The sequence below is a fragment of the Mugil cephalus genome, chromosome 10, assembly GCF_022458985.1.
Source record: "Mugil cephalus isolate CIBA_MC_2020 chromosome 10, CIBA_Mcephalus_1.1, whole genome shotgun sequence".
NCBI classification, from domain to species: Eukaryota; Metazoa; Chordata; class Actinopteri; order Mugiliformes; family Mugilidae; genus Mugil; species Mugil cephalus.
This window is the reverse complement of record NC_061779.1, coordinates 19,330,316-19,618,673: the sequence shown is the minus strand read 5'-3', so window position 1 is coordinate 19,618,673 and position 288,358 is coordinate 19,330,316. Positions and strand designations below refer to the sequence as shown.

Genomic DNA, 288,358 nt, shown 5'->3' with positions numbered 1-288,358 from the left:
AATTGTTTGCCGTATGCTCCCTATTTGGTTGTTGTTTCCGGGGCTCACTGAAATCCAGTGGTGCGGTTGAAAACGTTGCTGGCTCTCAGGATGTAAACATGACTGTACGCAGACTATTTGCATAATTGCATCCTGTAACACTGGCTTCACGGGGAGCTTTTGTTTTACGTTGTCACATTTTATGTTTAGCTGAGAATTAGAAATGTTTCAACACAGAGCAGTGTGTTTATGCTTGCGTCACTGTACGCTCTGCCACCATCATGTTATGTTTAGCTTCCTGTAGATAAACAATTTAGATAATATAATTCTATATAAAATAAGATAAATAAGTAATCTGTAGATAATTTTTATTTACATAATGAAGCTGAGCTTAAACTTACCAGTATCCATCAATAATTTTGTCAAACTGTTACATAATGTAAGACCAGTGAATAAATCAATGAATATAGAATACAAAATATAATATCATAAGGGTTTTCTCCACATTTGTCCACATAGTTAAACACTAAAGGTTATGTTATATGATGTTATATGAGACTGATGCAGTTACATTCTTACAGCTAAATATTGCATTGTTTCGGTGCATTTGTGTGGCCGTCACGATGGCCACGATGATACATTTAACCACAATTTGAGACAAAGTTCTTATCCCCTCGACACTATGCAAACAGTTTTCCAAACAAACAGAAGAACTGAAAGTGGAGCATCACCAGCGAGTACCTACCTACCACTGTTCAACCATTTAGCGATATAATGTATACGCTGATGTGCTGCACTGCTGCTGAAAAGATGTCCTGGAGGCATACCGTGACCTATTCACTTGACACTTTCTGTTCCAAAAGGCATCTGTAAAGCCCGGTTATATGATTATAAGCTTATAAATAGTAGTTGTGTCGGTCCTCGGGTTACGTGTGGTCACACTGCAAATGAACTGCTCTAGGGAGCATTTGCAAACAGGGCTGAGACCACCACTCTGGCTGGTCTCGGGTCAGTTTATTTGATCCAGTTTATTTGCTCACAGTTTTGGAACAACAAATGAGGTGTGCAAAAGATTAAAGGCTCCATCCTGGTATTGTGTAACGCAGAATTTTGCAGACATATCTATTTGTAGTTGTCATTTCCCACGGTAGTGTCAAAAATATGTCCGGGATGCTTTTCTTGTTTGGCTTGGATGTGCCTAACCGCTCGAGTATAACTGGAACACTCAAAGAAGCTCATGTAAATGGACTGATGTGAAGGGTGACATTAATATCTCCAGCTCCAGATGGATGTTAGTGTAATGTCATTGGCGCAGAAGATCCGGCCTAAGCAAACGGGCCGTTGGAGAATTGAGGCCTAATGGAGTTTTAATAGATAAATGTTGGCAGGATGTATCTGAGGCTCTTCAATAACAGCAGGATGTGGAAATCCAGACAATGGCTTTTAAATGGTGATGGATGGCACCAGTCGTTTTTTTATAAGCGGAGATGGGAAGAGTGTTGGTTACTGGCACTTAGGATGGAGGAGGACGTAGATGGAGTGAGTAGGGAAAAAATGGCAGGGTGAAGAAGCAGCGTGATTGACAGAGGAGGATGAGAGTTGGGTAGAAGTACAAGTCAGAGCTTATTAGGGAAGCTCAAAGGGACTTTGACAATGTGGTAACAAACTTCTCTGTTGCCTTTTTTTGGAGGTGGGCAACAGCAGCAGGTGTCTGATTTGAAGCGAGGTGTTGAGCTCTGACATGGTCCGATGCTGTCTGTTTTCCAGCGTCAGCTCATTCCTTTAATGATGTTTCAATGCCAGCCAGTGCTGGGCACGACTCTGCCAGCTCGCGAAGGTCACTGCCTTATGGCCGGACGCTCCATCTCCCGGTGTATTGATTTATTATAAAAAGCACACATGGTTCATTCTGAGCCATATAAAACCCGGACACTGACAAAAGGCTTTACGGGTTTATCACTCAAGTCACAAACTGTGCAGGATAATCGATAACATAGATTTACGGCATATTTTCTTTTAAACTTTAATCCGTTTGTCCAAAGAATGAAGGAGTTAATTATATTTCACTTTGTTAGTTATTAAAACCCCTCTTCAGCTTAAAAAAAAAGCCTCTTCTAATCATACATCATAGCCATTACAAATAGGAATGCAGACCAGTCAAAATTTCTTTGCACGTTAAAGTCAGTTTTGTCGAACAAGCATACTCCCCATTTAAGTTTGATGTGCTTATTTATTTTCCAAAAACTTACACATGAAAGATGCGCTAACTTCTTTTCCCCTTAGATTTAAATGGTTGGCAAAGTACAGTAGTTTATGTAATTAAAAGTTAAACTGAGAAAGCCCATTGTATCCAGGATGCTGCTATATATTATATGATATATTGGTAACAATAGCAGCCATCTGCTCTTATATTGACTTGGTAAATTTACACTGAAAAACACCAGTTTCCCACATTCTTTCATTCGTGCTTGCCAAGCAGACTTAGTACTGAGTATCATGTCGCTGTATGTATATGTTTTTGCCTCTCTCCTGTCTTTTTATCGTGGGTGTATGCCAATGCTGTGTTCAATCTGTTGCTTATCTGAATGTTGCATAAATACATAATATTGTTATTATAGCACGCTTGCTGAGGTTCCTTATTTTAATGAGCTATTTGATACAAACGTTAGGATGTTAAATGAGTGATAAGATATGAATGGAAGCTTAACAGAAGAATACAACTACAGGAATTGACGCGATGCAGTGCAATCGGTTGCTGTACCTCACAGAAGCTTCAAGAGGGCAGACAAACCTGACAACAGACACGTTTTATTTTGGCCTGCCACCATGATTGTTAATCACTGATGACAAACATGACCTGCTGCGCTGCATATTATTATTTGATCTGCAAACATGATGGTCAAAACGGCAAAAATTGCTGCTGTCTGAATGTTTTGCACAACACCCTCTCTTTCCCTGGAGAGAGTTAGTCATAGCAAAGTAAACCCATGTGTTTTGCGAGTCGAGGTGTTGGTAGTGTAGTGACCCCGCCAAAGGTGTGCCCAAATAATTTTTCATATTCATGCGTAGTAATCTTTCCCTGGCATGTTGGTGAAATGTTTGCACTGTGGAGCCCGGCTGTCATGAAGCAGACGAGACATTTTCAGATTTAGATATTTGTGTAAGTTTGCTTTTAGCAGACAGCAATACTTTAAACTTACTTTGATCATTTCAGGAAAATTTGATCTTACATTTTCCTTACCATTCTTTTAAAACTGGAGTTAACACTGTAGCCCAAGAACAAAAGAGCTGCTTGTTGTCTTTCTAACATAAACCATTAACTGGTTAACTGGTTAACTGGTAAACAAGCCAGCCTTTTCAAGTGGGACATGTAGTTGTAGTATAATGTATGCCATACTGCATATATAGGTATGGAGAAGGATATTCGTTTTAAGTTTTATTTAAAATAATTATATAGCAGGAGGATGGTTTGTTTCAACCAGCTGCTGACTGTCATTAGCTACAGGCCTATATAGCTACAATAGTAAATGCTGAGTACAGTTATTTACATTGGCTAAATGGAAATGAATGAATAGTTAAATGTTTAAGAAGATCCTAAAATATATTTAAAAAACTGTGGAGCTAGTGACAAAAAGAAGAAAGTACATTTTTAATCAGTTTGTTTTATGGAGACTTTCAGTGCTAATCTACACCTCTCTGTTAACCTTTTATTAAATACGGTCTGATTCAGGCTTCCATAGAAACCTGGCTTCAAAGGACTAAAAAAAATATATTTTTTTTTTTTTTTCCAAAGAGAACTTGACACATAGGGATTTAAACACACTGGAAAAGATAAAACTTTATTTCTCCCTGTCGTGACAATACAAAGTCAACAAGTGCAATAACAATCCAACTGAAAACGGTACTGAACATCCTATCTAGTAGTAAATACGTAGACAGAACGTGGTGCACATCATCATCATCATCATCATCATCATCGTCATCATCATCATTATCACCACCACCACACCCAAAACGTGAGGTATCAACCACTACAAAGCATCTGTGTACAGGTGGGTATTCAACTGTAAGGCAACTGTTACCATGACAACCTGGAGAGACTGGAACAGATGTGTGCTTCCTCCTTCCCATTCTCTCTTTTATTTATTTATTTTATTTTATTTTTATTTTTATTTTTTTAGTAAATATGGGAAGAAGGTTGAGCCGATACGATTTACGGTACCACATCACATCAGGCCAGAGTCAAGACTGTTTTCAACAAAACAGAAAACATCACAAAACCGAGTTGTAACATTTTTATAAATAAACACGGGGAAGATTTCCTCATGTGTCTCTTGAGGGAATCGCATGTTTGACCCTGCTACTGTATGTCAGAGGCTAAATGAAGATTTTTAACTTGCTGCCCGTGACTACTGTATTACATTATTAGCGATAAAAACAGACCTTTTTTTCTTTATTACAAGTCAAGACACACAGCACTGAGCCTTGAACAGCGACATGTTCTCTAACATATCAGATTTTTCCCACTTATGCAGCATTGGGGACTAATTAAATTTCCTTTGTCCGGTTGCTAAGAATCTCTCCTCCCTGTTTGCTGCTGCTGTTCGTACTCTGGGAATAGGAAGTCAGCTGGAGAGAGGACAAGAGAGTGTAATTTAGAACCACTGCTGATCTTCGGTCCAATTATTTTAGTTGGACACATCCTGTATCTCCGGCCCTGAAAGCGACGGCATAAATCTGCTGGGGGTGCACACGCAATTAAACTTTAGCTATTGGAATGGGAATTAACTAGCTCTAACAACTCAGCAAATTTAAATATTATTGCTGATAACCAAAGATGACACCGGCAGACCCCACTTACAGCACTTGACCACAATTCTGTTCGGTTCCACTTAAAGCTTCGTGAAACAAAGAGGTGGAATGCGAAGGCAAGGCTCAATAATCCCTATGATTATAGTCAACGTCGAGCTATTAGCGCTGTTTCCTGTTAACTTTCAGAAGACACGCAACATGTGCATGCAAATTCTGCGCAAGCTTGGCAGCTGCCAGATTACCAGCTCCAGATGCAAGATTGGGCCAGACCCCCCCCCTCTCCCCACTGTACCCACCTTCTGGCTACCTGGTCCTCACACACCGGCACTTTGGATGCTTTTCCCCCAAAAGAAAGGGCAGCATTTTATGGATACCAGGGAGAGTATGTCTGGGCAGCTAAATGAGAGCTGGCCACGAGGGGAATCATTTTTTATCCTTGGCTGTAGAGCTGGAACAAAGTTAAGCTTCCAGCCGACTAACAATCATGCTGAAGCTATTCTATAAATCAGTCTGTTTTTGAATGGTTTTAAGCCCTAATGACCAACAAGTTCAGCTTCTGAGTTTTAAGATATGCTGCTTTTCTTTGTCTACAGATGAGACAATGAGACATCTCTGAATACTGGCTGGATTAATGAAAGACGCTATATAGCACTTATATGAACAATGATGGACCTAGCTATTGATTGATTGATTGATAACAAAATTAGCAGGTTAATCAATTGTGTCCCTAGATGATTCTATTTTATTCTATTCTACAGTTTCATTTATTTGACAGTCCAAAGTGCCACATATTGGATCCAAAATCCTTTGGTTGAACTGTTGGTTGAATAAAGTAATTTGAACTCTTGCTCTTCACCTGTTGGCAGTCGAAGTCATCAATAGTGATCAACAGTTTTCATGTAACTTCCTACCTCTCAGAAAGCTGACACATAAATCTTTGGAGATCCTTTTAGCGTGAGTTCAATAAACCAGAAATGCTATAGGTCCATTTCATTGACTTAACCTTCTTCTCAAACGCAGACCAGAGCCGAAACGTCTGCGATGCGCCTCAGTAATTACCCCGTGCTCATCTGGCTGGCCCGCTGCAATTTCACATACAGTGTCATCCCTCTGATTAAGCTTCTGTACATTATTGCTGACAGCGAGGGGGGGTTTAATGATTTTTTGTTTGTTTTTTACATTTTCTATTATGGCTAATTGGTTACAATTATTTATTACCAATATGGGATATAGATTGCTCCTTATAAAGGAACAATTGGTGTTCATTTGCATTGTATTGCTAACAGAGCTGTTGGTCAGGCGGCCCCAGTCATGATGAAGGTCGAACATGTCATTGGCTGAGGTTATGGAGGATTTGTGACTCACTGTCTAAGGGGCTTAAACAGGTTGGTGGGTGTGTCACCAAGTCTTAAGGTTAAGTGTAACTTGGCATAAAGCTCTGCTCAGTCGTGAAGGCATCCCTGATCTCCATTAATGTTTGGGATGAGGAAAGAGAAACCGTATAAACGCTTAGACCTACAGCAGTTAAGCTGTGCGGGTTGAGTCCTCATCAGACAGAAAATATAGAAAGGAGACCTAAAACATTTCATCGGGACATTGTCTTTCAACATGGCTCCGGAGATGTTTTGTCCGGTCTCGGGAGGTAACAAAAACATTCTACTCTAAGTGAGATGCTCAGCATCAACCTAAGCCGTTACATGTTCAGAATGTTAGCCACTCATATGTTTCTCTGACTAGTTCACATAAATAAATCACCAAATAGATAACCCACGACTGTGTCTAACTGCTACCGAACACAAAGGGACACAGCAGTGTAATAAACATTTTATACCAAGAAAGGTGACTTTCTTTTTCTTTTTTTCTTCTTCTTTTTTTTTTTTTAAACAGGCAAGCGTCCGCACTTGCGAGTACAGTTCATCCAGTTCAGCTCAGATTTGGTATACTCCAGGCCTGTCAGCCATTTTAGGGGATCACTAAACCCTGTGAGCGTTTGAATGTGACGGGTCTCTGCTGTGGCAGCAGCGGTACATTCCTGTGTGTGTGTGTCCTTGCGGGCTTTGTCGAGCAGTTTCTACCATGTAGGCCAGCTTCTGTCAGTCCACGGGTGTTTTGTGCTCATTAGAAAGGGCCAGTAGTCACTTGTAACTACTACAGTATGGCTAGCCCACCGGTTGTGTTGTACATGTGGTCCAGAGAGGGGGGGTGTGGGATGTCTCCTCTGTACCACGTAAGGAGACAAGGTGTTGCTACTCTTCGTTTTTTTCTCCACTCGCAGCATCATTCTGCAAAGAAAAGTAAAGAGTTTGGGCGTTAAAGTGAATTCTTGATGATGGAACAAACATATGAGTCTTATCATGATTTGCTTTATTTTTTTCATCAGAAGTGGGTAACTTGTCATGGAGTTGATTGATGTTATCAGAAAACGTCAGTGTGGACTTTATGTTGGGTGTACACTTGAAGGATGGCCTGTGGTGTCTGTTCCGGTTTGGTTTTTGTTGTGTTTTCCGCTTTTCATCACACCGAGCAAACATCAAAAGACTGAATGAACAAAAGGAACTGACACCACCAGTTGTCTGTGAACAAAATGTTATCTTTTATAAGAAAAAGGCTGCAAATCCTTATTTCACCTCCTACAAGAACAATAAAACATCCTCCAGCCAGATCAGCAAGAGTTAGACAACATCTTACTTGTGAATAAAATCTTCAGAAGTAATTGTTATTTAACAGCCTTTATGTGTTAGGTTAAGGATTTTCTTTTTTTACACTGGGTAGGGGTCGGAGAACAACTGCAGGTGAATGATTTGAGACAGCACGATGAATACAAACCCATTTCCATTTGTAATTATGTGAGCAAATCTCCATACTTTTGTGATGTGATAACAATTAAACCATCTCCAGGTAAACTGACATAATCATTGCAGTGATGTGGTCCACGACATTTTACACAAACCAGCAAGTGAAAGGGTTTTAAGACGGCACATTTCAGAAATGCGTGAAATGGATTTCAGCTCTATGGCTCAAATTGTGTGCCCTCACAATGTGTGTGCTTCATGTTTCATGCCTTTCATTATATAACAACACATTAGCTTAAAAATCAGCTCAAGGCTCAAAAACACAAAAACTAATAAATGGGGCAGCTTTGCTTTTCAAAAAGCAATCAAACGCAGAGTTATATTTAACTAGTCTGTAATTCTTGTGAAGACTCTAAGCCTACCCAAGATCTATGAATCATATCCACTGCCCAAAAAACTATAAGCACATTGTAATGCGAAAATAAGTTTCTGCTTTCCTCAACTTCTTGTGTGATTTATCTTGCACTCTTGAAAGCACACAGATTTTTTATTTTTATTTTTTTCTCAGCAGAGTGATGCAGGGTGCTTCTTGGAAAAGGGATTAAAATGCAAAGTAAATGTGCGACAACACATCTAATAAAAGATCACTAACACAGCTCAAAAATAAACTTAAAAAAATCGCAGCTTGATTTCGGCATTGCCAGGAGTCATCCTATAACTTCCAAAAGAGCTAAACCTGCTCTGCTGCTCTTTCCCTCCAGCAGATCCCACTGTCTGTCTGTCTGTCTTTGTAGCGTCTATGATGTTAATTAACTCACACCACATGGAGAGTGTTGCTTTAATTGGACAAGGTCTTGGCACGCTGCCCCGTGGACAGACAGGCCAGGAATAATTTCATAATGTACAAATCTATTATTACCACAGAAAGCCAACCGGTGACTTCAAAGATGGATGTGAATATACAGGAGACAGAGTTTGTCTTTGATCATGGTTTGACAGAAAAAGCAGTGGGGAAAAAGGAAGTGCAACGGTTTTTCAGCTTACCTGGGATGAGCAGGGTGCAACTGAGTGTAATTTTCTTATGCATAGAGTGCAGCAGGTGTTAAAATGCTAATGTTGGGAATGGTCACCTGTGACCAATGTAATGTAACAGACACGCTTAGTTAGTGAGCGGTGGAGACTGCATTTACTAGACCGCGTGATAACGCTGAGTCACTGACGGCTGACTGTAAGAGGCAGTGTTACGGTGGCTAGTGAGTCAGGTATATGGTGAATGTGGTGACAGATGTCGCCTCGCATGGACCAGATAAACCATGGCTAAGCTCAGCTGGCCCAGTAAGCTAGCAGCCTCGAGTGGGTGGGTGGATACTGGCACAGGGCGCTGCTGTAACCTGGTGCCAAGTGATTTATCAATCGCCAAGGGACTCAGTGACGTGTTCTGGTTGATGTGCAGTGGTGTTATTTGATGTTGCCCAACATCTAATTTCTCACACTTTTATCTCTGACACCACAAGCTTATGCTCAGGATCTATTAAACTAGCTGTGACTCATGCATTTTTAATAGCACCACCAAAGATGAGCAAAGGGGCGGCTTATTTTTTATTTTGATTGCACAGGCATTTTTTACACAGTAAGTCTTTATCAGCACTGACTAAAGGAAAAATAAATTTACATTATATATGCAGCAAAGGTGGACTAAAACAAGAGTGGCAGATCAGATATTTCAGTAATGTCAGAGCGGGCGCAGCTACACAAGGAAAGTAAAATACGGGGTGGATAGAGGAGGTTTTCACTGCCAGCTGCTTTAAAGTATCCTTCTGGTGTCAAGATACAGAGAAGATGATGCTGCTTTCCAGTACCGCTAATTCCAAGAGGTGGCCAAGTGGGTAAAGGGGAGGGGGCACAAACTGGGAACCTGGCCAAAGCTTTAATGTCCTAATGGCCATGGGTGGACGAGCAGGCGGGGCTGCAATGCTGCAGAGCACTTTATGGCAGCAGGGAAAGAACTTCCAGGAACAGCTGAGTTTAGTGCTTTAGAGGGTTTGCATGACGGCCCTGCTACGATGAGTGATGCTGAAATGCATTTCTTTCCTGGGGCAATGTGATAGTTCAGCTCAGTGCAGTGGACCTCAGTTGTTGTACCACCACAACCGTGTCAGATGACTGCAGGTAGCCCGTCATTTACAGCAATCATCCTGAGCCAGGCGCATTCATTTCCATTAATGGGGTTTCAAGTGGAACAGTAATACGTATTTTCCTGAGCATTACACGAGAAAATCAATACTAATATATTATGTGTGATAAATATGAAACTATAGCCAGTTTAGCTCGACATAAAGCCTCGAGATATGGAGACGTGTAGATTACCTGGGCCCAAATCAAAGTGTGAGTGTATATTGTTAAAATCATTTTGATCCTAGAATTGTTCTTGGGCTTAGGTCTCCATTTTGGTCAAGATTTATTTACATGATTGTTTCAACCTTATATCTGTTATTTTGATTTGATTTGATTCGGTTTATGATGATTAACTATCGTGACATTCAGTGTGTTTAAGGATTAAGGCAGTAATTAATTTTTTCACATGCATGTAGATGTACTGACTTAGTCTTGTTGAGATTAAACATCTCAACCAAATGGTTATGTGATATTTTAGCCTCCGTTGCCATTTAGGTTCAGAGTTATATTGGGAATCCCTCCTCTTAGAAGACTGTTTATTCTGTCATTGTAGTATGTCCTTCACATTCCTGAGTATATCAGTTAAACTGTGCAGCAGTGTCTGCAAGCATAAAGCGAACCCCGGCTAGTATCTGCCTACTAATACAGACGATAGCAGCTTTTGAAATATTGCCTTTTTATGTATCATCATCATTGACAGGGTCGTCGCTGCCATTAAGTGCCACTTTTCAGTGTGAGTAAACTCCCATCTGCTGGCAATTTCCCTGCTCGCAGAGAAACGGTACATCCTTCCAATCAAGTGAAGATGAACCGTAATATCTGGCTTGGCAGGCCTGTTGTTTTTTTGTTTTTTTTTCTTCTTTGGGCAGTACATCATTAGGTGAAAGATGAAACAGTTAAGTTCCCTTTATTTGTTCGAACCAAAGTGAACAGGAAATGTTAATAAAGGGTAGAGAAAGTAATAACTGTTTTCTCAGGCCGCCCACGCTGAGCTCCCCAGCAGATCTGCAGCCGCACATACCAGCCTGCTCGCGTAGCGATATGGTGAGCTGTGTTTCCCACACGCTGTACGTCAAGCTGCACTGTCTTCGCGTGACATTTTTCGATGCCTTGACTCGTCGTAAGGGATGCGCTGGTAACCATTTGTGCTGGATTCCTAAGTTGCTGTGCGACCGGGTTGTTTTTAGATGCTGCTGCGCCAGTTGTGGGACTTGACCTCGTCTCTGTTTGTTTACATTTGGCCAACAGATGTTCAGCTAAAAGGACCCAGTTTTCTGAGCCATTACCCTGCGTCCTCTCTGGGGATAAAGTTTGGTACCCCTGTAAATACAGTACGGGCAGTCCGATGACACAATGTGTGGGCAACCTCAACTGAGACGTGCATACAGTATTACCCGTTGTGGTTACTTAACACCTTTAAGAAAAAGTGCAAGCATTATCTCCATTCTGAGAAGTGCTCATCGTGTGAAACTGCAAACAGGCTATTCTAATCTTGTCCCAGAAACTGCTTGTGCCCGAATTTAGCTCCAAGCATCTGTCACTTTTTTTTTTTTTTTTAAGCTGATGTGATTATACAAGAACATTTTTAGCTCTTTATAAATGCTGTCCTCTTTATTAAAAAGGGCCCATTTTTATTAGAAAAAGCCAACATCTGCACATGATGACACCACACCTTTATCCATCTTGAAGCAGTTCTGGTTACTCATCGTCATGTATTACCACGAATGAAGCTCGCTCTCGTTTCTCAGACCAATTTGTCAGTGGCCGTTTGGCTGCGGTTTCAAACGTCTTTTATAGACATCCTTGTTCATATCTGGCACGCTGCAGTACAGGTCAACCTAGCCGGTCTACGATTGATGAGTCCTATCATACTAAACTGACTCCATGTCTAATGAGGAGGCTCCATGGATATATGTCCGGTGTTAGTTAACTGCATTTCCACCAGCAGTGCAGCCTCAGGATCCCTCTGCAGTATCCCAGCTCTTCTATCTATGGCTCCCTCAGTCCACACTGCTTCTCGACGCCATTTGTCAAACCTCTCCACATATTAAATTATCATGACCCAAGAGAGATGTCTACCTCTAGGACGAGCCTGAGCCCCAGTCAGACAGATAGGGTGCACGGTGTCTGAGACGGGGAACCGGATGAAATATTGACCGCACAAAAAATGTAAGTTTGTTCAGGCTGTGCTCTGTGATTGTGCACCTATATTATAAGAGTCGGAACAATGTCTTGCAAAAGAAGAAAAGTTCCCTGAGACTACAAAGTGTTGTACTTCACTGCTGGCATTGTAAATCGTCAACAATCACTGGGAGACGAACACACCTTGAGACACATGTGACGGCTCTCAAAGGTAAGAAAACGATGGACTGAAAAGATAGCAGATGGCGTGTTGCCACAGAATCCCTGTGAGTTATTTCAAATGTGACTCAGAGTCGACTCATTCGGGTTAAATATGTTTTAGGGGCCCCAGGCGTACAATGGAGCTTTCATTATCCTGTTCTTTTCTATTCATTAATAATGACAGCTCCCTAATGAGCTGATCGCTTAAGACTTAAAACCAAGAAATTTCTCCATACCAATTTTTATAAGGAGGTTGATGTTGAGAGACGGTGCTGCTATTTTAAGATCAACATCAAGTACAGATCAAAAGCTTCACAGAAATTATCCAGTACTGCGCAAAAGGGCAGAATTCATCAAATACTGATAACGCTTGTAATGCCGTGAGCTGAAGGGTTTTGAAGGACTGACCAAAAAACAAGTAGCCACCAAAAACACACTCTAATATTTCATTGGACCACGTTTAGCTTTGAGTACAATGCATTTGCTGTGGCATTGTTTCAATAGGCTTTTGCAATGATTTATTTCCATCCAGTGTTGCATTCATTTTTCACCAAGACCACATCCCAAAGATTCTCAATGGGGTTAAGGTCTGGACTCTGTGGAGGCCAATCCATGTGTGAAAATAAAGCCTTTCACAATGAATCCTGACATTGTCATCTTGGAATAAGGCCGTGCCATCAGGGAAGGAGAAAATCCATTGATGGAATAACCTGGTCATTCAGTATATTCAGGTAATCAGCTGACCTCATTCTTTGCCATAATGTTGCTGAACCTAGACCTGAGCAACTGCAGCAACCAGTAGGAGACTATTTATTAAATCCAAGTGGCGTCTGCAGAAATAAAAGCCAGATAAGAAAATAAGAGAAAACTGTGTTACAAAGAAAATAAGCAAAGCAACAAGGGGGCAGTGATATTGTATCAAAGCATCTGTTTTATTCATTGTTTCTCCGAACAGCAACACCAGTATCTCTGTCTGCTATATATGCATATCAGAGCTGAACAAATCATACTGTGCAATAGCCAGCACAGGTTTATTTCATTTTCTAAATTGCTTTGTGCTATAAAACAAATTTAATACATTAGCAAACCTGCATATTTTCTTTTAAATGGCCATAATCTTGCACCCTTTCCTTACTGTGGGTCTATGTGTGTTTTTGAAGTAAAATTAGTTTTGTTGAATTAGTCAGATGGCGAGGTAGATAGCAGAAAAACACAAACATGTTCAAAGACATGCTTGTACAGTTGCTTGCTGATGTGCATGTGATTGTGATGGTTGTTTGTCTCTATGTTTCTCTCTATACTGTGACCATACGTCCATAGGTTAGCGTTTGTCATGTGGCTGAAGGTGACTCACCATGCGGTGGATGTGTTGTAGGGCAGGAGCGTGGGGCTGTGGCTCTCACCCCGCAGGCTGTGTCTGGGCTGGTAGTGGCTGGGGACCATGGGCTGGGCTTGGACCTGGGCTTCACTCTCCTCTGGCATGGACCTGTGCCACTGACTGCGCGCCTTCTTCAGCCAGCGTCCTCCCAGACCCCATTTTTCCAGGTAGATCCGACACAGCTCGTAGTTTATGGCTGAGTAGTAGAGAAAGTCCAGGGCCAGCAGCACCATGACGAAGAAGCCGTATATCCACACGCCAACCAGGGCTGTATAATTGCTGTCGAAGAAACAGACTGGGAGTATTAACTCGCAGCAATCTGGGAAAGATGATGATAAACATTCCTCACATGCTCAGAGTTATGATCGTACCCTTGAAATGGGCCCTTAAATCCCAAAAGCTACCATGCCGATGCCAGGTGTGAATGTTTGCTGTTCGTGTGGCAAGATCAACACGTTCATCAATTAATATATTAAAAACCCTCCATCTGTTCCATGTGCTGCTTCTTAAATACAGCTTTTTGGACAAAGAGTGCTTTTATCACGAGAGACGTTTTAATCCTTCTCATTTTGGCTCGCAGAAAGTTTCTCTGAAAATAGGTGGTCTTACTTTTCACCTCACATAATTCGGTTTTGTGTTTTACATGATCCAGTTGGATTTATGTGGGGCACATTTGAACTTTGTTTTAGTCGATCCAAATCCATCAAGTCTTACACGTTGAAAAAGCAGAGAGCAGAGATAGTTCTATAAAACACTTGCTTCCTGAGAAGTTTGAAGCATTTTCAAACACCGGTGTATAAAATTATTTCTTGGTGTGACACGCATAATATGTGCATGTGTCAAATGCCAATAATGAAATTTAGTTAGGATAACAATATCACACAATTGAATAAAGGGAAAAAAAAAATATTGTGGAAGACAGAGATGGCACATTACTTGAAAATCAAGATTAATTTGAAGGGAAACCCATCCTTTACTTGGCCACACTATAATATTGGCTTGACTGGATTCATTGAAACCCTCACAAAGAGAGACGGCCAAGCCTTTGTAATTCAGTAAATTGAGTTCATCTATTTCTGCCTGGAAATGATGTGGCCTGGGGGATGTTTATCTGAATAAATTGCTCTAAAACAAACATCTGAGCTGCCCAAATGAGCTCTACAGCAGACAAATGTGACTACTGCACTCGAATCTATGTAAATGTATCCTTAACTGCATTTACCTTTCCTCACCTCTGCATCGGAGACATTTTCATTTAGTCTCTATGTCTTTTAACACATTTAGGTGGGTTAACAGGCTTTCCATCTATGACTGAGTCATCTGGAGCATAAGCATAAGGGATATATGCGCAGTACTTGGGAGGAATTGGTCATGACCATACAACTAAAACCTGCAGTATTCAATATTTTACACAGCTCACTCTTGAGAAAGAGGGCTCATCCAATTGATTATCTGACAAAGGTTTTAGCTTTTTGTCTTTTTTTTTTAACATTCATTCTCAGATGACTCCTCCATCCGTCTCAATTCTGCACCACATCCGCTACACTAACGGAAGGCGCACATGTGGTAGCGAAACCCTCGAGAGGATAAATGCCTTTAGTTTTACCTTGAACTGCGGTAAATCTAAAAGTATAATACTATTATCTCCATGCGGTGTGAGAAAAGAGCAGAGTTATGGCCGGCTTAACTCGCCCGGCCAGTTGTAAATATCAATCTCACAGTCCGATTGGCCATTGGGTCAAGATGAAAGAGCGGCCCGACGGGCCACCCGACACTAAAAAGGAAATATCATGGCCCCATTGCAGGGCAGTGTGAATTGTCCGATACAGAGGCATGCTGGGAGGGCATTAGTACTGAGAGCTGATGCTGTGGCACCCAAACCTCCCATTGAGAGTTCCCACAGAACCAAGGGCACATTTTTCTGTGTCTTTCACTCTGTTTAATTCTGCTTATCCTGCCAGTAATAAACGTCTCTTTGGGTGTTCTCTGTCAAAATCCGCTGCATATCTTGGCATGGGTAGTGTGGTTTACTAATAATGCCACCGCACGGAGCTATGACGCTTGCATGGATATCTGTACTGTGACACAGTCTAGGATATCATAGTGTTACTTGATATAATAGCCAGCACTTAACACCTGCGTCATGTGTAGGCGTCCCACTGGCAGCACAACAACTGCTTTTAGCATCTGCTCTTCTCTGTGATGTTTTGAACGGCTCTGTAGGTGTAGATCAGTGTCAATGAGCCCTCGGAGCAACGGGCAAACGCTGTCAATGAGGGTAATGCAGTTGAGGGAGTTGCAAATGGTTGAGGAAGAGTTACAAATATGATCTCTGGTATAAAGCTCTTCTAGTACAACGTATTTTTCTCTAGTTGTCTGTGCTATGGAATTTATCTTGGTTTTGTTTGTGTTTTAGAGGGATAGACCACAAATCGAGACTTTTGTGCCCATGAACTTTTCCTTAAGTCCTAGAACTGTTGGAGAAAGTACCTTCGTTTTGCTCTCATAATTTAGGACTCTATACGTAGGGTCTATTTTAGCTCCTTCTTCGGGGTAGGTACTTTCTTAGAACAAGAGGGAGCTTTAGTGATATAAGTGACAGTAATTAGTTCAAATGTAAGAGTGTGCTGATCGGCTGAACGCTAAAATTCACCGCCAGCATTAAGATTAAACAGGGGTTAGAAGTGCAAAGGCTCTTAATGTCAGGCTTTAAAATATGGGGCCGAACACAGAGAAATAAATGGGCTTATTGATCATATATACAACATTGTTGTATGTGTTGTCTTGGGGAAGCAACCCGGTGGCTGCCATTAGAGAGTCACCATTTTTTTCCCCCTTCAAAAGTGCCTAATATAATTTGGTGGAAAGATTATGTAGCCCCATATCGGATCCCTAGCTTTTAGTGTAGGTAGTGACACAGAGATTGATCAGTGTATTCCTACATTCTGTAGAGCGACGTTGATGTAATCGATATAGCTGTCGATAGATAACTAGGACTCTCATTTTCTTGTTAGAAGTTTAGTAGTTTCTTCAAAATTTGGGGGAAAACTCTCGCTTACAGTTCAGCAGGGGCAACTCTTAACATTCACTACCTCTGTGTGAACTATTGCAGATGTCAAACCAGTGAGGAAAAGCAGTAGTATTTTTGGTTTAATACTCCAGATGGCAGAGGAAAGGACTACTGAACAGACCGCTTAACAGAACAGGACAGATATTCCTGGCAAATACATGGAATAATTCACTGGACATTTTACTGCCGAAAATGTGGCGTTTAGATAATAATTACATTACATTACTGCTTTTGATTTATATTTGCCGAAATCAAAATCATTAATTGTTTCCAAACCTCTACAAATATATAATACACAGTACATGTATATGACATACAGCCCCACACAATGCTCAGGTTGATATTATCACTCACTTGTGTGCGTAACCGTCTGAGGTGGTGGTGAGGTTGACCTGCATGACCATCTGGAACTCGGTCTCGTTGCAGCAGTACTTGAAGGCGGTGTTGTTGTGGTGACAGCAGAACATGAAGGTCTTGTTGTCTGAGAGGCGCGGGCAGTGAAAGCCAAAGTGGTAACGCCCTTTGTGGTCGGAATAGGGTTCACACACTCGGTAATGAGCTGAGAGGGCTGCAGTGGTGGGGAAGACAAAAAAAACCTGTATGTGTTGTGTTCAGGAGACAAGAACATCCACTTAATTGAAAAGTAACACATGACCTTAGAGGCAGAATTCATGTTTGTCTCGCAGTACTAAAAAAAAAACAGTACACGCTCATACGAGGCATTGACGGAAAACGGCTCTCGGGGAAACCTTTCAACTCGCTGCAGCCAAACTACAAAAGCACGGCACCGAGGTCTTTCTGTTTTATTTGGAAGACTCTGAAAACACACATGAGCGGAGACAATTCATGTAATAACAAGGGGGGCCAGGGAACACAAAACAAATTCAGTGTACCTAAAAATAATGAGATGGAAAAAGCACTGTCACATTTATTTTTGGAGGAACGCAAACAACCCCAAGTCCATCTAATTTATTAGGTCATTATGCAAACACAGTGTGTCTTCTGGAAAGAAGCACTTAATATGCCTCTCCGACCCGTGATATTTCAGTAGATGAAGGTTACAAATGTATCGATGAGGATTTTGGTGGAAATATATTTCTCGACATGACTAAAAAAACTGAACTCTAATAAAAAACAAAACCTCTTTAGCTGCTCATCAAAGCTAAAGTCCCCCTAAAAAAATGCTACTACTTTATGTGGCAGCTGGAGTTGTATGTGGTGACACAGTCAGTTCATTATGGAACGAGGGAGCGATGTGCGGTACAAATAGTGCTCCGCTTATTTGCATTCATCTCTAACTTTGCTTTCAAGTCCCCGCGGCTCTAAGCCAAGATAAATATGTGCATCCTCGCTTGTCTCAAAGGAGAAAAAACAATATTATTCTTGTTGCGCAGTCTGGCAACCAATATGGTTTCGCTTCAAAACAAAATCGCAGGAATTCGAGAAATGAGGCACACACGAGTGTCAATTTACAGATTTGACTATCAGACATTGCAGACTAACAGGACACACTCATAACGAATCACTATCAGCTCCTGTTTTTACATTTTACACATAATTAGACCAGAATGAATACTGCAGTTTGAGTGGAGATTGTGTTATAAAAGCTCTCATTCTCATCCAATCTTTGCTTGTGCACACATATTAACACTTGCGCTGTCCCCGTCTGGGTTTTGGTGCTTTTTGCATTTTTATTCATATTGAATTTTCTTCATTATATCGTTATTTAAGCAAAAAAAAAAAGCTGCCTGCAACTCCTATCCAGGCCGCGCTAAGCACCATTAAGTTGACACAAGATATTCCATAAATCTGTAATGGACAGAAATGTGGAAAAAAAAAAAAAAAAAAAAAGATTTCATCCAAGAACTTAAATAACACAGTTGCCTGAAACCATAAAGCTAAATTAGACCAATCTAAAGACTGGCACATCAAGTTCTCAGAATACCCTGAAGCTTTGGCAGCCAGGACTGTGACCAATATATATACTGAAGGAGATGCTTTACAGTTGAAAAATAAACTTGATGAGTGGATTATGTGACACTGTTTCTAAATTAGCTTAAATATAGCTCGGGCGTGCGTTTGCACGTTCGCTGATAGGATTTGTCTCACTCGCACTCAGTGTTGTGTCATTTGCTCATTCGGTGAAAGTCAGATCCCTTTTCGCCTGATCATTATCAGCCTAAATTAAATGACGCCACTTCATGCCAAGTGCACTCAGATTAGTTTTATTGAAACGGCGCGTCCTTGTCTCGCGCGTTCCCTTTCAGCGGCGGAGCCCGAGTGCCTTGGCCGCGTTTCCAGTACGAGCGTTGCTCCTCTGATGTAGTTCAAGGTCCGCTCCTGCTGCAGGCCGGCGGAAGTCTTTCACTAATCTCAGGGAGGGATGCATCGGCATTTGAAAGAGAGCTCTCTCAGGTTATAATGAGCTTGGTGTGGCCGGCCGTCCTCGCTTCAACAAGTCCAGTGTCGGCGGCGGAGTGGCTCAAACTGACTGAAGAAGGCGGCGGGATTAGAAGTCAAGCATGGCTGACTGATGGTGAAAGGAAACTCTTCATTTGACCTCTGCATTGACTGCGTGAGTTGGTCAATCTGTTAAATGATTCTGCAGGCAGCTCAGGTTTTAAAAATAAATAAGTCCCAAAATCACTGCAACAAAAGCGGCGGTGAGCGGTAAGGAAGAGAACTGGCAGTGAGGAAACATCGGATGTGGACCATAAAGTCGTCTAACGATGCACAACTGGGGGAAAAAAATAAAGGAGAGTTCAGGGGGAAGTCTCTGGTTTCTCAAATGAACAACAGCTGCCTCTGGGAACGATGCGGTTGTAAACACACCCACCTGCTTAATTTCATTAACACCTCTTGAAATTTAGGATTCAGTTAACGGCTTGGCCCTCGTGTTACAGATTGTTTACAACCTGTGGTCTGAAAACTGCTGCGGCTCACGCTCAGTCAAACAAACCCTCTGAGCACCAGTCACCACTTACACGTTGCATTCACCGAACTTCTTTTGTCTGTTTCGTTTTGACATGTAAAAGCTAGTATCGTCGTGTTTTCAGTCAAACTAAATGTAATTGGCTCGTTCAGTTTGGCTTTTTGACAAGATGCTAATTTCATTTCCACATCTTTTCGCTTTAGCTCACTATGACGGGCTTTTTGTACCATTTTGGTTTTAGTAGTGAATGAACAACAGATCGTACATGACTTTGTAAACAGAAAACTGAATTTTGGACGAAACAAACTGTTTAATAATGTAATAACAGGAAAAAAACAGCAAATTGATATTAAATACATAGCATTGCCAATTAAATCCAAACTATTTGAATTATTTAATTATTAACTGATATCTGTAATAAGATTTTGCTTTTCTGAGTTACATGTAGAGTTATATAGCTTCTTTATTACATTTTCAGTCTACAGCGTTTACTGCAACAGATTTCCTGACCCCTAAAGTGAGTTGGTAATTTTTTCCTGTTCTTCAACAATGAGTCATCTGTCTTTTTTGATTATCATGGGTATTTCCTACCTGCAGTCTGCTCCTGTTAGCTGTTGCACTGGTCTTGGCCTATTTTGTCATTTTCAGACTTGAGTCAGCGTATTTTCCCATGTGCATGATCCATATTTCATAGATATGTGTTGGTTGGGATCTTGTATCTTCTGGGCTTGTAATGTGTCCTCTCAACAGTTTACGCTGCACGGCCTCATTTAGAGAGCACCTTAAGGATTTCAGGACGCGACTTCTGGCCATCAGACGCTCTATCCGTAAAATGCACACTTTCTTTTAGGTTTTTGGCTGTATTCAGTTCACGGCAGTGGCTCACTCAGCTGACTTAGACCGAGATTTTGTGGAGTTCGATGTTTGCAGAAACCGCTCTGAGCCTGCATAGAATGAGCGCACCCTGAAACTTCTATGAGTAGCTACGGGCAGCTGTAATAAAAAGAAAAAAAGAAAAAAGAAACCTAGCTTTTTAGGCTCAGATAATCAGCCTCACCGACAGACACACACCAGAGCTCACATACCTGCGGTGGACAGCAGGAGGAAGATGACCGTCAGGACATTGAAGGACTGCCGGCTGGTGATAGTCATCTTCTTGTCCTCATGTGGGAAGGAGGGAGGGAGCAGGAGGGGAGGGAGAGAGAGAGAGAGAGGGGGTGGGCTTCTGTGTTTTAGCTGGACGTGGGCATCCTCTGCTCGCTGACAGCTCCTCTCACATGGCTGCTGCTGAGAGTCAAGGCTCCTGATGGGAACAAGACAAGCAGGGAGAGAAAAGATTAAGATATTTGATTTTGGATTTCTGGAAAGTCCACCCAACTGTGTGGACAGCTTGTCTGGCAGGGAGCACCCATGATGCCTTTCCAAAATCTGTCCTCAGGCTTACATAACAGGATCGCCTGGGCATCCAGTTTAATTGAAAGGCGCTCTGACAGCACTGGGCCCAAAACGTGCTCCTTGTTTGCTCGTTTTCTATCCGTGAATTATAGTAAATTATAGTAAATCATAGAGGCGGTGATGAAAAATTACATACATCAATTAGTTGTCAGTCAGGATTGCTGTTGTTCAAATAAATGTGTCAGAAATGACCTGGTTACAGTATTATCGCACCTGTATTTCTGTTAATCTCTAAGAGTTTATTATGTTTTCTCAATATCTTGAATAACAGAATGGTTCCAGGGAAAATTACTGTACAGAGATTATAAAATCTACATTTCCTGTAAGAACACATATTTCTTGGTTTTGCATTAGCTGCAAAACAGAACAAAGAATTATTAAAATTTATAAGTTTTACTTCTTCCCACTCCTTTTCGACTATGTACTCTATATCTCATGTTTAGACGATTGTCTTATTATTTTTTTATTATGTTGTTTCATATTCGAAATAAACACTTCAATCAAAAATATAATGTCAAAATTCATGAAAATTATCGTTTTGTCCCTTTGAGAACTGAGACTAAAGCAACATCTAAAGGCTGCAGATATTTAATTCCGTAACGACGCTCAGCAGTGGAAAGAAAATGCTACAAGTGCGAGTCCTAAGAGAAAGTAAGAGTAATGTTTTTACCGAATGTTTAATGAATTACGCTGAATCTGCTCCTTCAGCACAATGTAAAGTTTTGATTGCAGAACTGCTGAGGAGCACTTTGCTTGTAAGTGATTCACTGCAGGAGTTGGTATCACAGCACAGTTACTGTCTGAGGCTCCGTCATAGTGTCCGTCCACTGATGATGAAGGAGATTAATGGCGCGCTTGTTGTTTCTGTTTTTGTGTATTCCTTTAATAGCAATAAAGGACATTACACATAAATGGTCCCTGCATTAGTTGTAGGTGTGGTTGATGTTAATTTATTACAAACTTTTTGCATGTGGTTGTTGTTTTGTGTAGTTAATGTGATTTTAAAGGTCAAATAAGGGCTCAAATGGAAAAGTCCAAAGCTTGACTGAAGGATGTGAACAGGGTTTGGGAAATTTAGTTCCTTCTGTAAGATGTACGCCTGACAGACATTCATTAATAGCTGTGGCAGAATCTGCCTTTGGAATTAACCCTCAAACTATTGAGCTCTTCAGCTGCACGTATGTGCGGAGAAATTTAAACATCCTCTCTGCACGAGCCGCTTGGAAAGTCTTACAAAACCGGCTTCTGAATTATTGACAAGCCGACGGCAGCCGACAGCAAAATAGAAACCGCACACAAGGAGCAATGGCAAGGCAGTGGAGTTGCACCAGTGCTGTTTCTCTTGTGTCGAATAAGAATGTAACGGTGGCTCACGTCCAGTTTAATTTTGCGTCACCACCCTCCACTGCCACTTCTTTCTGAACTCTTTGCGAGCTGTTTTAGCGAGCACACAGTGCCAAGTACGGTGTGGACACATGAACATTTGGAGGGAGGCTGAGAATGCTGAAAATTTTCTCATATATATATATATATAATGTTTTACTTACTTATAAATACTGGCTACCTTTGAAATTTAGGTCATAATGTTGTTGCTATGGTGAGTTGAAGGTGTAAAATCTGAATTATTAGTGGTGCAAGAGATCAGCAACAGGCTACGAACTTTTTTCCCCCACATTTTTCATACAAGTAGCCACGTTAGCTGGTGTGTGTGTTCAGTACTGGTGTCGAGGTGGGACGTAACGGAACAGATTTTTTCCATTTACTTTATTCCTTGAATATTGAATTATAGAACTGGCAGCTGTTCTAATGATCATTTACACCATCGCCATCATGATAATAATGTGTTTTGGGTGTGGTGCTTGTCTAAAACAATACATTTGTTGGCACCACTTTGAAACAAGAGAAAATAATCGGTAGATGCATCTACAAGGAAAATAGTTTTTAGTTTTAGTTGCCTGTTTTTCCTGGTAACACAGAGTTAGTGGGTGAGGTTCAATGAGCAGCTCATGGAGAAAGGAGCTCTCGCCAATGTTCACATCTTTCACACCTCTCGCACTCATGGCAAACGGCTGCAGAATGAAGCACGGCTGTCAGTTTGGCGATCACACCTCAGACTTTGAGTAATGCGGAGTTTTGAATTTCACATCTCGATTGCGGGATCTAATTCAGAGCTCCTTCCTGGAAGGCGTGCCGCAACCCGAATGCACAAGTTGTTATTCTGAGAGAGGAAGCGGGGAACAAAGAGATCAGTCTGAATGGGATAATTAATAATATCCAACGTGTACTTGACCCAAACTGCTTAAAAATGGACGACGGCGCTGGCGGCACTACGACACAGCAGCGGCTAACAAGGAGCTAACTGTCGGAGGCAGTAGCAGGGGATGTCATTTTACCAGGCTGCTCCTTCGGCTCCTCCTCATCATTAGGACGATCACGTGATCAGAGCTGATAATCAGTCTGCTCTCTCTCTTTTGGGCATTTCACACACTGACACAAGGACCCCTCATCAGCACCAATTTAACAGGGGTCTACATGACCTTATTAGACACAATATAAATTGGACTCCTTATAACTGAGAGACCCATGAAAGCCGGCTGCAGGACATACTTAAGAACATACAATCGTCTTTGCTCCGCTTGAAATGCAGTGTGATATGTAACCATGTCAAAAAAAAAAAATATGTGCCCGCTTAATAGAGCCTCAGCGGATAAACAAATGGGATGAAACTAAAGCTGTGTAAACACCTAAAAGAATCCCTTTCTCTCTCTCTCTACTCTGTTGGTTACTGTTGTTCTTCCTGCTCCGGCTCGTTACCATGGTTCTGAGCAAATCCAGACATCACGGGCTGATGGCTGCACATTATTAGAGCAAAATACGATGCTGTTACACATGGAGAGAATGTGTACGTGGAGCACGGTCCACCGCTGCTGTAGGAGTCCTTTAAAGAGGAAACTGCTTTTCTGATCAAAAAATGCTTTAAAGAGCCAGGCAGCTGGGGTCCCACGAGACTTGTTAGAGTGGCATTTCATACCCCCCCTCCTCCCTCCTCCCTCCTCCCCCGCCTCCACTTTTTTTTATTTCTGGTGAGAGCTTTAGTCCACCGTCAGATGACAACATGTGCTGCACAACAAGGGATTCCCATCCATTTCCAGTCGCCGCACAAACAAACCGCGCGGCCTTTTAACGCAGCGTTTGTGCTTCACTTTCACATGCAGCCACGTCGTCGTCACGTCTCTCTCCCTGTGCTGTAAAAAAAAGGACAAGGTTCACTTCATTATGGTACTTGTTTGCAAAGAAGAAGTGAACATCGGAGGGTTTGTGTAATGAGCCTGATGGCAGTGAAGCAGAACGTGTACTGTAAATACACAGAAGAGTAAGCAGATCAGCGCACACACACACACACACACACACACACACACACACACACACACACACACACACACACACAAAGCAAAGCTCCCCGGGACTGAAAATAGAACACACTGCCCAGCTGAACAGACACGCAACACAGATGGAAGGTACGGCTACTTGCTGTGTGCGTCTCGGATCAAACTGAAATATACATAAAGAGCGCGGAGGCCCTCTGTCACCGCTCAGTGAGTAAATGTAAAGTTGCGTTATGAGAGGAAATGTGTAAAGAATTTACCAACTGCGGCTGTCGTGGAAAGCGTCCGGGCCTCATTTATCCGCCTGCATGTTACACGGCGTTTGTTGCTCGAGAGAAGGAGGAAATATTAAATGACCAATTAACTGCGGGAACCACTGTGAATTTCGACGGCACACTTTTCATCACGGCGCAGCGGGAGCCCCAAATCTGTCAAGAGGTTTGATGAGGGGGAAGTTCAGTGGAAGTTTCTTTTTTTTTCTTCTTTTTTTTGGGGGTGGGGTATAAAGATAAGCTGCGCCTGCCTCGTGAACATCCCTGTCCGAACCTTCTTTTTATTCAGACATAAGCTTCACAGCATGCGACGTGCTTATATGCTTTCTAAAAAATCATCATTAATTTAGTGTCTTATCTGTGAGATGCTTTCAAGTTTGTAAAAGCACCAACACAACACTGCATCGCTCTCTCTCTCTCTGCAGCTTAACTTTATTTTTAGAGGAAACGTTTAGGCCCTGTCGTTTTCACTAACCTTTGTCCTATGGATGATAGCAGCCGGATATTTATGTGCGCTCCGTGGCTTGTTATTGGGTCGTCCCGAGAGCGCGCAAATGCACTCTCTGTTGCTACGCCGGCCCTTAAATTCGCGTTAATGTCCGTCATCAATCACCCCCCGAAACGCACGAGTCTGGAAGTGAAAGTACAGTTTAGAGACGAGGCTCCCACTTCGCGCGGGGAATGAGTGAGTGCGGATCTGAATCCGAACGCTGATCAGTATTCTGCTGCAACCAGCCCCGTGCCTAATTCGTGCTCCCTTTCACTGTCGTCATAATAAATTGGGTTTCATTCACTTTTGATGATATTAGACATTCACTCAGAAGCACCACAGCGCTCCATTAGGACGGCGGCCCGTGCTGGAGCTGTGATCTAATGACAATCATTGGCGCGGAGGACTCGACTGGCAGCGGTTGCACATTTACATGGACATTTGGGTTCCACTAATAATCGATGAGCTCGATCGGGACAACAATAGCGTCACGTGACCTCAGTCAGAACTGCCACCGGCCGGATCTGAAGGAACCGCTGTAGCCCTTTGAAAATCCACCCAATAGGAAAGTAATAGCTTGTAATTATTGTGTAAACACTTGATCTGATCGTTTCTCTCGGCGTTGAATAAATTCTTTCTGTGCTCTGTGTTTGAAAAGACGCACAAATGGCTTCATCTTGGTCGTCATCTTTTATTGAATGAGTTCAGTGTCGTCTCCTCTCGTACATCTGGCACAGTCAGCGCTCCACAGTGGGCAGAACCACTTTGGCACGTCAAAAATGTTCCATTCTGATCGTCGTTCCGGGCCCACGTAAACACGCGTTTCTCGTCTGATTATTTTATTTAACGTCCATGTAAACAGCCAAGTTGGAATCCGTAATCTGAATTGACTCAGTCGGGTTGAAGAAATATTGTCGATGAAAACCTAGTCTGTGAGCTGAGAGCGAGAAGATGACGGGGAAGACTTTTTTTTTTCTTTTTTTTTTTTGTCTGCTCCAGTGAAAATATGTGCTCTGTGAACCACACACAAACGAAAAGGGAGAAATGACTCCGGCTGAATGTTTGGATTCATTCTGCCGAAGGAACTTGATGCCTCCGTTCTAATCCAAACACAAAACGTGCTGCATTACTTTTTATTTTATTGCACTGAAAGGATTTATGAAAGCCCGTTTTTTTCCGAGAGTCATCTTGAAAAAGCGCTTTAATAAATCCACCAAGATAAAAGGTCAAGTGGCTCCACTAAACGTCTCTTTCTTAGTAGTTTTAATTATATCTTACGGTGAATACAAACTGTTATTAACAGTAAAAAAAAATATAATAATAAATAAGATCATAGATACACAAGTGTACAACAGGACTTATTGAAATGAGTCATTTGGGTACACGGCGTTCGACTCCCCATAAATGTCTCAGCGGTGTGTTTGTTCTGGCACCTTTCCATTACACACTGATCAGGGCAATAACAGGTTATGTATTTATGTGTCTCTGCGAGCCCAGAGCTGCACAGCTCAGCATAAATTTGACTGATGAACAGAAGTCCCTCTTCGGTTTACACTCCCCACCTTCACCTGAATAAATTTTCCAGATCAAATATTCTAAATAAAGCTCGGAGGCAGCGGCAACATGTTTTGGTCTGGTGGCTTGGTGTCGCCTGGGAGACGTTAACGTCACAGAAGACACGGGGAAGAATGTACCCTCCGGTAATTAGAAAGTAGTGTACAGGAAATGAATACAGTCCATCTTTTGAAAGAAAAAAAAAAAAAAATCTGGGGAGAAAAACACAGCGGCGTTGCCATAGAGCTTGTTGTGGAGAGTTCGTCCAATAAGGCAGAATAAGGGACTTGGCTATTGTGCGGCGTCGCCACCTCCCTGCATGGGTGGTCTGCTTCTGTTTCTGACTCGGTAATGTTTTGTTAACTCAACACAAGCAGAAGGTGAGCAAAGAACTGTAATCAAACTTAAATCTGCTCCGGGCACGTTGCGCCTCTACCTGCTGAGACCTGTCACGTTGATGGAAACCATCTTGCCTCCTGCGTTCGCTTTGTCTCGCGCACTTAATTCATCCTCAATTTGGATCGCGAAGCCAGATCGGAAAGTAATAAAGTATTTATTTTTTTCTTCACCCGTCTCTAAGCAGAATAACATCTTGTTTTTAATATGTATTGTTGCGTAATACCTGGCACGAACGGCGGCGCAGCTTCACATTGTTTAAGGCAACGCTTCTGAAGGGAGACTTTGGGTTGGTATTTCTGCAGGCGATATCAGCATCCATCTGGAAATCAGCCTCCCCCAGCCGCGCTTCCTAACCGATCCGAGCGCTGCTCATTTCTCACTGCACCGCCTCAGCCTCGTTTCAATGTGAGCGAGCAACTAGCATCGCAACTATGGAGGTGTCGGGGAAAAGAAATATGGGTTTGTCAAGTTTTAACTGCGCGTGGAAACAGTAAAAAGAGGAATAATAACACGTCTAAACACCCCGCAGAGTCCTGTCACATTGCAGCTCATGGGAGAAAGTTCACTCGTGGCCAAACGAGAATGTAACAGGCCGATTCTTTCATCAGTAAGTTTTGCATGGCAGTAAATATATGCGCACGGAGGGGAAGAGATGTCTAATGAGACAGCTACTGGAGTCTAATAAGTTGAATTCATTATACAATCAAGGTCTCAAAGTCGGCTGGGGGATGAGAATTCTTGGAGCCTCATCTAACATAATGTAGGTCTTGTTTGCATGTGATGCAGAATGAATGACTCCAGCTCGCTCGATGCTAAATGTGCCCTTGCAGGAGGCTAGATACTGAAAAAACCTTTATTGGACAACAGGAAAATCGATTTCTGTTTTTGTCTCTTTTATCCTGCACTGAAAACTCTCATGGATTAATCAGTTATTCTGCTGAATGAGAACAGAATATTTAAGTCCCTTATGAATGAATTCAGGAATCAGGAAAAGCACGCGAGGCATAATTTGTCTTTATGATTTGCCGCTTTTCTTTATTTAATACACAGTAATAGTAAATTAACTTCAACTTTTTTGTTCCTCCTTTGCAGAGCGAGTGCTGGACTTGCAGCAAGATTCCCAGATTAGAACAAATAAATCAATAAATCGGTCACCGTGGAATGTGTTATCACAATGTTTAGATTCATCCCCGGTTATTGTGTCTCTCTCTCTCGCCGGCAAACCCCTTCATCAAGAGTGGGAGTCCTTCAAACAGAAACGCAATAAGAGGCACACTTTATGAATCTGAATGTCTTTCTCTAAAGAGAGAAAATCCGCCGGCTTCCTGACCTTAACGAGACAGGGATGTTGCTGTTCGGACGACTGCGGTGAGTTTTGTCTGACCGTGTGCGCCTGAGTCACTGTGGCTTTACAGAGATTAACCAGAGCAGATGCTGATGTCTAGTACGGCAGCGCTACCTTCCACTGTGTCTACACGCTGTCAGCAGTTTGTTTGTGTATCTAGGTCTACTATAAAATGAAAGGACACAGATTTGCATTATGCCGCGCTCTAAGTGGGTGTAAGAAACCGTTTGCAAATCAATAATAAATGCGCATTTACAATTACAATCAGCACAAGCCGCTGAAGTTAAATCCCACTCAACACTCTGCAGAGCGTAGTAAACAACGCGTATTCCAATTACGTCAAACCTGAATGAATCTTAACCTTTGTATCATTAGGTAAAAATGAGAGATGTGCTTTCTTCATTCATATTTTCCACGTTCAAGGTGTATGTGTTTCTTAGCTGACCGGGAATTCATTTTCTACTTAGAAGGTGATCGATAGATGAATCAACTAAAAAAAATAAAAACCTAATTGATAAATCAAATAAAAAATAAAACCTCAATAATAAATTTGCATTTCAGAACCTGCTTTTGATTTGATTTGTGCTCTCACTGAGCAGCATCCCTGATGCTGAAACTTTGGCTTTGATCAGGAGGCTCAGAGGAACGGGTGTTGTGGAGTTTGACTGCCGAATGTCACAGAGATACAGTAGCTGTCACAGCTAAGTCACTTTCAAGGCCACGCGATCCCTTCCAGGAACGGTTCTGCGGCACCTCTCAACACTCGCAGTTCCACCGAGGTTCTGAGCTGCCTTCAGGCCTCATCTGTCAACACATCAGCGCTCTGGCACCATAATTCACTTTTCTTTGGTAGAGGGCCTGTGACTCATGCAGAACAACTGGACTTGTTTTGGCTCAGGGATTTGGGAGACATATCCTGTGGACTCCGCGGTGTCTGTGATGCAGACAGACGCGACAGTATCTCCCCGACACAAGCGAGCGTTGTTTGTTTGGATTTGCTTTAACACCCGTCTCTGGGCTCATCTGGTTTCTCTTGGAATTGTTCCCTGTCATCATCATCATCTGCCTGACCCTGGATTTAAAATAGCTTCTACCCACAGACAAATAGCCCAGTGGGAATTTAAAAAAAAAAAAAAAAAAAATGAAATCCTGACATGAGACAGTAACGCATGACAAAACTGCAGCTAAAACGCATCACATCTCTGTGGTCTCCCTAAATATTCTAAGTTTATACAACTGACCAGGGCAGAAGGAAAACCCTAAACTACAAGTTGCTATGTTTTCCACCAGTTTACAGAAGTATTTACAATTGCATGTACCACAAGATTGGAATACTGAAATTGTGTGACATATAAATCACAATCCAAAAATTTTTTTTTAGATTTAAATTTATACCAAGAGGTTCTCTGGTACAGACTGAAGGCTGGCGGCAGAATGGATAAAAGACAGAACATAATCATACTTTTTGGATTTTGGCCGTTCAATTTTCTTCTTCTTGCGGAGACATTGCTGAAGTAATAATGAATGATTGCTCTTTTGTCACATCCATGCAAAATAAAATCCCAGATACAGGATGACGATCTCTTTAAGACACTTGGCTGCGAGCTAGAAAGGGGGAATGGAAGCAGGACTCTTGCTTTACAATCGATATGAAAAAGACTTGGAAAAAGTGACTACATAGTATATATGTGCCATGTAACCCATTACATAGCGTGTGTCACTGACAGACCCCGCTCCTTTATGAGTGTTACGTTGCTCATGTCGAGCCACACTGGCTGAAAGTAACAGAAAACTCCAAATACAAAGCGACTTTAACAAGTGTCTGATCTAAAAGTAGCTCACAGAATGCAGAGAGGTGGGAGTGTTTAGCCTTTAGATAACCTTCCAAAACAAAAAGCCTGTGCTAAGACGTTTAATGCTCCAGACCAAACCCTGTGCAGTTTCGTCCCAAAATAACCACGACAGATACACAACCTGCAGAGCTCTCAAGTACCTCCAGATCCCGGAGGTCACAGAGGGCAACGGTCACAGACGACCTCTCGCTGTGCGGCCCAGAATACCTCAGATGAGAGCGGATAATGCGCCGCGCTGCTCCACATCCAAATGCTAATGGTGTTTTGGCAGCCAGTTTATACAGGCTATTAGGAAAAACCTTAAAACCCAAGGAACCGTTTGTGCACCGTTCCAGCAATCATTATTGGAAGTGTTGGTTGACTGGCCGTCGTAGTGGGATTGCACCTCATTAACGAGCCTGTCCCGGTTTTGACCCACGGAGAGTGAACTCGGCTCGGCTTTGCATACGTTTTGGCTCTCGCTCTGCGAATAGCAACTTCCTATTCTGTCCCGAAATGCTCCCTGAAAGTCAGCGGGTTCAACCCTAAGCTCTAATTTTATAAATTGGTACTAAAAGCGCTCGCATCTCCACTAAAAGGTTTTATTGAGCTGATTTCTGAGGCTGTCCAATGATTTTCTTTTATTATCAAAATGAACAACGGCACAGTTTACCTGCTGTTATTCGCTGATAAATATGTAGACGGGATTTTTGTGCCTATTTAAATTATTAGTCATTATTGGAGAACAGGATTACAGTGAGCCATTATATTACATGGTGAATCAAAAATTACAGTCATTGGAGCCAATAATGACTAGTGGATTATATTGGGGCTTTCTATAGCGCATTATCTCTGTCTGCATTCTGAGCACATACATGTTCAATGCTGCAGCATCGATGCACACGCAGGGCGGCTGACACCTCGCTTTGTGAGTGTGTGCTACTAGCTCAATGGCAGCTGAGGCGAAACCCCCTCAGACACACACGGCTTTTATCCACGTTCACACTTTTCCTGCTTGGTAGCAGTGGTCGTGTTACATTTGTTCTGTTTAAAACATGTAAGAACTTTACCACCGGAGAAGAGAAGAAGAGGGAACGCGTTGAGAGAAATCCCAGAGACACAGACTGTACTTTTACTATGTTAGTGTCATTGTGATGCTGCCTTTGTAAAATAGTAGACACGGACTGAATGACATTTATAAATCCTGCATAAAACAGGCGCAAAGGCTTCTGATCCCCCTAAAACAGTTTGCATATGTAACGTGAGGTTGAGAAAGCACAGGCACGTTTTGATACTTCGAGTAAACTCAAATAGTGAAAGTCAAACGCGGCTGTAAGCTCTGTGCTTATTGAGGGGTTTCACAACGCGTCATCATAGCGTCAGCCATCTGGAAATGTGAAGTAGATGGTGGAAAATTGCTTTTCATTTGTATCAATCGGGCAGACCATGAAATACATTTGGAATTTTATAGACTGCCAAAAGTTATTACAAAATAACTCCAAAAGTTATCAGAGGAAAGGAGGCCAATCTAGGTCATCCTTTTGACCAAGGCCAGATTTATGAAAATTACAGAACATTTTAGATCTACATTTCAAGAACGCCGTTGCTATTGTAACGAGCCGCTGCTATCAACATTTCAATTACCTGACAAGAAACGTCAATAGAGGGTTTGCACTGAAGTCACTCCCCCCTGGGGCCACGCCCCCCGAGTGGCAAAAACACAGTGAAATGTACCAGTAAATACAGTGAGACCGGGAAAAAGAGGGATTATCAGATAAAATTAAGGGCAATTGGACTCGATAATGATCCATATGAACTAGTATGGATTTTGAAAAGGGGATTAGCCTCAGTTTCAGTTAATTTTAGTTAGTTTTTGTTCATTTCAGTTATGATGAATGTAGCTAAATAAAAGATGCTAACGCTAAGAGCTTTACTGAGAGGTAACGTTAGCCATACGATACTGTAGCATCCGACCAGACGTTAAAATGATGACGAGGAGTGATCACAAATATTCCATTTACTGCTTTATTGTTATTTAGTGCTGGAACTGAAATAGTTACTGCTGTAACTATGATAAAACATCCACAAACTTATCTGACAGCCCTCCACAACGCAAGAAGTACAAGGTTATGTGTGAACCATTTACTTCTGTTTTCTTTGGCAGATATCTGTAAAAATATATCTCCAACTACTTTTCAAATCTGTTGGCATTTCGCATTTTTTAAAATTAATTTTACAATGTAGACAGTGTTACAGCCTATGGTTCAAACCAATGCTGCTAATCTCCATGTTCAACTGTCACTTTTTGCCTCTAAGCCGCTGTAATTACGGAAACGTCCAGTTGCTGTGACATCGCGTGCATACCTCCATAAGTCTATAAAATGCCAAATGTTTTTCACGGTCTGCGGCACTGATACAGACAAACACTCAACAATAATCCACCATTTCCCATGTCCTACTTCAGGTCTTTGTTTGCCTTGCCAAGTGCCACCAACATGGTGACTTCCGGATTGATGGCGCGCCGTGATTACCCTCTATGTACTGCCTCAAACGACAGACATCCTCAGAAAGCGTTTTTATCCGTTGTCTACACACAAGTTTGAATTAAGGACAAAATAAATGTGATTGTATGACTTTAATCAGACAGCAGGAGAATCACTGAGAATCTTAAATGCCAGAGGAGAGGTTCCTTAAGTCTTCCTTTTTGACACTTCTTGTTGGTGCTATACAGGTAGACGCATTTAAGCTGTTACCTCAACAAGCTCCTTTTATCTGGTGATAAAAGCTTTCCCTCTATGTTGGGAGGCTGAGCCAAAGTGGCCGAGGAGCTGATGCATGTTATCAACAGTCCAGCGTCTGACATCAGCTTTTAACCCTTCATTCACACCCAGTGTATCACAGCTGTCAGACCCAGCTGCTCTCGCCCTACAACACCTCTCACTCAAACGCGCTGTGTGTTTTTATATGGAAGCAGACTCCAACACTTCTGGCAAAACGTCTGGACTGTGACAAAAAAAAAAACAACTGGCAGTTATCTTGCGTTATTTTGCCCTGCTCCTAAACCGAATCTGTTTCCTTTCACTCGAAACCACGTCGCTCTCGATGCTGCTCATTTATAGGGCAAACTAGTTTAAGAGCAGATTTACTTTAGTTGAGAGAGGAAATATGACCTTGGTTGACAGCACACTCTTATCGCTCCATGTTGGTAGCTGCTACATCTGGTGTGCAGTGACTTTAAATCGCTGTAACCTAACAGAAAATAGATATAAGGTTGTGTTTACAACTTGGAGCTCTCTAAATGTTCAGACTTCTGGCCCTAGTTCGAAACGCCGTTAAACTGTATCATAGATCAACATTTACTGCTCGGAAAACGATTTACGTTCGTATGTCATGTGAAACGCAAATGGTCACAACAAGTGTCCCCTCATTACTGGTCACATGATAACATTGATTTACGATGTAGTGGATGCGGTGAAGTGGACCTGAAACACACGTCGAAGAAGTGTTCACGTGGCGTAGCTGCAACAGAAGAGCAACCTCTGGTCTCAGGTCACACGCCGCCACACCAAATAATTGGCAAAGTGTGAAGTCATAAAGATTTAAATGCCAATATGTCAATATCCTGACCCTGCTCAGAGGGATATTTCCTTTTAAAAATCACCCTGGGGAAAACACCACAGGTCTTTCTTCCTCGGTTAAGGTTTTTAAAAAACTCTTAATACTGATTAGATTCGTATTCTCAATCTTTATGTCTGGTAATGAGTGAGAATAGACTCTAATTTGAATAACAGGTCCTCTACTGTAAATATTTTTACAACCTCTGATTTCTCCATTTGTTTTTCTGTCAGTGATCGACGGCGTGTGACTGAGCGGCGTCTGAATCCTTATCATTTCGTTTCCCTTCCGTGTGGACCACAGACACATCAATACTGTATATACACGGGGCAAACACTCCATTAATATTCAAAACATCCAGTGTGTGAAGCTGCGTGAATTTCGACAGCTTGTCTGTTATTTGATTATTCCTTCAGCCTCTAATTTCACTCGCTGCACGAGGAGAGGAAATGGTTTCCTGATGTCAAACGTCCCCACCCCCCTACGAGATAAAAAAAAAAAAAACAACAAAAGATGCACAGCAACATAGCTCAAAGCAATGCACAAACACGGAGCAAGAAGATGAGTATAAACGCACCTCGATGTACACACATTTAGATGTAACGATAAACATTTAATGGGCTGAAAATAACACAGATGCCCAACAGGGGTCAGGATCTATACAGTTAGCATCGACAGTGTAATGGAGCTGCTGGCTTTCTGCCTCTGGGACCTACTGGTTACGGCGCTGAAGTACAACAGGGGCCGCGTGGAGGGAGAGTGAATGCTTCAACAGCTGATCAGTAGAGATTGTCGGCTCTGAGGGCCTCTGCCAGATTATCATCTGTTCACTGGAATCTGATATGAGGGGAAGTCGGCATCAAAGGAAACGTCAACGCTTCCTCCAGGAACCCGCTTCTCTCAGTCTGACTCTCGTTTTTCTCTCTTCCCGGGGTGCCCGCGTACGCGTGCCGCACTGAAAAGCGATGGACGTGCGCGCGCATACTGTACACACACGCCTGGCCTCTTTCTAACAACAGGCATGTGGAGTTTAGACAAACCAGAGGGCCCGTTCATTACACCACACGAGTCCAGAGCGAGGGAACTGGGTTTGAACCCTGCGGAGAGAGATGTCACGATGACAGGCCAGATAAACCGAATGAACGCAGAGTTTTCTGCACCGCAGATCAGAAAACAAGACACTTCTGTGCTTACTGAACGACTTCATGCCGCTGTTTATTTTGGGTTGGGAGAATGTAATTATTTGTCTGCCACCGCTGCTGTTTGTGTTATTAATCAGTTATACTCTCAGCTGGAAACTGTTCGGCAGGAGTCCTTTTTAGATGGGGTGGGTGGTAGATAAAAGGATGCAGCGCAAACAAAAGTAGATTAATGTGGCGCTTTCAGATTTTATGATTCTTGTACTCAGTTTAAAATACTACAAAACAACACCTAAAAGAGTTCATTTGAGGTTAGTTCAAGTCAGGTTTGCAGAGAGATGCATCGTATTTCAGACTCATAATAAAAGAGAATGAATGTATTTATTTCATGGGAATCTCATTAATGACACTCGAAAGCTAAAATGCCTCAGAAGATCATAAGAGCAGACAGTAACATTAAAGTCTGACTAAATCCTGTACACATTTGATAATTAGCGCAGAAATGCAATTAGTATCGTGTCAGAAAGTTCACTGCCAGCACTTTAATAATCAATTAACTGTGCCAAATAGCTTCAACAATTGAAGGATGTGTTGCTTTTCTCTATTTTACATGATAAAATACCTGGATTCACGGCAATCAGTTTGTCTCGACACGTAAAATGAAAACCTTGTTTAAAAAAAATGCTAAATGAGTGTTCCAGTAAAAGGGCAGAGAGCTATTTTTAACCTTTTTCGTGGCCTCGCCCACCTGCCGATCGCCTGCAAACAACGTGGTTTTCAGCTGCACTGTGGTAACAAAGGCGTTACGCAAATGAACCGCAGGTCAGAGCAGCGGTGGAAATGCTAAAGTAAACAAGCTTACCACAGGGTTAGCAGAAGGTGGTCTGTCATACTCGGGTGCTGCCTGAAACCAACTTATTCACTGACTCGTTTGAATTCATGGACAGTCTGGACAATAAGAGGTAGGGCAGAGGTGACACTGAAGCATGGTCAGTCGGTCTCATCTGCGGTCCTGCTGACCCATCTGTGTCACGCAGTCAGTCGTCTTATTAGCAACATACACCGCTCCGACATAACATTATGACCACTGACAGGAAAAGTGATTATCTCTTCATCACAGCACCTGTTAGTGGGCGGCATATAGTGGGCACAAGGTGAACAATTTTCTCCTCAAAGTTGACGTGTTAGAAGCAAGACAAATGGGCAAGCGTAAGGGAAAGGGATGAAATTGTGATGGCTAGACGACTGGGCATCTCCAAAACTGCAGCTCTTGTGGGGTGTTCCCAGTCTGCAGCAGTCGGTATCTATCAAAAGTGTCCCAAGGAAGGAACAGTGGTGATCTGGTGACAGTTATGGGCGTAGCTGAAGACATTAATCTGATAGAAAGGATGCAGTGTGATGCTTTGGCCAATGTTCAGTTGGGGAAACTTTCTGTCCTGCCATCCATGTGGATGTTACTTTGACATGTACCACCTACCTAAAGGGATACCGTGCCCTGCCACAAAGCAGAAATGGCTCAGGAATAGTTTGTGAAGCACAGCAACAAGTTTAAGTGTTGACTTGGCCTCTGAATTCCTCAGATTTCAATCCAGCATCTATAGGATGTGCTAGACAAACAATTTATGGAGGCCCCACCTCACAACTTACAGGACTTAAAGGGATCTGCTGCTGACATGTTGGTGCCAGATACCACAGCACACCTTCAGAGGTCCAGACTCAACGGTCCATGACTCATGACTCTGTTTTGGCAGCAACACAATGCAAGAATGATAAATAATTTAAACTATATTGATCCCACATTGGGAAAATCTTTTGCTGCATTTCAACCATTAGTCATTAACTACTGGTCCGTCTAGTGGGCTGCCACCTCCTTTGTGCTGCACCCATTGACACAGGGCTTCTGTCCCAAAGCTGCTTCTCTAAGCACTACTACACAGTGGGTAGCCCAAGTTGAAGCCTAAACTAAACGGGAGGAGTGTCGGCAAGGAAAGACGTACAACAATGCAATCGGATTTGAACTCCGACTGCTGGATTCAAAGTCTCCAGAGTGCTAATCATAACACCACAGAACCATGTATGTGTATGTGTCTGTTTTTGGATCTGCGTGGGAGGCAAAAACAAAATGTTCATATAAGAATCAATGCCCACAATTGTGACACGCTGCATTCAAATGATAAAGAACTGCTAAGTATGTTCTTGGCTCGCACACGTTCAGTATGGTGCGTTAGTTAATGGGCTACGTGTGTTGCCCAGTTTGTTACACACTGAATAAATAAATCTGGAGAATATTCAGTTTTATGGCGGACAGAGCGTTCGGTTTCCAGTCGCAAATTGTCTTCTGTTTGCACGTGATAAACTGGGAACATACTTCACCGTGACCAAAGATAGAGTGTGAAACACTGCTCCTAAATAACCTTCCCTGCCTGCTCCCTGATACGTCTAAATGTACGCCTGGATCAGACGAGCTGTGGTGATAGTCTGACAGAAAGTGCTGCTCGGTGTAGCCGAGAGTTGTTTTTTTATTTTTTATTTTTTTTGCCTCATCTGGACCACGATAAGAACCAGCATCCGTGAGATGACGACAACCACAGCGGTATTCGTTTTGGCTCCGACTTTATACGTTTCAGATTCAGACACCAAATACACCTCCTCTGCCAAAAAGATCGTCTGCATCCGCGGAGCCAGCTACTCTGCGGCTTCGACGCCAGTTTGATCATCTGCTCTGAATTTGAAATGCTCCTCACTTAAAATTTTCACCTTGAGGGGTTCTGCCAAACCACTGGTCACGACGCCTCCTTCTGCTCAGCCTCCCCTGATATGAGTGTGTGTGTGTGTGTGTGTGTGTTATTCTTCCTTCGTGCACGCATGTGTCCGTGTGTGTGTGCATACGCCTGGGGGAAGTGACGGTGTGTACAGTGTATGCGTGCGCCATTAACGCCCTCTTAATGTCAACGACTCTATCTAGACGGGGAAAGATGGACACACCACAACTGTCCCTGCGAGGAAGTGTGTGTGTGTGTGTCCCTGAGACAAGGTGACACAGGAAGTGGTGCTCGACTGATGACTGACGGCTAAAGCCCGCTGCCCTGACCTCGCTCACCTACCGTAATTATGTGACACAATTTAACACATGAAGTCCAAACTAAACACAAGAAGAGAAGCCGAATGTTCCTTTTCTAAGCCAAATTCTTTACTTTAGAGGTTCCTGTATAAACACATCCTGTCGTATGCAGACTGCCCTGTCACTAAAATGAATAGGTGGTGGGCTTAGACTTATGTAATATCTCTCCTTTTGTGTCAAAACACGCACTGGAGAATAATCGCCATACCATGCATCCACCTGTGTTTACCCTGAGAGCACGGTGCTGCGTTCCCCGTCCTCTCCTCGAACGCATTTTAATCAAACTGACCCTCCACCCGGCGGTTCACAGATATCTAAAAAGCCTCGCCATTCATCAGCTCTGCACCTGAGGCCTTTGTCGGCAGCCTCCAGAGGCCAGCGTTTGCATCTCTCGGGACACTTATCTTATCCGCGCTGAAAATGGCTGTGAGTAGGCTTTGTGAGAAACGGTGAGCAGGAAAGGTCCTTCCTGGTTTCAAGGAGAGTTTTTCAGTTGCAGTCTGTTCAGTAAAGGAAGCCTGAACGAGATCACATAAATCATGAGGCTGCCCGTTCGTTCGTTCTGGTTGATGCAATAACATTTTATAATATATTTTCCAATCCTCTCTTTGTTGGAGGAGTTTAAAGAATCATTCCTTGTGCTCGCTGTAATTAAAGTGGGAGCGCTCTCCTGAGAGACCCACCACCTCTGGTATATACCGGAGACACTCCGTATGCACGCGTGAACACGCGCAAACGCACTTTCTATTCTCATGCCCTGAGAGTACACACACTTGTTCACCGTTAAGCATAATCAAAAAAAAAAAAAAAAAAAAGCTCCAAACTGCTGCCCCTGGGCCAGTTTTCACACAGACACGCGGGCGGGAGCAGCCTTTTTTCTCAGGGGAACGGGCTTTTGTGTGGAGGAACAAAGGGAATCTCCTTCCTCCTCCTCTGCTCCTCTCTCCCCTAAATCCTATCATGTGCCACCATGTGTCTCCCACACGCCTGTTTCCAAGTTACCGGCAGCGTCGGCTGCCAATCCCGCTTAATTGCCTCCTGTGTAAAGTGACGGCTGAAGAGCGGCGACGAGAGAGAGAGAGAGAGAGAGAGCTGTCCTCGCCTTTTCCCGCAGCTCTACTACCTTGCCAGAGGACAGCCTCCACCTGAGAGTCGCACCGTATACCTCCGGGAAATCATACAGCGGTGTTGACCTGGAGTTAAACTTCAGTAACCAATCTAGAGGAATCGCTGAATGAAGATGAAATAACAGCTAAATGCAACTGTGGGACTTTCCATTTCGACAAAGGAAATGTTCTCAATTTAGCAAACTGCTCTGTGAGGACAAGTCGTCGAAGGCTTTGAGACAGGGATGGAAGGCGCGTGAAACATCTTGAAACAGAAAGCGTCTCATTAAAAGTAGAGGACAGAGGCAACAGCAGTTTATTTTAGCCAAAGGCAGCTTCCCTCACTAACCTTGCTCGAGCCTGGAGAAAAAAAAGATCTCCCTCGCTCACTCCCGTTCGCAGAATTCACCACCCTGTTGCTCCCTCTTGTTCCCTCTGCCGTTGTTGTGTCTTCCTCACAAATAGATCCTCCTCATCCTCGGGACTCAGCGGCTCATGAGGGAAGCCAGGCGGAAGGGAAGGAAAACGCGCCCGGGAAGAAAAGAAACACACTCTTCTCACCCCTAAGTCCTCGTTGGCAGTGTATCCCCATCCGTCAGAGCGCGGCGACTGAGAGTGTGTGAGGGGGAGAGAGAGAGAGAGAGATGAAATGATACTAAGTGGGCGAGTGAGAGAGAAAGTGAGCGAGGGAGGGAGGGAGCGAGCGAGAGAGAGAGAGAGAGAGAGAGAGAAGGCTCGTGCATGTGCACTGGAGGGTGATCCTCTTACTGTATGAGCTCCTGTTTATCTCCCGGTCCGTCTCCTCTGCATGCATTCCTTCCCAACAGAAGCCACGAGGTCAGCTGCTTTTACAGTAACAAGACTCTGTTTCCTCATGTGGGAAACGGCTTCCTGTTAGTTCTCCACTTAACTTCCCCCGCGAGTTTTCCCCTTGTTTTCGTCCCGTCTCTCTCGCTTCCTTTCTTGGCAGATATTATCTTATTCTCTTTTCTTCTCTTTAGATTTATTCGAGTCCCAGCGAGCTCTAATCTGATCTCCTCCTCTCTCCGTCCAGAGGTTATCCAGCTGCCAAGGCATGCGCTTCGGTCCGCAGTTTAACCTCGGGTATAACCGGCGCAAATACGCAAACGCGTTCGGTAGATGCTGATCGAATTTGCACCTATAAACACAAATGTAAATAAGATTAGTTTGGCTCGCAGACATAAAAAGGGTGCGTCCGTGAGGCAGGTCGCTCAGGCGTGGTCTGGTTTTTCTTCTGTCCTGAGAGTCAGAGCCAACTGAGAATAGAAAAGCAGAACACAAAGCCTAATCTGCCTTGTGGCGTTGAAACAATTAACAATTAGTCAAGTGAGGGGAAAATTAATTAGCAGATTTGAGGCTGAATGATAAACCAAATATTTACGACTTTGAAACAGTTCGTTGAATGTGGACTAAAATTAGAACTAAATTAGGGCTTTTTTTCATTTTGTTTTTTCAAAACCTTTAATTTATTAGTTGTGTAAAATGTCATCAGATGAATTGACTGAAAACTATTATTTTATTTGGTTAGTTTCATGGGAAAATGCTAACTTTAATTTCTTTAAAGGCATTTAAAATGAGATGATTACGGTGGAGTAATTACAAAGACTAGCTGGGACCATATTGCTTCAGTGTGTATCAAACAGCAGACAGCTTTGCCTGCTGATGTGTGTACTGTGATTCAGCTGTGTTTGTCTACATGTTCCCATAGCTGCTGTTGGGGCAAAACTGAACTGAAGGTAAATTTTGCAGAGCCTGAACTGACGTCAGTAGATAACTGAGCTTGTGAGAAGTGTTGGCTTTGTAACATTTACTGGCGTTGGGACAAACCGGTATTGTCACTAGCGAGTTGGTATTACAAGTGCCAGCGCAGCCTGTGTGTGTGGAACATGCTGTTTCAGTGATCCTCTGCCTTTCCGCTCCGCTTGGCTGGTCCTCGATGTGACACGGCAGCAGACGAGTGTCTCCCCTGAGTGCGACGCGCGGGGAGGGCGGGGTCAACACGCACGTGAAGCGCCGGATCAATCGGGTCATAAACATCCCAGGAAGGTGATCCGGGGGCCAACCTGACAGCTTCCTCAATTATGATGATAAAGTGTCAAAGTGCCATGAGTCACACGGGCTGGCGCTCGCACGCCACGGGCACGGAGACGGGAACTCTCGGTCGCACCAAACACGAGGTGACGGGGTGTCTCTCCCGAGGGCGTGAACATATGGCCGTGACGTCTCGACGCTGCACGTTCTCGCCCGCTGACCGGGCGAGAAGGAGGTGCTCCCGCGGTGAGCTGTGGATGCTGCGCCGTGTCTGTTGGCGGGTGTTGCTCCGGGACTCGTGCTGCAAGAGGAAGGGAGCTCTGATAAAGACCAGATTCTGTCTGGGCCGACAGGGAGGCCCGAAGCTCGTTGTGCGTCTTGTGACTGGGCTGTATGATGTTCAGCCAGGAGGATGTATGCAAGGGAGCGATATAAAGCATCCGCTCGGTGTGTGTGTTTGTGTCGTGTGGACTTCAGGAGAGTAGCTTTTACTGCTCGTAGTACAGTCTACAGTCACTTAACAAGTTAGGAAAAAAAAAAAAAAAATCCTGCTACATTTGCAGAGTACGTGAAACAAAACCCATAAACACAAAACCATCACAAACTCATAAAGGATCTTTTATCTTTTTATCTCAGAAAAGAGCTGTGATAGATTCTTGCTGGAATTGCTGTTTTAATGTGTATCAGAACCCCGACAGTGCCACATAGTAAATATTACACATTCCCTTACAACTCTTATGAAATATTAAGTGCCTCGAAACGTACTCTGGAAATGAGGTCATGATAAATGAATGCAAAGCGGGGAAGCTGCGTGGATTTGTTGGCTGGTGGCACTTAGTCACAAGATAAAGCTTGTGATGACTGTGTCTCAGACAGCCAGTCTCTCCTGCTGTAAATAGACCAGTCATTTGTTACGGCGGCCGGGCGAAGCGAGGAGTCTCACCTCCAGCGGCGTGCCTCCTCTCTGGAGGCCCGAGCGCACACGCGGTTGGAGCGGTGGCCGTGCTGAGGCGCAGGCAGGGTCGCGTTCGTGACGAGCTCCGCGCTTGCATTGTCTTCCTCCTGTAATACTACACCGCGAGCACGGAGGCGTTCATCACCTCTGCCATTCCTGCAGCTTCTCACAGATGGATTTGGAAATGTCTACAGCAGGTCCCTTTTCTGTTAAATGTCCCTCCCTCCTCTGAGAGATTCAGATCGTAGGAGTTATTCTGCTCGGAGTGGCCTTTGCTCCTTTTAGCCAAGCTCCGGGAGATTTCTTGGAATCTCTTTTAGGAGGCTCCATAATTGTAGAGGATTAGCTTACATTGTCCACCAGTAAACCTACAGGGTATTTCAAACAGATGTGACTTTCAATCTCCAAGATTCCTATTTAGCTTTGTATTATATAGGAAATGGCTTTCAGAAAAAGCTGGCCTGTGTTATTTCTTTCATCTCTCTGGGATGCCTTACCCTTCTAGAAGTGGATTATTCTCTTATCTGTTTGGAAAATCTGAGACAGTGGTTTTAACAGAAAAAAAAAGTTTAGATTCTTCTGCTAAATGTAGCCCAGCTATGAATTTGTGTCCTGCAGCTGATGCCGTGCAGTCCCATGGCGATAAAGTGAGTGAATGCTGTTGTCAAGCATGTCTCAGGGGCCCTGCTTAGAGATGGAGGTCAGAGAAGGAAGGAGGAATTGTGCAAATCCCAAATTGCATGTCCTCCCGTCTCTAGACGGATGCTGCTAATAGAAGGAGCATCCCGCTGATTTCTAATGATGCAATCGATCATCAGACGCCACTTTTACAGATTAGGTGCAATTCTTCCTTTTCCTGTGTTTGAATTCATGAAGTAAAAAATTAAGATTTTTTATTTTTTTTTTTTAAACTGGGCCTCTGCTCCAGAAAAATAAATAATCAGACACAACAGTGGCTGTCTGTCAGCGAATCCCCTGACAGGTAGCTGTCCATGCACATTCCCTCATTTAGTGAAGAGTGTTCCTCTAATTGCCTTGAAGGTACTATTACTTTCAAACCCGTAAACCCCATCATGAAGGCAATGGGGTGTCACTTAACATCAGCAATTACGAGATTCAATCATAACTCCCTCAGCCATCTGAAAAATAATAGGATAATCCTTTTTTTCCTCCTCCAAAAACAAACATGGCGAGTGAACAGGGATGACAGTTTTGAAGTTTTTACAGTCCTCTTTGAATACTTATTATTCTGAGCTGCATTTCTCAGACAAAGTCAACATCTGGAAGGAATTATAGAGTCAGATTATATGCATATTTACACACAGAGAAATTAGCTTTCATTGTTGCGTGGTATAAAAGTAAATGCCATTTTAGATCAAATTATTGCTTGGTGGATGGATTTAATGAGATTCTGATGGAGTATAAACTCCAAGTAAACTTTTTGTGCTATGGGCTTTTTTGTCTTTGCACTGCAGAGGAAATGGAAAGTCTGTCTGACAGGTTTTGAGTCATTCCTTCACTGCGATATGTTTTCTGTGAACCAGTCGTATATCCAGTTGATGTCATCTCCGGCCGCGTGCTGAGTGACAAATCTCTCCTGACATGGCACTGAAATAGCTTTGCTCTCTCCGACTCACTCCGTCCAAACTTTGAACTCTTGTGGCTCTCTTCGTGTTGCTAAGACTTTGGTCCGCTATGGTGTTATTACATCATGTAATAACTCCCCCGTCGTACTGTCTAAACAGAAATGTCAGAAATAAGATTGAATAAGTGTAAATGCTTAATTTTATGAAAGGATCCAGTAGTTGGTTGAGTTATTATTCAGTCTCCACATTGACTAATAGTTTGATCAACTAATTGTACCAAATTTTCAAACATAAGTATTGAAGGTTTTCCTCATTTATCGTCATTTTAGTTATTAGTAGTGGAGTATCTGGGGGCGTTTGTCTTTAGAAAACGATGCTGTTTTGCAATCAGTCATGAAGATAATTTAAACACTGAAATCTGGTGATTCAAATAAAAGCCCTAAAAATGATTTTAACAAGAGAAGCAAATGTTGATATTAGAAAAGATATGCGCATATAGTCATAATGCATAGTCCTCTCTGTGCATCAAAATGCCCTCCATTGATGAAAATAATGTTGTTGTGCCTTAAAATAGGTCTACAACTTGGCCTCATTTATGCACACACAGATGTATGCATATGCAAATTAGCACCCATTTCCATCTCCCCACTGCTTTCCAGCAGCTCAATCATATGTGCTCACCTGTGACTCTGCTCAAGCACTGTAAGACTGCCGCCCTCCATCATACATACTAGTGATGGGAAGTCTGTCCCTTTTCAAAGATTCATCTCTTCATCTCCTTGTCTCTGTCACTCTGCGTGTACTTGACCTATACCACTATTTGGACTTATTTTCAATGATTTTCTAGATGTTTTCTTTTTTTTTTTTTTAACTTTATGAAAACTCAATGTGTTACAGAGTACACTCTCGCACATTTTTCTACTGGCCTCTATTAAACAACACACAAGGGTAATGAAAGGGAATGGACTAAAGCACAGACCATTTAACCATCGCAGGCCAAAGGCCGTTACATCGCAGTGAAAGTGTAGAGCAAAGGAGTCTGAAAGAGTCTGAAAGTCAATACAACAGTGTCAATTAATGCACTGTCCTGCCTCATGGGGAAAGGAAAAAAAACACATTACACCACATTATTTTGACTGGAAAGTAACTGAACAGAATACCAAATAAATAAATAAATACAACACTTAAAACAGCCTGGGTCTTGAGAAAGAACTGAAAACCTTGCTCTACTCTCCTCCATAATGTGCCTTCCACCAGTCAGCTGTGTCCATCATTTTTTTTATAAATGTATACATATACACATATATATACAAGATCTGTAATCAAAAAGTACTATCACAACTACAGATTGATGAGATAAAACAACAATGATATGGCAAGGGGGGGCCAGGACGACAGGTCAGGGGGGAGATGTTTTCATCACCCCCACAATCAGATATGGGTTCCAAGCCCTAACGTATACCAACAGCCTCAATACAAGAGCAGCTGACTTCAGAAGGGAGATCGTGACCCAACTACAGTCCTGGAGCTCCCGACAAATTGTCTGAGCTGAGCTGAGTTGTCAAGTACCTTCAGAAGATCTACTAGTGGATGTGAATGCTGCACTAATGACAATCCCTACGGTAACCATCACTGAGACTAATAAGCTGATACACAAGTGCAGCAACAGTAATCCCAGAGATGCTTGGGAACAAAATGGGCTCAGGGCATAACCGGTAGCACCGACCATAGAAGATACGGTTAGAGGCCAAGATAAAGGCAACACAGAGAGAAGTTAGTCAGCTAGCAGAGCTGCAGAAAGGCAACATGGTGAATAAAGGGGTACCTAAGGAGTACAACGAGTTCTCATACCAGAAGCACTTGAAACTTCCAAAAAGAGACTAGCAGCTCTGGGCACCCAGCTGAAGAGATATACCAAGGAGGCATGTTCTCCACTGAATCAGCCAAGGTGTACTCTCAGTGGCAGGGAAATAACAACAGACCCACCAAGAGCGGAGGTGGAAGAATATTGGAAAGACATATGGGAAAGAGAGGCATCACACAACACCAATGCTCAAGTGAGTACCTAAGAACTGACCACAGCAACCTCCCAGAACAAGAACCAGTAACCATCTCAATGGCAGACATCCAACAAAGAGCGGGCCCCGATATGATCTATATATTCTGGCTGAAGAAGCTAACTGCACTCCATGAGCGCCTAGCAGTATAGACGAACCAGCTGCTGAGGGATGGGACCCACTTAGAGTGGTTGACCTAGGGCAGGACAGTCCTAATCCTGAAAGACCTCCAGAAGGGACCCGTCCCATCCAACTACCGGCCAATAACCTGTCTCTGTACAACATGGAAGGCCCTGTCAGGCATTATTGCGGCAGAAGGGAATTGGCAGCAACACCAGAGGAGCCAAGCACCAGCTACTGATCAATAGAGCAGTCGCCTGAGACTGTAAGAACAGACAGACCAACCTGTGCACCGTCTGGATTGACTACAAGAAAGCCTACGATTCAATGCCACACACATGGATACTGGAATGTCTCGAACTGTATAAGATCAACAGAAACCTAAGAGCCTACATCCAGAACTCAATGAGACATCAAGTGCGGCATATACCAAAGAGATGCGCCATCACCGCTGCTGTTCTGCATAGGCCTAAACACCCTCAGCCAGGTCATCAAACACGAGTGGCTACAGATACCAATTCCAAAGTGGAAGCAACAATCAGCCACCTGCTTCATGAATGATGTCAAGCTGTATGCCAAGAATGAGCGTGAAATCGACTCACTGATCTACACCACCAGGATCTACAGTAATGACATAGAGATGTCATTCGGATGTGTTTTGGATGGTCTCAAGGAGAGGTCTCAAATCATCAGAACTGAGGGGGTCGACCTACGAGAGGGCAACATGCTTGATATCCTAGCAAGTACCTTGATATCCCACAGGCTAATAGAAACCATGAGGATGCCGCAAGGAAGTCGACCAGGTCAAGGCGAGTGTGGCCCCCTGTAGTAGTAGGAGCACTCGGGACAGTGACCAGCAAACTGTGAGAGTGACTCCAACAGATCCCAGGAACAACACCTAAAGCCTCAGTCCAGAAAAGCGCAGTCCTAGGTACAGCAAAGATGCTGCGCAGAACCTACATACTATATATTTATTTATTTTCAAAAGATGAAAATGCCAGGAGAAATGTCAGACGACACAGGACCCCTCCATGAAATATTTAGCATCTGTCAATAGTATATCTGCTCTTTTCATACCCGCCTGTGTGTAAACAACAAAGCCTCAGAGCACGGTCACCTATCATTATACTTCACTCTGAAGCCTCAGCGGGGAGAGCTACTGTCAGTCAAACTGATGGAGACTGATGAAACTGGAAGTCCCCTTAAATTTTGTATGAGGTTTTGGGGAGAGGCTTTCAAAGGGGATTTGTGTGACTTCGTCTGCAGACGTTCTAATGTGAAAGTCCTCTTTTGGCTCAAACAAAAATAACAAGCTTCCCCATGGTCACCGTCATGGTCCACTCTTTGTTATTGCTGTCATAAAGCGCTGGAATTACTTTTGTGTTTGTGAATACAAAATTATCCATCATTACAAAAATCATCCCCAGGAGATGAAGTTGTATTTTTGTACAAAGTTTATTAGCCTTTTACCTCCATGGCAGCCTTGTCTATCTGAGTGATTGATGCCTTCACTGTTGATTTGGTCCATGATAATTAGCAAGAAGACAATGTAGGCCGAGATCAGTTCCACTCTTTGCCAAAGATATTTTATGTTCTTTTTTCCCCTTTATAGCGCTGATAATAAAATAAAACACTGCTTCAGGATACCAGGCTATAAACTGGAAGAAGAGCAGCATGACTGAAAAACAACAAGGAAGTAAATGAGTGTTTTTTGAAAATCTTCTGACAGTTTTCAACTGACAAAGAAGAGAGAGGAGAAAGGATATACCGTAGATGAAAAGATTTATGTCGAGATCTCCTCCACTTTCTGCAGCAATAAAATTAGACAATTATTAAGGCACCTTTAGAATAAGTAAAGTGAACATTAATCAAGGAGGTTTATTCTTTGTAGTTTAAATGAGGAGCTGGTTAAATTCAATTTAATTTTTTTTTTTTAATCTAGTCCATTGAAAGCCTTGTAATATTTTACAATATTACAGACTGAAAGTCATTCAGGTGCCTTTTTTTTTTTTTTTTTTTTTTTAACAAGTATACTTCAAGAACTTTCTGCTTTTCCCCTAATAAGCCTTTTATAGGCTTTCGTACCATGCCAACCCTGCTGATCGCTCCAGCAATGTGCTGCTGCAAATTAAAACCAGAGGAGGAGTGAGGCAGGGAGCCGTCCCGGACGATAAGGTGACATACAACTAACCCTGGCATTACCGCAAAAATGTTTAACGGCAACATTAAACTGCAAATCTTTGTGGCTTTGTTATGTCTGTCCAAGTCAAATCTAACACACCTGGAAGTCTGGCTGCCTGCATCTCAGACAGTGATTCATGGCTCTCCGACTTGTCGACCCAGGGTGCTCTCAGAGAGGACAGACAAAGCTAACTCTTGATTAAATGACCTTCTTTCATCAGGCTTTCTTCACAGAATAGTATTCTGGAGAAGGCAAAAACAGTCCACTGCCAAATTTAGCCTTGATTTTTTGACGAGGATCTTTTGATGTTCATTAATGTCATCTGGTTATCTCCTAATTTATAAATTTTGCCGTGTATTAAATAATGTACAGCATTTCAGATTCCACATAGGTGATCTGACTTTCTATAGAGAAAGAAAAAATTATAGCTGTGAGGTCCAAGACATATGCAGACCTCCTGTACATTTATGTCCACCTCCAAAAATTCAAATTAGTCTTTACCACCCTTGCAACATCTCATCCCAGTTCTCTCATTTGCTCTAATCCACTGTGCATTATTTAAGATTTTCCAGATAGACTTGAGAAAATGTATCTCATTATAACTACTGTACATTGAATACTAAACATCTAGATTTTATATACGTATCTTTCACATTTTTACTGACCAAATTTCCAAAATAAAATTCAAATATAGAGTATTGGCGATATATCGATACCTCAAGTTTAGTTGATTTAATCCTTTTGAATGTCCAAACATCATATGTTTAAACAAAAAAATGAATCGATAGCAATGCTAGCAGCTTTGTGAGGCTGTGTCAAAGCACAGCCGTGTTTAAATGCACGCGCTAACAGCAGTGTTAAAGCTAGCATGTTCGTCATCCTAGTTTAGTTCGTTACACTTGGCGAGAAGTGAAACATAAATAACAGCTGAAGCTTGTGGGAATATGCTTCAGGAATTTGGTCATGAACTGAAGAATTTGGGCATTTAAAATGTTGTCAATGATAAATGCAAAGACAGTTTAATATATCCTGAGGGAGGCATGAATTTCTATACCAAGTTTCACGGCAATAAATTAACTCAAAAACACACATGAGAACTTTGTAGATGGACTAGTGGAATCACCAAAGTCAGCAGGATTTATCCTTTGGGGACCATTAAGTTTTGTATGAAATGTGATGGCAATCCATCCATTGGCTGCTAAGATATTCCACTCTGGGTCCACTTCTTTTGACACTAACACTGCAACTTGAAATTAACCTGAAAGCTACGGTACTGTGCATCAAACAATATGAACCTGAGGGCATGTCACTGGTCCAAAATTCATACAGGGATACGCCACCTACCAACAAAGACTTGATTATGAGTGGGACAAACTTTAATTACATGAACAGACAGGGTGTACACACAGGAAGCATGTAGCAGCGATGTGGTGACGAGAAACCATGGAGTGTTATCCAGCAAGTTGTCTCGATGATCGGCGATCAGATTAAACTAATCTCAAATTTGAGATGTTCCAATTGAGGCGTCGCCCAATGGCAGCGTCTGATACAGTTGGGTGACATGTGGTACAACCACAGAAGGAAAACAAAGAAGAAGGTTACCCAGGCAACCAAACACTGGAAAGGCCACTAGCGACCAGCTGTCAGCTAAACAGCGATGGGCATTGAGTATATTATATGTGGACGGGGTTTAAATCCACCAAAACCCGTGGTAAATTCTCCACATTCTTCTCTTCAAACAATCTGACTGTCTTATACCTTCAACAATTGTGTGCAGGAGTACTTGATAAGACCTGGTATTGTTTGAGAGGCAGGGGGTGGTAATGCCAGATTTCCATTTTTTCTGTTTCTGTTTCCATTTTTCTGCTTAAAATCATCCTCACATTACTTTATGTCCCCGCACTGCATCCTTTCCACTCCTGTTCCTGAGAACAATGCATTTTTTATGTGAGATTGCCTCATTTTGATTCATCCTTTGATTTTCCTTAAAATTCATCTGTACCTGAAATGGTGGAGAGTAGTTGAGAAGGTGAGATTGGAATCCAGTCCTCTGGCACAAACATTAATGTGTATTGAGGCTTTGAAGGAAATCCTCCCTGAGGCCTTTCACAGGAAGGCCAACAAACACTGTCAGAACTGCTCAGGACTCCTTATATTATGTTTACATTGGAGGCTTTTAAAGACACACTTATCCAAGGGGACTTTAAATTAGTCTGTAGTTAATAGCACGGGAGCCCAACCACACCATCGTTGTCAGTTGCTGTGGGGACCAAATCCCTCTTCCAAACTTCCTCTGTAACTACAACACTGCCACCACACTGTGGCCTTTCCCGGAAAGATTTATGCTCAAATAGTAACCTGTAAACGAAACATTGTCGCTAACCTATTCGCACTCTGCAAACCATGCTCTCTGTCTGCACTGAAAAACCAGCCTTGTATTGAACATACAGTGATATGAAGCCAAGGAAAAATGGCACATCAATCCGCTGGTGAAGCTGTGAGGCTCACATATTGAATTTTTTTCTTTTTCCAAATGACGTCTGTCCGTCAAAGTTTTCTGTTTACCGAACAATCATTGCATTGCAATCATCTAATCATAGCAGAGCAATCATGTCTAGGCACCTCAGGCCTGTCAAGGATTGGATTTCTCATCTGTTGAAGAAGAGTGCTTGTGAATGTGACTATAATAGTCTCCATTTAAGAACTCCGGAGTCATTTTTAAGCATTGCAAACATGCAAAACACACAAACGGAAGTCTACATACATGAATTTGATGTTAGCTGACTATCTGCAGTACAAAATCTAGGATTGTTTCCAAAGGCAAAATAAACTAATGCTATTATTTTATGGGGAAAAAAAATAAATGCAATATCAAAGTTCGTGGTTACGCTGGCTGCTCTCTCCTGGGAAAGTTTACACTCCAGGGTTTTTACGTTACTTTTGCCAAATGCTTCCTCTAATCTATTTCTCTGTGAAAAGTGAAACACTGAAACGAAAATCTTATGTTTCTTGACCCACCATGATTTTATATAGTCCAAGTCATCCAAAGGTCTAATACGAATAACTTCAACTAACAAAATCCACAGCCGTAGGCTAGAATAGAGGTCTGCTTTAGTTTTATTTCTGTGAGAAACCTTCAGTCCTTTGGTTTCAATAAATATCCATTGTCTTAATTTGGCTACCACTGTTACCACAGTCAATTGTACACAGTTTGTGCTTAGACAGAAAGCTTTTTAATGCACAAAAAGAGGGGCAACTCCTTAAAGAAAAGAACCACCGCAATAAATCCTTCGCTAAAATGAACTAAAAAACCGCTGCAGTGCAAGCAATTCTTATTCAGAGGTACAGAGACATCTGAAGGGGACATCTGTGTCAAAGTTCTTGCCTCTGAAACTGTTGTTGATTAGGACCAGGAATAATGATCAGCACTTTAATTGTCAATCAGCATAAGAGCCTTTTCATGTGATTGCACAAGGTCGTTAGGCAGCCATTCAGCGCCTTCGAGAGGGGACCAGTGTGTTTCTGTGAGTGTGAGTGTGTCCTGCTGGAAAACAGCAGTTGACGTGGAGGAAGTGAGTGGAGCACGCTCCCTGTGACTGATGAGCTGACCTCTGACCTCAGTGAGTGTGACGGCACTGAAAAACGGTGCTAGTCAAACACCCAAGTCTGAGGAAAGAAATGGACACGTTGACGTACTCACTCAAAATTAGGTTATCAAAAAGGGAATGTCTTATCTTTTCCCTAAGCTCTAATGAGATAAATTATGGGACCTATTGGATTATAACAAGTGGATAAGCACAGCATTAGCAAATTGCAGCGACTGTGACAGCTGGTCACTGAACAGATACTGTTAGCTGTGCTTTAATTAGAATGATCAGAAACAGCTATGCAGTATTGAGTGTAGCAGTTTGCTTTTAAAAGGCGTACTCCACTGCGGGTGAGGGTTAAACCTTGATATAAAGGAAATAACACAATGAAGTTCAGGCTGGAGGTGAATGCAGCTCAGGAAGGAGAAACACTACACAGCACACATAATAATCAGAATAATTGTATTGATTCACTGGACTTGCTTTGTCCTGTTGACATGGTGAGTACATACTGTGTACATACTGTGCACCTGTCTCATGTTATCATGTTTGGGTACAGTCCCTGCTGGTCTGTATGTAGAGAGGTTGTATAGATGATGACCTACTGTGTGTACTCTCCGTCCTCCAGACTGATTGTCAATTATAAGCAGTGTGATCAGAGTCACATGCCGTTTGCTGAGTGACTTTTTGAAGGTCATGTAATGTTGATACGGACAAGACTTTCATGAACGAAATACAAAGCCATGTAATTATGATCCTATCTTTTCTGAGAAAGGAAAACCCATCACAGGTGCACATTAATTCAAGCATTTTGACATAAATCATAACATGTTAAATCACGCTTGGTCTATTTAATGATGCCCTAAACGGCTTCACAGAAAAACTACTTCACGGCCGCGACAGGAAAGCCTTTTATTTGAGTGACAGATGTCCCTTAAAACTGTACCATGAAAAAAAAACCTCAACCCTAGTTTCAGTCGACAGTTTAACCGCTGCTCTAATTCAGTGCACGAGGTATATTAAACTGCAGGTTACCATAGCAACAGTACTTGTACTTCATGCTACATTACCAGTTAATTCTCAGCAGTGAAAGTGGCACGCTAACTTTGCCTTAAACTGACTTAAGAAATAACAAATAAAGTTATAAATAAATCTGATGCTGATTTAACTGAGCTTAGTTGTTTTTTTTCCCCGTACATGGTGGAAGACTTGGCTGAAGTACAAATGTACATAACACATTATAAAAATATTGTGTTAAAAGCAATTTTTCCTTTCTAAAAAAGATAAAATGTAGTGAGGTATTAGGAGAAAAACAACTTAATGGTGTAAAAAATGTAAACTAGCTTTAATAGACCCCTTCACAGTTTATAAAGAGTGTGATGTATTTTGAGGGGCGGGCCTTAACCGGAAAACAAAACATCTCTAACATGCTAGCTTGTAAACACGGGTGAGCTGGTGCTCAATGGACTGTTTGGGCAAAAATGGATGGAGAAAACACAGCTTTTAGAGAATATACTAATACACATCAGACGGACCTACTGTGGAAGGTAACGTGGTAAATGCAACTTCTACTTGGACACCCATGAAATATACAGCTAATGCTGCATTAACTAGCGGTTTGCGATGGCATTAACATGTGACAAGAATCCCCCAAATAATGATTAACTTAATGTTATTTCACTCACAATTTAGTCCAGCCCATAATGTTAGCCAGGATAAAACTGATGATGCATTACATATTAATCTTACCTGAAATCAAGTGTTTTATTGAGTTTTCACTCCAGTCTTTTCTTTTAATTGTGTTCAACCAAAGTTTACACGACTGGCAGTAACTGGTATGCGATAAAACTTAAACTTCAACATGTTTTTGCTTTTCAGGTTTTGGCACCAAAAAATTCAGCATAACGACACTTTTGTTGTTGACAGTGTTCGCCTCAAGCTTCCCCCTGTTTTGTTTCCAGCTAACGCTGTGATGTCACAGTGATGTAGGCCATGAAGGGTTCTATTACCTTCCATATAATGGCATGTAACAGAGTAAATCAACATTTTATTATAAAAGACACAAAAAAACAAAAAGATCAACTGCACCAAAAACCCTGAAAATGTTTGAGTTTACACAAACTCTCCATTATGCTACAACCCCTACAGGTCAAACATAATCAACGAGCAATCGAGCAGGTGCAGCAAAGTCTTAACTTTGTCATTTTAAGAGTAACCACAAAACAAGCTCCACGACAACTACAACTGATTGGGCGACCAAAAGTAGCAGAGGAAACGAAAGACACTCGGACCAACCCGATAAGCGCTGTGGGATTTGGTGTCTTTCCTCTAACTTAGACAGAAGAACTAAATCTAACAGAGTGAAAACCACAAAAGAAGACCAGTGCTCCTGTTGCATTGGCTGGGAGGAGGATGGGTTCTTTCCTCCCTCGTTTGATGAGTTTTCTGTAAATAGGTTGGAGCAGAGTTTAACAACTTTTACCTCTCATGACCAGCAGAGGGGAGAATGGAGCACATAACACGTGATGTTGACCCTCAGTCTTAGCTGTATTTAACATTAGCTTAGCCTAGCCTAGCAGCTTACTACAGTGGGTATATAGCGTATTTTAATAAAGATATCTATTTATTTATTTAATACTGTGTTTTAAGGCGTATTACTATCATTATTAAAACATTGTATTTCTTCAAATTAGAACAGCAGCCTTTACCCTTAGTTTAACAATATAATGGGCCAGTTGTTTCGAGCAAATGTTATTAGCAAAACTAAAACTCTTCTTTTGCTAGTATTATTACCTCACCTCTCCTCCCATATCAAACCATAAGCGAAAAACTTGAGTGTTTTATTTGTCAGTAATTTAAGTTTTAACAGGCGGGTCCAGTTTCCTTCAGCTCTGAACCATTTCAAAAATCACCCAGACCACCATCTCCAACTAGTCCAAAACGCTGCGGTCCGGTTGTTAACAAGATCAAAGAAGCGAAACTGCATCGCTCCCATTCTTGCATCATTGCACTGGCTGCTCGTTCATTTCAGGATACACAATTCAAGATTCTTCCGATTGTTTATAAATCCCTCAGTGGTCTCGACCCTTCATATATCTCTAACATCTTTGAGCTTCTCGCTCCTTACACCACCACCAGAACCCTCAGATCCTCAGACCGTGGTATGTTGGCCAGACCTTTTTTGTGTCGCAGCCCCTCGTATCTGGAACAGCCTGCCAGAAGCCAGAAACTCTGACTCTGTTGAGGCTTTTAAGAAGCACCTTAGAACCCATCTTTATTTCTTGGCTTCTAATAGCATCTGACCAGTTTTTCTTTTTTCGTTTGGTCACCCTGGGTGTTAATAGCTTTTCATTTCTTGATACATTGATGCTGATCTGTATTTTACATGTTTTATACGACTAGTTGGATGTGAAGCACTTTGGTGCAAATGCTCTTTGCCTTTAAGATGCTATATTTAAATTTAAACTTACTACTATTATAGTAAGTATATAACTCATGACACAGATCTGTATGTTAGCTTAAATACCAGTCTCCGTGCTATTGCAGTTTCTATTCATCCCTGGGTGAGATGGCGGCTCCTTTATAATGTACCGCATAAACCTTTTGTGCCACGTCTTCCAATCTCCTGTTCAGTACATCGAAATATCAAGTTGCAGAAAACTGATACTCTCAAGTAAAGTGCAAACTCTCACAGCTTCTCTTAAGTACATACAGTCACTTAACTAAATGCACCCGCTTATTTTCCATCACTGCCATTGTGCAAACTCTGTCCATCAGCGTCAGAGCAGGACTGTAGTCAACAGCTCTGGAAGCAGCTGGAAAACGGAGAGAGCGGACACACGGTTCAATTTTAGACGTGCCATCAGCGCAGCTCATGGGAGCGGCTTGGCTGTTTGGTTGATTGGTTTTGGGTCACGGCTAAAATATTTCAATAACTACCAGATGAATATCATAAAATTTACTACACACCTTCAAGTTCCTCCAAAGAATAGCTGCTATGATGTTGATCATTAATCTGTTTATGACTTTATCTGCAAAACACATATGTCCATCAGACTCAGCTGGAGTCGAAATGACCGCTGTCCAAATAAAACCCCGCAAGACTATCAGCTAGCACTGTCTCAAGTGTATTAGCGTTGCACAACATTGCTTACCAGGGTTAAGAATGTTAAACTTCAATAAACATTTTTACTTCTACTTATAAAGCACAGTAAGAGTACTGTCTAAACTGGAGTTACAGCGCTCTGTATGAAGATCATACTACAGTGCTACCAGTCCTGTGTTTCTTCTCAGAGGAGAGAAACAAGAAAACAAACAAAAAAATACTTTTTTTTTTTTTTTTTTTTGTGAATCAATACACTGTCACAAAAACAGCACTTAAAAGGAGGCTTTTGTAGAGGATCTTTCCCGACTTCCTACATGTGCCCTGGCAGCTCATTCCCCTGATAACCTCTGTCCTGGATGCTTGGCCCCAAAATCTTGCCGTAAAAAAGGAAGCAGGCTCCTCTCATACTTAAACCTTTGTTTTTCCATGCAGTGCGCGGGGTTTGGCTTTAACAAGTCAAAGCTCTCAAGAATGAATCATCAAGTCGAAGACCATTTATGAACCCGACAATATAATTTTAATAGCGCGAGGGAAAGAACAGGGAACACAGAGTACAGGAAAAAGCAATTAAACTGGGTTAAAACGGCGTGATGATGATTCTGTGTATCAAAAGCAAAAGATGAAAAATACTTGGTACCTGAACAAATCATACTTGGAAAGAGGTTCAACCCTCCAGTGCAAAAACAAGCATGAATTTATTATGCAGTCAGGTGCCAATTTCCTTCCTTGCCCGCCACACACAGTCGTTCATCTCAGTCCTCTGGCCAGTTGTCTTCAACGCTTGTCACACGTTCAAATCTAAGCCAGCCTATGTTGCTTTATGGCTTTCTCAGGGAATATTTCCAAATTAATACCAAATATTCCCAAGAATCCCAACGAGGATGAAGACAGATGGGTGAGAGATTTATGGACAGTGTAGATTTTAAAGATCCCAGCGGCCCAGTAACACGTCACCAGCTAAGAAATGTCACAAACAATGAGAAATGAGATATAAGTCCATATAAGTTCTGTGCAAAGTCTGAGCAAACATCATTCATCTTTTCCTCCCTCCTGTGCTGTTCCACCTTAGTGGTTTTAGTTTAAATACTGCGGGACATAGACGGTGTAATCCTACGCTGTTGTGGGCCGTTTATAATTGTGTTTTGTCAGTCTGGCTAGCTCTGCAACAATGCCATCCAAACACTAGTTGGCGCTGTCTTTTTTGCCATTCGGGTTTTTTTGTTTTTACACCTTGCTTCACTTTCAACAATCGGCGAAGACAACTCGTACAAATGTTTGTATTTCTGAACTTACTCAGTTACCCTTTCCTCGAAGTGTTCCATGTTTATTGATCCAAAACAATCACTTATAAAGTTGCGACGAAGAAGCAGACCAATCGCAGATCTCGTGGTCTGCGTCGCTGTGACACATAGTTACGTTTCTGGGGAGGTGCACGTCGTCAGGCTACAGCGTCAGGTTCTGTATAGTCTGGTGCAGGAAGGGAGCGGCGTTTCACGTTCTTGTTGACGCAAACAGCAACTGAAGGTTTCCATCTTGGATTGGTGGTGTTGCAGTACGATTGCGTTCCCCTGTGGGCGTGAAAAACGGTGCAGTCATGATCGCAACAACGTATTGACACTCGGGGTCTGCTGATCCAACAGTGACGTTGTTGTTTTTGGTGGGGGGGGGGATCACCTAGAGGGAAGGCGAGATTAGCTTTGATCGTAAACACACACACCAACAGACATGTTGCGCCTTGTCTTTCATCTGCTCTCTGTTTGATTCGATCTGTCAATTTTTTTAGACTTGATGCACCTCAGGGTCTGTGTTTTATCTTTCCGTGCCCCTTTGAGACTGGTGGGAGGAAGGGGAGGGGGAGACAAGTCTTTTGGCTTCTCTGATGCCTTTGAAAAAAAAAAAAACAGACGATGTGATTTCAATTTGATTTGTCATGAATCACAAAACATTAACTCAACATGACACAAGGCAGACACCACACACGGGCGCTGACCAGACACTTGGGAGCCTTGTGCAGGCAGAGCAGCGTCGGCTGCACCATGACCGTACTCTGTGTTTTCCAGAGTCCTACTTCCTTTAGCTGCCCCCCTTATTAGCCTGACGTAGCCACACTCAGTTCTTATCAGAATATTAGTCTGGTTACACACCAGCTCCACAGCATGAAGAGTACAACACTGTCACTCTTCTGCCCCTCGCCACATAAAGCCCATAAAGACAGTAGATATTTGCTGGAGTATAATCGCTTCCCAACAGAGTGACGTCCTGGGGATAAGTGTGAAAGGCCAGTCCACACACACACACACACACAACACATTTTAATGGATCAGGATTCTGTCTTTACTCCACTCCGCTGTTTGCTCTTTGCTGCCCAACTTGCTGGTGTTACTACAGTTTAAAGAGCCGAGTTTGAAATATTTACTCGTTACAAGCTTATAAATGTAATAGTAATGTTAATGTAATAGTTAATGTTTTTGTACCAGGAGCTCTCAATTTTTATCCAACCTAAAACTCAAAGAACAATTACAACAGTCACTGATCAGCAAACTGTAGGAAGGTTTGGGAACAAACCCCCCTCCTCCTCCTCTAATGGTAAATATATCCCTACACACGCACGCATGCACGGACGCAGCCGAGTGGCGGAAGAGGGAAAGAAACCAAGGGCACTTTGATTGTTCACCGAATGGAGCAGATTAGTGTTGACAGCATGCAGGTAGAGACGGACAGCTGCCTTCAGCTTCAAAGAAAACGAGCGCCCAGGTGGAAATTACCAAACAGGAAATGTGAAAGCATTTTACACAAAAAAAAAAAAAAAAAATAGATCTTCGGTTGCAGTAAATTGTTCGGTCTTGAACACCATCCATTAGGCTTCCTTAAGTGAGGGATATCATTACCGCCGCGTGGCGGACCAGCCTGTCGGTGTCATCATATAATCATTTCCCGACAAAGTATTGAGCCAATTTCACCGAAAAGGTTCAGCACAATTTAGAACTAATGACTGAATTAATGCAAAGGGGTTTGCTATTGACAAAAGTTAAAAAAGTAGGAGAAGTAAAGTAAAAATCCTGACTTTAAAAGTTTTGTTAAAGATTTTGTTAATTCCTGCAAACATGGATAAAACTTGGATGAATTAAAAAGTATGCTATTAAATTCAAGGAGTGTATTTTCTATTAATTGTTTTTCTTCCGTATCATGAGCTGGATGGGATAAGAAAACTATTTCTTAACATAACAGGGGTTGATGTGCCTCTTTGACCTTGGAATTTAGATAGTGGTTGAGATGCCTCTTAAGTCAAACTGAGCCCAAGCAAGGAGACAAATAGGAAATAATCCAAAGGGTCTAATAAGGTGGCCAAAAGAGGACAGATGTGGGACAGCAGCAGAGCCCCCTCCTGAAGCCAACCCCCGAGGATTTGGACCGAGGCTGCTTGGCTTTCCGACCGCAAGCCGCAAGGAAGGGGAAGGTTGGAGCTTACCTCTGAGCACAGAGCTGGCTCTGCAACAACCCTCCACGCTGAGGGCTGGATCCTCTTTAACAGGGTCAGTCGGGGATACTTCAGAGTCCCTGGCTGTGACTCTCTCCCCTTTTTTATAGAAAACAAACAAAACCAAAAGTTACTTTGAAGCATCTATAACCCAAACTGTTACACTAACAATGGACTAAATGGTTACATGTGAAGGATTTGCTCGTAATGATCAAACCCAACAGAATTACCCAGCAACCCTGCAGTCCACCGCAACTTTACAGAGCTGTGTATGTCTTTCACCTCAGTGTTTTCCTGACCTCAGTTTTACAGTTTTGATTCACTGGGTTGCTTTAGGCCAAAGCCTAAAGAAAGACCATAAACTACCCAACCAGCAAAACGCAGCAGAGACACTCTATAAGAAACTGGTGAATTTTGCAGCTTTAAGACAGAAGAGCCCCTCAGTTTATGGTGACAATAATAACAGGCCTAAAATGAGAGCGAATCCTGGTGTAATATTCATCTATGTGTCTACTAGGGATGCATCGAGCCGACACGGAGTATTGATATAGATTCAATACTGGCCAAAACCTCTGGATCACATCTACTGATCTAAAAACAACAACCTGCGAACGCTAAAGTAAAGTGATGAGCAGCCCAGGTCACGTGACCTGTTAGCTACTAGCTGCTGTAGAGCCCGTCAGCAGGGCTGTCAACATCACGTCAAAGAAAAACAGCTGAGTGAAATTCATCGTTTGTGAATGCTCGAAGCGTCAACAGCATCCTTGGAGAAGCTTCATGGAAAAGTGCATCCACAAAATGGCATTATTTTAAACAGCTTTGCAGTTTAACAGCGGGTCATAGACGGCACTGGACTGGAAGCAGCGTTGGCCAATACCAAAGCTCGTGGTGTCGGCCCACGTCCACCGTATGTACGCTTACGCGTGGACTTAACATTTCCTCCACGGTGCACTGAACGTCTCAGCAAACCGACGAAGCAGAAATGCATCGGTCGACGTCCGTCACCTGACGGGAAATTGACTTGCTACACTTCAGCTGTATTCTGTCAGCATGTCGGCGCTTTACAACGTACGCCTCTCATAATTAAAAGTACCGCGGTCGATTCTCTCTGCGTCGTCTCCTCGGTCGCCTCCTTTAATACCGAATTTCCATTTCATGCACCCTCAGTTAGCCCTCATCTGTGGTAAGTGCCACACACTGGTTTTGTAAATAGAGTCATTATGCACATTGTACACGTAGGGAGCAGGAGAGACGGGCGAACAAATGAAGCCTGCGTGTAACACTTGGTGTCGGTCTCTGTTGTCCCTTGTGTGATGTGTTTGCGTGCGCATGTTTACCGCATTACACCGAGTATTGGGGCGGCTCGATTATTGTATAACACGCCACGAACAGAATGCAATTAGCAGTGCTGGTGAGGACAGTTTCTTTGATGCTAATGGGGAGGGAAAAAAAAAAAAAAAAAACATTTGAAGAAGAAGAAGGGGAGATGCTCACAAGCAAAGCCCGGTTGCCATGGCAGGGCTGACGCAAAGGCAGGACGGTCCACTCTCACAACAGTTGTGTTGCTGGCTATTTTAGGCTCCACCAGGCGGTAATTTGAGTGCTCCATTTTGGACCATTGTGAAGCAGGGTGCAGATGGGGAAAAAAGGAGCGGCTGACAGGGGCGGAGGTTGGGGCGAGAGACCAGCAGGTGAGCGTATTACGAGAACACGGCCCAAAGTGCCAGCAGGCGGGTCACGGGAGCCACTTGTTATCCCTCGCACCTTTGCCCCTTCAGCGCGCTTTCATCTGCTCTCAGAGAGAGGCAGCTCTCACGCAGACAGGCATCCGCCCGGACGGCCCGTCGGGCTGCGCTGTCGTCTCGAAGCATTTTCACAGCGCGACGGAAACTTTTTCTCGCTCCTGAAAAAACAAAATAAATGAAATTGTCGCGCTCGCAGTCACAGATTCTTGACAATCACACAAAACTGTTTGCGACCTCTGTTGGTGTTTTTATGTTCCTGGACGCGGCGGGAGGCCCCCCCGAGCTTGTGTGTGACATGAATAAACGGCAGCTTTCGGTGACTCATCCGCCGTGCGTACTATACTCTCAGTCATACGTTGTACCCATACTGACAGGAGAGCACCAGCGCTGGACAAATGCCACTTTGGATTCCTTGCGTGCTGAGTGGGTGGAAGTCAGATCTATTCTTAGATCTGGACGGGTTTGCTTTTCAGACATCAATTAGTCTGGGAATAGGAGCAAGTCAGAGAGATTATTACCGGGGTGATTCTTGAGAGCAGGCAGACACCTGTGCCCGGCTGTTTGTAATGGAAGATCTCAGGCAGCTGTCGTGAACATCTGGCGAAATTCATAGAAGTGAACGTGTGGCTTTATCCGAAAGAATGAGCCAAAAGCTGCTGCTTCGTTTTCTTATCATTTCAACAAGTTTTATCAGCAAAATATTCTAATACTAGACAAAACATTCCTAAATATTACAGCGCAATATTATTGTATATTAACAGATTATTATAATTGTAGTTGGTGGAGGCTGAATAACTTAAACATAACTACTGGATTTGTACAATCATCTTTTAGTTGAAATGTAGTAAAATCTATTTCAAATGTAATATAAATGGGAAATGTTCAAGTGAAAAATTGTGCTAATACTCGAGTAAATGTTCTTCAACCTTGACCACTTGAGACCGACGACCGAATTAAACACGTTTACAGACTGATTCAAAATATGGTTTGGGTCCCAATGTTCTCTCTTTTTATGTAACTCACTTGTTTAAATTAAATCTAAGTTAAATAAATAAGTGAGTGGCCCCTTTGAGTGACAGCTGGGGGTCGTCTCAGGCCTCTAGAGGCCGACCGAGGAACTGCACGCCCACCCCACCCCACCCACTCACATTCAACCTGTAATTCAAAACAGGCCAAAAGGTCAGATCGAGTCCCTGTGTACCATGGTAACAGTCTGTGCCGCCCACACTCAGCTTCAAAATTGCCTGTCAGGAACCCTATAAGTGACGTTATGGAGGGTGCATCCAGTGTCGCTGGTTATGTGGTGATTATATTCCACATCAGGGATAATTAGTTGAATTGTAGGTAAGGGTTAGTGTTAGGAAATCAATCCGCAGCTGTAGTTTAAAAGCATCCAAGTCTTGCCACCCAGTGCTCACACTAAAGCTCGGATTCTGTTCCTTCTACATTTTCCAAAATTGGATAGTCTCCTCTAAGTCTTCATCTAATTTACCAAACCATATGAAGCCATGGAAAAAAAAACAAAGGGAATTACATTTGAGAGCCCAGAACCATTACAATTTCAGCCTAAACTGATTACAGTCTAGAGTCAATAGTCATCATGTGCCATTAACAGGCCGTGTGTGCCTGCGTGTATTAACACTCCTCATCAGCGCTGGTCCTTAATTAGCTTTAACAGGATCTGCTGATATGTTTTGGCGCAGCATCACCGGCAGCAGCTTCCAGGTGCTTCCCGTGGACGGCGTCAGGGTCTCAATGGGGTCCAGGTGTGTCATTCTCCTCATAAGGTCTTAGGGGCCACGCTACGTCACAGTGTTGTTGACGGCGAGTCAACAGCCTGGAGACGCTGAGGGCGTGCGGCCCCCGTGGGCCGAGCTCTGAAGGCTAAGTGCGCATCAGATAACATCAAACTGTACAAAGCTCTTAAATCAGCTGAGCCGCTCCGACTATCCATAAAACATTCATTCACAAAGAGAGGGCAGAGAAGTGTCCAAAAATACTTTGTCGTGACTTCAGCTTTGTTGGATGCTTTAACCGTTTACGTCACATAGACTAATCCACTTGTATGTGACTGGTCTTAAAGGATCGCTTTTAAAAGAATAGTCATTTTTGTCTCATCAGGTAGACACAGTGGCAGCATTTCCAGCAAAGTCTTAAGGACGACCAATTATTTTGGCCATGTACTGCGCCATTTTATTTGGTAACGTTTAAAAGCTCTCCACACTCTGCTTTAAACCGCTAATGGCTCCACTCCAAGAGAAATTAGCAGCTAATCAACATCTAACACCAGACAGCCTGGCTCAGTTTTCACAGTTAGTATGGAGGAGTGGTTCCACACGCTGCCACTCTTAATGCTGCTGCGTCCATCAGTCACTGTGATCCCGAAGCTCCCGCAGCCACTAAATGTAGCTTTCACGTCAAGACGCATGATCGTCTTCATTATCTACACTTAAATCTGGAGAAAGTGGCATCAAGGTTAGCACAGGCAGTATTGTAGTTTACTATATCGAGCTTTGTGACGTCACTCCTCCATTTACCTCCTGAGCAGACATCGTACTTAGTGTGTCTTGCGCAGGCGCGATGTGTTCACAACTTTCCTCGGATTCAGCTATTTCAATACGGAGATGTAGTAACGAGAGTCCAAATCAGTCTCGAGTATCAAAACGCGAATCATCATTAGCTTGCAAATGGCTGCCATTTAGAGAGCGAGCGAACAAGGAGGAGGGGGAGGAAGAAGGAAAGGTTTAGTGGGAGTTCAAAGGCAAGAGGAAATATGAACCATCTGTGCGAGGCCCAAATTTCTCGCTTGTAAAAAACATTTTTGTATATTTTTATTTCTCATAACCAGGCAGTGTGCCTTCTGGGCGCTTTCAGACGCAGATCTCGTAGAATTCACTGGCAAACAAACAGCGAGGCAATTAGTCAACGGTAAAACACACAATGTGGAGCGGCTACACTGCTGTGACGTGCATCTGTTTCGCAGGGGTCATGTGCAGTTTACAGTTGCTTGACATTCCTGCCGGTAATAATCTGCCACGAGAGTGGCGGCGGTTAGTGCCCTCAGATGAAAACTGCTCTTTGTGCGCGTGGCGGAGATTTCTTCCTTTTGCGCCTCTTATATCTCCGAGTTTTTATGATAAAACCGTTCTGTCTTATTGCTCTCTGTCGAAGTCGAGCACGTTGCCGTGGCAACCGCACAGCCGTTATCCAGCTGTCCAAAGTGAGATAACGTGGCAGGAAGAGTTGAGAGGGAGTTCTATAAATTCTCATTGTGATTCCGTAGATTAGTTAAGGCTGTTGTGTGTGTGTATTGTGGTGATTGTGTATGTGTGTGTGTGTGTGTTTACCTGCCTCACAACACCTGAGCCTCATTCAACGCGACCACCTCATCACTGCTCCCCGTCTGCAGATTGTATCGGCATTAAAGCGCAAGACCTGCGGACTTCCTGGAAGTCGTGTTGGGTTCAATGCTGTCGAACTTTGCAGAACACATTTTTAAAACATTTCATGTATATTTGTCACACGGTCTGTTTATTTGTGTGATTTTGTGTGCGCAGAACATGCACACTTTAATATATTACCTGCTTCTAATTAATACCGGGGCCTTTGGTGTAATTGCTCCAGCTGGATTCCTGTGTGTTTAACACACTTCCTGACGATATATGACTGCACGGTGCCAGAGGGTGCCCTTTGGCGTGAATGTATCAGGCCACCATCTGGCTGCTCGGGCAGTTCTTCTCCCGTCGTGCTCTGCGAGGGCTCTCGTTGAAATGGCAGCATCAGTGATGCAGAAACAGCTTGTCTGAGACATACGAGACTTATTTACATGCCCGTCTCTGAAGAAGAAATCCATCCGGGCAGGCTTTGTAATCTACATTTTGGCACGGGAGAGGGAAGGTAACGAATATATTTCCCGCGCGCGGTGAATGAAATGTGCACACAGAGATACGAAGTGTGCTAGAACTGTGCCAAAAGGACAATGAGACTGAAAAATGTGCATCCCTTCACTCTAACCCTCCCAGTGTCTAATAAGTTACCATGACAACCGGAGAGTGGAGAGGATTACCCTCGTTGAGCCGGAGCTCCGTGTGGTGGGAAGGTTTCCCTGTTTCTCCTGTGGTCTGCTGTAATAACCTCGTGATAATCTTGAATGTACGATATTCATCATCCACACACACACACACACACACAGACTCAGCATTCGCTTTTGCATTTTAAAAGCTGCTGCGACATCACATAAACAAAACGGTTCTTTGATAAAACTAAACACAATTAATGTGGATATATCCCTGTTTATGTGAATATAATATTAGCCAGTTTTTAGTTGTATTTTCAAACGCCGTGTTTTTATAGAGACTGTGATATGGTGGTAATGTGCAGGTTCACCCATCACTGGGAAAACTGAATTAATAAAAGTGAGAACATAAAGTTCTTTTTTTTTTCATTACTATCTGCAGCGAGCCGTGCGGAAACACTCAGTGAACCACTCATAGCATTCCCGTAATCAACACTCGCGCACCTGTTGAAGAGGATTAGCATTTGAGCCCACTTTCACGTCTATAATCCCCCTTTAATATGCACTTCATGTAATAATGAGCTGCTTGACTTCTCTGATAGCGCCGCTTGAATCTGATTTAAAGCCACCCCATGGCACCGCGAGCTCATTTTCTGCCTCAGCAGCTAAACTTTCTACCAGTATGTTGTACATAGTCACCTCACCACCACCACCACCACAACTACACCTCCATCTCCTCTCTGTCTTTATCCGTCTGCCAAAGAAGCACACAGCTACTCATCTTCTAGCGCTCTGATCTGAGTAGGCTCAGAGGGGGCACAGGGCATCATTTACCACACGCACGCTCCACAGCAAAATAACAAATGAAGCGAGACGCGGCATCTTCTTGTCTGTTTCCAAGTTGTTGTCTGTTACAGAATGCGGTAACTTTTCGTACGGAAATCTTTCAGTTGAGTGGTACCGCATTTTTTTTTTGTTGTTGTTGTTGTTGGGGTTGCAACTTTGTCCTTTCCAAAATCCTTCCAAAACTGCTGTTTTCCCATTAAAAGTCCACTGCACATTCATTTAACTATGAAATAAACACATTTTAATTGTACTAAGGCTTACAGTCATGCATAATTAAGGGTGTGGTCGGTTTTGAGTGACAGGTGCAGTCACAGGTTGCCACACAGTTTTTTTGCCCATATTTGAAACATGGCCAGAGCTTTATTTGGAACAACAACTGAGCTTTTACACCATTCACTCATGTGTCATCTTGGATGTGGTTCTTGGAAACAGAGTAGAAGATACAGCCAGTGATTTTATTTTTTATAGATAATGAACATGAAGTGATGCTAATTAACCATAGTTTCTTCTGAAAAAATACTTTAATCTTCATTTAATCAATTTAAATGAACTTGTTATTTTTATCCATAACCAGCAAAGTAACCAGAACAACCACATATGTAATTCAGCAGAGCCACAGCGCTGTAGTTTCTTGTTCGTACAGATGTATCTGATTCATGGATAACTGAACAGCCTCAGAGGTCTCTTTCTCATTTCTCACCTTATCAGCCTTTGTTATGGTATTCTGTTTACCCGCGAACCGCTGATTAAAATTCTACTTCTTGCATAGCCCTCAACACAACGCAGACGCGCACACAAAAGCGCAAAGACAAGAACGCAGGAGCCGCTATTTCAATATTGATTTGCAGCTCCAGCGCTGGAGCTGGAGGATCGCGGGCGCACGAGAGCGGGGAAATTCATCAAGGTGAGCTGGTGATAAATGAGAGTGACAAATATTGTGACATAAATGTTAAAGGTCGCCGGTGACGTCGGCCGCACGGAGCACCTCCCTAACCGGAGACTGAGCCGTGTCATTATCTCCCAGTCCGGCGCGGAGGAGGGACCAGCAGGGCCGCAGCCAGCTAAATGTCACATCTGCCCTGCCGGTACACGCCGACGGAGCGCGCTGACAGCCCCGCGGTGCCACAGGCTGCCACTGCTTTGCCAGTCCATTACAAAGTGCCCGTCTCTCGACTGGCGCACAATAGCTACTGTCACTTTGTCAGCCGAGTGCCTCGCCTCCAGCGCTCAATGGGCGAACCACTTTTGGGAGTGTGCATCCTTGTGTGTTTTGTAAAGATAACAGAGTGGAACCCAGACCTTTTCTCAGCCCACCACAATCCTATTTTCACCTCACACCCCGCTGAGCTTTTCTCCCCCTTTTTTTTGTCTTTTAAGATGCTAAAAAAAAAACGTCTTTATTCAGAGAGTTGTTCATTTGATTATTTCTCTGCCTTCGCTGAGCTATCACAGGCCTGCGAGTGAGAAGCTCGCAAGCTGCTACCCCTAATCCGAATGACGGACGTCAAGCTGTTTTCGTGAGGAGGAACCTGCGAATTCGCAGCGGCGCCGATTGCGAAACTCGTCGGCCATTCCCTCCACTTAGCGGCAGACTGATGGGAGATGTGTAAAGCTTTTCTGTTGCGCGGTAAATGTGTTTTGCATACACTCTTGTGTCTATATGGCTGGCGTCGTTCGGCTCATCCACACACCTATAGTGCAGACTGGAGACTTGAAAGCCGCGAGGGGAAAAGGAGAAGGGAAAAAAATGTGACAGTTATTGAGGGATTATGCGTCATCATCGACATTTGCAGAACATTTTTATGGAGCTGTATTCATTATCTGGTGAATTACTCCCTTTTTAGCACCTAATCAGCCAGCCGCGGATTAGCTTCAGCTCATGCAAAATTTATTTCATGCTTCAGCCTCCATGGAAGCAGGGCATGAAAAAGCGCTCAGACCAGTGAGTGTGCCACAGGCATGTCAATAAATGACACTCGGGATGGCTTCAGTGTTATAAGAGTATCATTAAGCATTATAAGAAGATATTGAAAAATACTACAGTGTATTATCCCATTCCACTAAGCACTCTTGATACCTTTAGAAATTTACAAAATGAACCAGTTGAAAACCTTTCCAGGATGTGAGAGCGCCGCATTCCTCCGGTCTACGTGCTATTCTTTCTTTTTCCTGTTACCCAGACAAGTTGCACTGTGAATGACCTTTAACTGGTTAGAGAATTAAGTCACCTCGCCCGGCCTATTTATATGGAGAACAGCACATCATTAATATGTTAATACCTGCCAATGCTTTGCCCGCTTCGCACTCAAGAAAGGAATAGCTTGACCTTTGCTGACATCCTGCCAACAAAGTCAGCCTAGCCTAATTTCACAAAGTTGTTTGATGTCTACTGCCCTTTGCTCCAGGGGAGCACCACAAGCACAGAGTGAGGCCACGTTCACGCATATAATTTTTTTCCTCTGGTTTTCCTTGGCGTCGTTTTGAGAATTTCTCCGTAAAGGGCGATCCATTGCAAAAACGCATCGAGTTGTAGAAACGCTGTAGTACATATCCCAGGCCTATGTGTGGCGCTGTTTCTGCTGCAGACCTCAGCCTCAAAAAGAAGAAGAAGAAGCGTGCAAGACCCAAAAATCCACCCAAAATTCATCTTCGTGCAATTATTCAATTATTTTTCACTTAAAAAGAGCTATATGTCTGAAAAATGAATTCTTCAAATGATTGAAGAACTTTATTAACATCTATTTTGAGTTCACCTACTTCGATTCCATCTGGTGAGTCCATTATTATTCACCTATAGCTCTGTTTTTGGTCTCTACCAACTCCTGAGGGAGATGTTTAACTGTTAAACGCTTAAACACACTGTTTTCATGTCGCTAACGCTGTCGTTCAGGGCATGTTTGATATTCTCGTCATGTTCCAGGTTCTCCTGCTGAGACGAGGTTGTTCGTCTTTGTGAGTTAGCCCTGTCCAGGCTGTGCCCCACCTCTCACCCAATGACAGCTGGAATAGACTCCAGCCCCTCTGCAACCCTCTAGAGGAGGGACAAGCATTTATAGATAATGAATGAATTATTGCAGTTGGGTCTCTATATGTTTATACACCACTGCATTTATTTAGCAAACTGGAACTCAACTCTCACAGACCAGGCAGTTGATATTCCACAGCCAGTGAACACTTTGCCTGATAATAAATCAATAGCCACACAACACTAACATTGTTTTTTGTCCAGGGTAACAAAGGTAGTGATGGTCATTGTGCATTGTGCATTGTAGTAAATGCTTCAGGGATGTTCTGATACAGATGCTACTCATGCCAGCAATTTGCATCACCCACATGTTGGGTGCGAAGGTGGAAGTAGGTGATGGTAATGTTCCTCCAAGTCGATCTGCCAACTGCCCATGAACCCAAAAAGAAAAAGAAGCGTGGTGGGTGACTATTAGCTGGTTGTTAATGAGGGTCTTATGGCTCAAGTTTTATTGAAGCAGCATTGGTGTTGTAGTATAACTTCACATGCTAGTAGCACGTAAGAGTCTGTCAATGAGCAGAGGTGAGCACTGGAGATATATGGGCTTAAACATGAGAATTTGACAATCTCACTAGTGGTGGGCGGATCAATCCAAATATCGATACCAAGTCGGTATCGGTATCGGATCGATACTAGCCTGGTGAGACCGATTCTTTACTTTAAGTTCGGCTCTTGTTTGCAATGCTGCGGTTTCGGCAAAGACAAAAGAGCCAGGTCGACGGACTCACCGCTCCTGTGTCAGCGCAGAGGAGGCACACACTTGTTAATATGACACTGTTCTTGAAACCTTTGTTCTGCACAGACTAACTAAACGCTTTGGGGGTTGTTAAGTTGTTTACATATTATTTATATTTTCACCAGTTGTTGATTTTGTTCTTGAGACTTTTAATTTAATTTTAGTATTATAGTTTCTCAACAGTTCTCGTTTGTTTTAATTTGTTTACTGGTTTGCGTGCACTTTTTATTAAGATTTTTCTGCATTTTCTATTTAATTTTAAACTGTGTCCTAATTCTTACCTGGGTTTCAACTATTTAATAATAAAAGAGGAAACGTCACAAAAAACACTTAGCGATTTAGCAATTCAATGATGCATCCAGTACCACCTTATTTATTGAAAAGTATCGGTTTTGGCGATACTAACCCGTAATTACTTGGTATCAGAGCGATACCAAAATATGTAGTATCGCACACCTCTAAATCTCACAGCTCGCCAGTGGACACATCTGTAGAAGACACTCTCTATTACGGTTTAACAAGCCTCTGGGATCTTTGTAGTTTTGTTGTATCCTACATGTAGAGATAAGTCCTGCTTGGTGACTCTGGAATGTTAGGGTTGTCATGGTGACAATAGAGTAGACCAACATTTCCTGGACCTAACAGCTGGTGTGTCTCAGATATGCTACAACAATACACGGACATTAAACGCTTTTCTATTTCTACTTCTCATTTCAAAGGAACACAGCTGATACTTAATATTAAAAGATCTGTATTTGGATGGGGGGCAAAAAAAAAACTTGACATACCTGGTGTGTACACAAGATCAAATAAATTTACTTGTACTTGCTTGATACACTTCGTACAAGGTGGTTTTATGTAGTCATAACAGAAAGAATTATGTTTCCAAGGCGTGTTTGTCCTTTAAGCAGAATATAGTCCAGTACACTGTAGCTGCTTCCAGACCATTTGAGAGCGTCAGAGACATTATGCCGGAGACATAATCGTGTTAGTGCTTTGGATACAGAGCAGCAGTGTTTGACAAACAACAATAGTCCTCCCAGGACACCAAACAGTCTTCATTGATCTGCGGTTAACAATAAATTACATTAGATTTTTTTCCCCCCTTGTGACTCTAGATTCATGATGCCCATGAGTTGTCTCCAGTGTGTACAGCAGGGGCAGTGGCAGTGACCCCCCCCACGACCACGGTGATTTATTATCAGGATTTTTCCGATTACCTGGATCTTCTGTGGGTTTATTGGCTGAATTTATAGAGGCACCGTATTAGATATTACTCATCCACACTGTGGCAGTATATTAGGAGTGCTGCAGTGAAAGTCCTTGTTTGTTTATTCTTTTAGAGACTGTTCACAGTCGGAGACCGTTGTTTGTCAGCACTGTGGCCGATGTAGGCGACGCTGGATGTTCAGTGATGGTTACAAAGAGCAGGTTTCACATTGATTAGAGAAATATGTCGTGCGTAAGATTTACTTCTGAGTTGACTTCAAGCAAACGTTGTGTCAATATTTGCTGTGAATCTAGCCGGCATTGTTGACAGATGGGTTCCTTATTCTTTATTCCACCTGCTAAGCTTTGATGACGGCTTTGATCGGCTATTTATCCAGCTGGATCTGGTTGAGAGTTATGCAACTGTCAAATATTGTTTCATTAATAAAGAATCAATCCAAATAAATTCTAAAAAAAGAAACAAAAAAACATTGCATGTCCACAACCTGGAAGGCACTGTGGTATTCTCTAGGTGCTTCGGCTTCCTCCTACATTACAGACATGCTCGTTAGGTTCATTTATGGATGTTAATAGGTCCTAGATGTGTATATGGATGGTCTCACTGTGTTAGCCCTGTGATAAATCGGGCGCCCTGTCCAGAGTGTCCCCCACCTCTTGCCAAATGACAGCTGGGCTAGACTGTGGCCACCCCATTACCCCGAACCGAGTAGGCAATGATGGATAATAAAAATAGACACACAGATGGATGTTGGTGATGACTGATGTCGATGATGTCTCAATACCCGGCTCAATGTCGGCTGAGTGTGCGACATCTATCGTAGTGCAATGAATGAACGATCTTTTACGTAACATAGTTCATTGCAGGCAGGAAAGGAGCTCCTGCCTGCACTGTGCAAACTCTAACTTTTAAACCCGCAAAGTGCTGCTCAGGTCATTATCTATTCACTGAAATGCTACAGGTGCATGAATAAATAGAGGCTAATGTGGTTAAATGGCGGAGCCCGAAATTCAGAGTTAAATTTGTTACCGGCACAGAAGGCCTGTCTTCCTGCGTAGACTCAACGTCTATAAAAGATCCTCAACTCACTGGCAACAATTATTCCAGAAGGCAAACTATGACTCACGCTAACACAGTTCACTTCTGTTGACTGCGTTCAGGTGGCTGTAGCGATGAGGAGCGGGGAATTTTTTTTTTTTTTTTTTATTATTGAATTTCACCCTTACTCGATGGTAAGGCCCGAGGAGCGTGTGAACCAGAAACTTTTAATGATTCCGTTTCCACATGCCACCCCCCCCCCCATCTCTGTTTTTAAGAGCTCTCCGTGAACCTGTTACGAAGCGGCGGGTCTAAAATGTGCTCAAACTGGTATTTCTGGGAACAGAAATGTTATTGAAATAAGAGTTTATAAGTTCATTAGAGTGTCTGCATGAAGCAGGGCCGAGGCGCCTTTCGCACCAGCCGTGGCATGAAAAGAATGGCGGTCGAGGCCGCTGAGCGCTCTCTGTTTGTGTCGAAGCACACAGTAACGGACATTTGTGTTTACACAGACTGATAAACAGAGATAGGCCTGCCGTGCCAAACTAATACATGTTCTCAGAGTTTGGTGAGGTGGCTGGCAAATGGGACTCAATCTATTCTCACTTTTTAATGATCTCCCTTGTGTGCTTTGGCAGATGCAGAGTTTGAACACTGTTCCAACGGCTGAGGCGATTTCATTACACCACGCGGTTTAATGTGCGCGCTGGTGTTAAGTTTAGACCCAGCATGCCCAGGGGGGAAACATGTTTTCAGCCTTTTTTAAATGTAATATACATAGGAGGAATATAAGAGGGGCTTTATGTAATGTTTGACCTTCGCTGAACTAATCCGACACCTAATGGGAACCTCTGGAGCTGAGCCTCCCTCCCTTCTCTGTGAGGGTAACCTGTAATTAACATGAATCAGTCAAATAAATAAATAAATAAAAATAACATCTAATTTATCACCACAGAACAACGAATCCTTACATGGTTTTTAAAGAAGTTTTTGTGACCAGAAAGTATCACAGAGAAATATTAGTTAACGAATGCATCATACCCGCAGCAGATGTGATGGATCACCGTGACGAGGGGCTGTGGAATAAAATTCAGCAGGCTCACGTCTAACTGCCCTGCGAGAAGTGCAACGGGAACGTCTCTGACGCACAGATTCAATTTGCTTTGCTGGGATGCCTGGCTGACAAAACAATTAATGCAGCTGTGCCACAGGGACGCGCAGAGTTCCTGCTGCCAGACGCTCGTCATGACACGACGCTGCCGGAGCATGCGAAACACACACTGACACTGCGAGAGTTCAGCTCTGTCATTCACACGCCAGCTACAGCAGTTAGCCAGCACTGTGTGCTTACCGCTGACATTTAATAAAATAATGATATGTGTGCTGCAACATATGTGACGTTGTGTATTTCTACTTGTACCTTGCCCCAAACGAACGGACGTGCGGCAGAAGTGCAGTCGCTTATTTCGTCTTAGTGCGATGCAGCCTAGCGCACGTGTTCTTCTGGAAGTTAATCATCAGCCGCACTAGAATGAATCACACACTGACCATAACAGAAATGCAGCGGCTAAGGCAAAGGGTTGTTCGTCATAAACGTCGTATATAAATCCATAAACTTGTCAGTAACCACCCTCTTTTCAACTGACGTAGCCGGGCGTGGTTTTTCTTTTCACGAAGCACATCCGTGTCTTTCAGCACTGACAAAATGAATAGGTTGCAATCATCTTTAATGATAGGAATGAGCAATACAGAGACAACTGAGGTTGTGAATCTTCCTTTTGTGTAGCACGGATTAAAAAAAGAATCCTACCGTTTGTACGTTGGCGTGAAAATTCATGTTACGTTATTAACCGCGAAACTATACAATTATTTAATACAGTGCTTCACACGTTGGGAGGAATTCTAACACTGTTTTCATCACAGCAACAACAGCAGTCCGAGCTGCTAACAACTGATTTGTAACAATCTGGAACAATATGATTAAATATGACACTCAACATACAGTTTGCACAGTTTGCGCTACAGTTGAAAGCATAGGCTGTATATAAATATGCACGATGTGTCACCACTTCCATGCATTGGTCAAAGTGATGCCATGTTCTCGGGGATATGAGCCAGGAATCTTATTGGTACGGTCCAAGAGTGGATCCGCACGGAGCTGCGATATCTATGACCCACCAAACTCACTTGCATTCTCGTTTAATTAATACTGCTCTTCTTCTCTGCTCCAGCTACACCAGTTACAAGCTAATTTTGGATTCTACACTGTACTCCAAGGGGAGCTCGTCTTGCTTCGGTTTCACTTTTGAAGAGCAGTTCATATTTATACTTTCTACGACTGAAACCATTCATTAAAAGAGAAACACTTTTTTGGAGGGCAAATTGTCCCCTCTAAAAATGGATCTTTTCCTTCACAGAATTTTCCCTGGCACTTTAAAACAAGCCCTCTCAAACAAGAATATTTGTTAAAAGCAGTCGATTTAAATTTAAACAAAGGTTTGTCAAAAACCTCAACAAATAATCCACTTATCTTGGACAACACTACCAGTGGTCCGTGAGAGTTGTTAAAAAACTGTGACTGTTCAGTTAATTTCCCAAATGGCTTTATCGGCAGACGTGGAGAGAAACTCCCCAGTGACATGGACGACCATTTTAAATGGTATTTGTTGTCCTAAAAGACCCTTTTAAGGTGTCAGTTCAACAGCCTCTGCTCAAATCCCAAATGGGGGAAGTGAAGGCGAGAGACCGAGACCAAAGATATAGGCTTAAAACTTGCTTTTGTACTGTACGGAGGACTCAGGTCTTTACAATTTGGATTTGAAAAGAAAAGTGCAAGTCATGGCTCCTATCTTTTCCAATTTAAATAAATATTTTAAATTTTGACTTTCCAAAAAAATATAAAATGCTGTATGTTTATGTTTACCGTTCAATATACAATATTTAACTATAATGTTAAAGGGGTCACCTGTGGCATTGCATCATATAACATCTAAATCTAAACAGCTATGACCTGTACACTTTCTGCCCCACACCAAACGCTACATACACAAGTTAGTGACTTACTGATAAATGAACATGGAACATTTATTTTTCTGTCTTATTTGATTCCTTTTTCCCCAATTGTTTATTATTTTTATTATTTTTTTATGAAATGGGAAAACTGAGTCTGTACACCTGTATGCACGTTCTGATTTGGTTTGTTAATGGTCATCATTATGAGTATTGAGTGAATTTCAACACAAACCCATGTGGTTATTTTTCAAAAAAAAAAATTAAAAATCAAACATTAGTTTGTCATACAACCACTGTTTGCTTTCATATTCATTGTTTTAAATAGCCAGATGCTATGTACCCAGGGTGGAAAGAAATTACTATTTACACCTGAATGCATGGCAGAGACGAAACGACTGCCCAGAGACCCACTCTGGGATAAAATGAATAGCCATTAGCTCTAGTGAGTCCTCAAGGACAGTAGCAGTACGACTGGACGCCGATGGACAACCAGACAAAACTCACTCCAACAGTCCAAACACTGACGCTGTTGTCTCATTGTCTGGAGGTCACAGAGCTCTGGGATGTTCTCTGGTGTTGTGTTAGGCACTTTCATTTTTACAAAGTGCCAGTTTTATTTAGTCTTTCTTTTAATGATTCCCACACAGCGCACAATTGGGTTTCAGATCAAGTCTAATTTCCTGCACGCCTGGAAGCAGGAGCTGGAGTCAACAAAAACTCCTTTTTTTAGTAACATTTCCTGTAAGCTATACTATCCAGCTGTGAAAAATGTATGAAGTTATTAACCCTTTTTTGAAAACTTCACTATTTGTGAGTGTTTTTGTAATTCAGAGATCTTGAACAGTTTTTTGGGACCCGGGGCAGCGATGACAAACACGCTTGCATTGTTTAAAATCCTTGTGTGTGTCAGCTGCCACTCGACACTCTGATGCGACTGTTCCTTTGTAACCAGTCAGATGGGATTAGTGAGGCCGTCCAGCGCCTTTGATCAACAAACGGGCTTGAAAGGGACGAGACACTCCACTTTCCCGCAGCTAATTATCTTGAGTGAGCTACCAGGACAATGACAAAGCCGGCGCTGAAGCCGTCAGCTCTCTACTACATGCTTATCATTTGGTGTCACAGAGAACATGCCGCCGCATTGTGCTTGGCTGTAAATACCAACCTGTTAATTGTAATGTTTCAGATGGTATTTTTTCAGTTAGTACAAGTCAACTTGTTATAATATAAAGGATACGTTTGGTGCTTGTTTAATTTCAGAGTAAAAAAATATATATTCTGTTAAAGCAGCAACCACATGAATAATAAATGCTATATGTCTTTTCATTTAAATTAACAAACGCTTTAAGATGAGATTTTAATTTGTCAAAAACATTTATTTAGGTCTTTAACCTTGCCATACGCAACAATCTCCTTCCACTTACACCTACTAGAAGTTCTTAAACCTAAGAAGTATGAAAGCATGAAATTCCCAGAGTAGCTGAGAGAACATCTATTACCACAGGGCAACAGGAGACTGCTTCTATTAAGCTGCTTTGGGAGTTTTCAGAAAATAAAAATAGACGCTTCTATAATCCCGGTGTATTGTGCAGCAGTTCAGAAAGTTGTTCTGATTTCGTCCTTGGGGTAAAATGGCAAGAGGGGAAATTTACAGTCCCTCAGAAGACGAACCCGACTGATCCTGCTCTCAGTTTTCATCTTTCATGTTGCCTTCCTCGGAGTAGCACTGTCACAGAAGTCAGAACGAACCATACAAATTTAATTTCCTGGAGCAGAACAGAGACGCAGCTGAATAAAGACATGCATTTATTTATGTAAGGCGACAGTGGTTCACGAGTAACGTAAGGTTAAACCTAGCTCAGGGAAGCTGTGCTGAGCTGGTGCGTAGCTGGTGTCTGCTCGATGTGCAGTGGGTAGTGGTGGACGTATCCTCCAGCTCCTGATGCTGAGAGATGGAAAGAGGAAGGCTGACCTTTAGCCTCGGAGTACACCGCGTCATTAGAGCATGCACAAGTGCCTTGCCCACGGACATGAACTTGGCCGGAATTATGTTTCTGTGTTGATGTGTCTGCGTGAAATATACAGTACATCCTCCTCATCTAAGAGAAGACACTTTCTTCTCTCGGAGGAGAGACTCACGCCGAGAGGATACAATGAAGTTAACATGTCCTGAAGTATCTCTGAGTTGTTTTAACTGGACAACTGCTTAAACCAAACACAACTAACACTAACACTGGCCCTTGAGGCCATTTGAGAAACTAGGACATCATCACATGACATGACACGAGTCAGGAATAACTTTCATTTTATTCAGCAGCTTACATTCCATGTTTTCTCAAGCAAACTTTCTACACTTGCTTTCTTTGAAAGTGTTTTGAGCTTAGAGATACGCCAGCTGGGCTGTTACAGAAGTTTGTTCTCGCTTCTCAGGCTGCGAGAACAAAATTACGTCATTTTGTTTTTTGCGCTACACTCGGAGGACTTCCCCCACTAGAGTTTCTTGTGAATTTTAAATTCAATTCAATTCTATTTCTTGGCCAAAACAAACATTTTTCTGCTTCTTGGAGCCCTACAAGGTTAAAGCAGCACGTACTAACAATGGGACGAACAACTTCTTTGGAACCTGATAATGGTACTAAATGAAAAGTTATGGGATCAGCCAGGGGTTAACCAAAGATATATGTCCTTGGGAACTTGAAGGACTATATAAAATGTCAATCCATCCAGCTGTTTTTCAGATATTTGTCCATCAACGAAACAACCAACAGGCAATTTATAAAAAAAGAGAAAAATGGCACACAGCATTTAAGCCATGTACATATAAATTCTGCCCTTTCACATAGTAATGGCATGTAAAAGGAGTCTGTCCATGCCAGACGTGGTCTCACCTGCTTGAAACACTCTTTTATTTACACAAATGGTGGCACCTGGGCATGTGTAAGAGGAGGAGGGAGAGTCGTCTGTAAAGATGACTGTTTTTGCATTTATATTGACTCTACACTTAGAAAGCAATACAGAGGTGTGGAGAAAACAATATGAAGCATCTAACATGCAATATTGTCGACACCATCAGCACATGCACTCGACAGCAGCAGAGAACGACTTTTCCTTATTCACACTAGAAGTTGTACTGACTGCTGTGCCATTAAGTTGTAAGCACCACGTCGACTACTCACTAATCATGTGACCATAATGACACAGCCGCCCTCGAGGAGGCAGGTGAGGAGCCCGATGGGTCATTGCGACAAACGAGCAGCGGTTCATCAAGTGTGTGGAAATGCTGCGCTAAAGATGAAGTCAGTCATCTTGTCTGGTCCTGTAGTCAGTCCTGAACAACAACAAAAGTACTACTGCAATGCTGTGCATGATCACAGTTTCCACACAGTACACTATTCCTGCCCTATTCTGATTATTTACTGAAAGAACATGCATAGTATTTTAGAAGAGATATCCTAAACCAAAATGGTATGATTTTATTCTCACTGTTACTTTAAACTTCATTTAAATAACATGGTTCCCAAAAACGACAAAAACATTAAATGTATATAGTAGAATATTTGTAGAAGCCATAATACATATATGTTTGAAGGTATTTTGCGTAAGGTATAATTAAAGGTGTGGCTACAAATTGCTATATGTAGCCACACCCTTTATTATACATATCCTTAGCTAGTTTGTGACTGCTGAAGCAAAGCGACATATAGTGCATGTTTGGTATATATGTTTGAGTTCTAATTATCCTCGTTTTGGCAAAGAATTGACAAACTGATCAATGTACAAGGCTCTATGTTTTATTTATCAGGATCAGTGTGTCAGTCAGAGCGCTAGCGCGGCTTAGCTTCTACGATATTTGTTCATTTATTATGTGACACCCACAGTTGTTATCACATCTGAAGCAGACCCCCTGGAGAAAAATAAATCCGTATTGGTACTATTTATTTTGCTTGCAGCAACTTTCGCAAAAATCTTCCCAATTTGTAATCAATGACATTTACAAACACTGAAAGGTTTATGACGTGGATTTTTACAGCAGAATAGCAAAATGTCAGACAGTGTTATTTTACCATCTCCCCAGAGGTGAAATCAGCTGGGTCACCGAACATCTCATTCTGCCCGGCAAAATAAAGAAACAGCCACAGGTGTTCTCATCTTAAAACTAATAGCCGGGCGGGAAAAAATGAGGAACCAGAGAAGATTAGTGGTTTGCTTTTCATGCATATCTGAAAGGACTGTCCTTTCAAGTTAATCAACCCCGACCGCCCTGGTTCTGGGCAAATATAGGAAGAGGGGATGAGCAAAAATAAATAAAATGATTGGCAGCGGAGGAGAAGGGCCGGTGGGCGAGTGCATGTTGTGCCACATCAGTGAACGAGCTGCAGCCTGTATGTTCGCAGCTGACATTCACACAACGGGGGCGCCGGTGTATTGGCTTTGAACAGAAGTCGTGCCACTGGCCGTACCTTAGGCCCCGTTCAGACCTAACGTTGAAATAAGTCTTTAGAGATCAGATCACAACCGGCCAGCGAGAAGTACAGGTGTGAACAGACCCTCGGCCCATTGAGAACACGTTTGAGGTCCGGTTGCTCCGAACATTTCGAGGTGGGTCTGTGTTGCTGGTGGCCACAGCTTTAAATGACTGTTTTGGATTTGTCTTGCACTGCTGCAACACAGATGGATTTTGAGGTTTCCATTGTTGCGGTTATAAGATCTCAAGCGGTGGAAGTTCCCAGTGGACTTGGAGCAGGCGTCCGTCTGAATTTCTTTTTCAATAAACCAAAATGCAGTGTGTTAAACATTTTGCTAGTTTTATTAACAGCACTCTGAGCCAAGCCCTGTACATATTAGGAAAGATTAATAATTGACACAGTTCTCATCATGACATTTTAGAGCCGCATATAAAATTACCTGAAAGGATATCCCTGTCATATCGTATCTTCGTCAAATACGCCCAATGGGAGAATAAACATTTTAACTCTTCACACGAGATGGTAGCTCGTAGATAACCACATGTACACTGCCAGGAACAGAAATATGCAAAGAAAAAGCCTTAAAGTGCTGCTAGCTGTCCTGACAGGTGTGTTTCATGAATGAGCTCCAGGTAGTGACTGGCTGCATGGATGGATTATCCTGCTAAGGTTCCACAGGGGAAAAAATTAATTGCTCAGCCCCTATTCACCCATCTATTCCTCCCACTTACGTACAGTCTTCTTAACACTGTGCTCCTAAGTGCAAGTGTGTTGTGAATTTTTTATACTGTCTCCATCAGCTTTTTAGAAGTTATTGGGTCCTAGGTGTTTTACTAGTTATTGAGTCTAAAATGAACCCGATATTTCCTTCAGTTTTGCTTAGATCACAAAAGTTTTTTTTTAATTTTTTATCAGTGCTCTTGTAACTCGTTGAGAGCGGGCAAAACGAAACTGAAACGCAGAATCGGACGACAATTTCACTACTTTCACTCAAATCAGATCCAAACACATGAATAAATGCTTAGCCTGGTTGTAGCCTGAGGATGTTTGTAACCTTAGTGTTGTTCACACTTTGCCAGGACATGACGGTGATTGAAGGTCTAATCGTCCGTTTGAGTCATAGACCCCTGAAGGTGTGATGTGAGTGGATTTCCAAAGCCATTTGACCATCTGAGCACAGCTTAAGGCTCTTTACCTAAGCATACAAACCGACAATCGCATTAGCACAAATCAATTATGATACGGTGAACCGGAGGCTCTCTGTTGCCCTCGAGTCCTCTACTTGAACTCATTGCTGATAAAGGCAGCGTGTGTCGGGTGTCGGCCTTGTTTTACTTTTTGGTCATTTGGTTGTTTTCTGCCCAATCAGAGATGTGTTGAGTTGTTGCTGCTGTAAGTTATATATATATTTTCTTCTTTCCTGCTAATATATTTTCTTCCACCCTCTAACATTTGAAATTGCAAGTGGCAGGACAGTGTTATTGTAAATATGTCATCGGAAATGAAACTAATCAGGATATTAGAGTTTGGTTATTAGATGATGAGGTAAACCATCGTTCTGTGTGGTACAATGGAAAAACACAGTTAGCCGGGGTAAGAAGACTAGATCGTGGCTGACCAACTCTCCCCACGCTGAAAAAGTTGTGTACAGACATTCTGTTCATTCCCTGGCACAAATGTCAATCCAAACAATTTATACTTTGAAGGAGACGGACGATTCAAAGTAAAAAAACATAGAGCGTCCATTCAGTTCTCACTTTGCAAGTTATGACAGCGGTCGTATTCGTTGTGTTAATAAGCCATTACAATGTCTGCTGTTTCCCACTGAATCCTGATGTACACTCTGTCACTGTCTCCATCTGAGGAGATGATGCATCTGCAGCCAAAGTCGTTGGCATATTTATATCACTGGCAAGCCTACCTTTTATTTGGCTATGTCGGAGGTCTTCCAAGTCGCTCCATTAGCAGACTTCTCATCACTGTGTTTACTTTGATTCTGACACATATGGAGAATGCAACATTCCCGGCGCTCGCCGTCTCTCCATCACAGGCTGGATAAATTATTCACCAGTGATCATATTCCAGTGGTATAATTATTACCGTCCGACACCAACACCTCAGCAGTTTCTTAGCAACTGCTATTGGCACATTTCCTGCTTCCACAACAGCAGTATTTTTCATCTACTTGAAAACAGACTAATTGCTTGTGGGTTTTATGAAATAACGTATCTGGGATTTTCCAAAATATAAATGTACATATTCCACCTCATAACCAAAGCAATAACTCAGAAATATTACGACTTTAATGGCGACTAGCCTTATGTCATAGCTTTCTTTCAATCTTTCAGTTGTGAACAACAGTGCTCTTGATGTGGGAGTTACAGACGGGGGGGAGAAAAAACAGACGCAGCCTTACGCACATCGGGAGGTGAGATGAAAAACCTCTGGATAGCTCTCGTCCATTATTCATCCGCACTATAAAGCCGGCCCGAGCTGTAGATGTCGGCATGGATGGCAGACAACCTCAGTGGGCAAAAAGCTGAGGGAGTCAGCCTCGTCTGGGGAGCCGGTGGCTCAGATGGCTGCGTGGATGGCAGCCAGAGCGAACATGAGGCTGAAAGAATGAAGGAAAAAAAGTTGACTCGTGGGCTGGTGTGACCAGATAAACCCAGGAATTAAAAGCCAGAGTCCAAACAAGCTGGCAGGAACTTTTTTTTTTTTTTAAGTTTGGATGTCCACCTCCTCTGAAGAAACTACAGCAGCTTTGTCGGAGCAGAGGTTTTTGCGCGCAACGTGCCAACAAACTGTTGTCTGACTATGATATTGATTGGATTTTGGAGAGATTTCCAGAGTTGCTTTGAACTGTTGAATATGTTTCTTTAGCTTATCTGCCTGCACTCTGTAATCACATCAAGGCATTTAGAGGTAACTCAATATATCAGCCCGGTCAATATATCAACAGACATTATATGATATGTCAGACTCACGTTGGCTTATAAACAATATTGACAGTGAGCCCGCTAATCGCTCCGGGGTAGAAATCAACATCACTGAGTGTCCGTGCACGATGAATGAACGATGTGATCGTGGCCGTCAAAGAGACTGACAGATCTGTAAATATATGTAAGATATAAGAAAAGTGCCCCAATTTACCTGGTCAGAACAAATTTATTTCTTGTTCTCACAGTGAGACTGAGAGAGAGAACTAATTTGTGAGAATGTGTATGAATGAATAATGGGTTCTGTAAAAGTGCTTTGGGAAACACTCTGTGCGTTGAAAAGCGCTATATAAATCCAATCCATTATTATTATTATTATTATTATTATTATTATTATTAATTTCACATTTCTCGTGGAGTACATAACAAGCTTGAGGTCTATGGAAAATGTTCACCCTTGATTGTGGTAGTTATGTACAGTGGGGGAAATAAGTATTTGATCCCCTGCTGAATTTGTAAGTTTGCCCACTTCCATAGAAATGATCAGACTCTGGTTTTTATGGTTGTTTACTGGTTATGGGTATAGACAGAATATCAATCGAAAATGCATAAAAAACACACAATCTAAAAGTTATAAATTGTTATGTATTTTATTAAGGGAAATAAGTATTTGATCCCCAACAATTCACTTAGAATTCAGGCTCCTACAGATTGGCTGGTGCGCATGTGGCACACAGCTGTGCTCAGTCAACTAATTACCAATACTCCTGATCTTAACTCGTCATGTATATAAAGCACACCTGCTCTAAGAATCAGTTTCTTACATTCCAACTTCTACAGCACCATGGGCAAGACCAAAGAGCTGTCAAAAGATGTCAGGGACAAGATTGTAGACCTGCACAAGGCTGGTATAGGTTACAAAACCATCAGCAAAAGGCTTGGTGAGAAGGTGACAACTATTGGTGCCATTATTCGCAAGTGGAAGACCCATAAAAGGACCATCAACTGTCCTCGGTCTGGAGCTCCCCGCAAAATCTCGCCTCATGGAGTGAGGATGATGATGAGAAAGGTGAGGGAGCAGCCTAAAACAACACGGCAGGAGCTTGTTAATGATCTGGAAGCAGTTGGGACCTCCGTCACCAAGAAAACAGTTGGCAACACACTGCGCCGTTATGGATTGAACTCTTGCAGTGCCCGCAAGGTCCCCCTGCTCAAGAAGGCACATGTACAGGCCCGCCTTAAGTTTGCCAGTGAACATCTAAATGACTCAGAGAAGGCTTGGGAGAAAGTGCTGTGGTCTGACAAAACCAAAGTTGAGCTATTTGGCATTAACTCGGCCCGCCATGTTTGGAGGATGAAAAAACGTGAGTATGACCCAAAGAACACCATACCCACGGTTAAGCATGGAGGTGGAAACATCATGTTTTGGGGCTGTTTTTCAGCAAAGGGTACAGGGCAACTTCACCGCATTATGGGGCCAATGAATGCAGCCATGTACTGTAACATCTTGGACAAAAACCTTCTTTCCTCAGCAAGAACACTGAAGATGCCTCGTGGGTGGGTTTTCCAACATGACAATGACCCAAAACATACTGCCAGGACAACAAAGGAGTGGCTCAAGAAGAAGCATATTAAGGTCATGGAGTGGCCTAGTCAGTCTCCAGACCTTAACCCGATCGAAAACCTGTGGAGGGAGCTGAAGCTCTGAGTTTCCAAGAGGCAGCCAAGAAACTTGAAGGATTTAGAGACTGTCTGTAAAGATGAATGGGCCAAAATCCCTCCTGCGCTGTGTGCAAACCTGGTGACCAACTACAAGAAATGTCTCATCGCTGTGCTTGCCAACAAAGGTTTCTCTACAAAGTACTGACTTGTGTTGTGCTTGGGGATCAAATACTTATTTCCCTTAATAAAATACATAACAATTTATAACTTTTAGATTGTGTGTTTTTTATGCATTTTCGATTGATATTCTGTCTATACCCATAACCAGTAAACAACCATAAAAACCAGAGTCTGATCATTTCTATGGAAGTGGGCAAACTTACAAATTCAGCAGGGGATCAAATACTTATTTCCCCCACTGTATATGTATATGACACCTAACACTAGCAAGCCTTCAGTCAAGTCCTTCATCTGGAAGCACAACTTGTTCTGGATCTGCCCAGAAACCAAAACTGTAACTTGGGTCTTTTGGACAAAATGCAGCCACTGGCAACATATATAAACCCCTGTGGCTCCGACAGAATTAAGGTGATCACACATTACAGCACGGTTTTTGGTTTCGCAACGGGGAGGCACTGACTGGGCGGCGATGTGTTCTAAATTTAACAGCTTGCAATCTGTATCTGGAGGAGCCCATTTATCTCACCCAATGACTTTAACACGGTTGTCGCAGCATGAACCTGTCTGACTGAAATCCAGATTGTGTGGAAGCAACTTCGTACACCTCCCCTATCTATCACCAGATGGCTCGATGCTATTTGGAGGAAGCTTCAAAAAGCAGCTGACAACTCGATCGACACAACAGCCGATCTCCTGTTACTGCTTCTCTTTCACTTCGGATATTAAAGCCGAACCTCGGCCCTGTCCTGTGTTTCCTTATCGGTGCAGCGCGGGAACTCGCCTTTCTCTCACGCTTATATTGACATTTAAGGCTTTCCCTTCCTCAAATACATATTAGCCTTATACCAAACAATTCATCTCCTTCTGATTGAATTGCTTTTACACAATTTCCCCCATGTGGGATGTTGACTGAATGCCCATTGAGACAGATCCTGTGCAAAGCATTACGGATGTTTTTCAAAATCAAATCCCATAAGTGTAAGATTAAACTGATAACTTGATTGATCTTCTAACATCCTGCTTTAATGTTGAACACTTTTTGAGGTATTTCCAATGATTATTTTACTTCACACATTTATTTTCCTAGAAACGTTGGCTAACTAGAAATATTAACTATTCAGATTAAGTATACAAAATATAAGGAGGAAATTCAGAAGCTGTGCCTCTATTTCTGTAGATAGTTGTAAAGTGCATTTTGAATGCAAGACTTGAGTACTTGAATGCAGACTATTTATTTCTAGGTTTTGCCACTTTACACCAAGTAGTAGTATCACTACTTATTTTGTTGCATTGCTCAAGTAGTTCTGTTATCACAGAGTGTGCGCAAACGTAGTGCTTGAGTCCATCACTGTTACATTCTACATCTAGCCCAGCTGTCATTAGGTGAGAGGCTACAGGGTTACACCCTGGACAGGTCTCCAGTCTATCACAGGCATAACACAGAGAGACAGACGACCATTCACACTCACACCTACGGTCAGTTTGGAATCACCAACCAACCCAACGATCGTGTCTTTGGACGGTGGGAGGGAGCCCGAGTACCCGGAGAGAACCCGTGCAGACACAGGGAGAACGTGCAAACGTTGTAGGCACTTGAGCGCTGAAAAATAAACACAGCGTGAGCGACACAGCTTCTGTGCTATATCCAGTCACAGACATTGAATAGACAACCTCACAGCTTTCTCAATCATTTTGACAGTTTTGTTGCGGAACTCAACAATTTATGTTTCTTCTAATACCAGTAGGTTTTGAAGAGATTGATAGCCATGATATTTAGGTCAAACACCTTTACCATAAAATATAGTACTTCTGACCTGACTGATTGATGGACTTTAGGGATAAATAGCACAGGGAGTAAATGACTGGGCAAACTTTTTTAACAGGCCTGAGGACAAAACATACTGCTACTTATTTCTGAGTCATTTCCAGTGCTTGCTTTTTGTTCAGTCATCCACGGCAGAGAGGGGAGAGTGACACATGACAAATGCTCCAGGTCAGATCTAAACCAAGGACACGGTCAAAAGGCATTCGCATTTGTCACATTTATTGCAAGAATAAAACCACATACTCGTGTGTCTATAAATAAACTTAAATTCTAATCTGCTCCGTGTCCAAAGAGTGAATGAGGAAGTCAGTTTATCTTTGTGTCTGTTGAATGGTTTGATTTTCAAGTTGCCACATTTTAAGAGGCTAATTTGAGCGATCTAGATCATTTGGCACAAATTAAATTCACTTTCTCAGTGAAAAGGATTCTCCTGAGAAGCCTTTTCTATGTTTAATTGAAAGCTGTAGAAGTAATGTGTAATTACTTTTCAAACGCAATAACACAATAATGAATAAAACGCCTTATGCTGCAAATATATTTAACAATGTATTTAACCATGATGATACACTTATGGACTTCAAACTCACCAGGTAAAAAACATTTACTGAATGGCTTCTCCACATGTCATAGTACTATATATATAATAATGCAGTATTATTACATGTTACATACTTTTACAGCAAATTCCTAGAAAATGCATCATCAGTAACATACAGTAGGAACAGAAGTGTGACCAGATGGTGTCATTCCCTCACAGTTTGCATCTCTTACCATTCATATTATTACCAACTGCACAGATGTTCTCGTTATGTGCAACACTTTCTGATGAAAACAGTAATAATAATAATGATAACTTGATGATTTCAATCTAAAAACATTACCTCCTTATTAAGGCATAATGTCAGTTCCTGATAGAAAGAACATTGTCTTTTGACGTACTTCTTTCTGCCTCTGGTTTCAGAGCTTGTTCAGCTGCTGCCTCCAAGATAATGTTTCTCCATCTGTGTTTAGTAGGTGGAAGGAGACCCTGTCTGACAGGAGATTTGTCATGGATGTTGACCATGTTCTGACGCTCCACCACTCCTAGGTTTGTGCGTGGGTGTCTGTGACCTACCGTACCTGGATGCAGACCCAGATCAGCCTGCTCTATGGGAAATAACCACCGCTCACGCAGGAACACGCTGAAGGTCAGGACAAAAGCCAATAACAAACACGTCTAAGTCCTCGTTCCAGCATGCCGACTTCCACATCGACATTCCTCGCGTGTCGATAGATCCGCTTTCCGATAGATATGACTTAGCGGAGCTGACATTGAAAAGCTTTGTACCGCAAATGTCAAAACTAAGTAGTTTCATTGACTGTTCTTCGGCCCCCGCGGTTCAAGTTGACACCAACAACAATGATTCTTTCTTCAGCAAAAGATCGTCACATGCTGAGTCAGTCGGCGAAGTTAAAAGGAAAATCCACGGGAGACTTTCAATGGAGGGTTATTTTTGACTAATTTTATGGAAGAAAGATTGTCTGTCATTTACAGGCAGGACGTGTTCAGAATGAGTTCAAATGAAATTATCCGTCAAACACGTTTGGTTTTGTTCAGCGGTTTGTCTTTGAGGCTTTGCCACGCAGGTCAGTTAAGTTTGTTGCACCGGTATGTGCAGCTTGACAACTTCTTTTGCCATTTTCAGTAACTCCACAAAAATAAAAACGAATGCCATCTCTTTGAATCTACTTTAAGAGGGATCATACTTAAGAAAAAATCTAATCATCTCTAAAAAATAAACTCCATCTTTGATTATGCTATCCTGTCACGCTAATTCATCTTCCAGTGTCTGCACAAGTCAAGCTCTGCACTACGAAACATTGAAGAGTACACAAATTACATCAGTTAACATCCACATGATATAACTTTTTATAACTCCCTTCATGTTCCCATTCTATATCCTCCTCAAACTGTAAAATATAGCATAAGGGCAGAAGGGCACAGAAGACGCCATATGGAGGTTGAAAGAACAGCTTGTTCCCCTCAACCCAGATAATCTGTTAATGTGATCCTCAACTAACATCAAACATGTTTTATATTTAGGATTTAAGATCCGGACGGTTACATACTAGGGATTAAATCGACCGGTCGATTTTATTGCTGCGCCGTGACACTTTAAGCAGGAAGCCGACTGAGACAATAACAAAACTGGTGCTCCAAGACTGAAGAGGTGCCCAGGTCCTACCGTGGCATGCAGAATATGTAAGCCAGTCCTGAAATATAGCCAATGTACACACTGCACTGAAAAGGTATCTGCTAACGCTAGCACAGGAACGATCCAAATCCTCTCAGTGGCAGTCGGGTTAAAACTTCACCAAACACCCGCAGTAACAGAGAGAAGACTGCTGCACATCAACGATTTGCTGTCAAATTTCGTTGTCTAGAGTTATTAGGTCTTTACCTGCTGCACACGGAAAACATTCGGAGATATACCGCTTTATTTTTTTTTTTTAATACTGGCCACATTATATTATCTTACAACGCGCTGCGGAGTTCTATTAAACCCCATTGACGGCGCAGATTTATAAACTTATCTGCAACGCAGAGCATTGATAAGCTCATGTGTTTATGTTCTGTTGTGTTCTGTTAGTTGACATTGTTGCTGTGGTTGTATAGCATGTTTTTTTGTTTGTTTTTTGCCAAGCAAGAGTAGCATATTGTCAGGCTGATGATGTTTATGGTGTTGACGCAGGTTACAACCGATAGTAGCCCGAGTTAAAGCGTTGGTTACCTTGAGATAGGTCAAGAACATAGATTTCATTATTTTCTACTGTGTTTTTAGGTGTGACATCATTGACTAGTTGACTTGAAAAACTTGTTTAGCTGTCTCTTTTGTTTTTCTCTTCCTCATCTTATCTTCTGCTACCGCTTATCTTCATTAGTGCGGGGGTTGCTGTCATCAGGTGAGAGGCAGTAAACCCCGGACAGGTCGCCAGTCTATTGCCGGGCTAAACCGTAGACATAGACACATAGACCACCAATTAGCCTAACGAGCATGTCTTTGGAGGTGGAAGGAAACCGGAGAACCCGGGAAGAACGTGCAAACTCCACCCAGAGAGGTCTGAGCTAGACTCGAACCTGGACCTTCTCACTGGGAGACCGAGCCACTGTGCCGCCCAGTTTTCCCTTCCTGAACGTATAAATAAGTTACTATGAGTTCTTCTTCTGGTTCTCTGCCTTCCTGTTTTGGTTTGATCGGCAATTGGCAAACTACCTTGCAGGTGCATAACCGCCATCTAGTGGTCTGGAGTATGGGATATATTGTTTCCAATACAATGTTGACACTATGGCGGCCCCTCAGGGTCAAATGTACTCACCATGGTCTCCTCAAGAATCGAAAATATTTCTGCATGTCAAAACAAATTTCAGAATCAGGTGGGAGTGTGAACCCACCTTTAACCAAGATTAAGATGCAAAGGTTGTTGGTAGTGAGACAGACATCTGTAATAGTTATGCTCTGTATCCATTTTTTTGGAGCTCCAAGTCGGTAAAGAGACAAGGCAAACATTTCCATTACTGCGCTGGTCAGTCATCCGATTATTAATAATTCAATGTGACCAGGATCGGTAAGGCCTTTAAAGAGACGACACAAAAGAAAACACTCTTCCATGTAGCTTCAGCATGAGTCCTCTGTCTGCCCATAGATCACGTGATCAGAGAATAAAACCAGGGCAGACCAGCCGGACCCTCAGGAAACTCATTTAGCCGCCAGTAAAAGGGCATAAATGATTATGACCTCTAAATTTGATTTCTACGGACGGGGAGATGAATTGCACATCCTATTGCTCTAATTATGTTTCATGGGGGGCAACCGCCATAACATCGGGGGAATGTACTTCCTGCGCTATATTAAACATTCTGTTTCGATGTGAATTACGCATGCTATTAAAATGCTTAAGTGGATTAAGTCCAAGATTAACACAAATTAAATTAAGCAGGAGAAAAATAGTGTGCATAGTGGAACACTTATCTTAATTTCAGATTTTCAAAAACAACAACCCATGCTTGACTTTATCTCATATGAGGTTGATGAAGTTATATTCTTGCAGCTACATATTTTATTACTTCAGTGTGCGTGTGCGACCATCACCGGCCCTCCCTGGGAGCTGGTTTGTAGATCTTTATTGAGTGGAGTGACCTTGTGTGGCAGGGAGGGCAGTGCTACACGTCACGTCACGTCACGTCACGTCACGTCACGTCACGTCACGTCACGTCACGTCACGTCACGTCACGTCAGCGAGCACAAACCAGAGCCGGTCAGAAAGGCCCCACTCCCCCACACACGCTTGCCCTTTATCAATATTAAGTATTACTTTCTGCTGTTTGAGCAGGTTAAATTTGTATTTATATTTATTTATTTGCACCATAATACAAAGACAATAATGTAGAAGAGAAATAAAAAAACAAGAGACATGAAGTGCTGGAAAGATTTAAAAAAAAAAAAAAAACTAACTGTGGTTAATTTAGTCTCTCTACAAAAACTCGTTGCACCTAACAAATGGAGTTGGGTGATGATAATATTCTCATTGAAAATAACTGGAATAGTGACACACAGTGACGACTGTCTTTCCTAGTGTAGGTTATATTGATCCTTGACATAACGTCGGCTCAACCCTAAACAGAAAACCACCAATATTTGAACGTGTCTTTCACAAAAAAATTCTGAAATTATTATTGTTATGTTTTGTTATGCTTGAGTCTGGTTCTTGTAAGAGAAAACCACATGATCTTTGGCCTGGGCACCAACCCTTAGTCTGCTGAGTAAAAGGCTGGACAGGAATAGCAGCAAAATCTTTCCTTCCTTCGCTGCTAATTAAGCAGATTTAGTCTGGCAGAGATGGGTTACTTAAAAAAGCTTTCTTTAATATTGTGACAGAAAACAATGAAGGATCACTTTCTCTCTACACAGAAAATTTATGATGGATCTGATAAAGAATTGGTTCGATAAGCGGAAGTAACAGAGGCAGTGATATCGGTAAAATCTAATCAACTCCCATCCCTGTCTAGGGATGGGAGTTGTGGAGAGAGGTGAAGGAAGGTGAGAGGTAATGGTAAGAGATAAGGCCCTAAGGTAAAATAAAAAAAATTAAAAAACTCAATTTTCATCTAGCTGTGAGGACTTTGCGATGAACTTCTACTTATTTCAATAGCTGTCCCAATGAATACAGCGACTTGAATGTGACAATTGAGAAGTTTCCTTTGAATTTAGCAGTGTAGGGATTTCACATCCCAATTTGTTCAACACGCCAATGCCCCAACACCCCAGCAACACCAGAGCCCATTTTTAGCCGGCGATAACAAGTGGTAAGACAAGAACAGATGAGACACAGCACGGAGGGCGTGACACAAAGGAGTCAGAAGTAGTCCCTTAATAAACCTGATGTCCCAACCTCCAAATCTTGCACCTTGTTAAAATTCCCCGGCTGAGCCTCGAGAAAGTAACCTACTGTATGTCTCGCTTCATACCTGCCATCACTACGTTACCGCGGAGCCTCTCAGCAGCACCATGACAGAAAACCTTAAAGGCTGAACTCTTACGACGCAGCAGGCCCTTAAGTTCAGGAAACACTTTAACGGGCCCTTTCATATTTTCCAGTCATTACATAAACAGGTTGTATGTTCACATGTGTTCAACAAACACGTAATTATTTTGCTTCGGGTTTTGTACTTTCCTGATATCTTTGTTTTCCTGGCTCTTCAAACTGGCCAAGGAAAAGAACTTTACAACGGAGTTTTACCCTAATAAAAATGGCATAAATCTTTCTAATTGAGCATTTTCAGTTTTCTGATGCTTTTAAACTGGACCACCACCTCTCTGCAGACTTGCCTTTTTCCAAATCATTTGACTTCACAAAACAATATTGAACCTAAATACCTTGAAAGAGAGGACAACAACATTGTCTTTTTGTGACGCCTGTCCTCATTTTAAGTAGATTAGCACAATTAATTTAATTTATATTAAACTATTAAAGATTCAAACTGGCACAAAAAAGATATTACTCTTTGTTTTCATCAGTTCATGTACCTATTTAGAGAGATTGATGTTGCTCATTTCCTCTTACTAATTGCTGTGACCAGGCCTGGACCTGCTCTGCTGTTTTCTTTTTTTTTTTTCTCGTTAAAAAGTCCTTTCCTAACACATTATATCTCAATGCTTTCAGTACGAGCTCTTCCTAAATCCAGTTTCATTTAAGAAGGTCAGAATACCTTGGAGGGGCTGGCTCCAAGGGAATAAATGCTTTTATTCTGTCTACACATTGGGGATTTTAGCTAATCCCATGATGAAGGAGGCTGTGCAGAATGGAAATATTCAGCAGATTTGATGGCTCTAATTTCTCCCAAGTCATGGCACCACATAAAAAATGTGCATGCATATCAGACTCGACGGTTCACAAAGCAAAACGCGACGAAGGCTCACTATGCTTTAAAGAGGATTACATGGGCTTGCACCATGGAAATGGTGAGTGGGTGAGGAAGGATCAACATTTGGTCACACTGTACTTTCCAATCAAGTGAAAGTTCTCTGTGAAGTTTACTTTAAAGGGACCATACGGGCACACTTGTTAGAGCTACAAATTTAGCCTGAGAGGAACGGGGAAGCTTCTCAGAGAAATCCAATTAAAAACACCTGGATCTTGAGGAAACAAGGGAGACTGATACCTTTTAAAAAGCTATTTCTGAGAGCTGCAGGCGACTGGGGGGGGGGGGGGGGGGGGGGGGGGGCTACCTGGTCTCTGCTTCTAATAACCTGAAGGAGCTGGGGATCCCTTTTCTGACGGCCGGTCCGCTGACACCAACAGCCAAGCACGCGCTTCACACCGACTGAAATCTATCAAATACCGTAATAACCAACAAAACGCATTAACCATTAGCAGCAGAATCCTCCTACAGCATGAAATTTAACTGTTCTCCTGTAGACGCCCCAGTTATGCTGCGTGAATATGCCGCCTGTTGAGTTCCTATTAAAAGGATTAGCCCAGTTTTGCACATAGTTGAGAATGAAATGGATCTGAACTGTGAAGAGCTTCTGAAGTATAAAGCCCCTGCAATCTGTTATTCAGCAACATGAAATATCCTCGAACACAGGAGTCTTCAACATTTTTCAGGCCAAGGACCCCAAACTGAAGAAGAGATTAAGTAGGGACCCCCTACCTACTATATGTGTTATATATTAAACTCGGCCTAGTGCTGTTTATAAATACACATAATTATTATCATTTTGCATTCTATGTTCTATGAAGATATTCAAATAATACAATGGTTCAAATATTCTTTTTTTATTTCTAACATGTGCTACAGTAGAGTGGCCATGCGACTGATGTAAACATACCTAACTTGTGTGTGTGTATATATATATATATATGTAGTGGGAACCTGACAGAGTCAGTGTGTAATATGCGGCCTAGTGATTGGCTCAGCAGCGATAGGGGCGGAGCCTACTTTGTACAGTGCACTGTTGAGACAGCTCCTGTATCGCTGAATAAGTTAATAGGCATTTGAAGAAATTTAATTGTGGAGGGAATATATATATATTATATATATATACATAGACTTTATATACACGTGTCTAATCAACCAAAGATTTTGCAACCCCCCGCCTGCAGTACCTCTGTAGACCCTCTAGGGGCCCCTGTGCTATAACATGTTTATTTCATATAATAAAATCACAAAAAACATCACTTTTCATCGTGAAATGGAAAAATGTGTAGATGAGCACCGTCACATTTTGGACCACACCAGTAATTCCTTCACCTTATGAACTGATCTATTTGGTGCGCAGTTATATTAATGTGATGCACAAATATAATGATGCTAAAACACAGTATAGAGTGTTCACGAAAAGCATGAGGCTACAGATCAGAAAAAAGAGACAAGAGCAACAACTTAAATATGTAATATGTTCCTACTCATCCAACTGTAGCACTGTTGGCAGATTCATCCAGCCTCCAGAGGTATCTTACTCTTCAAGCATTTTCATTGGTTATGCACAGCAAAATGTAGAGTTCACCTTTTTTAGTTGTGACATCCATCCAGTGTGATAATTACTAGATACACTTGCCAGCAAATTAAATTAATAATTTCTCATAATTACACATAATTTCATACAGACCAGATTATGATTGGAAACACGTAGGATTACAGCCTTAAATGATTTCTTATCAAATGTTTTTCCCATAATTCTTATCAAGATATAATCATAGTAATATAAGCAGTACAGGAAATTATCGTGACCCGTGTCCACAAGAAAAAATATTTAATACTTTTTTATTAAGACTGGAATCTATTAATAGCCTCTGAGACCTATTTTTGAGGAAACTAAGAGCACGAAAATAAACGTTAGTTTCTCTCTCTTTAATTCCTTCAACATAATGGAAAAGTCTTTGACACGACTAATCAAAAGCAGAGGAATCCAGGAAGTGAAGATAAATAAAGAGCAGAAGAGACCAGTCAGCCCTGCCTGGTTGTCAAAGTAATTGAAGTTGAAATACAATCACGATAGCAGCGTCCCGTGTCAGGGTGTCACAGAAGGCAACTAATTGGGGGCAACCCCTTGTACACCATGCGGCGATTAAGAGGGACACGGCATTAAAGGATTGGAGCAAGTTTAATTGGGTGTGTGGAATAACTTGATAACTTTTCCAGGTTTCCTATCATTCATGTGATGTGGTTATTTACCAAGAATAGCGTGTTAGACTCGATTAAAGGTGGAGCAACGGGGATGTCCATAATTTCACGCGAATCAAAGCGTCTCTTTTAGATTTGCACCTGCTTTTTTTAAATGGAACACGCTGTGATGTCTCCGTCTTTGAAGAGAAGCTTGTTTTTTTTCATTTGGGGGCATGGAGTGTAACTGGATTTGTGACAAATGGGATCGAAACAAAAGACCTGCTGCAGAGTAATTGCAAATTGGCTCGCTGAACAAACGATCTGAGGGAAAAAAAACGATTAAAACTAGTTTTTGTTTACTGTGATCTTGGGAAAATGTCTTCATTTGTAATAGAGTTCATGGTTATTAGTTTTCATATCGCACCAGTTGGTGGGAACGCGGGAACGCGCAGCAGGTATTTGCATGGTAATATAGAAAAGTGGGCTTGATATTTCAGAAAGCGTCGCCAACTCTACATGTGACATTTTATTACGAGCTTATGAACCGTGTTTGTTCCCCCAGTGTGCAGCCCTCGGTCTGTTAGCCTCCCTGCTTGAATTTATTCTTCATCTTGTACAAAGCATAAGGGTAAATTACTTTCTGTGACGTGATGGTGTCCTCCTCCACAACTGTCCAACCCGGCAAGTAAAATCAATTCACAGGAAAGGGAATTTTATTCTCACACATTTCCTAAAAGACCACAGAGACGGGGAGACAGGGAGTGGTGGTGGTGGGGGGGGTGGGGGTGTACAGTGGTTACCATAGCAATTGTCAGCGCTGTCACATGGTTACCTAGGAACTAGTCCTGTGATGCTGTGCAGTTTATTTGTTTATGTTTGGCATGTCTCCAGCTGTCGCTTATATAGAACAAAGCCATATCTTCCATTTAATTTCTGAAAGATAAGGAACCGTCAGGTTGTGATTGTGCGCAATGTACGACAACATAAAAATCAATTGCCTGAGACCACAATTACGTCCCAACACGATGCGAACGCTGGGTCGTGTGCAGGTCAGGAGGGCCGCACGCAAGTGGCCTCAGCCCGGACGCTCCGTTCGGAGCGGGCTCATTAATGTTCGGTGGATGTGTGTCATAGAGAGTTAAAAGCACGAGCTTCATAGGTCACAGCGAGTGAAGATTAAATACAAACGCCGTCTTGAGTTAATTATGTAAAAATGAATCACTCTTCAAAGACCCGGTTTCACCTTTGATGAAAACAACCAAATGCTCCGTTTGTGTGAAAGCACTATCCATTCTCCATCTCCACAGTCTGATACCGGTGATACATTACGAGCATTAGGATTATATATAATCACATTACAAAATACCTAAACCTCTAGTTAATCGTAGATACCGAAATAAAACCCAGACTAATAACATGATTGCTCATACATATCCTGAAAAATAATACATATTTCAACTGTGAGATGTAAATCCAAATGCAGATAACACAAAAGGACCCTTTTTTTTCCTCTGGTGACACTGATTATGAATGTATAGTACGTCAGATTTAATATAAAGATGCATTATTGATTGCACTGAATTAAAAAAAAAAAGAATAATTTTGTGGTTCTATTATGGATAAACACTTGTCACAGTTGGAATTATGGGCGGCGTGCAAGAGTGAGAGTATTAAGGATGTTCACATGACAGCGAGAGCGCAAGAGTGTTTACAGGGTGACAAGAGGCTCGGAGCTCATCTGCCAAATGAGAACGCCACTTTAATTAAACCCTCCACCCTTGTGATTGCCTAAAACCCACCCTTCACCTCATCAGAGATCATTGCAATCACGCGTCTCTACAGGGTGCTAAAAGATGACTGCGTGACAGAAAGAGGATCTCAGTCACAAGTGGCTCCTCACTGCACATTCTATCGTGAGACAGCACTCACCATCAAGTTACAAAAAGGCAAGGAGGGAGAAATAACGAACGAACCGGCAGTATTCAAATCAGGCCCACCTTTACTGATGAACACTTTAATGCTTGATTTAATCCGGCTAAATGGGTGAATGGGCCAGAGACATCTCCACTTTGCTCCCTAACCCAACATCTGTCCAGAATTTGATTACCAGCACATCCTTTGTAATTATCAAGAGAAAAAAAATCACAGAGATGCTGATTCACTCTGGATTGATTTTATCTCACCTCTGTGTTAGGAGAAACAGGGTTCAGGTAATTTGCTGTGAAATATTCACATTACAAATTACAGACTTGACAGATTCACACAGGATTAAAATCACAGACAACCTCTGGCAAGTTACAAATTACCAGAGGTCCCAGATAAGGTCCGAGATGTGTAATAAAACACTTTTATTCTCTCTTCTGTGCAGTAGCCTTCTTAGTTTGTATTGTGTACATAGTATGTTTTTGTGCCTCAGTGAAGAATCTCCTTTACCTGACTGTATAGTGCCCCCTGCTGCACTAATAGTAGCATTGCAGTAGAAGATCCTCGATAGCTAAATGAAGAATGCTGCATTATTTTTATACATCAAATCAGTCTCCTTGGAGACCGTCAAAAATTGCCATTGCCGACTATATTTCAAGTCGTCAAGGCGGGGTATTGGGTAAAGTTTTCAACTAGCAATAATCGCGCCTCGGATAAACCTCATAGGCTACGATACTGCCACTGCGCAAAGCTGATGTCTGTCAGTGAGCTCCAGGGATGTGTCTCCCGTCCACACACCTCTTTGTCACGGTTCTAAGTTTGAGGTTAGTTTCATGAAGTTGCACTTTATGATGTAACTATGTGATAATAAGTACGTAGTAATATAACATGTTATGTCCGCAATGGATAACTTTGTAAACACATCTAACATGCAGTAATAGAAGAAACGAAATGGGCTCGTTGATGCAAAAAGGAGACATGTCCTGAACAGTAACGCTATCTACATCATACGGCCGCTATTACGGAGCATTAATCCACGTTTCTTTGTAAATACGTCGTAAAATCACATATAGCCAATGTGAATAATAATTAACTAAGGATCCACTGCAAAATTCGCCCATAACATAAAATAGACACAATAGTTAAACGGAAATGACGTCACACCCGGTACGTCTCTGTTTGGGAGTCCCCGAGCAAAGAGCAGCAGTCTGCGTTTGGCCCGCGTCAATTTAAAAAAATAAAACAGCCAACGAGGCAAATGTGTCGAAACTACCACTGACTGGACCAAATAAAGCGAACTCGTATTTGCCGTGATAATACAGAAGTACACAATATCAATAACAACAAGGGGTTCATAAACACTAGCAGATCGGAGTAGCATTACGATTATCTTTATATTAAACAAACTCATCAGTCTCCATAGAGACAGTCAAAAATTGCCATTGCCGACTATATTTCAAGTCGTCAAGGCGGGGTATTGGGTAAAGTTTTCAACTAGCAATAATCGCGCCTCGGATAAACCTCATAGGCTACGATACTGCCACTGCGCAAAGCTATCGATACACAGTGAGCTCAAACAGGGTGTCTCCCGTCCGCAGACCTCTCTATCACGGTTACACCTACATGTTTACTGGCACACAGGGCTTCATACCGATGTTGCCTCTGCGAAAGCATAAATACAAACGATATCGAGGGGTTGAAGCCGGACAGGATTGGTTGTAGCCTGTGGCCGGTGTTGGTTCTGTGGTTGGAGAAAACATAGAATTGTGTAATCATAGCAAGATTGTGTTGATAATGATAACAGTGTCTGACTACCCAAAGCTAATGAACCCCAGACCATACTACAAACTCTTGCAATAACGCGCTTAAACGTATCGTTGTTTTTCATTTGACAATGTCATCAGTCTCCTTAGAGACCGTCTAAAATTGCCATAGCCCACTATATTTAAATACGTAAGGAGGGGTGTTGTGTAAAGTTTTCAACTGGCAATAATCCTCGGATAAACTTCACGGGCTACGATACAGCGAGCTCCAAGGGGGCGTGTCCCGTACGTGCACCTCTTTAATACGTCTCTAACTTTGGATTTAGGTACCAGGCGGTGGAACCGGACGAGTTTGACTGGTGTAGATAGTCGCTGTTGTTTCTGCGAGTGAAGTAAAATATACTTGTATAATAACAGTTTCTTACATACATAATACAATAGAGCAATTCATGCGTTAACAGAGGTGGTAGTATATGTAAATAACAAACGCAACAACTAATTTAGGTCAGGCACTACTGATTGCCATAAATAAACTGTTTCTGTAAATACTTCCCTTATGAGGCAAAAGTTTCTCTTAACAAAGTTATCAGTCTCCTTAGAGACCGTCAAAAATTGCCATTGCCGACTATATTTCAAGTCGTCAAGGCGGGGTATTGGGTAAAGTTTTCAACTAGCAATAATCGCGCCTCGGATAAACCTCATAGGCTACGATACTGCCACTGCGCAAAGCTGATTTGGAATCAGTACCGGCTGGGGTGTCTCTCCGCTACACGTGATGTTCAGTTATGGTTCGTTCATTTCACTTCAAGATATCAATTTCGGCTTCTGGGCACAATCGAGGTCGTAAACGCGAACAACATTACCACATTTATAATGTCTGTCACAATGTCCTCGTTTTAAGTTAAGATTTAACTTAAGTTACGAAGTGTGGTTATGGCGCAATGCATTATGGGACTTCACATAAACTACCGTAATGCCAGCCCCCTCCATGTTCCTTCATTTCAAGACATACGTTTCATGATATACAGGACTTAAACTAATATAATAATAAATAAATCATGATTAGAATGTCTTTACTTTACGGATATTTGTTTTACACATTTGAAAAAATATATATACGGTGGCTCGTATGACCGAATTTTGAATCGCTAATTCGTGTATATGATGCTTTAAAGTCACACGCCTAAGTATTTCAATATTCCAGCAGCACAGACATTCCATTATAGATATACATAAAATAAACATCACAACATGCATACGGGGAATTTCCTTGGAGGAACAGAATTTTAAACTAAACATGCAAAAGTGCTTCCTGTTCACAATAGACTCGATTTGATGCTATGTTACTGTGACGCCACCAGATGTCATCATCAACAAGGTGAACTCAGAGCCCTATATTAGAGAGAGTCTGGCCAACTCAACTCATTGGCGCCATGTTTGATACGTCGGAGGGACAATTCTCCTATGGGGCGGATGTGTTTTGTTAAAATAAATCGCCTATTTTCACCATTAACTGGTCTATACATGTTATTGCCAACGTCTGTAAATATGTAAAATAGTATCACTTAAATGTCCCAGCGTCTAATTACTTTATATATCTTAAATGACACTATAAAATGCGTTGTAGTCCAATCGCTTCATCAGTCACGGAGCTCTGTTTACCTTCTCCTCAGTCTGTTCATCCATCGCCGTTAAAAACTATTCAGAAAAATTATTAATACCCTATTAATAGTGAAAATTAAACGAGTCTTACTGTTATTTTGTATTATCATTAGTATTATTATAACATTAGCACTCTGGCCATAATAACTTAGTAGTAACCTAGGCAAAGTTATGTGTCAATTAAATTCGGCTACCCACGTCAACATAAATTACAAGTACACATGGGTTTCACAAGGTAGTTGCTATTTTTCTAAGCCTTTATAACTAGCTAACATAAGGCTAACATAAGGCTTGGTTAACTTCAAACTCAATTCTTTTCTAAATCTTCTGCTCCCACAACTTTCTCCGTTATTGTTTTCCGATCCAACTTTTAATCCAATTTTAATTGTTATGGGCACTGGTCTATCGGTGAATATTGGTTAGATGTAGCAAACATGGCGCACATGAAACATGTGAGCAGCTCAGACGGTCCACTCCCTTGGTGGTCACACTCCTTCTAATATACGGCTCTGGGGGAAACCTGCTATACTTTTACCAACACATTCGTGAGCCATACAAACCTACATAATAACATTCATATAACGTTGTAAAATTGCACCACGATACGCTTCTCAGGTGTTAGCATTGCGTTAGCAAGTTTATGCAACTCAGGTGCAATTAAAGATACTGGCACTGTCACTAAAACGATTTATTACCACCGTGATTAAACCATTAAAATAATCATAATAGATTGTAACACAACAAAACAACGTTTATTTCACTTTACTGTACCAACAGAGTCAAGTATTAAACTCTCACCTGCTCGCTGCTTGTCTGTTGAGGAAGTCAAACTTTCAAGAAGAGAGGAAAAAACTTCCAAGTTATTGGTCGAAAATACAACGAAATTAATCCACAATTGACGCTGAGGTACATTTTCCGTCTGGTCACTTAGCGCGTGAAAAAAATAAATAAAAAAAATCCGAAGTGATGCTGGCCTGAGCGTAGCTGATTCCTGGCGTAGCAGGGATGAAAAATGGCCGGCCGGAAATTGATTAAACAACTTGTTTATGTTCTACGTGTCTGTGTAATGGATTACCTTTTCTAATATGGCCTTAAACAAATTTCATGTTTTTGTAGAAGACCATTAATTTTGCAGTGGGCCAGAGACGTTTTCAGACCGTCAACTCTGGAAGCTTAGTGAATATTTAATGTTCCCAGGAAAGATTTAAAGAGGGAAGCAGCACTGTTGTTTGCACTGGTGACATGTGATTTGTGCCACTTATTTAGCTTCTTCCCCATTCATCTTCTCGTTTTAGTATGTGACATTTATCTAAACCTTATTAACGCTGTATATAGTATGTTTTAAAGACGCTAGGAAAAAAACACAAAAAAATAAATAAATAAAATAGAATAGAATAAAAAATTATAGCGCCTGTCCAGATTAGCTAGCACCATGCAAAAAAAGAAACTAGACTCTACAGATTACTATCTTAAAAGACTTAATTCTTGTTCATATTTGATCGTCACTATCTAAGGCTTTATTTTTATGGAGGCCCTAGGCTTGACAATTGAGAATGGATACAATGAGTCATTAACAAGGGCCAAACCTTTAATTAATTGAAAAATATTAAGCCACATTTATCAGCTTTAAAAGCCTGCTGTTTAGAAGAGGCATATCTCATACTGTACACGCTCTTTGATCAGGTCATTAGCCCCCAGTAATTGTATGTACTTTGCACACTGTGTGTCATGACACAACCGGTAATTTCACTGTGTGGTTATTAGAAGCCTTTTCACTTGTTGTGGAGCTCCAGCAGGATAATGCAGGTGCTTTTGGGTGCTCAGCAGATAAGCAGTGGCGTGCCAGGTGTTAGAGCTGCCTGGGCTGACACATTAGACAGGGATTTGCTCCTGCCAGAATGTCAGGCCAATGAGGCTCATAGAGGTAGGCTTGGATCACTGTCAGGGACAGGTAAGTACGCAGATAAGGGGATTACACCATGTTTGCGGCAAGTAATCTCCAATGAATGCCGCAAGCCTCTGTTTTATCCTCACCTGGAAAACCTAAATTTCTCCTTTTCCTACCCAAGAAACGTATTACGTGAACTGAGTTCAATTCACAAGATGATCCTTTTAACCTGGCTTAAAAAAGAATTCGGGGGACACACTGAGTTTTGGTCATTTAACATCTGTGACGGTAATAATCTCCTTTAATGCTCTGGGGCACCTGATTACTTTTTTGTATTAGTATATTCCTGTTTATCGCAGGCTCTGCCCAGTCAGGCAGTGTGTGAGATGTATAATCACCTGGGCCATGTCATAAATGAGATACGGCAGTCCCTCACTGCAAGGCTTAAACTTGACCTGTTGAGCAAATAGGGCTCTGTGCGAGTAGCCGAAAGTCCCTTTGGACCGCGGCTCTCCCCACTGGTAGGCAGAGTGATGAAAATAGAGTGTAACAGATGGCTTAGCTGTTTCTGCCATTCAGCACGGACTGCTGGGCAGCCCACATAATACTATGCCATCCAAATGGGGCTCAGTGGACAGCCCATAGTCTTCAGCATGCTGAGAGCTATTTCCCCCCTGAACCATCAATCACAGGGCTCATAAAAGACAGAACAAAACATCCAATATCATGATTTAATCTATCTGACACCAGTAGAGCAGCTCATAGTAGTTTAGAGAAGACTGTTGTGGTTTGGGGAAATGAAAGCTTGTCAGTTAAATCCATAGACGATGTACGTGCCAACTAGGCTGATCCAGCTTAGCACGCAGCGCCGCTGTCTCCCCATAATCACACATTTACAGACCTTGTCAAGGACACACAACCTCTTTCAGTTTCTGATCAGTGACTTAATAGGAAATGGATAGTGCACGCTTGTAAAAGTGCATGCATGCAGGGAGGCGTGCTCGTGTATTCGCTCACCTACACACGAGTGAAGCTGGGCGTAAAGAGGCCACTGAGTAATCTGGTCGACATCACATCAGCCTGGTTAAAGACATTTATTGATGCTGAAAGTCCCTCTGTTCGCCCTCAGAGTGGGGCCACCTGGACAATACCGGATGAGCTGAGCCAACTGTGATTAGATTGTGTTATGAGCAGAGAGAGGAAAACAATGACATTTTTCTTGGTATAATGACAGCTGAGCCGGTGTGAGGGGACATCTGATAAGACAAGACAAATGCCGCTCATGGTGCCTTTTGGGTTCCGCCTAAACTTCAAGGTCAAAAACACGCTCCGTATTTTAGTTTGGCTGCCACACGCAGCACATTTATACGTTATATATTATACGGTATCTACATATTTATGGACTATATCTGTGATATATTTTGCATTCAACCAGCCTCTCGACTATCTTTCTCTTTGACACACACATATAGACACACACACACATGCTTGCAGACTGTTCGCACCAACCCACACACTGCTGCCACCATGCTATTCCCAGCTTGTGGTTATTCCCAGACTGAGTCAGAGCAGCACCATAAGCCTTCTCTGTCCGCTTCATGCCAAACCTGATGTCTCCGCATCGCACATGCCTTTGTGAAGGATGTGAGTTCTGCATACAGTAGCAGTAGCTCACACGTCCCACCCTCCTTCGGTAATTACTTATATTGACAGCTGGAGGTGCACTTTGCTCGGTCAGGAAGCCATTCATCGCGAGGCATTGCCTACCCTTCAAATAACTTGCCCCTGCCACCCCGTTGAGTCTTTCTTCGCACCTTTATCGCTCACCACAATGACAAGTTCCCGTGTCTGTGGACTGCTCCATCTGTTGTCTCTGCATCTTTAGATTTGGCACTACGGTATCTCTGGCAACCTTTACTTCCTGTTACAAGGTTGATATACACCGACAATACAGTGGCAATAGCAAGGGCACAGGGGTACAATTAAGAGACTGTTTATCGTAGCACTTCCCTGATTCATTATAGGTGATTAGATGTGTATAGAGACAGTGAGGTCTTCAGCCGCCCCCATTAAAAATGAATGCTGTAATAGATTTTTGTATGGAAGGCAGTGTGTTATTTACAAAATGTCATATGCTTCACACGACTTCAGTTGTGCAAGTCTTACATTTCCTAGTTGGGAATAGATGTGTTAAAATTCAATTGCAAACCGGTTACATTAATGCAATCCAGAAATCCAGAAATGAGCCATGCTTTGTGTACAATACTACTGTATTTATTTTTCTACAAGCATCATATCGGGAACAGGGTCAAACAACGAGTTACACGGGCTGGAAACAGCAGTATTAACTATTTGTTAATTTGGTGTTGCATTGGATTACATTGTAATGTATGTGTGTATATCCATACAAACACATCATTTACCGCAATTGTTATAATGGTATGTTACACAACATTGTAAATAATGCACACTAATAAACTTTAATTAAAATGCCCTTAAAGCTGCATACGTCTACATTAGCGCGTGTAGTAAAGCATTTAAATATTTATTATTTGATGTTCAGATACTAAATTGGACTGGTTGTTAATGGGGTTTGAAAACGGCACGAGCTGCGGCCAACAGGGGGCAGTCTGTCCACACGGCAAACAGACTTTGAACTATGAACCTTGAATGTGATATGAACACTACATCATTATGGACAGCTGAAACGGTTTGTCATAAATTAGGTTGTATAAATACGCTGATAGTCAAACATTTTATTGCCCGGACCAGCTGAGGGACACACCATGACAAATGGTGCCGTTTGACACTAGCATGATAACAGATCATCACTATTCAAGCAACATAAAGGCGAGCTCCGGGAAGGTATGGGCACATTGATCAAAATGTCATCACAGTCAGGCTATCTGGCAGAGCAAAGTGAACTTCTATTCCACTTTAGTAAATTTAGAGAGCCTTGACTTGGCCTCTGTTTACTAGCGAGCTCCCCTGGGCAAGCATGTTCCAGCAGCCTCATTACTCTTTAGACAAACAGATTTGGACATATTGAACTCAGACACAAAACAACCCAGCTCTACCCTGCCACTTTCCACTCTCCCGGTTCTATGTGTGATTGGAAGGTGTTTGTCTCTCTCACTCCATCTCTGGGTGTCTGTTTGCCTGACACTTGTCTGGCTTGGCCTACTTTCTTCTTGATCTCATCAGTCAATGTGAGGACCTGTGAAGGCCATCTCCCCATCTTGCTCTGTGAATCTCTGCCAACTCAGTGTCTCGGTGCCTGTGTCAGCAGTTAGGGACTGACTCACACCCACACAGTCTCCAGACTTTCTCCGGGGCCCAATGGGCAGAGGCAGCACATCTCCCTCGTTCGACAGACAGCCTCATTTGCATGCCTATAAATCACTCCCAAAACTGACGGCGAGCCACACAACAAGGCATGACACGGAGCCACAAAACTCAGTGTGCCAAATTGCAATGTTATGCGATATTAAGCTCTAAGGCTAAGAGAAGACATTCACATAACCTCCCGGGCGACGATGGAGCCAATCAAAGCTTGAGTGGTACTTAAACACATATGGCCCATAGCTGAAATCAATGCCGCTTTGAGTTCCTCGCATCTTGAACGTGTCGAGAACTTGTGAAGTTTTGACTAAAAATAAGACCAAAACATATGACTGATTCAACGGCTTTTACATATTCACAGGGCAATAAGAGACTGTTGCGCTTTCTATAACTTAGCTAGATTTAAGAGCGGGCAAATTATACTTCTCGTGATTAACAATTCAGCAGTCAAGGTACGGCGAGCACACCAATAATTTGCGCTATAATGACTGCTAATACGGCTCTTGTAAGGACATAAGTGAAATGGGGCTCAGAGAAATATAAATAAATGAGGAGTGGTCGCTTTTGAAAATATTTTTAAACCGAGCATGTTCCCATATTCCCTGCTCACATTCACTTGCACTTATTTGTATGGAATAGCAGTGGTTTATTTATGCTTTATTTTGTTGTTTATTTAACAGGGAATGCGCAATTAACATCATTACATCCAGTCATTTCTGATGTGACAGATGTTTTGCACGTAGTGATAACACATTCACAATTACTGTCAGTTTGGCTAAAACAGTGGGTGATGCTGAGGATTCTGCGACAGAATGATGTTGGTAACTTGTTGGATGATGCCAACCAGATCAACAAATGATGACAACCCAACAGCGATGTGTCCTCGTCTGGAAAACTGACAAACCTCCCTGTCAACAATTTCCACTGAGAACTGAGGTATATCCTTCCAGTGCAATAAACAGTACAAGTTGCCCAAGGTTATGTCTGTGGACTATCCTGCAGTATTGTTTCTGGTGCAACTGCTCAGATGCTGAGGTCAGTGTCCTCAGTAGTGCCCGAGGGACGGCACAGCAGGCATGAGGAGGAGTTTACATTCTGCAGTTACAATGTACACATTGCAGTTTTTGAACAAATCTTGGTATTTTTGGGGTATAACATCGTGAAATTGTCCATTTTTGTATGTCCATTTCTATTTCAGGCCAGAGTTTAAGAATTAGTTGTTACAACGGCTGTATTCCATTTATTTGCTTCTGATCCAGGGTCCTGGTCTTATTCATGGTGGCTCATTGGGAGCACTTGAATTCAAATACAGAGTCATTGTCAATGGTCTTATGTCTCAGCAGGCGGCGATGCTATGTATAGGGGCCACAGGCAAAGACTTGGGCAAACTACTGAAATCTGTAGGGTATAAAAGTATGGCAAAACAAGTAAACAAGCCGTTCTCATTTTATCTCCCAAGGTCCAAAATAATGATAATAATAATAAACTACAGTCTCATCATGGGTCGATTCAGGTGATTTTGCGTGAACTAGCCCTTTAACCTTTCTGCGATTCCAACTTATGACTTCTCGTTCCCGTGCCCAAGGTATTAACTTGCAAAATAAAATCTTTTTGTTTGCCATGACTAGGCAAAATCCCTTGCCTGTAAATCTTCAGTGGAACGAAAAGCATTACGTTCATTTTCGGACCGTTCCCTCTGAATACCGTTTCTCCTGGGATGACCCGGAACCCGCCCCCTCAGACAGACTGCTGGATCCGGACCACTCCGGGGCTCCAGAGCGCCACAACGCTCCCGCCGCCCCGCGGAAAATATTTCAGCGCGTCGGCGAACACATACAACTTGCGCCCCCTTCTCTCCTCTTCTTACTACGTCCCGCTCGCTGTCTCCTCGGCCGGGAGCTCGGAGCCAGTGGGAGGGGAATGCTTCGGTTCTCCTCCACCATACGCGCTCCTCTCTGTCTGCCCCCTCCCTCCCCACATCTCCCTCCCTTTCCGCCCTCCGCACATCTCCCCGGTTTTCAAACGCGATGACAGTCGAGGCTAACGCGTGAGCGCATCCCACAGGTGTGTTGCTGCCAACTGAGCCGCGGCTCCCGAAGATACACATACACACACACACAGACACACACACTCACACACACAGAATCACACCTGGAAATCAGACTACCATGTGACTCGGCACCTGGGCGTGGAGAAAGTCTGAATATTCTAACCAGAGACTCTTTTTCAGTCGAGGAGTTGCCGTGTCGCCTCTCAACGGGGATTGCCAGCCGACTATCGCCTGTTTTCTACGGAATAGTGCCTTTCTCGAACCCCCCACCTTGCTGGACGCGCGGGGAGAGTAAAATGTAAACTTGCTTTCGGACGTTTTCCTCCTTCTTCTCCTGTTTATTACATCGGGGAAAAGTCTTCAGCGTTTTGGAGCTCTGCGTGCAACTATTCTCTTCGCTCTTTCCTTCTCCAAGGTGAGTTCCGGGAAAAGCCGCCGTATCCCATCAGGCGAAGGGGGTTGGGACTATTTGCTTCACCGTTTAACCGTAGTATCAATTTCAAACCCGGGTACATACGAGCTCCGAGTTTTGATAGCCTATTTTACGCCCTATTGATACGGCACGGGAGCGTAAAACGCACGCTCAAATGACACCGCCGCTCTTCCAGTGTTACTGTTTAGTTATTGTATTGTCTCGGAGAGCTGTACTCCCTATATCCCGAAAATATGCTGCAAGCAAAGATGCGCTCTGAATAGCGGCAAACCTCCCATAGTGTTATAAAGTAGAGTGTAGCCTTTGCCAAACATGTGCAACCTTTGCCACTGTTCACTGTGCGGGGATTATGAAATTGCGTTTTCGCAACGCTTCACACTTGCACTCATGACTGTCTGGGTGCAAACTTGTTCTGCTGTCCTCAAACTCATCAGCTGATTGTTTGTAAGGAGGGGGGGAGGAAGAGTCCCCCGAGGACATGTTCTTGAGCTCAGGAGCAGCAGCAGCACAACCACAGCATCTGTCCAGTCACCCCACAAGGAGCCGACTGTCTCCTCAGACTGACAGTTTCAGAGGGAAGTGACCACGTGAACCGTGCTCCTCACCTCTGGACAGTAGCCTGTACATCGGCATCCGAGAGGATAGAAGTATTACTGAGCAATGCCTCCTGTTTGTTTTTGTTTCCCTTCTCTCTCTCTCTCTCTCGCTCTCTCTCTCCCTCTCTCTCTGTCCTGTCTCTCTTGCGGTGGAGACAGAAGCACCATTCATGTCCCTGTTGAATCTCCTGTGTAGTTCTGTCAGTCTGTATCTCTCAGTTCCTGGCGCAGCCCTCAACAGACCATTGTGTCGCCTTGTTGCTTTTCTAAATCGCCCTTTTTATTCTAAATCATCTTTCTCCCACTTGTAGACACGTCGACTCTACAAAGGAGACTCCACGTCGCGGGGATTATTCCCATTAAACAACATTATGCAAACAGTCTCGTAGTGGGGATGGATTAGTGCAGTAAGAGGGGGCACGTGAAGGCAGGAAATGCGACTGCTGGTGGTGGTGGTGGCGACTGGAAGGGGGTTAGAGCAGGGGGTCAGCCCCTCCAGTCTCTTGACTGCTCGGGGATAGATGCCATCTGCTCACATGGACACACACACACACGAGCAATTGAAAACCAAGCTGCTTTCTTTTCTTCGTCTCTTCTTCCGTTCTCTCTCCCTCCCTCTGCCCCACAATGCTTCATTCAGTGTTTATCTTTTCTGCTCTGAATAAATAGAGACACCTTATCTACACAGAGGAGAGTGGTGATAAATGCTTTCTCCTACTCCCCGCAAGGGTGAAGAAGACGGGGCGTACCGCACTTCTTCATCATAGATGCTCTTTTTCAGGACAAGTGAGCATAGGAGACAATTTCTCATTCAGGTCATGTTTGGTGTTCCAGGATTGTACGAGGCAATCCCAAAAGCCGAGCACGAGCTCATTCCCTGTAATGCAAGCAGAAAACAAACAAAGCAGGCATTTCCATGAGCACGCCCGTTCTCCCTCTCCCTCCCTTGGTCATAGGCCGCTTGCTGTGGAAATGAAACTTTGTGATGAGATGCAATCTGAGTATTTTTGGATCTGGCAGAAAAGCCCCTGACCAGCTGAGAAATGGAATGAATTACTGCCCAGTGAGCACTCAGCTGATAAACTCCTACATGTTTTGGGTGAGCTGAAGTTCATTCTGTCGCTTTTAGCGTTGCAGCGTTTCCTCAGATAGTTTGAACCTCACCGCCTCGGAACGTTTCAAACGGGGGTTTGGCAATATATTTCAGGTCGCATGAATTTCAGCTCATCCGCAGACTCTTTTGTTTCCTTTGTGCTGGATTACTGACTTCTGTCATTTTCATTTTGAAAATAAAACCATAATCCCCGTAAGCAACAAGCAATCCCATGCCTCCTGCCTGCCGCATACAGACAGAACAACAGCACCAAAACAAACAGATACATGAACAGTGTGTGTGTACCACTGGTTCATCGCGAGTAAGCTCCTTTTTCCTGTCGCTACTAAACTCGGTGTAATCTAAATCGCTGCCGTCGTTATCTGCTGGACCATTTTCACAAGCAGGGAATTGTTTGACCAACATTTTCCCCACTTCAGATTGCACTTTGTAAACTTACTGGTCATAAAGTGGGTGCGGTGCGTGAGAAACAGCCATACGCGCTACCTTGTTCACCTGGCTTATCTAAGCTACACATAGCAGTTTTCAGGGGAGTGTGTGTGCGGATGCTTGAAGGGTGTGTCAGTCTGGCATTATACAGCTGACGAATCTGGGGAATAGAGACTTCCTTTAGATTGTTGATGGGCCTGTCTTTTCATGTCTGGGGATTATCCTGTGATGAAGAGAAGTCATGCTGAGGTGGATTCCTGATCCGATCTCCATCGGGTTTTACAGCTGCCACCCTTGCCCTTGGACTTCATGGCCTCGTCCTAAACTACAGCAGCTTTCCTTTCTTTACTCGCGTCCCGCGAATCCGACGTGGTGTTGTTTGTGCTTCACACGCTAAACCCTTGCCGCCCTTTCCACTCAACACTTCTCCCCTCCTCACACACGCTTGAGATTGGAGGAAGAGAGTGGATATGTGACAGATCTGCAGGGTGTGATCATACTAATTCTCATCTTTACTCCCGCTAGCAGCAGGCTATGAGATGGGCTCTGTCGCAGGAGATGCTAGCTTGACAGTACTTTGCACCACCAGCCGGGCACATGCAGCTTTAGCTTCTCTGCGGCCGGTGGTTTAACCTGGGCTGTCAGCGGGCTTCCGAACTGAGCACTTTGGCTCCAGCCATTGTGGTCAAGCACACCTCAGCGGGGTGTACTTTTACTTCCAAAACAACCTTGACACTTCCCCAACCCACGCTGTCTCTCATCCCATGTCCACAACCAACCGCGCCATGCAGTCAACTCCTTCTGCACGCCGCTGCCAGCTCATGCTGGTTTTTCCCACTGCTGCCCACACAGCTGGTTCCACGGCCTCACCTCTACCTTTCACTATGTGACTCTTACTTCCTTTCGGCGTGCTCAAACGGTGAGCAAGAGGAGCGTGGCGATATTGTAAACATTCTCAGTCCTGAAAGAGGTAAATTAGTCACATGGGGATGGGCTTAATTGCTGGTTCCACACCCAGGTTGTGAGCAAGATGCTCTGTTTGAGAAATCATAGCATCTTTAAAAAGTGATAATTGGGCCAAAAATATTAATTTTATCTCTGCTGCTTCAAATATTATTTTGAGAACAATAGTACTACTGTCTGTCGGTGGCATTTAATTTGCAGACAAAAAAAAAAACGGTTATGTGTACAGAATATAGACATCTATCTTGGTCTCTTCCACACTTAACCGCTTCCCTCCGGCACTGTACGCTACTGACTGCCTGAAAAAGACACGACTTTTGATGCTGAATGCTTGCTGGAGGCATCTCAACCAGCCTTCCCACTCGCACCACTGGCGAAACTTCACACCAAGGCCGGCGTTCTGCACGACACCACAGAGGAAGATATCTCAAAACTTATCAGCAGTGATGATGATGAGATTGTTGGGGGGGGGGGGGTGTCACCTTGATTCCTATTCTGGGAAACCTCAGTCAGTTGCTTTCTTCTCGAGGTTTGTGCTGGCAGGAGAAAAGAGAGCGGGAAGTTAATTTATTTTTTGCTTTGGTAATTGAGTCTGGCATGTATTCCTATCAAAACACTATCCATTTAAACACTTCAGAGGGAAGCCGGTCGTGCCTGCTTCAATCAGCGTAATGTGGCATGCCGTGTTTGGTCCACCTCCCTTACTTCATGATGAAAAGACGACTCAGATCTCTCAGACTTTAACATATCGAAGATGAGTCAATGCTTCATTTCTGTGCAAATTGAGGGTGCCTGCGCAGGATTTGGCAGATTGCTGATATGTCTATCTCTGAGGGCTTTGGGTTTGAAACGGACTTAGGCTTACAGTAGCCGAGGAATAATGGAAACTCTGCAGAGCCACTTATTCTACCTGTAATGCATTTTCACTACACTTTTTTTGTTCTTGACTGAGAGTTGGTCCACGTAGAGTGCCATTTAATCTTGGCTAAGGCACCGGAGGGGGCAATTCATTTTTATCCGCGTGAGTCATTTCACAGTTAATCCTCAAACTGACCAATTTACTCCAGCCAAGATCATTTTTAATTATCACCTCCGCTTTACTCCTAATATGACATCCAGCTGGTTTATGTTAATATGGGAGTTGCTGTCAAGTGTTGGCCCTCTTCTTCTTTCTTTTTTTTTTTTGATAAAGATTCTTTTTTTTTTTTAACATGTCCACGCACGGGGCGATTAATTATGAAGTACCGAATGTGAGTCTGGGCCAGAAATGGTGGGTGACAGATGTATGAAGGGTCAGTGCGCTGGCAGCAGCTGGAGATGAAGGTCACACCAACCTGAGAGAGCAAAGGGGGGGAGATAATGTGGCAAGACCGGGGGAAGACATAGAGGGATGGTCTGCGCAACAGTAACTCCGTTGAAGAGATGAATGATCCTCATCGACCTAGGATATAACTCACCTGCAGAGTGTATACACAACCTTCGCAGAGTCATATACGCAGTCTTATTATAAAAAGATGGTGTTTCGTCAAAAAATAAATCTAGCTGTATTTTGTCACCAACATACATGGCCTCTTGACTGACATGTACAGCAAATGTTGCGTGTGTATTTTGAGTATTAGACGGGAATGTGGGTGTTCGTATGAATTTGGCATTTTGACCAATATCAAATAAATCATGTACATTTTTGTTTGATTTTTCAGATATATATTCAGATGCATGTTGCCGTTGGTGTTTATTTTGGTGTTGACCACTGAAATTTAATTAAATTAAGATGTAGCCTTAAATTTAAAATCAGTAATATGGAGTCAGCAGACCATGAACTCTAAAATAGCAATAGCAATATTAGATCTTGAGAAACCATATGCTGTCCTTATTATCTCTGGCATCTGTTGAAACCTGCTGGCAGCTGGAAGTGGACATGGGGGAGGCAGCGCTGCTGGAGGTTGGGTGTCTGTCCCTTGGTTGTCTGTTTCAGTCAAAATTTGATGTCTGGCAAGTTTTCGTAGTGGGAGTATGAGATGTTCCATATACCTGTGCTTGTTAGTGTGATTCTTGCAGGCCTCCTTCAACACTCTTCTGCCGGTCATGAAATGAAATCTGAGGCTAAATGAATGAAATGAAAATGTGCGGCGGAGATAACACGCAGCTGTTATGAAAGCGCGTCTCGTTAGGTAACCGTTTATATGCGTCTGTGCTTCTTTTCTTCGGTCCACATCAAAATACACAACCTTTTATTATAAAGCTGGGGTAGTACCGGGCAAGGTTATCTGCCTTCATCATATTTCATAATGAAATGTTATTATGAAAATGAAATCCTTTTTTTTGTGTCAGTATCATGTCCTTGTCTCTGTTAAATGAGGTGGCTACCGTGGCCTTTCAGTAGTGATTCAAGGGGGACCCATTAAAATATGTTCATACAGCGATTGTTAAAGTTACTGAGAATCCAGTTAAATGCCACTGGCTCTGTTGCTTCTCATCTGTAAACTGACAGACCGTTTTACCATGGCAGCAGTCTCAGCTGCAGTAATAACACCACCTTCACCCAAGGGACTGACATTTATTTTAGTGACCACTGGTTGCTAATATTTGCGGTTGATAATCTGAGGTGACGATATTCTTTTAAGATATGTTTTTTATTTTTTTTATTTTTTTATTGATCCCCCTTGGAAAATTAGCTTGACCATGCAGCTGCGTATGGGGAACAAGTGAACAGGGAAAGCAAATGAAAAAAGTCGAAGAGAGCAAAAATAGACAAATGGAAAGTCTGAGCACTGCCATGTTTTGATGCATACTTTCTTCTGCAGTTTATAGAAGGCATGAGTATGAGTCAGGTCTTTACTTTGGCATAGAGCTCTTTGCGTTGGACCACTGCAGTGGCCTAAAAGCAGAAGTATTTAGGGGTAAACAGGAACATTAGTTTTGTCCAATCAGCCAAACACGACCTCCTGTGCTTGAACTATGTGGAAGTGCCCACTTGTGTTTGTAAGTTCCTGTTAACATCTCCACCTCTGAATATACTTCTAAGCTGTCTTTATCACCAGAGTTCCTTCATATTTTCTCTTGTGCTCCATAACTTTTTTGCCTTCCAAACAATTTTCCAGCTCTGTTCTTTGTCTTTTTTTTTTCTTTTTCTTTTTTTTCCCTGCTCAGTGTGTGTCTGCGGTCTACGTGGACATTAATCCTGGTGCTTCAACCTGCCTGAGGCTCGGAGCTGTCTTCTGAAATGCAGATCTGTGGAGGTGTCATCATAGCTCTATGTCTTGGGTATCTGCCCCCCAGCCTCACTCACCGATTCACGCCGTGGTGATGACATGCATTATTCCTCACTGACTCATCTGGGCAGCCTCAAAGCCACGTAGTTTTGTTTCCTCCTCACCATTTTCTAGCAAAAACAGAAGTTGTTTGATTTTTTTTTTCCTTCAAGACACGTATGTGGTTTTTCCTTCCCTCTCCCCTACCTTTTGAAATATGTACAGAGTAAGTTAGACGTGTGATGGTCAAGCAGAAAAAGTCTTAATACGCGGATTATGTAGTTTTGTTTCCCCCTCACCATGTTAAGCAAAAACAGAAGTGGTTAGATTTTTTTTTTTGTCCTTCAAGTCACATATGTGTTTTTTTTTCTTCCCCCTCCACTACATTTTGCAATCTGCACAGAGTAAGTCAGACATGTGATGGTCATGCAGATAAATTGTTCATGCGTGGATTATTTTTATCCTGTGACACACTGTTTCCCAGTGTTGCCGTTCTGACAGATCAGTGTTTACAGTTAGTCCACACCAGTTTTTTAGCCTCTAACTAAACCAAATGACAGGCCTAGGAGAAATGACATCAGAGTCGCAGCCACATGCCCTTGTAAGAATGCCTAAATATTTAGGAGACCTCATAACACATGCTAGCCTACCGCTCGGCCTCCGATTTGTTCAGCCTGAAAGTTTTTAAACTCAGCCCTGTGGTCGCTTCCTTCTGCTCTAACTAAGCCTACGCTACGTCCTGTCTGGGTCGGACCCACGTCACGATCCTTAGTGGAGCTCGGCTCTTTAATTACAGTCATTAGCCGGGGTAGATCTGCTGCTGGGGTTACAGAACCTTATTACCAAGACCTTGTCTCTTTCCTCCTCGCACAGCGAACAGCCTAATGCCGCACTCTAGCAGTTACACTGTTTACAGAAAACAGTGTGCCAAATTGCAACCCCAAATCACACAAGTCTCACCAGGAGACATTCTCCCCTTCTACTCTCATCCTCTTTCAATTGGATATGGAGGACAAGTGGGCAGCCGTCTAATAACAGACTGGAGCAAAGTGGGGTGTAAGAGGGCATGTGTGGTGTCACTTGTTTACTTGTGTACCGGTGCCGAATGTTGCCGTGACCAGACCAGAGTAGACATTTATCCACCACTCCAGACCTCCATTAAGGTCTCTCTGTAGTCGTGCCTGTTGAGATCGGCAGTGCACCTCTCTCCTTCATTTTTAACCAGGTTCTGTTCTGTTTCATTCCCAGCCCCTCCTCTAGTCTGCCAGCAGGATGTCATCACGCATTCCTCTGTGCCTCTTGTTTAATTAGTAATGTGCAATTGGTCTTCTCTTTGCATAATGGGGAAGAAAGAGAAACATCTTGGTCCTGCCGGGTCCTTATGTGTCTCTGCACGTTCCAAGTTGAAAACAAAGCATTATCCCCCTCGAGTAGGGTGCTAAAACCACACATCTGTTCTGTGCATATGATATAAACAAAACAACACCTAATCACTGAAAGCCAGTGAGATTATTAAGTATGGTGTAATTCCAAGTGATAAATTGTTTAAATCTGATTAGACTGGAAGTGCCCTAGTTTTTCATCTGTCTCTGTGGTCTTCATTAGATCTGATTGTGCCTTTGAGTCATAGTTACAGTGTGACCAGGACTTAATATATTGATCTTCGTGTTTTAGTTTAATAGGTGTAACCGCTGACCTGATGAACTCGTGGGAATCCCGTCACTCTTTCCAGTTCCTCAATACTATTGAGGAAGTGGCAAATGATTTCTGGGGCAAAGTAAACTTTTAGGTGACGCGGCCTCGCGACAGAATACAGTCCTCGCTCTGTCTCGTGGCATGCGCCTCATGTTGGCTGGTGTTGATGTTAATGAGAGAACCTTTGTTAATCTAGGCCCTGCGTGTGGGGTTGCGTTATTAGCAGAGGCAGACCACCCGTGGAGCTCAGACAAATAAAAATCCCATTTCCTTTCTTTCCATTGGCGGCGTTAAGAGCTGAGGATTGCGCCATTGCCTGAGTGCCAATGAAAAAGCCACTCAGTGTGTGAGCCGTTAAAGCCCTCTCAACGCAGCGAGGGCGAGGCCTTCCTTCTGTATGCATCGCCCCGGCCAGCATGATCGATTCGCTGCTTGCTCTGTCTTGTCTGAGTGTGAGCTCACACTGTCCACTCTGCTCCCAGAAAATAACTCGGGCTTTGACCAGGGCAGCCTGCTTCCCCCGAGCCTCCCGGAGCACACGCGAGTGCACGCAAACGTATACATGTACAGTAAGTCCGCACACGTCTCGCGGCGTAAGGGAGCTGGGCAGAGCGTCCGTGAATCCATGAATTCCTCATAACACGATCTGTTGACCGATCAATAATTCAATTCTATCTGTGAGCAAGCATGTCTGGATCCAATCTCACCTGCTCCTCCCTCGGCCTTCTCTTAACAAGGTGGGTGTAGTGTCCTTGAGCTGGGTTCAGCTTATGTCCATGGTTCAGCGTGTCCTTGTGTGTGCTGATTAGTTGGATTTCGTTGGTTCTCGTGCCGTAGCTGCTCTAGTCCATCGTTGTGAATCCACTTCGCCCCTGCATCTGTGTACACGCATGAGAACCCTTGGCCATCGTGGATTACAGAGCGTTCATTATTTCGACTGTGTGCGTCTCTTGCGTCTTTGTGTCCACAGCTGTGTGTGGTTGTGGAAGTGTCCGTCGGCGTAAGTCGATGCGCGCGTGTGTGCTTGAGCTTATGCATGATCTGTCTCTCCCTCTAGGCGGCTAGACGAATCAAAGGCATGGATCTCATTAAAAGGTACAGAGCCTGTGGAGGGGTCAGCAGCTAAGTTCTCTGATTAGTGGGATCCGACGGGCTGCCTGGGTGCTGTGTTTGACGGCAGCGGTGAGGGGCACACTCATCGGCATGCCTCTCATCACTCTCCAGCCCACACCTGGCAGGTGCCGTGCCCAACGCTCTTTCTTGTCGCAGCCACGGCCGCGTCTGAAAGGGTCAAGGACATCGCACGGGGGCGCGGATTTACCCCCAGCTCCCGCTGCCTGACCCTCTCTATCTCCCCTACTTTCTGTCATGGCCTAATGGGTTGTCTACTTCCAGTTCTGTTTTTATCCCTCTTTGAGTGTTTTATCAAAGGCCACATTCAGTTTCCATCCCAGCGACAGCCTCTCTCTGCATATCAAGCTGCACCAAAAGCCAGACGAGCAGCTTTCTGGGTCGTTAGTAACTCGTTCCAGGGCCCGGACTTCTATCAAAGCCAGCGACCATGAACCGGGGACAACTGTGAGCCAAGGGCAAAGCGCGTGTGTGTGTGTGTGTTTGTGCGCAACTAAGAGTTAGAGAGACATGTCTGAAGGTTGCCTGACTTTGGACGGTTTCTCCGCTTTCTCTGAATGGTCTTCTCCTCTCGCTGTCCTGTCCCCCGTGTGCCTCTCAGTTTAATGCCCTTCCAGATAAAACAACGCCAGTAAACTTCCTCTTTGTTTCTCTCTCCTCCTCTCGCTGATAACCACGCTATCTAAAAGCAGGGCCTGGCAGCCCTTCCTGTCTATTCTCTCCCCTGCCTCCATTCTCTCACCTCCCCTTCCACTCTCTCTCTCTCTCCTCCTCTCTCTGTCTGTCTGTATGGTACGGTGTATTGTATGTAATCAGTAGATGGGGGGAAAGGCTGTGTTTTTTTTTTTTTTTCTTTTCTATTTTCCTTTTCTTTTCCGGGCCGTCAGAGGAGGTGGTGGGAGCTTTGTGGATGGCGGGGACTGGCGGGTATCTGCTGACTGTCACTTCCATTAAGTGTGCTGTCCTCAACCACCTCCCTTATATTCCCAGAACCAACTCTCGGTAAACCCCTTTTGTTCAGTGCCCAGCCTTTAATCCACAAACCCTTCAACCCTGAACTTTTCCTACATATGGATTTAGATCATTTTTGAGGTTTATATCCTGGTGTAAGGGTCTGGCCTCAATATCCCCTGAGAGCAGAGAGGGATGAAATAACAATGGTCCACACAGTGCGGCACAGCCTCCACTGCCTCTCCCTTCCACTGGTCTCTGTCCCTCTCAGGCTCAGTCAATTAATAAAATCTGACATTTATGTGAGAAAACAAATAGAAGTGCTTGGTTTTGGAGGAATGCCTTCAATGAAACCATTTTTGTGTTTGTTTACATATCAATGGACGTCGTGATACCCGGGCAGCAGAGCGCTGCCAAAAAACGAAGGCCTCAAAGGAATTCAGTTTAACGCTGTGCGAGTGCCTTTTCTAAAGGGCAGTGCCGCGCCTGTGGTTGTCGATGTCTGTTTAGCCCAATAATCAGTGCTTTAATTAACAAAATTCAGTTCAGAATATCAATGATCGTTTTCCTGCATCTGCAGTCATGTCACACCAGTGAAGAATTATGGCAGATTGTGAGTTTCTATTGTCTCTTCCTCGTGATAATTAGCAATTTTTTTTTTTGTTTATGAATAAGTTAGAGTTTTGAATGTACTCAGTTTATTCTAATGAGCCCTCTTAAATTTGCCATTCCCTTAATGCATTGGTTCGTGAGAGTCAGTAAGTCTGTCTTGAGTGTGCTCTGGTTAAGAGTGAAGGCAGTGTGTTTTTATCCAGGGTACCTCAGGGGCCTGCTAGCATTTTTTTCTACTTGGTCTCATCCCAGTCCAGACACGCTTCTTGCTCTGGTATGACAAACATTTCAATGTTACTTGCTCGAACTGGAGTCGAGCCTAGATCGAGCGCAGTCACCTCCACACTCGCATACTTCATTCAGTCAGACTTACAAACACATTCGCGGTCTGACTTTTTCCCTTTCTTTCTGTTTATCTTTCTCTCATCGTCAGACGTCCTCACACAAACACTCTCTCGAGTGTCCTCCGAGTCTGGAATTACCAGGCTCTGGGGTTCCTCATCTTCTCTGGCTGGGGTAATGACATGGTTGTGGCCCTCACTGCGGTCGCCGTGAAACAACAGATCTGCTTTACAGCCGCACCTCTCTGGCTGTTTGTGTGCTGCGACGCACTGTTCTTATCTTATCAGCTTTCACTGTCATCACTTGTAGACATCCAAAGCATGCATCGGACAATGTTTGGTTGCACTTCGTTTCATTTTAATTTCACTCATTTTCAGTCATCAGACGTGCCTGGAGCAGGGTTCTTTTCCAGTTGCTGCAGAGTAGTTTGCATTCGCCGGCTGGCCCGTCCAGAGTGGGTAACGGGTGCAGTGGAACCAATTAAAGCAGCGGGTTTTGTTCACAGTAAGCGTAGCGTGGCTGTAGTGGGTGTGATGGGGTTTTAATAGGACTGAGCCACAGTCACAGATGTAAAGGCTTGTTGTTGTGGGTGATTGCAATGGTCAGTGTGTGTCAGGTGGCCCAGCAGAGCGCGGTCTACTCGAATCTGTGGCTGATTGTTAAGATCAAGCAACACCAGAAGCCAGATGGTTTCTCAGCAGCATTTATAAATCACTTGTTTGTTCCTCTGATTTATAATTGAAATGAGAGTCGCACAGCCAAGATTTTTTGCGAAACGCACATGCACAAAAAAAAATAAAATGAAAGCCCTGTGCTGTTGGGGTTAAGTGTCTGCGCCTCCATCTGTTAGTAATAGTGGCTCATAAGCTTTGTTTCATAGTTACATCCAAGCACAAAATAGAAAAAGAGAATTAAATAACCTGAGTTTTCGTTTCCCACTCTCATAATTGATGTGCTAATTGTGTGCTTATTCACAGTGGAGACTGAAGGCAAAAAATCATCCTGTAGAGAGTCTTCTTAGGATATTATCTTTTTAGTAATGGAAGTATCCCTTCTTGCCTGTCTTTGGAGCCAGTGCCTGATCCTGCATATGACTAGGGGCTTTACGGTAAATGATATGGCTTGGGCCATTAGCTAGATCTTTGTCTGTTCTTCTGCTGCTGGCTCTCCCCGATAGCTAGAGCGTTTTCTGCTTGTTAACCATACTGTCATATGCTCTTTTTGTAAGGATGCACATTAATCTAAATGCATGCAAGTACGTTCAAATTCTTTCCAGCAACACTCATTGAGCCACAAGAGACTTGATCAGCTAAGAAATGGATGAGAGAATGCCAGTTCACTAGTTTTTTGCTTGGCTCAGTGTAGACCATCGAAGGAGTGATTTGTATTCGTGCAGCTTTGCGGTCCCCTGCCCTGTTTGCAAGAGCCAATCTGGACAGGGGGTTGTTATCAGAAGGCCTGAATGAAACAGCTGCCTCGCACTTCTAACCAAGGCTCTGTTCAAGTCCTTCTACACCTTTGAAAATGTCGTGTTCTGCCCGTTGTGTCTGACACACTGCTTGCTAATGGCTCCTGGCTCTGATCCAACCTTATCCCACATTCTGAACCTGGCTTTTGGTTGCATCAGGCCCCTCTCCCAACAAGGAGACTTACCTGGATCATGCCAGACAGCAGCCTGCTTCTGCTGGGGAAACAGCTTTCCATAGCTGTTCAGGCATTTTGAAGGATAAGCCCTAACCCACGGACTGCTCCGAGAGGGGATAGCTAACATCTGCAATTGCTGCCGTGTTAATATATTACGACAAGAGGGTTTCAACAAACCCCTGTGGTTAAGCCACACTGGATTTTCACTTTTCAAATTAGCCTAGTCATAGAATGTTTTTTTCCTGCTGTTTTGACTCTGCCCTTTTCCTGCCCTTGACTCTGGGAGCTGCTATTGAAATCAAGTGCACGTACTGACTTGTCAGCTCCATATAGCCACTAGCAGCTAGCCTAAGTACATCAACCTTATCTGTGATGTCATTTGCTTCCCCCCCCCCCGTCCATGCCTGTCTGGGCCAAGTCATAAGCCACCCCTCCCTGGATCTGTCTGTTTGGTTGTAATGCAGCCTAAGCCTTTTGTTGAGAGGAGCATTAGCCTATATATGTGGGCATGGGTGCTTTGTCATCCAGACCTGGGAATGGCTGCTTCAGATGGGTGATTATTCACTTTGGTGTGTATGTGTGTGTCTTTGAGAGGCGGTGATGGAGTCGCTTGTCTGTGTGTGTGTGTACGACCCAAGATAGGTTTGATTACAAGGGGATGAGACCGACAGCCCAAATGAAGATAAAACACAGGTGCTTGCGTTGCCTCATGTCATGCACTTTTACACGTGCACGTGTTCATGGTTGTGTGACTCTGCGTGCCTATCATGTAATGGCTCCATCCCTCCCCAACATGCACCCCCTCCAAAAAAAAACCCCAAAAAAACAAACTAAAAAAAAAATAAAATCCAAATGCGATCTCATCACTATCTCTGACTCGGCTGGCCGGGGCTTCCGTCAGCTATTTGGAGTGCCGTTCTCATGCCTGTAGGCTGCTGTAATGATGGCTTTTGCACAAAAAAAGCCCAGCTGTTTGCTCACAAAGTATTAGAATGAAGAGTGGAGGAGAAGAAGAGGAGGAGGATGAAAGCGTCACCAGCCTTCTATTGTACAGCTGCAGTCTCATACAACTCACAAAGCAGACCTAACAAAAGCAAGAACACGTGCGCCATGAAAGATTAATTGGACCCTTTTAGCTCAAACTCTCATCATCACCTGCAGCAGAGAAGGTAGGAAATACAGAAAGGAAACGTGTTGCCTGGTGTCGGTGAGGATAATAAGGCACCGGGGGAAAGGCGTTTTACTCTCTGGCCGCTGGCTGACAAAAAGTTTCCGACATCAAACCCTCAAAAGTTAGAAACTGAAGCTGAGGCGCTGTTGTTGTTGTTGTTGTTGTGTTTTTGTTCACCTGGTCTAGTTGGCTGGGTGACGGCTCATCAGCTGGCACTGATTACACTGTGGACATGGTTAAACAGCCCATTTAGAGGTTGTGTGTGTGTGTGTGTGTGTGTGTGTGTGTAAGCATGAATACAAGTGGGCAAGTGTGTAACGGTGTGAGTGTGCGGCACCAGTGTCCAGACACATCTGCCTGGCTTTAATTAGTTTTGGCTGGCAGAGGGACCAGCCAGTCTCTCTGGTGTTTAATAACACCCGAGACAGTGGGCATTTATCAAGGTCTGAATACAGCTGAAGAATCGTGCATTCATTTGGACAAAATCACGTTAAAGTGATTACGTTCTCTTTATTTTCTGAAAATAGTTGCAAAGAAATTCAGCTGAAACACAAATCGTGTCTGCTGCCGCGCATACGTTGGCCCGCGTCCCGTCCTCCTCTTCATTCATTTTCCCCTTTCCTCTTTTTGCACTTTCTCTGTTTTCTGAGTCATTATATTAATATGTGTCTGACCCACATTTCCGGGCCCTTGAGTTCTTCCATCCTTGCCCGCCCTCCTGCTCTTTTTGATCAGAGCCGTCGTAGTGAGTAGTATCCCAGCCTAAGAGAGACGCAGGCTATGTTGTTCGTTGTCTCCTCAATCAGAATCAGTGAGCAGTCCTCAGGAGCTAGCGGGCCCTCTCTTCTGTCTTTCACTCTCTTGACTGCAGTGCTTTCTAATCAGGGCAGGGGATTTTCGGCGATGAACCAATATGAGCTGACAGACACCCTCCCCTCCCTTAACCTATCTTCTGCCTCCTCTTCCCCTCTATCCCGTCACATCTGTGAATGTTACCTGACGAGACTCATTTGTCAGCCCCCTCCCAGTTCTTCCCGTTCTCTCTACTTGCCCCAGCCACCTGATCCCTCCCTCCTGTTGTTCCGCCAGTGCCAGTGGAGCTGAAGAGACTCCTGTTTGTGTGTGTGTGTGTGTGTGTGTGTGTGTGTGTGTGTGTGTGTGTGTGTGTGTGTGTGTGTGTGTGTGTGTGTGTTTGAATGGGTGGGGAGTCTGAAAAGACAGGAACTAAACTGAGCAGAGCTGAGGTGCACACAGGTGCAGCTCCTCTCGCTGCCTGAGGGATAGCTGTCAGAGTCTCTTCATTTTGGCCCTCTTTCCTCATCTCTTCCCCCACCGAGGTCCTCTTGTGTCTCACTCTAATGTTACTCGGGGTTTAGCCGAGCACTCTTTCAGGGCAGGGTGCTCCCAAGAGGGGCAGCACCCACAGGGAGCATCCCTGCGTCTGTTGCTCCAGCTGTTCCTCTTCATCTGTCTTCAGTTTCTCTGCTTTGGTATCGTATCTATATAGTTTTTGTTATTATCTCCGACTCACTACAAGGGCAAGTTTCCCATAAGGGATAATAAATATTTCTACAACTACTGTAATATATTGCATGCCAGAAGGGCCAAAAAAAAAAAAAAAAAAAAAAAAAAAAATATGGTGAGGAATGCAAAAGCAGCAGGAACCGCAGATCACGTTGCCCCGGAGCTCTTCTTGCAAGTTGAGTGAATGCAAATGGACTTTTTTTTTTTTTTTTTTTTTTTTAAATAAAGCAGAGTTCCCCAGCTGTAATAGTCTGCATACATAGCACAATGCTGCACAGCCACGTATCGTCTCATTCAATTCCACAGCAACTTCCTCTTTGGGTGGGGTGGGAAGTCCGATTCCTTCCTCTGTCAGCTCTCCTGGGGAGGCTGCTTTGATTCTGGGGCCGACTTGACCAGATTAAATAGAGCCGGTCCAGGCCGCGTGGACTGCTTGCTCCCAGCCTTCTTCTTATTTGTGTTTCTCATTGTCGCTCGCAGCTCCCCTCCAGTTCTGTTCTCTCCCCTTCCCCTTTGTTTGCCTCACGCTTCAGCTCAGTATCTGGCCAACGATTGATAAGACCCAATCCCTGACAATGCTTGGCACGCAGCGCAGGATCGGTGGAAATGGTGCTCATGCATTGTGCCGAGCGCGTGTCTGCTCAGGCTTTGGGAACGTGATGGGATGCGGCTCATGTCATTGTTTATCTACCTTTCTACTTCCAGATGGCGCTCGGCAGAAGGAATGCGCTTCTTGACACATTCTCATTCCTATCTCTATCCCTTCCTCCATCTCTCCCGTGGCTCACTCTGGTATACGGGCTTAGTTTCAGGTCCAGAACACGCAGCATGAGGTGAGGGGGGAAAAAGGTTGTGAAGGGGCCAGGAAGGCAGACTGGGACTTGAGAGGGAGCCCTCGAAATTCGGGTGGTAATCTGTGTGTGTTCAGACTTGGTGCGAGGACATATGTGCTTGCGATTGTCACTCTGTTTACAGTACTTGATGAACATTTGTAAAAATCTGAATCACATCACAGACATGTGCTATTGTCACAACGCATCTGAAACACTTGACACATTTTTTTTTTCCCCCCACCCCGAGGTCATTGAATCATAAAAATCTCGTCTCAGGCAACAATTGAGTCGGCCGCCCCCGGTCCTCTTGGTCGTCTGGATTGATGGACGGTCAATTCCAGCAGCGGGAGATAATCACAGCGTGTCAGCCTCCACCGATCCAAACTCTTATCTCTGCCTGCCCATTGCCCAGAATGCAACAAACGACCACAGGGACACACATTTCACTTTATTGTTCCAAAGCACCGAGGGAGGGAATGTGTTTGTTTGCACTAAACTTGGCTTTGGCAGTCTTGGGCTGCCTCATTCTCCGTCGGATTCACATTTACCTGGAGTGCACCTTCACCACAGGGGCACTTCAGCAAAACCCACTGCCCTGTTTTGAAAAGTGAATGCACTCATGATAAGGCGCTTTCAAATGTACTTTTTATTTTCCATTTTTCCCCGCTGCCTTTCTAGATGAATTATGCACCGTCTGAAGTGTCTGGCGATAAGGCTTTTCCATCCGAGTCCTTACTCGCAGAATCTCCCACTGTAACATGTCAGTGGTATCAGTTTGGATTCTGGCATTGTCCCATAGCACTACTAGGAAAAAAAAAAAAAAAGTTTGCCTCTACCTTAGCCATCAAAGATGATCAAATAAGATTATCTCTCCTGAGTGTTCATTGTAACAATGGACTTGGACAAAAGTCTTATTCCTCACATCCGCTCTGCTGCCCAAAGGTCTTTTGAGGGGTTATTTTTCCCCGAGTGAGCAGTGCTAATTGTGGCCTAATGGCGAGCTGTTATAGCTTAGAGTGGTAAAAAGCAGTCGGTTGGTGAAGCTTGCTGCCTTTCCTGTGCGGGCTGATTACGCTGTCTAGTTAATGCACCCTCCTCAGATACAAATGGAGGGTGGTTATTGCATCAGGAGAGACAGTCAGCCTGTCAAAATCGCCCTCTCTAACAGACAAGAGAGGGAGATAAAGAGAGATGGAAAAGAGTGAGAGAGAATATATTCTGGAGAGGCAATTTCACTGAGGGGACAGAAGCGTGGTAGTGCAATTATGAAATATAGCTTTCTGTTTCAATAATGACCTTTTCTCCGCAAGCTATATATAGGCCAGTGCAAATGATTTAGAGAGTGGTCCACGGTGTCCTATAGATGATGACCTATGGATCACTAGGACGAGCACAGGCAGATTCCTATGAAGAATTGTGACTCGCTGGCCCTATGGTGAGCAAGAATGGTGTAAATGACAGTTGGAGGCACTGGATAAAGTGGTCTGACGGACAAAAACGCACCTTTCTCAAATTGTTGTCCTTGTGCTGCTGTTTATCACGTTCCATTTCCTATACTTGGTATGTGTGTGAGAGTGCGCTGCGATGCGTTTGTGGTAGAATTTTGCCAAAAGAAACTGGGGGGGCGCTCGTGATGCGGCCAGCCTTATTTTACTATAATTAATCACCGGAGGATCAAATAATTGTTTCAGCAGAAGATTAATTTTCATAAAAAAAAAATCTTCCTCAGCACAACTTTGGCTGCGAGTCACACATGAAAGCCTAGCGAAACGTGGCCTCAGCACTGCTGCCAGTTGTGCAAAAACACTCAAACTGGCTGCAGTGCTGCTTACTATGCATCTGTCTGGACGGATACTCAGAGGTGGTACAAACCAGCTGCTCTGCCAGCACTTGAGACAAAGTTGTGGGGGAGAAGAAAAAAAAAATGGGGTCACGAACTGAAACGCTCCTTTCTGACCTCCAAATATTAGAAACAGACTCTAGTGGAATGCTACGCTGGACTAAATCAAACACATGTCCGAGTTAAAAGCCTTTACAGGCACCTAAAATATTCATGCTTAACCACTTGACAGCAGCAATTACACACTCACATGTGAATTAGCATGTTGCCATCCACATAGGAACATCCTTACCTGACTTAGCGTCTGTTTCGTTCCTTTGCTGGACCCGGACTGTGTTTCATAAGAGCTGTATGTGAGCTGCAGCTGATAATTTATCGATGGATTATTTTTTGCAGTTAATCAATTTAGCGCTCACATGATTTATGGCTGCAGTGTCTGGCACTAAGCCTGAGTCCTTACTCAGAAACCCTCCATTGTAACATGCTAATGGTATTGGGTGGATTTTGGCACTGTCCCAGGGTGCATTATTTTAGTCAATCCCTAGAAAAAATAATTGACTGTTCACGTCACACAACTCTTACGTCAACACTAATCAATGCCACGGTACGTTGTCACATATTCTAATAATATGATTTTTTAATGGGTGCAAGTGTTTTTGTACTGGGTTCCATTGGATGTGTTTTGCCTGGTTATTTCTAGTATGACAGATTTCAATGGTCTTGGGTGAAGTTCGGATTGTGTGTATTATTAAACATAGTCACACATTCAATACATCACCAACACACCCAGCAGTCGGTAAGGGACCCCCCCCCCCTCTCGCGGTGACAATGTACAGCAATGCCTGACACTCTTATTATCACGATTGCCTGTAAAAGGTGGCTGGACAGCGACTGCATTCACTCTGCCAGACAGCTTCATAAAAGCAGCTACTGATGGTTCCCAGCGGGGCCTTCGTCGTCAGTGGAAGGCAGTGAAGCGCCTCAGGACTTTGCTCTACGGAGGGACAGTAGTTCTCCTGCCGGTGGAGGGAGAAAAGGGAGCGAGGAGGGTGAGAAAACAACAACAAGATGGCCGCCGCTCAGTTGCATCTGTTGAAGGCCTCGCAGGGAGGTCATCCAGGAAGTAATGAGGTGAAACGCCGCGGTAGAACGCTCACTGTCAATCAGTTCAGACATTGTTGGGTTATAATGAGTGCGTGTTGTCAGTAAGCACCTACATAACCAAGCAGCGTGGTCGACTGTACACTGCCTTTAGCCTCTAACAACATCTGCCTCACTTCCAGTAATCTCCTTCATCCTTCATGCTTTTTTCCTCCTCATTGAGAACTAGGCAAGTAAAGCTACCCATGGACCATTTCCCGAGCATTATCCAACATCTGTCTTGCTCGCGTCTCTAGCTCTGGCATTAAAACATTCACTCCCTCCCCCCACCTTCCCTCCTACCCGCCCCTCCACCCCACCCTCCGGTAGCCGTCACAGTTGCTGAACGATTTCCTCTCACTGGGAGGCTCCTCAGAGTCACTGTGGCAGTGTCAAACGAGGCTCCTATTTAAGCTCATTAAATGTTTCCAAGAGAATAGGAAATCAATGGTGCGTACCGTTGCGCGAGAACTTTTCTCTTAATTTAATTTCCCCTCCCCCCTATCTGTTTGCACATCTCTCTCGTTGTATTCTCCCCCTATCATTCACGCTCGTTCTCCCCAGCTTGTCCTTCTCCTTTAAGTGGGTGAGGTGAGGTGTGGGTGGGAGACGGGCGAGGTGGGTTGTTTGGGGAGGAGGTTGACTTCAGAAACTATTTCCGATTCTTCCTTGTGACAGGCACCGTGGCGGGAGGCTGTCCAGACTTCTCAGTGTTGTTTGGCACTCACCGCTAGGAGACTTGAAAGTTTTGCGCACACTGACCTCAGCCCGGGAGTCTTAGCTTTTGTTTGAGGCCACGCTGTTAAGGGAACGCTTTTCGACCAGAACAGAATGCTGTGGTGAAAACTTGTGAGGGGAGTACAGCATGAGGAGATGTCTTACCAACCCCAGTTTAAAAATACTCCCGCCACCGCGCTTGCTTACGTCCCATTATGACTTTCGCTCATCACTCACTTTAGCACATGAGGCGCTTTTGTTAGATTAGTGCGTGGACGTAACATGTGTATGTTTGTGAGTCCTTTAGAGTACATGTCCTGGAGGGCTTTGTGGTGTTTGAAGCCATGCCTGGGGGCTGGGCACACACTTTCTCCAGAGCTCCTGTAATTGCTCTTTTGGGGCCTTGTCTCTGGCTCTGAGCCCGTCTCCATCACTCTCACTCTGTCTTTCTCCCCTCACTCTTTGCCCTCTCTTTCTTCTCCTGCCCTCGCTCCCTCTCTTCTCTCCCTGCATGGCTCATTATGGCTGGTCCCCACCTGCCCGATGTGGGATTTCTCTTTACGCACACACACACATGCACACGCATGCACACACGCACACACATAAATACCAAGCCACTCAGCAGTTTTCAGTGCTGCCTGTCGCTCGGATGGTTTGTGTGCTATCTCCTGTAAAACAGCTTTGCTAATACTGTTTGGCCAAGAAATGGAAACAATAGTGCTGTCACATTTCCCCCTGCTGGTGCAAACAGACAGTTCCTCATCTCTGTTGTGGCTGTCAGGGCGCCATTTTTCTCATAATTCGTCCTCAGCTTCTGGTTTTGTATGGACTGGCCTCCTAACCACAGGCCCGCTCCGTTCCATTTTTACGCCGGCCCTCCCTCCAGCCCGTCACCCAGAAGTCCCTCCATGCCTGCTCCCGGGCTAGGGGGCTTACTTAAAAAGATAATGGATGTGGCCAGTTGCAGCTGCTCAGCGGCAGGGCACTATCATAGGAGTTATCTAAGGGCCTGAGAGTGGCCTGTGATGAATGGCTGGGAGCTGTGTGTCTCCACCGATCAATAAGCCACTAGCAACCAGATGAGCTAGATGCCCCTTCGCTCTTCGCTCCCCGCCATCCACACACATATATCTCCCTCTCATAATCTCCAGCTATGTTTGTGAACTTTTCCCTCCAATTCATGGCCTGAATTGGGCCATTGATCTTTTATCCTTGGCTTGTTTTAAATAAAGGCCCGGTATCTCCTCTCCACCCAAGCATGCAACCTTTCTGACAGCAGTTATTGCTACACTGGCGGCAAAGCTCACAAACATTACTTTGGTCTGATCGAAGGCCCGTAATCGGAGAGGGGGAGCAGAGAAAATGAAGGCGAGCGCGTATTCTACCCACACACCCCCCTAACACATGCACACACACACACGCACGCACACACGCGCACACACACACACACACACTCACTGCAACACCACTGAGGTTTCCATCGCAAGGCTGATGCAAGCACTGGTCCCATGTGGATGTGCACACTCGTCAGGCAGACAAACATACACACACCAAACAGTCTTGCTGTCAGGGCTCATTGAGCGCTACCCGTCCCAAAGCACCTCCAACAGCCCCACCCAATCTGAATTGAAATGGGATGTTCTCGCCTTTGTCTCAGTGTTGTGCGCACACGTGTGAGGTCTCTCCAGACCACCAAAGGGTGTAGATCTGTATTTCTGCAGCGGAACAACAGGTGTTCCATAACTACTGTATGTATTGGTTTTTGATCTTTTTTTTTTTTGCTCTGCGCTCTGTCTGTGAGGGATTTGTGATAAAATGAGCCGACTTGGAAATCTTGCTCCCTCTCTCTCTCTCTCTCTCGCTTCCCCCCCTCCAGGGACATTCAGTAGTCTGTATCTTCCTCTCTTCCTTCTCGTCTCTCACTTCTCCTCCCACTCTGCTCCTCTTTTCTCCCCCTCTAGCTCTGATCTTCCCTCTGATTTGCTGTTGTCTCTGTCACAAAGAGCACATTCTCAGCCTGGTAATTGCATGTCTGCTGGCCACCACACCTGTTGCTGTCATTGCAGCGGTGTCGGTGAGTGGGGGGGGGGGGACATGGCCTCTGGCCTCTGGGGCTCCGGCCCCCGCTCCTACCTCCACCTACCTCTCTTGCTTCAGGTGTAAACCCACAGGGATGTGGGCCAGTGTGTACATGTGTGGTATATGGCGCTCTCGCAGTTGATTGTGTTTATCTGTAACCTTGAGCCTCACCTTTAGCGCGTGTGTCCGTGCAAATGCATGAGTGTGTCGTCTCAAACCTGGCCAGTGCTGACAGTTTACTCTCTCAACCCCTAATCCTCTCTACCTCCTCTTCTCTCTCCCCTTATCCAGAGCCCAGGCCCTTAATGAAGCTGGGGGTCACCGGCAGTGTGCGGCTAATTGGCCAAGTTCGCCTGGGGCTCTGGCTGCCTGTGATTGAAGTGTCCAGCGAGCGCCCACTGTGTAGCCGCTGCTGCACCCTACTCTGTTCCACTCCAACAGCCAAGACACTCACTGCACCCCTGTCGGCCTCTCCCTAGTGAGTAGCACCCGAGGTCATTTTATGTTCATTTACTCTCCCAATACTTTGTCCTGTTTTCTCTTTTCTTGTGCAGGTATTTATTTATTTATTTTTTTGTGGCGAGGGCAAAGAAAGTCCTCAGGTTCTTCATATTTTCTGGCTCAACAGTGTAGTGCGTTACATCATGTTTCCGAAATGTTCTCACAAACATTTATATTTGGTGCTTCATTTTTTCCTATGCTTCTATCTGTCTCCATCTGTATTTTTTATCGCTAGACTTTCATTCCCACACTTGGTCCCAGCATATTCTCACTTCCCTTGGCTTCCATTGCCCTCGCACTCTTTGTCTTCACTAGCTGTAGTGGGATTTGGACAATTACCATGGTCCCCCATTGGCTAGCAGCCAGAGGGAAACAACAACTTCCAGCCGCTATTTCTCTCACGATGGGCCCAACAGTCCCATCCCTGGCCCGGCCGTATCACACTGCTCTGAGCTAACAGGAGGAGTTGGAGGCAGTGGTGTGGGGGTGGCTCTAATTAGATGAGCCTCCTCTTTCTACTCGTTAAGGTAGTCCTGACTCCTATTGTTCGGCTGCCAGCGCAAGAGCAGAGGTAGAGGAGCTGTAGCGAGCTCTGGGGAAGGGGCCGAACAGATAGGATGTGCACAACAGAGGGAAGCCATTGAGGCAGTGTCTCTGCTACCCAGCAGATAGTTGACCATCTTAGCCGGGAGATATGCAGGCAACTCTCAGCCCCAAGTGCCACAGCACACTAATGAAAACACTTTTTTGTTATTGTGCTCATAGAAGTGGAACATTGCTGGCCAGTAAATGGTCAACGCTGTGTGATAATATGTCAGGGAACAATGGTCCAATTATAAGTCAATCCCTTGGCCTACAAGTTGGGGTAAGTTATATTGTGACAAAACTTTGTGCACAATCCGCTAGGTTGCTTGTTTATTAAGTGATTAAACCTGCTCTGATGCTCATTAAATTAAAATCCTTGGTAATTAACTGTTGCTGTTATCGTTTTAGTTTTATAGACAGTTTTAAAAACGGCTCCTGTTCCCACTTAATTCAGCAGTGGATAAATTGCAATCACCATGACTCACCTAGTCGATGTGATAAATGAGAAGGTGAGCAATATTAACACGTAATTGCTAATGGAATATTTAGGTTTTGCCGCCGTTCATCTCTTCCCCTCAAGCGGCTTCTGTGGTGTACATAATATCCTGAAGCTGCCTCAGAGCCTCGGGACTTGCTGGTTTCGTACGGGGCCACACTTGTCCATCTGTGGCGCGCTTAGCTTGACAGACGACTGCCTTTCTTTCTCATCTTCTCCATAATCAGCTGTTTGCGTGGGTCATAACTCTTGTGCGCCGTTTTCCATTGCATTCCCTCCAGTGCTGCATGCCTAGCAGCCTGCCCGCTGGTGTTAAAGACGAACAAAATGTGGCTCGTTTTAAATGTAGGCTACCCCAGGTGGTTATTCTGGCTGTGCTGAATTAATAGAGCTTGGGTGCAGAGATGCCTTCACTCGAAGTGCTTGTGTCCCAAAATACAGCGCATTAAACATTCACACTCTTTATTTTGGGTGTATTTATCCGCTTTTGATCACACTCCTCCAAGAAGATGGTGTAAATGTCATGGTAATGACATGCTTTTTGGTATCCATGAGGATTAGGAGGTGTCAGTCATATCTCCCATGAGGCCTTGCCTCTGCACAACCCTGGAGCGAAGGCATACTTGGGGATGAATGAATTTGGATGCACAAACAAATGTCTTGTTTTTGTTGTTCTTTATTGTTATGGTGACATGGGAGCCTTTAGTTTTCTTTTCCCTAGACTGTACACCTAGAATGTAAAATTGTGCATTTAACAAAAACGGGTATCCGGGACCATATAATGGCAATAATCCCTTGACACATAATATTTCAAAAAGGACGTTCACAGGAAATATTGTTTTTAAAAAAGGTCTCTCCGTTTGTTTAGAATATCGCTGATGGCGATACCCAAACAGCGGCACTTTTGAAGTTGGTTCAGGTTAATCAAGTGAGGAGAAAGCTGTCCAACATCAAAAGTCCCTTCTGTGATATTGAAAATGACGACGCATCCCCCAAGATGAGAGTGAATAATTAATTTGTTACGCTAAATCAAAATGATGATCATAACTGTGATGCCTGTGATCTATTGAAACTCTGAGCGCCTCAACGGTTTGTCAGGCGACAATGTGTGATGTAACCTGAAGCCGGCTACGGCAAAGTCACAGAAGGCAAAAGGCATGTGTTAAAAATACTGCTGTATGTGTGTTGTTGTCGTGAACCACAGAGGATCATACGTGTTTAGTTGCCCCTGTGGTGATGATTCAATTCCAGTTTTTAGAAATTCATCTCCTCCAGTGCAAGTTATTCAAGTGTCAGCGTTTCTTAACACCTTCAGATTGTGCAAAAATGGGTAAAAGTGCTTCTGCTCCCTCCAGACATACCTGCCAGATTACAAACTTAATCACCAGAAGCCAACACAGACGCGAGGCCCTCATCACCAGCTGAGGTTTGGTTTTGCTCATCAAACAAACCAAATGTCACGTCCTTGCGGTACCAAAATAATATAAAACACCTTGTTCCTGACTCATCACCCCTTCGTGCCTCTCCCCCTGAAAGCTCCCCCAACTCCAACATGGTACCGTAGCCCTCCAGTTTTCCATCGCCCCCTGTGAATATCCAAGCTGTCGAGGCTGACTGGGCTGAACATTTCCTTGCCAGGGCACAGTTGGAACAGATCCGGCCTCCGGGCCACATATACTGCTCCACTCCAGCCCCTGCAAACAAGGCCTGCCCTGTGCAGCTGTCATCTAAATGCTAAGCGCTTTGGACACGACAGCAGATTCCTTTTGTACATTCTTATTCATTTTTGTTGAGACTGTTTGTCTTTTTTGGAACATGATAGCTTTACATGGTTTATCGCTGGCTGAGCAAGAGTTTCTGTTTGAGCTCATTTTGCGAGTCACTGAATTTGCACCGAATCATCAAAAGAGGGAGTCTTTGCTAATCGACAAGGTGCACAATTGCATCAATCTGTATACGATGCTTGTTGTTTTGTGCGCCTGTTTTGAGGATCACAAGCGTTTACTCAGGGGCATGCTTTTTTTTTAGTGTTGTAACGGTTATGTTTGGGATGATTGTATAGGACCTGTCTGCTGAGTTAATCGCCCCATCTGCACCCATGGGGAGGCTGAGAAATGCGGCAGTCAGGCTTTATGGGAACATAAGATGAACAGCCAAGCCCACTTTAAGGGGAGGCACGTTGAGGGACAGATTCCAGACGAGCCTCCCAAACAGTTTCATGTCAAATCCACAGACGTACAAATCTCCACAATGATCTGCCAAGCTTCTGCAGAATTCACTGGAGCAGGAATAGCAGAATTTCACACCCCCGCTCCCCTCCTCCCAGCCATCACTGGACGCCGCTTGGCAGCAAAGGGTGAGCGGAAACATCTGTGAAAGTTGTGTATGTGTGTGCGCGGACGGTTAATCGCAGTCACAAGATAAAGAATTTTGGTTTCATGATTTGTTTTTGTTTTTCGTCATTGGGAATATTCCACATAACGCCAGAGGAATCAATTATTCTTGCATAGATCTCACAGTGCAATGAATGAAATATGACTGTGGATATAACATGCAAACAGTTCTAGTAGTTAAAAGGATCCAGGGCTGATGATTTAGAATTGATCCAGCAGCATCGTTGGCAGATAAATGAGCAGAAGCGAGTGAGGTAAAGATGAGATGATAATGCACTTCCTTTGCTGCTAAATTACTTCCTGTGGCTGGCAAAAAGGAAGTTGAGGCAGCCCCCTGTTGGCTTAATTTTTCTATTTTTATTCAGTTTGCTTTGCACTGACAATGTTGTTTGCATGCTGACTAGTATATTATCTGGGGGAAACCGAGTGAATGATTCAGCAGGTCCTCTGGATGCTCATCTGCAGCTGCCAGGGATGTGGCTGCTCAGAGTCACTGAAGTCTCTTTTATTTGGGGTGCTGTGCAATATAAATAATGAAATGGAGCCCGTAATTGGTGGTTCTTGGTAATTAGGACCAAGCTGTCAGCTAGCGAAGTTGCCTCAGCCTGATGCCGCTGCAGCTAGGCCAGTAATTACTATTATCTATGGGGGTTGTTGACACAACAATAATCCCATTCTTAACAGGATGGTGGTGCTCATGCTTACTGTCCCCATTTTAAGAGGTTCGGTCACAATAATGCCTTCGAGATAAATCTTTAAATGTTTGTGTTAATGTCTGTCAAGTGGCCAACATCAAACCAATGAAACGGAACAACTCAATCCTTGAATTTTCTGCTCACTGGCCATGTGAAGAGGTTGTCCATATTTTCATTAGTCAAACAGTTTGACTTTGTCCCTGCAAGCAGTGTGACGCCCAACCATAAACAGCATTATCAACCATCTCAGCAGGTTTTCTAATACCCCTGTAATCCTGTCATTTCATTCATGGATACCGCCAGGGTTATTCTGGGCTTGGAGCGTATCTGCCCGCCTGTCTCTGCTCCTCTGTGTGAGAGATTGGATTCCCCAACTCTCCTCCTGCTTCCATCGTGCCATGCACACAAACACACACACTCGCACGTTCAGGCCCAAGCGCTCATTTCTTGTCAGATCCTCATCGTGTAAATGGGCTGGTCAGACCTGATGATATATAGGGGTGGAGGAGAGTGGCACCGTATTCCCAGCTTAGGGGATGAGTCCTGGTTGTGGTTAATAACTTGCCCTCGCTCAAGTTAAATTCTGCTCATCTGGATTTACCCCCACGAGATGGAGAAAGTGAATGGCGCAAAACCCTACCCAGGAGGAGTACCCAGGAGACATTCCCTTTTCCCGCTAACGTGCGAAATAATGAACCCACTGAAGACTCGCTTGGCTTCATGCAAGCAGGTGTGAACTGTGATTATTGGCAGTAAGCAGTGAGGGTAAGCAAAGGCTAGATGACGTTTTCACCTGCACACTGAGGTACAACATGCAAATTGCATTTGCTCTGAATTAAACATGTGGCACCTCATTGCTTGAGGCGTGATGGACATTGAAACATATTGGAAGCCAGAGAAAATGGCTTTTTAAGTAGCCTATTTATGGCGAAGATATTGTATTCATTTTATTATAATAAAACATCCATTACGCTCTGAGTGAACGGCATGGGGAGGTGAGGCCGGCAGAGTGCAGCTCAATGTAATAACAACTGTGCGTCTGCTCTAAATGAGCCAAAGAAAAGAGCCGGTTCCTGTAGATATTAGTTTTCTTTGTAGGGGTGCTCCGATCTGGCGATATGCTTTGTGAGGAGTAATAAAGAAATATATCTGTTTTTATTGTGCCTTGGCGACAGAGTTATGTTTAGTGCTAGTATAAAGAGCTGGAACATGGCGTAAAATGATATTATGGCCCATTAGGTGGGGGCCCGAGCTAAGCGTCGCTAGCGGTAACCGAGGACTGGGAGTAATGGCACCGCGGCGTATTGTCTGTGATCTGCTCTTTCACTTCTCCCTGATTGAATCGTCTACATCACTGGCACTCCATCTCCTGGGGAACCGGAGTAGACAAGGTGATTTTGGCTAAAGACATCACTCTGTCAAACCTGGGAGATAAGAGAATGGGGTTGGGTGGAATTGGACGGGGGGGCGCTTCTGAAATGTAAAGCAAAGGTGATGTTTAGGAATTACAGCAAGATTGGTTTGTGGAGCGAACTGATCCCAAGATGTTTTTATTTCATAGTCGAAATCATCTTGTTCCTCCTCGGGCTCTCACGACAAAACTAAAAACAGGCACGGTTTACTGGTTGGATTTGTGACTGCTAACATGTGTTGTCCAACCTCATGAGGTTGAGGCTGGCTTTACACGCAGCACAGCTCTCGTCTGGTTCTACACACTGCTGAACCTCTACTGGTGGGGCTTTCCAGTCAGAAGAGGTCAGGATCGCATTCAAGTGGTGTTCCGTCTGGCAAAATCTTTAACATGCCCTCCCCTTAGGACCCATTCCTCTTTGGCATACTGTAAGGAAGGGCCTACAACGGAGGAGTAGTTGTAAATTAGCATATCTGACTTCTCAGGACTCCCCTGCTTGAAGCTCATCTACACTATGACCACCCCTGCAAACCCAGCTTAACCTCTGTCCCTTGTCAGCCTACACCTTTCCAGCTGCAGACTGAATAGGGAGGGCATTGTGTCCAGTGGCATAGTTTATCTGTTGTCCCACGCAGCCGGTATGGGGGCTCGGAAGTAATGTGAACCAAGCAGCCGAAGAATTCCAGGCATCCTGAATGGAACCAGATGTTTTTTTTTTTTTTTTTTTTTTTTTTTTTGTCGTCTCACAGCAGCAGTGTCCTTACTTGTACATGAGACACAAAAACATGTCTGGATGTGTTTCTTGCTTGCTTATGTACATATGATGCAAAGTCATGTGATGGGGTTTCACAGCGAAACAAGATCATGATGATAGGACTTGCGATAAGCCAGAAATGACTGTTGCTGCCTTGGTTGTTTACTTTGCGTGCAGGCTGAGCAGCCCTCTGCCCTTCTCTCAGATTACCTATCAGGCTGTGTTGGTTGTACGTAAATGTTGGTCTAAATGGAACCCGGGATGAGCAACAGGCATATCTCAGTCTGCGTTTTGAGAAAATGATGAACCTAATCTTTTCGTCTTCTCACTTTCTTGCTTTTTGTGATTGTCAGTTGAAGAAAAAAAAAAGGTAACTGAAACCCAGGGTGTCGGCTACATAATGTGCACTACACAAAGCGCTAACAGAGACTCAGGGATACAGATGCGACTTATTTGTTGAGTGATTTATGTTGTTGCTATGGTAAGCCATATTTAGTCAAGCCAGTGCGCACAGAAGCAGACCTCTGGAGCTGGACCACCTCGTTGAAATGTAATTAATTATACTGTATTTTTCTTGCCAAATTTTATGTCAAGGAAAGGTTGATGGCTTGACACGTTGAGTAACAGAAGCAGGGAATGTGTTCACGCGTCTGATTGACCTGTGCAAACTATTCATTCTTCACACATTGCCAGTTTCAAATTGAAAAATAAAAAAAATTAAAAAAAAAATGTATTGTAAAATGGTTAACATCACCAGCTCGTTTCTGGCATTACACCCACATTGCATAAGTGTTGACCCCAAGGCTGTGGCTAGAGCACTTAGATGGTTCCGCCAGAAACGCACAAAAGGCTTTTCAAATTTATTCCACGTCCAGAGACTTGTTTCTCCTTCTTCTTAGCTCCACTATACCATCAAAGGAAGTGGTGTTCATTGCCTGTTCTTTTTTTTTTTTTCTTTTTTTTTTTTTCTGGCTGGAATGTGTGACTAAGTGTGTGCGTGCTTGTTGCCTGAACATGTAGGGCCCGTATCAGCCATCACCACAGGAAATGACCAGCCGTTTGCTTTGAAGTCCCAGCAGACTTTTTCATTATTCCTACTATCTCCGGAGACACGAGGCGACAGACCCGCCCCTCCCTTACAGAACCGCTCTGCACTCACCCTCTGCTGCTCCCCGCTCAGTGCTGTGCCACCAAATGCCTGTTAGAATGCAGAACAAGCGTCTATTAGCATAGAGAATGAGAGTGCTGGTCGCCACAGGGCACAAACCCCAACACTACCTCCTCACTTCTACACACCATACTTGCCTGAAAAGGCTGAGAGGGCACGTGTAATTGCATTTTCTTCTCCCTGTGCCGAAACTCAATGCAAGATACTGAGAATTCTAAGATTCCCCAACCTTGGCCCATCCTTCTACCTCCTCTTTCTCAGTTATTGCCTCACCACACACCTCCACCCCCCTATAAGCCGCCACTTCCTCCTCTTACGCTCCTAGCATGTCGAAATGTGTGGCGCGTGGAGATGAAATTAATTGGATCGAAGTGTAGAAGTGTTCAGCCCCCCGTGGTGTACTGCTGTGTGAGGTACAATTGGCACACACTCGCCAGAACTTGCAGCAAGACCAAGAGCGGCTCTGCTGCCAGTTTGTGCCAATCTGTAGCCGCGCTTCCTACACACAGTCTTACATGGAATCAAGTCGCACACTATACTATAAACTGCTCCCCCACACGCGCTCCCAGAACAACAACCATCTCTTTTCCAGCGGTTCGTCATACATATATATTTATATATGTGTGTGTACAACTTTCAGAGCAGAGAGACAGATGTGTTGTTTATCTGCCAACAGGGCGCATGCCAAGGCAGCGTGCCTGGGATGGGTGTGGTTGAAATCTGGGTTAGGAAGTCCCTTGTTGAGGTTATTACATGCAAAAATGCTAATGAAGCTTTTGCTCCAGTAATGGCATTACCAAATGGAAACACTAACCCACACGTTCTGAATGAGACAATTTGCAGTGACAAAATTGTAATGACTAAATATCCAGGCTGCTAACATCAGTGCAATGTGGATCATGTGTATTCTAATACAAGAAACCAAGGCAGAGGAAGATTGCGCGTTAAGTAACATGTTTTTTTTTTTTTTTTTACTGGAAAATTCCAAGGCATGTGCCAATACAGTACTCAAGTATTAAACTTCTTGTGCAAATCAAATGTTTAATTTGCCAAAAAGATTCAAAACTTCTTAATTCGTCAGTGTTTCAAGTTGTGTTAGCACAAGCAGTCATACTAAGATGAATGATTCGGAGTTAACAAGAGTTCAGTGAGATGGGCTGCCTTCCAGTCCATGGTTCAGCTCAAAGTGATATTCTTCACGTCTCCATCTCCCATAATATTTAAAAACAGCGAAGTTTCCAGGAATAAAGAACGAACGAATATCTTTCCAAGCTTTCAAGGCCAGCAGCTTTCCGTCTTCAGACATTTCTGTAAACAGGACTACAGACACATTTCAGACACAAGTGAAAAGGCACTGAGGTTCAATAGCTAGCCTTACTCTGTCTAGCCTCTGTGCGAGGAGCCTGTCTTGTGGTGTTATAAATGCTTCCCCTGTCCAAAGGTTGCTGTTTGTTCCCCCCTTGCTGTCTGATCAGCGCTGTGTGGCTGTGGCTTTTTGACTTCTCTGTTTGGCCTTCTTTCTCGTCCTGCTGGCTGCCTTCGTCTGATTTATGACAGTCTGGAGCTAATGGTACAGAACCAGGATTTGTGTCTGTGGGCTTGTGACTGGACCTGTGCCGGCTCATTGGCCTCCTCACTTCTCTCCGTCTCCCCTCTCTCTATTTCTCTCTCACTTGCTCCCTCTGGATGCAGTGAGCGCCGGAGTGAGATGGCCGGTGAGTGACTCGGCTGGCGATCAGCATCCCCAAGCTCCAACTCGTTCATCTTCATCCCCCCCCACACCGCCACCGCCTTTGTTTCTGCCCGAGGAACCAGGCGGCAGGCAGCCGGGGGAACCGACTCGCCTCCAGACAAGGCCACCACACCTTTCCTCACCTTTCGTCCCTTTTCACCTCTCGCACTTCCCCCCAGCCCTTCCCCTAACGCCGACATCTCCCCTCACCCTCCGTCCCTCTGTGTCGGCGCTCAAGACCGGGGCCAGCCTGCGAGGCAGGCAGGGGGCCTTGTATGTGGAACTGTGTTAATTAGCACGGGAGTCTGGAGACGAAAGGCACGTTATCTACTGCCACAACCCCCCTCCTGCAAGCCCCCTCATCTCTCCCTTTCTTCCTCTCCTCCTCTCTCCCTTTCCCGGTGTCTCTGGAGGTTGCTTCCATCATGCCGCTTGCATCGCCAGGTTTGTGAAGGATGTCGCTGCCAGCTGTCTTTTCATGGACGGCTGCCAACCTCTCTCCCCAATCTTCCGTCCGTTGTCATTTCCTCGTTTATTCTCATCTCTCGCTCTCTTTTTCCTACCTTCCGCTGTTTATCTGTTAATGAACTCTGTGTCTTGAGCCCGTTTCTGTTTTCCAGCCTTGTCTGAGGGAGAGTTTTTTTTTTTTTTTTTGTAATGGAGAGTACAGGGTGTTCTGGAGCCCATTGGCACATTGGCACAGTTGTACCAAGGTCGGGCAGGGTGGAGAGCACCCAGGTCGGCAGACAGTCTGTGTCCGCCACACCATGCCAGCTCTGCAATCTGTGAGCAGTGTGTTAAGAGCAAAACAGACTCTCCATTTCCCTGTTGGCCTGGTGGCGTTTTCCTTCTTCAACGGCCCGATAAAGGTCAGAAGTGCACGGGCAGACAAAGAGGGCTTTATATCCCGTCTCAACAATGAGAATCCCAATCGATCAACGCCTTCTGTACAACCTTCCTCTCCTCGCGCCAGGCCGAGCAGCATATTTTCTACGTGGAAGCAGTCATGCCGTGGCGCCACTGCCCCTGAATTGAGTTCTTCCCACTGAGGGAGCATTGCAGCAAATTCCATTTGTGAGTTTTAGATGGAAAGTGATAGTGAAAGACAGAGTGTGTGTGTCTGGGTCATTTAATGTGGACTTTTGAACGCATGGCAAACTTTTCCCACACAGACTGTCTGCCTCATCCACTCCTGAGGGGGGTTCTTAGCGTTCACAGAGTTTTTCTGTCTGTCTGACTTCGTGCCCATCTGTGTGTGTGAAAGTGAATCGGTTTATTTTTGTGACTGGGTTGTAGTTGCCGAATGGCCCTGCCTCGCCTGGTGTGTGAGAGCCGTTAAGCCCTGCACTTTGGGTGACCCGGGCCTCCTGTGAAGTGTCGTCGCGAGCCAATTGTGAAACCCATGCGTGCCAAATAGATCCCTTCCATTGTGGATCTGAAACAACCCCTTTTCTTTGCACACAGGTACGCATGTAAGTGCATGTACAGTGAGTCAGTCGGTGCCTTGGTTCGCGCTTTATAACTTTTAGCTCGTGCTTCATAAATTAAACTCACTTGGCCTTAATCTGCCTCGGCTGTGCTTCATGAAGGACACACCAGACAAGGCTAATTGTGCCTTTAAACCAGACACACGCCAGAATTTCCATGTCATTAATAACCTGTCTACAAATCTGAGAGCGAGTATTTTCTATTTGTCTTTCTTGTTTTGTGTTTTTTTTTTATGCGCCTTTGTTTGTCCTTCTGTACCCCAAGAACCTCCTAATAGTATTTCATCTATAGTTTGGTAGGCTTTTCAGGATCACAGATTTAAATATCCTCCATCCACTGATGAAGTACTTTGATACCCTTGTTAGAGTGAGCCGATTCCACCATCGGGGGAATTAAGGCCGCATTTGTACAGTGGAGCTCCTCTGTGCCATGCAGCGCATTGATAGTGCCTTCTCTCAGAGAAACAGAGGAACGAGGACAGAACTGGTGGGAGGGAGCATCTCTCTGATCTTCTGCCTCTCTCAGAACCATCTGTCTGGTGCTGGCCCAACACTCTGTGCTGCTTCGTATTAGCACTTACAAATATATACATTTCTCACATCGAGCTTTTGGAGAGAAGTCATACCCCTTACTGGGAGCTGCTCGCCAGGAGATGGGAAACGAGAACAGATTGGAGCCGGGCAGAGATGTGGGAGCGATGCCTGCCATCGCTTCATTGATGGGAGGGGAACGGAGTGGAGGTGCACACGATTGGATGGATAATAGAATCGGACTAAGGATTGCCTGTGTGATCAAGGATTGTGATGTACCCCGGGCTGACTAATGGAATATGTTTGCTTGCAGCAGCTTGACATCACAGCATGCAACATTAACTCTGAATGCTGCCTTGTATGTGTGCATATGTATCATTCTTACACTGATGTTTCCCTTAAGCACACATTAGCAACAGGTTTTGCATGGCATGATGGAAAAAATCAGTGACTGGTGATGAAAGCCCAAAGCCTTTGAGACCCAGTCTGAACATGCATAAGCATGCATTTAGTTTTTATGTATTCAGTGTTTGCCAAATCATTTCCGCTGTAAAGCCCATGTTGCTCTGTTGGTTACAGATAGATTTTTAAGAAGTTTGAGGGCACAAGCAAAGTGATAGTCACAAATGCTAATAAGCTACATGGAGCGTAGCAGTCCTCCTGTCAGTTGTCAGTGCTAGGTAAGCTTCTGAGTTGTACAGCAGGATCATTTGGTGTTAACTTTTTTTTTTTTGGAGATATCTCGGGGTGAGCGGCTTTTATCCAAGGCTTCCATTTCTCTTTAGAAGCTGGTGACTGACTCTCCCGCCCCTCCTCCTCGGTTCCTCGCTGCTGTGAAATGGAATTGCTTTCTCGTTCGTTAAAGATTTTCTTGTCGTCGCCTCGTACTACTCCAGGAGTGCGATCACTTGAAATGGCTGAAAGTTCTCAAAAACCGCTGGAGAATTATGGTGCGGCGGCAGTGGTGTGGGGGCGGACGGGGGAGCCAAGATAAATAAGCAAAACTGCTTTTTTTTTTTTTCTATTTTTCTGAATTAAATCTGTTTGGGGGACTTTTTTTTTTCTGACAACACACAAATTAATTCCGGCAAGTTGTCGCTTTACATTAAAGCATGAAGTGGCCTGCTGGTGTAAGGGAAAGCAATCCCTCTTTCGGTTGCCATGGAAGCAGGTGCGTTGAGGATTGGGTACCAGCCGTGTTGGTGCTGCCAAAACCACTGCCCACCTATAGCCTTCTCTGGGGTGAATGGTTTCCCTTTGAGGCCATGCATTCTTCTCCCTGAGAACATTTTGCCCATTTTGGATAAAAAAAAAAAAAAAAAAATCTGCTGTCATGTGTGGCTCAGCCTAGTCTTTTCATGTGATCTCTCTCTTTCGCTTTAAGAATCAAGCAGCGGAGAATAATCTGCGTGTGCTCAGAATAATCCCTCTCTTCTGAAATTATGCTCCTCTAAACCGTTCGCGGCGAGCCTCGTGAACTTTCTCTCGTAGCTCGCCTCCTCCGTGCCTCCCATTTTCTCCTCCACTTGCTCCTTCCTCTCTCACTCAAACTCTCATCATCGTTTCCATCTGCCCCAGAACAACAACTGTTCTTCTCGTCTCACGCCCGTGCCCCGGCACCCACAGCGTCGGCGCATCGACGCGGCTTTGCTCGCTGGGTGCGTAGCGCCAATCTTAATCACATTGGGTGAGCACACCTGTGAAAACAGATGTCCTCTGGGGGCTGGCATGCTGTTCCTCTTTAGGGTGGAGTGTCTGAGTATGGCTTTCCGCCGTCGCTCCTTCTTTTCCCCTCCCCTCCCCGTCCCCGTCTGTGCAGAGTTACTCGGGTTCCCAGCAGGCAGGGCCGGGCCCCGGCACCCAGACAGGAAGAGCCCACGGGTGCATCAGACAGGGGCCAGGAAACGCCGGTCCCCGGGCTTTACCCCTCTGTGTATTTTAATATAGGTCCTGCTCACGGCTGATAATTAGAAGGCGCGATCAAAGCCACCGAACGTCTCAGTCTGCAAATACAACAGACTTATTGATATAACAAAAAATCTGTTCTAAAGTAATTTGACGCCGCCACGATCCTGAATCAATATTTAGTCCTTTTTATGAGAGAGCTTGATAAACACCGGGTGTTGACCTTTAAAATGAACCACTCAGATTATGATGGATCTCAGTCATAAGAATGGGCTTATGCTGATATTTACCATATAGAAAGGCATTAGCACAGCCTGCTAATGCTGCCATATGATTAAGTGCTTTAAGATGGCATTATACTTCTCAGTGTTGTGCTTTTGTATAATTACACCCCTTATCTGATAGAAGACATCTTTTAAAGCCAGAGCCGCACAGCAGCGCCTTTGCCTGGAGGCATTTCGAATAATGTACGGCGTTTGCCAGATAGCTACTGATGTTAATGAGTTAAACAGACAGAATAATCTGTATTAGTGAATTTTAAAGAGGCAATAAACTCAACGCCGGGCCTAGTAGGAAGAGATTATTGGATTGGTATCCTGCTGTGCTTTCCCATTTGCCCGTCTAAACCTCAACCCACTTCATACTTTCTAATCCCGCGGCCTCCTCCGTCTTGTACAGGTGCTCCTCCCAAATACGCAGCCCACAGAGACACAGAGCCTGATCCTTCCCATGCCCTCGTAAACCATAATTTGAAAGTTTAGATTTTTATTTTTTTTTTGCCACTTTGATCGTATTGTACCGTTGTGTTTTGAGATGTGGAGACCACTGTGAGTTGTGGTGCTGGCAGTGGTGAAAAATGTCTTTTAAAAATTAAACAGCAGATTTTTTTTTTTTTTTTTTTAGCTAGACTCTCCTTCTCCTTCAATTTCTTGTCAGTTCACAAACTTCACTTCCAGTTTTCTTCAGGGTCTTGTTCTACCAAAGAAGTATCTCCTAAAGCCATCTTCATATGGCAGTTATAGCTCTATTAACTATATGTAATATTATTTTGTTATTATATTACCTTGACCTGGTCACTATTTTTCATCCAGTTTCAAGTTTACTTGTTTTTTTGCCACCACCCTGGTAATTTTTACATAATATCTAGTGCTTTTCCAGCGAATTTGACTCTCTCCTTACCGCATTTGAATTTATGTGCATGCAGTCGTTTTATCGGCGTGCCACACAGTGTGGCAGCTGAGGAGCACAGAAAAGGACTTTTTCTGACTATTCATTGAATGAAGCAAAAGCTCAACTTTTCATTTGTATTTCTGAGTTGACGGGCATATTCTATACGTAGCACACGACATAATATATATGTCCCATTTTTATTGTAAATAATCAACAGTCCGAATGAGGGATTTACATACCAACAATCGTTTTTTATGTTAATAATTACAGCTAAACAGATGTAAATTATTCTGACGTTAAAAATAAAACTAAGCCTGGTCACATAATTTCCTGCAGCTTTTCCTCGTTACGTAACAATCCGCTGTAATTCTCCACTTGCGTAAGTACTGTCTGGGACAATGTTTCTTATTGCAAGGAAAAAGGGGAAACATTTTGTTACCCAACTCCTCCTCTAGTAATTTTCCTGCCCAAATTGTGCTTGTGAAAATGTTAACGTATCACATATTATGTAGCTCAGTTCTAATGCAGTGGAGATAAAACCACCTTTTTTTTATTTTTTTTTTCGACTTGCAAGAGCGTCCTCTTTAGCGGTCATATGTTCACTACCCTGGCAGGGTCTGTGCGCTCCATCCACGTTCCGTGCTCTGTGCCTCCACCCTCTCGTCCATTCAGCATTGATCCAGCCTCTTATCTCCACTCTGATCCCTGTGTTATTTCAGGAGCATAGGGATTACTTAATGATCTATTGACCTGATCTATCGACCTGTACAGTCGACCACAATGGACCATCTACTAAAGAGGAGCCTGTAGGGCATACACTCTTCCCTCCTGTACACTCACTAAACTCATGCCCTTCCACCTCCCCTGCTACCAATCTCCATCCTCTTTGCGCCTCTGTGGAGCCCCACAGACATTAAGCCTTAATGTGCTTTATGAACGTGGCTGTAAAGTGGGTCTGCATATTTTTTCCTCGAACTGTGTTTTCACTGTGCGCGTATATGAGCTGCTGACAAAGTCTCGGTTAGCCACATATCTGGTTTGTTTGAAGTGAGATTGTCTCATTTGAGCTCCGACTTTTGTGCCCTCGGCGATAGGCTTGCTCCTCGTTTGAATCCAAAAACAACGGTTTGAGACGAGCTTGAAATGCAGCCGTGTGACTCTCTGCAGGGTTTGATCCAGCTTAGTTTACCTATATTTGACATGGGCTTCAAGTTTTGAAGACAGTCATCACAAGCAGCCGACAGCATCCTGTCGGGCTGTCGAGAAACTATTTTTAAACTGTGCGTACAAGTTCATACGTACATGTGCGTGCAGTCGAACAAATGTGAAGATGCCACTTGCACACCATCGACACCTATGATTGGATCTTGGCCTGTGTCTTGTTTGCACGGTGGCACCTTGGAGTGTGGCTGCGGTTGTTGAGCTTGCCATGGGTGAGATCCTCGGGGATTTACAAGAAACAAATAAATGGCTTTCTTGCGTTTAATGGATCTGTAAGATTTTCGCCGGTGCTTCTTCTCTGGTTGTGTTTGTACCCCAAGCACGGCTGCTTGAAGATGGTAAGCATGGCTGATCCCTGTGCCTGCTTGTCCATGACAGCTTCAAGCAATTTCTATTACGTTTGATATGGATTTTCATGGTTCAAAAAAGAAGTTCTTCATCACATTCTCGTGCCAACATCTTGTAAAAAGTTTTCACCAGTACTTCAGGTAAAGGCAAAGTATTTAACTGTTCGGCTGATAACAAGAGTGCATTTGCAGCCTGCTGACGTTTTTCTTTAATTCAGTGATTGTAGCTCAGTGTGTCTCTTGAAGATTTTGTATTTGCGCACCTCTGCCTATTGAATCACTCCTTGTTTTCCCTTTTTTGCCAATCAGTTTTTGGTTTCTAATGGGTGACACAATGACTAAATCAATTAGTCTGGTCATGGGGAATCTAAATGGGTTACTGGGGCTCATCGTTTCATCAAAAATCCTACTTCCACCATCGCTGTGAAAACTAATGTCTTTCAAAATGAGCCCCCAGTGGAGTGACTGTGCTTTTGTGCGGTCGATAATCAAATTCGTTCCTTGTTGTCCATTTCAGTGCTTTCGTATTTTGACGTGTAATTACCACTGCAGCCTTTGCGGTTCAGTAACAGGGCCTTAGACTCCTTCTCGTTCCAAACATTAGCTCCTCATGTTTTATTAATATGACCTAAACCTGTTACTCATCGTAGTCATTAACTGTTAAAAGAACCTTTGCACGGGGCCGTGTTAATTATCGCTAGACATTAAACTTCAAGTCAATTATCTGTGCTGTGTGAACAGCGTTATAATGGATATTTTGAGATGATTACACATGACAAATATGCCAATAACGTTTGATTGCGAGCACAACAACCGCAATGTGTATTCAGTAAATCCAGCTCGGACACTGCGGGTGCATCTGCATCATGACCTGGTCAGGAAGTCGGCCGTGTTCATTTCAAGCCATGAGTAATGGCTTGACCAGGTGCACAGATCCCATGATGTGATTGTGAACGGTGGCACACTGTTTGTGGCATTATGAAATTATTGCGGCTGGGATCGATATCGGACGACTTTCAAGCAGCTCAATTTTACACTCGCTACAGGGAACAGATGGTGCTCTCTGATAATGTTGCGCGAGGTTGGATCCATGGCAGAGATGTCGGGGGTGGGGTGGGGGGGGTCCTCCGGAGCACACGAGGAAAAGGAGGAAAGAGGTTAAGGCTATGTAATACTTACTCACATAACCTGTATGGGTGAATAATTCCCTAATCAGATTTATGTAATGAATAGTTAATTGCACACCAGCGTCTACTGGTTAGATACACAACACATGACCCCCTCGAATGTCTGGATTCATTTACACACAAACGGCAGTTGCACAGTTGAACGCATGTCTGTACTCCTCTTATCATTAGCGTCAATGCTTCACTGTATGTAGCTGGAGGGCATGAATTTGTGTTTGCGCTGTGTTTGAAGGAAAAACATTCCAGTGGCACTCAAATATTAAAATACAGCCACGGGCTCACTAACACCACCGCAGCAGGAAGTACTTCGTGTTGTATTTCTGCTTTCTAGGCCTCTGAGGATACCTGTTGTAGAATTTCTATAATTGATGGGCCTCGGCGTTGCGTTGATAGCAATGGGTATCTGTGGGAAAATAGGCCTCGGTCTAGCCCTCGTAAATCTGAGTCACGTCAGGTTGAATCTCCTCAAACTACGCGTCGTTTGGGAATGGGGCGAATGAGACAAGGGCCCACTGTTGAGAGGCATGTTATTGGAGCCCATTCCTGCTCTGGGATTCCTTTTGGCCCCCTGTGATTACGGTGCCTCAGCCAAACCGTGTTTGTGTGCATGCCTGACATCGAGTAAGTGTGTGTGTGTGTTTCTCTCTGAGAATAAGTGCCCCACCAAATTTGAGTGTGTATGCTGTTACTCCAATGGCTCGCTTAAAGGCTGAAAGCAGGACTGAGTGAGGGATCAGAATTCTTAAAACAAGTCTGGTCACATCTGGTTGTGATTGGCAGGGGAAAAAAGGGCCCTTGTGTTCTGGGAACTGGCAGCAAAAGCCTGACCCAACCCAGTATAACCCAACCCCAGTACAGTCCAGAACCAGCCTGCACAGGAAAAGGAGAAGAAGAAGAAAAAAAACACCAACAGCAGAACTGCTCCCTTTCACCCTCCCTACTTATCCCGACTCCTGGCCAATTCTCATAATCCCACAGTAAAGCCCCTGGCAGCTTTTTTTTTTTTTTTTTTTTTTTTATAAACGGTGTTCAGAGCTCTCCCATTCCTTCCATTTCAATATAAGAACGTAGGAGCTGCCATGAGCCAGGTAGACTCAGAGCTCCATTACTTTTGGCGGCAACTCTTGTGTCTGTTATAATGATGCCCCGGGGGGTGAGTGTGCGCCTGAATGTCTGTTTGCTCATCTTGCCACCTTAGTTGAAGTAGGGGGAAGGAAAATTGCTGTGGGCATGCGGTATATTGAAAGTCTTTTCATGGCAGGTGCAAAAGTGGGCTATTCTTCTGTCTGCTTGATTTTCAAGTTAAAGCTGGGGACGTCCCTGCGTGGTCTGTGTGTAAAGGGTGCGCCACGCTGCAGATTGAGCAGGCCACAAAAGACCACTCCTCCCCCCTTCGACCAAGCCTCTGTGAGAACGGCGGCAATTAAAAAGCGATGCCAGCAGTTATAGCGGCTGCCTGAAGCCATTGTTTGCCCTGCCGGCTCTCATCATGCTCATTATTCGCTCCAGCGTTTTACCTGTGGCATGTCACCATGGTGCCGCTTTAGGAGATAGCCTCGCTGCCTTCTCCCCCGTGTCTGAACCTGAAACGAGCCCTGTCACCTTGTGAATCCAGCTCTAATTCAAATGGAGTTTGTGTGTTTAGCCTCGTGAACCTCCAGCCCTCCGCTTGGACAAGGAGACAGTTAAACTCTGGCTTCTGCTTCGGAGAGAGTATCATGGGTTCTGTTATTGCGCCTTTAGTGCTGCGGGGACTATTTGCCATCCTTATTAAGCAGACTGAGTGGTGACTGGGCAACAAGCCTTGGTGTGTGGGTATCCTTTATGTCCATGGCACTGCTCAGCTCGGGATGCACATGTGGGTCTGTTTGTGGGGGTGTGTGCGTGTGTGGAGGCAGGCGCACAGGCAGGAGGCCCGAGGCGGAGCATTGAAGCCAGGAACTACTGGTGTTTCCACACATGCCACTGATCCGGTGACCCTCACCAGCGTAATGACTGCAGGGTTAATTCTCTGGGAGTGGCCTGGGGCTCAGAGGGAAGAGTTGGGAAGAAGTGTGGCAGGGAGGGCAACACCGCAGAGCCCCGGCTATACAACGCGCTGCAGCTCTTATTTTTCATGTAACGCAGAGTGATACGTTTCTACCCCATCCTTTCTGATGGAATTTAGCAAGCTGCCAATAATCCACTGGCTTTGCAAGGAGCACCCCCCTCCCCACTCTCCTTTCCGTCTCTCTCTCTTTCTCATTGTCATGGATTTCTAAACCTAAAAATAATTTCACCGCAAATGGCTAAGAAGCCGGGGTTGGGGTAGATGCTGGCACAGAGCAAGAAGTGGAATTATAAAGTGACAATCTCCGACTCCATCTCAGAGGCGGTGTAAGATGAGGCAAAAATGGCCATTTCCCCACCGCATTAAGTGATTTGCAGGGCAGCATTTGAGGAGGATTTCGAACACAAGAGAAATCACCCATTTGTGTGACATTTTCTTTCTCAGGAGGGAGAGAGATGTTAAGTGCCTTTACCGCTTTTTTTTTTCTTTCGAGACAGTGTTTCAGAAATTGCTCTCATAAATAATGTTTTCAAATGAAACCGCAGCCGCGGTGTACACAGGAATGTCCCAGGATAACGCACCTCCGAGGCCTGTTTGCCCTGCTCGTATAATAGTGCACGTACTTTCCATGGCTGCAAATCATTAGTGCCGCCTCGCCGTGCAAACACTTGTCCATTAGCATTCGAGGTGCACTGTAATGAGATGGAAAAAGTAGAAATGGGTGGCAGCGTGAAAACACCTCATTGGATCTGAACCCTCTGTTTTTTTTCTCATCTGGTCTCTCCAAGTCCCTACTCCTGTCTGCAGCGGCTGCAGTTTGTGTTTTGGGTGGGCATCTGTGTTGTAAATTTATGAGGAGGCTGGTAATCTGCAAGGAGAGTGAATGTGTGCGTGTGTGTACGGGGTGAGCATGGACGTGGACGGCAATGGCTGCGCTCCCTGTTGTTACATAATGATGAGATATTGAGTCTTTGTGACCTGCTACCACTTTATCTCGGCCTGCACAGATTGCATTCCATAATCTAATAAGACAGATATTCTTTAATGGAAATCCAGGATGGATTCATGATTGCCGTGACAAAACTTAAGGTCACACTTCGCATTATACACAAGGGTGCCTTGCATATATGTGTAATAAGCAGTGTTGTTATTGCTATGGATAAAATGCCCTAATCATGTGTCGCATCGTATTATATCTTTGCTTATTAAACAAGCTGAAATTGTTGGCGCTGACAATCACTGTGCACTGATAAAAAAAAAAAACCCTGCCGCTAAGTAATTGCCAATAAATGAGGGCATTATGAATATGCAGGGGACCGAGAGGCACGGATCAGCGTAAGCAAGCAATATTTGCAGAAAGTGGAGAATGTGGCTCCTGTAAATTGCGAGTCAAATGTGTTGAAATTGGTCGCACAAAAGGAGGTCAGCACAGTTTCTGGCGTTGTCTGGGTGTAAGCTCTTGAAACGCGGGCTTCAAGTGATTCAGACATCACACGGGCAACACGCAAGCTGTGTTTGTGCAGCGTGCATAACATGTGCACGAGGGCATGGAACGTTTCACCAGACTTGGGAGTTTACCGAAGCTGCCCGAAGATTAAACGCCTTATTGTCGCATGCGAGTTCTGGACATTTGGCCGGGGCCTTCGCAAGATTTGGCACCATGTGAGATTTTCCACTCCCACCAAAAAAAAAAAAAAAGGGGGAAAAGATTAAATCTATATTTTTCTTTCCAAAAAATCTTGGTCTGCTGCAATTCTTTCGTGAGAATTCTGTCAACATCAAAAGTGTGTGTGGGAAACCTTCTTTCAATTGAGCTTTTATGTTTAATGCATTGTTTGGGAGCACAGCCCTGTTACATTGTGCTAAATCTTTGACGACGTTTGATGACAACAAACCGAAAGTGTCGCTTTCAAAGCAGAGACGGTTGGAGGGGCGACAACATGAAAATGTAGAAGTAAATGTCAGCACAAACTGCTGCATCAGTTCAAAATAAATTCCTCCGATGGATCAACAGTGAGACAGAGATGCTGCGACAACAATGCCATGACACACACAGAAAAAAAAAACCTCTTCTTCTCACCAGACGGTGAATCATCTTAATTGATGATCAACAACATAAACAGTGGGCTTTAATTATGCCTGGATGAAAATAGATGGAGACAAACCGCGGGAGCTATACAGCTGGAGAGCGACAAGAAGAGTGATTGCTGGGGGAGAATTACCGTGGAGATTTGCCTTGCATTCCTTTGGCGCCTCCGACTTTGTGAGTGCTGCTTTCTGTTTCACCTCAGTGTGGTCGACGCTGAAGGGGAGAGAAAAGTTTTGGTTTTGGTATCTGGAGTCATAAGCCACACATACCCCCAGCATTCCTCAGTTTCTGTTTCAGTTATGCCTCTGAATTTCTCTCTTTGTCCCTGACTCACATCCTTCTTGCTGAAGGGTTTGTGCGCTCCGTGCTACAGAGTGAACCCAGCTGCACCGACGTGCTGCCTGGCTTTCAGTTTCTTTTTTTTCTTTTTTTGCATTTGCCTGAAGCAGCCACCCCTCCAGGACGACCGGTTCTGATGAAGAGCTGTGGATGCTCCATTTGGCGACTTCTCAGTCGACATGGGGCTTCTGTCCCCAGACACCCCCCCCCCCGCCCTGCCATCGCCACCACCGTCTCTCATTTTACGTGTTCCTTTGAAACAAGGAAAGCTGCCAGGAGGGGGAATCCATCATTGCTTTGGCCCAAGGCGTTACATTTAGCGATAGTGCCCAAATGGAAAAACGTGCACAGCACAACAAGAACGCCGTGTTGTTGAGCCCATTGCTTCCCTTCGCCGTCCATTTAAAAACTAGGAGAGGAGCACTCAACCCACCTTTTTTTTTTTCGTTCTGATTATCCATCACCCTGGCGCTTGTTGAAAAATCATTTACTGTACGTGAGAGTGATGGACGACTCAGGAACCGAGTCTGCGTGGCCGTCCCATCGGTCCTCCCCCACAGACATAATACTCTCCCTCAGAGGACAAATGTACACACAAACACATTCCCGCCGCAATCTCAAATTGTTTCTGGAGATGTGACACTTAAAGTTCAAAAGGGGCCGCGGGGCTGTTGTAGGCAGTGAACGTCACAGCTCTCAATAGTTAACACCCCTGGAGAAATGTTTCTCTTGTCACTCTCTTTCTGATGCTCTCTTGGAAATCTACACCTAACACACAATGGGAAAGTTGACCTGCTCGGTTCGGTGCAGAGGCATCCATCACAGGAAAAGTAATGATACCAAGGCTCAAGATAAATGGTTATTTTTTTCATTTTTTTCTTGCATAGTGTATGTTACACTGTCCAGTCTTTGACCTAATACTGTGGAGTTATTTGAGCTCAGAGCTGCTCCCAGATGTAGCGTGTGTGCAGCAGCCTGACCTGACCTTGGAAGAGGAGTTTGCCGTAACGTTTACTGCCAGGTTCATACAATGCTATGCGGATTAAGCGGAAACTTCAGGAGAATCCTTTCTAATCCACCGTACCTCCTGATCAAAGGGGGCCAGATAGCTCTGACTTGAACTTATTTTCCCCTCCCACTATTTCTTTGCTCGTTTTTTTTTTTTATAAATGCACAGCTGCACTGTAGACTTGTTCGAATATGCGCTTTGGCCCCGGCCTTGTTTGATTGTCTGGGAAAGCGGGCGCCTAAGATGGGGCTAGAGAAATTGGACTGGGAATATCTTTTGTGTGGTCTGTGCATTCCCTGCAAGTGTAATTGTCTGGAATGATGAACTGAGGAAAAAGAAAAAGAAAGCGCAGTCGTGAGTGTGCGAATGTGAAGTTTCATTGATTTCAATATCTATTCTTGCGCTGGTGGTGTTTCCTTATTTCTCCACTGCTTTCTTTTTACTCTTTTCATTACTCTCTTAAGTTTAAAATTGTGATCATACTGTGTAGACTAAAATCACGAATTTGCCTCAATGCTTAGATCGTGTGAGTCGAATCAGTGCAGCTCATCCCATTCTCATGAATGAATTTCTAGCTGTATTCAGTTTGTGGTCAGAACATCAAAGGAGGAAATGACTTTATTTCTGGAGCACAGTAGAAAAAAAAAATGAGTATGATGATAAATCAATAACCTCAGTTTGTGGATGTAACACAAACTGCAACAAAACAGTCACTTACGGGTGGTCCATGTTAAATTAATAGTACGTATGAGCAGCAGATGTAGAAATGAGCTGATTGCATTTACTCTAGCTCGTGCAGTTTTAAGTCATTTGTACATACATGTGCTTGATTATAATAGTTTTATCCTACTTTGTTCTTTTACTCCAACACCTGAGTCAAACGTTATTTGTCTTTTACTACATTTATTTGGCAGCCGGATGATTCTCAGATGAACGCTTCATACAGAGGATTACTTAAAATGTGCACATCATTAAAGATTAAACACACGGTTCCCAACCTTGTGCGTTTTCCAAGAAAGAAAACAACGTCTCTGAGTTCAGATGTTGACGAGTTGTCAGCAGTTCCACCGAAGGAACTCCGGAGACTTCCCCTCTGCTCCTCTCAGGTGGGTGAATTCGAACAACTGTTTAATATCTGAAGAAATAAAAGACTCTTTGCTTTTTATATATAAAAATAAAACACAGAGCAGAAAAACAAAAAAAAATGCATCTGTGGAAAAATTTATTTGTTCTGTTTTAGCTCATTAATCATCTCAGGACCCACCACATTTATACTGTGAACTTTGGCAAGGGGCTGGACCCTTAGGTTGGGAACCGTTCAATCAAATGTTGTGTGGTTTTATATAACATTAGCTGTCAGCCGAAGGACATATTGTCTGCTGATTGAATACTTGTATTTATAATAAATACCATAGATTTTGCTAATCACCTTTAAAGAGGTACTGATACCCTGCACTGTTAGAACTTTTACTGAAGTCAAATATCTGAGTGTTTCTTCTACTGCTGATGACGGAGATTAATTAAGAGGTCTGCGCGAGGAAGTCTGGACTTGATTTCCTTTTCTGAATCCATAAAAAAAAAAAAAAAGCCAAACAATAAAACGAGTCCAGGAAAAAATAAAGCAAAACCAGCCTTCTTGAAGCGTGATGTGCCGCTTGCTGGCTTGCCATATGCTCGAGCTGATCAAAACAATCGACGTGCTTTTTCTTTTTCTTTTTTTTTTCCATTGTTGTTAATGCTGTGATGTTTTAGTTAGAGGGCCCTGTCTCCGTGGACTCCGTAAGCAGAAGGAACTGTGCTGCGATCACCATTCCCGGAAAAGCTCTGACTTGCTTGATGCAAACTTGGAACGTCCCGCTCTGTCACTGCCAGCAAAGAGAAGGGAAAAAAACCAACAACAGTTGTATCTGCCGTGGATGAGGGAGGCCCCGAAGCCCACTCATTGTGAAACGCTATCTTAGATGTGATACGAGAGACTGCTTCATTGAGTCCGTGTGAAGGCTCTCCAGAAAAGCAAGACGTTGATGCACAATTTAGTCAGACGGAGAGAAGGAGGAGAAGGAAAATAAAAAGGGGGTTCTTTGATAAATTAAGATATTTGATCATTTATATTTTAAATCACAGTAGTACCGAGGGGTTTGAATCATTGTGTATGCGTGGATCGCCTGCAGCTTCAAGGGAAGAGTGTCTTTTGCAAGAAATGCTTGACTTTTGTGTTGGTGCCTGGCTTTTTTCCCCTTTAGTGTTCATTTGTGAGAAATTACAGTATATAAATTTCTCTTCCACCAGACCTGCCTTAAGATGCCCTAGTTCACCTCTTTATACATTTTAATGATGTAGACCTAACGGCTGATATTTTACCTTACAACGCTACACCCTTTTACGAGTCACAGGAGATGAGACGTAATTGATATGGATTTTAGTTTGCCAGTCCCATTCCCTTAACATGCATCAAATAAAGGTGCTGAAGTGATATGGTCTATGGAAGCTGTCATTGCCCTTTTCATAGTGTTGACAGTCGTGCCGGACAATTTATTTTCCCAATAAGAATTTTTTTCCACACCACAGGTCAGCTAGAGCCTTCACGGACCATGTTCATGAAGTAAGCTACACTGCAATAGACGTGGGGCTTTTTTTTTTTAAGCATCGTCTGTCTGGAGTGATTAATATGAAAGAAAAGTCTGGGCGACTGAATATCCGCTCATCTGTGAAACCCTGTAGACTTTGAACAACTTACTCCACTTTGAGAAGTGCTTAATGAAACTGAGGCAGTTAACTCCACCTCGGTCTTGCCTTAAACCTTCTGAATTTCTGCTCTTAAATTTGTTTGCCAGGTTCATCTCTCTGAGGACCGTTTTGCTCTTTGAATAACACGAGGATGGCCAACACTAAGCCCAGCGGAGCTCCCAAAAAACACAGCATAGACTTACGGCTCCACTCTGTGATTACTCGATAAACAAAGATTTGCTGGCATCGATTGCTCCGCAGCTTTTTGCCCCCGTCTCCAAGTTGAAGAAAAGTGAACTTTTCCTTAGTTGTTTCCCAGTCTGAATTAAAAATCAAGGAAGGACACTTGTCTGTCTTGTGTTATCTCAGCATTTCTGCGGCAGTAGCTCTCCCAGGCAGCCATGACAGGATATTGATGGGCCTCTTCTCTCCCGTTCTCTCCATTTCCCCCTTTTTGCTAAACCATCTTACCTCCCCCCAGCTCTTATCCCGACCGGGTGCGAAACACGTCCCTCACTGCAGGACAGAGAGTTCAAACCTCTGGCGGAGAGAGGAGCTGTCTGGCTCACTGTCAACTGTCCTCTTCCCCCCTCGGGACTGCAGGGTTCAGATGTTAGACGGGGTGATTGAAAATAAAACCAACCTCAAGCGCCGGGATGCTGCTTTTTCTGTGTGCGCGGGCTGTTAACATAAGTGAGTGGCTGTCATGCATTTTGTTAGCATCAACACTTTTCTTTGGGCAGCCCCGTGGAGAGGGATTGCTTGTCGCAGGGAGGAGATAGTTGTCAGGGCCGTGCTCTCGCCCCGAGGATGGAGTCTAGCAGGAGCCCTGCCTCCCGCCTGCCCGCTCCATTTTCCAAAAAGAAATTGCACAGAGGAGGGTGGAGGAGGTGCAGAAGGGCAGCTTCTGGAGCAAACTGGTTCCCGCAGATCTGAGCAGCGGAGTGGAAAAAGGGCACTTTTTATCAAAGCCTCTCTTCAGACACCACTTGGTGACTAGTCATTTTTACAGAGGACCCCGTGGCCTGCGCAAGAAAAAAGTGGCTACATCAATGTTCAGAGGGCAGCAGAGTTTAACGGGCCAGGCGGGACAAGGGGAGGGAGTGCAGTCCATCAGCACTTGAGGAGGAGATGCGAGTAAGCAGGTGCAACTAAGTGGGACTCCATTCCTCCGCAGCTGCGTTTACGTTACAGCTTTTCACAAAATAAAAGCGTCACGTCTGAAATTTCTGCAGAGTACAATTGTGCTTTCTATGTGCTCCCATTGAAAAGGTGTTTTGTGAATTAGCTGAAACTCTTGTCTCTTGATGCGAGGCTTTTGAGGAAGACGGGCTTCAAGTGAACTGGTCACATGACCTCCTGCGTCATCTCCAGTGACGAGGAAATGCGCACAAAGTCTTTCCATTTCACTTTTATGATACACTTTCATATTCTGTAAAACCACCTCATGAGACCATTAAAGTGTTTTAGCGATATTTGAGAGGTTTTTCGAAATGTCACTGTTTTCATTACCATTTTTTTTTTTTATTGCAATATTTAGGTTATGGCCATTTCTAGGGGTAATGGAAATGCAGCATGTGCCTGATAGGAAATCTGTACAACCATTTATTTCAGTTAATCTTGAGCCATTCTGTTCATTACGAAAATGCTTTTCCACTCTCCAGTGAATATCCCATAAGGCCCATCCCTCTCCACATAGCCGGCAAATAAATACAGATATCAGCCGCCATCACTATGGACAGCATGAGAAAGTGAGGGTGCAGCAGAAATACTACTTCTCCCATTGGTGAGGCAATAGTTTACAGCGTAGTTGTTTCTGAATTATCAAATGTATCAAATATTATCAAATGGCTCTGTCCGTGCTTAAATGAGGCATTAAATAGATGTTCTTCTGTCTTCGGTACTAGAGGGCAGACAGCCGCACTGTACATCTAGCAGAATGATGACAAGCAGTTGCGTTGTTGTGCAACGGCCACACAAATCCGTGGTCGGATAATGGTCTTGGCTAAGAACAGAATATGATTATGGATCCAGGCCATTAAAAGGTCAGAGTGGGGTCCTGGAGGCACTAAGAGTTAAATTCATTCATTGTGTGCAACGGTGTGGGGCTATGGTAATTTCTCACCACTACTGAGAACTAATTTATTGATGTAATGTGTATGGACGGAGCCAGACACGTCGTCACTCCCCCACACTTAACTAGCTGTCATGTGTGTCTCATGTCTTGTACAGTATGTTCACAGTAGCCAGCTGTTATGTAAGTAAATTACTAATTAGGCATTTTGACATGTTTGGTTACATTACTTTATAGTATTAAAAGAGCAGATGATTGGCTCAGCAACCAGCCAGACCATGTAAGGGGCGTGAAATTCACAGGGCTCATCGTCAATCCATGAATGCTTCTATGATTCAGGTGGCTCCCTTTAGCTGAACGTTTGATTAAATCGCAACCTTAGAAGTTCTGTAGCGGTGACTATGTTGATAGTCAGTTGTTGTCAGCCCACTTTTACATAATGCTCTGTTAATCTGCAAATGAAAAATGAAAATATTTCAGATGAAAATCCAGTGACTGACCATTAAATCAGCTTTGCCTTCTGAATGCACATGTATTTAAATGCCAGCTTGCTGACTCTCTATTAGTGGTGGGGTCCAATAAAACACTTTTGGAGCTCAGGATTTAGGCATCGTATGCTTCCTTGATGTTGCATACATACCAATTGGGATTTTTTCTACGTGTGCTGACAGTCAGTGGCTTGTTATAGGGAGATGCCTCTGAAATGAAGGTTTTGTTTGACCAAGCCTCAAGAGACGAGTGTTTATTGCTGTTTTAAACGGCCAGGATCGAAGGCAGCTTGGCAAGCCTGCCGACATGAAGAGGTGCGATAACCGTTGGACAGTCTTTCCTCAGATACGCTCATTGAAGCACGACAGACATTTGTACATTTGCTGCTGCTAAAGTAGGCACGAATGTCCACATTTTGTTGTGTAAAGTTACAAAAAAAAGCTCCTGGGGGGTTCTCGCCATGCCACAGACGCCTTTAATACCGCTCAGCTTTTAGTCCTGGTTTTCTTTAATTGTCTCTCATAGTTCCTTGCTCATTTTTACATATTGCTGTCCTGCCGTCAGCTTTCGCCTCTCTCCTGCAATTGCTTTGATGCCTCCCTCAGCCTAATTTCTTTATCTCTTTCCCCTGCCTCATTCCCTCGGGCCCCATCTGTCTGAACTCTGTCCACTTCCACTGCTGACCTCATAAAGACGAAAGTAAGAGGATTCCACTCCCTACGATGTCAAACAAAATCACACTGCAGCCCTATATAGGATAAAGAGCTTATATTAAACATATTACAGCCTCAAAAAAAAAAAAAAAAAATTTAAAAAATGCGTGTGACGTTCCCCCCGTGGTCTTAAGCTTTTTCCTTGATTTATGCTTCCCCCACTCAGTTTGAACGTGACTCTCATCAAGAAAACACACAAGCTCATGTGTGACTGTAGAGTCCGTCAGATCATCTATTTATTCATGAAGTAGCTTAGCATTATAGGTGATATTGGAATAAAAAATAAATAAAAATCATACGCATAAACATGTGTCCTTTGTAAGATGGTCTTTTCTACCAAGAGGCTGAGGGGTGTTTTCTCTTTGTTGTTGTTTTCCGATACAGCAATTTAATGAAAAACCCAAAGACCAGAGCGTTAATCCCTGACACACAGCCACAACAATCCCCGATTTGTGATGTTGGGCATGCTGCATTGTAAACAGATCCGGAGAGCGTACCAAGGTAGCAAACAGAGAGAGGATCTGTGAAGCTGTGCAAGGTCATCGCCCTTGAGAAGGTAGTGGCTTTACACACTTGTACAGAACACCTGTTTGTTTAAAAGTGAACGGTTTAAGTGGAGGAGTCATTTCTGTTCAGCGTTGAAACATATGTTTGATGAGAGAGGTGCACACTGGGAGTTTTTTCTTTTTTTTTTTCTTTTTACACACGGGAGTAAAACTAAACTAAACGTCTCATTTGTGCCGAGCTAAAGCATAATTCTGGCACTTTCGCCGCTGTCAAGACGTTATTGTAGCTGCTCAGGATTGGATTTAGCCGAAAAACAATTCATCTCCGCCGCTGTGACCCTCGCGTGAACCGCGTCTGCCGAGAAAAATGCTTCTTCACCCAAAGTGTGCAGCGCAGATTATTTTCAGCGGCGGTGCTGTCATTATGGGTTTGGTTTGATTTGTTTAGTTAATGCTCACCTCTGCCAAGGAAACGTGAGCCAGCGCCTGTTTCTCCCTGGCGTTAAAGACACCGAGCGTCCCGTCAGGGAAGCCAAGTGTGTCTGTAAGCGGTCCGACACTCCCAACTCACGAATCTGATACGGCTAAAGGAATGACTGCGGTTACCCCGTCTAGTTTCCTGCTGTTCACACGCATATACCCTCAATCTCTCATACATCCTCTCCCTCATGCTCTTTCTTATATATAACTCCCAGCCAATCTCCCATCATTCATTCCTGCTGCTCTCATCATCTGTCAGCCCCGTCCTCCTTTGCGCCTTCATTTTAGCGCCCTTCCCTCAGCATTTGTAATCAAAGTTATTTATTGTGATAGAGATTAAGTCGGCCTAATCGACACGAACCCACCCACCCAGAGAGAAACTCTAAACGTGCCTGTCTCTATTAAGTGCCTCCTAATGAAAATTCAGTGTGTAAGTTGATGAGTGGAGCGACTCAATGGGCACGCCACAGCGAAATGATGATGAGATTTTTTTTTAAAGCAAGCAGGCATTGATTTGATCCTGAATGCACTGTTGCATAACTCCGAGAGCTGCTGTTGGTGTACATACTAGTTATTGATTGGGAAATAAGAAAACGCGGGCAATGTTTGGGTTATCGAGCAGAAGCAAAGCTGGCTGTTTTTATTCTCCCAACACAGACGATCTCTTGTTAGAATCACACAACCGACAGTCTTAAAAATGATTTCTTTTATTTTTTTCTATTTTTTTTCCCACTCGTCTCTTCCAGAAGTAAGAACCCACAAGAGACCAGTGAGAGAAGATTGTCACTCATGAGAAAGCTGGTAGGTAGGATTTTAGGATTTCGCTGCCAGTTGGAAGCTTAGGCCAGATGAGTTTCCCGGGAAGATTGGAGCGCACTTGCGCTCAAATACTCAAACATAAACACACACATGTATGTGCGCCGACCACTTGAGCTGGTGGCTGACAGTGATTAGAAACATCCAGAATGTCTCCCACGTGCGGCCTCACGCAGCTATCAGGAGCTGCACGCCACGCCATCTCACCTTCTTATACTTGGTCTCCAATTGCCATGGTAACAATCAGTAGTTACACCCCACCCCACTGTCGCCACCACCACCTTATCCCTCTCTTCATTCCCACCGCTCAGATGTGACTTGTCGGGGGCTATTCAGGATGTGGATTGCCAGGCCACAAGCCCAGCATGTGTCCTGCAGAGGTAGAATGGAACCAATCAAGGAAATGGACCTGCTCCACCAGATACCACTTATTATTAGCACTATCCCCGTTGCACTCTCGCATGTGCATGCACACAGCAACGTATTTATTTGTGCCTCTTGATAACAGCGCGTGCTTCACCTGTCTTCAACACACAAGCGTTCGGTTGTCTCCGCACGTCTGGCGAACACATGTGGGGGAACGGAGAAAAGCGCGCTAACTAGCTTTCACGCCGCAATCGCAGCTGGAGAAAAAAAGCACGACAGGACTCCATTTAACCACAGCTAATTCCGTGATGCACTCTAGCCGCTTTCCACTGACTGATGTGAGTGATTGTGGAGTACAGTAGACCTACGCAGTTGGTAACCGCTAACAGGGGAACATGCAGAGATTACACGCGACGTTCTCTGAAATGCTGTCTCCTTCTGACTATGCTTCAGTGCAGCCCCGGGAGAGCAACGTGTGCTCTCTGAAATGTGGTGAACTCGCACAAGGGAGGAGAGGAAGCTCTTCCTGCGTTCAGTGTTGAAGTTTTTTTTTTTTTTTTTTTTTTTGCAATAGATGGAGAAGTTTCTGGTATTGGGTGCCCCGTTGTGGAGGGAAGGATGAGTCTTTGATGTAGCTGCATTTTCAAAGTAGTGGAAGTGCTAATTCAGTTTTACCCGTGTGTTTGTGTGTGTGTGTGTTGTTGTCATTAGGGGAAAGCATTTGTAGATGAATAATTTCAGCTCTCCGGTGTCAGACGTTTCTTGCTAGGCCTATATCTTCTCTCTCCCCTGAGGGCCTGTTTAACAATTAGTTACCATAGAGCAAGAGCAGCACCCACGAGACTCCTCCATTAAAATATCAATGAATATCATCCCTCCTTTACAGGAAAGGCAGCTTTTGCGGTATCATTACTGCTCTTCAGACAGTCGGTCTTTTCTTTTGTGTATGGGAGCCAGCTGGCGGATCTGACTCGGAAGGCCGTACTTTGCCAGTGTTAATCCACAAACTGTCGCATGAATGCCACAGTTGTAAGCTGTGTTGTTTAGCCTTCATCGTCGCACAAATAATTTTTTTTCCTTTTTTGGTTACTATTATCGGGGAGACAGACAAAGAGATGGAGACGCTGACAAGTGAGGCAGCCACCCGCTCGAGCACCCACACGAGAAAATGTATTTAATTAGTTCAAAGATAGCAGGGGTGATCATCGCATCAGCGACTCGGGAAGTTGAGTGGCGTCTTTACTTTCCTTTTCTTTGGTGAACACCGTGCGCGAACAGAGGCGGAGAGCCGCGCGTTTCCCTCATCCGACTGTACCGTCCTTTTGATTTGGGTCTAATTGGGTGCACGTTAGCCTCTGGTACAACAGATACAACTAATTAGGCTCTTGTGCGCATAATTAAAACAATGTACCATGGCCAGGCTTCCAGCAGGGTATGTGTTTAACAAAAACAATTAAGAAATTTATCACCTGGAAAGATCCTTTATCCGTTTTTATCTGTGTATCAAGCCCGTTTGTTTGTTTTTGATGACAGAGGCAAGTCTGTCCTTTGTCGCCGTCTTCTGCAGCTGAAAAGGAGTCTGTGGTGATGTTGGAGGTGCGGAGAATTAGGTTTGATCCTCTGCGGCTGGCACTTATCAGGAGTGTTGTGATACGGGAGGCTCAGTAACCTCCTCTGAGATTCCTCTCCCTTTCCCTCGCTCTCTTTATATTCTCCACTCCTCCCTCCTTCCCTCCCTCACCATTAAGTCCTGTATTAAAGATTCATATGGCACCAGCGGTGTATTCAGAATATGCTACGCTCCTGCTGCTCTCGTCCTCCTTCTTTCTTTTTTTTCCCACTCTGCCCTCTGCCGCCTTCCCTCACCCATTACCCCCAACACCCAGCCTCCCCCCGTATATCAGTGAATTCCCACTAATAAGGATACTTAGAGCAAATCCTCCCAACTCCCCTTTCCACGGCGGATTAGCGTTCTCACCCTCGGCGAAGAGAACAATCGGTTGAGAGGGGCGAAACAAAAGGCCTCCGTGTTGGTGATGTGCTGTTTTGGATCCTGGAGCTTGTTTCCCCGTCTTTCACATTCTGTCTTTTTTTTTCACCCCACTTCTCCTCCGGCAGAGACAGACGGTTACTCATCCTGCCTTACGCCTCTCTTTTTTCTTTGCCTTGAGCTCTTATTTCTCATTACCTGATATGCCATCGATGCACGTACATGCCCCTCTGACCGCTGATGAATTTGTTTTCCCATTAATAAATACCCAAGTCTGACTGAATCTAATGTCGTCAATCTAACAACTGATACCAATAATTATTTCTCAAGTAAACATAAGTTCCCCGAGGAGAAAATATCTTTCCATGTGTATTTCCCTCAGTAAAAAAACTAATAGAAGAGTTAAGTTCATATCGATGATAAATAGAGTTGATTCAGGCATTTATCCCTCTCTGTCTTGGCTCACTCTATCACATGTAGAAACGAGGCAGCTCACACTAACCCCACCGGAGTCTTCCAGCAATTAGGCAAGTGCCAGAAAAACACATTAATCTAGCTGTTATATCTAGCCTTGTTAATTTATAGTTGGGTTGGAGAAGCTCACTCATTAATTGGCTATGTTGGATGACACACAGTGAAATTACATTTGCATAGATCATTTTTAAATTGCTACCCAACATCCAGCTGGGAGCAGCGCTGGGAATAAACTCTTTGGTTTTGAGCGTTTGCTTGTTTGACGGTGGTTTAGGGACGAGAAGAAGGAGCAGGCGTGGAGAAAAAGGTGTCTGAGCGAAGTCTGTGGGAGCTGCTTTTTTTTTTTTTTTAAAGTTGCGCTTTGCGGTAGCCATCTCGCCTACGTCTCCATACAAGCGGAGAAATTGGCTGTACTCAGCAGACCAGGACAGAGATAGCGAGTGGCAGGGAGCAGAGGGGGTGGCAGAACGGGCACCCAAGCAGGAGGAGAGGGGGAGTGCGTGAGGTGTGTGTGTGGGGGGGTGGGTGGGTGGGGGTGGTGAGTCGAATCCAAAAGGACTCTTGAGTTTCATTCCAAAAATTGAATCGTCAATTTCCATTCAGCCGACCACTCTGCAGGATTGGAAATGAATGAGTGTCGAGGTGGTGGTTGTCCTGGAAATAGAGGTTAGCCCTGGAGTGAAATTCAACGGTGACAGCGTGGGAGGCCCGGGGAGGGAGGAGTGGATAAGTGGTAGAGGAGAAAGAAAGGTGGACTGGAATCAAAAGTGAAATTGAACACAGGGCCTGACCTTGGCGTGCTCCGTCTTGCGATGGCCTGGGTGATAATTCCTCTGGCTCGGCCCGCGCAGGCTGCCAGCTTTGGTGTGACCAAGTCCGAAGGAAGGGACGGCTGTAATTATCAGCAGAAGGCTCAGGAGATAAAGAGACCGAAACGCGGGCTTTACTGGCAGACTGCGGCACTGCTTTCACGCTCAAACTTAGCACTTGTCGCCTGTCATGGCTGGCCCATGAGAGTGTGTGTGTATATGGCGGCGTCTGTATGCGTCTGTTAGCCCCCCTGCTAGCAGAAGCCCATACTTTGATGTTAGGCCTCCGTCAATCCCCCAACTCCCACAACTGAAGTCTGGATGTGACAGAATGTCACCACACTTACCTGACATGAAAGACACAGTGGCACCGTTAGAGATGAGGTGCAGATGCTATCGCTGACACGCCTCAGCTACGCCACATGACCGGCCTGTAATGCCACCCTGCTGCTTATCAGGCCATCTGCAACCTGATTAAAGCAGCTTATTTTTAGACAGTGGGGGACTAATTCCCTCTGACCTTTGTGCTTCTGCATTTGATTAGAAATGGTGATCGCGCGAGGGCCGAGCATTTAATCAGAAATAAAATATAATCATAACCATTCATCAGGCATGTGTAGATGTTAATCACATCACACTTGAAGCTCATCAGTGACATTAGCAGTGTAGAGATAATTTTTTATCTGTACAGTAAAACAATGTATTGTAATAATAACACAATGACACAACGTGCTTTGGTACAAAGACATCTCTACGTTAAATCTTCGTAGCACCATTTGAAGTATTAGACGTAGAACAGCTTATAAGCAATGGTGAATAAGTACATTTCCAAAGTATTTTGTTACAGTATCAAATATAAAAGTACTGTAAGATGACCCATTTCCTGGCATTCAGTATAAATTGTGCTGTTGTGGTGTGTTATTGTTCTAACTGTTCGCGGTCCGGCTATATTTAGCAACTGTACTGTGTGCGCCAGTGAGCGGTTTAATCAGTTAAAACAAGACTGCTGACTGTGTTTGCGTCCTGAAGAGGATTCATCTCCTTAAATAAGTAGGGGAAAAATATCATCTAATAGCTCCGTAGGAGTGTTTCAAACTGCTTCAACTTCATGTGACCCTGTCAAAAACACTGATTTATCTCAGAAGAGAAAAGTCTAAAGCAAATCGCTGCACTGTAATTAAGAAAAATAGTCCCACTCGTAGAGAATATTTGCAGCTAATTGATTTGTTAGGGACGGAGGGAGAAAATGTAAAGAGTGCAATAAAGTGTGCATCTCCATTTTTTTAAGTTAACTAATCGGGTAGCCTATACATATTTCAAAATTGGAGAAAGCGGATGATTTCTCAGTGTGATGTCTTCAGATTGCTTGTTTTATCTGACCAGACCTCATCGTATTTAACAAAGATAAAAAGCAGCAAAATGGCATTTGAGAAAATGGAGCCAACAAAAGTGTGGCCTTTTTGCTTAATGAGTGGCTTAAATAATACAAATGCTTTTAGACCGAGGGATAATTCCAAAGGGCGACGCTAATATGCCTAGCTGTCTGTCTGTCTGTCTTTGGATCCGTGCTCCGGATGAGGAGAACGCAGAGAACTTTGCTTTTGAACAGATTAATTGACTAATTGCTTCAACACTAACTTGCTCACGTGTTGCACATCCCTTACATCTTTGTCCTCTTCTTCCTATAGTCCCATACAATGTAACGCCTTCTTTCTCTCCCACTAATGAAGTAAACAAACACCCATCTACCTGCCAGACAGGCTGAGCGCTGTAGTAGCAGGGGCATCCGCAGCGGATGGGAGGGAGGGTGGCAGCCTGAGTGGCAGCACCACTGATCATCTCCGCGATTTCAAACTTAATTAACCTGGGCGTCGCGCCACACGTCCTCTGGCCCATCAGCGTTGGGAGTCGGTTCACTATCTCCTCTGGGATCTGCCGCGATGACGGGCAGAGAAAGCGAGGGGGAAAGGCTGAGATGAGACAGATGGGAACTCGTCGTCCCACCAGCTTCGCAAACCTTGGCCTGTTATGGCTCCAGTAGTAGTTTTTCCAGTTTGTCGTAAGTTGAGCCTTTGTTTACGCAGTTTGTGTTCCAGTTACTGTTGTATACACACAGCTCTGCAGTCAAATGATCAGACGGGTCACAGACGGTTACCACAATAACTTTATTTGGAAGTAAAAATGAATATGCTCAGTGCAATAATGAAAGTATAATAACCCCTTAATGTATGCGTGCTGTCTTGGTAGGTCGAGGTTGAACCAGTAAATTGTAAACTGTGAAGGAGAGAGTTGGGATACATTTTCTCTGCCTGTTAAATTTGGCCAGCCAGAAATGAGTTTGAGACCTCTATAGTCTGACTTTATGCTTCCTGCCTCATTGAGTGTTTTTACTGATGTTTGTGGCTGGAGCTAATGATTATTTTCCTTCCTTGATTAATGTGGCAGTTATGGTACGTTCGAGTGATGAATGGACTTTGGTTATATCCTCGGGCTCAGCGGTTAATCCGCTGGTCAGGCAGGCTGGGTCATAAAAATTAACATTCTGATTAATAGCGGGCTGGGGAAATAATATCCCACCACATAAATTAGGGAAATATTAGCTAATTACGTTCTTTAAAGTGTGAATTTTCGTCAGGCACAAATTATTGGACATTAATAATTTTAGTTTGAAGGAATTAAAGTTGCCTGGCTGGGTTCACGCTGTTGTGGAAATACCTGTTGTTTTTTTAATTTTCCCCCAAAAGGAAAAAAAAAAAAAAAGGCTTTAAATAAATGTTTATTTTAAGCCAGGAATTACAATAATGTTATCATATCACAAGGCTTCAGATACTGATCTCTAAATATGAGAATATGAGCTCGAGTTCCGTTTGAAAATTTGTGTTGTGAATACAGTTTTGTAAACACAGTCCTGTCCAAAATTCTGTCTTTGGACATGTTGGAACAAGGTGAGAAACAATGCAACATCTTGGTTTTCAACCAAAGTTTTGACGTCATTTCCACAGCCGATTTCCAAGGTAAACCGAAGGCGGGTTGTTTTTTTGTTTTTTTTGGATCAGTAGATCAAAGGTGACATTTTTAAATGTATAGTTTTATCTACAATTTTATCTACAACAACTGTTCAGATTCAAAAACGTGGCATGCGTGAAGCTGGCAATCTTTCGGAGGCAATATGTTTTTTTTTTTTTTTGCTCGGGTGATTTTGTATTAATGTCCTTCCGCAATTGCACTTTGTTCAACTTAATATTATTGTTACATATAGAGGACGTAACGAACCCGTCAAACAAAACCCGTGATGCCCCCCCGCTCGAGCCTTCTCCAGAGACCTGACTCAGACGGGCTGCCTCTCTGAGAACGTGGAAGTGCCGACTTGACCATCTATGCAGTCGCAGGGGGAAGCTTATGTACCCAAAAGGGCTTGTGCTAAATTCCCACAACCAACCAGGAATTTAAAAATACCTCAGCTTCGCCGTTTCTCATGCAAAGGGGGAGAGAACCCAGACAGCAGATTGATCGCTGACAGAGCGCACTCTTTCTTTCAGGCCGCCTCTCTTGCCTCACGGTAAGAGAAAGAAATCGCTCTCGTTCTCACATTCCCCGTGTTTTCTTATACATATCCTTCTCTGTCTCATTCCACCCTTCCTCCATCGCCGCGTCTGTCTGGCCATCTCATTTAAGTCGGTGACATTTGATGTGAAGTGGCGCGGGCCCGAGAGCTCACAGCCACTGACTCATAAAAAACACACATGCGCGTGGAGGACTTGATGTGGAGGGAAAGGTCAGGCCTTCTCTCTGAGGGCCTAATCACCCACTCTCATTGAGTGGCTCGCTCGTTCAGTCACTCTTGATTGAGTGCGTGCATGAGAAATGTGATCACGGGTGTTGCTTAGTGTATGTAGGCGAGCGGGCGAGGGTGTGAGTGGGATAGATTGCGCCTCGAGAGCGCTGGTTTGTGTGCGGGAGTGTGCGTCCGTCAGAAAGTGCGCATTCCTCACTTGTGAACGTATGATTAGCAGATGACCGCTTTGGGTCAGGTGACATACACATACAAACACACACGCACGCACAAGCACAATCCTCCTGCCCCTGAACATGTGGTGTAATCAGCAGCCTTATCAGGGGAGCTGTGGGGCTGTAACAGGCTCATTAACTTCTCCCTGAGCCTTTTTTCCAGAGAGGGAATTGGCCAAGATGAGTGGGCCACTCTTGTCTCTACTCCCTCTTAATACAGTCAATTCACAACTCAGTTTTTGCAGTAAGTGATTGTGCATGTATGTGTGATGCTCCTGTTTATTCGGACCTCCTCTTCCCTCGTGTGTCTGTGCTTATTCCCTCATTAGTGGACCTTCACCCTTTACTTAAAGCAGCCACTAGTGCATCAGGGCAGTGGGGATTAAGTATTAAAAAGCCTCAGCTGCTCCGTGGCTCCTGTAGCTCAGCGTCCGGCCACCGAGGCCTGATAATGGTGTTTGTTTAGCCATTAGTCAGGCCCTGCTTAGCAGCTCTCTCCCCTCCAGCTGTAGCGGCTCTGATAGATGATGGATGAAGATTGCAAGGGTCGGCGGATTGAGGGATGAGTGTTGTGGAGTGGTTTCAATAGCATCAAGAACATTAGGTGGAAGTGGATTGTGCTACGGAGAAGTAGTGTAGGTCTAAGCAAATGCGGTTTTTCATTAATATTTTGTAGTGGGGGATGTTGGAAGGTGCACTTGTGTTGAGGTCTTTTGTGTCGAGGCATACACACTTTTTATCAGTCTACCCCTCCTGTGATTAGTTCCCTTCGTCCGTCTAATTAAAAAGTGGCCCAGTCTATTTCCTCCTGCACGGCCAGCGGAAAGCACTCCTTCTCTGTGAAAGCTATTTAATTTTATGAGGTATTTTTTTGCTGCTAATTTGGCCATTACCTTTTAAGCTCCAAAACGTGACCTTTTTCTCCATATGCTGGAGAGAGCTGGCTAATCTTCGGCCCGTTACCTGGTAGCTGTTAGTCATCTCCAAAAGCTTCGGTGTTGCTGGACCTCAGTCAGCGCTTACTGTACTCCCCCACCATCACAATGTTCAATCACCATCCACACTCTGACTCATCTTGACAAGTGACGGGCACCTGCCAGTTCACACAAAAGAGCTATTGAGACTGAGTAATGTGTGTGAGTGGCCTCCCTCTGTTCCTGTCCTTCTTCCTTTCGATCTTCCGCTCTGTCTTCTTTACTGAAGGTACTACAGCCCGCGCTCTATTCATATGCGGCCTTCTTCTGTTTGAAGGAATTGTGCTTGGGGAGTGCACACATTTGTTTCCTTTCCTCCAAGGGTGACATGAGAGGACCGTGTCCAATTTGCGGTTTAGGGGGAGGCACTCGATGGAACTATTTCACGCCAAACAGCAGCGACTCCAGGTTTCTTGTAATCACAGACAGCTTTATGTATTTCTTCAATGCCGTGTAGACGTGGTGATGTCGCTGTAATTGGTGAAGGTGTTTAAAGGAAAACGTTTCGCTGCAGCTTTTCTTAGACATTTCATTGTGTATAGGTTACTGGGTTTCTAATCAGTCTTTAACAAGTATGCGTGATAAAAAAAAAAAGAAAAAAAAGATATAATTTCATAGTTATTTTAAATTGCTCAGTTCATGGTAAAACCGAAGCACAAAGTATTCTCTATAAAAATCTATAGCTGGCTTACACTGCTCAACGCCCACGGCCACATAAAATAGTCAATTACTATCGCTTCCATTAGCTAAGAAGTTCTTCCAAAATAGTCAATGGGAGGGGAAAAATCTGATTATCGACCTGTTGCATATGCATAGCGACCCGGTTATGACAGCCCATGTAAATGCGTTGTCTCTGATTGCCAGAATCACCGCATTTTTCTGAGTAACCTAGTTTCGCGTTGGAAAAGTAAGGTTTACAATGGGAGCGTAATTGTATACACTTACCAGGTAGGTGCAAGGCTATTAGGGGGAAAGAAACATATTTATAAAGCAGTGTTTGCACACTGACTCGTTATTTTGAGGTTACATATTTTGGTACAGAAGCCTTTTCTCTGCGGCTACATCTGACAACCCACCGCAAAACAAAAGATGCTGAAAGACTGCAAAGTCGTAAAGGTTCAGTTTTAAGATTTCTGTTTATGCACATATTAAACAAGCAAGGTGTCATTTGTTGAGCTTTGAAGGTTGTTGTGACAGATCCAGGTTAGCTGTTTGCCCTTGCCCCCAGTGTTTAAATGTTAAGCTGTATGTTAAAGGTGGTTTCTCACAAATTCCCATCTTACTGTTGGAAAGAAAGCAAATGGGCATATTTTCAGAGTGTTATACTGCTATAGTCATAGCTTCACTTTCATGTGAGAAAAAAAAAAAAAAAAAGAGGGCAGGCAAGTAGTAAGTCCCTGTAAGATCAGCATTCCCCTTGAAACCAAATGAAGGCTGGGCACTGAGACTAAACCACATTACAAGATACCTTCATGGCTCATTGGCGTTTATGCTGGTGAAGTGAAATCATTATAACCAATAAGGTGTGTAATGGATTCCTTCCCAGCAGTCAGTCTGCCTGCCTGACTTCTTAATTGTCGCTGCATGTGTGTTGGAACGTGAGTGCGTGCTGCATGCAGGTACGCCAGGAGCAGCGGATCGCCTCGGGGTGGTGTTCAGATTAGGGAAGCTGCCCTCCAACCAGAGGAAGCAGGGACTTAAGTTTCTGTGTTCGAGCTCAAGCGTCTCAGGTGCTGTAACGCCCCGGAGCTAGACACTACTTAGTTATTACCTGTTCTTGTAAAAAAAAAAAGAAAGAAAAAAAAAGAAAGTGTGGACTCTGACAGGAACAAGTGAATAAAAGAAAATACTCTGCAGCCATCAGTCAACGTGTCAAAAAGTAATTAGGGTTCCTGTAAAGATGAGTTATTTCATTAGTGGACTGACAGAAAATGAATGAACATTCATTCATTCATTTTCTTTAACCGCTTGTCCTCAGGAGGGGACACTCTCACCTACGACCAGTTTAGAACCACCAATTAACCTGATGTCTTTGGACGGTGGGAGGAAGCCTTCTTGCTGTGAGGCATCAGTGCTATCGAAACAATGATCCATTCATTCATTTTTACAGACTACATGAGTAATCAACCAAATTCTCAGTAGTGGAAGTGGGCGGCTCTGTTCATGTGCAGCCACGGTTTGATTCCAGGTGCATGTGCGAGGGAGTCAAGTAGATGAGTTTGTGTATGCATGCCTGCCCCCTACAACTGTTTGTGTGCATTTGCAACCGTCTGGATACGGTGGCGACGCCGGTCGGACGAGCTGGTTGGCTTCCGAAAGTAGCTCTGCCTTGCCAGGCTGGCCGTTTAATCAGGTTTCCCACATCCACCAGCTGTGTCCACACAGCAAACAGTCACTCTGCCCCGCTGAAGAGCTGCAACATCCAGCTGGGGGTGGGTGGGGTGGGGGGGCGGCCAGTTAGTACTGGGAGATTAGCCCAAGCTGCTGCTGCTGCTGCCCAGACAGAGAGAGGTTGCATTTGTGTGTTTGTTTGAGAGACAAACATCGATTGAGAGATTACAAGAGACACAGAGGTCGGCTGCTGAGAAAGGTATGAGGCAGAAAAGTCTGGGGCAGCGAGAGTGTGTGTGTGTGTGTGTGTGTGTGTGTGTGTGTGTGTGTGTGTGTGTGTGTGTCGATGCGCACAAGCACATTTAAATGTGTGCCCTGCTCAAATAGTTTATGTGTGTGTGAGCCTGTGGTTTTGCACTCTTGCTGCTCAAGTGTCCAGCTGGCGGAGGGGAGATAGCAGGAGCCTTGAAAATGGTGACGGAGCGGTAAACAGACACACAAACAGTCTATCAGTCCTAATGAGGAAAAGTGCTGTGCCTAAAAGGATGGTGTGTGCATGTGTGTATGACCGTGCGCAGGATACCCTCCCGCCATCTGACTCACGGTCATACATCACAACAGACAAACAAACACGAGAGGGCAAATACATGTAGACACACAGGAGACGCAAGACGTGAGAACTGGGACACACACGCACACACGCGCATTGTCTAGCAAAGTGATACCCCCGGTCCTTGGGTCACACCTCTAAAGGTGTTAGAATATTTGGGACGGAGCAGCTGGATCCAACCAAAATGGCCCAGGCCCATCAATCCCTTGTCTGTGCCTGGTGCCCTGAATACAATGGCTGGGCTGGCTGCTTTGGTGAGCGTGGTTGTCCCAGTCAGTCAAATTGAAATAAATGAACTGCCAGCCCTGACGGCAGGGTAATTGTTCATATGGAAATTGGATTGCCATCGTCACACCAGCCTCCCATTGCAACTTGTGAAACGATTTCAGTGTGACGATGGGACAAGAGCTTTTGCATGTCAAAAAAAAAAAAAAAAAAAAGCTAGACTGAAGACATGCAGAGAAAGAAAGAGTTCTTCACACTCTCCCACTTCATGTTTCATCTTTAACAATGCTTTAGTCTCCCTCTTGATGGTGGCGGGAAAATAAAGAACAAAGATCCGCCCCTCATTTGCAGCTTCTTGTTACGGCTCCGAACCCAGGTTGTCATGTCGCCTTGTACACACTTTATCAGGCTTTTTCAGCCCTCCTATGTGCCCTGAGAGGCACGGCGAGAGCATTAACCCCTCGCTCACCTCCCCACCCTCCCCCATCTCCTCCCAGGACCAAGGCCTCTGGGGACAAGCGAGTAATTTAATACCAGTTCACTTTTCGGTGTATAACAGTGCAAGCGGTTTCAATGTGAAGACACCCCCCACATCAATGTCATAGCTGGCATCTGTCAAAGCCAGCTCTCCGGTAAAAGAAAGTGCTGAATATGAATGATCACGGTATGGGGTGATATCCTATTATGTTTTCAGGGTGGGGTGTCTGTTTTTTTATCTATTCTATGCGTTTCCTTTCGCTATCTATTTTAATGAGTAAGCGGAGCACTCAAGCGGTTTCCAAGTTTGCCAGGTCAGCTGTTGTGTAACTATTTATTTGTGTGTGTGTTCTAATCACAACGGACACAATTCCCCCCCCCTCCTTCTTGTTTTGCCTTCGCTTCTTCCTGATCTTCAGCTTCCTCGCCCAGACATGCTCGCACACTTGCTCGTGGTGAGAGGATTGGCCGAGAGGCACTTAGACTTATGTGCCTGGCTTTAGTGCCCCTGTGTCAAAACAGAAAGCACAGCATGGCAGTTTGCAGAGAGGAGCGTCTCTGTGTGGTCGGAGCAGGATTACCTCGTCAGCACTTCAAGCCGAGCTGCTGGACGTATTGGTTGCATGCACTTGTATCGCTAAGCCCGGGAATCTGTGTGTGTTGGTTCGAACACCTGCCATTTTTCAATTATCTTTCATTTGACTCTGCTGCGAGCTGCTTCTCCTGTCCAGACAGGTCCTAACGTGCAGAGGGAGGGTGCTTTATCTGATGAAAAGGTGTGCGTGTGCGTGTGTGTGTGTGTGTGTGATGATGATTAGCAAGGCAACAAAGAGACACATCTCCTCATGCTGCATGCATGCCTGTACATGCCATATCTCAACAGTTTTTCTCTCAACATTTATTTCTTCTCCAACAAAAGAAAAAGATTGTTGCAGTTATGCTCAGGTCAGTGCCTATTGTCAAGACTATAATATGTATTTAAAGTACATCCAGTCCTACTTGTCAGGGATCATAAATATATTTTTAGCCGGTTTTTAGGTCAGGGGTATTCATGTTTATTGATTAGTCCCCACGTTATCCGAGCAGTCTGCAGTCCTGTAATAAATCGTGAAGGTTGCAGAGTTCAGTTACAGTTCAGATTAGAGGTTTCTGTTATTTTATCCGCCCTGTTTGTATCAGTGAGGAGGCTGAACAGAATCACCTTTCTGTAAGTGTGAAGCCATTCAACAGCAACACAAGGTACGTCCTTAAATGAAAACCTTCATGAAGTGAGGTAGTGAAAGGCTGATGTATTACATAGGATTAGTTTTAAATAACAAACTCTTAATCAAGCTTGAGCTAGCTACACTAACAATGTCTCCATGGCAACACTAAGCGGAAAAAAATGCTGAAAGAGTGAAACACAATCAGTACGTTTACATGAACGTGAATGAAATGAATTATTGCCTTAATCCGACTTTAACTGGACAACTCAAGCACATGTAAACACGTTACCCTGACTAATATCAGAGTTCTCCTTATCAGATTAAGACAGCCAGATAATGCAATTGGAAATTGTTTTGTCACCGTTATCTGTCTTAAGCGGAGTTAAACAAAAACATCCAAAAAGGAGGTCATCAAAGAAGAAGAACATAGCCGATAGAAGAACCACCTGACGGGTAGTCGCATCTTGTCTGCATCATGAGTAGCTATCTTCCATGTAGTTTTTGTTTGAAATGCCGGTCTGCCCCATGAACGACTCAAGTTGTATATTATGTGACATAATTAGTGATACGGAAAGGGGCCCATATTAATCCGCTGAAAAGACACATATCGCCACCTAGTGTGGAGGAGGAGGGCATTTTCCCGTCAAGTATTCGATTTTCTCCGTTGCATGTAAACTGGACAAGGACCGCATTGGGGAAGTCGAACTGTCAGCATAGCTCGATGTAGCTGTGAATGTAAACGCACTGAGCGATGCAGTGTGAAAAATAATAAGAAATTGGAAAAGAGTATTCCAAGGCCGAGTGATGCGTTAGCAGAGGGCCAGAGTCCAGCTACGCTTGACTATGCTATAGGTCAACCATGCACTGATATGTTATCCTATAGGAATTTTTTTGTATTGTTAGTCTTTGCTAAATTTCCGAGTAAAATGTCGACGTTTTTCCAGATGACCAGTATTTTCTGCTCTTGTGGAGGAACCTAAGCCTTTTGGATGCAGGTGCGCAGTCAGCCATGTTTTTAGCTTGAATGTAAAAGGCTTAATTTCCTCGAGGGACCTTTATATTTTCTATTTGAACTAAATATTACACAGTTCACCAACCTTTTGCATGTCTGACATTAACAGAAATAAGGACAAAGATCTGAAAAAACTAGAACAAATAATTGATAACATCTTTTCACCTTCAAGGCTCAGGGGCCACCTATTTGCAGTGGAATTATCACGTAATTATCTTTTATGCTGCTTTAGCGCTGTTTTAAATAACTTTTAATGAGCAGTTTTTATATCACAACCCCGGCTCTGCTGTCACCACTGAGGGGAGCCTCACAGTTAAAATACCGAGTCAGTCAAGGATGATTCAGGATAGTCAATTTAAAATTATTCTCTTCTCTGCTTTTAATTTAACTCAGAAGTAAAACATGGAAAGGAAGAAGATGAGACACCTAAATCAGTCAATAAATGAATTCCACAATTGTGTCTTACACAGGATCACATTTTTCAGATATGCCAGCTTCATTAGCACATTATGTGTTTCATTATTATTTATTCCAGGCCATTGGAGGCTTCATTAGCTGCAGGCTGATGCGGTGCGTAGCCTCTAAATTTAGCAGCTTTTTATTTATTCAGAATAGCCACGTGTTGGATGGTATGCCCGGTTGCTATGTTCTCTCAGAGCAACCAGAGACGTGCTGAGAAAAGAGAGGTGGGCTGGTCTGGGGAGGAATGGGCCTCATTCCACCTGTGTCACCCCCACCATGCGTCTGTCTCTTCAGCTCTTTGAAGCCTCTTTAATTCCAGCGTTCAGGATTGAGCCTGTGGGAAAAAAAGGATAAAAAGTGATAGAGCGACAAAAGGAGACATCCTAGGAGGGAACGGGCTCCTTTGAAATATGTTAAGAAATTCGTTTGCACTGACCCACAATACAACATCTGAAGGAAATTTGTTCAACTCTTTCTTTTTTTTTTCTTTCTGATCGGGGGCTGGCCATAGGATTTACATGAATAGAGAAAAGACTCTTTGAAGTCATGGTTGTAAGTGGTACTGGAGTTTTCTGAAACCTAAATGAGCGCCCTGAGATGATTGTCCTTGCAGTCTGATGGAGTTGCTTTGTCACAGCGTGTTGTATTGGAAGTCAAGTAATTTTCTGTCACAAAAACCACTGACATAATCCTCCTTTTGCAGAGTCTGTCCGTGTTTTTTTTACTATTATTTTTTTGTCCGAGCAGATTGATAGGAATGCAGATATTTCAGTTTTTGGTGGATGGTGACGCACAGTGAGAGGACGTTCAAAGAAGCAGTGTTTAGACAGCATTCTCAGTAAAATACTCAGCGGCATTAAGCAACAGGAGCTCCAGATGAACTAATAAACACTGGACAGAAGAAGACACAGGTGAAAATGCATGTTAACAGTCAAGTAGCATGTGTGAGGACCTGAATCTGTCCAGTTAAAACAACATAATCATCATCACCTGGCTGTTAGAAAATAGCTTAAAGTTTGGAGACACCTTCTCGTTCAATTCAAGGAAAAGCGTATCCAAACTATTGACTGGTAGTGTATATGAAGTCGCTGGTCCAGATTTATTTTAGTCGACTATCATATAATGAAAGTCAGTTGAACATCAACGACTCACTTAGAGCGACACAGCAGAGTCAATGAAGTGTATTTTCTTGACCTGAATACGTATGCTGAGAGTAGACAGATTATGTGCAGATATGTATCGTCTAGCACCATATATAGCATTCAGTAGTACTCCACAGTGTGTTTAAGACGTGATAGTGTAGTCAGGTAAAAAAAGGAAAAAAATTGCGCTATTTCTCTGAAGCCGTCTCCGTGTATGGCAGCTTAAAGTCTAATAACTTTGACAATGGATTTCACCAGTGAACTGTTGATGTGCAGGCTCCTTCTCTCTGTTACCGCAGGGTGTTTGGTCAAGTTGTTAATTAAATGCCTTTTCAGATGAGTGCATTGCAGTGGTATTGTAGTTGTTTTCCACAACTAACTTACATATTTTGCATGTCAGGGTAGAATGGGCTTCAACTTTAGTGAAGTATTTCCACACACTTGATGAACCGCTGCTGCAACGACCCAATGGGCTCCTTGTTATCGTCATGTGATCAGTGCAGCCTCCAGCACCTCGGGAGACTTCTATTTGCCTTGTTACTTTTACCTGGGGTAATTTGTAATAATGTCGGAGGCTGTCCGTGATCTTAATCCTGTGCAAATCGTCCATGACCCTAATTTGTACAGTAAAAATTGCACTGCAAATTACCTGAACCCTATTTCTCATCCTGTGAGATCCTGAGATAAAAACTAATCCAGTGTGAATCAGCATCTCTATGATTTGCCTCTTTTCACTTAAGAATTATGAAGGATGTGGTATAAATCAAAGTCTTGACAGAGCGCAAAGTTGAGATGACGCTGAACTATTCACCCATTTAGATGGATGACATCATTAAATCAGACATTATTGTGTTCATCGGCGAAGGTGGAGCTGTCTAAATACCGTCAGGTCGTTGGTAATTTCTTCCCCGAGATCAATAGTATCAAAAATATATTTTTTTATTATCCATTATAATTTTCAAACTAATTAAAGCTGTCTCTGACACGCAGTGGAGTGAAACGGAAAGTAGCAGAGCCACAATGGATCAATTTGAGGGAAACTCAGAGTTTGTGAATGTGTGACATGAAACACAGACGTCAGGGGTAATATCTGATTCACAGGACGAAACTGCACTGAAAAGAGCAGTATAAACTGACTGATCAGTTGTTCTGTAAAGCCCCTCATTTGAACATAAAGTTACTTGTAATATTGTTTTTTCAAACTACTGCTACTACTGAATCTTTCCTGAGCAAACCTCTGTACACCTTTACAGTGAAAAGTTTATTGCGCCAACATCGAGGTGTTCATTTGTTCTTCGTGATTGTTTCAAAGGCCATTTGTGTCTCTCTGCCAATGTTTTAGGATTTGACGCCTCTCTTTGTCAGTGCTGGTTGACTCCCTTTTGCTCATGCTGTCAACAGAGGTCCAATGTTTTGCAGCTTGTGCGGTTTTTGTGACGCTTCAGTGAAAACTTAAAAATAAGGCTTATTGTGTAACCTCTTAAAGCTGACGCAGGCTTGTAATTGCCAGTGGAAATGTCTTTGAAATTGAAGTTTTGTCACTTTGAGGGTTGAAAATATTGTTCCCCATAATATTTGTCTTTGCCCGCCCTGTAAGCATGTGTGTGTAAACCGAAGATTTTATTTTTACTCAGCTGCTCTTAGTTAAATCTTGACACAATGCTGACTGCCCCTCCTTCTTAATTAAAGCTGTAAAACCCGACCACGCACATTTCTGCCCTGAATAAGCGCAGACAGGAATTTTATTGCGCCATTTCAATTTTAATGGAAATATTTAAGGCTCTGAATTGAAAAGGGCACGATACATTTATGCAGTGAAACGGGTTACGAGGGGGAGGGAGAAGGATCGAGGCAGTAAATGAGAAGAAAAATAAAATCATCACATCGAGTAGTGGGCACTTAAATGCAAATGAGTGTTTCCAGCGAAATTAACAGGGTCCCCCCTTGGGCAAATGTCTAATCACTGGTCTTTCCACTTAGTCCAGACAGCTTGACAAAACAAAACACAGCTTTGGCAAGTGACTTCCTGGAAGTTTCATCAGGGTTTTTCAATTTGACAAATGCGCCTGCAGACTTGACTGGCAAGGTGAAAATAGAAGGCGGATATTACGGGGAGCGTGTGAGCTCCAACCCAAATGCAAACATGGATACACATTTGCTGTGTGGGCAATAGCTGCCTCAAAGCCACCTGCAGCTCCATATTTACCACAGCCTGGGCAAACAGCAGTGAGCGAGGACTCCACAGGCACCTGCTGTTAGCCTGAACATGATGCAGTCTGTATTTTACAAGGATATTGTGTGATCATGTTTACTGAGACAAAACAGGGTACTTCCTGAACACATTGTGCTCTGAGGTGTTGTTGAAAAAGCAAAAGTGCAAATGAAGTTGGAAGACATCCAAGCTTTTCAAATGGGATTTTATTGTGTTGCGGCGTGAAATCAAGCTCTTGGCCTTAATCTTTCTTCACCCCTGCACAGAGCGGTTTATTTTTTTTTTTTCATCAGTGATCATTTCTGATATTAAGTCAATTAAATCCAAAATAACACAGTCTTTATGTAACTGGAGCACAGAGTTGAGTCATACACAAACTCCCACACTACACACTTGTTCGCTTGAGGCAGTTCTTAAATTGGGTTTACCCCAATAACCTAAATCTATAAATCTATATCTTGATATGCGTCACAAGTCAGAGCCCTTTAAGGGTTAGTTCACCCACATTACTCTTGCTGGGGCCTTTGATACTATGGTCTCTTTACTTGAGATGGAGCTGAATGCAGTGAATGAATTCCGCTTTATAATCTGTGAACAGTTTTCATTGCAGCTACTACGATATTTTCACCAAAGAAAATTACTGCAATTCTTGAGCTTTGTTTTGGGAAAAACGTTTTTTTGTTTTCATGCCGATGCGAAGATTGATATCACTTTCATACTTGCCCATTGTTATAAAACACTGTCAGTGTCTCCCTGAACAGATTGTCGGAAAAATACACTTTACTCTTTCAATACTCCCTAAAGAGTATTGATTTCCAAGTTGAAGGGCGAGGTTTATAAAAAAAAAAAATCTAACCCACCCTTCAATTCCAATTGCACGTGCAAATGTGTGTAATTGCTGTAAGGCCTTTGTTAAACATCCCCTTGTTTGTTCAAGTCTTGTGTTTCTGTATTCAACATACATTAATGCAGTATATGCACTTAACTTCATTAATAATGAAACACCTCTTCTTCTCTATTCCCACAGAGATGGCAAGCTGGGTCTCCCTCCTCCTCTTCCTCTTCTGCCAATCAATCTCACAAGCCCAGGAGGAGAGTGGCGACTTCCCCACCCCGGAGTTTACCTCCAAGACCCCCATTAACAATGTGGTCCAGGACACACTGACTGGTCGGATCTACCTGGGAGCGGTCAACGGCATCTTCCAACTAGGGGCGTCCCTCAGCAAGGAGGCGTATGCTGAGACGGGCCCCAGAGACGATGCCCGGTCCTGTACTCCTCCTGCTTCAGCCTGTCAGGACACAACCCCCATGCCCAACGTCAACAAGCTTCTGCTAGTCCACCCGTCCAACGGTTCACTTATAGTGTGCGGCAGTCGCTACCGAGGCATCTGCTCCCTCCACAGCTTGTCCAGCGTGGACAAGCAGCTGTATTACAGCGACAGTAAAGGAGAGAGGACTTATGTGGCTAGCATAGAGGATAATGTGAACGTGGTGGGCGTCATGTCCACCTTTTCAAAAGAAGGACACACCTTCAATGTGTTTCTTGTTGGGAAGGGCTACGGAAGCCTGGACAGTACAAAAATCATCAGCACACGAATCCTTCAGGATTTCCGGGACTGGGTTGTGTTTGAAAGCATCATCGAGGCTTCTACGGTACAAACGACACCATTCGTTCCCAAGTACTTGCACGACTTCCGGCATGCCTTCAAAGAAGATGGTTTTGTCTATTTCCTCTTTTCTCGGACTCTTGACGGTACGGATAATAAAAACCTGACCTTTGTGTCTCGTCTTTGCGAAGACGACCACCATTACTATTCTCACACAGAGCTCCAGTTAAACTGCGGTACAAATAACCGATATAACAAAGTCCAAGCTGCATACGTGGCCTCTCCGGGAAAAGAGCTGGCGCGGATCATGACTAGATCTACTATGCACGGGAGTGTCAACTCGTGGAATAAAGTCCTATTCGTTGTGGCGAGGCCAGATGACGACGACACCGACTCTGCTCTCTGCATGTACCCGCTCAACTCCATCAACGAGCGGCTGGCGGACATCATCAGCGCTTGCTACTGTGACTCCGGAAAGATTTCTGGGTTTCCTGCTGTAGACATGCCCTACTCGTCTAAAACTGACATCTGCACATCAACAATTTCGGTAAATGCTTTTTCTTCCTTGAGCATGTTGAAGTTTAAATTAATCTATTTGAAGTAAATGTGAGATGACGACGTGTTCAGAAAATTTCCCCTGGAGTAGTCAATAATGCACATGTGTCACTTGCTACTTGATTGTCTCAGTGCTTACTTTGTTCTGCCGATAATTTGTGTTGTCCTTTCTCACTCACTCATTCTGTATCACAGTTTCTTTCATCAATTGCCTATTTCCTCAATTCTCTCAACTCATCCAAAATAAAACCATATAGCAAAGTAGAAAATAATGTTTGGTCTCATGAGGATAGCTGATATTTTCCCCGCCTGTTTAAAACAGATTTTCACAAATCTGTTGGACACGATAAAGCCATATACATTAGTATCTGATACTGTCCCCATGTGAAAAGAGCTACTGTGCCAACAGCACATTCTGGACATTCTGAATAAATACAAGTACCACATCATAATAACTAAATCCTGTGGGTCTATCTCAAACTGTTTTATAAATATATTTCATTTGTTAATTTAAAGAAATAACCAGAAAATGAGAAAATGATGCTAAGCTGATTCAGGTTCGCACAATGTGTCATCCTCCTCTTGGATATCTTTTCCCTTTGCAGAAGAGCATGCTGATGAACTACACGTGCGGTGCGGACTTTCTGCCCTCCCCTCTCGCAAGCACGCCAAGGTTTGCTTTAAACGCGGAGGCAGTGTTTTCCGGAAATTTGGGCCTTCTGACCGCCGTGGCTGTGGCTGTGGAGAACGATCACACCATCGCCTTCCTGGGCAACAACCAGGGAGAGGTGTTGAAGGTGGAGTTGCCTCTTGTTCTGCTTTAAAATAAACCTGAGGGAAGGAGAGTAGCACGAGTTGAGAACTTCACATCTGACGGAGCTCTCCTTTGTTTGCAGGTTCACCTGACCTCAGAGCCGTATATGTACGGCAAGTTCCCCGGCGACGCCACGCGAATGGAGGTTAACAAGAACCTTTTCTTTGACCTCAGTCAGAGCCACCTCTACATTACAACGGAAAAAAAGGTGACATATTATGCACGATGTGACATCTGCTCCCGCCTAGGCTCCGCCAGAAAGGATGTTGATATATTTTCCTGTCTTACTAGTTGAATCCCCACCTGCAGAAAATACTGATGCTGTAAAATATATTATGACAAACGTTTCTTTCATCGCTGTAATGTTAAATTACTCGGGGTGCTATCAGTGTACACTGAAGTATCACATGTAAAACAGGAAACAACAGGATAACAGGATAGGCCACTTGAATAGGTTATATTATTGTGTAATTACATGAACAGTTATTACAGCAGGTTAATGAGGTCTGTGGCTGACCTGGCATTTACACACTTATTTATAGCCACACAAATACTTCAGAGTGTCACTTCATTGATATATAATTTTTCATACATTTCATAACATACTCCTAAAATGGCTCTACCACATATAGTGCAGTTTAAATTGCCTTCATTCTGCAGTCCATTTGAATCGCTGACCGGTCCAGAGATTTCTCAGTGATTTAAAGGTTTTGGGGTTAAAAGGTGTATTTTCTCCATCACTACTGGGGTTGGAAATAAAAAAGTACGTACAGGTCTGCTGAGCATCCTCGGTCGAAGGCTGAGTCAGAAGCGAGCTTTCTTCCAGAGGAGCCAGATGAGAAAACCTTTAAATATTTTTACCCAGTCTCTCTAGTGCTACACTAGATCTATACTGATAGTGGCAGAAGTGCAAAAGTTCTGTTTAAAGCCATCTAGGAAGTTTTATGAGATCCAAACTTGACTATTATGACAGGGAGGGGTTGCGAATGTCAGATTTCCTCTGATGGAAAGTTAAAAAAAAGTTATACAAGCCCCCTGATCAGAGGGAGGAAGAGTTTCTAAGAATGTTTGACTATCTGATAAACACTTCTGAAGGAAGCAAGATTGTCTAACAGATACCAACAGACAATCTGAGCGTTTTTAAGCAGGCCGAAGCCTCAAAGTAACATCTGAGGAAGTGCTTAACTGCATGTAACATGGAATTATACCTAGTTATTCCCCACTTCTGGGTGAAGTAAATTACTCTAGGAATACATGAAGGTAGACGCCATGTGCTCTGAGAGGACTTGTTCCACTCCCACTCTGCACACCTCCAACTAAACCAGGACACATTTTTAGCTGTGCTTAAAATGCTTCCTTCGCTTGCGCGGCGTCTCCCCTAAGGTGCAATGCTTGATTATATTTTATGTTGTAATGCCGCAGATCACCAAGGTGCCGGTGCAGACGTGCCTCCAAAAGAAAGACTGCCAATCATGCGTGGAACTGAAGGACCCTTACTGTGGCTGGTGTGTCCTGGAGGGAAGGTAAGAATCCGTCTCTCTTTCCTCTCACTCACACACATACGAACGCACACACAAATGCACGCGCCTTCCAATTGCATGCACACGGCAACAGACTAACACAAACACCCACACATGCAATTCCATCTGTAAAACACAGCGGGGTATTTGTTCAGTGTTTTATTGCAGACACTTTTAGTACCCCTTGGTGTTTATATTCCATCTCCTGTTGTCCGCGCAGCCGTAAGGAATTAAAGCTGTTTGTCAGCCTCATGCAGCGAGGGCAGACTGCACAATTTACTCTCATCAGCCTATATTTATCAGGGTCTTGAGGGTAGAAAGGTGTGCATGTACCATGTATTTTTCAGGGATGTGATCAGGAAGAGGAGAAAAAAAATTCTGGAAGCGGCTGACATTCTCATTCAGCTCACTGTGCGCATTTTACTGAATATCAAAGCCGTAAAAATAGCTGATCGGCTAATTAGCCAGTTGTCAGAGAGGTAATCACTCCTCCATCAACTGCTTAATCATTTTAGTCATTCTTCAGACAAAAGATTTGAGGGTTTGAGTTTTTGTTTGTTCATTAGTGGAAAATCTTTGGGTCTCGAACATTCGGTCAAAGAAAACAAGACGCCTGAGCTCAAAGACGGTGTTATGGATGCGTGGCGAGGACGAGCGCCTGGGGGATCAAGAAAATAATCGACAAATTGCTGAACACCAAAAGTGATATATTTGAAGCCATACATGGCGTGTCTGCCTTTCTCTCTTCACTTCTCAGAAACAATTTAATCCGTGTCATTTGTGCCATGATTGTGCGCCATGCTTCTCTTTGTTTGCACACCAGCAGGACACGTCTGTTTTGTATTGTGTTTCCCTCAGGGTAAAAAGGTAGACTTTGAGTTGTGTACTTCACCCAACTGATAAAACGTGAAATCTTCAGCCAGCCGCATTGTTATTTTAGATTACATATAATACCTCTGTCTCACCTGGGCGATGTACTGGAGTAGTGAAGCTCCTCAGAATCCCATTATGTTCCTATCAAATTATATCATTTAAGATAAGATAACTTGATTCGTCATCATAAAGAGTAAAAAGTGTCAGTCACAGTTTCAGAACACACAAGCTAAGGTTTAGACACATATTTTGTTGTCAATTAGTAATACAACTATACTGTATGTTTATTATATCTAAAGGTTTCACCGTTAAGATGCTGGAACAAACGAAAAGTTTGTTCGTAAAGCCCACATAAATTACATGCAGGAGCCAAACTAGTTGTTTTTATTTCCTAAATCTGCACAAAACCTGCTTGAAGTCACTTGAGCATTGGGTTGTTATTTGCTCCAGCACATCAAAAATCTGCTAGGGTCCATGGGCTGTGTTGTTTTGAGGCTTTGTGAAAGCGTTTAAGGGATGTGGAACAGAGGCTGATGGGAGTTGTTCGTCCTTCGTCTGAAGGTGTACCAGGAGGTCTGAGTGCCGACGGGCAGAGGAGAAGAATGGCTGGTTGTGGAGCCCCCGGCAGCAGTGCGTCAAGATTGTATCCTTCTATCCCCCGAACCTTTCCTGCAAAAAGACTGAAAAGGTACAGTGCTGCAGCTCCTCTCTCTTTTCGTTCTGTTTTAGTCTCTCAGTTCCACTTACATGCGTGTCACACAGACATGCATAGCCTGAGTAATAAACTGTTTACATTCTGAATCAGAGACCCTGGACTCTGGGTCTTCCTGCTCCATATTGATCCGTCCAGCAAAACTCCAGCTGTCTTATTATAACCTACCTGCTAGATTGTGCTCCCAGCCTGAAGATGGAGAGCCTTTCTTATTCACTTTCGCTCTCATGTTGTTGTTTTTTTCCATTCCCCCCCACTCTCTGCCTCCTTCTCCTTCCCTCCCTTTCTGACTCACACTTGAATTTCCATCAACAGCATGCCTCCTCTTTTCTCATTCTCAATCAATCTCCCATCTTTCAAAAGGAAACTGCGGTGGCTGTACTGTTACTACTTTTACTCTGGAGTGACACACACTGAGAAATTAACTTGATTAGAATGTAGAAATAAGTCTTCGAAAACATCCCTGCGAGCATGAGTCGTATAATTTCAGATTCTGTGTCTTTTTATCTGTCCAGGTAAAGATCAATATCCCCTCCCTTCCTGCCATTGGAGCATCTGATCGTCTGCAGTGCAGAATTAGGTCTTTCCAGAGTGAAGGCACCACGGTGGATTCTGGTCAGGTCTCCTGTCAACTACCCCAGCCTTCGCTTATACCGCAAACACCTGAGAACCAAGGTATGGTCTTTCTATTTTACCTGCATTGTTTTTTTTTTTAGTTGTTGTTTTTTATCCTCTTTCAAGGCAAATGGCTCTCCATTATAAACAAAGGGGCAGTAGCCCATAAAATGTATTTGAAATCTGAATTTTTTTTCTATTGATAGATAATTTGCACCACAACATTACAGTATCTGGAAAGGTGGACCTTACAAATTTTAACTAATTTTGCACCCATGTTTTGAAAAACTCCCCGAGTTAAAATGTAGTTTTTAATTTTTTGACTCTAACTTATTAATAATAAAGTGACACCAAGAAGATTTATGCCAGCACATTTTGGCTAAACAACTTTCTGCCCGTACCGATGGCTGTGGACTTAATGGACACTTGTGATCATTGTCAGAAAGTATCACCCCTTCCATTTTGCTCCACTTTCCAAACTGTCTCTTTCCATACCGATGCAAAACTTTAACCCTCAACGTTGCTCTTTCCCCCAGATTTTGTGGCCGTGGCCATAAAGGTTTTTGTCAATGAGACCGTGGAGCTGGCTACACGAGAGTTCCAGTTCTACAACTGCGCCGCCACAGTGAAGAAATCCGAAAACACACCGTGAGTCTGGTTCCTAATCTATCAGTTCTGCCCCGTCGGTCCCCAAAAATACACAGTGACACTGAACACAGCATCAGCTGACAACCTTGATGGAAATGTATCACCATGCATGAGCAGATGAGAGATCAAGGCTCTGTTTGTAAATTGTGATGCATGGTGGTTTTAAATGCACCTCTTGCATTTTCTCTACACCTTTTATTACCAAGCCGAGAAAATTGCCTCGGTTTCCTTTTCATTAATCAAAAAGTGAAAGTCGATCTTGCCAGTTTTTTTTCCCTTCCATTTTTTTTTATTCTCTTCAGCTCCCTCACACAGAGGAATGTGTGATGAACGAGCTTTGCTTATGTGAAGTTGCAAAGATCCATTTCATTGTCAGCAACATGGATTTTTGCGCCGGACGCTCTCTGATGAGCTTGCATGTTTTAGATTTTCTTTGTGCGTTTCCGACATGCGTGATCCGACCCAATTACCGTGCAAGGCCGTTTTCTTATCATTCTTACTTATGCGTTTGTGTTTTTTCAGGTGCATGTCATGCGTGGCCAGTCCTTGGGGATGCCAGTGGAATATAGCTGACCACACCTGTAGCGATATGGATGACAGCATAACGGGTCCCAGCATCATCAAACACCGCCAGGTTAGCCGTCTCAAGGGTTTCGCGCTAAAGGTCAACGGCGCTTATCTCTAAATGCTAAGTTTAGCGAAGCTTTCAAAAAACTAATCACCACATGCGACGCTGCGCCTGAGTAATCCAAATTCCTCCAGAAAATTAATAAAAACGCAAATCCCACTATCAGCTGCCCCCATCTTGCATGACAAATGTTGTAGGGCGGGGGGATATCAATTTACAAGTCAGCAGATGTTTCAGTGATACACTTATCTGTCGCCACAGATGAGGGTGTCCGTTAAGTGGTTAGCATATCTAAAATGTAAACGACTGAAAGGTTCGGTTTGTTTTGATGCCTTAACAGGGAACGAAGTGTCCTCACTTTGAGAATCCGGATCCTACGCTGATCTCCGTGGGCCACAAGGCACAAATCAGCTTCGAAGGGATCAATTTGGAGCTCTACAAGGTAAAATGACACAGGCACTGAATTTAAAACATCTCTTAACGCTCACGTATTGTATTAAGGTCACAGTTAATACAACTGGTCAAAATTTGAACCTATATTTAAATTTTGTCTCAAAGAATATTGCTCCCACAGTGACCAAAAGAAATGCGGGTACAATTTACTATTTTGATACATGTGGCAAAGACATGAATTATTTGGTTACAGGTACATATTTAGTGTAAAGTACAGACCATGACACAGAAATGGGTCATCAAACAAGCTGCCATGGCCAAACGTGGTTTGGTCAGCTGTGGCTCACAGTGAACAAGAAATAAATACACAGTGTGTCCCAGTAAACCAACATTTAACTTTATACACCATATTTTGTGCTTTTGTTAGGTGTTACAAGGCAAAGAGTGAAACTAGCGTGAACTACTTTAATTACAACCGCAGACATGCACTAAATCACTCCCCTCACTGACTTGAGAATTTCCCAACGTGCAAAATATCCAAAAGTCTCCGTCTCCATCGTTTGCTCTGCAACATGAACAGAGACGAGCGCCACAGAACTGTCTTATGCAAATAGGGTTTACAGGAAATAACACTTTATTTGTCTGGTTCCATCTGCAGGATCGCTCTTTCACCATTGGCACCGAGCTCATGAGGAATGTGGAGGAAGAGCTCAAGGTCGAGTCCGGGTCGTCGTTCTACACTTTCAGCGGCTACAGCGTGAGTGCGGCTGCTTGGTCTTTGCTCCGCGCTCGCTTCGATGCGACGGTTTTGATCCTCTGCTGAGCTTCTAGACAATTTGCCTTCCACTCGCCACAGGTCCTTGAACTGTGGTTGATTTGTGGACCTAGTTATCAAAGTGCAATTTAGAAAAACAGTGAAAGAGTAAGATGTATCGTAAAGTACCACTTGAATTCAAATTACTGTAGCAAAGCGGCTGGTGTGCAGACGTTCTCCCCGTGTATGGCTGTCTTTATATTCCACATTTATAAATGAAGTCACCCTTCAGCAGTAGGCTTTCACAGGGCCTTTGATATTCTCTAGCTCCCTCTAATGGAGAAACTCCCTTCACTGGAGTTATTTTCGCTCCATCTCCACATTGTGAGTTCTGTGATTGGGAAGCTCAAACAGTGCCTAGCCTCCAGCTATGTTCTTTTCCAGCATTGATTTCTTCAACTGAAAATCTGCCAGACTGGTATCATTTTTTTTCTACCCCCCCGTCCCCCTTTTGGCACGGGGTAGCTGCAGCCCACACTGTTTGCAGAGAAGAGCTTAAGTGCCATTAATCACTGGCTTCTGTATTAATAATTCATTTTCTTCCAATTTCTTAGTTTTCCTACGATAAATCACCGGAGACCAATGTTCTTTTCTACGTGAAGGACAAGGCGTCTGGCAAGAAGATGGACAGCATGCTGAACGGTGCGTTCTCACATTTTAATGTGGAGGTCTTATTTAGAATGCCGTGCAGGTCCCAGTGTGGGGTCTCCATTTGATTTCAGGAAGCCACCTTTAATCTCCAATGCACAATTAACCAGAAAATTAATTAGTAATGACCAAGAATATGAAAGATTCAGAAGAAATTCATAAGAAATAATGGCGAGGCCTGTCCTGCATTTTATATTGCTGTGTAAAATGTCAGTTTCAATATTGAGATGGATTTTACTGGACACAGTTGAGAGGGACTTCAGTGAGGACATAAAAAAAATATATAATTTCAAAGAATGAATGCACTTTTGCTTGTGTGCTACTCCAATACAAGAAAAATGAATATCGTGTAAAATGTGCCCCACGCAGTCACCCTGTACAACTGCTCCATGGGGAGGGAGGACTGCAGCCTCTGTAAGAACTCGGACCCGAAGTACAGGTGTGTGTGGTGCAGCAACCAGAAGGCGTGTGTGTACGAGAAGCTCTGCAGTTCTCACCAGCAAGGCCACGACACCGAGTGCCCCGACCCCGAGATCACTGATGTGAGTAGCCGCGGTGTTGTCATCAGGTCATGTTTACATTTGAATCTGAACCTGTGCCTGCATTAAAGGCTTGTGATTAGCAGACAGAACGCATGGACTCTGGTGATGGGATTATCGGCGCAGGTTATTAGCCACGTATTTTCTGTGTGTTGACACGGGAGTGTGTTTCTCCTTGAGGTGGTGGCGTTCTGTTTTTCAGCACGTTTGATTGGATCAATTCTTCTTTGCTCACTTAATTGTTGGCGTCTCTTTGTCCTTGACTAAAATCCATCAGTAATTTGGCTCATGTCATTGTGACAGAGGTTATCACCGAGCATACGGCAGCCAACACAGATATCACTGATAAATTGCCTTGAGTATCCGACAGATTAATTATGTACACTGCGAGCGTCTATGTACAGATGGAGATGTAGGTCTGTGGGTTTTGTTGTGCACCATTTTAATTGTGATATCTTAAAAACTAATCAGTGGGTTGGCGTGAAAGTTTCTACAGACGGTCAGGGTCGCCCGCAGGATCAATTTAATTCTGTGCTGGCTGACATTTGTATTTTTTGTGACTTGTGACTTGGATTGGCACAGTCAGGTCTACAGATTCATGTTCAATTTGAACAACTGGGATGGACCTTAGTTCTTATTTATTTATAACAAATTTGTTACAAATACTCTTGCAAATCTGTCTGTATACCAGTCATTCTTCTTTGTGTGTAAAGCTAATTTGCAAACAACTTACGAAACGTGGATCATAGTGTAAACATCAGCATGTGAGCATTGCTGTTTTGGATACAATATATTAACATGCTAAGGCCATCAGATTTAGATTTAGGCACGTATAGAATGGTATTGGTATAGTGATTCCTGTAATTTTCTCGATGGACCTTCTCACAAACATGTTTGTGCGTCTGCATGTTTACACCCTTATATTGCAGTCAGATTTCTTAATATCTACTGGATTCAACTCACAAATACAGCATGGGTCAGGGTCTTGCACGTGCACACATACATGCAGACTTGGCTCATGCAGTATTGATGGAATTCTCCACCATGGACTTGAATATTAAACAATCAGAACACTGAACTCTTAAGTCTGCTGAATAGTTGGTTAAACAGACTGTGTAAATCTCTTGTATATCCTTATTGCACAACTAATCTGTTTAAATCCAATTTATATCCCTTCTCCTTATAAACACTGACGCCACGCTCCCTGCGCGCTGTATCTCCCCGTCCAGATCATTCCCCGTTTCGGCCCCCTGCAGGGAGGCATCTCCATCACGATCCGTGGCTCCAACCTCGGCATCCACGAGGAAGACATCAAAAGCATCACGGTGGTTGGGGAGCCCTGTATCCATCAGCCTGAAAAGTACTCCGTCTCCACAAGGTAACATCTGAATACTTGATTACTTCACAGACCGAGCCACAGCATGTACACTGTGTGCTGTTTGTACAAACTGTGTACAGTTTTTTTTTTTTTTTTTTTGAATAATTTTGCACTTCTAGCGTAGATATACTTGCCTGGTTCAGGAGCTCTTTCCCATTTTTCCAAGGTAACCAAGCTCTATATTTTAATCAGCTCATTACACCACTTTATTGATCTGAGATTCTCCAGACGCAGGTTGATTTAGAAACGCTCTCACTTTCAAAATGGTAATGCTGCTGAAATATTGAAAGGACCGTTTCCTGCTCTTGTCGACTGTTTGACGCCTTTACAGCTCATAGATGGTTGAGGTAGATTCTGTGATTTATTCTGGTTTGTTCTTTAACAATACACTGTGTTTTATAAAGTATATAAAAACACAGAAAACTACTATATTTACATTGAATCACCTGAAATATAGGAGAGAATAGGCTGGCAGAAAAAAGAAACTGTACTTTCCTTTGCCTTCGCCACTGGGATACAGTTCTGAATAATGATGAATTACTCACAGCAACATAACTGGTGATGGACAGGATGTTCCTTCCATGCAGCTTGAATTCTTTGAGCTATATATTCATAGATGCACTGATCTGAGGGCTTCGCATGCAATTAGCACAGATTGTTGGGTGGTCTGTCCATGATGTAGACATTCTGTTCCGCCCCGTCCCAAAGGTGCTTTAGTGGTCCGAACACTGTACAAAAGTGGAATGAAGTTTTAGGTCTCGTAAATGCGCTCCAGTCACAGCTGTGTTGAAGAAGTGCTCACTTCATACAAACGGTCTATAAAAGTGAAAAGAGACACATCTTTGCCTCACAGCCGTTGGCCAGGGCTGTGGACACCTGGCAACATAGAGCCACGTTTATGACAGATTCTAGCCCCGCCATCTGCATGATGAGGCATAAACCAGAATTTATGAGACCAGATGGAAGTGCTTCACCCTTAAATCATCCGCTTTCCGTGCTAACATGCCTCCTGTGATCTCCTTGTCGTTAGAAGTTCTTTATGGTTGCGCTGCAGGTTGTACTGTACCTCGCTTTTTTAAGTTCTGACAGGATTTGCATCATAATATTTCATTATGTCACAACTCGGCCCGAACTGCTAACTGTCGAGCTGTGACATTATGCTGATCACACGCTTACCTCAAGGACTGCAGCAGATCTGGACGTGTTTGCTTCATCACGTGACTCCCAATAAACACTCAAACATGGAAACTATCCCCCTGAGGGGTAGAAGCAGCCTATCTGGCATTAGACGTCATTCTACACTGATGGCTGCCTCGTCAACGAGATCGCACAAACACCTGCTAAACTTGTTTAGCATGTCAGTAACTATTTTATTATTTTGGCAACTTTCTAAATGTGAGTAAAAACACTGTACTGGCATTTGTTGTTTAGGCGCACACATGCAGCTTCCACATATCTTGTGATGTCCACTGTTGATCTGGAATACTCCTGGCAAATAGAGATGAGAGGATTGGGTAGTTATTGTTAGCAATGACAACCTAAAGGAAGCAGTCTTGTGGATTAAAGGAAGCCAGTTTGGTCTTTGATGTCTGCACCACGATGATGAATGTGTTGGTGTGGAAAATGAAAAAGCAGTTCATATACTGCTTTTGATGGGAGCCGAGAACTTGGAAAAATAAAAGAAAACACAACCAGAAGTCTAATTTGACACCTCAGTGAGGTTTCTCCAACTTTTGCGTTTTACACCAGCCTCTACATGTTGCAAAAACAACCAGATCTTTATGTGGCTTTGACCCCTGACCTATTTGACCGTGTTGTTGTTTGATAAGAGTTTGATGTCTGTAGAAAAGCAGCTAAGCAAAGCTGGAGGGAACCATGTTTTGGGGTGTTTTTTTTTTTTTTTTCAACTTTTTTTTCTACTATTCCTAATTGGGAGATCAAAACTGGAACTCTGATTACAAACTTTAAGGTGTTGTTAGGTGCCAAGCAGCTCATGGATAAAATCAACTCTTGAAATGAAGAAAAGAAAAAAAATTATTTGGTTGCAGTCCCAGCCTTTAACATTTTCATCCTTGTTTTTCTGTTGCTCTGTCTAGTGTGGTGTGCGAGATCGGCCCTAGCGAGGGAAATTGGGGCACGGTGGAGGTGGAGGTGAAGGGAGGGAAGAGAGGAACTTCGTCCTTGCACTTCACCTACAGGGTAAATGCACACGCGCTCACACACTCTCTCTAATGGTCCTCAGCTGTGCTTCCAATATGGAGATACAGGCTTTGACCCAGATAATGAGTACGTCCAGAAGCTTTTAGATGATTTAGTTGTTTTGTGGGTTTTCCGTTTTCTAACTGCATGGAAACTCTTATCAGAACGTACCAAGTCATTTAAGTGGATTGTCCAAACACAACATCCTCATGTGTTGGTAAATTTAACACGTAGATGCATTATAACAATGGTAAAGCACTGTATGATAAGCCAGAATGTGTGTTTAACCAGATGCTGTGTAATAGTTCATTTTTCCCCCCCTCTGTAATGCTTTAACAGGCTACAGCATAGCTATTTAACTGGCTTTTCATATCCCTGGCTCCGCTAAAGCTTCCCCACAGGGGAGTGCTCCGCCTAACTGTTTGCTCAGCAAATTGAGGCAGATGTGGTGCTTGTAGGAGTTTGTGTGTCTGAATATTTCTGACAGAGTGGGTGGGTGTACATCAAGGAGGTAGAGAGGAAGTGTGTACGTTCATAACATAGCGCCGTATCTGTGTGTGTGTGTTGTTCTGGCGTGTGCGAGCCTGTGTGTACTTGTTCGTCCCTGCATGGATAAAGGTGAGCATGTGCTCACGTTGTATTTGGTGTCCTCCTCCCCTTGACTAGGACCCGATTCCTGAGACAGTGGTGCCTGCTGTAGGTCCTAAAGCCGGGGGTACCCTCATTACTATTGCTGGGCGATTGTTGGACACTGGCAGTAAGGAAGATGTCCAGGTTACCATCGGAGGGGTGGACTGCGCTGTGTAAGGATTCCTTATCTCAGTAATTGTCATTCACGCCAAAGACCGATTCTGTTTCAATTCAGCCTCTTCAGTCAATGCAGCTACTTGTTATTCAGACATTGTATTCCATGCAAATTCTACAGTACGAACACTTTGATGCCCATAAATTGATTTTTTTTAAATACATTTCTGAAGTAAAAATGGAATTGACCTTAACTTTGGTGTCAGAAGCAGGAAGGATTTTTCGCTCACAATTTGTTTGCCTTTACTGTTGTGACCGCAGTAAAGTGTTCTGTCAAATCCCATCCACAGTGACATTTTAGGCAGAGGTAACAGAAAAATAACAAGCAAGAGAAGCCGCAAAGCCGCAAGTTAACAAGCTGTCAGACCGCTGCCATGTCGGCTTCCGCTGCACAGTGACCTTGTGCGACCCCCACTCCTTCAGCCAGCTAGTGCTAAGCTGTGTCCTTGTCTTGGCAGGGAGGACTTCGGGGAAACAATCACCTGCTGGACAGGAGAATACAGAGCAGATCCGACGCCCACTGATCGTCTCACCGTCACGATGAAGTATGGAAAGAAAACCACAAAAAACATCACCGATGCCTTCCGGTTCTTGGAAAACCCGACTGTGCAGAGCCACCATCCCAAAGAAAGCTTTGTCTGGTCAGTTTAACAAAGCCCCATGCACCTCAGATCATATCATTCACTGGTTATATGTAATAAGCTCTTAGTTTTACCTTGAAGTATAAAACTATAATGTTATATTCTGGAGAAATTATGCGTGTCTGTTTTGACCATTGATCATGGAGACATTTTTCTTGCTGCCTCTGTGGTAGTGATTTAATGTTTCCTAAGATAATTTCTAGGGAACAGTTTTTTATCATTTGGATTTAAAGAAAGGACTTAAGTTAGTTTTTTGCATTGCTGGCAAGTGATTGAAATATCTAATGTGTTGTACAGACATTGTCATTGACATGGTCTCCATAGAATAATGGCTAATAATTTTGCAGATGCCCTCAGGTTTTTAAGAATGTCTTGATAACTTGATGATTTCCATGAAATATGTATTCACGATACCCAGAGGATGAATCCTAGAATATTATATTATATTATATTATATTATATTATATTATATTATATTATATTATATTATATTATATTATATTATTACCTGATTATCATTAACGTTATCCCTGTGAGGGTGTTGTCGTACCAACGCCCTCAAGGGGCTGTCCTTTCATCCTTTTGATTTCAACCTGACAGCTCTGTAAAAGTTAAAGTTTGGACGACTTCTGTTTGGTCTGATGAACGTCGTTCTGTCAGAGTCCTTATTTCCCTAATCTCTAAAACAGAGGCGATGTAGAAAATGTTATTCTGTCATCTAGTGTAACAGAGAGACAAACATTGGAGAATAAGACTTAGACTGGCTTTCACATTTGAAAATGTCTCCCTGTACTTTAGTGTCCGAAGCAGAAAAGCACAAAAAAGAAAGTTGACACTGTTGGCAAGGTCAAAAAGAAAAGTACTGTATATAGAAAATTGGACACTTAGAAGGCCACTTGCCTTGTTTTCTGCCTTGCAAAATGTCTTTCTGTCTGAAACTGTGGCAAAGGTTGTTGATGTAAATAACTTTTTCCATTATTTAAAATATGATTTGTCGTCCCAGGAGTTTTTGAGTGCGCCCGTGTTGGTGTCTCCCTCTTATTTGTGATCGGTTGAAAACAAATGCTAGTTCTTGATGTGCTTGCTAAATTGGTAATTGCTAAAAATGGATGCATTAGATGGGTACCTTGCCTTTTTCTCCCAGTAGAAAGCCCCATGACGCACGTTGTTAGGTAGACAGAGCAACAGTCAACAGACTAATTTGTTTTCATCTTCAGAGAAAATTACCCTATGTGCAATTTAAGAACTGCCTGTCACCCCCTAACTCTCCCCATGAGCTTGTCTTGGTCTGGTTGGGAATACATTCTCAATATAGCTGTGTTTTCTTGTGTTTCTGGTGAGTGCTCACGTTTGCATGTGTGTCTTTTAGCGGAGGGAGGAACATTGTGGTGACTGGTTCCGGTTTTGACATAATCCAGACTGCTGTGATGAGGGTCGATGGAAACAACTCGTCATCTCTGGAGGTTCCTCTCATTTTATTTATCAGCATATTCATCCCCTTTAATAACTGTAAAGACCATTGCTTCTTTGATCTCACTCTTTCTCTTAACTTTACTATGTCTTTTTGTCTCCATTGCTATTCAGTCTCTCCACACTTCATAAGCCTATGACCACATTGGTGATTTATTCCAACTAAAGCAGTGCAATTGTTTAACCACGCACACACACACACATGCTTTTCCTCGCTTCCTGATCTGTCAGATTTCATGAATCAGTAATGCTTAATCTCACTACACCATACTTAAAACCTGTAGGTTTGCAGATAGCAGCACCATTGTTTTGCCCACACTGAATTGTGACTGTGTTCCTTGTCCAGCTTAATCAGGAAGGATTGACTTTGCCAGGGAACTTTAAGGAGTAGCACACAGCTTTCCATCGCCTGCCCTCCAGTGTACTAGGCACTGTTAAGCAGTAGCAATTTTGTTCATTTCATTTAAAGGCCTAAATTTAATAGTAGCATTAAAGCAGCACAAGATTACGTGACTTTGCCGCTCTTCACCACTTCATTCCCAGCCAAGTCCCTGGGCCTTTCTACCCAGGGACAGGAGAGATTTAAAAGTACGTCTGGCTGCCACAAACTACCAGTGGATGTAAAGTCTTATCTTAAAGGCCGTGGCTGGTCAACTTCATAAGCATCCCTTGGTTAAAGTCCTTTCACTGAACGAGACCCATTACAGCTGCTGGCATGTGAATAGAAACATGTTGATTTGGGGTTCAGGTTAGAGGCTCAAAGAAATATTTATTTTTCTAAAAGCCACCACAGGACACTACAGACACTACAGGATTTGTGGAGTTGGGTGCACCAAGTGTTGGTTATGACATATTTCCTAAGTGGAGATTTACACACCGTACTACAAAATAGTTTTTCAAGAGAATCATTGTCAGTGAATTTGTGGTTGATGGTTATGGTCCCTTTACTTTCAAACTAGGGCCATCTTTAATAATAACTCTCAGTCTCTGTATGCTGGCAAAATTCATGTTAACATGCTACATCAAGATTGTGAACATGGTAATCTGATAATATTTAATAGCGTAACCTTGTTTATGACTATTTTATAGTATTTTATCAGTAGTTGCAGATTAATCTTGAGTCACAAACTAGATGCTGCCGAGTACATTGGTCATACTTATTTGAAGGGACGCATAAATGTTCATACTAAGACAGAGTTAAATTGGCCTGGCCTGTAGTATTCATAGTCAAAGAAATAGTTCAATATTTTGTAAAACTTGAAGAAGACGACGTTTTGTATCACTCCCATCTCAGTCCTCAAACTACAAGGCTAAGGTATTTAGCTGTTAGCTTAGCACAAACAGAGAAATTAGGTAAAAATAAAAATAAAAATTGTGGCACACCGCCTCCTAAAATTTTCTATTAACATTTTGTATTTTGTTACTGTGAATACATCAAATCAGCGTTAGGGGATTATGAGCTGGACTGTTTCTTGCCTTTGACCAGTTGCCAGGAACCCAGCAGAGACTCAAATTATATTAATGCTTCCAGCCAAGATGGATCTCTGCGCATAACCCTTTGGAAAGCAACAAACTGTTATTTTTATACTGTTAATTAAACAAATGTGTTAAAATGTGAGTAGTTTAATGCGGCAGTAAGTAGGCTAACAGTTCCCCCCTTTTCACAGTCTTCATGCTAAGCTAACTGGCTGCTGGCTCTAGCCTCACAATCTTCTTCACTGCCAGACTTATACACAGAGCTTCTTTACACCGACAGAATTTAACAGGACAAGTGTACTTTTAAAGACCATGAAACTCCACAAACCACCTTTGAAATCTATAGCGGGTTTGCAGTATTTTTTGAACCGTCGCCCGACATGTTCGGCCTTCTTTTTTTCTTGTCCTGTTGAAAGGAAACCTGCGTGAAGGGTTTAGCTGTCTCACACATACTTCATTGTCAGCCCTTTATCGAAAATAATTAGCGAGTGGCAGAAATGTCACTATTGGTCCACCTACTCAGAAATAAGTAAAGAAAACCAGAGGAGAAGTGATTCATTGTGAGTTGTAATTCACCAGAGGCTGCCATTCTTTGACGACAGATCAGGATTTTAATAGAATGATTGAAAAGACACATAATACCTTCCACATTGTACCAAACCAGGCTTCCCCCATCACACAACAAAAACAGTGATTCACTGCCTTTTTCCAAAAAAAAAAAACAAAAAAAAATGTTATGTTGAATAATAATCAAGGGGTACTTATTGTACTGTTCTTCTGATGCCTTTAGAAAGCACACCAGAGAAACGACACGGTCCTCCAGTTTCGGTCTCCAACTGTTTCCAAAACAGTCATGAACCAGCGCTTGAAAACATACATCCAGTTGGACAACTGGGTGAAGGAGCTGAAGCCCTTCAACTACTACCCTGACCCCGTCTTCAACGACTTACCCAAGAAGGTCATCACTGCGACAAGCATCATCATCGTCACTGTAAGTACACGCCACACTGTAAGTCAGAGGGTTAAGTTCGCCACAGTTGTTACTTTAAAGACAAATGGTGTAATTATATGACTTGAGAATAACAATTGAAAGAATGCTGAATTGCAGTTTCTGCAGACATTTCCAATCTTTAGCCGCTTATGCGATGGTTTGGTTTTACTACATATTAAAAATTATGTAAACAGCACATTTGTCATTTTATCTCAGTGATTGTTTTGGAAGTGAAAGGCCAGACATTAGCATTTAGTAAGGAATGCAAATCGTAGTAGTTCTTAATCCATTCCTCTAAATTAGAATAGAAGAGCAGCTAAATACACGTAGCATCTTGCTTCATGTTCCCAATTAAAATACACCTGCTTTAAAGTATTTATACAAATACCCAATATTGTTGTATTGCGATTGTGTTGAGCAAAGAAGAGTGAGGCACATATTGGCACTTCATTTATGTTTTGCAAATCACATGGAAATATTGAAAAGCCTACTTCCTGCATAGATAGTTATAAAAGGATTGTCCTAAAGCTCTGTCCACATACACACAGGATTAACAGCAATGTGGTGATAAGAGACCGTGTTGTTTATCACAAATGATACCGTATTTTATCCTGGAAGGCAGGGTGTACCTCCCCCGTCCACACATTTCTTGTAGGGGAGTGTTTGTCTGGAGTCACACTGTTGGAAACTGATTATGGCAAATTTGATTCGGGCCAATCAAATTATTAGGGTGGGCTTTATTTGTTATCAGTTTATCAGTTGAAACACAACCCATAATCAAATCCAAAGGGCTGGTTGCCAGACTGACATTCAGATAAGAATTAGTCCATTCGTCATGCTGTGCCAGGCTAATTCCCTCATATCATGCAGGCCCACTCCCTGTGTAGATACTGTATGAAGGAATCATTCTGAGGTAACCCAAACAAAACATCATGTCGTTACAGACTGCAGGTGTTATGCAGCAATTAAAACATAATTAAGGATGTTATAGAGCCCCCAACATCCGACAGACCAAACTTTTACAATCCTTGACCAAAACGTGGGAGTGGAAGAGAAGGTCGAGACTCAGACACTCGTAAACTGTAAATTAATTACTTGCATTTATTTACCTAATTTTTTGTTTTGTTTTGTTTGAACTTATTTTTGTTTGACACTTGCACCATAGCCAGAACTATTTGGTTTATTGTCACATAAGACAGAGACGGATAATTGTGGCAAACAGTAGCCACTGAGATGCCTGATCATGAAAAAGCTTTTTGTTTCAAAAATGAATTTAGTGAGAAAATGCTTTGGCTTATTGATTCAGCTTTCTTTATTACTTCATGTCAATTTCGCTGTGCCTAACGTTCCTTGAGTTGGTGATTACTTAGAAATGCACTTAAAATCACTTTAATCATAAACTTTTCTTGCTTTACTCGTTTATAACGGCTGATGTCTCTACCATGTCGTTCAATCCGCGACCCTTTCCCTTACAGGGTAATGGATTCTCCAAGGCCATGACGGCCAAAGAGGCTGAGGCATATGTGGGCGATGTTGAGTGCGTGGTCAACACGCTTCAGGATGACAAGCTGTTCCTGGACCCACCTTCCACCACGCCCAAAACTCGCTCCAGGAGGCAGCGCCGTGACACCCGGCCGGAGCAGCTGGAACTAATGGTCAGACCACACAAAGACAGGCAGACGGCACACAGGGGTGGAGGACACATTCAGATCATTTACAACGCGGTTAAAAATAGGGATTTATAAGAAAAGGCACTGCAGTGACAATGATACTGAAGTATAGAGGTATCAGGACAGTGATGACATCATGTTAAAAGAAATCCTGATTTTCTATCGTTAGATTGTCGTTACTCACTTAATAATTTGCAAAAATATAGTGAAGTAAAAAGTACCAGAAAACATATACACATATACACATATACATATATGCATATGTGTGCTTTGTCCATCTACAGACACATGCACAGACTTGCAGATGATGGCATGCAAGCATCATAAATTTCTACTGTGTTTTACCAAGCATCTCCTTTCTACATCTTGAGTCCCCCCTTTTTCCCCACTGGTTGAACAATTTTCATGTAGCTACAGGCAGCTCTTATAATTATATTTAATTATAGCCGTTCTCGAATTGTGTTGAACACGTAACCTCTCCTCTGTGTAATTCCTATAAGTGAGCTATTGTTTCATTTCTGCGGCTGTGTTCTACATGAGGCTGGCTATCAATAGTACAAGCCTCTTACATGGAAAGATTAGAATGTGTCCGACTTTGTCTGCGCATTTATGCTTTTATACAGTCTAGTTGTTCGGCACTTGAAAAACGAGAGATCCTGGGGCTGCTTTAGCCGAGCTGTCTGCAATTATTCTGATTCAGAATCCATCCCTGTTTCCTCTCCCGTCCCGTCTGATCTTTGCTGTTGGCACCCCCCTAAATACATCTCTGACTATAATGTGCGGATAATGATATATTTCCATTCGGTGTGTATCCACAGATCAAGTTTGGTAATGGAGAGTGGGTGGTCGGTTCGGTGGAATATGAGAAGAAGAATGATTTGTCCTTATACATCATCATCCCTGCTGTTATTGTGCCCATGCTGCTCATCATCATCATCTCTGTCTACTGCTACAGGTGAACTGCGGCTACTGTAATCAGACAGCATAATTTTGGTGTAGACATGCAACACATACTTTAATTATATCACCTTCTCTAGTGAGTCATATCTTATATTACTCCTCTAATTGTAATAATAGATTTTTGTACTCAACATTGAAGTGATTTACAGTGTGTGTATGTACGTGGATATAGACATTTTTTTAAAGATAAAACTTTTCAGCTTGACATTCACTAAACACCTACATTAGCGAAAGCGCGCCCACAGTAACGAGAGCAAACTGTTGCAAATCAAAGTTGACTCCAAGTTGAACAAATGATTCCGCCTTTGCTCTTTAAACACACACGTCTTAAATAATTAATTTTATTTAGTTGCTGTGTTTCTATTCCATGTTGTTTTAATGACTTTCTATCTATCTGTATCTGTTCAGGAGGAAGAGTCAGCAGGCAGAGAGGGAGTATGAGAAGGTGAAGCACCAGCTGGAGAATCTGGAAGAGAGCGTACGAGACCGCTGCAAGAAAGAATTCACAGGTACCGACCGCGCAGCTGTGTGAGAATGCTCGACCTTATTGCTAATGCCCCTCACAGGATCAATGTTTCTAAGAAGCCGTAAAGTAATGAAGTGCTTCATAGCTCTGATTACATTTTTTTTGATGTATTGTACCGCAGTGAATTGAATAAATTCTCCCACTTACCGTCATGTTATCATCGTTATGAGAAGCAGTTTTGCTGTAACAGTAATAGAAAACAATCTGTCACCGAGGAAATAATTTTCCTGGCGACGCTCTCTGCTCTCTGCCTCTCGCAACAACATGATTGAGACAGATGAGCGGTGCGCCAAAGACAAGAGCTGCTTATTGAATAGAAACGAGGTTGTTTCTTCTTGTTTCTGTCTCATAGACTTGATGATCGAGATGGAGGACCACACCAACGACCTGAGTGAGGGGCGAATCCCCTTCCTGGACTACAAGACCTACACAGACCGGGTCTTCTTCCTGCCTTCTAAGGACGGTGCCAATGATGTGATGATCACAGGGAAGCTGGACATCCCCGAGGCACGGAGGGCCACAGTGACTCAGGGTCTCAACCAGTTCTCTAACCTCCTGAACTCCAAGACGTTCCTCATTAATGTAATTATACACTACATGCATCATTGACTGCCGTTGCATGGACAATATTTCTTTAAGCTGAAATAATCCGGATAGTTAAGTGTGGTAGTTAGAGGAAACTTTTTTATTCTAAAAACCAATTGTTCAGCTGTGGTCTTTACAAACGCAAAGTTTAGAGCAGTTTTGCAAAAACTTTGCCACATTAATTGGAGGATTAATTGTTGGAGGCAGGATACATCTGAATCACATGTAGCTTACCTTTATCCTGGCACCTAGAGTAAAGGGGGTGTCCAAACCTTGGGACTGACCGAGAATTCTCAGCAGCTACTGAATGAATCGCTGTTAAGCTTTAGAAATTCATTTGTGATTCTTGGATGATGTATGACTTCGGCGAACCCCTGACTTTTCCTCTAACACCACCAGCAAGTTGACATTTGTGCCTCCAAGTGAAATATCGACAACCGTTAGATGGATTGCCATATATTTCAGCATTTCTGCGGCCCACGGGATAATTTGGAAAAACTTTAGTGATCCCCTGACATTTCCTCTGGCACAATAATCAAGTCTTTGTTCACTACTTTAGCTATGATCAGATACTTGCAAAACATTCCCATGAGCCTGGGCAAGAGCTAGCATGCTAGCACTAAGCTAACATTGCAAAAGGAAGTGAACACTACTCTTAACCATAAAGACATCAACACTGCAGTCCTGAGTACATTACAGATGGGTCAGTGCAGCCTCACAGCTAGCAGCTTGTACGGCTAATGTAACAATCTAAGGCCTGTGGTTTATACACCATCAACAGACTTTAGACATGCGGCTGGATGGATGTATTTTTGTATATTCAACAACTTCCTCTCAACTCATCAAATGCACAGCGCAAACCCTCCTGGCCCTGAGCATAACTGGAAACGTCTCGCTAATTTAGAGCTACTCAAAAATCAAAAAACGGAGCTGTGGAGTAGTCTCTGACTGAACTAAACTGGCCTTGCGTATTATCATGAAAGGAGTGCCTCACAGGAGGCAACAATATGGCTCTTTTGTGTGCCTAAGGAGGACAGTATAGTTTCAGGGCACAGAGCCATAAACTAGCTGTAGCTATAGTGGGCCAGGCAACCTACCCACAAAATGCAGCAGGCTGAATTTATTGCTGGTTTTCTGACAATAGGTGACAATTAAAGGATACAGTGAAACTTACGCTATCCATTTGTTCTTTATTTGTTTGTGTACGATTTTTGTAAAATCCACAAATGTGGTGCTCACTCCCCTAGAAGCTTTAAAAAAAAAAAAAAAAAAAAAAAACACAATTTTAGCTTCCATTCTTTGAGCTGAAGACTTTGTCATGTTTTAGTCTCCGGATTACAGTATTAGAAGTGAGAAGAAGAAGAAGACTTAGCACAGGGCAATGTGTGAAGATTTCTATTAATCCAATATCACTGGCACGGAAGCAGCCTCAGAGGTGTTAACCGCATATTTGGGGTTATTCCTCTTCCACTGACACGATTTTGATTTTGCATGGCAAATCTAAATTTACCTTGTTAATTATAATTCTTACTAGCGTTAGTCTTGTTGTAATTTGAACGCATTTAATTTTGTCGCGCGAGTTTCATCGTGGTGATTTCTTCTTCGGCTTTTCATGCGCCTGCTCCTGTGTGTCTGTGATTGTGTGTTCGTAGTTTATCCGAACCTTGGAGCGCAGTCATGACTTCAACGCCAGGGCCAAGGTGTACTTCGCCTCCCTGCTGACGGTGGCTCTGCACGGGAAGCTGGAATACTACACCGACATTATGAGGACACTGCTGCTGGAGCTGATGGAGGAATACGTCCACAGCAAGAACCCCAAACTCATGCTGCGCAGGTGAGTGAGGGCCGGCTCAGCGTTGCCTGTCTGCAGATACTGGTACAGGAACGATGTCATGACAACAGAATGACCTCTGTGCTGCTTGTGTTATTTTAGGGGTTTAGCTGTAGCATCTCAACTGCTTTTTTTGCAGTTTAGTTTCAACAGCTTAGTTTTTATTTAACAGGCAAAATGCTTCAAAATTGACAGATTTAATTTGCTGTGTAGCTGGATTTCTGTCTGTCTACCAGTTTAACCAGACGTTTGTGGTGTGAAATGATGAATCCTAAGTACTATATTCATCACCCAACTTCTCTTTTCCCACATGGCGGGGACATTTTTTTCTTATAAGTGCAATTTCTAGACAAACGATGAATGAGCTGCCGTTGAATTTGTTACGAACATTCATATCTCTGTGAGGACAGTAAAAGCAACCTTACTGGTCAAAATCCGAAATAGCGACATAGATGTTAACTGTGTAATTTGGAGCATATTAGCATGGCATTAGTGCAGCGTTTACCAACGCTTTCTCTGAGACTGTGAAATGTCCTCTCCTCCAGCTCTATTATCAGAATCAGCCCGTATCTAAACTCTGGCACAGATATTAACCAGTTGAGGCGGACTGGGACTCAGTTCAAGATGTAGCGGACTGTTTCATTCTTTTGCCACGTTTTATTTTTTGTTGAATTTTGCACTCACTACTGTAGTCCGCTCTCCAGAGCCAGGTTGCTGGGCAATCTATTCCAGTACTCCTCCTTCTGTTCCTCCTTCTGGTTTTTTCTCCAGCACAATATGTTAATATGAGTCTTCTTCTGCGGTTGCTCTTCCTCATCTTCTTGTCCTGCAGCTCGTGACTAATAGGATGTATTTCTAAAGTGTTTGTATCAGCTTTCTGCGAGTTGCTCTGCATATTCATGCGTCGGGAAGGTTTTTCACAGAGGTTTTTCAGTAAAATAAAACCTTTTCTTAACAATTGTCATCAGCTGAGCCATAGATCGCCGTCAGTACATGAGCCAACAAATTCTATGTGTCCTTTCAACCAAGAGGAGGGAGTTTTACAAAAACCTGTCACGTCTCATTTAAAACGGATTTTAAAATAATAACCAATTATTATTACATTTGCTGGTGTGTTTTTTTTGTTTTTTTTTACAGCTTGCCAAACACTGCGGATGTTTTTCTATGATTCTACTGAATAGTAATTGCTCACTGTTTTCTCTCTTGGCAATATTTCTTCATTTCTTTGTTGAATTAGAAGCTGTAAACATTCAGTAATTTGATTGAAGTAAATAGCCTCAAGAAGACGACAGCTTTAGTGTTCTTTGATGGAGACCCTGTTTTCACTGTAATGATCGTGTCAAGGTGAAATCATCGGCTGACTCCTGACTCCCTTCCCTCAGCAGCCCTCACTTGTCTGACGGCAGCGTCGCTCATCTCTGGTGTGAGGGAGGGTTATGTGATTTGAACTATCTGCTGTGCCTCAGCACACTGTGACTGGCTGTTATTCAAGTACACATCTTAATTATCCCCCAATGGAGAAGCTCATTATGCTGATTAGGCCATTGTGCCAACACAAGCCCCTTTATACACAAGACACCTAATTAGGCATGCCAAGAGCTAACAATGGGGCCACCAGTGGATATCTGACATTATGATGGGCTATCTGTCAAGTGACCGCAGACAGGAGTTTTGGATTGATATGTCTTGACACTGACAAGCTGTGCAGAAATTCTCTGTTTGTCTGTGGTCTTTAATAAGTTGTCTCTCATTACACTTTTCCCAGGGGTAAACTTGCTATAAAATAGTTTGAGAAGTTATTATATTAAATGCATCTAATCTACTCTACTTTTTTTTTTCCAGGTCAGAGACGGTGGTGGAGAGGATGCTGTGTAACTGGATGTCTATCTGCCTTTACCAGTTTTTGAAGGTAACATGGGTTTTGAGTATTTTTTGCAAAATAAAGCAACAATTCTTAATAAATTAATCTATTTATAATCCAAAAATTTAGTTTCATTTGTTTATTCAAGATAAATTCATTCAGATAATGTAATTTGTCTTATCTTTTGTCCTTTGTTATTAAATGTAATATTTTTCAGTTTTGGACACTGTGATCCATATATCACAAAATCCACTGTTCCCTAATGTCCCAAGAAAGAAATTCAAGTCTAGAGAAGTCATTACATTCATAATTTACATAACGAAATGTAAATGAATGTACGATACCACTAATACAGAAAGAATGTATAATGACATGTCTCACCATTAAGCCGTGGACTTTATTTATGGATTTCTCCATTTCTTTTATTAGTGCGTACTGTGAATTTATTTGTCTTCCAAACTGCTAATCACAACAATTAGCTTCTTGACAGCAGCTGAGGCAGCTTTTAAATGGCTGTGTTGTGTGTGTGTGTGTGTGTGTTTGTGTGTGTGTGTTTACCAGGACTCTGCAGGCGAGCCCTTGTACAAACTGTTCCGAGCCATCAAGCACCAGATCGAGAAAGGACCCGTGGACGCCAGAGTGAAGAAAGCCAAGTACACCCTCAACGACACGGGCCTGTTGGGTGATGATGTAGAGTACTCCGTGCTGGTGAGATGGACAGACAGACGCGCACATTCACTGAGACCCCAGCACAAGCGCTCATACATACAAATTCACACTCGGTGTCAGAGATCTGCACGCGCTGCTTGGAGATTGCGTGGTGTTTCGAGGCTGGCGTGCAATAAACACACACACATATACACGCAGCGCAGTTGCCATGGTAACCATCCCCCCCAAAAGAAGAGAAAAAAAAGAAAAAAATCCCCGAGGCGACTGCCCGCTTTTGTGTGACATCCATTTTCAGTGTCAATGTTCTCAGCTCAAAAGCGACGCAAGCAACACATTCCAATATGTGGCTTAGGTGAAAGTACTACCAGCCGGTACAAGCTCAGAGTACAAGGCCCCTCCACCTCCACCTCTCCTCAGCCTTCCCAACCTGCACCTGCCCTGTCTCCGTTTGGGCAGCTTTTCGGGAGTTCAAAAAAAAAAAAAAATCCTGCGCGTCTCGTTTCGGTTTCGTGTTTCAATGATGGAAGCTAATGTGAACACAGCTGTTTTCTGTTAAAGTCAGCACAAATAAAAGGACCCATGGGTAATGGCGTCGTCGAGGACAATTATCAAATTAGCCTGAATTACACGTCTCCCGCTGTGATGGATCGCCTCCTGTGATTGAATTACACAGGGAGTGTGTGGAGGGAGGGGGGAGAAAAAGCAACAAGCTTGATTTCACAGGCGGATGCAGCGTCTCCTCTCGGCTTTAATTCACAGCGTGCTCTTCCCATTCGCTTCAGATGTGGATGGGCTTTGCGAGGTTGCCACTGCGCTCGGGTCGCCTGCCCTCCATTTGAATGTGTTGAGTGGTCACTTATTTTTAACGGAGCCGAGTGAGTGTGGGAGGTGAGGTGGGGCCGAGCCTGCTCCCGCTGAGCGTTGGTCATTAGTTGGTCAAGGTGACGGGAGTCCTGTCAGGTGTCACCGCTTCGTGTGTGCGTGTGTGTGCGCGCGCTTCTGCGTGTGTGGTCTTACAGAAACCCAGTTGCCATGACAACAACATCCCAATAGAGCTTGGTGCGTGTGGGTGTGTGGCTGGGTGTTCGGGCCATGTTTGAATATTTCTGCATATTTGTCGTGCGTGAGCACAGGTGGACTTGTGTCGCACGTGTCAGTCACACGTCGCGTGGCAATGTGTGTGTGTTTGCCAGACGCTGCAGGTGCTGGTCCAAGGCGAGGGTCCGGATGTGACGCCCGTCAAGGTGCTGAACTGCGACACCATCTCGCAAGTGAAAGAGAAGATCATAGAGCAGGTCTACAGGAACCTGCCGTACTCCCTGCGTCCCAAGGTCGACAGTGTCACTCTGGGTGAGTAAATGAGGGCCACTTAAGGAACAGATGAGTCGGAGCAGCAGTGTCTGATCATGATGAATAATGTAGCAGGTTAGTGTCGGGGAGTGGTGAGGAGTTATATCGGTCCTGAGTGAAATGTACCTCAGTCTTAAAAGCATCAATCACTAATTATTGATTTCATTTAATCTCTTTTTGACATATATTTGACAAGTTGAATTGTTTCCGTTTCTGTATGTAAAATTAAAAAAAAAATAAGAAAACGCTTCACTGAGGTTGAAAAAGACGGCAACATTATGAAATCTTTCATCCCTAAACAAAGTTTTTTGGGGTTTTTTTTTGCCACTGTAGTCAGAAACCTTGGGGACTGACTTGAAAGACTAAAACTCTGTAGACATTTTCCAACATCAAAGGCTTTTTTTTTTCATATTTTTTAATTCCCATGCATGGCGTAGATTTCGTTCCTTTATACATTTTAGATAAGCATAGATCCATCTTCTTTCATGGCGAATCAAAAAGATAGCCCTCTTATATTTGGCGGCACTTGTTCATGAATCATACACATCATGTCGCAGATGGTGTTGAGTTCGGGTCGCAAATCACAGTTAAGAATTACATTTGAATTATTCAGAAAATCGTGCCTTGTCACTTCCTGACCCAAAATCAACTCGAGTGTCTCATTAAAGCCCAGAGAGAGGCTGCAGATAGTTTGCTTGAGACCACATTAGTGCAGGTTAACCTCTCAGAGCAACAGTGACCCGTGATGAAATAATATGGTACGCGGACTTTTTGTCAAACATTCCTCTACCTTTAAGGAAAAACTAATTAACTTCCGCTTCCTTCCTGCCGTTCACCACAGAGTGGCGTCCCGGCTCGACGGGTCAGATCCTGTCAGATCTGGACTTGACTTCTCAGAAAGAAGGCAGATGGAGACGCATCAACACTCTGGCACACTACAACGTGAGTAATGACAAAATGTTGTGACATTACGAAACATATTGGGAAAAAAAAAGACTGAAAATAGCAGGGGATTCGAGGAAGGAGAAGGGAGTTGGATAGATGCATGTGGGTGTGTGGATGTGAATGGGGTTGAATATTTTCATGCCATCTCAGAGACTGAGCTGTACATCACGGTGACTCCAATATCTATATCTCTGAACACACTAGCCGGCGCTATGGGAGTTTCTGTTTGCTTTTTTCTTTTCCCACAAAACTGGCATGTGTCTTGATAACATGTCATTAGAGGAATCTGTCAGTATACATTGAACTTTCCTTTTTTTTTATCGAGAATACATTTCTGGTAGTTAATGACTCGCAGTCTGCGATGTAATGGCTGTATACGATAAATAATTCCGTATTTACTCATTCCCGTTAGTATTCTGAAAAAAGGGAAGGAGCGATTTATAAAGCCATTGAAAAACCAGACAAAGAAACAAATCTTCTCGTTGAAAGGACACGACTTACTGCTACAACCTGAAAATACAATGTGTTATGAATGTTAAATAAATTTAAAAAAGGAAAAACAACCCTACATGTGCGGCTAAAGATACAAAATGATAAACATTAAAGAAGCTGATGAGCTGAGGAGAGCATTGTACAGTGTACACTGTATGTGCTAAAAGCTGCCGTTCATTTGAATCTTTAGTTGAAGTCCAGATATTCACATGGAGCTTCCTCTCCCAGCTCTGTGTCTTGGTTGGAAGCTGAACGTTTGCCTAATATTATGTCGCGTGTTAGCACATCCGTCTTGTCTAGTGCGTTAATGACGGAGTATTTACAAAAAAATGTACGCAAATATAAATCTTCTCGCCTCCACAGGTAAAATTAATTGGCAAATACAGTGTCATTTATATTTATGCCTCGCTGTTTGCCTTCGCCGGCGCCGCAGGGCTCCGAAAATTTTCAATTTCTACCTTCCAGCTGACAGCACTTTGGGTTTGCTCTCGTCGACCCTCAGTGGCGACAGAACGCCACTAAATCTTCTTGGCACCGTATTGATCCACGGGAAAATAAAGGTCACTCACAAATACCCCCTACTTGTCCTACTTTTCGGCCTCTTAAATCCCTCTCTATCAAAGGTGCTGGGCTCCCTTTCATCCTATCTGCTGATGTCTTGCAGTTGGTCTCGGACGACGGCCTCGCTGCCATAGATTCCCTGGCTGTGTCAGGGAGGTGCTAATCACAGTATTTGTGAGGTCAATAATGGGTTGACGCCAAAGAAATGGCCGGTAAATACCCCAATAAAGACCCACTGTTCATGTCCACTCAGTCGCATTGATTAGGAATTAGTTCTGGGGCACTAAAAGAGACTGCTGACCGCCGTCAGAGCAGCTATTAAATTCAAAGGTGTGTGAAGTGAGTTTGCATCGGGGCGTGTCTGTTGTCTGCCTAACAAAAGACTTCCGTGCGTTGCAGGTCCGAGATAACGCCATATTAGTTCTGTCCAGAGTCCTACACACTCAACAGAACTACGACCAGAACCAGGAAAACCACGAAGAGCGTACGTATCTCCGAGAACACGTACCGGCCACAAAACACACTTGTTTCTCTTGTTGCCCAGATCAGTACACACACTGATCTGGGCCCTTGAAAATGTGTAATTCTCGCCTTTGTTTTGTTTCCCCGGGGCTTTCGTCAATATCCCCACTCTCATTCAACATGCTAATAGGCGCTGTTTTATGTTTAGCACACTTGGAGATTATTCTGAAATAATATGCACTTTTATCTTCCGCCTTTTTAATGTTCTACTCAGAATAGTTGACTGTTTAGCATTTCTTCTCGGATGTTCTCTCTGCATTCAAATTGACAAACAGACCTCCCATTTTTTTTTTCCTTATCTGAATATGCTCTCGAAGAGTGTGCATGAATAAATAAGAAGCAGAATTATTAGAGGAAAGTGTTGTTCTTTTCCCCCCCCAACAGGAAATGCTCTGTTGGAAGATGACAAAGTGTTCCACTTGGTGAGGCCGGCAGACGAACTGGATGAGATCAAGTCAAAACGGGGAAGCATAAAGGACAAGTCGATGACCAAAGCCATTACAGAGATCTATCTAACGCGACTCCTTTCTGTCAAGGTACCCTGCGAAGACAAAACCATTTACGCAGTCATTTGTAGTTGTAATTATCTAGTGTGCTTCAACAAAGGTTTTTTTTTTGTGGTAATGTTTGGAGAGGGCAAAAAAATACACAAATGCTCTCTGCAAAAAAATCGACACATGTGCACACCCATTGCGTGCAAATATCTATGTCTCAGGCCTCTGATGTTTCTGGCTGTGCACTCTGTCTCGCCCGTGTCTCACATTATTTGTGGCCCCTTTCAGGGAACACTGCAGCAGTTTGTGGATGACTTCTTCCGCAGCGTGCTGTGCTCTGGGGCAGTGGTCCCACCAGCTGTCAAATATTTCTTCGACTTCTTGGATGAGCAAGCGCTGAAACACAACAATGTGGACGAGGAAACCATCCATATCTGGAAGACTAATAGGTAAAAATACGGGACGACGGCATACTCTATTCATACGACTCTCATTATCTTATTTATTTAAGTAAGTACTGCAGTGTAGAACTAGTAAAATCAACCTCATATTAATCTGCTCTCAGTAAATGTGCAGAAAACCGTGGATATCAGCAGAGTTTCTCTCTTTTAACTTTAACTACTGTAAATACAGTTTAAGTCATGTGGTTCTTAAACGTAGGGTCAGCATTTAATGACACGATCTCTATTCATAATCTCTGCTCCTTTATAAGATGTATTGCCTACTTTTATCACTTAAACGGTCATCCATTCCATCATTGCAATTCTTGTAGTCAGATCACTCAACTTTTCCATTAAGAACTTTTCTTCAGCAGTCATTGTCACTGGTTCTTTGGTGCGGGTGGCGTTTTTCCCCCTCCCTGCTATTAACAGTATTTTAACCAAATATCTCTCACATACATTAAGCGTTGCCTCCCATTATATTTTCATCTGAGAGAAAGATTTTTAAAAAAAAAACAAAACAGACATGTCATCAGGACCTCTTTGTCTGAGTGCTAGTTGTAACACTTTGCATAAAATTACAGTGATTTTCTGACATTACAAAAAAAGAGGAAGTGTGTGAGTGATCTTCATAGAATAGTCCGCTCCACATCTTCTCGTTTTTAGTGTAATATTAAAAATATATCATTTTATATCTTGCATAATTTCCTGAATTGTGTGCTGATATGTTTCACAAAGAATCACCTGTAATTTCAGTATTAGACACTGTTTTCATATTTTCTTCTGAAATGCAGGAAATAAATTATTTCACTGGACCTGAGACAGTTTTTAAACGTAACGATATGAGCAGCTTGTGCTCAAATAATTGAGCTAGTCTTGATGTGTGAAGCTTTAAACTCGGAACCACCTTGTAGTACAATAAAAAGTGCATTTCCTCTTTAATGGGATGCAAAATTGGTGTAAATTAGCCTAAAACGGGACTACTCCAATAAACTGGGTGATATTTGTACTAACTGGCCAAAGTACACACAAAAACTGACGCACACACACAAATGGCAATCTAGGTCTGACCAATGCTACAAATCCCGTCGCCAGAGATACAGTTACTCTCCAAGAATCAAAACTTACTTATCTTGGAAAGGGGTTGAATACAAATGCACAATTTCAGCTCACTTAGTTTGCATTCGCAATCCCCCGGCTCCCATGCGACATTTAAGTGCATAAATTAGTGTCACGTCGGCCAAGGCTCAAGCATACAAGGCGGCGTGTTGCATGTAGATTCCAGTGATTGACGCAAGGCTGGCAAGAGAGCACCCACACAAGGACAGGAGATGAGCGATTTAATTACTTACTACACTCCACGCCACATTCTGCATCCGCCCGTTCTGTTTATCAAATCAACTGAGGGCCATGTATTAAATATGAATGTGTGTATGAGGCATAACAACAAACAAACATGGTAATTATGTCCCAAGCTAATTTAATTCTGTGATTATAGCAACATTGCTATTTTTGTGCTCCCATTGTATTCTCGCCGCAGCCTTCTCAGGAGATATTACCAAACTAGTAAGAATTTTACGCGGTGTGCGTTTCTTGTCTCAGACGGCGGTATATTCACACCGATCAGGGAGAAGTGTTTTTGTGGAAACGAGTGTAGTTTGGGGTTTTGTTTTGAATTCACAAGCCGATGTGAGGTTGGGAAGGACCGCATGGAGCTTGTGTTTAGCTGTTCAGGAGGGAAATTAGAGAAGGCACTGGAGCATTACCAGTTAGCAGTCTGTGGACTGGGCTGTTAGGCTGCACGGGGGCTTCAGAGGTCAAAGTTTTGCAGTTACTTTATTATTTCTAATCACTATTCATAGACAAACATCGTTGGCTATTGCCTTGCACAGATCTCTCTTATATTATATGTGTATATATATATATATATATATATATATATATATATATATATATATAAATATAAACAGTATTCTGAGTTTTTTTTTTTTTTATCTTTTTCATTTTCTTTGAGCAGCAGTAATTCCCACAGAGGTCAGCATCATATGAAATAGTAATATAAACTGACAGTCAAGGCTATTGTTCTGAATAAAATGACACCTACAAGAAAGGCTTTTCTCTGTCCCGGTTATTATCTTGTACCGCGCTCAATTGCACCTCAGGCAACCGGGCTCACATGTGAAATGCCTCCCTGACTTAAATGCATTCATAGGCGTAATATGTTTGATTAGATTTCCATCCATTCTGAAACAATAATAATGATGTCAGCCGCGATGACAGACCGATGATTCTCACCCTTTTTTTTTTCTCTCCCCCCCTCATGCAGCCTGCCGCTGCGCTTCTGGGTGAACATCCTCAAGAATCCTCACTTCATCTTCGACGTCCACGTGACCGAAGTGGTGGACGCCTCGCTCTCCGTCATCGCCCAGACCTTCATGGATGCCTGCACCAAAAGCGAGCACAAACTCAGCCGGGTGAGTGGGAGCGAATGGAGGGGAGAGGAGTGGAAAAGTGGGAAGGAGTGAGGTGAAAGAGCGAGGAGGAAAGCTGAACGAGACGAGAGCAAAGTGGATTTATATGAGAAGTAAAATGGGGTGAGGGTGAGGAGTGTCAGGGGTCAGTCACTCTGAAGTGCCGTCATTTTCACTTCTGTACGTCCTTTTTTCTTTTTTTTTTGTCTCTAGGACTCTCCAAGTAACAAACTACTCTATGCAAAGGAGATCTCCTCCTATAAGAAGATGGTGGATGAGTAAGTACTGGCAGCACTTTCCCTCACTTTTATTTGAAGTTTAAATTGTCTCCAGATTGTGACGCATTTTCCCATAAACATGAAATAACGGAGCGATCGCTGCCTCTTATCTCCTCTGTGTCTACGTGTCTGTGGTTGCAGTTACTACAAGGGCATCAGGCAGATGGTGCCCGTCAGTGACCAGGACATGAACACTCATTTGGCAGAGGTGTCACGGGTGAGAAACAGAGCTGTCCTTGTCTAGTTTATCTTTCTATTAAAGTTACAGTGGGTTGACCTGGTGACACCGGTATTTACTGGGTGTGAAGGGACGGGAATCGATGGAGCACCGCATCTCAGTATCTTCCATCGAAATATTGCACTGATACACAGAGTAGTTGGTAAAGAGAGTGCACCAGATGATGCTGTATTTTATTCCTGCCGAGGTCAGCAGAGGTGAACAAAATATAATTAGAACGCTTTGATGGATGTTCGTGAACAAATAAAGTGCTACAAATCTGAGCGCTACGCTCACAGAAGCTTTGAAAGTTTTCTTTTGAAAACCTTATAAATAACCATGTGCAATAATGATTAACCTTAGTTAATGTTAATTAGTTGATGTCGACATTTCAGACTTTCTGAGGCAGATAACGTTTCTTTTTCTTTCTTTCTTTCTTTTTTTTTTCTTTTTTAAGCTGAAAATCTTATAGATTCTAACTTTATTAACTGCCGGTATTGGTCCTGTATTGCAGTCCTGATTTTTTTAAACCTAGAAACAAAAAAGTAGCTCTTACTGCAGACAGTTTTCAGGTACTTACTTTGCCTCTTTAACCGTTAAATTGCCCTTTATGTTCCTCCAGTCCCACACAGACAAACTGAACACACAAGTGGCTCTCCATCAGCTCTACCAGTACGCCAGCAAACACTGCGATGCGGTAAGAGGACCTTCTTCTTCCTATCGCACCCAAAGGAGGCTATTTCACTGAATGCACTACTGCCCACTATATTATTACTTTTCCATTTTTCCCCCCACTCTTGATATGCCAGAAGAGTGATTGTATGAAATTTTAATTGAAAGCATTTCGCTGGCATGTGAATTGGAAAATTGCTCTGGGAATTGATTTTTAAGCGTCCATTGTGCATTGCCACTTGAGGTCACGAAAAGGGGATAAACAAAACCTAATGAACAAGTTGGGTAAACAAATGGGGCTGTCAGTCTCCCTTAAGTGGGGCTCACAAACAATAACGGCTTATATGACGTGACCGTTGATGTCAAATAACACCATTCTCTCTCTCCCCCCACCCACTCTCCACCCATTTTCATCCCCTTTGTCTTGCTCCTCTGCTCCGTCCGTCCCCACTCTCCTCGTTTCTTCGCTTTCCCGACTTTACCTTCCCTGCCGCCCGATTCTGCCACTTCCTCTCTGCCTCCTCTCCCCTTATTATTTCCGACTTCTCTGCTGTTCTCCTCCATTTTTGTCCCTCTCACCTTCCCTCCTCTTTTCAGATCATCGCGTCCCTAGATGAGGACCCAGCTGCCCAGAGTAAACAGCTGACCCTGCGGCTCCTGCAGATAACAGCCACACTGGAAAACAAAGTGGCTGATCTCTAACACACTGAGTGGAGGGAGAGGGGGAGGGGGAGGGAGGGAGGAAGGGGAATGGAGGGATATTGCCAGTGACTACATGGGCTTACTTCTTCTTTTCAGAAAATAAAACATGGAAATAAGGAAATGAGAGATGGTACTCATGTGGGCGTGTATATTGTCCAATTTGGCCCGGGGGGCAATTTTCTGTTCTGCAGAGTAACAGGGACTAATGAAATGCAGATAGAGAGCAAAATGATGGGTTATGCTGTCATAGGTACGCCTTAAAGCTCACTTGCCAAACCTTAAAGGTCTGCGCACTCACTCATGCTTCACTGAATATATTGCTCAGTTCGGGAGAACTCTCCGGGAATTAAGCCCCTCTGTGGAGCACTGGCACAGAAGATAATCAGATGTTCAATTTCTCTCTGTGTAGAAAAGGTTTTAAGAGTTGTATTATATATTTTTTTTATTGTGCAGTCTTTATGCGGAAAGCTTTATAAGGAAAAAAAAAATCTTTTTAAATGGATCACCTTGTGTGCGGATAGTGTTTTTATTAGCCTGTGTGTGTGTGTGCGTAGACGTCTGCGTGAAGTCCAACGTGTGAACAAGAGTTGGTTGGCTTGTAAACGTGCGAGTGTGTGGGAATGTGCGTGCACACACAGGATGCCTACTGGCAGGCGTGAGGGCGGAAGGGGCGCCTGCTTTTTTTCCGTCATTTGAATCCCTTATACCCAGTAAGACACTGGAGCCTGTGCTCTCGCCGAGCTTTACGACAGAGACCAAAGGGTCCTCACGGGGACGCTGGTTAATCTAGCAATGTACAGGCTCAAGTGAATGACAGGTCACTGGTAGGTTCCACAATATTTGAGTTGAATCCTTTGCTTTTGACTCAGATTTGCTTCAAGCTGGTTTCGTCATTTGTGCTGGCTGAAATTGATCGAATAGCACAGTTTGTCTCCCTTTACTGTACAGTGCCATGAAACATTCCACTTTAACTAAAGCACAGAAGGACATTTCACATTTTTAAGACTTCCAGTCAATGGTTGTTTTTAGATTTTCTTTTTTTTTGTCTTTTTTTTTTTTCTAAGCGTTGGCAAGAAGCAGCTTTATTCTGCCATGGAGCCATGTCACTCATATTAGCCCTGCAATAATGTCAGTATGCCATGAGCCACTATCGACAGTTGCATTAGCTTAATAAATGTATTTACATACAGTAGCAATTCAGCAATATGTTAGAGATTTATCCAAATTGATTCATGCATTGTTTGTGTTAATATTTTTTTTTGTGCCATTTTTTAAACATTTGTAACGTTCCAAATAATCATCAACAAGCATTCTGCCTCTAAAGCTATGTAATAGCTAATTGCTGATGTTAATAATCTGCCAGAGATGCAGGTGGTACTCGAGTGGCATGTTCTGAACAAACTGTAGTGGTTTTTAGCCTTCGTATGCTGGGTTCAGTCATGTACATGACTCTTATAGGAATCGGAATATTTAGATGTCAGCGTCGGAAGCCCAGGTTTTGACAGGGTAGGAACGAGGGTTTGATATTTCTTGGACCATTAAACGCCATCCCTAAATTGTAGGTCTTGCTGTTGACAGATGATTTAATTGTACTCCCTGTATCTGATCATGGGTGTGTGTAGTTGACGGAGCATGACGGGCTCCAGAGACCCCAGAATGTTAACGATTCCTGCCTTGGCCAGAGAGAGCCTGCCTGCCTGCCTGCTGTCTCAGCATGGCATCCCGACCAACAGCACTTGGCACTGCCCACTCAGCGCAGTGCAGAGTGGCACTCTGTATAATGGAATCAGCAGGGGAGGCTTTTGATCTTAATTGCATGCCGACTGCAGACTCCATCCTCGTCGCCGCTGTTGTTTACTGCTGACTCCTTTCTCACTGACAGAGTTGATGCAAGACGCTTCTTTCAGAGCCTTTCTTTAACCAAAAATGTGCCTTATTGAATAGGATGATACATATATATTGTTTCTAAATTATTCTATTGGTAACCTAGGTGATTATGATGATGATAGTGCTATAGACACAGCAATGTATTTGGACTTGTGATATTACGTGTGCTGTCTAAAACGCTAGATGCCCTGCTGCAGCCGTTTGCGTGCCAATAGGCTGAAGACATTTCAGTATGATTTCTGTTATGGTTGCAGTTTTGATGTGTGCATTTCCTTTGGGTGTCTGTGGTGTGTGCTTAGTAGGACTTTGGTGGCTATGGCAAAAAGCCAAAACGAGTAAATGTAAAACAGTGGCCAATGTGATTTGGGTTTCCCTTGAAAATGTCTGGCATTCCTAAATTAGTCCGGTCCGAAGTCACAAGGGTATCGTTATGTAGACTGAATATAGCGCAAAATTGTTCCAATGGTGTTATTTTTTTTTTTTTTTTTGCCCTGTGTTTCTAAGCTATTCCACAGTGTGTACGATAAATGACTATCTATACTCAACAGATGACTTTTCTTACTGCTGTGCAGTTATTATTATTTTTATTTCTTGTTTCCTATACCACATAAATCTTTGTAAAACATGTTGAAATACTGTATTCTAACTGTATACTCCTATGCATTGAGTCCTGGGACAAAGAAAAAAAAACAACAAAAGAGAAAAAAAACTGTTTGTGCAGTTGTCGACACTTTTTTCCATTTTGAAACTTGTGAATGTGCTGTAACGATTAAAAAAAAGAAAAACAACAAAAAACGGGACACTCCATTTTCAGTACAGGACCGTTAACGGAAGCAGATGTTTCCCTCCCCATCCGCGGCAGCTCAGAAGATCCTCCATCTTTACCTGATCTGGTTGTACTGGATGAACTTAATTTTACAAATGTTTGTGTGTGGACGGAGCAGTTGCCCACAAGTTACATCATACACTCCTCCGTGAATAAACTCAGAGACGTATATGCCCTTCACATCTGCTGTGTTTCTTTCGCTTTTAGAATATCGATTTGCTTCAATTGAACACTCACCCTCACGAATAATGCATGAGTTAACAATCACCTTGGGTGATGGAGGCACAGGTAGCCAACTGCTTAGTAAACTAGCTTTTCTGTAAGTCTTTGGTGTTTATACGGCTCATAACATGACTTCAGACTGACCTTTGAATATATCATAGACGTAATAGCATTCGGGGGATTTATAGAGATGAAAAACCACCAATCACTTTTTAGTGAAAAGGGCCTTGGTGTCGCACATTTCTTGCATATCGTGACCCTAAATGACCGCATTGATGGCATCAGTCTTCATATGTAGCATGTGACGGCTGATGCTTTATTCCCAAATGTCACATCATATTCCTGTCACCAGACTCTGATTACAAACTACAAGCCAAGGTCTGGCTCTGTGAATGCGGATGTTATAATATAAACATCCGTGCAGCATGCCAGTCATCTGCAGTGAAGGTTTTAAAATTACAGGAAAAATATTAATTGAGTAGTGGGGAGTGTGGGGGGTGGGGGCTGAGATGAAAGGCAAAATTGCCTCATCTGACTCCTTAACAGACCCCGACGCAGGGGTGGAGATATCAAAGATGGACCAGAGGCAGGCCATCTTTTAACTGATCACTGATGTAGCAGCAGATAGAGCAACTTCAAGGGCTGCCAGTGATTACACTTGATTATCGCAAGCACTGCATCTTGTATACTATCCTTAATCGCTCGCACAAAATCAAAAACACTACAGTAGGCTTACATCATGTTGGGAGTCAATATTATTTGCTGCGCGCTGCACTTATGATAAGATTACTAAATAACCGTGCCCTTCACTGCCTGGAAACCAATGATACAGTACACCAAGAATAATTATCTTAAGTCAGCCTCTGTGCTGGGTTTCTTACAAGGAATTGGGTTAAAATCTGCATGTTGTTCTCTTGCCTGCGATGCTCCCTCACACACAGCAACGAGCGTCTCCTCGTGCAGGAGATGGGTGTGTTTACCAGCAGGCTGCCTTTCACCTCCATGTTTCAAACCTCCTAATGAGATTTGGCTTTGATTTCTTCTGCCTTAGGGGAGCAAGAGGAGGAGAACTTGGTGAAAATAAAAAACAATGATGGTGTGGTGTCATTTTAAACCGTTGTTCTGATGAATAATTTAAGACCACGCAGCAACAAAGCAGCCGTATCTAGGGCTCGCGAGGCTCACATATCCTGTTAGGAGAAGTACGAATTAAAAGTTCAGTCAAATTGGTGGTAGTCACGTGTATCGCTAAGATTAATAGGCCGCAAGCCGAGACATGGCATATATAAAAGGTTATCTCAGGATGGTGCAAAATCACAAAAACAAAACCTCAAGTAGGCTACAGAAATTGATTGAAGTTTATTGACTGAAGTTTATCTGTGTTTAGTGGTGTGCTCTGGACCACAATAGTCTGTTCTGCATCAATGCACAACAACTTCAGTTTCTAATTTGTAGCACAGTACCAATGACTGATTAGGAAAGCTACTCGCGTATGATACATTTGAATTAATTATACATTTATTTAAAAACACATGCGCTCTGGAAATTTAGAATTAAAGATTTCCATTTTTTCAAGCATGTCTTAAAATATGTGACTAATTTAGGTATTCTAACTTAATATGACTGAAAGTTAATTGAGAGGTTAAATCTTGCTCTGAACAAGAACTGAGGGTTTTGTCCTCTGTCACCCAGACTGAATTAACACTAGGAACCTATAATTATGAGGTACACTGCATAATTACACTGAGGAAATCTTTGGAGGTTGTTACGCGGCTAAGTCCTGGAATTTAATCAGCCCTGTTCTACTAAAGAGACATGTGTTGGCTATTTTAGATCCTCACAATGTGTCTCGTTAGATGTCTATCCCACAAACAATAAACTGGGCCTTCAAGCAGTAAAGCGGTACCGCTGCCATCAATCCCACCGTTCTCAATTCTCTCCTGCGGCTTTCACAGACCGCAGGAACGAAGATGCATTATCTACTCAGAACAATAAAATTAAATCACCAATGTTACTGGGAGGGTGGATACTGTAATTTTTTGATCGTTTTGATGGCTATGCCTCATGAGTGAAAACTTAAATTAGAACCTGATATATTTAATTTTTTATTTACACAACAAGGTTAAACACGTGGTGTTGTCCACAGTAAATGTAATACTGTAAGTAAAATATTGTACACTTTGTCATTTAAGACTTATGAACGTTACTTTAATACTTATCCATAAATACACGTAGTTTGTCTTGCCATTTAATTTAAAAACGGGCACCCTCAATATGCACATTTTTCCCTGTATGCTATGGAATGCATCACACCGAAGCGACAAATGACAGCTTTCTTATTCTGTGATTGACAAACAAGATTAACCAATCAACGTGGCCTCTGTAAACTCCTTAGCCAATCACTGGAGACTTAGCAAACGCCTGTCCAATCACATTCAAGGGGGGCGGTTCTATTTTTGTTGTAACCCCGCGGTAAATGGTGGAGGATGAATGAAGGCACTGCTGCTAGCTTGTTTTTGGCTAGCAGATACGACATCAGTGCACATTAACTGGTCGTAACACGGCGAAGCAAGAAATCTCGGAATGATAAAGACACTTTTGAAGCTGCGTAGATGAGCCGCCTACTTGTTTGCGGATGCTTGCTATATAAACTAATGTGGAAGGCGAATTGATTTTCACTGATTGCTAATAACAAACATTAGCATGCACGGGAAGGAGTCGTTCTGGGTGGACGCAAGGTTGAAACGGACAGGTGAATAAACTAGAAAGACTGTTTCAAGAAGGTAGACAATGTCAAGGGGCGCCCCTTTTTGTTGTTTGTGGTTCAGAACGGAAATAGGCTTGCCAAATAAATGTAAGGGTTGTTATGCTAAAGTTTAGCTTATAGCTAATCTTGTAGCTACCGATAGTTACCGTTAGCTATTTTCTTGTGCGTGTAGCGTTACTGTCTCATTTATTTTTCAAGGCAAAACAAATATAATGCAAAAATGAGTCAAATATATCCTGGCAGATGTTAGTCGAACTGAGAGGTAACTTCTGTGATACTGTCTCAAGTTAAAACAGAAACAGTATGTACTTACTATAGCTCTATCTACAGTGTCCCAGTTCTAAAAATACGTTTTTTTCGCCCTAATACTCTTTAGTACAGTTTCTGCTTGAAAGGAAACATACTGTAACGCCTTTTTGTTTTCACTCATCCAGGCTGAGGCAGCTGTGCCACCATGTACTCGACCGCTAACAACAATCCCACGAAGCCCAGCTGCAACAGCAGCAGCATCACTGAGCTGCTGGGTGCCCTGTGTGACTGCAGCTTGTCTGGGGTGTCATGGAAGCGCAGAGCCCTGGGTGGAGTTTCTAGACAAAGTTTTCGCAGATCTCTCAAGAAGCGTGCCTACGGTGCCCTGCTGTCCAAGCTGTTCCAAGATGGCACCAAAGGGTTGGCTTCAGGAAAAAGTGCCACAGCTAACACGCCCCCCAGAAACAAAGTCCTGATGATATGTTTTGACTTGCGGGTTGCTGGGTGCCGAGAGGAGGCGGAGAGGTTGGAGGAGCAGCTGGAGAGGCTGTCGGAGGGGGCGTCGTCCGGTCTGAAGGAAGTAGATGCGGTCCTTGAGCTCCTGGTCCATTTAGCTGGTTCGGCACCTCCGCCTCCTACGTCTTTCAGCAGGGACTACATGAGACGGGAGAGGCCTGTGCTGCGGAGGCCTCAGCCGTGGAGCTACCAGAGCGAGGAGCTGCAGAGGCTTGAGGCCCGGGCGTGGGGTCTGGTCTGCGGGGAGGAATGGGGGACTTTGGAGAGTCTGTGTGGAACTCAGAGGCTGATGGATGCTCTGCCGGGCACGGGGCTGCTAGGTTTGAGGACTAAATTTGACGGAGAAGAAAGATTTGAGAAGGAGACCAGGCTGACACTGTTTGGAGCGCTGCAGCACACTCGCACCTCAGACATGGATATAAGACTGGACCTGCCTCCTGTTCCCAGTAATATTGATGTGACTGGGTTGGTTATCAGGGTAAGGGACTTTGATTAGATCGATGCGTGTAGTAGAGTTTTATCACATGGATAGGTGCATCCTTGTTGTTTGTCAGTGGGTTCATTTTTGCACATCGTTTGTATGTCATTTATCTCAGTATTTGTATTTACTTATGTTCCATTGGTGTACTCTGCAGGTCCCTCCCTGTTTAGATCAGTCTGAAGATGAGGGCTTCCAGTCAGCCTCCAACCTGACCCCAGACTCTCAGTCAGAGCCAAGCCCCATTCCAGACATTGATATCTGGGAGGCTGTCCGCACGTTTGAGCCTGGAAGACGCCGCTGTTGGGAGTCTGTTGGCTGGTAAGTGACCTATCAGTTTGATCAGAAGCAGGCCAACATGCTTTCCATATGAAAAGTAATCTTCAATCAGCAAACTGTTGGACAGCAAAATGATTTACGTGAAGTGATGTGTGAGTAATAAATTATCAGGCCATGTATGAGACAAATTGTCAGTTGACTGCCGCCCAATTTATAGTACACAAAAGCTAAAATAAAATGGATGCGATTAACAACTGACACAGTTGTTGTCAACAAGGTATTAGGGAGCACTTGTATTCATCTGTGTTTTTAGAAAATAGCATTGAATGCCGCTCTGTTTATTCCACTAGCCCTCCAGGGAAGCGGGAGTCTTTTTACCTAACAGAGGGAGGCAGAGAGGCCTTTGACCAGCTCTATCGACTATGGGAGGGGGAGATGAGGGTGGTGAGCACAAGCACACCCTCTCCTGTCCTCCCGCTGCCCCTGGACTCTCAGACGCAACTGGTATTTGATCTCCTCAACGTCCTGATCGGAGTGGCGTCCACTACCTTCCCTCTCAACCAGGTACTGTTCATTATGTGCGTTTATTGGTCTCTAAAATGCAGTAAAATGCAAATGATTTGCTTTTTTCTTTTAATGAGACAATTTGTGGATGTGTGATATAAACAAACCCAGTTCACTTATAAAAAGCCTATTTCCCCGAAAACAATAACTACAAGACAATAAAAGATGATGTCAAGTCTGTCGTCTGATTACATGATCAAGAAATAAAATGACATATTCTTAAAACTAAAAACAAAGCCACAGGAGAGCGCTTCCGTTGGTTCATCATTTCCCATTAAGTTTTTATTTCTCCAGAAGATTGTAGTTATTTTTGCAACATAAATTGCATCTTAATACTCCGTCCGCCTCTCATCTTGTCTCTCTAGCAGACTAGTGTCAACAACACGCAGCCTAGTACCACAAAGTTATTTAGTCGTGTTAAAACTTTGCTCTGATGGTTAGATATGTGTTGGTTTGTTTGCTTTTTATCTGTAAATGCAATCTTTAAGTCTGGTCTGCAGTTGTGCTGGATTGCAAAATGTTGTTTTCGTCCTCCCAGAAGAGTGCTGTCTAGAAACACGTCCAGTTCTCATATAACATCCACAGAAATGGGAAAAAAAAAAAACTCTGACCTGATTATGTAATCCTGTAATATACTAACACCACCTGAAAATGCTTTCGGAAATCACCGTAGAGGTGACTCTGTCACACAGCCCTGACAACGTACAATATTATATACGATCCACAGACGGTCTTTGCTGCAAGGCAGGTTTATTGGATTTTATTAGACTTCACAGACACTCTGTTTTGTCCACCATCTGTAAATATGTGTTGTCCTTCCCAGAGTGTTCAGTTTGATGTCAGGCCTGGGGTGTGCGTGTCGGGAGCCTCTCCAGAGAGCGTGTCTCGTCTCTTGGGGGAGTTGGCCCAATATGGAACCTACTACTTGAGGCTCAGCCGTTTTTCTCTACAGAGTGCTGACAAGAAGGGCCTCGTCTTCCAGGTATAATCACCATTAATACCGCAGAGACTGCACATGTGCCTCTCTGTTCTCGGCTTGTATTCTGCACCTGTTGTGTTCATATATTCAGAATGTTTTACTATTCCCTCTGTGGGCTATTGGGGATAGGCGAACACACACACACACACACACAAGAATATTAAGAATACAAATATGAAAAGAAAGGAGACAAAGTATAAAGGGGTAAAGAATCCTAAACAGATCAGTGTTATCCAGCACCACAAAGCTAAAAGAAAGTCTATACATCAGTCTATACTCGAGATGAAGTGACTGTTTCATCCTGTAAATATGTGATAGAAACGAATGTAACTGGAAATGATGAAATGCCATAAAACATCTTTCTTCTCCAAGGCTTTCACCGGTGGTCTGAGGAAGTATCTGCATTACTACAGGGCTTGTGTTCTCACCACTCCACCCACTCTCAGCCTTTTGACGATTGGCTTCCTCTTCCGCAAAGTGGGCCGCCAACTCAGGTGATGTCAAAACCTTTATTTATGCTGGTGTCTTTTCTTAATTCCACACTTTTGAACTTCACGATTGCACTCATGTCCTGGCAGAAAGGACCTCGATGCAAATATCTACAGATCAAAAACTCTCTTTGCTTTCTTTTAACCTAAGGTACCTGTCAGAATTATGCTGTGTAGACGGGCCTTTGGGTGCTGGCCAGTCCACCTTTCCTGTGGTGAGTGCTCTTTTATCTGCAAACTGCAATATGCCATCTATCACAGCTGTGTTTAGCCTGTCTGATGAGATATCAGCTCAGTGTCATGTGGCTCTCCTTAGGGTGTTAAACTGCTGTCCTACCTGTACAATGAAGCGCAGAATAACTGCAGCAACGAGAACTATCCCGTCCTCCTGTCGCTGCTAAAGAGCAGCTGTGGACCTTACACGAGGTCAGTTACTCTGCACCTCACATAGCCCTGTTGACGTCTGATTTAACATGTGTCCCAGCTTAAGGTATAAGTGTAAACACACCCATGACGCACTGAAGATGCATTTGAGATCGGCTCAGTCGGACCACATTTGGAGGTGATCTGGGCCACTTTCCTTTAGTAATGTCAAAACACATGCACAACACACTTTTTTGTCTCATTTCTGTTTTGAATGATCACCTGTCATCCTATCATCTACCTATCATCTATCTATCTATCTGTCTGTCTGTCTGTCTGTACGCATGTATGTATACTGTCTTGTGGTTAATTGGTGTGATCACATAATCATAGCAATACATCTTTCCATCGCTTGCTATGTCTGTAATGTCAATAGCAGTGCGACCGGCTACCGTTATAAATGTTGGTGTAGTCTACGTGCAACTATTTTTATTTTTTTTTCTCATTCATAAAACACTAAAATCTGGAACAGCTTCAGCCGGGAGACAGATCATCCAAAACAGGGACTATCCCGGGGACTTCTGGTCACCCTAATTTACTAGAGGATGTGGCTGCTCTCTCCTGATGCATTTGCTGGCTCTTGTCATATTCGTCATATAAATTTGTTGTGTTGCCATCCTTCGTTCAGTTTGTTCCACATCCTCCTTATGACCAGTTCCACATTATTGATGAGGGGCCTCACTTAGCCGTTAGCCACAGGTGAGCTATGGCTGTGAGGACAGTGAGGACATGGCACGCACCTGCATCATCAACTTGCATTTATCATATTAATCGCAAGATGGCAAATTCTCATCATGGGTATTGTTTTTGGTGGTATGTCGTGTACGATAAGTTATCGGCCATTCCTTCAAGACCCATACCCCAAGCTGGAAGCTGTGTACTTGGATCCTATCACTCAGGATGCGCGTTAATACCAGATATGTACAGGGCCATAAACCAGTGTCCTAAAAATAAATGAATGTAGTTCAAGGACGCGACTTTACTTTGATATGCTGATTGACTGGGAGAGTGTCTGCACAAGGTTTGATTGACAGATAGTTTCTTTTTTTTGTGCTTCACTTAGGTTTGTCTCTGACTGGGTGTACAGCGGCGTGTTTCGGGATGTTTATGGAGAATTCATGATCCAGGTCAATGAGGAATACCTCAGCTTCAGAGGTGAGATGACACTCAACACACAAACTCGCACACCGTCGCATAAACACGCCGGCTCCAGTCAGCAGGTTCAGAAAATGAAAGCCTGCCAGACAGATTGTCTCGCAGAAAAAAATAGATTTCATTACTCCCTTTATTGCCTAGTTGGATTTGTCCTTGTGTCTATAAAGGATGTCATGAAGTTATTGGATGATAATCAGTGGGAAACAGAATCGGCTGCCCCAGCTGTGGGAAGCCGAACCATCTCCGCTCAGTAAGCCAGAGGGACAAACAGAAATAAATAATGGGCCTTTATTCTTTTCATTTGATATACCATGCTGGTTAAAACAAAACATTTTCAGGAATAAATTCGTTTTTAAAAAAAACATTTTTCCTATGGCGATTGCCCTTGACAAATCTGGACGAGCTGATTTCATTCAATTCAGTCCAATTAAGGACTGGATCCCTTCAGGGGAGCAGAAGAGCAGAGCTGAAACAGGAGGAGAGCGGCTTAGAAGTTGGACAGGATGATATATAACCAGTTTTTAAGATATATCAATATATTGTGAGAGTAGATATAGGGCGAGGGTACATTATTCATATCAATATAGTTTGTGCTGCTCCAAAACTATTCTTAGAGAGCCACCAAGTTATTTCTCTTCTCCCAAGTCTCGTTCTACTCACCTGCTCTGCCCATCTCCCCTCCCACTCACGACAACATGGAGAGCAATGCAGACAGGAATCAAGCTACCAAAGCAGAGCTGACTGGTAAAAAGAAATCATTTGGATAGGGTTCTGATTTAAGAGTCAGATGAGCAGCAGAAGAATATATTCTGTAAGAAAGTGCCAAAAACAAGTTGCTAACAAACATTTGAGCATGACCAACAAACCACGTTGCAGAACTCATACTCCAATACTGTGGCCTATGAAAGAAAGTGCGAATGGGGAAATATTGCATTTAAACTGTGACCAATCATGTTGCCAAAGATGTGGATCCTATCTTGAGTGTGGAAAAAAAGATATCTCAGCTTTTCGTTGTTTTTGCTGTCTTTTTTGTTTACATTTGATCATTTTCACACCTGTACTGAGTATGAGTATTTTTACGGAAGGATTGAATATTCTTTTACATTTATTTCCCTTGGTGAAAGCAGCCAGAATGAGTTGCATTTTATTGCTTGTTTAGAGAAGCAGACACACTCAGAAATATGACTAATGACATTTCATTGATTTGTAAGCTTTATTTTTATTGAATGATGTTTATGGTTGGGGGATAATGGGATGAGGGTGGTTTGCGGGTAACACAGGGAAAACGCTGCTTTCCACACAAAAACAGGCGGCCGCAGAGTTATGCCTCTGGAGGTGTTTCTGATGGGCTGCGGTGTTGACCACTGTGCCACAACGCTGGCCTGAATGGAAGGCAGGGGGTGAAGGAACAAAGAGCTACTGCTAAACAACAAGCAGCCTCCTCTTCCACTTTGCTGTTGCTGTTACACCTCTTCTTCTTCTTCTTCCTGAATATTCTCCACTTCCAGTTCATTGTGTTTGTCCTCCAGTTCTTTATTCCTGTCCTGGAGTTTTTTAATTGTCTCCTCCAATTTCTTCATCTGGTGCTCCAGTTCTTTAACCATGTCCTCAATTTCTTTTGTTTATATTTTCCTCCTCCATTTCTTTCTTCTCCTTCTCTTTCTTCTCTCTCTTTTCTCGTTCTTGAGTGGTCTTGTAAAAGAGTCTTTTTGTAAAAGAGTTCTCGCTCTTCCCTCCTCTGTTTTTTCTTCTCTTCCTGCAGAGTTTTCTTATCCTCTTCCATCTGTTCTGTGTCAGTGAGCTCCTTTTTGAGCTTCTTCTCCAGCTGCTCTGTGCTGTTGTTGAGCCTTGTAGAGAGCTGCAGGATTTGGTTGTCTCTCTGGTGGAGCTCTTGCTGGCTGTTGTTGGACATATTCAGGCTTGGAGTTTTCTGCTCACGCTCTTGCCAGGACTTCTTTGTTTGTCCAACAGTTCCTGAAGCCCATCACATTCCAGCTGTACCACGTAGAGGTTTTCACAAAACTTGTGTCTTTCAAAGAGAATGCAGTGGTTGGTCTTTTAAGTGTTTGAACTTGATGCCTCAAGTGGTAGTTTTCTTCACGGGAGGCATCGAAGTCCCGGCAGTATCCAGTGGCTTGGTGTGTTGGGAAAAGCCCAAGTATGTTTGCCACCTAAAGTCTGGCTTCTATGGTTAGTGAGAGTGCAAGTGTTCCATGCTTGAGTACGGTACAATTGATTAATCAATCAATCAATTTAAAAAAAAATAATCTCCACCTCTTTATTCAGAAATAAAATTAAATTAAACAGCCAAAATTTGCGCAAGCAGGTTCCTGGTTGAATATGTTGTTAAGATAATATAAATAAAAAATTATATATTTTTTAAATAAATGCTTTTCATACAGCTTCATTAACCTGCAATAAATTGTGAAAATCACTGAAAAATATGAAGGCTTTTTCTTTAGTGCACAAAAAAGAGGCATTTTTGAACAAGTGACTTGAGCTATAGGAACAATAAGTGATAAGTAACTGAAAATCCAAATAAAAAACGCAGTCACAGGATTTGTGTCAACGTTGACACTTGATCACGTGATTTTCATTGCAGTATCATACACAATCACTGACACACACAGAAGCAGCGCATACATCTTTTCTCTCCGTGAGCTTTGTGAAATGGTTCCTTGAGGGAAGAGTGTTGCTAGGACTGAAGGTGCAGATCATTGTAGTGAAGCCGTCATCTTTGACTATCGACAGAGGCCTCATGTCAGTTACAGTCATGTTCAGGATGCTATCTGTCAAGACAGCTGCTTGCCGTGGTGCACATGATGCACTTCACAACATGAAGCCCGTAATGGTTTGCTGTTTTCTTCTGGAATGAGAAAGATGGATATAAGTCTGTATAACGGCACAGTTTTGTTTAACTTATTTATTAGTTATTTATTTACTATTAGGTTAAGCCAAGTAGGTTACCCAAAGTGCAGTTACAAACAAGACATATACATGCACACATACATACATACATGTAACTCACACACTCATAAAAAGTACAAGTACCCTAAACATTCTTAATTACATAAATTTGAGGATATATAAATTACTTTCATCCTGTCTAAATGCAATTCATCCTGTCTCACACACATACAGTAACAGCGTCTTCTTCACACTAGATTATTAATCAATAAATTATTACCATCATCATAGTACGTACACGTCAAGTTTATTCATGAATCACAATCAAACACAGGATTAGCTGCGTTTGATGCAAAAAGAAAATTACATTGTAATACAAAGTAAAATGTGTGCGCATGCTCTTCCACCGTGCTTGTCAAGCTACAGGAGAGACTAACGGTATGTTTTTAAAACGGAAAAACGTGGGATTGTAGTGACTTACCGTGCTGTTGAGCTCCTTTCTTCTTCAGTGACTCCGACATGTTTCCATTTCAGGTGTTATATCATCACCGTGGTGCTCCCATGCCAAGCCATATCACTTTACAAAGCTTGCATGTGACACACTTTTTTGTTTTGTGCAGTGTGAAGTGCTCCCACACTTTTGACGATTTCGATGGAATTGTTTTCTCCACCTCGGTCATGTATGTTTCATTTGTTTTTTGTCTTTAATTAAATGGCGCCTCTGCTCTGCCTCCGTCATGGATTTCGTCCAACTGCGTTCAACTGTCTGTAGGTTAAGCTTAAGAAAGAAAAAAACAAAACAAAAAAACAACTGCAGTGGTAAAGTGCTGCAGGGTGAAGTATCCAAGTGATTGACACATTAATCGCGTGACACAACAAATCAATACCAATACATTTAATAATCGATTTTTCTTTTTACCTTTTTTATCGAGTTGTTGTTGCAGCCCTTCTTCCCTGGCGCCGTATGGTTGGAAAAGGTGTGTTTTAGGCAAGGTACACTTTCACACTGCATTGTCAAGTGACCCTTCAATCATCCCGGGAATTTAGGAGCTGGGTTCGCCTGCACCGTGAGACGCGTTCTGCTAAATTACCCGATCACGTTGATGTACCTGCCAGACACGTTCTGATTTTGTCATTGCGGAAACTCCAGGGCTGTGAGAGCTGCTCACTCAGATCTCAAAACCGAGCAAAGTTTTGGTCCACTCCAATAAGATCAGTCTTCCTGAGACAGATCTCTGAAGGGCAGAGATTTTTTTTCCCCCCGTTTTTCTTCAGTGAAACAAATTGAGTGTGTAGTTACACAATCTTCAATGGAAGCGCATACGTGAATTAACTGTACGTCATGCACGGGAAATCCCACCAATCGAGGAATCCTGATGTGAACTGCTCATGCACGGCTGTGTTTATATACAGCTTTTATAGTGATATGGCACACCTTCTTTATTTATTGATCATGGCAGCGCACTGGCGAGAGATCTGCGAGCTGGTCAGCATCTGATGAGTTTGTAGACTTTGCAAAAGGGCCAAAATTGCATTGCACGAAACAGCAACGCTAACATTTGACTCCTTGACCTCCATTGTTTACCTCGCAGTGTTCTGACTAAATGTGTGATGATGTTGTCAGTGTGGTAACAGGGGTGATCGTTGTTTGACTACACATCGTTTTTGTGACATTTCTATTTGGAAGTGTGCAGTGGGATTTATCTCACATGTAAAATATGTGCCATGGCTCAAGAAAAGTTGGAAAACACTGCCGTAGACCCACAAGTTGAAATAAACCAGAATGATCCTTTAATGGCCTAACCTGAAGAAATCTCTGAGGAAGAATATGAAGATTCATTGATTAGTTTGTCTTGTTTTGTTTGTATGGTCATACAGTATAGACTCACTGCGAAACTTATAAACACTAGAATGTAATGTTAACCAATGTTAACACTATTTTCTCTGTGTGATGTGGTTTTCTATCAATAAGATCTTCTCAGGACAGTTTTTTTAGTGTGTTCTTGTGTACCGCTATCTTTCTATTGATCGATATAATGATTTGATTTTCTCAGTAGTTGATTGTGGTACTAAAATATATAACTGAGCTTTTCCTAACCTAACATGCATCTCTCTATGCATCTTTTATAGTATATTTTAACTTCAGTGTATGTGCAATAGAGGGTCACCATTCATACTAACCTGTCTCATGTGAGCCATGTCTCCGTGAGGGGAAAGACATCAGACATAGTGAAAACCTCCCTGCTGTGATGATAACCTCAGCTAAAGGCTGCTTCCACCCACGCAGAGCAGAACGTTCATAGAAATTTAGTCGTTTAGTAGTATGTGAATGCATAAATGTAGAACATTTTTAATATATTTATATTACATTTATGCATAAAAACTACATGACAATGGCATTCTTGACAGTAGACAAGAATAGAGAACCTAATGTAAGTAGTGAACTAAAAATATTATGCTTCTGTATTTATTTATTCAAGAAAATGAAACATTTGTTCAAGTCTGTAAGTAATTTATGCCCATTACTCAGAATAAAAAACCACTTATTTCTGAGATGTTGGCCAGTTTCCTCACATTGACCACTTGCTTCAGGTCCTTCCACAAAATTTCTATTGTATTAAAGTCAGGACTCTGACCATTTCAAAACATTCATTTTATTCTTCTTCCAACATTTTTGTACAGAACAACTTGTGTTCTTGTGGTTGTTTTGCTGCATGCCCCAGTTTCTCTTTAGATTCATCTCTCAGACAGATATCCAGACATTTTCTTTTTAGAATTTGCTGGTATAATTCAGAATTCATTCTTCCACCAATGGTAGAGAGTCATCCTGGTCCAGATGCTGCAAAACGGGACCAAACAAGGACATTACCACCACAAACAGAATGAGGCTCTGATGCTGAAGTGGCTTCTTCAATCATGACACCTCTCCTTTAAACCAAATGATTCTACTTTGGTCTCATCCCTCCCCAAAACATTTTCTCAGTAGCTTTGTGGCTTGTCTGCACAATGTTTTGCAAACTGCAGACTGACAGAAATGTTCTTTTTGGAGATCTTTGGTTTTGTCCTTGCCATTTAGAGGGCAGATTAGAGGCATCACTACTTCACATGAAGTGGGTGATTAAGTTTGTGTGTCTTTGTTTGTTCTTTGATTTATCATAAATAGATCAATGACATAAAATACTTGGTGTTGGACTTAAGAGCACTGTGTCGTTGTCCTTCTCTCAGTATCAGATATCAGGATTTGCTACTTTTCTCTTTAATATGTGATGGTAATTACTATGGCAGTATGTTGGATTGAAGGCAAACAGCATTTAAAAACATTGTAATTATTTTTGAGTATTTTGAAAGTGATTAATTAACAACATAATGAGTGTGATAATCATTAGTAAAAGTAATTTAGTTCCGACTTTCCGTTGGGGAATTGTATGTAGGTAAAGAATGATATTCATGAAACCCTTTTCTCCATAGAGCTCACACTGCAACTTTTTAATTTTGTCAGAGCTCTATAAATATAATGTTATGAATCATTATAGCTTGTGCAAATATTGTCTGTCATGCAACACCCCCATTCAAGGTCAGACCATCACCCCGGCTTTGTCTGGCTAACAGGTTCATTTGCTCATCGGCTACACCTCATCAACTTCTGCAGCGAACCTCTGCACTCCTCGCTCCAGCTTTTTTTGGAGGACACGCAAATGTCATTGTTCTCTTCGAACTCTGCCGTCCACAGAAGCAATCAGCAGCTAAGCTTTCTTGGCAAGCCGCAGGCTTTCTGTAAAGAGCTCTGGAGGCTCAGTGCATTCATGTTCTCTTATGCTTTTTGCTTAGGATCACTGAGCTAAGCGCTAACAATTTCCAAGTGTTAATTCAAGCGGTCAGAGTTTTACCATGCCCTGTAAGTCATACTAATAAGGAAAAGTTTTAGTCCCAGTGATGGCTTCGTCTTACGTCTTACTCCACCACGAGTACTTGTAGGAGTTTCAGCCATGATGTGCCGATATCAGGGGCTTAATGGAGCAGTAAAACCACTTGCTCCGAATTGTAGGACGCCGTGTACTGTAATAAGTGTCTTTGAATTTTCGCAGACAAACACTTCTGGGTTCAAGGCTACACTCTGATCTCGAAGGATGTGGAGGACTGTGTGCCAATCTTCTTGAGACACATTGCCAATGACGTGTACGTCTGCGGAAAAACCATCAACCTCCTCAAAATCTGCTGCCCACAGGTTTGTTTTGCACATTAAACACATTCATTTATGCAGCTCCAGTGAGGTTTCGTGAATGCTGTGTAGAAATGCCAGCACACATAACCTAAATTATATTCCTAATTTATTCAGTTCAAACACAATTTTTGACTCTTGTTTGCAGTGAATACATTATAATGTGAAGTAAGATTACCCAACTTTTATAGCTGCGAACGGGGACTCGGTAAGTCATGTTTGCTTGGAGTTGTACAAACTGACTCGGTCTTAGACAGAATCCACCCCACAATTATCCACCTGCCACAGCAGCTATTCTGTTCATTTGGAAATCCATACAGCCCTCAGAGTGTGGGACGAATAATCAATACAGGACATATGGGGTCACGGTCTCCTGTAAATTGTCATCAATACGCTGTCGTCGGTATTGATACACGGCCTTGTTGTCCTCAGACAGAGGCATTTTCGTTGTTTATTGCCAACATTCAGCACCACATAATGTTTTTTCTGACTTGGCCTGAATGCTCTAAACTGCAGGGCTTATGCTCCCGACTAAACAACATTCAGTAACTACAGTGTTTCCTCTTTATGTTACTTTCCATTAGTGTTGGAGTCTTTCTTTCCTGGGCAAACCGCAGAACGGCTACGAACACATGAAAAGAAATTATGGATTTAAAAATGAGAAAGTGAAGTGGAGGTCACTAATGCACTTACTAATGGCTGTTGGATATGTCCAATAATCACCTGTCTTTTTATGAGAAAACCCATTGCGGCTTTCTTTTGAATTAAATACTTAATACTTCACTCTGCTGCTGCTGCTGCTGCTTTATAAATTGAAGATCTATATTTAAAACGGCCACATTTAAATAAATACAATGCACCTGATCCTACTAATGTGGGCAAGAAAAGGACAAGCCACAGTAAAGATCAATATACACATTTAAATGAGTCGATAAATAAATAATTCATGGGGGATTCCTCTTTTTATACTGTAGCATGATAAAAGATAATTACATGGTGAACTCAAAGAAGAGGCACAGTCCTTTTTACTTGCACGTTTTTTTTGTTTTTTTCTTTTCAATTAAAGGTTTCCAGATCTTGCAAAGTGCAATCAATCTAATGGTACCTTATTATTCACTCCTACAATCCGAGGGCTTCCATTTCAGAGTTTCGTATTTCTGCCAATAATTGATGAACTGATTAGCTGTGAATGAGTCCCACCAATCTTTGATAAATGTATTTCATACATATTGTCATAAACAATATATTTTGGAGCCAGACTAAGTTCAGTGTAGGGCACACCTTCTCTTTGAATGAGAAGGTGTGCCCAAACCTTTGACTGCTAATGCGTATAAAGCCGAGTTAATCAATACCTTAAATCTAAAGTCGTGCTCTGCACAGGTCCTTCCCAATTCTCTCCTCCACCTCAGCCTATATTTATCCCTAGTTTATTTTATCTTGTTTCTAGCTGTAAAAATGAGTTTCAGACAGCTAGTAGCACATCATTTGTTGAGAAAGGAACGTAGAGGTTATAAACCAAAATGTCAACAGAGTCATCCGAAGGAACACTTGAAACAGCGAGCCTCTGTCATAGCACCATTTCTCTGGTTACTGTGTGTCCGCAGCATTACATCTGCTGGTCGGAGCTGCCCGTGCCCCGCATCGCTGTCACCTTCTCCCTCCGGGAGGTGGAGGAGATTGAGAGAGACTGCGCGGTGTACCGCGGACGCATGGAGAGGATCGCCAAGCACAGCGCCATCAGCAGGGAACAGCAAGTAATGCCACGCGTGTTATAATGTTCTGGTGCCACAGTGTCTTGCACTCACCTGCCAAAACATTAGGCACACTAGTGGAGAAAAACAGTCGTAACGTTCAGTTTATGAAACGGCGTAAAAAGGTAGTAGTTCAACTGCATGATCATTTTGGAGGATGTTATGTTATACAAAAGTTTTCTGTTATTTAGCGTAGCCCACTGACTAAATTGAGTTGTCAAAAGTAATGGAAACATTTCAACAGTACCACGAGCTGCAGTCTCCACAATGAATCGACAACTCTGTTATTTGAAACTATTGCTAAATACCACGATCTCCATGAAGCTAAGATTTAGTGCAGGACTGTTACATTGTAATGTTTTCCCTCGTGTATATGAACTGGCAAGTGAGTTCATATTTCTCTGTGTTTTTCATAATTTCTGACATTTTGTTCCCGTTGCTCCTCATCAAATATAAATAAGACTGCGTTTCTTAAACATGGAAGTCGATTTTGTTTATTACCTATTAAAGAGAGGCATTTTAATGTCACTGCTAGCTGAATTTAATAGATTTTTTATTTTATTTTTTAAGTCAAGGGGAGCCTAGACTTCAGATAAAGTAAACTTGCAGTAAGACAAATCATTACACAGGCGCTGTCCCTTAAGACACAGAGGGATGTTTTTTTACATTGCATGATCCATTGTTGCAGCACTGCCCCTGAAGTACTGAGAATTTCAGCAAGTCATTAAAGATGATGTGGCTGCAGTCGGGGACTTGTTCCCGAATGTAGTGCAACACGCTGGTTTGTATGGCCCGACATTGATGACTGACAGTGGTGGGGGAGGAAAGCTGAGCTACGGGCCAGTGGGATAGCCCTTTGTTAATGATGATTTCTTGTCTGCCAATTGTTAGGCCCTGCGAACAGAGCAGGCTCGCCAGGAGCTGATCAATCAGGTCAGAGAATCCGCAGCCAAGACCCTGGAGAGCATCCGCGGTTAGTGTTACACTTACACACACACGCTGTTAGTATATCATTTTTATATAGTGCTTGATGTACATGCACGCCCCCATGCCTGTGAGTGTACCTTTAACAAATGGCTCAAACCTTAAGTATAACCTGCGCTCGCTTGTTGACTCCCGACTACGAGACTCCCGACTTCAGCTCCCCTCAGGAGGGATGCACTGGAGCAATTGCGGTGAGGGATGCTTTGAAAAGCTTCCAGTACTACAAGGCTGTGAAATCTAATCATCACTCGCACAGTTTAGCAAACCCCTCACATCATTTATTACTTCAGAGGATGTGTGGCAAAGTTGGGGAGGGGTGGCGGCTGTGTGGGGGAATGTCTGGCCTGATGCTCTATGCGTGTCTTGGCATGGGAACGTTTGAGCGTGTTTGTGCGGGGCAGATGGTGATGCTGTTTTGTGCGTATGTGTGAGAGAGAGACGGGAATGTTATGTACTTTGCTGTGTGCGGAGGGGTAAACAACTCACTGTTATCTCCCTCACCTCCTGTAGGGCGCCAGGTGTCACAACGTCTGGCTGAGGAGGCCAAGAAGAGAGAGCGTTTTGAGGAGCTGAAACAGCACCTGGAACAGGAGCAAGAGGTAGTAAAGTGTGACCTAAATGTCGTGTTTAAATTGGAGTAACAAATTTAAACTGTATATTCGGTGCTTGCATGAATTTACAAGAGGTATGTGTGAGGAAGTAAAATGTGTGCATGTGGTTATAAGATCATGTGATAACAATTATAGCTTGCTCTTGTTTTGGAGATAAACAAAGTTTGTGTGTTTGGCATCAGTGGCGAAGTGCAGCCAAAAAGAGGCAGGAGGAGGATGACTTCAGCTTTGCCAGAGAGCTGAGGGACAGAGAAAACAGACTACAAGCCCTGGAGGAACAGCTGGAGCAGAGAGCCAGGTGTGACTGCCTTTACCACCGCTGTTAGAGCTGTTCTCTAACGGTTCAGTCATCTGTTAACTTCTGATTTGATCTAGAAAATGTTAACTACGTCTGCACATGATTGGAAAGCGGCTCCATCTGGGCGACATATTTTAGTGGCTTGACTTGTGCCCAATTTCCATACACTTGGGATAACTGTGTGATGCCGCAGCATGAGCAAATACTAGAAGAGCCTGCTATGCAACCAGCGAGCTGTTTGACAACATGTTGAAGATCAGAGTGTAGGAAAGCTGAAAAGAGCACCTGTCGTCTGCAGCTTTTCATCCAGCCAGTTCACAACATCCGCGTCTCTCTTGCTGTAACCTCAGAAACCACTTTACTTGATTGTGGATTATTAATGGGCCTGACACAGGTTAAGAGTATTTCTCAGCATTAGTCACACAGGCATTTGCCAACCAAAATCAGAGTCTCCTGAGTGTGTTGACATGAAGAGAGGAGTACTGATTTTGGGTAATCTTCAGTTAAATATAGGTATAAATAATTCAAATAAGACATGTGGTGTTGATTATCAGAAGTATCTTTAAAGATGTTAATAGCCAATATGTGTAAGCTTATCAGTAGCTTTGGTTTCAGTATGAACAGGACCAAGACTATATAGCTATATGAGCTGATAGAGAAAAAGAAAGTCCGTTTGCACTTTCCTAGACATATATTTACTACAAGTTGCTCTAATCGAGGCCCTAAGCTAAATCCTTGTGCTGCTGCTCCAAAATCAATCAGGAAGGAGCTGATTGCTCAATACAGCCGTCTATCAGAAGAAGCAGCTCGCAGAGAGAGGCGAGCCATGTGGAGAGTGCAGCGAATGAGACTAGAGGAAGCCCGTGCTCAGTTCTTCATGCATGACAGCCAGAAAACTCAGGTTTGTCATGAATTAATACAGAAGCTAACAATGCATATTTGAAGAAACAGTGTTTTAATGTGGTTACTTTTAATTATTATTAACCAAACCTTTGTGAATCCAGGCGATATTGGAGAAATACCCCTTAGGCCAGGGACGACCTCCTGTGGATGTACTACCACCTGTTCCCTCAGCACAACAGACTGAACCACAGCCAACACCGGTAGAAAACCACACTGACTCTTGAGCATGAATCAAAATACATTTCTCAGTACATACTCTGTTGAAGTGCACATTCTCAAATAAGTAACCTTTCTTGACAGGAATTTCCCACTCAGGAGCTCTCTGAGCAGCACAAAGCAGAGACTCAAGAATCTGAAGCTGTATCATCGGCACATGATTCATCTTCAGCTCCAGCTCTCGCCACCCTCACTGCAGACCCTGCCCTCATCTCTGAGGACATTGACATTAACGATTTTCTCCCTAAGCCACCGAAGCCTGACAGTCAGCAGGTAGATATGGCCTTGCAGGAGATTGGCTCTGACCTACCTGAAGCCTGTCCTACAGCACAACTAATAGACTATGACTTCAGTGCCCCCTTTAGTCCACTTGAGGGTATAACTCAGGCCTCAGTCCAGCCCAGACCTCGTTGGGGACCTGTGGTCCAGTCTGACCTGTTGCAAAATCACCCCTCTTTCTCTCACATTCCCATAGGAGAAAACATGTCCCAAGTCCAGGAGAGTGTACCCGAAGCCAGCCCCTTTGGCCAAGCCTCTAAATCCAGTTTTCCTCTAGGCCAGTACACCCCAGAGGAGCCGCAAAATACCAAAGTTTCCAGACAGTCTTCACATGTGCAACAAGTAGATGTGAGTGCTTCAAGAACAGACACCAAGGTTGAAGCACTGATAAATCTTTCTGACTGTGCTGGGACTGTGGAGGGAAACCCTCAAAACAGTGAGGACATTAGAACAGGAGAAAATATCTCTTCACCAAGCACTGACCGCCCTGTTTCCACCGATCATCTAAAGGCTGGAGAGCTGCTTCCAGATACCAGTGTCTCTCAACCTTCACTCAGCATGCATGGACATTCCTCTGATGCTCATATAAAAGTTGGACAGTATGCATCAGATGTTACAGTTCCACTCCACTTCCCAAGTATTCACGGCCATGCATCAGATTCACACATCAAGGTTGGGGAGCATGTTTCTGAAGTCGATGCTCCTTTACCTTCCTCCAGTGTCCATGGTCACTCTTCTGATTCTCACATTAAAATTGGGGAAAATGTTTCAGAATTCGTCCTTCCTCTTGTTACTTCAAACATCCACGGCCATGTTTCAGACGCCCACATCAGAATCGGGGAACATGTTTCAGATGTAGTTGACGCTCTGCCCTCGCCCAGTGTTCATGGTCACAGTTCAGATGCTCATATCAGAGTTGGGGAGAATGTTTCAGACTTTGTTGCACCAATTCCTGTTCACAGCATCCATGGACACTCCTCCGATGCCAATATTAAAGTGGGCGAATATATGTCCAACATTGCCGAAGCGAGACCTCATGGGAATAAGCATGGTCATGCCTCCGACTGCATACTTCAGTCAGGCTGTTTGGTATCTGGAGCAGAACTTCCCATGGCCCCTCTACCTGGAAGCTCTTATGGTCACTCTTCAGATTCAGCGTTAGGCATTGGGTGTCTGGTTGCAGGACATGAGCCCAAAAATCCTCCTCTGCCTGGTGGTGCCTATGGTCATTCCTCAGACTCAAATTTAGCCTCTGGATGTCTTGTCTCCAAAGCTGATAGACTTCCATCACCGCTACCAGGCAGCACCTATGGCCACTCATCTGATTCAACTCTGGGCGTTGGCTGTGTGGTGTTGGGGTCGGACCCACAACCTTCTGCACTGCCTGGTAGCGCTTACGGCCACTCATCAGATTCTTCACTTGGAGTTGGGTGTGTGGTGAAGGGCAAACACAGTGGAAATCATCAGGAAACGAAGGACCATAAAAATGAAGGTACCAAATAAAGAAAACATGAAAAGTCAAACAAACACATATCACACTCTGTGGTATGTATGGACACAGAAGTGCCAATTTTTAAGCTCATTATAGTCTAAGATGTTCTTATTATTTATATAAAAGCCAAATCAGTAAAATCACTTAAATACAGTTGGAAAAAGGTTCGTGGACAGAGAAAGAGATGCAAAACTTCAAGTCTTTTCATAAGACTGGTTCACTTCACTCAATTTTCTTGTTCAGAATTATCTTAGAAGTAAAATTAATAGCAAAAACAATTAGATGAGCACCAGTACAGTAGCAATGGGTTCAGGGCAGACCTGAAATATAAGGGTTGGGTTGAGTATTATCCTTTCAAATAAATTAGATTACTTGTTATGTTTTGACACAAGATGAAGAGTTTTTAAATGCTTCATTTATAGCTTCATTCAAAATCTTTTGTATCAGTGGTTTTGTGCAATAGGGCTTTGTTCAATTCAGCCTTTCCTCACTCAAGTATTTTCAGACAAAGCATAGTTTCTGTGGTTTAATTGCACTGTTGAAATTTGTGTCACTCAACTCTCTCTTTGTATTAAAATGTTTCAGATACCTGAAATTTAAGGTCTTAGAACGATAGCCATGGGGGCTTTTTGCGCTCATCCCAAATTCAGATGTCACGGAATATTATGTTTTTTCTTTGTAACTGAAAGACTAAATAATTGCTCTTAATCTTTCCTCAGGCTCTAAGTTGGGGAGCTCCAGTGAACAGCTGCTTGAGGGCATGGGGTCCTGGACAGCTGGCTTGGGCTTGTCGTCTGGAGAAAAGTCTGAGCAGGAATACCTTTTGGCTTTGTCTGCCCAGTACGAGGTGGAACACTATGAAGACTGCTACAACTTAATGGGTTAGTTATAAATACATGACAGACGGATCATTTTTGTACATAGATAAGTAAGATATTGCAGATACTGTCTAGTTCTCTAGTATCGAGGTATTGTGAATATTAAAACAAACTGAAGTGTATCCAAAACACTGCCTTGAGGAACTTCACATTTAATCCCTTTAGCTCTGTCAGACAACAGAAAACTTTTATACACAAATTCATTCACTCCAGTATTGAGCAAACTTTTAAAGGGATTCATTATGATTATGAATTATGATAGCACTGAAAACGTATTCAAAATTTATTTGAACAATGCACACGGGCTGATTTCACAATACAAAAGTGTGAGGAAGGTTTTTCCTTCATATTACTTGTTATTAAATTATTTCTTGATGGTCTACATCGAGCAGAAAAAATAAATAAAATGGGCTCTGATCGAATTTTTAAAAAAATACAGTAAAACATCAAGTCAAAGCAAAACAAATAGATTGTTGCATTTGCAAAGCTGATTTATATTTGGTCGAGTTGCATCATGGCTCGTTGAACTGCTCTCTGCATGTAGTCATGCTTCTTCTTGTTTCCAGGGTCTTCATTGAAATCAATCAGAACCCACTCAGCCGAGCACGTCTTCCACACCACTGATCAGAGTCAGGAGCCGTGATTATTTAGAGAGTAAAATAACTGGAACAACTTGCAGTGTCGTGCTGTTTGATGAAATGCTGTCCACGCTTTGATGTTTTATTTTGGTCGATTGTGTAAAGACAGTGTTGGTGATTCAAGATTGTAGTGTTTTATTATTCAATTACATATTTGATATTTTTCTCAATTCATTGATTAACTTTTGTAAAACCATAAAAGCGGGTTTAGTGTGACCACCAGTGAAAGCATTTTTACTTTGCACTACATAAAGAGCATAGTTTTCTGGAGTTATTTCTTGATATGTCTTCAGCAACATGTCGGTCTTCTCCCTTTCACACAGCTTCTTCCCCTGAGAGCCAGCTGCTGAAGCAGGTAACTCGTGGCCCCTGGGGCCTTCCTATGGACCCCACTCTCCGCAGAGCCACAGACACTACATCCGTCCAACTCAGCGAGATGGTTTCCCTGCCAGTTCTGATAAAACACTCGGTCACTACCCCGCTCATCACGCAGTAAGTGTCTGAAAGAATGCAAGAAGAGAGGCTCTGGTTTCTGTTAGAGAGGAATAAGTGGCACCTACTGTTTACAGTCATGAGCCGTGTGACTTATTTTACATATAGTGGAAAATACAATGTTTGATAGCAATTCAGGTGCGAGTGTTCACTGATCTCTTGTCATTTTTCTGCTACTCCAGGCCACTTTAACTGCAGCAGAGTGCATATTGCAGACTGCAGGGATAATTTAAATTCTTATTACATCTTTGTGGGATCCTTTTTATGTTTAACGTTCCATCAGAATCTACACACGAGCTTTCCAGTCTTCGCTTACAATGTTTCTGCACACTGTGCAGTTCGGCCTTTGTATGGAGAGAAATGGCTTTCTCATCCCTTTCTACACATAGCAGACGTGCTGTATATTTACCACAGCTCCTATGATTTATCAACACATTTTTATCCCATTTAGTGAAATTTTAGATTTTTAACTGTTTTTATCTCCAATTGGAATCTTTCCAGGATAAATGTGAATTGCTCAGACTTATAATTTAAAGTAATGGGAGATGGGAAGTTGTTCACAAACACTGACACATTTCCTGAGCTTTTTGTCTGTCATTTCTACAACCTGTAGGAAATTATTTTCCGTGTGAAAACTTTTCACCCATTACCTCGGTCATTTCCTCTCCCACCGTCTGTCTCCAGTGTGTCTTTGGTGAACAAAGCAGTGGTGGACTACTTCTTTGTTGAGCTGGGAGTGGAGAGACACTTTGAGGCCCTGCGCCACTTCCTGCTGATGGAGGATGGAGAGTTTGCACAGTCCCTCAGCGATCTCCTGTTTGAAAAGGTGAAGCTCTTTTTCCCTTTATGTCTTATTTCAATGCAGATTGAATATAGGCGGATATCCCGTATTTTTCTGCAGTTTATTGCGTTCAATGAGAGAACAAGTAAGGACTTCTTAAGACGAGGCCAAATGTCCTTTTTTTTTCTCTTGCGCCATTACCTGGAGTTCTTATTGTGAAGGCTCACATTTTATCCCGGAGCCTTTTAGTGGTGTGCTTAAGCCACACATCCCTTTTTGAAAAGCGAGCGCTGCCTTGTAATGTACAAGAAAACCTGAACATTCTGAGAGCTGCTGGAATCGATTTTTTTTTTATTATTATTAGTAATGGATTAAATGACTGGGTGTAGTGCTTGCTATGTCAAACCCACAGTGGATTTTCACCTGACTCAGCTCTTAGAAGCAGTTCTTAACTTGTTTTGGTTCATGGCCTGCAACTCGCTGCTCATTTTCAGCAGGTATTTTCAGAAGAAAACAAACTCGCAGCTCCAAATGGCACATTTGGCAACTAGTTGAAGAAACAGATGGATCATGTAGCAGTTAAATAGCCATTTTCTTTAGGAGTCAGTGGTGAGCAAAACGTGAAGGAGGGGGAAAAAAATAGCTTAACCTTGTGTGCATTTTATATCCGCTTTCTCTCTGTGCTTGTTTTGCGGCCCATGATGCATCACTGCCAGGTTTCCAGACTACTTTATGTCAAGCCCAAGCATCTTGGCACGAAATAACAAGCCTTTGCTAACACCTCTGTGCTGTTCTGCAGAAATATTAATGTACATCTGTCTCTAGAGGCCCATGAGGCAGAAGGTTTTGTTTATCCAGCCAAACACCTATTTCACTGATTAGCACGCATTCAACGGAAAAAGCGAGCTAGCCATGTAATCAGCTACCTGCGGCGTTCTTCCGCAAAGGAAAGCAGCCAGCGCTTGAGCCGTAATGGAGTATTTATATAACAGATGACGGCGTTCAACCTTATGTGCATTTTATTTGTTCAACTCATCCAGCTGGGCAGCGGACAGACGCCGGGTGAGCTGCTGACCCCTCTGGTCCTGAACTCCATCCTCAGTAAGGCCCTGCAGTACAGCCTGCACGGAGACACCCCTTTAGCCGGCAACTTCACCTTCGCCCTCCGCTTCCTGCCCGACACCTTCCACCCGCACGCCCCCGACTCTCTCAACTGTTTGGAGCTCCGCTACAAGGTGAGGCCGTTTTAATGGAGCGCGTACCCTTGCCCGGGTGTGCTTGTCTCGGCGTGAGTGGCAGCTTGAATGTGACAGCCTGTCATGTTTTGACAAACTGCTTCGGCTGTGGAAAATGAGCTTATCACGCACTTAAAAGGTTCAAGCTCATAGATTGATTGGAGTTGTGTCTTTCGGGTGACTAATGCCGCACATATTGTCCTCCACTCTTGCTCTCACCCCTCTCTCTCTCTCATGACTGTTCCTGCCGAATCTCTTTCTTGTACCTTTCTCGACTCCCTCCCCCTTTCTCATCTCTCTCTTTTCCTTTCTCCCCACATTTCTTTCCTTCCTCCTCCTGTCATTTACGTCTACCCCCATCTCTCACCACTTAGTCTTCCCTTCACACTCCTCTCACCTCCTTTTGTCAGCGTCTCTGTATTCACGCCTTCCTCCTTTTCCCCCCACGTCATCATCACTCTCCTTTTACCTGTTTTTCCCAACTCTCCCCCTCCCTTTGCTTTCCTTCACGCTCACTTGCTCTCACAGCGTCACATGCAAAGCTTTCTTACATTACTTTTTTTTTTTTTTTTTTTTTAATATATTTTCTTCTCTCCCTCTTGTCACCTCCCAGGTGGACTGGCCGTTGAATATCATCATCACAGACAGCTGCATGAACAAGTACAACCGTCTGTTTTCGTTCCTGCTGCAGCTCAAACACATGGTGTGGAGCCTCCGGGACGTCTGGTTCCACCTCAAGAGGACAGGTGAGAAAGAAGGAGCTGCTGATTCAGCCCCGGCTCGGACTGCGCCTTACTTCTGAGAAATAGGCTTTCCTGTTGTGCCACTAATGTTCATAAAATATTCATGTAGAGGTATGTTCAGCTTCTTTTATGTTTTATTTATACAAAGCACCTCTCAGGCCTGTGGGGTTGTTGTAAAACCTTGTGCTTCACTGTGTTGGATAGTATTGATCAGCGGAGGCCTGTGTGCTGACTACATAAATAAGTACCCTGATGGGGGGGGGGAGTGTTAACTTACTAGAAAACCATAAGCAGGCGGACATAACTATAACCAGAAGAAACGGAAAAGAATGCAAGCAACGATTGTCAATAGAGCACAAAGTGGTTAAAAGGTTTTTAAGGCTTCTTTTGTCAAGACCAAGAGGTAAAAAAAAAAAATCTCAGAAGGTTTTATTTTTACTGTGAAACGACACCAGCAGCAAACACATGTCAAAAGTTTATCCTCGAGGCTCTAACGCTCGTTCTCCCGTTTGTGTTTCAGCGCTGGTGAAAGGTGCGGGTCGCTCCGTGCAGTTCCGTCAGCTGCAGCTGTACAGGCACGAGATGCAGCATTTTGTCAAGGTCATACAGGGATACATCGCCAACCAGATCCTGCAAGTGTCCTGGAGCGAGTTCGTAGCAAAGCTCGCCACCGCCAGCGACCTGGACGCCATCCACCGCACGCACGCAGACTACCTCAACAGAGCCATCTTCAGGTGAGCCGGGGAACTGCAAGTGTGCAATATGAGATATTGCTTCAGTAATTCATCGCAGTATAATGCTTACTCGTGCCTTTATGCACAAATTGGGAGCTGTAAGTGGACAGGAAATGACAACTTGGAGCAAAAGCAGTATTTTGAGTGAACGCAGCTTCATGTATTCAGGATTCTTATTGGTCTTTAGTCTGCATGTGGGACTAGGCCGAGGTAACTTGTGAATTAACATAAGCACATGCTGAGTACTCATTAAAAAAACTCATTACATTGGTACACTTATGATTTAAAGATGCATATAAAGAATTTTATTTTAGCCTGACTTTAAAATTCCTAACAGATCTACATACTGTATGTCAAACATGAGAAATAGTCGAGTGTTATTCAAATCAAGGCGTCTCGCAGCAGCACAAACTCTTAAGATAATTCTGTGGAATGAATGCTCTAAATTGCAAAGAGACAGTGGAAAAACTCTGAGGGCTGTGATTCACTTTTTCTCATCCTAAGCGAACAGAAGTCAGTTGTTATCAGCTTATGATAATCAGCTTATAGTCAGGGGTCAGTTTCTGGATGGTTACTAGACCTGAAACTCTTAATTAAATTAAGCCGCAAACTTAAAATAAACGTACAAAGTAAGACTGTTTGCCCACAGTGGACCAAAGTACGATATTGTTCTATTACTCTTGGCAAATTAATTATCATTGGGTTTCTGACAGTTCCTGGCTCTGAGGGAACAGTTCAAAACATATTAAATTGTCATATCTTGGAAACACAAAATTAGTTGTTAAACATTTTAGTTCATAAACAGCTTGAACATTGACATGTAATTAATTCATTGTTTACTCAACTTCATTTCAGCTTTAGACCAGTCAGTATAGTAGAGATAATAATGTTTAACTGCAGGGATCCTGGATACATGTGTTACCTATTCCTGTCTAACTGTTGCATCATTCTCCAACCTGCTAACAGTACTTCATATATTCATCATGCAGCCAACCCACCCGGAATATATCTGCTGTCATCAACATAGTTTGCTGCCCCCTTGCTCTTGTTTATTCTTACAGCAGGAATATTAGCACGCTGTACATCTACTAAGTGTCATTACTGATAAAGCTCTCATATTAACTGGGTTCGGCTCAAAATGTTTCCATGCCGCTGTCGCCGTCATATAAATAAACCTGGATTGAATCTTTGTGGTGTCCTGATCCCTTCACATGCACAGGGATTAGGGACTAAGCAAAGGCTTGTCAGCTATTATACAAACCATGAAAATCTCATGAAACCATCATGTTTTCAGGCTGCAACAACCCCAAAATGTTGAAAAATTCAGTGGAGCAAAAGCATTTCTTCAGGCTCTTTGCAGGGAGAGGAAGTTGAAAGTGGCACACTTTGCTTCCATAATTTCATATAAAATTAATTCAACCTTCTCATAAGTTAATCAAGATTCTAGCTGGAGCTGAGGTTAGCTTCTGAAGCCGATGAATGATTTATTCTCATTAGGAAAGGTTGTCTGTATCACTGTATCTCTTGTATGTGTAACTTCAGCCTGTCTCAGGAAGTCATTCAAAAGTTTCTTGTCATGTTTCTTAAACTTGCCACTCTTGTCCTGTCCCCAGGGGTTTGCTGACGGAGAAAGCGGCTCCGGTCATGAACATCATCCACAGCATCTTCAGTCTCATCCTCAAGTTCCGGGCCCAGCTGATCGCACAGCCATGGGACAGCCAGCAGGGGGAGGCAGTGCACCCGAGCTTCATTGCTATGCAGCAGTCGTACAACACCTTCAAGTATTACTCTCACTTCCTTTTCAAAGGTAAGGCCAGACAATATTGTTTACCTGCTTTCACTTACACTGACAATATGACAACAGTGAAGCCATCGTGACTTCTTTCACTTAGCAATTTGATAGGAATGATTCACTTGTTGCTTAAAAAAACAATTACTGAACCAAAGTGTGTGTTCTAAGGTATTGGACATAGATGATACCATGAAGTATGATAGAGACACCACTTTATTGTCATGAGGTTTTAAAAAGAAAAAAAAAAGCTGAATGATTCATACCTGACTGAAGAGTCACAAACAAGAATTAAAAGCGTCTCTCTTCTTCTGCTCTCAGTGGTGACCAAGCTGGTGAACAGAGGTTATCAGCCTCATTTGGAGGATTTCCTGCTTCGCATCAACTTCAACAACTACTACAAAGACTCTTGAGCTGTGCACTGGTTTGTAAGTTGTACATGAGACAGGTGTCTGTTTTAGACATTTAGTAATTTGAGAATTGCTTCACCTAAGACTAATTCATATGTATATATATTACAATAAGTTATTCCAGCCTTTATTTTCGTGTCCAGAATAAAATTAAAACCTGCCTATAGTGTGTCATAGGCTCTTAGCCTGCATCAGTATACAGAATCTGAACTCTGTGTGTGTGCTTGAATAATTAGACTCTGCTTCTGGTCTGAATCTGTAAGATAAAGCTGATGCCTGTTGTAATGCATCCCATGCTCGTATGTGCCTACAGCTGTGCCTGTTTTAAGACAATATAAGATAATCAGTTTAATGTAAATAAAAAAGCAAACCACTTTGTTTCATAAAATCTCTATTCTCTGGTGTCAAATTTAAAGCTCTTACGTGACAAAAAAAAACACAACATTAGTAAGAAAAAATTACTTCTATTTATTAAAGATGTTAACATAGGTTTTAGAAAACTGGGACAAATTAAACGCGAAGCCTGATGAATTCTGACGACTTCAGCCATTTCCAAAAAGATACAGAGAGAAGGAGAAAAAAAAATGCAGTCTTGACTATATTATTGAAATACATGTCCTATACAATGAGTACCCACAACATTTCTCCTGACGGTGCATTACTTACAAAGCAAAAACGCATCAAGACTATGCAGCACAGCTGTAGTACGTGTAATGGGCTGCAACAGACCTCGTACAGTAAGGATTACTTTTCTTGACTGGACAGTTAAGCTGGAGCAAATCTTCTCTCCGATCGAGTCATCAGTCAGAGAGCAAACAGAAGTACTGGCTGTAAATGTTAATCATCAAACTGTAAAATAAAGTTTTAATAGGCCAACGCTTGTAAGCGTTGCTTTTATTAAAGGCGTGATCGAAGCGGATCAATCATCACCTGAGGAGGGAGGGTACCGGATGAAACACGTGTTTCTCTACAGCGTCAGATAAACCGACAATACACATTTACATCAGGCGACAGGAAGTTCAACATTTAGGGAAATGCATTTATCTGCTCCTTGGTAGAGTCTGTTAAACAGTTACTGATAATGTGAACGCACGAGGCCCATCTGGCAGCTCAGCCGAATCAATAAAGTTACGCCCGACACGTTGCCTGCTTGGCAGGCGTTGCCTTCGTAGTGCGAGAGTCGTTCTCCTCTGTGCTTCTCTGAAATTAAATCCCAGGTCCCGTTTGAAGGGCGAACGTGAGACGTCGCCCGACAGGTGATCCACAGTCCTCATTATGTGTTCACATCTGAACCGAGAACCACCCAGACTAGCGCTTCCTAAGAAATCTGTGGAAATCTGCCTAAAATGAATTATGATGACATCTCAGGACTGTGGGAAGGTAAACGCTGCATTCCACACAATCAAGACTTCCAAAGGCGTGGTGGTCAATTTCATGCAGCTCGACTTCACTGAGAAGCTGAGGCTCAGACACAAGACACACGGCGGCATTCAAAAGAAGTCAACTATACAGACCTGGCACTCCGGATGATGTAACAGTACTTTACAGGCTACTGTGTAATACTCTGAATAAACTGATGTAAAATATGTGCAACAGTTTTTCATGGCCGTAATTAATTCAATGCAGTGATGAAGCAGACTTAGATAACGATGTGCTTGCTTCCATAAGAAAGTGTCAGACGTGTTGATTATTTACTTTTTACTTCATTATGTGAAACGTCTCCAACTCCGAGTTCAAAATGTTTAAGTGGAAGGTTTAAGCAGCGTTATCCTGGAGCCTTTGTTCTTACACAAATGTGCAATAAGTTGTCAGTTAGTGATTTTAAGAGGTGCAGGTAATTAAATTTGACTCGTTTCACGGAGTCAGGATGAACTTTTCTAACTCCCTGTAGGAAAGCGAATAAGTGCATTTCCCAACATGGACTTTTTTTTTTTTTTTTTTACAATTACAATGTAGTGTCACTTTCAGTCCCATTATCATGACCAGAGCAGAACAGTCCTAATGAAGGAGCCGCGCTTCGTCCTCGTTTAAAACGCTTCTGCATCTGATGCCTCGATGCAGAGCAGGATAAACAAGCCGACACGATGCATGGGTTACCACTGTCCATCGAGATTAGTGTTGCAGCTCAAAAAGAAAATGTGGAGAGAAAAAAAAACTGCACTGGGATCCAGAAAGAAGAAGAAGAAGAATTTGACAGATTACTTTCCCATTAGTTCCTCTGCTTTGATTAGCGTTCATATGTAAGAGCAAAGAGCAAATCGCTTTTCCGTCAGCGCACGGCGCCCCACTGTGATCCGCAGACATGCATTATCGGTGACATTTTAGTTGATTGCTATTTTTTTTATACATATATAGTGTGATGGCTCGGTGCTCGGAGGAGAAGCGTTAACCTTCTGCGAAGGGAACAGGAGAGAACACTGTTATTGAATCATGCACCGCAGCAGTCCGAGCCTATTGACTGAGTCTGAACATCATATAGACACCGGGACAGATCATATTTACACAGGCATTCAGGAAGTGGAGCACAGAGTAGTTTTTGGGGGTTGCTTCAACAAGGGTCTGGCACACAGATCATGTTTAGACTTGTTCCGTACAGGTAGTGGAGAATAACGTGAACCATGAGATGAAAGCACTTTAGTGGGAATGTTCGGGAGGAAATCTGAAATCTTAGTGGTTAAAATGCAGAAAGGGTTTTGTCCACAGTTTGAAGAGCACACAGGTTCAACAATTCAGCTATTAAAAGTCACTGCACTGCAGGTGAAAGGAACTGACATCTTCTTAACCTTTTTTAAACAAAAAACATTAGTTACATAAACATCCTTCAAAATCTCCTCTATAGCCCCCAACTGTAATGATTCAACAGAAAAAAACTCTGTACTGAAATAATATTTTTGTACATGAATAATCAGGAATAAAACAGCAAAAATAATTGTGTAAGTATGAGTTAACAAACAGAACAAACACCACAAACTACTGTATGTAAATGTAAACCTAAACTGAAGTGAATGATTCTCCACTGCCTGCTAGATAGACGGCCGGGGATATTAGTGGACAATGAAACACAACCAGTACCTATGTATCGTCCCTTTTCATGCGCGCCACCTGAAGTTGGACAAAGACAAACTCCAAAGAATAAGACTCATGTGAGCATGGAAAACAAACTAGAGATGTGCTTTTTTCTTTTTTTTCTTTTCTTTTTTTTTTGGTCAAGCCGACCTCCTCAACCCTCCTCAACTTCTTCTGCTCTTTGCAAAAGAGCTGCAGCTCCAGTAACATGGGGTCAGAGGACGTGAACTACACTCTCTAGTATTGGTGCAGACACAAGAGTTAGAAGTAGGGGTCCTGATGAGACCTTTATCCAGGGAAAGCCTTCCTTTCTACAAGCATGTTTCAGCGTAAGTTGGCCCTGGTCGTGTTTGTGGTTTGTGAGTGGAACTAGGCCTCAGACTCCAGGTCTTCTTGTCCAGCTCCGTCGTTGGTGTCGCCCGTTTCAGGCTCCAGGAGCAAGAATTTGCCATCGTTGGTGAGAGGCATGTTCTTCATTAGCTCTGCCAGGGCCTCCGGGTCCTTGTAAAAACCAATGGAGACAATCTGACTTATTTTGTGTTTAAACGTGTGTAGAAATCTATTAAATATAAATTTCCACAATCATGTTTTAAATGAATAATCCTGAAAAAAAAAAATCTTTCCTGTGAGGGAACATTTTACCTCTACACAGGGAGCAAGTGGGATCTCTTCCATGGTGTCAGCCATGTGTCTACGGTGTCCCAGAATGGACAAAACAAAACCTCATTCTAGATATTTCGTGTTTTTTAGTTGTCATCGTGGGTCCGCACACGATGGAGGGTGATTTAAAGGTTATTCATTTGGTTGATATCTATAGTCTCACTACTTGATGCTACTAAATCCCACACGCTGGATCTTTTCATTCCTTGAAGATAAACTGTGACAATAAATTTACCAACTTTACTGTCACATATCTCCAAACTAGGTGGAAATCAAAACCAAGAAAATAATCCAATAAGGTGTCATAGTATTGGAGTGTAATTTATTATTAAAATTCCCATGAATGTTCACATTTCCTTGCAACTAAGCAACAAGTTGTTGTGTCGTTTAGTTGTTTGGTTGCGAGGAAACGTGAGTAGCTGGAACACGACAGCCTTACCTTCTTGGCTTCTGTAATCTCCTTGGCCAGGTTTATAGTGTAACATATCTGTGGATGAGGATGAACATAGTCTTTAGCATCAGTTAACACGTGTCCCCTCAGTGCTGATGGAGCTAGTGGTGAACCAACCTTTTCGCCCTCCGTGTTGCTTTCAAAGACGAAGGCGCTGAACGACGGCTCGCCCTCCTCGTCGCCGTCGCTCCAGTCTCGGCCTTCAACTACAAATCCCATCAGCCTCCCGTTCTCTTGGTGGGCTGCAAACTGACACACCTCTCCGAGCTGGAACTGAGAAACGAAAGATGGTGAGACAGGTTTTTTATTAATTTTTTTTTTTAAACCAGATAAAATATGTTTTGTTTTGATAAACGTCCTGACTTGAGATACTTACACTTATTCTCGTTACTTGGGTCTGTGGGTCAATCAACCTGTTGAGAACAGAAACTAGAAACTTGAGCAAATTTTCTGCTCCATCTTCAGTCAAACAATTCTTTGTGACAATAACTTATTACAATTAGTTAGAGATGAAATGTCTTACAAATGACAGGTTACACAGGGTCTGAGCTGTCCTTGGGTGTTTTGAAAGGCACTACAGACCCTTCACTGTTTGTAAACAATGATGTTTGTTGAGGGGCGGGGCTTAGCTGGAGGCAAAACATCTCAAACACTATCGCGTGTAAACAGTTTTGGCAAGAATGGATGATGAAAACATATATTTTAGAGAATATACTAACGCCTCTCCTACGAAGATGTTACTAGAAGTAAGTAAAACCAATACAGGATAACGTAGTAAATGCTACTTCTGCTTGGACACCCTTGAAACACGTTGCATTAGCTAGCGGTTAGCATTAACATGTAACAAGAATCCTCCAAATAATGTTTAACTTGACGTAATTTCAAAGTTTAGTCCAACCCATAACGTTATCTAAGCTGAAATTGATGATCCATTACACATTAATCTTATCTGATCGTGTTCAACCAAAGTTGTCTGCGACTGGCAGAGGCTGGTGTGTAATAAAAAGTTATACTTTAGTGTGCTTTAGTGTTCTCGACAACTAAAATGTTAACAAACAAGCATCAACAAAGTTGAAGTTTCCATTGAGAAATATAATATATTTATACATGAGTGACAAATTTGGCATATTTCACACTTGTAATACTGTAAAGAAAATGTTACTGGTTTGTGTGGTCATCTCCTCTCTATACCGTATCAATACAGGAACCTTCTGAGCACCCGGAGGAGGTTTTCTCATGAAACGTGTATTAAATTGTACCTGAGGCTGCTGCTGGTGACCATGAGGTGCGACTCCGTGGTCCTGAAGATGTTGTGGATGGCCCGTGCAGCCAGCACCTGCCTCATGGCCTCGTAGATCACCTCCTGGTTGTCGCCGCAGCGAACCGCCATGGAGCCCAGGAAGCGCACGGCGAATACCTGCTGCAGGAGGGAGTCTGCAGGAACATGCAGAAACGTGATCCGTGTATAAGCGTGACAGCAGCGGTGGAAAGCGAGCAGAGACAACTCAAAGGTATAGACGCATTAACGAGGTTAAACTGAAGTTAGAAACGATTTGAGACCATTGTGTTGCGTTTGGATCAGGAAATGGTTACCATCGCTCTCTGCTGAACAGTCATCATCTGTTTCTCCAAACGGATTTGTGCGTCTGTCAGGATGGGAGCACACACAGCAGCAAAATGCCAATTAAACCCCTGTGTTAAGCAATAAAGAAGCATTCCGCTTCCTGGAAATGATATAATAATCACAATGAGGCCAACATTTAGGAAATGAGCATCATCGCCCACAAGTACCTTGTCCCTGTCTGCCTCTCACTCTCTCTCTCACTCTCTCTCTCTCTCTCTCTCTCTCTCTCTCTCTCTCTTTCTCTCTTTCTCTCAACACGCAAACAAGCACCCACATAAATTTCCTGTCTCCGCTGGCCCCTCACCTCCCCCCGGCTCTGTTCTGGTCCTGGAACTCTGAGGCTGGCAGCATGATGTCAAACTGAATGGGCGTCCCAGGGGCTATCAGGTCTTCTGGTTCCGGAGCGGCTCCGGTTTTCTGGGAAGCACCGCTGGCAGCGTGAACAGCTCCTGGCTTTGCTCTGAAAAAAACGAGAAGAAGGATGAACATGAGTTTAAAATGAGGGAAAAAACATCCATGGATCAGTGAAGGATAGGTTCACATTTTCTATCTCATAAAGCGTGTCAGTCAGTGATCAGTACCACAACGCTGACCATGAAATTCCAAATCCAAAGAAATGAGTCCTTAAGAATAAATTTCCAACAAAAAGATTAAACTACAGAAGATACCCTCTTCATGAGATCGAATTTGTCTCCTGTCATTTTGGTCACATATGTGCCCTTGACTTTTGTTTCTGACAGACTTGCCTTTGCAAAGTAGAGGTACACACCCATCAGCCACAACATTAAAACCACTGACAGGACAAGTTAACAACACTGACCATGTTGTGACAATTCATTGTCCTGCTGGGAAACGATTGGACCTGGCATTCATATGGATTTCACTTAGACATGTACCACCTAGACCACACCCCCCCACCCCATAGCGATGACACTCCTTGATGACAGCAGCCACCCCCAGCAGGATGCAGCCTGACACAAGCACACACACAGCTTAGCTACTCATGACCGACATGTAACTGACCTGTCAGGGTTGGGTGAACCTTCTTGTCTCTTCTCGAAGCTGGTGATGGGGGTGACTGCCTGGATGGCGGACTGGTTCATCCGAATGGCAACGGCCTAAGAATCAGGAAACAGAGGACAGTGAAGCATCTCTGAGTCATGGCGGTGAGTCATTTAGATATCTTCAGCAGAGTGGAACAACTCTATGTTTGCTCCGTGCAGCTTGTAGTGCGACGGGCCTATCCACAAACAACTGACAAATGAATGCGAGTCCGTGCAGTTTCCCACCGACACCCACACTGCCACAATGACGGCAAATTACACAACTTTAACAATGGGAATAATTAGATAAGCTGGAAGTGAAGTCATTCTCCATCTGCTGTTTGGAGCACTGTACTTCATTAGCAACGTTTCACATGCATTTCTAAAGGAATGAATATTCAGTGGTTTCTACCGTGTGTACAAAGCTACTCTATTTGCTAGAAACCCAACAAAAGCTGTGCGTTTGCTCCTGAGGTGACAAACGTGCAATTTGCAGGTTCTGGCAGTGCAGCTTTTTCTGGTTACGCCTCTGTTAATTGTTTATACCGTGGCAAACTTCCAAAGGTTTGCTCTTCTTTTTTTTTTTGGATCCAAAAGAAAAGAGGGAGTGTGGTCTGTGTGACAGCACAAAACAATTACCTTTCCCTAAGTTTTATTTTAGTGTGTACAAAGTGTATAATCATAGCAGAGTTTGTGAATAATTAACCAAAGTTTTATCCAGGATGTCATGTCTAGTCCGCACCTTTTTAAAGCCGCGTGTGTCTGTGTGATAACATTCAAACATTCTTTACCTCTGGGTTGTCGGTCAGGTAGATCTGTCTGGAGATGTTGTTCACGGTACAGATCCACTGAGAAAGAAACACAGACGTCCGCATTAGGTCTTGTTCTAGTTCTGGCACACTTAGCCTGAAATCACTTGACAGATACCAGCTATGACAGGCCAGTCAGATGCGACCAAGCACAAAATCCAGATATAAAAACCACACAAATGAGACTTGGCAGCTCCTCCATTGTTCTTGACAGATACTTGTAGCAGCAAATATGTGATGAAGATGTAAAACAACGAAGGCGATCAAACCCAGCCAGCCGTTTCAACTGCCTCTTCACACTTACTTCTTCGTACTCCCTTTTGCTCTCAGCCTGTAGGATCATCGACCTATTGACACGGACGGCAGTGCAGAGGGTTTAATAAAAATGTCTCCACCGTGTCAACAAGCTCTCTGCTGTGTACGGAGAAAGGCGCACATACGTCTTTCCTGATGGAGAGGTTATCTGGAAACAGTAGCGGCGGTCCTCGCACTCCACGGCCATGACGGAGCTGTTGTCCAGGTCTAGAATCATGCCCCCCGCCACCGCCCCGCGTGGCTGGCACATCAGGTTCCCTCCCTGGGTGAAGAAGTATAGTCGGTCCCAAGCTGTGGTCACCAGGCCTGTTTTACTGGAGCAGAAGAACAAGATGTGGAAGTATGTGGACACAGGTTTTGTTCTTCAAATTACGGACACTATATCGTACAGTATATGAACTCCTGTTCTGACTCATCAGAGGATGGACATGGGTCTTCTGAGGGTGGCTGTTGTTAGTGGGGGCATCTGGGTTCTATGGGTTGAGGGGAGGGGTCTCATCCAGTGAATCTAGTGAATCTGGAGGCCAGGTCAACAACTTGTGCTGTTCTTCATGTTTTTTTTAGTTGTCCCTAAAGCGTTTTTGTGTGTGTGTGTCTGAGTCAGACTGCATCCTGCTGGTGTCATTGCCGTGGGGGTGTCTGGGCTGGTCTTGGTGGGTGGTACATGTAACATCCACATGAATGACAGACCAGTAGTAGTTGCTGAACTTTCTTCTCTATTTTTGCACTGTCTTGCCCCGCAGCTTTAACACCAACCTTTCCCCACGGGGATCAATACAGTCTCATCTTAGCATCTCACTAAATGTGGCAACTGCACAGGGCGCGAACTGATAAGGTCCAGTGCAATAAATACAAAGGCCACCACCAACACTATACTATGTCATAATTAGGCTGCACAAATCATTTTAGATGTGACCTTCTGGCCTTCGTGTTTGGACATTTTGATTAATTCGACAAAATTAAAACAAAACAAAATTGTAGAAAATATATTAATGTTGAAAGGTTACACTTTTTTACCACCACTTTTGGATAATGTGATACATATTCCAAGGGCAAGAGGCAGCAATGATACTCTGTGAGCAGAGAGACATGAGGCGTGGGTGTCCAAAAATACCGACAGCATATTTCAAAAACATCAAAGCTCTGTCAGACCATTAAGAAGTGCATTGAAGGACAGCGTGTCAATGTTGGATTCACACAGAATAATGACTCTTTCATTTTTTTTTTTTTTTTGTCCTCTTTAAAAATGTAAATGTAACGCAACACTATTTCCATCCAAAATCCGCCCGTCTCCTCAATTATCAAATGTCACAGATACATATAACAGAGCCTGAAAAATGTCATCAATTTTCTTTATCAAGTTAGCAGTACACAAACATGGCCTTTATTTCTGCATTATTATTTCCTCTCATTGAAAAACCATCAGCAGTCTTCCTATTATTCATAACCCTGATGACAAATCACTGGAGCTAACACCTAATTGTGCACGACCGGGAATAAATACTCCTCATAATACTTCTCTCTCTTACAGTTTTTTTTTTAATCCACACAATTTAAAGCACAAAACCATTTCATTTCAATCTACACATGCGTCTTATCATCGTCAGAAACTCCACAGAATGCTATAACGTATAATAAACTGCTTAGTCAAATAAATTCATTGTATTTTAATGCTATATGGGCTGACATACAAATTGTTTTACAAATTGATTCATGGTTTTGATCAACATTCATGAATGCTGATTGCCTAAAGAACAAAGACCACATGGATTTCCACAGGGCTCAGTCCTAGGGACACTTAATACATCTCATCTCATCTCATCTTATTTTCTACTACCGCTTAATCCTACTAGGGTCGCGGACGTTGCTGGAGCCTATCCCAGCTGTCATTGGGCAAGAAGTCAGCAACACCATGCACAGGTCGCCAGCCTATGGCAGGATTAACACACAGACCAACAACCATTTGCACTCGACATAGGGTCAATTTAGAGTCACCAATTAACCTAACGAGCATGTCTTTGGAGGTGGGAGGAAACCAAAGTAGCCAGTGAAAAGCCACACAGACACCGGGAGAACATATAAACTCCACCTGGAAAGGCACAATTAATTAATCTTAATTCATTTTCTTTTGATTAATTAAGTATTTTTTACAAGCAAACTTATCTTTATTAATCCTTCCCAATAATAAAGACATAAAAAATAATACCTGATGCATTTGATATTAACCCGTGTGATAAACTAAATGTTCAAAAGTTATCATTTAGACAGGCACACATCTGTCACAAAAGACTTATCGAGCTAAAATGCAGTTTGACCGTAAGCCTCTTCATTTCGCAGCTAAGCTTCATGCGCATGACTCATCTATAAACTTTCCTCTCATAAATTCTCTTCAGAAAATACCCCCCAATAAATTTTCGTTGATAAATATCTGGTAAGTCCATGACTTACCAGCCATGGGTGACTCAGACCCTTAATATTCTGAAACCATTTGAAATAGCAAATGTTCTCTGGCCTCAGCTCCATTTGACAAGTGTTTGAGGCTGCTGGCAGTGTGTGTCATTAAACAGAATAGCATTCTGTGGAAACCTTTTCTCCGGTGTCACAGACATTTGTCAAAGACTTTGGATGTATATGAGCGAGAGACAGAGTTTGACAGCTCTGACATTTCACTAAATCACAGTGCGAGCTACACTGCAGTTTTATCCCCTGAAGCCATTAAGGAAGTTTCCCTTCTCATATATCTACGCTACAATAAGCTGACTGTGCACGTTGTCAACATGTTACCTGACCCACCTTGTCTGCGGTGACAGACATTTTGTTTACTGTGCTTGTGTGGATAATATTTTGAGCAACTTTAGCAGGAAAGGCCAAAAATCACTCCTCTGCGGTGTTGGATTATTTAGACTCATTCACAATTTTTGCTTTCTCCTCTTGTATTTTTTATTAAAGACACCCTCTGATGTGTCGTCTACCAAGACCAGTTCCCTGAGGCCATAATGAGTGTAATAAATCTTACTTCCTAATGTTGAGGTAGCCAGCCTTCTGGATAAGTGTGCGATTGACGGGCTCAATGTCCTTATCTGGCATATAGATGGTGTCTTCCACAGACAGGAGCTCCCTCTGGGCCATGCGCATGGCCTCCGCTTCCGAGTCCAGCTGGGCCTGGATGCTAGACAGGATGAAAAGTTTTAATACGGTCAAAATCCATCTGAACCGACGTTTCAAATGTCTTTTTATTTTGCACAAATTGAGCATTAAATTCCAAGACAGAGACATGGGAATATTAGGGACGATTTCTATGCCTCAGCGGATTACAACTGAAAAGCCTTGGTTCATCACTTCTTGGTAAGATATTCCTTACCTCTGTGTCATGTTGGAAACCGAGGCGAGAAAAGTGTCCATCTTCTTAGACACCAGCTCGATGCCTTTCTTGAAAAAGCTGATCTGCACGATAAGAGATAACATTATTATGTTTCTTATATATAACTTTACAGACCCCCGGACCTTTACATTCAACAAACACGTCACATTTTAATAACTCTCCTCTGTGATCTGAATCAGTACACTGAGGAAATCATTTGTCATTTTTGATAGCTGACCTTGTAATAGTGATGTGGCTTTATAGGTCAGCTGTAGTTCAGTACCTGAGCATGGGTGTAACCTAGCATAGGCTCGAGCATAGCCACTCTCTTGCGATACTGCAGGGCGTTGAGGGCGCAGTAATACTGCAGAGAGGCCTGGTGCTGCTTTCTGCGGGTGTAGGCCACCTCCTTCACCAGGTCTGCCTTCAGCTGTCCACAAAGGAGAGGCGTAAACATGACATTCATTCACTATCAAGGTTTGCACAGACACACACCCATACATATGCAAACACTTGTCCTAGGCTACACTAACACACACGTATATAAATGAGCAACTAAGTCGTCTTGTCTCTGCCTCCAAAGAGACATGCTGACAATAAACTCAAACAGCGAAAGAATCTTATTTCTTATCTGCTCGTGGAAGCAGAGGATGTTTTAATGTCATCTATTTGTATTTCAAACGCTTATAAAACAGTCACACTGAATTAACGATGGCAGTACTGCACTGTAAGGCCTTTTATGTAACAGCTTGTGATCAATGAGAAAAAGAGCAGCCACCAGTGAAGCTGAGGAAGCGCTTTGCATTTACTATACCTTTTCATTTTCCTTCTTCTTGGGCAACCGGCTGTACTTGACCATAGCTGCCTCGTGCTCTACACCACACAACAAAAAGGACATGAGCACCAGATAGTGACCACTGCATGTTTTACTTTTTCTGAATATGGTCTGCACTAACCATCAGTGGCGATGCCAAATATTTCCTTCAGCGTGCTGATCTCTGGAAAATTCAAAATTTGGAAAGTGATTACAAACAAACTCCGCCACAGATTCTGAGACAAGCATTGTTGCGCAAGTTCTCTCAGACAAAACCGACACGGTCGAATGCTTTATGACATGACTTTCTTGAATACGTCTGCTACCTGTGAGGTCTTTCTCTCGGAACTGGATCAAGGGGAAGACCATGCTGTCAGCCATCTGGTTGGCTAGCTCGGAGTGGAGCGAGTTGAGCTGGACCATACAAAACAGATTACACATTTCAGGCGGTGCGCAACAAACCCATGCCAAACATCTTGAGGGATTTCAGCTGATTTTAATATTTACACTAACATTGTGAGGCAGCAGGCTGGAAAATTACATTTTCAGTGAAATAGGGACATAAAGGAAGAAAATGCCTCCCTTATATGAGAATAAACCCAGACTGTGGACGAGCACATTCTGGGAAGACTAATAAAACCTCCTATTTACTCTGATATTGGAAACAGGACGGCGATCCGCACAAACAAGCAGAATGGGCTATTATTCCCTGGGCTTATCAACAAGCCATGAGCCAACTTTCACCGAGCCGACGTCCTCTTTAATCTGAGTGATTTAGCAAGTGCTAAAGTTCACAAGATTAGGTTGAGCAGCGCCGTAGGGCTGCAGGGCTGTAGGGCTAATAATCACTGTGAAATGAGTCCTCATCTGTACACGACGAGGTGAAAGGTCAAAAAAACAATCATGCCGCGTCCTCCGAGCATATGTGTGCGTCCTGTATGCTGACTGCGCGGCCGTGGGGGACAGTGGCAGGCCCATCTGTTTGGTCCGCACACCAGAACCAGCACACTCCTCCTTCACGCATCCACCCGCTGCTGCTTCCTTCCATTCATCCATCCACCCCGATCTTAGACGAGTATTTCCGGTCTGACGGGGATGATACTCAGTGAGTAGGTCTTTTCACTGAGGTCATTTTCTCCAGCCAGCGAGGGAAGCACAGGTGCAGTATCCTTGGTAATGTGATAAAGAACCAACTGCAGACTCTGCAGCAGTTCATCATCCCTCTGTTCTGCACATAAATATACACCCATAAAACAAGCAAACTGGAAGCAAGGGCCTCACCTCCCCAACAGATTTGGCGAAGTTCTGCAGCGTGTTGATTACTTCTTCGTCACCCTTTCCAAGGGCAAAATTCTAGATGGAAAAAATAGGGGAGACAGAAAAGGTCGAGCCATGAAACAGCTACATTAAGGGCTAAGAAGTTACCCCGCTCTGCCAAAGACACTAATAAATCTAGCGCTAAGATGCTGAGTTTTAACCCTCGTTTAGAGGTATTAAAAATGCATCAGCTGCAGATTTTCCCCGACCAGCATCACCTCTGCGGTCCAGGAAAGTTCCAACAGATTCATCAGCTCCGAACGCTCCCTTTTTCATGATTTAATAGACCTACTGCGTTGACTGCAGTAGCTATTCTGTTTTTGTTTTTTGTTTGATTTTTTACTTCTTGCTAGCCACTTAAAATGAGAGCCCATGACAGAAGAGAGGTGCTCCTTCTCCAAGTGTTTTTTCACGTGCAGAGATTTAACATGCAAATCTGTCATGTGGCAGGGGCATGCAAACTCACACAAGGGCATGAGTTCAGATGAAAATGTTAATGCTAACAGGTGTGTCTCCACAGCAGCGCTTAAACACGATGCACACTCACTCGCCAATACATTAGGGAAACTGGAGAATCAAATGCATCCGAGTAAACAATACAATAGTCTTGCACACCCTTAATGAGTTTTCTAAAGTTCACTCTATGTTAAAACAGCGTGGGAAACGTGGTCATTTCATACCGGAGCATGGGATTTGTCATAAATTTGTCATAAACTGGATTGAATGAAACACTAGCTCACAAAAATAATAATACTACAATGTGCGATAATACATGTAATTGTTGGAGCACGTCAGCAGAGTCACTTGAATCATTTCACCCGCATTAGCAACGAGAGAAGTAAGTTACTCTCATGCCACCCAGACTTACTTTCTTCTCGTACTCCAGAAGTCGCTGTGAGAGCTGCTCTGTGGCTAATCCCATTTCACTCTGTGCAGAAACAGATAGAGGGGAGACCAAATGTTAATGGGCTGCACTACCAGGGATTCATCCCTTGCGTCTACATGTGTCATTCACTCCCCAGCTCTAGTGTATCACGAAGGAATAAAAGGAAGCGAGGGGGAACAGTTGAATCAGGGTTCACATGATAATTCCTTTAAAAAAGCACGGGGCGACGGGTCAGATAAATGCCAGGCGTATCGGTGAACTACTCTTGGTTCAGAAAAGGTCTACAGCAATGTTTTTCTAAATTGCGTACGGTTGCAGCAGCAGAACGTTTGAGCATGATGCTCGGTGAAGCTTTGTAAGCCTCCGCACATGACACAAAACCACGGAGTTTCATTTGACCAGCTGGACCTTTGAGCTCAGATCACTTTGTTAAACAAAAAGCAAGAATAACCTTCCACACCAAATCAAAACACTACCCTGCTGCACTGGAGTTTAGTGATGAAAAGAATCTCCTTGGTTTTCTTCTGTGTTTGAACACATGTGTCTGTTTCACACAGCTAAAGAAGAGGACTCCGAGTGCGTGCGCGTGTCTGTGTTTTGTTCAGTACCTGGGCTCCAAACACCCGCTGCATTGATTGTAGCAGCTGGTTGGTGTAGTCTGTGAGCATCCCCGCATCTTCCTCGAACACGCTGAGCAAAGAGCGAGTCTGCGGGACAAAACAGTCAAACTTTCTTTAGAATTAACTGACGACAGTATAGTGAAACAAATGGAAACAGACTTTTATCATCTGAAATTAATATGTTTAATTTATTTTTACATATATATATATAAAAATAGGACACATTTGGTTCTATTGTTCGGATAAAGCTAACAAGTCGAGGACATTTTCTTAGATTCTCAGAAACTATCATCATTATCCATTTGTTGCAAGTTGTAAAGATTCGGTTCATGTGGCACCTCATAATGGGGAGTTTTAATTATTTATTTATTTTCGTACATAAATCAAAGGCAGGCAATCGAGCATAGCCTGCAAATGAACACAAAAATAATCAGTGGCTTTAATCATAAATACAATTCTTAAGCCAGAGTTGATCTAGTTTCAAATTGATGGGAGGCAGGAGAGACTACAACCAACCCCTCTCACCCCGGACACAGACCATTTGAGCCACTCCTACTGCTCTGAGAGGAGGCTGTAGTCCATCAGGACTAAAACCTCACACCACAACAACATTTTCTTCCCATCTGTGACTGGATTCGCTGAATGCCACTTTACAGTACAGGCTGCCTATAGAGCCTGAATCAATCCTTAATGCTGTGAACATTTGTACACTCCCTGCTCTTTTTTTCCACACTCATCTTCACAGTTCCTGCTATTTAAAACCAAACTTTCCTACGCTCTCAGTAATTTTTTCTTATTTCTTACCATGCCTAGTGCACCAAACACCAACATAAATTCTGTCTATGTGTGAGCATAGACAGTAGGCAGTAAATCTAATCCTGATAAACCTGCTTTGTCTAGTTTGGGTACACACCCGTTATCATAAAATAAATGTGAGGACAGTGGTGGAAGTTAAAATAGGACACTGAGTAAAAGAAATGAGGGCATTTACAGCCTACTCAAGTACAACTTGGAAGTGAGACTAATGCCATGGTGATTTTACTGCAGGCAGCCTATGCAAACTGAGATATTCCTGTTGGGATGGAGCTTCTTTTTTTTTTCGTGAACAGGTGCTGCAAGGCAGGGCAGATACAGCAGACAGGGACACACCCATCAGGTGTGTCAAGTCTGTTTACACTTTAATCCTTTAGACCAGTGTCACAGAAGAGCAGTCGATCATTGCACAACAACGGCAATTTATCAGGAGTACTGTCGACCTGTGGAAAGGCAGCGGGCCCGTGCTCTCGTAAGAAGCTGCACTGGAAGGACGAAAAGTTTAAGAGGAGAAATGAGCCTCCAGCATGAGATGCACTTAGGCAGAACAATCACAGAGGTCAGCCCTGTTTGGAGGAAGAGTGATGCAACACACAGCAGAACTAAAGCAATGTGCACAACAGCAAAACCCGTCCTGTAATTTAACCCCACCACCACTCACATTCATACCTATCTAGCGCTATTACTGCCTTTTAAAGCCTGCAAGGATGAAGCATATGGTATGACTCTGTCCGGTTATTGACTAATTCCAGGGCAGTCCGATAATGGAAACCCCTCCCACCCCTCCTGTGAATCAGGCCCATTTGGGCTCTGGAGCAGAGTTAGGCCCAGAACCTAACTTCATACGACATTGGGGGAAATAAAAGGGGTTGCAGCAGAGTGAATCTGGCTGAGCTATATGGATGTGAGTGACTACAGTCTGGATGTACACCTGAAAAGAGCCTCTGGCAGTGGGAGGGAAGCCCTGTGACGGGCGCTAGCCTAGTAAAGACAAGAAAAACAAAAACAGCGAACAGACAGATATGACATGCTGTTAGAGCTACAACCGTGTTGACTGCAGACGGACGTAGTCACTGTTGACAGAGGATTATATTCCCATAACAATGTGACAATTGAGAGCTGTCATCGACCAGTGGAAAGAGCCTACAACGGGAGCAGGATACTCTCTGGGATGATAAGCTAACTTCAGCTCTCGTAACGCCTTTAATGTGGCGGCAGTCTCTTCAAACGTGATAAAACAAGCGCAGGCCTACCTGAGGACTGTCCTGTAAAGCGTCCTCCAGGAGCAGTTTGTGATGAACGGCCGGCATCTTGTTAGCGTTGGAGGAGCAAGGACCAGGGGCTTGAATTATTCAGAGCGGACTCGGTTTCCCAGTATCCTCTGCGCGGGTGAGAGGAACCAGAGGAACACGTAGGATTTGGAGGCGGGCCCAGTCTGATCTCACCCACTTCCGGTAGCAGTAAAAACACTGGAAACACAAACTCTGGAGGATTTTTGCATGAAATGAGATTTAATTTATATTTATTTGTAAATATTAAGTATTTACAGAAAGGCATGGATGCTAAGAGCTAAAGTGGAAACAAGCTATGGATGGCTAACGGTCTTTACAATTGTAGTTCAACAGTGGCCCCATGTGGTTACATAGAGAATTGCAGCGCTTATTATCAAAACATGCCTACTTGAAACAGGAATGACACATAATCTTAGAAAAATGACTGTCTCCATGACACCACACCATAACAAATGTCAATAATATTTCAATATTTCACAAGAGGGAGTCAAGTTCCTGTAAGTTCAATTTTGATCACTGTTTTGGTTTTTGACTGAAACTTAGTTAATATTAGATTTCATTTCTTGTTAATTACATAGTAAATGGATAGTTAAATAAAAGTATAGTTATAATTTTTTTTCAGGTGTAGATGCACGTTGGATATAGATAGTAAGGCAGTAAACTGCATAAACATGATTTTTACCTACCCAAAAGTTCATGAAGTTATCAGCCTTTCAGGTTTTTGCACAATTGTAACTCACAAACAGTAAGCATAAGATACCCAGAGTACTGTAAGAGATGCTAGCTGTCTTATTATGTCACACTTCCTGCAGATGCTGCACAAAAAAAAACTCCCTTCGACTGATCTCATCATGGATGATTAAATGAAAAGTCATGTTCTCTAATGTAATGCTTACTATGTGATTTTTATGTCATCTGATTTAATTTACAAGCGTCCAAGACCTGTAAAAAACCATAATAATAAATGTGTCATTGCCAATCATTTCAGCATTTTTAGATAATGGAACAGTGGAGCAGTGGTTAGCACAGGGTGCTTATGGCATGAAGGTTGGCCGCCCACAGTCTAAAGACGTGCTTGTTAGGTTAATTGGTGATTCTAATTTGGCCATAAGTGTCCATGTGAACATGAACGGATGTTTGTCTCTGTGTGTTAACCCTGTGATAGAACGGTATACCCCACCTCAGACAATATTCTGATTGACTCGTTAACGCGGCCACGTGTTGTTGTGCAGTGAAAAGACAAGCCGTGACAAGCAGTGACTCCTCATCAGAGCGCGTTCTTTCCTCCCTAGTGAACCAGCTCTCCAAATCAGACAGGGCATTTCCACTCTGACTTTGATAATTAATTATCTTTGCTGGCTCGGCTGAGTCTGATCTATAAAAAGAGATGCTTCATGTCAGCATAACTAACCTGGATTAAATAAGGCAGTGATCCAGCTGACGAGCACTACATGGAAAGAAGATAGCAAATGCTCGTGGCTGGGACAGTACATTAAATTACGCCCTCGTACAACGCAATTACTGCTCACCTACGATTTGTACCTTCAAGGGTCAAAGAACAGGAGGTGGTTAAAATGTAAGGAAAGAACACATCCAGGCATTTGGACTGCACTTGATCGAATGTGTAATTTAAACAGTAAGTGATGGTATTTCACACAAGACGAGAGCACATACTGAGAAACGATGAAATGGCTCTATAATGGCTAAGACATTTTACCCATGTGAACCTGCCAAGAGAAAAGTCATGGCATCACCAGACTAATTGGGGATTATCCTTAAATCCACACATTTTATGACAACTATTCTATCAGCCCATCAACACTACCAACATCCACGGCCATGTGCATTCACTCTGTCTTAATCCCTCTGTCCACTCCATTTTTTCACCTTTGATAAGCTGGTACGAATATCTTGATAGTCAGTAGTTTATATGCACGTGAAAAAAACGAATTATTGTCTTAATCCGACTTTAAATGGACAATTTAAGTGCATAAAAATTCTCGTTATCATGGAGATAATGTGATTGGAAATCGATTTTCTCCGGCATGTATACGCTCACTCGGACTTTTAACTGCGCAACCGCTGTGATGGTGTACGACCCCCGGATACAGAAACATCCAGAAAGTGTAGGTACCGGATCTGCTCGCCCCGAGTATCCAGCGCTTCCAGATGACGTCAACGATATATTCGCATATATTATATATATATATCTGCATGTTCGGATCCGTTGTGGTTAGACAACACGAGTATAATTTATTTTTCACAATATGTTTGGAAGAAATAGCCCGGCATAATAAAAATAAATAAATACGATGACAGCACATTATTAAAAAAAAAATAAAGTAATGAGAAATAAGTAATAGAATTTAGGCGCAAAATGATTTAAGAAAATTTATGCTGAAAAAAGATTAAATAAAAATACAGATTTTATCAATTTATCCTGCCTCGATAACAACCGCTAACTGCTAACTTTTCTTCCGCTTCCGCTTCTTCCTGTTGTCCAACTGATTATAAGACATGACATCAACATCCCTATGTCGTGACGTCATATGGAAGCGCCAGACACTCAGGGCGAGCAGATCTGGTACAGAGCGTCCATTCTATCAGCACCAGAATTAGCGCGCACATTATGTCCGAGATTTAAAAAAGCTGAACCATTATCCATCTTGTTGTTGTTTGAAATTCTGTTCTGCTGCATAAACGACTCTTGTTTATTATATGACGTAATAGGTTAACCAGAAAGTGGGCCGTATAACCAATATGGCAATATGCTGTCCTGTGAGTTCATATCAACCCACAACTTCCCAATCCCCTTTAAAGAATATAAATTGTTGAGTGGAGCAGTTCCTAGTGGAATTATGCAGTTAATTAAAAATCATCTGTGCTTTGGTAAGAAAGATATTAGACAGCCCTGACTGATTAGGGTAAGGGTTAGGGTTAGGGGGTGAATGGGTTGAAACTACTAGATTAAAAAAAATAATAATAATACAACAATAAGCATATTCACCGATATCATCAAACATAGAAGATATAGACTGGAAAAGATTATGGTTATTACCCCACAAATAATGTATTTCTAAAAAAGCCAAAGAATATCATATATCCGTCATACCCTTAATGTAACTCATTCATTCATTATCTTTTATTTTAACTTTCTGCAACACAGCGCCCTAGAATTCATAATAAATTTTATAATACTCTACGCTAAATTCTTCATACACAAACAGAGATTCTCAAAATCAGCCCCGAACTTTATACACTTTGTATTGGAATTAAGAATGCTTCTCAGAACATTAAAATTTGTGAAAAAAAAAAAAATGCTGTTAAACTAACTGTTTAACTGTTGCTGTTATCGTCCTGTCCCACTGTCTCTTTTATCAGTATAAGCTACTTTCTGTTCTTATCTCTGTATATTACAGTGTTTTGTTAAATGTATATAAATCCACATATTCTTTGTTTGTGCTGATCTGTATGTTCATCCTGACTTTTCTGTATATATCTCCGCTCTTAATAATAAAAAAATATAAAATATTTAAAAAAAAAAAAAAACAAGTATAACCCGCTGACTCCTCCACCACCTAGTGTGGAGGAGGAGGGCATGTTCCCATCAGTTATTCGATTTTATCCGTTGCACGTAAACCGCAACTGCATTCAGAAAGTCGAATTTAACAGATTGACAGAGTGGTATGCGTGTTCACATCGCTCCATGTAGATCACCCACGAGCTGGATCTCATCCAGAGGCTTCACACCTGGGGGTCATCTGTGAAGGTGAATGATGCTGCATGAACCTTGTGTGCTGGCTGACATTGACTGGAGCTGGAATTTGGCGAGAGGTAGCAACATACTTAGTATGAAAAACTGGTCCACCATCTCCAGGACTGTAGCAAACAATATATTAGCTTCCCAAGGTAGGGAGCACATCCATTCAGCAGCGTTTAGCAGCACCAGTGTTCGGTATCCATTCCAAGTGGCAGTAGGTAGATCAGTAAGTCCTGCCACAGAATATCTTATCTGTAGCTTCTCCTGTCTGCGTCGTCACAGGCTTCCTCGTGTCTTTGTTTACCAGATTGGAGATCAAGTCGACAGCTGAGTCTGCAGCCAACCTTTGGGCAGAGCCAGGCTAGGTGTTTCCCTATTTCCAGTGTTTGTGCTAAGCTAAGATAAGCATCTCAGAGCGATAGCCCAAGCCGCTATATTTAACTGGCAAACAAGTGTGGATTCAGTTGTATCAGATGGCAAATGATGCGATTAGGCACTAAATTGAATAAACACAATTTCCTTGAATTAGTTTAAGCCATTACTTCACGTTTTATCACATCTTTCGCGCAGCTATTTAAGACCGCTGAAACCATCCAGTATCTTCTTTTGAGTTTATGAGACATTCCAGCATTTTGTGACATTACGTGGTTTGACTGACACCGCGGAGCATTTTGCACTCGCGAAATCCTGTGTAGGAACCTGTGGAAGCCATAATTAGCCTGTCTAGCACAAACAGGAGGCTCGTTTTTCTTCGGGGGCTTAGGCAGAAACCATGAATTTGCCACTGAAAACTTCTCATTAGAATTTTTTAAGAAATCTGGACTCACACAGTCACTCAGACATGTCACCACAATAAGACGACACCACTGGTGGAGAGTGCTAATGTAATGCGTCCTGCCATCTTAACTCCACTCATATGACTGTGTTGCTCTCGTAAAAGCATACAATGGAGTGACTGAAAGGAGGAAAAGAGATGCATTGAGAATTACTGAGGGCTGCAGACTGACCTGTGTGTGACCCTCACGACTCCCTGTGCAGACTGTTCTAGGCTTTCCCAGATTCTCACTGATTGTCAAAGACCCTGACTGTGCGCGAGCCTCAGTGTGCGAGTGTCTCCCACGCATGGAAAAAGCACAAATAAAGGTCCTCTGTGTTTTAGCACATAAGAGCAATTTGGGAATTTTACAGACACGCGCGCAGGCTGATATATTGATGCCTTTAAATGAATTCCATTTTTTTTAGCCCCTTTATATAAAATGGAAGTCCCCTATTGGTTGAGTCTCACTCCACCCTCCGCCTCCTTTCCCTTGGTTTCCCGGGTAACCGTGTCAGGGTGGAGGAAAAGAGCAAATCATGTGAGGGCAAAGCATCTCTCGCTCTCTCTCCCCCACCCTTTCTCCCCTCTCTCTCCCTCGGTGTGTGTGTGTGTATAAAAGCCCCTCTCTCCATGCTCTCACTTCACTCTGAGCTCTCCATTGCACTGCAGAGGGGACAGATGTGGGGCTGAAGACTGGGGAGGGAGACACCACCAGAGGAGATCCCTGGGAGTCACTTCTCTGACCTTCCCTTTCCCTCACTCTCTCCGTCTCTCTCTCTCTCATCTCGCTGTCACTTTCTCCTCTGTTGCCAATGTGTTGCGTGTCCTCCTCTTTCCCTCCTCATCCTTGCGCTCGTTAAGCGTCTCCGCGCTGCTTTGACGGTGGCTGCATCGATGCAAAATGGGTTGTGGCAATTCCTCAGCCACCACCACCTCAGGAGGCGGTGAGTGCTCCAGGAATCTCTGCGTGCCGCGCTTGGGCTCGTGCGTGTCAAAATGGGTGAATGGGTGTGTGTGTGAGAAGGTGAGAGAAAGTGTTGCATCAAGGGGAGAAGGTGCTTTGAATGTAAATGAAGTGGTTAGCCTTGCATTCAAGTGTATATCCGTGTGCGCTTGCATCATCAGTGTTTGTGTTCATTCATGACCAGACTGTAGTATATTATAACCTTTGTGTCTCACAATGACTGTGAAAATATTCTTTCACCCCCTGTCTTAAGCAATTCGTGGCACCTCCTGACTCCCCGTCTATTTGTTTGTGTGGTGATCTCCCATCCACGGGTTGATCACGAAGGGTCTCCAATATTCTGGAATGAGGCACCTGAGCGGCATGAGGAATGTACCACTGCCACATATGACACTGACACTGTAATTGCAACGCCAATAGAGTCGATTTGCGCTGCTCTTCCTCTTCTTGGTGTGTTTGCGCTGGTTTCCAGGGGTGTTTAAGGATGAAAGAAGAGCACTTCCACCGACATTCACCCATCTTTGTCTCCCCACTTGAATGATGCCGCTGGTGTCCTGACATATTTGCTCAATGGCCAGGTTTCATTCATGAAGCCCAGAGGACACATTTGAATGGGGAAAATTCTGTTTGGCTCATGCAGATGTACGTCTAATCTGTACTTAAGTGACGTGTCTGCCTCAGGCTGATACAATACACGCTTTAAACTGCAACGAGTAAATCTCTGTCTGCAGCAGTCAAATTGAGGCAACAATTAGATCGAAGTAGCTGGATTACCACCACTTTCCATTAAAGCTGTGCGTTGTTTGTGCTTGTGCAAGTGTCTGCTCACAGGTACCTAATCAGCGCTCGCCAGGCGTGTTAACAAGAGCCACACACAACAAACTGGGAAACACGAAGCTGTGTTGTTGTATCCCGTTCTGCTTTGAGGTTACACAGTCAGCGAAGTAGGCGCCTGAGTTTGCTGTAAGTGTGCCGTGTTTGTCTGTGAAGGACAGCAGCTGTGTTTATTTCTGTGCAGCAGGCCTTTATCCGTTTTTTTCCGCCTCTTCTTAGAGGTCAGCGATCAACAAGGTGTCAAGGACATGTGACATCCTGTCAGCCTGACAAATGTGGACTGTACTCATTTGTCCGTACCAGCTGACACCAGCCCAGAGTCAAAGGACACTGTTTCCTGCAACAGGATTATTTCTACATAATATATGCTATTTTAGTCCCAAAAAAACCAAAAACAAGGCTGTCGCAGGTTTAGTGGACAGCACTGATTCCACACAGCAAGAAGGTTCTGGGTCCGAATCCATCAGCCAACAGGGGCTTCCTCCCACCGTCCACAGACATGTTAGGTTCATCATTGGTGGTTCCAAATTGGCTGCAGGTGATTGGCTGTCTGTCCCTCTGTGTTAGCCCTGTCATAGACCGGTGACCTGTCCAGGGTGTACCCCGCCTCTCGCCCAATGACAGCTGTGAACCTCCAGAGGATGAGTGCTCACAGAAAATAAATGAATGAATGAATTTTCAAGTTTCAAGTCATGCCTCTCATCAGACTGAGACGACCTCCTCGGTGCGCTCTATATCACATTGCTCATCCCCAGTCTTATGTGCCCAGATGTGCACCCTTGGATATGAATTGAGCTTTTGTCAGGCCACTGAAAAGACCTCTGTGTCATGTCAGCAGACTCAGACATTTACTGAAAAGGCTTCTACACAAAGTTCTCAAGATACGTTCGTACTCTGATGCGTTGACGTATGGCACGAAAAAGCAGCGTTGTTCCTCCGCTTTTGTTCCTCCACTGTTGTCAGTGTGATACTGTACATTCACAAAGGAAGTTAGATTATCCTCCAGCTGAATGTATTATGATCTCATTACGATTCGAATCAAGCCCAGTACTCTGCCTGCAGTTCGGCGAAGAATTAGTCGTCCTCAGACCATAAAAGACTCAAACAGAAATGGGATGAGCACAACGGGTGTTTTTGGAGTTGTGGTGTCTTACACTGTATGCCTTAAGTCATTTTACAATACACTATGTCCTCTGTTCAGATCAAGTTGGGATATTTGAAGAAAGACAGTTGTGTGTACAGATTGCGAATATGAAAATTCCAAATCTAGAAGTAAAATTAAATTGAAATAAATGGAGAAATACCTTCAGACTGATGGTATCTTTAGCTGGAGTTTCTGCTGTCTCCATGATTGTTGCGGTTGAGTTTGGTGCATTTTTAAATTCATTGCAAAACTGCAAACGTAGGATGTTAATGTGGCGAGACGCGGCACTGTTCATGCTGATGTTGTGCACTCCTTCCTCTGAAGAACACACAGTACGATAAATGTTTATTACAGTTGGGTGACCAGACGTCCTCTTTTTCCCGGACGTCTCTTCTTATTGAGAACTAACAATGTGTCAATTTCAGAATTGTCCGGGATTGTGTTCTACTAGAACCACATACGTCTTTATGTCGTTGCGTTTTTCTTGATCTCCCTCACTGAAGGGTCCTCTTTTTACCAGACTCAAATCTGGTTCCTCTAAACGCAACTTCATACTTCATATTTATGCTAATTTGATGCATATATTGTAGTTTATAAACTTAATTTCTGAGAGACCATGTTGCATGTTTTGTACTCACAAACTGACACTGAGGCGTTTTCAAGAACATGTGTACTACAAAACCTTTTGTTAACTGTTTTGTATTTTTCAGTTTGTGCACATTCAGCCTCTTACAATTCAACTTGTGCATCGCCCTCGTCCTTAAATCACTGACAGATGAGAGTCCACACCTTCGTCACTCTGAGCAACTAAATGAGCCACGATTGATTTCTGTCAGAGGAGTGTGATGAGATGTGCGCTGAAGCGTGATCGCTTTGTTTGTTGTTGCGCCGAGCATTTCATTAGTTCATTAGGAACGCCACGCAAAATTGGGGCTGTTAGAGGAATTCATTTTCGCGTCGTTGCACCACACAATTCAGATAAAATCGGCAGAACATTCATTACGGGAAACGTTCAGTTCTGCCAGATCTTGGAGGCGTCCTACTGGGTTCAGACGTGGCGACTGAGGAGATCGCTGAAGTCCACTTTGCTCTGTGGTGGAAGAAGTTGTTGCAAGCTGGTAAACTGTTGCCATAAAGGAGTGAACACATTCAGCACATCATTACATTTCCACTACCATTAAACTGTGGACGAACACCTGTTTGACTGTAATAACTGCGTGAATAAGCAGGTGCACATGTGCTCCTTTGAGTGTATAGTTCACAATGGAGCTAAATACAATCTTGTCTTTTCATGTGTTCTCAGGTCCAGCAGAAGCCTCCAAAGATGTGTAAGTACATTAGTCATTTTCAAATATGTTAACTATTTATGAAGCTCCTCATCTGCTGCCTCTTACATTCACGTCACGTAGCATGTCAGAAAAAAAAATGAGCGATGTGCTGTGCGTCTGTCCACGCCGCACTGAGGTTTTACAGTGTGTGGATTTGACAGCAGAGCTCACAAAGACCACATGTAACAAGTTGGACTTCGTGAGGAAAGTTGGGATTGAATTGTTCTGACACGCTCATTGGGAAAGAAAATAAAGGACAGTGAGAAGTTTTATGTTTTTAGGTCAGTCAGGCACCATGGAAACATCAGCAATGGCACGTACACACCCATGGGTGGATCATCAAAAATGCAAACATATTAAACCAGTGCCTGACTGTAGCTGTGGGTTTTCACATAAATAATAATTAATGTATAATAATAATTAATATGTAAAACACATTTGAACGCAATACTAAGCGCAAGGGGCTGCTCTCGCTGTACAAAAATCTTTTTTCCCTCGACGTCCCTTCCCACGGCTCCAGACAACACTGCAGATGAACAGTCAGTAAATATTCAGAGGAAACTACTTCATGTGCAAAAAAAAAAAAAAAAAAGTAAAAAGGAAGAGCTCCTTCATTAGTTTGCTTTTGCTCCACATGTGATACCCTCATGACCGGCAAGACCAATTTGATTTACAAAATATCTGTGTATCTGAGCGTCCTTGGATTGTTGACATACTGTATGGTGTGAAATGAATGAAAAATGCTGCAATGATCTGCGCACTGATTAATCCAATGAAGACTTTATTATAGTCTGTTTAACAAATTCAAACATTTAGCAAAAACTCTAATGCTGATCCTGAAAAACCAAAAGCATGGTATCCATGGGCTGTTTAAATACGCTTCTTTAAAATTACCTGCTGACATTTTAATGCTGTACAGACGGTGGCTTGTCCTTTGCTATCTGCAGATAGTATTTTTCAAAGCCTTGGCAGCACAGGGCATTTTCAAAACATTTCCTGGAAACGGTGGGTGTGCGTGCGTGTGTGTGTGTGTGCGTACTTTATATACTATGACTATGCACGTGTGTTCCTTGATAACCATCTGAGCATAAGACCCAAGGGAGCTGACAGCAGAACACTGACTCTCTGAAGCTGATCACAGCTTCCTGGTGCTGTGCTATACAGCAAAATATCACACACACACACACACACACACACACACACACTCAAACAGATGCACTAAGTGAATTGAATAATACTGTCAGCACCCAAGGACATTGGAAAATGAGCCTGAGCTGAAAACAGGGTTGGTGGTGCTCCACACGGGCCCAAAGCTGTGCTCTTTGCAAATGTTCGGCATCTATGAAAATGCATCTCCAAAAATCCAGTGTTTTCTTTGGTTATTTTGTGTGTGTTTGTTTGTTTATTTGTATTGTTTTTGTCGTGTTTTCTTCATTTGTCCTCGTCTACACGTTGACCTGACCTGTGCTACTTCTCTCAATCAGGACAGAAGAACCCTTGGTAGACGATGAGAAAAGAAGGTATTTGAATCATGTTTTCTCTCTAAGATTTTAGCTTTTACTGTGCTCTTGAACGTTCACTGCGGCACTGTGAGTACGCTGGTCTTTGCTTTGTAGCATACGCTTCACGGCATATTATCATTATTATTATTAATATCACAAAATATCTGTGTATCTGAGGTCAGTTATTATTATTATTTATTTAAGTTCCCTCATTTGCAATGATATCGATGTACAACAACATAGAAACACAAAATCTAACAAAGATGAATAGAAACTAAAGCATTAGGAGACAGTACTCAGTGCTCCATGAAGCAGGTGCACACTGAGGTGAGGTGGTTTGAGAGCAATGTCTTAAAGAGTCCAGGAGTAATGAGAGTGTATGAATAATACAGTAGTAATAATTACTTTGTTTATCATGAACTGCATTTTGATATAAGAACAGCTTAAATGAATGATGAATGAGCTTCATTTTCTTTGCTGTCCAGTTAAGTTTTCATTTTTAATTTGAAAATGACGTCACAAAAATATCTCAGGAATATAGTAGTAGGAGCATTTTAAAATACCATAATTTATTTGTAGCATAGTCCAGCATTTTAATCTCATAATGTAAAGACAGTTCTACAAATCTATAAGAATAAAATATATAATAATTAGGGCACAAAAAAAGCATTAATGAAGTGTACAACAATAATACTGCTATTGAACATAGCATGTTTTTTTTTTATAAATGTTCAGGTTTCATCAATTTACGACAACTTATATTATAAGTAAGCGTTTAATTTGCTTTAAAACCTCCTCTCCTCTCCTCTCCTCTCCTCTCCTCTCCTCTCCTCTCCTCTCCTCTCCTCTCAGGAACTATGGCGGTGTATATGTAGGTCTACCAGCAGACCTGACCACTGTGGTGGCCAGTCAGTCCAAGTCTACACATAAAGGTAAACACGTCCTGAAAACAGGGCATCTCGAACAAATGCAGAGGACGCGGTGTGTAATAAGACGTTCCTTCTGAGACTGACGGGCGTCTCACAGCATCTCAGGATGTACAGCTGCAGTGATCCCTGGTGACGACAAACCACATGTTGCCTGCAGCGTCTTTCTTAATTGACCTTTATTTTTTGCTGAATATTAATGACAAGCATGTCATTTGCTATACCCGTCAGACAATACAGACCCGGGAATATAAATATAGTTCACAGCCACTGCTACAACTAACGCAAAATAGAAAAAAATAGAGTGAAATCATCCGTGTCAATAGTTAAACAATATTGGAACGTGTGCAGAAGCTTGAGAAAACAAGCTCCGCTCTTTGCAGTCGAGAGGCTCGATCCTTGGCTCTTGTCCTTCTGCTCATTTAGGTGAAATGTAATAAGGGACTTTTTTTTGTCCTCTGACACGAGAAGAAGTAGCTCTTGTCTCCACTTCAGTGATGCAGTTGAAACTACTGGGTAGGGTGCGTGGGTGATTTTGGATGCAGCCTTGACAGTGAGACAGAAACACCAGAAAGAAACAAAATAATTGTCAAATAATTATTCCTATAAATATCTCGGCAATGACTCTTTGTCTTTCTCTTTCTTGCAGACTAGCAACAACCACTGAGGGGAACGCAACACAGGTTGTAGAAAAAAAAAGAGAGAGATCACAATGCTGTGTGCTTTTCTCTTAAAGTGACGCTGGTGCAAACTGAAGCTCGATGACTGTCTTTATTTGTCTTGACAGGATCGTGCATATTCACACGCCCGTAGAGACACTCTCATTATGAGCAGAGAGCGTGTACGTGCTCTGATTTAGTGCTCGCCACACACTGAACCGAGACTTTTAAAATTGAGAGAAGATGTGGACAGCTTGCCGGGTCTTGGAGAACGCCGCCTCACGGAGTCACGGGCGGCTCAGCGACGCGGGGATGCACAGCGGAGGTCTGCGTGCGGCGTCCGTCACCACCCTTCACTCAAAGTGCGGAAGAGGCGCCGCGTGTGCACCCTCCCTGGGACTGGCAGCTGTGGGCGGCGGGGGCGGGCATCATGACAGCCATCTTGGCTCCTTGGTGACATCACCGGAACAATCTTTTTTTCTCAGGAGGAGACAGAGGATCCGGCCAACTTACCAACTGACTGTGCGGGACACACACAGACACACACACACAGACACTCCCAATAGCCCTCTGCAATAATAATCACAGCTCAGTCATTGCTCTAAAATGCCATCAATGATTGATTGTGCGGTGGAGGCAGAGCGTTAGAGAGAGAGACGGAGATAAATCAGAGTTTTTACACAAAGCAGCAAACACATTCCAGTTAATGCACGACAGAGGATTATTGAAAATAGGGATGATTGCAATCAGGGAGCTGCAACAGAAAACATCTGACAACATGACACTGATTTTAACAATGACTGTGAGGAGTTTAGTCGAGGACATTTCAACTGACGCCGTCCTGAGTGCTCTGACCAGGTATTACCTGGTGTCGGCATGTTAACTCGTGGCCCAGACCGATTATGTAACATCCGCATATGAGTCATGATACCTACCGGAGCTCTTGCTGCTTCTGCTTTCTCTCTCATGTTTTATTCCCTGAACAGCTCTGATTATTGTGCTTCTGGGTTATTCACAGAGCCCATACAATGTCTCTCAAAGTTTCCAGAAGCAGAATGGTCACTTCAACTAAGAAGAAGTGAAGTTTTTAGTTTTTTTTGTTTTTTTTTTGTAGCGACTGCATTGATTTCATTACGCAGGTTTGTACATTGTGTGTGTAACGTGGATGCGAACGTTGTCCTTCTTCATTCTAAATGAAAATGCCTCATTTTATTGAGTTTTTTTCTCACTGTTAACAGACCCCATTAAATACACAAAAACCAACAGATTTTCAGTTACAAAACAAGTCCTTGTCACGGGGGCAGCTGAACGCTCCCCCATGAGCTTCAGAGCACTTAAGTAGAAAATTTTGTTTGTTGGATAAGATGCAGCGTTTCCTATAAATCTACTTTTTTTCAACAAAAACGACCGGGCTTGAGAGGAATTTTGTTTCAAGACTCTTGGTCGATGCCGAAGACGTGCATATTTCCAGCAAAAAAATAAATACGCAGCTCCTTAAAAGCCTCAGCAATTTTCTAAAACAGCTGGGATCTGCAGGAGTTCGCAAATGTGACCTAAACTGGAGTAAACAGAGCGTTTATTTGGGACTATTTTCAGCTGTTGACCAATACATGTTCGGTGCTTTATTGAATATTGACAGCGGGAGGATGGTTGATGTGGACTGATTCAAAATAAACTACAGTGCCTGAATGTGCACAATGCAGCGAGGGAACATGTCACCCAGTGCAGCTTTCGCATTTCATTTGATTTTGATGGTAGAGGGTAATAAATGAAATCACTCTGTGGCTACGCTGGACAACGGTTTATTAGGTTTAGCTCACTGTTGGTTTTGGTCTATTTGTGGGGCTTATTGGCATTAAGGAAAATACAGGACCTCACCAGACACCAGAAAAGAAAACCCATTACAGCATTAGGGGCCAAGGTCATTTGTCAGCCAGACTCTTGGCAGTTCTCTCCGCTAATGAATGTACAGCATCTTCCACTCGCCGCCACCGTGGAGGAGAGTGGAAATAGGCCAACATTAAACACTTGAGATTCAAGAGATGCTCTGCCCGCGCTGCACAAAACTCTTTGTATGCCTCTGCGTGCAGCTCTGACTGCCTCGACTGACCGGTCTCTTAAAAACAGGAACTTAATTCATCACGCCTGAACACAAGCGCACTGTCTGTCTGTTTCCCTGGCGTGCACCTCGCAACGACCCCCCCGCTCGCTCGCTCGCTTGCTACGGAGCTGCGTCGCCGGCTATCAGTCACGCTTATACCAAGGGATTTCGTGTAGTGTCTTTTAATTGCAAGCCGTTTGTCAGCTCACACTGTTGCAGCGTTTATGCTGCAGACACAATGAGCTGCTTTATGTACTGTGTAGTTTTACAGCTGATTATGGACGGAGCCATCACAGCGATGATTTGAGCAGGACCCCACCCGGAACGTCGTAAATTTCCATCCCAGGGACCTTTGGCTTTTTCCAGCGTGTTGCAATGCCTGTCTCTCCCTCTTTTTGTCAGCCCCTCTTTGCTGTTTGTGGCAAACATGAAATGAAGAATGTCACTGCCTTTGCCCTATTCCGTGAGTTTAACCAGGGCAAGAGGGCAGAATGTGGATGAATAAAGCCGCCCGATGTCCTCTACATTAAAATACTGCTGTAGCTGCAGCAGCTCAGCGTGTTGTTTGAATGTAGTGGTGGTGGTGGGCGCGCTTGAAGAACTAACACGCACTGTAAAGGCGTAGTTTACCATTTTGAATATGATTATTTGCCTTCTTGTAGAGATCAGAAGTGTAATAACTCTTTCATGTCCTTCTTGTGCTAAGCTAAGCCATCTGCCGGCAGCCTTTCTGCCTAGCTTTGCATAAAGACTGGAAACAACTGGTCTGGCTCTGTTGAAAGCCACCAACGCCTCTGAAGATCAACGCAAATTATGAAAACCACTTGAAGTCAAAGCAGCTGAGAATTAATTATTGGTAATTATTTATTCTGGTCATCAACAAAAACACCAGTGTGTTTCTCTGCTCTTGACCGCTAATCATGAAATTGTTCTGATTAAAGAGGCATTTACTGAGGTGAGCCAGTGCTTCACGCTGAAAATCACACATAAATCATAAATAAATCACACATTTGCTGCCAATCATATGTGCTGAGAGGACACTCGCCGAATTCATCAATGTTACTTGAGGAGAAGCAGAAAACATCCACCTGATTCAATTATTTATGATTAAAGACTTTTATATCGTCCGCGCACAGCTGTGGTTATTGACTGTGGTCTTTCTTGAAATGTATCTGCCTTCTGGAATCAATAGGCCTAAGACTTGAGGGATTAAATGTCCTCTTAGCAGTTGGTTTAGACACACTGCCTGAGAAAATCAAGTGAGGATTGCCGAGGAGAACATTTGTCATTATTGAACCGAGGGCCTTTGTGCAGTCCGCCTGCAACGTGATCAGTCACAGTCCCTTCGCTGTAATTGACTGTGTTGGGAGAGCATGGAGGAGAGGACCAGGCTCAGTTGCCAGCCCCCTCTCTCTTTGCACAGACTCAGTTTGAGGCTCTCAAGTGACCCAGCATCGTATTATGCTGCAGGTACAGTCACAAAGGGCACCAAGCAGCTCATGCCATACCCGATAAGATGAAACAGACATACACTAATAAGCTGCCATGGGACAGGGCACATACAGAGTCCTAAACCATATATATACCATATACAGTATATACTCAATGAGTTTCACCTAAAATGCATTTGGTTAAAGGGCTTTCGTCCAAATTACAAAGAACAAATCATTAAGTGAATTTTGGCTTTGATATATCTGACTCTTAAATTAAAGGTTATGTATTCACTTCCTCCAGCATCCTGAAAAACTACATCCAGAAGTAACAGTTATATATCACAGTGCACAGGTGGATGAACGTAAAGGGAGATAAGAGTTTATGACTTATAATAAATATTTGTCTTTTCATCAATTGTAATGATTTTTTTTTTATTAACAACAAAAAGTGTTGGAATAGAAATGGTTAAAAAAGAAATCTGGGGTTTTACATGCTTTTTTAAAATGATTGTCCTTAGTTTTGACAGTCACTGATCATCAATAACGTTTAAGTTTTGAGTGCCATAGAATTATATTTATTGATGTTCATTTATTGATGTTGTGTACAGTACTCTCAAACTTAACTTAGCAGTTATTTTGCCCCCTTATGTTATGCTGACTACTGCCCTGTATGGCAAATATGCATCAAAATGAGAACATTGATTAATTTGTGTTGTAATCACACATTGTTCCTTAAAAATAAATCAATTCCAAGCTTAGACAAATCTCACTAAAGTCATCTGCTACATATAAAGTTAAAAATGTATGTTTACCACTCTGAGGGATCACACACTTCAAACGGTGTCTGTGTGCTGGTGAAGTATCGCTCACTGCAACACACATAACTCACTGACATTGATTTCAATTGTGGATGTTCCACAACATGAACGCAAATGGTTCAATGAAAACTTTCCATTTTACCTCCTGCATAACCGCCCCGGTTACATAATGAAATGTCCGCTCAATGCAAACTCACTCTTTAACAAACAAACTTTCCACAGCGGCGCCCTCGTACCTCCGGCGAAGGTGGTCCTGTAGGGTGTACTTTGCACAGATAGAGATCTCACTGTGTGTGAACTGTTAGAGGTACGTGATGGACGACATGTCCTTAATCATATCATCTGTGCATCTGGCCCACCACAACGCAGCTGTTCTTTCTCCAGTGGAAATGTTTTAGAAAGCGTTGGCGTTTCCCCTGATCTGCTGCCCTCTTTTGTCTCTGATTTGCGCATCCAAATGCATTATAAAATGATAACACAAATATATATACACAGGCTGTAATCATATTTTTCATAATATTCTGTTGAATAGTTATATTAGAAATAAATGTATTTTTATTTATTTCACAAAGAACTAATCAAAAAATATTACTATTTGTTATTTTTTTATTCAATACATAATATTCAAACTGCAGCCCTCACATGTCAGCTAAATTAAACCACTAAACCTAAGAGGACCATAAGACAGTTTTATGCAGTATTCAAGGACATTATCAGTTGAACAACAGCTTTCTTTGTGTGCTGCAGAGTGGGGCATTTTTCCACTTTAACCATATTAATGGAATACATAACTCTTGTGCTCTTACAGCCACTGAGTGGCCCCAGTGCATCAGACATGCAGTGAGTTAGGATCACGTCCTTGTCATGCGGATTAGCATGGTAAATCGTCAGATTGTTATATAAAACATAACAAAAATAACTGAGACTGTCCAGTTTTAAATTATATTCCTCGATGATTTCCTTCACTCAGTCATTTCTACTCTTCATCTGAATGTATCGAATGTTGTCACCACTGCACAACCAGAAGAAAGGACTGCACAGCTGTTTTCACTTTGGAGGCTTGTGTTGTAGCAACACGTGTTTCTATTATTTTGACAAACCCATTTTAGTTGGTGGAAACAGAAGCAGTGTTTAAATCAATGCAGTCTAACAACACCACACAGTGCATACCTTCAAAATCGTCATGCAGTTGCATTAGCACCTTTTGTACTCTTTACAGAAACTGAACACTATAACTGTTATGAAGGGGGATGTAGTGTAGAACTGTTATACTGCAATTTATTATTTTTCATGACTGTACCTTATGAACTGCCAAGTGAGTGCACATTCATTGGTTTATGCTCCAATTATGAGATTGTACTAGAGAAAAAAAACTCTACGTTCAGATCTGTAAATCCACGTACTACCAGCAGATGTCACTGCAGCACAGCCCAAGCTCCCAGTCTGGAAACAGCGCCTCAGATCCAAGACGGTAAAATGCCACATTTGGTTGATAACTTTCCTTCTGTGTTATCCATGAAAAATGAGAAGCACGTCCTTCTGCTGCCCCCGAGGCCTCTGCAGCTGCTTCAAGGTCTACACAGTGATAAAAAGTAAGCCAGCAGCTTTAACTATCTTCTCCGTTTGACTTGAGAGGCCAGAGGGTTGCACTAATCTTTGGCGCCAGAGTTGCTAATCTAACCCAATAACTGTAACAGGGTGCTAATCACTGTTTTGGTGGAAAAAGCCCTTGCCAGCTTTTCCATGGCAATCAGACCATTTAGAGGCCCCCGGGAGTCTACGCTGATGAGTTTACAGCCAGTGTCAGGCACAATCAAGCACACTGCTTTATGGTTTTCACAATAATGAGACTAAACCCTGAAAATGTGCTTTCTGTGCGCCCAATATTCCTTGTAATGAATTATCAGGCCTTCTACTCTAGTACTGAGAAAAAGTGGAAAATAATGTGTACTGTTGTACTGCCAAATGACTGACTGACAAAAATATTTACAGAATACCTATAATCCCACACTTCATAAATTTCTGTTTCATATCTGGATGATTAATCTTCCAAACTGGCTTGAAGAGTAGAAGGATAAAAAGCTTTCCTACCTCATGCACAATCCGATTATACATAGAATTTCATGTTAAATTCAAAGGTTAATATGTTTTAAACAATTTTAATCGTTCAAACATAACAACTGAGACTAAAACGCCACATGTAAAGCATGTGTGCTGGACATTTACGTTCACTTTTGCGTATGTTTCATCATCAACAATGGCTGACATGCAGTTGTATCATTACAAAATCATGTTGAAGGTGCACATCTTAAATCAGGTTACCGTCTAAAGCAACATTATGCACCTATTTGGCCTTGAATGTAACCTTACAGCACTTACAGCACTGAGTCAGACATAACCAATACGGCACCATGCCTACAATCCCCTTCTTCTAATTTTAAACTTGCAGAATTCACACTGACAACATGTAACATGGATTTCACTATGAGCTCGTTGATGGTTACTCATAACAGTGATGTAGCTGAGTATGAAGCTACATACATCCCAGTGGTGAATTAAGCAATGTACCAGAAGTGGAGTGACCACCAACCTATTTGTGGTTGCTACATGGAGGAGAGTGACTCCAGGATGCTGGAACTCACTGTTAAGTCTTCTTGAGGTGTCGTGGGCCTAACTTAACAAAACATCGGTGAAGGGAGGTGCCCACTTGAAAACCCCAATGATGTGCAGCATACTTCCTACTGGCATTGGCTAGGCTAGTTAGCTGGTGTCTTCTTGTTGGTTGCTAGTTGGTAGCTGACTGCTAGCCCGAACTGGGCTTCTAAATGTGTTTTGCCTCGGATCGTGGCACAAGGGATTGTAACATCCTATTCTGTGTAACAATGAAAGTTTCAAACTTGCAGCAATGACAGTCAAGGAAACTGCATCTGTTACAGTAGGAGCGTTGAACACTGCACCATACATATTTTAGTTCAACACTTCAACCCACCGAGTATGTCTAAACTGTTGGATTAAAGGCATCTGTGTGTTTATTGGAAGAATTCAGCAGTCTGTAATTCTGTAGCTCATACTGCTACCGCTAGCATTAGCTCTGTTGATCAAATAGTCAGATGTTGCTATGATTTCATTTCATCATTTCTGCTGAGCCCATGAGCAGCCATGTCCAGTATGGAACAACCCTACCTTGTTGAAATTCACACAATATGCTGGACGCAGTGCACCACATGACGGATATATCGGGAATTAAACATGCTGTGGGTCTTTGGCTTGTTATTGATCAAGTCAAAGACAAAAGAATTCGAGGAAATGTTCACAGAGGAAACTAAGAAAAGAAAACAATGGTTACCGATCAAGTGGCCAGACAAGAGTAATCCTTGGCCTGGCTTTCAGTCGCTGGCTAGGGCTTCATGAAATAAAAGGCTGGGAGACAGATGTTGAGCTGGCCTTCTTGCTCTTGTACTAGTCTGTAACTTTAGCTGGCGTGCTATATCTTGCTATATCTGCTACATCACTGCATTTACTTGATGTTTTGGCTGTCGGACCAAAGTTGTTGACTCTTTACATTTTGATCAGAGGCCAAGTCAGCCCAACAATGACTGCTCACCCCAAGAGTTGAAGAAGAATATTTTTTATTGCCCAAAGACACTTTTGCCCTCTACGTTTCAGCCATCCATAGAGTAGTGGGTAGCTTCTTGATGTTCCCACAGGGCACACAGAGTTTGATACCTTGTGCATCAGGCATGGAAGTTCAGGGGAAAGCTCAGTTTATTTACTCCACTATGACACCATGACACATGGAATTTTAGTGGCGAGCCTTTTTAATTCCAGATCCTCTCGTTTAACAGCTAGACCACAGTTTCAGAATGTATCTCACTGTTGTAAGATGTCTAGCTAGCAGCTGAAATGGGTTGACTTGGCTAGTGTGAAACATTGTGCAGTGAAGGCCAATAAAATAGGAATAATCAAAACACATTTGTGAGCAGTGGGGGACTTTAAATGTGAAATAAAGTTTCCAGATCCTTATGCAGAGAAATAAAAGTTGTAGAACTATAGATGCTGCTATAGATGAAAAAAAAAGAAAACTTAAATATTTATTTAAACATCTGGTGAAATAGCAGGACGGGGGACTCAGATACAATATCTAAATATTTATTTTAAAAAACAGGGTATACTCCTGCCAAAAAGTATTGCGTCTTGTTGAATGTACAGAGTTCTGTTTCTCTCCCTCTGGATATCACTGATGGATTGATGGCTGAAGATTTCTTCCTTACATCACCGACAGACATGTTAAATTAACGTGACTGATGAGGTTAATAAACATCATGCATTCTTCCCTTATGCAATCGTCCTCCGATACGAGGCAGTGATGTAAGAGTCGGTGATCCTTCTGCCCCACGTCCATGGCCTGTCCCTTCCAGACATCACAGACCATAACAAATGAACAGTACACTGGTGCCTGTGTTTTCAGACTCAATGTCAAGGCCTCCTTCCTCAGCTAACCCTCAACTGTCACTCACGTTTAAGTCAGACGGCTTGAAAGACTCGCAGGACACACGATACAGTCGTCCCGTTGAACTGAATTTGACATGTAATGCCAGGTCAGTTAGTTCAATAAAGGCTCTCAGGCTCTGCACTGTGGCCTCCCACTTGGCCCGAACCAAAAAGTGGCACCCCAGACCTAAAGGGAGGGGAGGTGGGGCGGGAGAAGGGAGAGGAGGAGGAGGAGGAGGAGGGCGGGGAGGGATCCCTGTCGGCTGTGTCGGCTCCGCTTTACTTTTGACTTTGCCGTGCATGTGCTTCCAATTACAGACAAAGGGGAGGCGGTCCTGTGCAGCATATGGTTCCATTTAGAGCAGGTGAAACAATGTAGGAAAATAGATCCGTCATCCGTCGCATTCCAGAGGCCAGTGAGAAACAGCGCTAAATCATAGCAAAGCGAATCCTGAGAGGAACGGGTGGAGTAAAGGCAGTAGAGGGTCCTGGAGGCATCTTCAGCAGGGGCCTGCTCATATTGGTCACAATGTCCAGTACTTCAAAGCTCTGTGAGAACTTCACAGAAGTTTCCCCCATATCTTTTTCTTTTTTTTTTTTTGTGCATATCTAATGTTTTCTGTAGTCTCTGCGTTAAGAGCATCCTGCTTTGGATGGCACTTTAAAGAGGAAAATGCTTTGGTCAATTCTGACCATTTCCAGCAACTATTAAGTGGATTGCATTGAAATCTGATACAGTATAGACATGCATGTCTCTCAGGAGGACTTGACATAACGTTGCCATTCTAATATTAAATTTAGACTACAACTAAGTAAAGCCTTGCAGAGCTGCTATCTTTTTTTCTACTCTCCAGTTACTATTTGGTCCTGAACATTATGATTATTATCACTCCGATCCTCAGGTGTTCCCGACTTAAACACCCAAGTAGGTATTTCATATTAGCTATACATTATTTTACCCACTGATTAATCTGCAGAGGATCTCTTGGTTCATCTCAACAAAGTTTCTCAAGGTGTCTTATTTTATTGGATTAACAGTCCAAAGTCCCCAAATATTCAGTTTACTATGATAGAACACAGAAGATTCTCACACCAGCCAGACTGAAACCTGAGAATGTTACAATATTTGCTTAGAAACGACTATTTGATTAATGATTTCAGCATAATTTAATAGAGGATGAGAGTCTGACGCCAGACAAGGCCTTGGAGCCAGTGTTTGTGTAGGAGAGGAAAGTATGTTATTGACTGCTCTGCATAGAATATCCAAGAGAAGCTGATTTTATCAGACCATCTGCCATTCACGTGCGCACTCTGTTGGGGCCTGGAAGGTTTGCCTCTTTTCAGCATGTGGTTATGGTCGGTTCAAGCAGCCACTTTACTCTATTGGAAAGAATGTAGGTTAATATAGCAAGTGGGATCTGGACATCTCGCTCTCATTTGCCTTTTATAGCCCATAGGAGCAAAGGCATAGCGTGTGCTCCAAGCTGTAAATCAGGGGATGTTTGGCATCCCCACTACTTTACAGGAGGGGAGCTGTAGGCCTCAGTTAGGCCACGGACCAGCAGCACCCACTAAAGCTCTCACATACAGAATGAAAGGGAGGGGAGATGAAAGAAGGGGAGACATATTTTTAGCTTGGGTAAAGGCCCGGTGAGTGTCAACTGGACTCTGGGTTAACAAGGACGTATTTGGGTGATTACTTCACAGCCCACATGGTTTCAGAGGGATACCTTTCCCCGTGTGCTTCCGCCAGTACCCACACTACGGGAAATAATAAAAAAAAAGGTATAGATTCCAGGGTGGGGCGTTAGGAAAGCAATGCCAAAACAAATCCAATCACACATCTGAAAATGTGTCAGTCGTTTTTCCATCATGTGCACAATCCCCTCCATCCATCTTCCAACACTGCTAGATTCCATACTCTACTCCAGGTTTTCACGTGGTAGGAACAGAAATTAATACTGACGTTAATTTCTTCCTCAATTTTCATTCTAGGTCAGTGACCAGGATTTTGAACTATTTTTCTTAATTTTTTATTTTTTTTCAGTTTCCACAAATTTACCATTTTAGTTCAGTTTCGAGGTTGGTTGTGTTTAAAATAAGAAGTGTATTACAGGTTCTGTCTTGAGAAGTGTTTTTATAAGGCCATTGATTGCTGTGCAGGTTGATTGCGGATTGCAGATAATGTCAGGAAACAGAGTATTCCAGTTCATTAGGCGTAACCTCTGGGATTGACTGTACCATCTCTCATTCAGCTGAACACAGTCCATTCATACCTGTCACCGCTCTCTTCCACTCTCCTTTCTCTTGCATTCTATCCTACATGGATTCACTGTAAAGCTTTGTTTACCCAGTTCACAATGCAGTAACAAACCTCTAATTAAAACCAGTAATAAGTAATCAAACCGTCACATGGAACAGTAAGATCTCTCAACGGACAGAAAAGTCATCTAGGAGAGGCATGTGGAGTGCATTACATGTCTTTAAACACGCACAAAATAGCAAACTTGTGTGTAAAAGAAAAGAGCCACAGCTTTGAAACATTAAAGGTCTAACACAGGAGATACACGAGATATTGCCGTTTTTATGCTTTCATTCAGACATGTGTGCTGAGTGGATAATTGGGGCGGCATGTGGGAGACAATTAGTGAAACATCGCCAAACTCACAAACCATACAAGCAGATACGACACAAGCAGAAACAATACAAGCAGAATGCACTAAGCAAACCTCCATCATCTATAACCTCTTCCTTGCATAAGGTGGCTGGAGCCTATCCCAGCTGGCATCAGGCGAGAGGC

General features: G+C 43.2%; 4 protein-coding genes, 1 long non-coding RNA gene and 4 other non-coding genes across 15 annotated transcripts; 3 read left to right on the top strand and 6 right to left on the bottom strand.

Annotated features, from left to right (window-relative positions):
• Nucleotides 1-3,797: 3,797 nt before the first annotated feature.
• On the bottom strand, nucleotides 3,798-40,111 carry shisal1b (shisa like 1b). Of its 2 annotated transcripts, XM_047596924.1 has the most exons (5): nucleotides 39,545-40,110; nucleotides 20,567-20,784; nucleotides 16,904-17,117; nucleotides 13,456-13,758; nucleotides 3,798-7,073 (listed from the first exon to the last, which is right to left on the bottom strand). In XM_047596924.1, coding segments are annotated over exons 2-5 (585 nt in total). In that variant the 5' UTR covers nucleotides 20,634-20,784; nucleotides 39,545-40,110; the 3' UTR covers nucleotides 3,798-7,072. The 2 variants fall into 2 exon arrangements, with proteins under 2 accessions (XP_047452880.1, XP_047452879.1); XM_047596923.1 differs by lacking the exon at nucleotides 3,798-7,073 and having other exon boundaries at nucleotides 13,452-13,758; nucleotides 39,545-40,111.
• A 57,105-nt stretch (nucleotides 40,112-97,216) lies between these two features.
• LOC125015594 lies at nucleotides 97,217-97,357 on the bottom strand. The gene has a single exon (XR_007113633.1). It is a non-coding gene; the product is annotated as a U4 spliceosomal RNA (small nuclear RNA).
• A 661-nt stretch (nucleotides 97,358-98,018) lies between these two features.
• Nucleotides 98,019-98,159, bottom strand: LOC125015593. The gene has a single exon (XR_007113632.1). It is a non-coding gene; the product is annotated as a U4 spliceosomal RNA (small nuclear RNA).
• A 349-nt stretch (nucleotides 98,160-98,508) lies between these two features.
• On the bottom strand, nucleotides 98,509-98,642 carry LOC125015596. The gene has a single exon (XR_007113634.1). It is a non-coding gene; the product is annotated as a U4 spliceosomal RNA (small nuclear RNA).
• A 315-nt stretch (nucleotides 98,643-98,957) lies between these two features.
• On the bottom strand, nucleotides 98,958-99,098 carry LOC125015591. Its single transcript, XR_007113630.1, has one exon. It is a non-coding gene; the product is annotated as a U4 spliceosomal RNA (small nuclear RNA).
• Nucleotides 99,099-107,243: 8,145 nt separating this feature from the next.
• On the top strand, nucleotides 107,244-218,410 carry plxnb2b (plexin b2b). 5 transcript variants are annotated; one of them, XM_047597238.1, is made up of 38 exons: nucleotides 107,244-107,323; nucleotides 107,490-107,724; nucleotides 130,066-130,252; nucleotides 179,974-181,100; nucleotides 181,714-181,905; nucleotides 182,005-182,130; nucleotides 183,345-183,445; nucleotides 184,877-185,003; nucleotides 185,543-185,702; nucleotides 186,179-186,290; nucleotides 186,813-186,924; nucleotides 187,259-187,360; nucleotides 187,970-188,068; nucleotides 188,680-188,767; nucleotides 189,143-189,315; nucleotides 190,542-190,690; nucleotides 192,787-192,889; nucleotides 193,556-193,692; nucleotides 194,152-194,334; nucleotides 195,704-195,797; nucleotides 198,071-198,271; nucleotides 199,747-199,926; nucleotides 200,760-200,896; nucleotides 201,310-201,410; nucleotides 201,780-202,009; nucleotides 203,665-203,846; nucleotides 205,686-205,752; nucleotides 206,266-206,412; nucleotides 207,567-207,723; nucleotides 208,565-208,665; nucleotides 210,121-210,205; nucleotides 210,628-210,779; nucleotides 211,026-211,186; nucleotides 213,504-213,651; nucleotides 213,862-213,926; nucleotides 214,068-214,143; nucleotides 214,766-214,840; nucleotides 215,413-218,410. In XM_047597238.1, exons 4-38 carry the CDS (start codon nucleotides 179,976-179,978, stop codon nucleotides 215,515-215,517), a joined length of 5,553 nt encoding a protein of 1,850 aa, XP_047453194.1. In that variant the 5' UTR covers nucleotides 107,244-107,323; nucleotides 107,490-107,724; nucleotides 130,066-130,252; nucleotides 179,974-179,975; the 3' UTR covers nucleotides 215,518-218,410. The 5 variants fall into 5 exon arrangements, with proteins under 5 accessions (XP_047453194.1, XP_047453198.1, XP_047453193.1 ...); XM_047597237.1 differs by having other exon boundaries at nucleotides 107,270-107,724; XM_047597239.1 differs by having other exon boundaries at nucleotides 107,270-107,724; nucleotides 130,066-130,268.
• A 2,510-nt stretch (nucleotides 218,411-220,920) lies between these two features.
• Nucleotides 220,921-248,098, top strand: tubgcp6 (tubulin, gamma complex associated protein 6). Its single transcript, XM_047595568.1, has 25 exons — nucleotides 220,921-221,204; nucleotides 221,654-222,462; nucleotides 222,620-222,783; nucleotides 223,092-223,305; nucleotides 224,129-224,287; nucleotides 224,657-224,778; nucleotides 224,924-224,987; nucleotides 225,089-225,198; nucleotides 226,259-226,350; nucleotides 233,343-233,482; nucleotides 235,081-235,230; nucleotides 236,119-236,200; nucleotides 236,722-236,810; nucleotides 237,005-237,120; nucleotides 237,883-238,021; nucleotides 238,125-238,223; nucleotides 238,324-240,010; nucleotides 240,730-240,891; nucleotides 241,850-242,018; nucleotides 242,703-242,844; nucleotides 243,840-244,034; nucleotides 244,648-244,780; nucleotides 245,298-245,511; nucleotides 247,125-247,318; nucleotides 247,622-248,098. Exons 2-25 carry the CDS (start codon nucleotides 221,674-221,676, stop codon nucleotides 247,711-247,713), a joined length of 5,517 nt encoding a protein of 1,838 aa, XP_047451524.1. The 5' UTR covers nucleotides 220,921-221,204; nucleotides 221,654-221,673; the 3' UTR covers nucleotides 247,714-248,098.
• Nucleotides 248,099-248,158: 60 nt separating this feature from the next.
• On the bottom strand, nucleotides 248,159-265,282 carry appl2 (adaptor protein, phosphotyrosine interaction, PH domain and leucine zipper containing 2). Of its 2 annotated transcripts, none has more exons than XM_047595569.1 (21): nucleotides 264,743-265,282; nucleotides 262,665-262,763; nucleotides 262,039-262,098; nucleotides 261,135-261,206; nucleotides 260,180-260,267; nucleotides 259,996-260,037; nucleotides 259,854-259,912; nucleotides 259,323-259,469; nucleotides 259,040-259,122; nucleotides 258,695-258,847; nucleotides 255,804-255,992; nucleotides 255,668-255,710; nucleotides 255,346-255,402; nucleotides 254,535-254,629; nucleotides 253,816-253,971; nucleotides 253,448-253,533; nucleotides 253,147-253,321; nucleotides 252,264-252,300; nucleotides 252,005-252,160; nucleotides 251,876-251,923; nucleotides 248,159-251,277 (listed from the first exon to the last, which is right to left on the bottom strand). In XM_047595569.1, the coding sequence occupies exons 1-21, from the start codon at nucleotides 264,797-264,799 to the stop codon at nucleotides 251,146-251,148; spliced, it is 2,034 nt and encodes a 677-aa protein (XP_047451525.1). In that variant the 5' UTR covers nucleotides 264,800-265,282; the 3' UTR covers nucleotides 248,159-251,145. The 2 variants fall into 2 exon arrangements, with proteins under 2 accessions (XP_047451525.1, XP_047451526.1); XM_047595570.1 differs by having other exon boundaries at nucleotides 253,481-253,533; nucleotides 264,743-265,278.
• Nucleotides 265,283-269,987: 4,705 nt separating this feature from the next.
• LOC125015436 lies at nucleotides 269,988-279,943 on the top strand. Its single transcript, XR_007113603.1, has 6 exons — nucleotides 269,988-270,302; nucleotides 273,604-273,628; nucleotides 275,118-275,148; nucleotides 275,983-276,062; nucleotides 276,706-276,739; nucleotides 276,844-279,943. It is a non-coding gene; the product is annotated as an uncharacterized LOC125015436 (long non-coding RNA).
• The last annotated feature ends 8,415 nt before the right edge of the window (nucleotides 279,944-288,358 follow it).

Excerpts from the sequence above, each read along its gene's own strand:
- shisal1b (XM_047596923.1), bottom strand. The coding sequence starts at position 20,633 with ATGACTATCACCAGCCGGCAGTCCTTCAATGTCCTGACGGTCATCTTC. Across the intron at positions 17,118-20,566 it reads CCTCCTGCTGTCCACCGCAG|CCCTCTCAGCTCATTACCGA; the intron begins GTATGTGAGCTC and ends CCACCACTGCAG. Across the intron at positions 13,759-16,903 it reads TCAGACGGTTACGCACACAA|CAATTATACAGCCCTGGTTG; the intron begins GTGAGTGATAAT and ends TTTCTTCGACAG.
- plxnb2b (XM_047597238.1), top strand. The coding sequence starts at position 179,976 with ATGGCAAGCTGGGTCTCCCTCCTCCTCTTCCTCTTCTGCCAATCAATC. Across the intron at positions 186,291-186,812 it reads AAGAAATCCGAAAACACACC|GTGCATGTCATGCGTGGCCA; the intron begins GTGAGTCTGGTT and ends GTGTTTTTTCAG. Across the intron at positions 214,144-214,765 it reads ATTTGGCAGAGGTGTCACGG|TCCCACACAGACAAACTGAA; the intron begins GTGAGAAACAGA and ends ATGTTCCTCCAG.
- tubgcp6 (XM_047595568.1), top strand. The coding sequence starts at position 221,674 with ATGTACTCGACCGCTAACAACAATCCCACGAAGCCCAGCTGCAACAGC. Across the intron at positions 226,351-233,342 it reads GGAATACCTCAGCTTCAGAG|ACAAACACTTCTGGGTTCAA; the intron begins GTGAGATGACAC and ends GAATTTTCGCAG. Across the intron at positions 238,224-238,323 it reads CTGAACCACAGCCAACACCG|GAATTTCCCACTCAGGAGCT; the intron begins GTAGAAAACCAC and ends CTTTCTTGACAG.
- appl2 (XM_047595569.1), bottom strand. The coding sequence starts at position 264,799 with ATGCCGGCCGTTCATCACAAACTGCTCCTGGAGGACGCTTTACAGGAC. Across the intron at positions 255,711-255,803 it reads ACCTCTCCATCAGGAAAGAC|GTCGATGATCCTACAGGCTG; the intron begins GTATGTGCGCCT and ends CCGTGTCAATAG. Across the intron at positions 255,403-255,667 it reads GCAAAAGGGAGTACGAAGAA|TGGATCTGTACCGTGAACAA; the intron begins GTAAGTGTGAAG and ends TTTCTTTCTCAG.